The 288,358-nt window shown below is 44.5% G+C and overlaps 1 protein-coding gene and 1 pseudogene across 6 annotated transcripts; one reads left to right on the forward strand and one right to left on the reverse strand.

The window, feature by feature from the left end:
- Positions 1-78,465: 78,465 nt before the first annotated feature.
- Positions 78,466-208,074, forward strand: Plpp4 (phospholipid phosphatase 4). 6 transcript variants are annotated; one of them, XM_060380914.1, is made up of 8 exons: positions 78,466-79,391; positions 129,566-129,674; positions 139,190-139,280; positions 143,662-143,725; positions 145,627-145,751; positions 195,728-195,898; positions 197,305-197,426; positions 207,496-207,632. In XM_060380914.1, the coding sequence occupies exons 1-7, from the start codon at positions 79,336-79,338 to the stop codon at positions 197,415-197,417; spliced, it is 729 nt and encodes a 242-aa protein (XP_060236897.1). In that variant the 5' UTR covers positions 78,466-79,335; the 3' UTR covers positions 197,418-197,426; positions 207,496-207,632. The 6 variants fall into 6 exon arrangements, with proteins under 6 accessions (XP_060236897.1, XP_060236908.1, XP_060236894.1 ...); XM_060380911.1 differs by lacking the exon at positions 197,305-197,426 and having other exon boundaries at positions 78,476-79,391; positions 207,496-208,074; XM_060380922.1 differs by lacking the exons at positions 78,466-79,391; positions 197,305-197,426 and adding an exon at positions 129,242-129,468 and having other exon boundaries at positions 207,496-208,074.
- A 31,430-nt stretch (positions 208,075-239,504) lies between these two features.
- LOC110555875 (peptidyl-prolyl cis-trans isomerase A-like) lies at positions 239,505-239,979 on the reverse strand (annotated as a pseudogene).
- Positions 239,980-288,358: the final 48,379 nt, after the last annotated feature.

Raw genomic sequence — 288,358 nt, forward strand, 5'->3', positions numbered from 1 at the left:
CTATTCTGTTTTTTTTTTTGTTTTTCCACATGAAGTTGAGAATTGTTTTTTTTTTTTTTAAAGTTCTGTAAAGAATTGTGTTGGTATTTTGATGGGAATTGCATTGAATCTGTAGATTGCTTTTGACAGGGTGGCCATTTTCACAATGTTAATCCTACCGATCCATGAGCATGGGAGATCTTGCTATCTTCTAATATCTCCTTCAATTTCTTGCTTCAGAGACTTGACACCAGGGTACTTTATGTTATCAGTGGCTATTGTGAAGGGTGTTGTTTCCCTAATTTTTTTCTCAGTCCTTTTGTCTTTTGTATACAGGAGGGCTTCTGATTTTTTGCCACTTTGCTGAAGGTGTTTATCAGCTGAAGGAGTTCTCTGGATGAATTTTTGGGGTCGCTCATGTATACTATCATATCATCTGCAAATAGTGATACTTTAACTTCTTCCTTTCAGATTTGTATCCCTTTGATCTCCTTTAGTTGTCTTATTGCTCTAGCTAGGACTTCAAGTACTCTGTTGAAGAGATATGGAGAGAGTGGGCAGCCTTGCCTTGTCCCTGATTTCAGTGGGATTGATTTAAGTTTTTCTCTGTTTAGTTTCATGTTGGCTGTAGGCTTGCTGTATATTGTCTTTACTATGTTTAGGTATGTGCTTTATATCCCTGATCTCTCCAAAACTTTAAACATGAATGGGTGTTGGGTTTTGTCAAATAATTTTTTTGCATCTAACGAGGTGATCATGTGGTTTTTCTCCTTCATTTTGTTTATATGGTGGATTACATTGATGTATTTTTATATATTGAACCACCCCTGCATGCCTGGGATGAAGCCCACTTGGTCATGGTAGATGATATCTTTTATGTGTTCTTGGATTCGGTTTGCAAGTTTTTTTTTTTTTTTTTGAGTGTTTATGCATCAATGTTCATAAGAAAGATAGGTTTGAAGTTCTCTTTTTTTTTTGGTTGGGTCTTTGGTTTAAGTATCAAGGTGACTGTGGCTTCATAGAATGAGTTTAGTAATGTTCCTTCTGTTTCTATTTTGTGGAATAGTTTGAAGAGAATAGGAATTGGCTCTTCTTTGAAGGTCTGGTAGAATTCTGCACTGAAACCATATGGCCTTGGGCTCTTTTTGGAAGGGAGACTTTCCATTGAGAGACCAAAAGATTAAAAATTAGCAGCTATTATTAAGGCCTGAACTCTGTGGGTGGAGAAGTCTAGTAATGCCCTGAGGGGGAAGGGCCGCCTTACTGCATTCTTTCTCCACCCACTGGAGATACAGTTGCTAGGAAACTGGCCCATCCCCCTAAGGAGGGACACCAGGTCTTTAATGGTCTGGGGACCTTCCTATAGCCAATCAATTAAAAATATAGCATTTTGACCAATAGATGCTTGCCAGGCAGGAATCGCCCCTGCCTTGGGCATGCTGGGATGGAGCAGAATCTTTAAATCAGCCAACTAACCTGAGCACAGGGTGCTCAGCTACCCCTGCTTCGGCGGTGGGGGGTGTGGGCCCAAGCTGCAGCTTGTAATTTACAATAAAAAGAACCTCATGTATTTACAGCAGAGTCTAGTTATTTCTGGTCTTTTGTGGTTCGTGGACTGGGCAGAACACAATGACTGCTTCTATTTCCTTGGGGCATATAGGACTATTCAATCTATTTACCTGATCGTGATTTAATTTTGGTAAATGGAATATATCATGGAAATTGTCCATTTCCTTTAGATTTTCAAATTTTGTGGCACATAGGCTTTTGTAGTAAGACCTAATGATTGTTTGAATTTCCTCAGTGTCCCTTGTTATGTCCTCCTTTTTGTTTCTGATTTTGCTGTTTTGGATAGTTTTTCTCTGCCTTTTAGTTAGTTTGGCTAAGGGTTTGTCTATCTTATTGATTTTCTCAAAGAACCGGCTCTTGGTCTCATTGGTTCTTTGAGTTGTGTTCTTTGTTTCTAATTTATTGATTTCAGCCCTGAGTTTTGTTATTTCCAACTGTCTACTCCTCTTGGGTGTGTCTGCTTCTTTTTTTTCTAGGGCTTTCAGGTGAACCATTAAGTTGCTTGTATGAGATGTTTCAAATTTCTTCTTGAAGCCACTTGGTACTATGAATTTTCCTCTTAGCACTGCTTTTATTGTGTCCCATAAGTTTGGGTATGTTGTGCCTTCATTTTCATTGAATTCTAGGAAGTGACCAATGAATGTTAATTTCTTTCTTTCCTTCTTTCTTTCTTTCTTTCTTTCTTTCTTTCTTTCTTTCTTTCTTTCTTTCTTTCTTTCTTTCTTTCTTTCTTTCTCCCCTAACCCAGATTGAGTAGTGAGTTGTTCAGTTTCCATGTGTGTAGGCTTTTTGCTGTATCTGTTGTTGTTGAGGTCCAGCTTTAGTCCATGGTGGTCAAATAGGGTACAAGGGATTATTTCAATCTTATTGTATCTGTTGAGGCTTTCTTTGTGGCCAACTATATGGTCTATTTTGGAGAAGGCTCCATGAGGTGCTGAAAAGAGGATATACTCTTTTGAATTTGGGTAAAAAGTTCTGTAGACATCTATCAGGTCCATTTGTTTTAGGACCTCTGAAGTGCCATTATTTCTCCATTTAACTTCTGTCTAGATAATCTGTCCTTTGATGAGAGTGGAGTGTTGAAGTCTCCCACTATTAAGGTGTTGGGATTGATGTGTTATTTCACAACATTTAATAATGTTTCGTTTACAAGTGTAGGTGCTCTTGTATTTGTAGCATAGATGTTCAGAATTGTGATGTCCTCCTGTTGGATTTTTCATTTGATGAGAATGAAGTATGTCTTCTCATCTTTTTTGAGTAATTTTGGTTGAAAGTCTATTTTATAAGATATTAGGCTAGGTACCCCTTCTTGTTTTCTGGGTCCATTTGCTTGAAAAACATTTTTACAGCCCTTTACTCTGAGGTAGTGCTTATTTTTGTTGTGTGTTTCTTGGATGCAGCAGAATGTTGGGTCTTGTTTCTGTAATCATTCTGTTAGTCTTTGTCTTTTTATTGAGTTGAGACCGTTGATGTTGATAGATAATAGTGACCAATGAATGTTAGTTTCTTTTATTTTGGAGTTGGTGGTGTTACTATGTTTCATTGCTTGCTTTCTTTTAATTTTTTGTTGATCTATATCTTATGTTTTCTTTGGTATAGTTTTTGTTGGATTGGAGTTTTTCTTCTAGTATCTTCTGTAGGGCTGGATTGCTGTGCAGATATTGTTTAAGTTTAGTTTTGTCATGGAATATTTTGTTTTCTCCATCTATGTTGATTGAAAGCTTTTCTGGGTATAGTAGTCTGTGTTGGCATCTGTGGTCCCTTAAAGTCTGCATGGCATCTGTCCAGGTCCTTCTGGCTTTCATAGTTTCTGTTGAGAAGCCTGGTGTGACTCTGATAGGTCTACCTTTATGTTACTTGGCCTTTTTCCCTTGCTGCTTTTAATATTTTTTCTTTGTTCTGTAGATTTAGTGTTTTGACTATGATGTGACGTGAGGAGTTTCTTTTCTGGTCTATTCTATTTGGTGTTCTGTAAGCCTCTTGTATGTTTATGGACATCTCTTACTTTAAGTTGGGAAATTTTCTTCTATGATTTTCTTGAAAATATTTTCTGGACCTTGGAGCCTGGAATCTTCTTTTTCATCTCTTCCTATTCTTGGATTTCATCTTTTCATGACATCCTTGATTTCTTGTATGTTTTATGTTTGGAACTTTTCTGATTTTACTTTTTCTTTGAGAAAAGTATCAATTTCTGCAAGTGTATCTTCAGCACCTAAGATTCTCTCTTCCATCTCTTGTTTTCTATTGGTGATACTTCCTTTGTGTGGTTCCTAATCTTTTCTCTTAAGTTCTCCAGCTCCAGGGTTTTCTCTGTTTGGGTTTTCTTTATTCATTCTATTTCTGTTTTCATTGTACCATTGTACCTTGTACCATTTCCTTCATCTGTTTGAATGTGGATTCCTGTCTTTCTATGATGGCCTTATTTTTTTGTTGTTGTTCATTTCCTCTCTACATGCCACTAATTGTGACTCTACTTGTGCCTCTATTTGTTTGGCTGTATATGCCTTTATTTCTTTGAGAGCTTTGTTCGTTTAATTTTTATTTGCCTCCATTTGTGTGGCTATTTCTTTGAGAGTTTTGTTCATTTCCTATTTATGTGCTTCTAATAACTGGATAGGCATAGTTTTCAAATCATTTTCCTGTGTGTTCAATGAATTGGAGTATCCATTGATTTGGGGGGTTGCTGGTGAAGCCATGATGTCCTGATTTTTGTTGGATATGTTCTTACGCCAACCTCTGGCCATATCCGTAACCTTTACTGTTTGTTCCTGGAGTCCGTACTTTCTGGGTCTGTCTTTCTCTGGTGTCTGGAGTAATCTTCAGGAAGATGAGAGAGGACCACTGGTTTGAGAGTGTGTGTTGGTGTTTCCGCTGTACCAATTTCAGAGTTTCAGATCCTCTGCCCCTTAGATAGGGTGCAGGCTGGTTGCTGCCATCTTGAATTCCTCAAGCTTGTGTTTTCTTACAACTTTAACTATCACACATGAACCAACATTTTCCAAGTGTACTTTACATAGCCCAGCTCTTCCCAGTAGCTCTGACCTCTACTTATACAGATGCCAGAACTTTCTCTTCCACAGAACATGTTAAAGTGTAAGTTTTACCCTCTTTGCTGTTCCTCTGTGTCTCTATCATGCAAAGCCATTTTACCAACTAGTCCAATGAGGAAACAACATATCACCCAAAGCTTTTCTTTGGCTAATTTCAAATGACAGCTTTTGTATAGAAGAGAGGATGAGAATACCTGGAGGCTGACCATGGTGGATATCCACTTCCGGGCATCTTGAACTATACCAGCTGCTGGGCTCAGTCTGGTGTCCAGCAGACGGTACAACCCACAGGAGCTGCTGGGTCCAGACTGTGGATCCAGACTGTGTGACTCAACCACTAGGCATTTTTACTTTTTAAATCTTTTAATTTAGAATTCCTACTTAAAACTTTTTAAATATTTATTTCAAGTTGTTTCAGGTCCTTTGTAAAGCTAGGGAGATTTAAAATAGGAATGATGCTTTCCAGGTTCCTATACAACAAGAACCCAGTTGCCATCAGTCCCACCATGTGCTCCCCCATTCACTAGTTGTCTAGCCATTTATTGGGCACTTCTAGACTAGGTGTGGCATAAGGCTCTGAGAATGACTATGATAAAGTCTCTCATGGAGCTCAGTCCAGTAGCAAATTACTAAGCAAACTGAGGCACAGAGAGGTAAATGACTTATGTACTGAGATAGAAAGAGCTAGGAAGCTGGATGAGGCTGGAGAATGGGCAGCATGCAAACCCTCCAACTGAGGGGCAAGGCTACACACAGAAACACATTATAAAATCTGTTTTCAAAAAAGAATAACAATGCTTTTAGTTTCACCAGGACCAAATCATCATCTTGGTGAACTGATCCATTGTCAGACAGAATTTCTATATATCCCCAAAGCCATGGTGGTGCTTGTTTGTAATTCCAGCTCTTGGGAGGTGGATGCAAGAGTTTCAAGAGTTCAAGGCCAGCAGGGGTTATATAATGAGTTTGAAGCTAGCATGAGCTGCATGAGACTGTCTCAAAAATTAGACAACAACAAACACTTTTTATGGTTGCTTTGTGGCTTATTCAACCTGATGGTGAAAAAAAAACCCACACATTTGTATTGGTTATATACCTGCTTCAGCTAATCTCCTTCACCCGGACAGGCACCTGGCCCTGCAGTGGTGTCTGAGAATTCCTCCTACTTTGGATGAATTTTTAATCTTCAATAAGAAAACCCCTGTCAGCATTTTAGACCACCTGTTGGGACAACAGAAATGGCAGCCATGAAGCACACTTCTCAAGCAAATCAAAATAACCAAAGGGTACAAAACTCACACAAATGTTCCTTTCTTTGCCAGTTGAGTCAGTCTCAAAGCCTCTGCTCCCGAGTAGCTTCTACCAGGTGCAACGCCATCCCAAAGATCACAGCGGCATCAATAGCCTAAGCCTCGTGACTTCAGACCCATCTAAGGAAAGCCATGAGTAGTGATTATCACGCAGGCATCATGTTTGCTGTCCAGTCCTGCCATTTACTTCAGGTACTATGAGAAGAATGGATACGAAAAGCTCTTCAGTGTGGCTGAAATCATGGAAATGTAAACACACACAAGAGAGGTTTTTGCCTGTCTAACTGGTAAAGCATTCGAAATGCTTTTGTCCAGTGATGACAAGCAAATGACTTCCCCGCAGCTGTTTGTAAAACGCTGTGACATTGTGCATTATAAACCTTACAGCTGTAGATTCAAATGAGCTTGCATTGTTTTTCAAAGCTGAAGAGATAGAAAACTTAAGTCCCAATGACTTGATCAATAAAGACATTGGTTATCTATACAATATAAAAGTAGCTCACGAAGCTTCGGGGATGGTTGATTCAGAGACTTGGTGCCATTCTGCAAGGTGCCATTCTCATGCCTGCTTTGCCAGCATGAGCTTGTGGGCTCACCTGCCACCCTGGCACACATGTGTAGGGGTCTGTCCTGCATCCGGGGTCCCTTGCATGCTAAGCAAGTACGCTACTAACTGAGCTACATCCCTAGGTATACACTGTATTTTCCTTATTTTTTTTTATCACATGCATGTGCACATACACATTGCATACAGTGTACACAGTGTTAAAATTTTTTTCATTTCTTTTTTATTAATTTATTCATTTTACATCCCAATCATATCCGCTTCCCTCATCCCCTCTCTCCACTCTCCCTTTCTCTTCCCCCAATACCTGTCCCCTAGTCCTCAGAAATGGGGCACTCCCTCCCTTACCAACTGACCCCAGACTATCAAGTCTCTTTAGGACTGCATGCATTCTCTTCCTCTGTAGCCTGGCAAGGCCACCTCACCTGAGGAAAGTGATCAAAGACTAGGCAACAGAGTTCATATCAAAGAAAGCCCCTGATCCCCTTTCTAGGTGACTCACATGGAGACTGAGCTGTCTATCAGCTATATTTGAGAAGGGGGCCTGGGTCATCTCCATGCATGGGCCTTGGTTGGTGCATCAGTTTCCACAGGCCTGTCTGGGCCCAGACTTGTTGGCTCTGTTGGTCTTCTTGTGAAACTCCTGTCTCTTCCATGTCCTTCTATCTTCCCCCACCCCCATTCTTCCATAAGAATCCCTGAGTTCTGCCCAAAGTTTAGCTGTGAGTCTCAGTGTCTTCTTTCATCTTCTGCTGGGTGGAGTTTTTCAGAGGACATGTATGAAAGGCTCCCATCCTGGAAGGTGCCTTACTTATACGCAGGGCTTTATATTATAGATGGTAGCGTAATAGAAATGTATTCTTGTAGGAAAGCTCTTTGGCGCCTCAAATGACTTACAAAGATTTTCCATGATGGTAGTAGTAACTGGGGACTACTGCCAAATCAAAAGAATGAAGGCCTCCTTAGGATGACTATTTATTGGCTGGCTGTTTCAAAAAATCCCATGGGCTATGAAATGGCTTCTAGGCATGACATGGCTGTGGATACCCACACAGGGCCTGTATAAGACCAAGCCAGTCAGAACTCCAACCTGGATGGGGTGGAGGCCCTGAGGCCCCACCCTTACAAGAGTTGATGGCTCCTGAGGGAAGGAGAGTCAATCTCCTTTAGGGTGTGGTTGATGGTAGGTTGCTAAAGCCCCAGCGGATGGCATCACCCTTACAAATATATGGGTAGCTCTTATTAGACTCATGGGGTTAATAATCACAAATTTTTTAAAAAAGAAGATATAAAATTGGAAGAGAGATGAAACAAGAGACACTGGGGAAGTTGGCAGGAGGTAGTGCAGTATGATCAATAGGATATGATCAATAAATAATGCATAAATGTATGAAATCTTCCAAGAGTAAAAATATTATTATAAAAAGAACTGGAGGTGTATCTCAGTGACAGAGTACATGGCTTTGTCTTAGGTTTGCAAGGTCCTATGTTTGGTCTCTAGTGCCACAAAAGTAAAGATTAACATCAACCACAACAAAAATCTCACTGTGCTGGAGAGCTGAAGCCTCTGCTTTAACTGGAAGTTCCTAACATATGTTCTCCCTCAGTGGCTGTGTTGGAGAGTAATTCATGTTGACTAAGTGGTGAAGGCTGTCTTGTAAGAGAAGCCAGCTATAGTAATTGATAGTGTGTGTGGGGGGGTTATGGTGAGGGTGAGGATGGGGATCAGACAGTTGATTGGCTGCAGTACATTCTCACTACATGAAGGCCAGTGGGAACTGAATCACCACAGGACAATCTTTGTTTGGAGAGAAAGATGAAGAAGGTCATGTCAGGCTAGGAAAGGGCATCTACAAAGCACAGGAGGGAGAGAATATTTTTTGCTTCAAAAGCTTCCATTATCACAATATTCTTGGTGGGCACAAGTCCAGGGTAGAGGTAACAGGAAATAAAGATGAGGAGGAGGCTATCTCACTAAGGATGTGTGTCACATACAAAACTAGGACTCACATATGCTGGGCAAGGATTTTCCCACTGAGCAATATCCCTACTTTCTATCTATCTATCTATCTATCTATCTATCTATCTATCTATCTATCTATCATTGTGATTTCTGTGTATGTGTGCATTATATGTACATGTTCATGTGGGTGGGTGTGCATGTACATCCAAGCATGGGTTGTCTGAAATTGACACTGGGTGTCTTCCTCAGTCACTCTCTATCATACTTTTTAAAGACAAGATCTCCGACTGAACCTAGCACTCAGAGATTCGGAGGATGGCTGGCCAGTGAACCCCAGGGTTTCACTCATCTCTGCCACCCACACTGCCAAGCCTAGTATTTTACATGGATGCTGGAGTGCTTTCCTATTTTTTTTCTTTTTAACTTGAAAGTCCACTTTGGAAGAGGAAACCTCGGTTGAAGAATTGTAGGAATATCTGTGGAGCATTTTATTAACTGTGGGTGGAGATGTTCCTGGGCAGGCAGGCTTGGGCTGTATGAGAAAGGCAGTTGAGCAAGACAAGGGGAAGAAGCCAGTGAGCAGCACTTCTCCATGGAGTTCTTGTCTCTGGGTTCCTGCCTTGGCTTCCCTCAATGATGGACTGTGACCCATAAACAATTAAACAATTAAGTCCCCTGATTTGCTTTGGGTCAATGTTTTGTCACAACATTAAACCAAACTAGAACAGAATCCAAACTCAAGTGCTCATGCTTGTACATCAAGCACTTTACCAACTGAACCATCTCCCCATGCCTCCTGCACCCATATTTTTTATTTGTCTTTTGTTTTGAGACAATATTTAGGCTAGGCTTGAACACTGTAGCCCAAAGCCTTCTGAATATTTAATGTGGCAGGCTAAGCCACCAGATCTGGCTTATCATTTTTGTCTACTACATGACAATGCCTGTTTGTTATAGAAAATATCATCAAACAAAACCAATCAGAAATTACTAACAATCATGTTTGTTCAACTGTGGTCACTTTTAGTCTTGATTCTTCTTCCTTGATGTGTGAGAAATAAAACACTGTTTTCTAACTAGCCATCCCATTTTATGAAAAATCTCAATCATATTTTTACATAAATAATATATTTCCACCCCACCTTACAAAATGGTACAGAGAATGTTCTTTACATGTATAGACCAAATTGAGCAGCACCACTCAAGATATCACAAGCATTTCCTGTTGGAAAGCAGCTCTGATGAATCACCTTTTGCATTTGGCTTTGGCATGAGATGACTCATTAGCATAAGACACATTTCTGTAAGTGAATTTCTGTATATCAAAGGTCAGGAACAAAAAGGGCAGACCTTCTGTCATACCCAACCCCCTTCCTCTCCTCTCTGAAATATATTCACAGCACAGGGCCATTAATGGGTTCTGAGAGCTGAGTTCAATGTGGCCATCCATGCGCAATGTTATTTTAAAGTCTAAACATTTAGCTTAAAGTGTGTGTGCATGCACATGCATGCGTGTGTGTGTGTGTGTGTGTGTGTGTGTGTGTGTGTGTGTGTGTGCACAGTGGAGGCAAGAAGTGTTTGAGTGTAGAAAGAGACGAGGGATGTGTGTGGGATCTCTGTTGGGCAAGGGGATGGTCAATGGACAACCTGACCAGCATGGGAGATAGAAGGCTTGGAAGCAAGAAGCCTAGTAAGTGGGTTTCTGGGAGAGCACCAGGGCTTAAACTGATGCCAAGGTGGAGAGACAGGGCTTGAGGAAAAGACAGAAAGGAAGGAGACAGTATTGTCAGGTCTTAGCTGGTCTGAAAGAACAGGGGGTAAAGAATAGTCTAGGGTGGTGGCCGAACTTCTTTTGGAACGTGACAGATGGTCAAGTAAGAACTGTGCTCCTGTATCCTGTTTCCTTTTTGCTTTTGCCAGCAGAGCGACCTCACAGGTCAGCGAGTGACATACATAGGCATGTGAGGACAGGGTACTTGACTCATGTGATTCTGATCTGTGTCTGGGAGACATCTCAATGTATCATTGGGACTAGGCAGTGCATAGTGTGTGAGTAAGCTATTGAAAAAATCTAGAGTAAGTATTAGTATGGGCAACTCCTTTCCATTGGTGCCATGAGCCTTCAAGCTAGAGGGAAAGGGACAGTAAACGATTTAGATTGAAGTCAGCTTTTATAAGGGGTGTGTTAGGCTTCGAGTGCAATTGATGAACCTCTAATCTTATTGCCACCTTTTAGAACCTAATTCAGCCAAGCCACTGTTTCTTCTCTTCCCACCTGCCGTTACCCAACAGCCATTTTACTGCTCCTACTCTGACTCTTTGAAACATAGGAAAGACTCACTGGAAACCGGCCCTTACAGTTTTAGCTTATTTTCAGTAGAACTTCGGACTTCCTTCTCTTTGACCAGGTGCATGAGGAGTGGCTCTGTCATTTCCTTGGGTCTTTTACATCTCCATCTTTTTCATTTTCTCTGTTTTCTGAAGTCAGCATGGGTCTGGCTTGAGGTTGAGACTAGGAGACACAGTTGACTGTCTAGGGGGACTGTATTTTCTTTAATTAAAAGACGTTTCTTCTTTCTCAATGTTATCCTTGAGTTTGTTTGAAAAACTGCATTACTTAATTGGATTTTCTCTCATGCAAAAGAAGATTCTGCCTTCTCTTTCCGTCCTCTTGTTCCTGCCCCCCCCATTTTATTTTTTCCCCTTCTTACTTCCCTCCTTCTTTTAGCCCTTTCCTCTCCCTTTCCTTCATTTCTTAGGATGTCTTCTCTGCTCTCCCTTTACCTCCCTTTTTTATTTCCTTTCCTTCCTTTCTTAGCCTCTCTGTCTCTCTCTCTCTCTGAAGAAGCTGTAGACTGATTTCAAGGGATGCATTGTGCACCCTTAAAGGAAGGCCAATCCCATGCATTCAATATTGTATGAGCTCCTTCCGCAGGCAGTGGCTTGTAGCTTGGCTGGGATCCTACAGGGAAGTTGTGGTGATACCTGATGTTTTCATTTATTTATATCTGTTAATTCAACTGTTGAAATTTAGCAATTCATTATTCATAGTCTTTGGAGTCAGGATTTCTGTGCTTTGTAACTAAACACCAGAGATGATTCTAGGAAATGTAGGTCATTGCCCAGATGACCCGCATTCTGATGAACTGACGGCTGCAAATGATGGACGTGTGAAACCCTTTGATGGCTTCCCTGTGTGTGAACTGCTTACTCGAAGGTAGCATGAAAGCAGGGGCAGATTTTAAATGGGAGTTCTCAGAGCTGGGGAGATGCTTGCTATGTAAGGAGCTTGCTATGCAAATACAAGGGTCTGAGTTCAATCCCTCAGAATCCACATCAAAGGAGCATGGTGGCATATGGCTCTGTGTCAGAAGAAACAGGAACAGTGGTTCTCAACCTGTGGGCTGTGACCCTTTGGGGGTCAAATAACTTTTTCACAGTGGTTGTATAACAGATATCCTATACAGGATTTACATTTTGATTCCTGACAGTAGCTAAATTACAGTTATGAAGTAGCAACAAAAATAATTTTATGGGTTGGGGGTCACCACAACCTGAAGAACTGTATTAAAGGGTCACAGGAAGGCTGAGAGCAACTTGATAGGAGGTTCCCTGGAGCTCTATGCCCACTCAATCCAGCAGAATCGGTGAGCTCCAGGTTCAATAGGAAAGAGTGTGTCTCAAAAACTGAGGGGGAGTATGGCTTAGCCATCTGGCGTTGACCTCTGCCTACCCCGCATAGCACTTTCGTGCACACAGATGTGTGCACATGCAAAACAAAGAAGGAAATGAAAAAATGAAGTGGTGACCAGCCTGAGGAAGGGTTAAGTGCAAAGCTCTCTGTAGGAACCCTCACCTGCAAATCCCCATCGAAGCTTAGTATACTCATCTGTTGTGAACGAGGTGCTCCATTAACACGGGAAGTGTGACGTAGAACTGCGTGGTATTCAGACACAGGTAAGGTGTTGACTGAGAGAAGGGGAGAGAGGAAGAAAGGATGAGAGCTTTTGTCTCTGGGCAAAGATTGCAAAGATTAGGTTGCTAAGACTGTCAGGATGGTGAAAGGCTAGGTGTTTGCTATCAAGCCTGATGACCTGAGTTTTAGTTCCCGGGATGCATGTCCCAGGAATTATTTGGCTTCCAGTGTTGGGGTATAATACCTGTGCGCGGTGCAGGGAGCAGACATGACGCACAGGTTAAGAGGCACACAGCAGTCTTTCCTGGTTAAGGCAGTGTCACCAATTCGAACCATCTCTGGACTCATCCCCTTGCTAAATTTATCTTGCTATTTAATTCCTTAAAATTGGAAAGAAAGATTGTGTAAATCAGCAGACCTCTTAAAATACTGACTTGTTATAAAAACTTCCATTAGTTATTTTCCAAATCAAGTGGAAATCACTAAATAAAAAGAACTCGAATTGTTTAAGCCAATAAACAACTTTGAAAAAAAAATACCCAATTCCAATTACTTAAAAATAAATAAATAAAGTCCCTGACCAAGCAAAAAGTGAAAAGGCTGTTTTGAAGCTGAGGTGGGTAAACTTGCTTCTCCTTCAGGGTAAGTCCTGAGTCAGCTCCAATCTGAATGGCGACTGTAGCGGCTGGCTTACTAGATGGATGGCGAAACCCTGTTAAAAATGGCAGGACAAGTGAGCGAGGCATGCCTGTGAAAAACCACGGAAGTTAGTTTGTTTCTGAGAGGACTTAGATTGAGCATCGGCTGGACTGCAAGTGCTGTTGCCTTCATCACATGGTGGGAGAGAGAGGGGGAGTCGAGGCTGCTTCTGAGTCTAGTAATGAGTCACAGCAGGCATTTCTTATCGTGGGAACTTGCTAACTTTGTGTCCTCATGCTGTGCTCAATCTTCCAAGGGACAGAGCAGGGCAAGTCTTATTATTAAAGCTAATTAAATCACTCCAAATTATAGCTTGTCCCAGCTCTATCTGACAGAATGACCATCTGAAAGTTTGAGAAAACAAAAGGATGAGGATTGGATGGACAAAGAAATCCACTATTTCCCTATTTCAGAAAACAAAAACAAACTTGTGGACTGGGGCTGTAGCTCAGCTGGCAGGGCTCCTGCCTACCATTCACAAAGCCCTGGGTTCAATCCCCAGTGTTGCTTAAACCAAGCATGACAGACTCAGGTCTGTGATCCCAGTGTCTAGAAAGATGAGGAAGATCAAAACTCAAGGTCATCCTTGGCTAATATATTCAAAGTGGAAGGCCAGCCTGGGCAATACAGGAAAAGATGTGGTGGGGGAGGGACTGAAATAAATTTTTTTTAAAAAAGTGTTTTCCATCCTAACCTGTCCTCCAAACACGGGCTAGAGAGGTAGCTTGGTAGTTAATAGCACTGGCTGCTCTTCCAGAGGACTAGGGCTCAGTTCCCAGCGTTCACATGGTAGTTCACAACCGTCTGTTCTATATCTCCACTTCCGGTGTATCCAGTGTCCTCTTCTGACCTCCGTGGACACCAGGTACACGTGTGGTGCACAAACAAACATTCAGGCAAACTACTCATACAAATAAAATTAATAATTATTTTTTCAACCCACTGAAACCGCAACAATAAGAAACACTGACAGACAAACACAGCCGGACCTTGTGGATCCGAAGTTCTCGAATCCCTTGTGCTTTTTTTTTCAGCAGTGTTGCGGCACAGCGTTTGGGACCCCTGGCCCCTGGGAAGGCACTAGAATTGATTTTCTTTTCTATTCTGTAAAATCACATTTGCCAAACTAATTAAACAGTGCTATATGCACAGCTAGACATGAAATGTCATATATTTGTTCTTTCCTTTGTTGTAATTTGGTACAACCATTGATGCTCAAGGAGCAGGGAGAGAGCAGATTCCTTTTCTGGCTCTAAAGGAATCATGTATCTAATGGCTTAAAATGAAAATATGTGTTAAATATCATCGTGAGGATGAGAAGAGGTGCAATGGATCTACAAGCATTACCGATAGAAACAGTGATTGAAAATGTTCGCTTCAGGTATAGCCAGCTTGGGGATGGGGGTGAGAAGAGGAATGGGGCTTTGAATACCCACTTGAGCATATTTGGAAAAGAGAGAGAGACAGAGACAGATACACAGAGACACAGAGAGAGAGACACACACACAGAGAGACTTGGCAGCACCCATCTCATATATGGACATGAATAAATATGCATTGCACACACAGATGTAAGTGGGTAGGAACACACACACCCACGTGCAAGATATAAGGGTACTGGCAAAATAAATGAAGGGGAAGATAGGATTAATAAAGTTATTTCATCAGAAGTGCAAATCATTCTCTTTGCTGGGTCATAGCGTGGAGGAAATTCTGAAATTAATCCCAGGCTCAGTTTGTGTCTGGAGTTGGTTTTCTGTGAGGACAATGGCCAAGCTGAGGGGTCCAGGGGTTGAGCCAGCCACCATCCGCATGTTGCTGGAAAGGCCTTCGGCCATTGAGAGCCACAGCGGTGATCCACCAAAGTTAGGAGACCGCTGTGGGACTGAGGGGAAAAGGACCCCTGCTTGGTTGGAGGCCCCAAGGCCAAAAGGCTTTTCCAGAGAGGGAGGAATTCTATTCAAGTCTGCAGCGAGCGCCTGCCGCTGCCCAGTTTCCAGGGCCCACACTCACAGGAGACAATTCCTCTGCACGGATCTCTGAATACTATGCACACACATATGCTTGCTTCTACATTAGTTATTTTTATCGTTGCTGTGGCAAAATGCTCCACAAACACGACTTACAGAAAAACGGGTTTGTTTTGGCTCACACTTTGAAGGCTCAGTCCGTGGTGGAAGTTATGTAACAGGAGTGGGACGCTGTTGGTCTCTATAGTCAGGAAGCAGGGATGAATGCTGCCACTTCGTAGCCTCTCTCTCTCTCTCTCTCTCTCTCTCTCTCTCTCTCTCTCTCTCCTCTCTCGTGTGTTTGTGTGTGCATACAGTTGCATACTCATGTGTAGTTTTATATGTATGTATGCAGTACCTGTACTTGTTCATGTGGGATGTGCAGTGTATTCAGGTGCATGTATGTACACATGTGTGCATATATGTGAAAGTCATGGGTCAAAGCCAGGTCCCTAGCTCAATCTCTCTCCACTAAGATTTTTAAGGCAGGGTCTGTCACGGAATCTGGAGTTCACTGATTCAGCTAGGCTGGGTGGCTGGAGCTCACTGATTTGTCTAAATTGGCTGGACAGTGAACTCCAGAGATCTACCTGTCTCTATCTCCCCAACCCCCAGATTTGGGTGTCTGAGCCTGACTTCTGTGAGTTTAGATCTCCAGGATGCATGGTCTTCGCGCTTGTGAAGCGAGCACTTACCTGAGCCCGTCTCCCTTGCCCACTTCCTTGTTTTGACTTAACCCATAACCCCAGCCCCTGAGATGGGACTACACCCAGTCTGTGTGACTGGAAGCACCCTCACAGACATGCCCGAAGGCATGCACCGTGTTTCCATGGTAACTTTAAATCCCATCAACTTGATGGTTGAGATTAACCATGAAGTGTGTGTCCCACTAGCTTAATTTCTGTTGAGAATCTTGAACAATACTGTGTCTTCCTCACACATGTTTTCATTGGAGTATGACTTTTCAGTAGCCTTACCTGGTTCATGTTTTAAAAATCTTAAATTCAACTAAATCCAAATGTTAAAATACTGACAGGCTTCAGAAGCCAAGCTTTATTAGAGAAGAAACAGCTGAGGTGCCTGGCTTTAATTTTCCAGAGATCGAAGACTAGGAATTCTTGGGGGTTTGCTTTCTGAGAGAGTGGAGATATGGTCTGAGTAGAAATTAAGCATCCTGTGCACAGTACTAAAAAAATATGAGGGAACCATGTTGTTTTCAATGAAAACACATAGTTATGCCAGGGTCTTTGTATTCGTTGGTGAGGGCATTGTTATACACTTACTACCATGAAAACAAGAAAGGACGGGCTTAGCAGAAGTAAGTGATCTAAGCCCCACTGGCAGTTTAAGTCAATGCTTGCTGACTGCAGCTCCTGAAGGTGTGGATTTGCCTGGCCGCTGGCTTTCAGGTGGGGCATGGGAACAAGGCCATCCATCAAAGCTCTTGAGATGGCTCCTCCCCCATGCGGCCTTGCTGTCTTTATGATTGTTCAGCAAGTTCATGGGGACACTCTGTTGTTGAGTCCGTTGAGGCTTCCTTCCTGGTAGACTATGCCTTTGTGCTGTGGGTTTCCAGGGGTGAGAGAGAGTAAATACACATTCTTTCTCTCTCCCTTCCCCCTACTACTTTGTGTGCATGCAGGTGTGTGTGTGTGTGTGTGTGTAGTTGCTCCTCAGGTGCTACCCTCCTTTCTTTTCTTCTAGGCTGTCTGGCCAGCAAGCTCCAGGGATCTGTCTGCCTCTGCTTTCTTAGCACAGGGATTACAATACATGCCACTACACCCTGCTTTTCTAATGTGGGATCTGGGGGATTGAACTCGTGCCCTCATGCTGGCAAGTGCTTTACTGACTGAGCTACTTCCCCAGCTCCCTTTCTCTCTTCTGAAAGACACTAATTTGATCTGATCAGGTTTTCATCTCTGTGGCTTCACTTTGCCTTAGTTACTTTCATGAAGACCCTATTTCCAAGTATGGTCACTTTTCCATTACTGTGATCAAATACCATGGCCAAGGTAATGTCTAGAGAAGGTTTATTTTGTCTTATGCTTCCAGGGGGATGGGGGCACATCATGGTTCGGTGGCATGGCAGCAAGCAGCAGGCGTGGGGGCAGGAACAGGAAGCTGAGGGCTCACATCTCAATGACAAACCCAAAGACCCCGGGGGGGGGCAGAAACACACACACACACACACACACATACACACTCAAATGGGGAGAGAGAGAGAGAGAGAGAGAGAGAGAGAGAGAGAGAGAGAGCTGAAATGCTGAGAGACCTCTACCCTATCCACAAAACCTGCCTCCGGTGATGCCATCCCTCCTAACTTCCATAGACTTCCCAAATGGCATTGTCAAGTGGGGACCTGAACCTATGGGGGGACATTTCTCATTTAAACAACCACAGGTTCCACCATACAGGCTTGTGGGCACACAGCTTAGTCATGTCACACACAAGGAAAGTCTGATGACAGACACCTTAGGTCTAATCATCGAAGAAAGCCCTCTTCTAGCTAGAGGCGCTTCTTCCTGTCTCCTGCTCCCTTGGCCACACTGCATATCCCATAACCCATCAGTTGTGGGCTCTCTGGAGCACAGCTGGAACTCGCGACAGAGCAACACCTATGTTTTGATTAGTTTGGCTGGGCGCCTGATAGTGTCAAACAAACAAAATATCTACATTTTTTTTCTCCCATGTGATCTTTACCTTCCATTTAGTCACTGTCCTAGGAAGCCATTGGGTTGCTCTTAGTTTAAGGATTTGAGACCCCAACCCTCCAGGAAAGGCTTTGGGCCCCTTGAAAATGCAGCAATATAGAACACGTGCAGAGGGGACATCCATGCCCTGTGCTACCCCTAGTTGTCAGGGGAGAGAGGCAGTGAGGCCTATAAGCTGAAGTGTCAGGGGAGGGCATGAGAGCCAGGAGTTGGCTTGTGAGGACACACAGTGCTTCCAGCTGTGACCCCGGGATGGTCAAGCTTGCACTGCCTAAGTGGAGGAGGCATAGGATATTAAGTTTAGCTGCGTAACAGTCTGACGGAAGGTGTCTTGGTTAAAGAGTTTACTCTTCTCGTCTGAGGAGGACTCTGTCAGTGAGGCACGTAAGAGTAGGATGGTGTTGTCACGTGTCACGGACAGAGGGTCCTGCACAGTCCTGTTCTAGGCTGTCCTCGGAGAATGGTTTGCATCCGGCGGTCACAGGCCTGATGCTGGAGCTATAGCCAGCATATCCAATTCTAGGCACAAGGGAAGGCCCAGAGGAGCATGGGTGGCCTATCAGTTGCACCCTCCTCCTGCTGAGACACCTCCTTTCTAGGAAATTCTCTGAATCCCCCGCTCCTGTCATCTGACCCACAACTCCTTCCTGCTCGGTGGCACAGACGAGCATGGAGTCATTAAAAAAGCAGAGTGTGGTAATTTTCAGAGGATGCTGTCTCACAGAGTTCTTGGTTAGCTAGGCGCACCGTCTCTTGAGCTAGGCACTGGGGGCAGTCACCGTGTTTGCTTGGAGGATGAAACCAGGGACTGCACCGTATCATCTTCTTTCCCACTGTGAAGTTATCCGAACAAACTCTGTTTTCCAGAGTTTGCCAGGACAGGCTTCTGACCACTTGTTTCAAATTTTTCATTAGTTTCTTTCTCCCTGAATATGGGCAGCAGTTTCCAGTGGGCCGGCAGACGAGACAAGGAGGCTGAGCAAGGTGGTACATATGCCTCATGCCACCTGGGTTCTGAGTGAATATGCCCACTGTTGCTGCCGGCAGCCACCCTCTTCTGCCTTTCAGTGTACGTCAGATGTGAGTGAGTCTCTGGGGAACTTTATGGCATTCAGGCCTGGAATGCCACTGCTTGAGTGTCCTACTTCCTGGGCTGGGGACCTGGGTCTCTGACTTTCCATTGTCCGATTGTCCAAGTCCCGGTGTGTGATGGCTACTGTTGATTGCCAACCTGATGGGGTTTAGACTCGCCATGGAAACAGACCTCTGGACACATCTATTTGGTCCTCTTTAGTAAAGGTTAATGGGAGTAGGAAGAGCCACCCTCAATCTGGGTGTCATCCTTTCATGGCCTTCTGAGCTGAGCAGGAAGGAGGAAGCAAGCTGAGCATCGGCGATCATTTCTCTCTCTACTTCCTGGTTATGGATTCAAGGTGACCAGCTGCCTCAAGCTCCTGCTACTTTGACTTTCTGGACATAAAGCATTGTACCCTCACACTGGGAGTCAGAATTAATTCTTCCTTCTTCGAGCTGCTTTTGCCGGGTATCTTTTAGAACAATGATCGCTGCAATTACTAAACTCTCCTGTGAGGACACCCAGTAATCTCTGTTTTACAACGCATACACACACGTTCCGTTGATTCTTTATCTAGACAACCCTGCCTAATACAAGCATCTCCACCACGTGGCTCCACAGCTTTAGCTAGACCAGTGTTTGAGAAAATCAGCACTGGCCCTTGTCGTGTTGACACATAAAATTGTCCCAGTGCCACCAGGGACTTTCCTGTCTTGGCTCTGTCCTCCTCATCTCACAGGTATATTTCTGCCTGATTAGATGTCCACAGACTTTCAGTGAGACGAGGGCCTCCCCACCACTCTGCAAAATTCAGGTTTCTGGGTGCAACTGTAATGAGCACCCCTGACGTGGAGCACCCCAGGGAGTGGAGTTGCTGTGCTTCTGAGCTTCTTGCCAACTGGGGACTAGAACTCCGGCTCCTGCACCCACTATTCCCAGAACTAGAGTGGCTGCATCTGAGATGACTTCTGAGGTATGCCAGATGCCCAGGAGAGGGTGGTTATGTTCACTCCGAGTCAGGAAAGTGCTTGGGGCTGTGCCAGCTGCCGAATCTTTTCCAGCAGGATATATTGGTTTAGGGTAATTTTCCTAGGATATTTATGTTTAATGATTCCCTTTAAGCCGTTCTCCCTTTAAATCCAATTTCGCAGAGCTAAGCAGATGATCTGAGTTCATGTAATGATATGGAAGTCAGCCTCTTACTCTCTCCTCTGAGTTGGGTGTGGGTGAGGAAGAGCGAGAGGAACGCGTGCCCCTCTCTGCAGACAGCTCTTTGAAGCCAGGGCTTCTGGAGATCAGTGCCTCAGAAGACAGCCAGTCCTCACTGCGGCTTTCCCCGTGGCGTGGCCGCAGGTCTCTTCTTTCCACACGCTCCCTCCCCTACATGTTTGAAGCTCCCCAGTGTGAGCTCTTCAGCATGTGAGCACCACACGCGCCGGTTAGAAGGTTCAGTCCTTCATTTCGATGGAACAGGCACTTAGGACACACCTCTCACATGGATGTTCTGAGTTGCAGTCTAAAGGAAGATGGAGAAATGCGTACAGATATCACTGAAACTTATTCTCCTCACTATGGCGAAAGGCACTATGGAGTCATAGTTGATGTTGGCCCAGAGCACCGAGTTGTGCGTGGGTGATTCATCTGGTGGAGGAGAGGTACTGAGGCGGCATCAATGAAGACAGACGTTGTCTTAGAAAAGACAGTAGGGTGTGTGTATGGAAGGTGTGGATCTTGATTTTCTGCTGAAGATTTTAGCTTTTGTGTCTGAAGCCATTGCAGGCCATCCTTCAGTCTACAGAGCCCCAGGTTGTTAAAGAGTATTGATCAGTATGCCCCCAGCCATGTCACCCCAAAGATGTTAGTTCTGACAGAGGTGGGCAAGGCTGTTCTGGAGAGATAGAACTATCCCAAGATAAGATACCTAGCCTTCTGACCTGTAACACCAGGCAGCTGGTCTCAGCTGTAATAATGCCCACCGGCCAGCTCCCCCAAACCCAGTTAAGTGATGCCAGCATCACCCTTCTAATGTCATCTGAAGCTCATGTGATCTCAAATGCTCCATGAATGATGCTCAGGTCATCAGGGCAGGAGATCCCAAGAGGCAGCAAAAGTAGCAGCATGAGGAAGGCTGGCTCCTTTAGAGATAGGCAATGGAGAGCCCTTACCACTTTCCATACATATACTGACAGTTACAATGGTGATGCCTATACCTTCCCTCTGATTCCCAGATGCTGGAAAGGCCTCCTTTTTGTGGTCAAGTTCACTTGTCTGTGTCATATATCCTATGAGACTATGAGGTATGACAACATACAGACATGCAAACCGCAAAGTAACAAACTTTCTGCAAAGTAACCTAGCCATAGCAAATTTCATAGACATGCATTTTGAGACAAGACCTCAGGTAACCCAAGCTAGCAATGGGTTTGAACGGCTGATCCTCCTGCCTCCACATCCCAAGTGCTGCAATGACAGGCATACAATACTCTGCCCAGTTCTATGTGGTGCTGGGGATTAAACACAGGGCTCTGGTTTAATGTGTGCTGCTTCTGAACAGGGCAGGGTGGGAGGCACTCCTGGTACTTATTTTAGAATTGATTTCTCGGCTTCAGTCCTGTTAACCTAACACCACCCCTCGGGACATTGAATAATGCCCACCAGAATGTTCCATCTACCTGCTTAATTTCCACTGGAGAGATTTATGTGTGAGGCTGGGCACATTATTACCCTTGTGTGGGCCCTCAGCAGTATTTGTGAATTAAGATTGATTACATGGGCAGCCACCTACACAAAGCACTTAAAAGTCATTAATTCGTGGTTAGCTTTAATTCAGTTGGTGGATATCATCAAACAGAAACTGGAGTGAGTTCTCAGGGAGGGTGGGGGTGGGGCAGGTCACTCCAGGCACTTCCTCAGGATGGGTTACCTAGAGAGGGATTTCCTCAGAAGTAGTATTCTGTACCACTGGCAATCTGGGCACTGGAGGAAAGGGTTTAATGTGCAGACACCTGGGACTCACCCAGATAACCTGAAGCACACTGTAGGGATGACGCCCAAGGCTCAGCATTTTAAGACCGGCTTCCCTGCTCTTTCCTTACAGCCCCCGAAGTCTGTTCTCAAATTTTCATGTTACTCTGTGTGATAGTGTCACATGGGGACAGAGTGCAGCCGATTCTGCCCGTGAGCTATGTGAGACTCACTGAAAACAACTGTTTTGGGGACCAGAGTGATGGCACCCTGGAGAAGGGCACGTGCCACGAGCTTAACAACTTGAGTTTGAACCCACGTAGTAGAAAGAGAAAATAACGTTGGCAACTGTTCCCGGCCTCCACGTAAGTGCTGTGGCACACCTGTGCCCACTCCCCACCGCCCCCATACATAATAAACAAATCTTTAAAACTGCCATTTTGCTGGGTGCAAACCCAGCAAACTACAAAACCAATAATGAGACCAGGGAAAATTTCATGTAATCATACCTAAAAATACTGTGAGGCTGGCCAAGCCCTGTTGGGGGTTCATCTTGTAGCTGATATAGTTTAAACTTTGCTATACTGCCGGATCATCCAGTCAGATAAAGGGGAGGCACCCTAAAGCCGTACATTGATTAGAATTGTGTTTCTTAGACATGGGGGTGGATCAGAATCCCTCAGAGGGCTTTGTAAAACCCGGATAATGGGCTAGGCTGGGCTTCCTGATACAGCAAGTTCTGGGAGGAGCCCAGGTTTTGTTGTTTCTGAAAAGCTCGTAGGTGACATCGGCTACCATGACTAGGTCACCTTCAGGGTGTTAAGGTAGGAGGTGGCCACACTGAAGCCCCGGATGGGTTTGCCTATTTTTGTTAGCTCTGTTGGGGCCAGCAAGAGGCTGTAGTAATTCTTACTTTGTGCCTGCAGCTCTGCACAGCACTGTAGCCATTTAAACCCAGGGCATTTTTACCCTTGCATATAACTGCCTTAAGGTTAAGCAATTAGTTCAAGTGTGGGTGGACATGTGATGCCTGAGGAAGAGAACAGAGCTCCTGATCCTGGGTGGAGGCTCTTGGGGTGGGGGATAAAAAAAGAAAAAAATATATTTTCCTTCTATATTCTAGATTCTCTTGCTGGAACCCTAGAGGTTGAAAGGACGAGAGACAGATTAACTAGAGTAAAACACATCTTCTTAACATATGATATATGTTATTCAGAAAACTACTGGTTTGAAGGAGAATGGCCCCTCTACCCCCATAGGCTCAGAAATTTGAACAGTCACTAGGGAGGGCATTATTTAAAAAGGGTTAGGAGTTATAGCCTTGTTAGAGGAAGTGTGTCATTTGGGGCAGGCTTTGAGGTTTCAAAAAGCCTATTCCATGTGCAGAGTCTCTGTCTCCTGAAGAAGGTTTGGATAGCTTGATTAATAAGGCTCCTGACTCTGAATCTGAGAGAGTCCAGGGTTCAATTGCCTGCAGATCTTGATATAAAACTCTCAGCTACCTTTCCGGCACCATGTCCACCGTGCTTCCTGCCATGATGACAATAGAGTTAACCTCTGAAACTGTAAGCCAGCTCCCATTAAATGATTTCTTTTAGAAGAGTTGCTGAGGTCACCATGTCCCTTCATAGCCATAGAACACTGACTAAGACAGGCCTTATAAAATAGCGCCTAACAGAAAATAAGAAGTGTAAAGTAAGGGGATAACAGGAAAATTGTTCAGGCTTCTAATGGTGGCAGATAACAAGAAGTTCAGTGCGTAGGCAAACTGATGGAGAGGGGGGTCACATGACAAGGTTTGCTGTGGAGACTCCTCTTAGTGCCGTCTCTGGGCTGGTAAGACCCTAGAGTCATCTCTGGTGATTGAGAGCCAGAGCAACCTTTAAGCAAAGCTGAGGAGCACAGAGGGCTTCTATGGGATCGCTTTTCCTGCAAAATCTCCTGCTGTAGGCAATCTTGCTGCTAAAGTGATTCTTGGGGTGTAACATTTGCAGGCGATCCCCCAAGATACACTTGATGCATACCCCTTCTACCTGCCTGCTGCCTGCCACACTTCTGGTCCTCTGGATTTCTTGTTCAGAACTCCCGTGACGAGGAGTAACAGCATCTCATTTTAGGTTGAGTATCTACTGTCACTGCAGCTGTCTTGTCCCTCGTTCCTAGGTCAGGTGTCTGGGGCAGATGAGGTGAGGCTATCAATGTGCACAGCAGAGCTTGCGCTCTTCGAGGACTTTAGACCTCTGAGAATCCCAGCAGTTACTTGAGGGAAGGGGTCTGTGAGCTCTACTGCACGCATGAGTGCAGGCATGTGTCTAAGACACTGCTAATTCACATCTCCAAGCTTTTGTTTTGTTTTTCTCTGTGTAGCCTTGGGTGTCCTAGACTGGCTTTGTAGACCAAGCTGGCCTCAAACTCACAGAGATCCGCCTGCCTTGGCCTCCCTGAGTGCTGGTATTACAGGCATGCACCACCACGCCTGACTTAACTAAGCTTTTCGATGCAGCATCATAATGCTTTCAACATAATGCCAAAGGAGCCAAGTGTTTATTTATATGTTCCTCTGAGCTAAGATCCTTTATGGATTGGGTCTAATAAAGCACACTTCACTTAGGGAGTCCTGGGTGTTCACGGAGGAGAGGAAACTTGCTGAAGGCACCAAGCAAAGTCTGGAAATTTGAGCACAGTAGTCGAAAGCCCAGGGTTGTCTTTGTTCTTACTCTAGTAAATGGTCAGAGTTTTACTGTTGCTTGTTTGTTATTGTTTTGATATTGTCTAGAAGGCTTGGAACTAGACTATAATTGTAGTATCAAAAACAGAAATTTGATGGAATATACTTTTCTCCTTTATTCCTGGGGGCTTCTTTTTAAAATTTTTAATTTATTTTTTTATTACAGTTTATTCACTTTGTACCCCAGCTGTAGCCCTCTCCCTATCCCCTCCCAATCTCACTCTCCCTCCCTCTTCTTTTCCTATGCCCCTCCCCCCAGTCGAATGATAAGGGAGGTCTTCCTACCCTTCCATCTGACCATAGTCTATCAGGTCTCATCAGAACTGGCTTCCATGTCTTCCTCTGAGGACTGGTAAGTGTGCTCCCCCCTCAGGTGGAGGTGATCCAAGAGCAGGCCCATGAATTCATGTCAGAGATTGTCCCTGGTCCTATTATTGGGGAACACTCTTGGATACTAAGCTGCCTTGGACTACTTCTGTGCAGGGGTTCTAAGTTATCTCAATGTATGGTACTTATTTGGGGTATCAGTCTCAGAAAAGACCCTTGTGCACAGATTGTTTGGTTCTGTTGCTCCCCTTGTAGAGTTCCTGTTTCCTCCAGGTCTTTCCATTTCCCTCTTCTTTAATAAGATTCCCTGCACTCTGCCCAAAGTTTGGTTATGTTTTGATGCCCTGCTGAGTGGAGTCTTTCAAAAGCCCTCTGTGATAGGCCCCTGTCCTGTTCCCTGTTTTCTCCCTCTTCTGATGGATGTCCTTCTCATTTGCCTTTCTGAATGAGGATTGAGCATCTTACCCAGGGTTCTCCTTCTTGCTTAGCTTCCTTAGGTGTACAGATTTTAATATGATTATCCTATATTATAAGTCTACTATCCACTTATAAGTGGGTATATACCATGTGTGTCTTTCTGCTTCTGGGATACCTTACTCAGAATGATCTTTTCTAGATCCCACCATTTGCCAGCAAATTTCATGATTTCTTTGTTTTTAATTGCTGAGTAGTATTCCATTGTGTTCTTAAAGATTAATCAAACCATAAAGAGCTGTGCATGTGAATAGCCGTCACTGTGTTTGGAAATGGTTTGAGCATCTCCTGCCAGGTTTACAATGTCAGAAGCCTGATCCTCAGTGTGGTGATATAAGAGGTTATGGGACCCTGAGGAAGTGTGTCTTAGTGAGAGGTTGTTAGGTCCCTGGGGATGTTGAAAGGATTGATATGAGTCTCTCAGAGTGAGTATCACAAGAGTAAACCATCATTCTGGTCCCTCTCTTCCCTGTCTTTTTTTAAAAAAATATTTATTTTCTTCACAATTTATTCATCATATATATATTGATTGAAGTCCCCTCCCTCAATTCTCCCAGTCTCACCCTTCCTCCCTCTTCCCCTCATCCCCTTCCCCTAGTCCATTGAAAGGGGGAGTTCTCCACTATTGCCATCTGCCCATAGCTTGTTAAGTCTCATCAGGACTGCCTGGATGCTCTTCCTCCATGGCCTGGCAAGGCTGCATCATCAGGGGCGAGTAATCAGAGAGCAGACATCAACAAACCAAATAATCCAATTAAAAAATGGGGTACAGAGCTAAACAGAGAATTCTCAACAGAATGGCAGAGAAACACTTAAAGAAATGTTCAACATCTTTAGTCATCAGGGAAATGCAAATCAAAACAACTCTGAGATTCCATCTTACATCTATCAGAATGGCTAAGATCAAATACTCAAGTGACAATACATGCTGGAACAGATATGGAAAAAGGAGAACGTTTCTCCATTGCTGGTGGGAGTGCAAACCTGTACAACAACTTTGGAAATCAATCTGGCATTTTCTCAGAAAATTGGAACTAACACTACCTCAAGATCCAGCTATACCACTCCTGGGCACATATCCAAAAGATGTCCCACCATTCAATAAGGTCATTTGCTCAACTATGTTCATAGCAGCTTTATTTGTAATAACCAGAATCTGGAAACAACTTAGATGTCCCTCAAAGGAAGAATGGATACAGAAATTGTAGTACATCTACACAATGGAATACTACTCAGCCATTAAAAACAAGGAAATCATGAAATTTGCAGGCAAATGGATGGAACTAGAAAAGATCATCCTGAGTGAGGTATCCCAGAACAGAAAGACAGGCATGATATTCTTTTACTCCCTGTCTTTTTTGTTGCTGTTTTTTCCTATGTATTTCCACCATGACTACATTGTCATGATGATGTAGCCAAAGGATTTTTTTTCCAGAGACCAAATTGATGGGCCTGCCTAATCTTAGACCAGCAATATGTACAACTGTGAACCTCTATCTTCTCTATCAAGTACCCAGGCTTGGGTGTTTTGTCATTCAACAGAAAACAGACCAATGCAGCCATTGTTAAAGAGTAAGTCTAATAACTAGGCATCTTTCTAAGAATGATACACAGATTGTCAGAATCTTTCCAATTTGGATTTTTAGGTATTGCCTTACCGGTTTCCTTGAAAAAAGGGGAAGCGGGGTAGCTTAATTTGCTAATAACAAAAATAGCCTGTAGCTTTGTTAACCGTCATCTCTGACACCATCCCGATGTACTAACAAGCCTCAGCGGATGCTGCTGCTATCGTTTCCATTGAACTGTGGTTCTCACATTAGGAAATGTATTTCTTATCACCATTAACCAAAAGGCATGCAATGTTGTTTCCAAAATAGCACATCCAACAAAGGAATCAGAGGTCTGTGGGGGAATTTTCATTTTTGTGTGGTCCTTGGGTCCTGTTGTCACACTGAATGCTACCATGTTTATTCCTCAATATTTCCAGACAGATGATGGAAGAGAGATAGGAGAATAAAAGCCACGGGGTTTATGTCACCTAGAGGGAGCAGGATATGACAGTTGGGATCCTGCTGCAAGTCTGATCTCTGCTCTTCTGTTCCCAGCGTGATATCTAATCTCTTGCCCCACTCCCCTACCCTTTCCTTTATCAGCCCTCAGGCTGGATTTATTTATGACTTTAAGAATGTGGTATAGAACCTGAAGTCACAGCTCAGATGAGGCAGGAGTTCCGTAGCTCTCTATAGTGTTTGCCCAGAAGCAGCTTGTCTGTTTATTATTCCTACTTTTGACATTTCAGCCTTTACTTTGGGAGAGTGTTCAGATTAATTTAAACTTTGAAGATAATGCGTATATAAGACAGATTTGTTGCCTTTTGGTTGGAAATTGTAAGAGGAGGAAACATTGGGAAGGGGAGTAGGAGTGTTCTAGAAAATTTCCTCACGGTAGATCTGTTAGAAACCCTGTAGGGGCTGGGGGTGGAGGAATGGCTCAGTGGTCAAGTGCACTGGCTGCTTTTGCAGAACACTCATGTTCAGTCCCTAGCACCCACAAGGCAGCTCACAACCACCTGTAACTCCAGATCTAGAGAAAATAATGCCCTCCTGTGGCCCCCCACAGGCACCAGCACACATGTGCTGCATCTAAACTCACCAAGGAGTGTGTGCCTGCATGCACACAAATAAATGCATAAATATTAAAAAGAATTCTACAGGGATATTGTATTTTATTACCCAATGCAACTTTAGAATGAGATAATAGAAAAGGTAATAGATAAAAAATTAGTCTTCTTTTTAAAGAAAATAAAATTTATGACTTTTTTCATTTATTCTTAGGTTTTTAATGAAATGCTATGTTTTGATGCTATGTAGTACATATTACAAATACAATATGTAGATTTATATGCTGAGATTGCAATGGGGAGAAATTTTCATAAAACAAAAACTATATAATCTATTAAGATTTTAACTTCACATATAGGAAAGAAAAATCAATAACTATAAATAGATTCTTTATTTAGGTTTTAACAAATTAGAAAGAATTTAGAATTAAGGTTGTGAAGCAATGTTTCTGTTTCCTTCCTCTAAGATTAAATTCAGACTTCCTCAGTATGCGCGTTCATTCGTTGCTTCAAACTGTTTCCACCTGTCCAGGCCTTGGCTATTCTTGAGTCATGAAGACACTGAGCACTCTCACTCTGTGTGTTACAGATGAGGAGACCGTGGTTCAGAGAGGTCAGTGACTTACTCAGTACTCAGCAGCAGTGGTGGCAAGTCTGCCTGCTCACCGAATTTAAATCATTGCTCCATTTGTTTGTCAGTAATGGGTACTGACATGGCTCCCACAGCCAGAGGCATTAGAAGCCACCCCTAGCTACCTGGAGCTCTCTACATCAGGGGAAACGTGGAGCACTTAGACTATGTAAAAGTACGAAATTGGCTACCAGAAGTCATACACTGCTTCTTAGAGTGACGATGTTCCCTAGACCTGGGGGAATAAAGATGGATGGAGCTAATAAGATAGGAAGGAATGGAGACTCAAAAAACAGAAAGCCAAAAAGGAGGAGTCCAGACAACTAATGTCTTGGGTGATACCAGTAGTCTAGTATGTTTCTTTTTATAGTTCAAAACTTTAGCGTCTAATTTTTTGTGTGTGTGTGTGTGGACTTTGGCAGTTTTTTATCACTTTGAAAAAAAATTTAAAATGTAACTTTTTCTATCCCTTCTTCCCTTCCTCTCCTCCATCCCTAGTAACCACCATTCTACTCTCAGCTTTATGAGATCAACATTTTTAGATTCCACATATCAATGAGGCCATGTGGTACTTGTATTTCTGTGCCTGGTTTGTTTCACTTAACATGATGCAAGTTCCATCCACAGGATTTTTGTGGTTGAATATGCCATTATGTGGACCATACTTTCTTTGTTCACTCAGTAGACACACATTTACACTGTTTCCACTTGTTGGCTACTGAGAATAAAACTACAATGAATATGTAGATGCAGATGTCAGGCTAGGAAGATGGCTTGGTTGCTAAGTGCTTGTTGGTAGGGACCAGAGCTAGAATTGCAGAGCCCATGTATATGCTGAGCAGGCACGGTAGCCTGCCTGTGACCCCAGACTTAGAAATGGGCTCCCTAGGAAGAGATGGCTAGTGAGACATTGGTGGGCTTTGGGCTTCACTGAGAGACTCTGGCTCAGTGAATTAAGCGGAAGAGCAATTGAGGACGAATCCCAACATTTGTCTCAGGCCTCCACGTGTGTGTACCCATGTGCCCACACTCATGAGAAATATCCATTTACACATACATACAACACACACATTCATACAGGCAACACACTCACAATTACGTATGCAACACACAGATGCAACACACACTCATACATGCAACATCACACACACACACACACACACAAATGGGGAAAGAAAAAGAAAATACAAGTAAGTGCTGATTATGTCCTTCCTCTGGGCACACCTGGTGCTTGGATTGCTCGATTGCATGGTGTTTGGTGACTCCTTTTTATTGCTTCGGTAAGACACCTGACAAAAGTGACTCAGGTGAGGAAGGGCTTCCTTAGTCCATAGTTTAAGGGTGCTGTCTGTCCATCATGGTAGCAGGAGAGGAAAGCAGCGGGGCACCCCGTGTCTACAGTCAGGAAGCAGAGAAATGAATGACGACTCAGCTCACTCTCTCCTTCTTCAGTGTTGGAGAACACAGTTGGAATGGCACCACTCACTCTGAAAGTGGGTCTTCTTATCAGCTTTGTCAGCTCAGTGTAGACGCTTCATCAATGTTCCCAGGGATTCATCCCTACGTGATTCTAGATCCCGCCAAGGCGACAATTGACATTAATCATCACACCTGGGGTTCTACTTTCCATCTTTATGGAACCATCATAATGTTTCCCATAATAGTTCCACCGGATGATATTCCAGTGTGGTTCTTTATCCATGTGCCTTTTGATCACTTTCTTCATCACAGGATAGATTTGTGACTGAAATCTCTTTTTACTTTTATCACCACCTCAAGCTATACCAAGGAACTAGAGATCCTGAAGACCTAGTTCCTTTACTGACTTAAAGAATGCTGACTCTCCTGGAACTGAGCCACGTGGTTCAGACCCTTGCCCCGCCATACTGGCATCGAGAAAAAGGGTCTTTTTAGAGTTTCAGTTTAGTCTTGCACCATTTTCATTGACATAAGTAAGCAAAATCAATCCAAGAAGAGTATTGGCAAACTCAAATCTGTCCTTTTCATTAGCAGCACAGTTTGAAGAATATGTATTTACTGATTGTTTTCTGACAGAATCACAAAAGACTTAGAAATGATATTTCCAAATCGCAATAAAACCACTGTCAAGTTTCTGGTTCAATTTTTCCTGACCAGCGGGCGATAACATTCAAAAGATTGCTGTGTGCGATTCGGAGGGGGCTTTAGAATGATTAATGGTTTGGTCTTGATTTGAATTGGGAGAGAGGTAAAAGGGAGGATCAATTAAGGGTGAACTTAGACTTCATCACCATGAGCAATCAGTACATTCTCTGCTGTTCTCTGAATACTTAGGAAGGAATGGGAGGAAAAGTGTTCGGAAGGAATGAAGCGGGCCAGCTGCCTACCTGTGCATAAAGAAGCTGGCTGTGGCTTTGGTGGCCAATTAAAATAATACTTCAGCATAAGCTATCGGTCTTATTAGCAGCTTCGTTTATTTTTCTGATGGCAAAACCATATATCTACACTGCTAAAGTGCTGAGGGCTGGGGAGATGGCTCAGCATGTAAGCGTGGGGCCTGGAGTTAGGATCCCTAGCTCCCACGTAAATGCCAGGCAAGTATGGCAGCGTGCCTGTAATCTCAGTGCATGAGACATGGCGATGGATCCCTCAAGAAAGCTTGCTAGCTAGATCAGCTGGGCAAGAGAGCTCTGGGTCCAGAGTGCAGAGGAAGAGTGGAGAGTAAAGAGGAAGACAGCTCTGGTGTCAGTTTCTAGTCTCTACATGCATACATATACACACACACACACACATGTACACCTGCACACACATGTGAGCATACATACACACATTCATGCAAGTCACACATACCCACACGCTTCAAGGGTGACCAAGTGCAGCTCAGTCTCCTCTTAAAAACAAATGATAGTGCAAGGGATGTTGAGAATTTTCTGGAATCATCATCCCTCTCCTGCGGAGGAGACCCCCATTAGGTAACATGTTCTTAGTCATGTTCTCTGAGTTCATACCATCAACAGAGAAAAGATCACGTACTATACTGTGAGCTTGTCTAGTGACTTCATTGCTCTACACATTAAGACAAAGCAAAGCCATCCACGTGGGCCTGGCCCGTCTCACTGTCCAGCGCTGTCCTTGAAAGCACTGGTGTTCTCTCATATCCACTGTCCTGTTGTTGGGTCGTCTTAGGATGGCACAGAGCATTTTGTCAGGGTTAGTGTTATTCTCAACTGGGAGCCATTAAAAATTCTGGGCACCAGACAAGAAGCTCAATCAAGAGCCAGCTTGTCTGTTGTGTCTGGTGCCCTGTGGTTTGTTTTCCTGCCCAGGGAAAACCAACAATTGGAAGAGATACAAAATTGTCTTTTGAAATTGGAGCAGAGTCCAAGTTTCTCCACCTCAGTCAATAATCAATAAATTTGTTTCCTTATCTATGTTAAGGAAAAATATGAGATTGTTTAGCACAATTTGCTTGAGGAAGAAAAGGCTCTAGAACCAGGCAGCATCGCAGACTTTGCAAAGTTGGCTCAGAGTAACCTCCTTGACCATGTATGTAGCCAGAGAGTGACATAGATAAACAACCTGATCAACTACAGGGAGCATTCACCTTGCCCAGTTACGGTGTGCTCAGTTCACAACCGTGACTGACGGAAGCGCTTTTGCCCTGCTAGGCTGAGACTCAGCAATCTCATAGAGGAATGCTTGCAATCTGATTACATACGAAGTCAGGTTTTAGTTAATGCTATGCAGAACCAGTCTGGGTCAGACTTGATCGCCCATGTATGACTTGGGCGGACCTGTCAGTTTGATTTCTGTAATTGGAGAAATCCTGCTACATCATGGAGCGCTGCTTGTGGGGATTAGCTGACTTGAAAAGCACCTCGCTTCCAGCAGGGCCATGCTGGGAACTCCAGTCAACTGGAGTTTGCATTTCCTTACTAGGTGTGCAGGCTTAGTGGGGACAGGATGCTGGCTGTCTTTTTGCTATTATATCCCAAAGTCAGACCATGGCTCCCTAAAGTTGCAGCACCCATCTGGTGAGCTTGCTGACCATGTCCATGTCAGTGCCCATGGAGACCAGACCAGGGCAGTACTTCAAACTGGAAAGAGAAGTTTCAGAGAGGAACGTAGGCATAACTCATTTCAGCCTTCTTCTTATGAACAACCCTAGTAGCAGAGGCCAAGCTGGCAGGCAAGGCCAGAAAGTGACCACTGAGAAGCGTAGTTATTTAAAACAGTAAAATCCCAATTGCTCAATGTTACCAATAAGACTCAGGAGCCAGATGCTGCAGTGAAAGCCTGCTAGCTCAGAGAGGCAGAGAAAGCACCCAGCAGACCTTCTTCGTACTCAGCTCAAGCCCCAGAAGGAAAAAGCCAGCAGCCCTTTCTCCTCCACACTGTCTTAAATACCCTTCAACTCAGTGCCCCTCCTTTCTGTTTACGTCCTGTCAGCTGGTTTCTTGCTCTGCCTCTTGACCTAGGGTTAACTTTATTTAATTCCTGTGTCCAGAAAGCTCTCCGGTTAAAGGTGTATGTAGGGCTGAGCCACATCAAACGAGAAACAGGTTTGCTCAGTTCACAATCTCAGGGTTCACAATAGGATCAAATATCCTGCAACAGAGAAGAGGTCCCATCGTGTGGAGAAGCTCGCTGGGAGGCGGTCCTTCTGCCCCAGGAGAGTGGGAGTGTGCTGTTGACAGGCAGGTGGACACTCACAAGGAGGAACTGGATACCTGCTGAGGGGAGAAGAATCTGCCAGCACCAGAGGGTCACCTAACCTTGCCTGACCATGGTGTACTCTTGAAGTCATAGCTTTACTCCTCTGGCCAACCTGACACCGGAAGGATCCAACTATGAGAAGGTGTCTTAGGACATGTGGTCCCAGCACAGCCCAAATGACTCTGTCCATGAACCACCATCTCAAACAGATTCCTTATGTCTGTTGGGATAAAAAAAAAAACAAAAAACAAAAAACAAAACCATCAGGGTCCTTCAGCCAAGGAGCTGCTAATGCATCCTGTGGCTTTTTGCCAAGAGGCTCAGGACAGCCTTTGGCACCCAACTCTTCCTTCCCATCTAGATGGCTTCACATATAAACAGGGCCCTGCTGCCCCACACAGACATGCAGGACATCTGCTATGTCTGGCCGATATCCCCCAGTCTAACAGTGCTGGGTCTTATTAGCTGTTGTAACAGACAAGGTCCCCTGAGATTTCTCCAGCCTATAATTGGCTTTTACTGTTGTGGGTTCTTTGAGTGTCAGAAATAATGAGGTGACATTTGGATCTGACACGGTGCCATTAGAGGACTGGTAATGCAGATTATGAACATGCATTCATGTACAGGAGAATAATAAATCAAGTGGAAAATACTTAAGAAATAATAAGGGTCATGTCCAAATATATAATCTTTTAGTATAAATTAATGCCAGCAATTAATAATTTATGGTCCTGGCCCCCGGGGGCTCACACTTCCCTTGCAAAAAAATGTATTTCATGGGCTGTTGGGAAAACAGCTATGGTGCATATTCAGATGAGGAGTGAGGACTGTGCCACGAACTGGGCTGAACCGGAGGCTGAAGTGGGAGGGAGGGTGCACAGTAACCAAGCTTTCCAAAATGAAATTACCATGTGCATGGTTTTATATTTCCCTATACAATTCCAGCGATATTATGGTTCTTGGGAAAAAAAAAACCTGTAAAGCAATTTATAACAGTCATTAAGTTTCGGTGACTTATGAGTGGGCAGCATTCCCCACATGAAGCACAGCGTGCTGTATATCTCACCGCTAGCGGGAACAACGGGTGCAAATGTTGATCCCCGGCTGCGGACGTTCTTCGGTGCTGAGTATTTATGAGAGTTTGCACAGCTCTGCTCATTATAACATTCAGAACTTTCAGCAACATTGTTCATGGTCAGCTGGTGAAAGAGGAAGGAGAGGCTGAGAGAAATGCTTGTGGGGAGGCTGCTCTCTCTGCCATGCTAGCCGTACAAATAGTTTCACACATTATCTCTTTTACTGGCCCCTCCCAGACTAGTGTGCTGTGTTAGCCACCCAAGATGGATGTGATATCAAATGGCTTTTAAAGGAAGTGGAACGTCTAGGGAAGAGAGGCCCTTAGGGGCGGGGTGTAGGTCAGTGGTAGAGCGCTTGCTTAGAGTGTGTCAGGACTTGGGTCTGATCTACAGCACAAGGGCGAAAAAAGCAATCTGAGCCCTGTCTGTTCTGCTCCCAACTGTCCCCATGAGTCCCTATCTCTGTCCTTTTTCTGTTTGTTCACTTTAACCCTCTCCTTCCTGTAAACTCTGTAATCTCTGTGTGTGTGTGTGTGAGAAAGAGAGAGAGAGAGAGAGAGAGAGAGAGAGAGAGAGAGATTTTGTTTAGTGTATATGGATGTTTTGCCTATGTGCATGTCTGTGTGCCATGTATACCTGCCTACAGAGGCCAGAGGAGGGTGTTAGATTCCCTGAACCTGGAGTTACAGATCTAAGTTGCCAAATGGGTAGTGGGAACCAAACCAAGGATTCTCTAGAAGAGAAGCCTGTGCTCTTAACCACTGGGACATCTCTCCAACCCCTCTACCTTATTTTTTGACACAGTCTCCATGAACATGAAGCTCACCAATTTGCACTGCCATGCCCTTTTTTTTTTTTGATGGTGCCTACTCTATAAGCTAGAGCATATAAGGGAATGTTACTTTATTGTCCAAGTCAAAGCTGATTTTAGTCCCTGGTAGAGAGAAATCAATTTAGCTTTTGTCAGAGTCCGCTTCCAGGCCCATTATCTGATAAAGACATGAGCGAGGGGGTCTCTGGATTTGTCTGTTTCTGCTCTGACAAGAGCAGAGCCCTGACAATTTTCTGTGCTGTGTTTGGGACATAGAAGCTTTGGGGAGGCTGGGACCCTCCCTTTGAGTCTCTGCTCTACTCTTCCGGGTTCTTCCTGGTGTCTGTCTGAGAAGAGCTGGAGCCCTACAGCTCTTCTTCATGGTTCAGAATGCTTATTATTATTATTATTATTATTATTATTACTATTATTACAACGACTCCCAGGGTCTCCTGCTTCCTGGAGTTGTCCTTCCTTATGCTCTGCCTAACTCTGGGAAACTCAGGATTTGAAAAAATAAACCTCAAGAAATCCTGCACTCTGGTTGTCTTCTGACCCAGCGTATTCCTGTGCTAATTTAATAAAATGCACCACCACCTACCGGCTTAACATAAACGTTATCTTCAAATCTCCCACGCTTCTGCTTCACAGACACGTTGACAATGGTGGAGTTCTGAGATATGTGACGGGGCGGCACTTTTTTGTGTTTTTGTTTTTCTTCTTGTTTGTTTTGTTGTTTTTTATTTGTTTTGGTTTTTCAAAACAGGGTTTCTCTGTGTAGCCTTGGCTGTCCTGAGCTTGCTGTGTAGACAGGGCTGGCCTTAAACTCACAGAGCTCCACCTGCCCCTGCTTCCCCGAGTTCTGGGATTATTCCCACCCCCACTCCCACCTAGCGGGTGGTACTTTTACAGGCTACTCTACGTGACTCAAAGGGCCAGCTAATTGTCACCCATGGTCCAAAAAAATACTGGCCATTGGATATAGCCTATAGGAACCCAGTCTGACCCCACCTTTTATCACAGTAGAAGGTCCTTGAGACCTTTGTTCCCTCCCAAGAAGGGGGTCCCAAGAAGAGAAAGATCTTGGGTAAGGAGGAGGGAGGTATAAGAAACCGAGTAAAAAAGATGGATAGGGGCTGCTGGAGGACAGCCACTGAGGGGTCTCAGAGAGAAGATACAGCAGTCAGAACAGGACACTTTCCTATTGGAACAAATGCTAAAGTGGCTCAAGCATTGACAGGTGGATGGAGAGCAAGAACTTTCTGTCTTAGGAAAGCTCATGTGGACTGGTGTAATGCTCACCCTCCCCCCCCCCATCAGCTTCCTGTGACTTTCAGAACAAACGTCCACAAACTAAGGGGCTTACGTCAGCAGAGGGTATTTGCTTACAGTTTTGGTGTCTAGAATCTAAAAATTAAGCTACTATTGAAAGAATCAGGCTAACCTTCTAAGCTATATTTTTAAATTTTAGGCCCATGTCAACCTAAAGTCTCTCAGTACTTTTCCAGAGAACAGGAGAATGTAACAGCCCCTGACCTTTGACCATAGGTATGCAGCCCCGCTTCTCAGAGAGACCACAGGATGTACTAATCGATTGATTCCCCCACCTTTAACAATGGCCAAATCTGTACCTAACAGGACATTCCAAGGGTGACGTAAAGATCAGATATCCTCCAGCTGTCCCGGGTAGGACTGACTGGACTTGATTCCCAAAATAGGCCAATTATTTTAAAAGTCAACTACCCTATAGACCCAATCCAATGTTGCCAGACCTGTAACCCACTTACCTCCCCCGCTTTTTCCTTTAAAAACCTGAGGCTTTTGTTCCTCGGGGCTGACTCTCGCTTGAGTGCAGGGCAGCCCCATGGCTTGTTGGTGTGAATAAACCTCTTGCTTGTTTGCATCGATTAGGGCTCTGAGTTTCCTTAGCTATCTTCCCAGTAGTTAGGCTCCCTGCTGGGAATGACACTATCAATAGAGCTATGCTTCTTTCAGAGCCCCTGGGGAAATCTCCTTCCTGCTCTTAGGGAATGCAACAATCCTAGATACTCCTTGGCTTACAGATTCATCATGCTGTCACTGACTCTGCCTCCATATGGCCACCTTCCCTCTGTATCTGTCTCTGTTTTCTCTTCATATAAAGATATTGATATTCACATTAGTTAGGGTCCACCATAATTTAGTATAAACACATATAATGATTGGTCATGTCTGCAAAGGCCTCATTTCCAAATGAGGTCACATCCTGAGGCTCTGGGATGACATAAATTTAGGAGAGGATTCAATCTAATGCATTCTCTTAATAGAATTGAGATGATTGACAGTTATGGTCAGTTAGGTTGCATCAAAGTACCTACAGTTCTTTTTCAGTTTCTTTCTCTGTCTTGATGGAAAAATATTTGAATGTTAAAACATTTTCTTACTTATAAGTAGTTCATTTACACTGCTGTACCTGACTGCTATAGACTGGGTCTTTTGTGAAAAGAAGGGGCTTCACAAGCATGAAGCTGGCATCTGGCAAGGTCCTTTCTCCCCTAGTCACAGAAGAGAGTGGTCAGGAGCAGCAGGAACTAGGATGGCAGATAACTGAACATGTTTAACGAAGAGGTAGCTATTGACACTGGTTTTTAAACTCTATTTATTTGGGGTTCTTAATGCCTCTATCCCTTATTTCTCCTAATATCTCCCAACACCCCAGCACTAGGTAGGAGAGAATGAAGCTTAGTGGGGAAAGGGGGTGGAATTTTCTTTAGCTTCTTCTGGCTATTTAGTGTCACAGGGTCCTTTGGTTAATGCCATTCTCAGTAAGGATATCTAGCAGTCCAGCAAACACACAAAACCAGCAAACTAGCAAGCCAGCAGCAGCCTTCTTCTCTCTTGGAGAGTCCCTTGAAGCATCCGTTGTCTCTCAGAGTCTCTCTTTCTGGGCTCTGGTATTTATACCCTCTCTGAGTCCTTAAAATTCCACTAAGTGCAGCTGGCAAAGACCACAGCCCTCTACAGCAGCATGAGGCAATGATCAGCTGTGACCAAACTAAGGCAGCCCTAAATTTCACACTTGGGACTAAAACCAAAACACATTTATATAACAAAACTTCCACTACAGGTAGTCATTGGCTCAACTGCAGCAGAAATTACAAATTCAAACTGTCATTCACATGTGAAATGTCCTCCATAGAGTCCTGTATTGGGAGACTTGGTTCCCAGAAAGTGGTGCTGTTTGGGAAGGTTATGGAAACTTTAAGAAGTGTGTCACTGAGGATGAGCTTTGAGATTTTGTAATTTAGCCCCATTTCCGATTCTTTCTTGGCTTCTGGATTGCTAATGCAGTGTGATGGGCTGGCCTCATGTTCCTACAACCGTGATTTCCCCACCATGATGGGCTATCTCCTTTTTTGGACTTTGAGTTAAAATCAACCCCTTCTCCCTTAAGTTGTTTTTGTCAGGATATTTTGTCACAGCAAAGGAGACAGACTCAGACAGGAATGAAACACAGCTCTCGGGGAATTAGCAGCCCCGAGCTTTGAAACTGAGAGCTTTGGCTCTCAGTTCCTGTCATTAGCAGATTTTCTTACCACTCTTTCAGCAGCTCCTGCCACCCTTCGTTGGTCCCTGGCTGCTAGCCGCCCTCGGCATACTCACCAAGTTTGCAGACTACTTGCACTGGCTAGCTTTGAGAACAACTATCTAAGCCTGCTGTATTTGAGAGAGAAATCATGACTTGATTAAGTAAAGCTGACCCCAAAAGGCTTTGTTAGAACTCATTCTACAGGGAAGCAGGACATACAATGGAACCTTATCTAGAATGACTTGGTGTGAGAGGAATGATGTCTACATGGATATAAAATCTGGGCTCACACATCCACAGCATCCTGCTTGTTAATGCTAGATCCTCTGGGATGCCATGGCAGTCTGTGCAGAGGTACTGGGCCACTCATTTTGGCTCTACTGAGCCAAAGGAAGGATGTCTGTCATACCTGAAAAGAGTCTGAGCCATGTGAATGGGCTGAGGGGTTTAGGAGCCTGGGAGCTGGTGCTTGGGAGCTGGTGCCTGGGAGCTGGAGAGCCTGTGAGCACCTAAGTTCTTAAAGGAAGTCAGTTCTTCAGTCTCACTACATTCCTTGGCTCAAGGGCACAGGAAGGGTGGTGCTTACTTGACTGAGGAGAGTGAAACTAGAGACAGGCTCTGCCCCTAGGACATGAGCTTTGAGAAAGGATCCAGCCAAATTTGAAGGGCGAAGAAAGAGCAGAGCAACATAGTTACACAACTTCATTCCCCATCTTCTTCCTGCATTTACCTCTCCCTCTCAGGATGCAACCAAGTCCATATCCAGTTGGTGCCTTTCAGAGCCCCAGGGATGGATGCATCACAGAGTGGGAAGACCAGACATCAAAGTGAACAGAGACTATTCAGGTCCAAGCTGATAGCCTTCTGACAAGGGATAGTCTTGTCAGCATCCTGATAGAACAGTGCTTCACCAGTCTAGAGACTGAATCCAGGCCAAAGAAAAATTCCTCTAGCAACTAAGGACAATTTCCATAGGACGAATTCTAGTTTTTAATCAGCAGGATTAAGTTCATTCTTCTCATGGGAGTAAAAGTCATTTAGATTCTTTTGGAAAGCAAAGAAAATACCCAAGTGTATAACCATAATTAAGAGAGTTAATCCTTGCAAAGAGTGACAGAGACACAAGAAAGACAACTCACATTGACTGTGTTATGCAACCAATCCAAAATATCCTACCCTGTAGTGATAACAATCTCAACACTTCAAATGTATAATACAGCCCATTTAAAAGAGATATTTTTGTCCTCAAACCACACTTTCCTCTTTTTCTATAAGCTATTTTATTTTTGAGAGATGGGATTATATCAGCTGACTTTTCAATAACATGGTATGTCATCTTTTCCTGGTGTTTCCTTTGCAAAAAGTGTTTTTTATATTTGTTTATTGAATTAAACAATATTGAATTAAACAAATATATGTATATAAATGTTTTGCTTGTGTGTATGCGTGTATGTACACTGTGTGTGTGTGTGTGTGTGTGTGTGTGTTTGTGTACTTGGTGTTGGTGGAGGTCAAAAGAGAGGGGCATCAGCTCTCCTAGAAAGGGAGTTGAGGATGGTTGTGAGTGACCAGAGGGGAGCTGGGAACTGAACCTGGGTCCTCTGCAAGAGCAACAAGTGCTCTCAAGCACTGAGCAGTCTCTCCAGACCCTATTTTTTCCTTTGACAAATGAGCCCAGGAACATTACATAATGGTGTTTTATTGTTGTTCTTGTCCACGGGCATTTAATACACATTTTCTTGAATAAGTCAAATGACTCACTGCATAATAATTTCTACAGTCAGACATATTGGGGTTTCTGAAAGTATTTGGAGTTATCAAGTATGTGCTTTAAAACTTCTTGGGCATTTCTATGATCCATTGCATAATCATATTATATAAATATAAGTTTAGGTGCCTATTAAAAATAAATTTAGTCTCACAAGCTGAAAATTGCTCAGTTTTTCGGCTTCGTAATATATCACTTTAGTTGGCAGTAGACAGCCCATTATGATATTAGCAGAGATTTCAGTGGTAATAGGAATGTGCTCGCAGGAAGGTTAGGCGAAAAGGATCTGTTTGTAATGGATCTTGGAGTCACTGGGAGCTGGGTAATGCTTTGTGGACATAAAAAATTAAACAGTGAGAGTATAGCAGTTTAAAATATTTGAATTTCGGGTAGCATTTTTAAATGCTCTATCTCATAAAATATTGTTTAAAGCTATAAGTATTAAAAAGTAGTCGGATGCGGTTCTTTAGCTTCCTCGTGAGTTCTAAAAGAGGAGCGGGAGTGAAACGTAAGGGGGGAGTGGAGAGTGGGGCTCTGGGAGGGTGTGCTGGGATAGCTCCATCCTGTTCTTTCTGAGGCAGATGGACGCTCTGAGGAAATCGGCACGTCCACCGGAAGCTGGTTGGGAATGACAGCGCGGACGTCGTATAAAGCTGTGGCTCACTGGCACGTGGCCAGGGCAGGAAGAGCTGTGTGCCCTGAGGTATGCGGAGGTTTCAGTGTCTGCCAGTTCTCAGCTTAGTTCAGTCTTTATCGTGACAGGCATGTCAGCCCTGCTCCCCCGCCGAGGTCTGCTGCGATGGATCTGCACTTCTGATTTACTTCTCATGAATTTAAGGTGGGGAAAGCAGTGCAGAAACTGAGGCAGGCAGCCTGGGGTAATTGCAGATTCCTCACTCCCTCGGCTCGGTTCAAAACGCCTACAGATTGGAGTTCCTGAGCCTCAAACTCTGTCAGGCCTTGAGTTTAATTTCACCCAATGGCTAGTCACTTTGTCAAATTGTTTTTTGCTTTTTGTAAAGAAAAAAAAAAAAAAAACTTGGTGTTTGTGCTATTTTATTTCTTCCAGAGGACTTGGGATGGTAAAATGTATTAATGTCCTTCTGGCATACGAAGTATCTACAGTGTCGTGTGTGTGTGTGTGTGTGTGTGTGTGTGTGTGTGTACTTGGGAAGTCAGGAGTCATCATTGCATGTCCTCCTTTACTGCTCTCCACCTTAGTTTTTGGAGTCAGGGTCTCTCACTAGACCTATAGCTCACTAATTCAGGAAGCTTGTCAGTGAGCCTCAGGGCTCCGATCACAGAAGCTTTATTACACGATTTTTACCACAGTTTTAGAGATTGGAACTCAGGTCCATTTGCCTCTGTGGCAAGCGCTTTATTGAGCCATTTCTCCAGCCCCTCAACTGGTTTTGGCCTCACACATGGGCATCCTCTAAGGACCTATCATAAGTTGATGAAGATCAGCACCGAGCTTCCTCTCTTACCCACTGAGTAAGAATCACTAAGGGCCAAATCACAACTGACCTGGACTGATAATGGGCGAGAATAACCTTATTCTTATCTCTGAAGTCTAGGGCATCCTCAGCTGTGCCTCTGTGTTATCTCCCAACAACCAGCTTCTTAGAGATTATGTCTCTAGGTGTGTTTAGCTAAGTGTGTGTGGGAGGGAGGGTTGGGATGGAGAAAGCAAGCTAGCTGTGGTGAGTTTTGGAACAAACCTTGGACAGAAAATGAAGTCATGAGGTACGGCCACAGCACAGCTTTGGACAGCACCATGACAATACTTGAATACTTGAGGAATAGTTGTTATACCATCCTCGGCCCACGAAAGCTAGTGTTGGGAATGCGTGTTAGCGTCAGTACCACTGCACGGGACAACAAGCAAGAAGTGTTGAGAGGCAGTGCATGGACTGCCTGGTGATGGGGGAAAGAGAGAGAGAGAGAGAAAGAGAGAGAGACTGCTTAAGCAGCATCTCTCTATGTAACCAAGCCCACGCTCTTCCTCTTGTAGAGGGGTGCTGGGATTGCAGCTCTATGCTGGTTCTCACTTGCACAGCTGCTGACTCCATTCCCAGGTGAGATGCACAGGGGTCTGTGTTAGCCTTCCTCACAACCAGAAACCTTTGAGGACAGAGCCATGCTTTCAGCGATCTTGTTCCTGTAGCTCATGCCCTCTGGGAAGGCAGCGAACATGCTTCCTGAACAAGGGAGTCACCATCGCCTAGATCCCTCTTGTTGAACAATTAGCTTTGTGTTTTGTTCACATCATAGACCTCATAGCGTCCTGGACTGGAAATATGCCCACTTTGTTGTTCTTGCTGGTGACCCAGCTCCAGTTCCCAGTGGACATGTAACTAGCTCTGGGACATCCAATGCTATCTTCTGCTCTCTATAAGCACTTGTGTGGACAGACAGATAGACAGACAGACAGACAGACAGACAGACATGCTCACACAAGTAAAAATATGAATACGCCTTAAAAAAATTTCCTATTTCAAATGATTTGGCTTGACAGTGTGCAGAGATCCTCCCCAAGTAGACTTTCTGTTTCTCTGAGTGAACAAATACCATCCAGACTCTTCAGCCAATTCCACGTGGTCACTGTGTGGGCAACTCTCAGCCTAACTGAGTCAGGTAAACCTTTAGGAGTTTGAGGAAATCTCCCTCCCTATGAGCTAGACATCATTTGAAAAGGCAAGAGATACCACAGTTTAACAACAAAGATATCAACAGACCCTCTGGCTCTTGTACTTTTGGTGGCTGTTGATTGAGAACAAGTACGATGACAGAATTCAAGGGTAAATTTAAGGAACACCTTTAAAGCAGTTTTCAAACAAGTGTTTAAATTTGATCTGATGGCAGTTTTAGACACACACCCGCATTGGTGCAATTTCTATGGGAACTGAATAAAGATGGGAATGCCAGTGCTTACTGTCTCGTGCGTTCACAGACACACTGAAATCACTGTTTCTGGGTGAGGAGCTGGATCAGCTGGAAAACTGCTTGTACTGAAAGCATGAAGACCGGAGATCAATCCCCAGTGTCCATATAAGAGGCCAGAATTGGGGATCTACCCGTGTAATCTCAGCAATGGAGAGGCAGAAACAGGAGGGTCCTGGACAGTGGATGGCCCCTGAGGAGTGGCAGCAAAGCAGTCTAGCACTGGCTTCGTGTGCACCTGTACACACACACACACACACACACACACACACACACACACACACACACTAGCCCTTCCATACACATACTACAAAATTAAAATTAAGTCACTTCTTTGTCCTCTCAGGTCCACGACTCCTGGGTTGCCAGTTGTTGAGATGAATTATAAGCAATTGCATGCAGTTTTGAAGATTTGATCCCTAGCAAGGCTTCCCAGCAATCTCCTGGCTTTCTGCCACCGCCTCACTCATCTCTTCATTTTACTTTTCATGGGTGTGCACACGGGAACACGGGTGTGTGACTGTAGTGTTTGCAAACTAATCTCACCTACTGTAAAATGCTCCCTAGAGCCGAATTCGGAACAGGGCCGACCTTGTTCCCCACATGCCTACTGGAAGTTTACTTTTGCTCTGTGGTCCTCACTCCTCATCTTTCCTACCTGTCCAGCTGTTGGAGTGCTAAGAATGTCATTGCTCTTCAGAGGAAAATGCATGTGGTCTTAGGCAAGGGTAACAGTGAGAAGAAGCTGCTCAAAGCCCATGTGTTATCCAAGCATGATGAGCAATGAGTCAGGGATGAAGGAGACGATGTGAAGGCTGAGAGCATCCCTGGAGGACTTTGTCATTATATATATATACATATATGTATATATTCGGATTGACAAGTTGTAGGAAAAAGGAAAGTGTGCTGTGAACAAAGCTAGACATACTGTCTGCTTGCTCAGTTGTTTCTGGAGGATTCCTTACTTACTCTCCTTATGAACTAAGCATGCATATACACCGTGCAGAGTGGTTGATTCAAAAGCACCTGTCATCCGTTACCAGCAATTTAGTACAATTTCTTCATTTCTTTGTATGATGTGCGTTTGTATCCATATATCCTAGAGCTGGCTGTCTTCTCTTCTTAATGAGACTTTATTTCAATCTTTCAAGTGCGCTCATTCTTTTTTTTTCTTTTTTTACATTCTCAGCTACATATAGTCCTTAGAGTAATGTGTGTTTCCTTAATACAAATTTACCTAATTTATTTTAGGAAGTTGTGTGCCTGAATTTAACCTGATTGATATATTCTTGCCATTGTTGTGGTGAGACTGAAAAAAGGTTCAATTACTTGAAAAACATGAAGTCATTTTAATGAAATACATTCTTTCGTACAAAGTTTCCTCTCCACTTTCTGTCACATCCTGACAAATGTGTTTGTTTCAACTTTGACAGTGTTCTATGGATATATTTACTTTTCCATCAGTGTTACATAAGTTTTTCTTTCTTTCTTTTTTTTTTTTTAAACAGTAAGTGCAATGAGAACTCCGGGGTTTCCCTAAGTCATGGTTCCAAAATAATCCATTGTTATGGCTTACCCAAGGAGCTCTATTCATCACTTTTAGGTCATTGGTTTTTTTAATCTGAGGCTGGACTCTGGACCTGAGCAGGGGCAATTTGTCTTAGTGTCTTAGGAAAACAAAAGAAAAACCAGAAGTAGGCACGGAGACATGATATCTAATTAGGAATTTGTTTGACCTTAGTCCCTAGATCCTAAGAGAAGATTTACCACAGATGAGTCTTTGTGAATTATTGTGGGCCCTGAAACATCTCTAAGTCTCTGTTAAGACAACTCAGAATGAGATCTGGGTCTGAAACAAGTCTTTCATTCGAGACTTTGAGACAGGTGAATTCCTGCTTCTCAGCTCTGGAAGAGACAATGACAGAATCTCAATTTTGTTGTTCTTGCAACAAAGTTGAGCCCAGGTTGAGTTTTCAGCACCCACATGATGGCTCACAAGGATCTGTAACTCCAGTTTCAGGGGATCTGACACCCTCTCCTGACCTTAGCAGGTAATAAGCATGTATGTAGTGCACATGCGTACCTACGAAACACATATGTGCATAGATAAAAATTAATGTAAAATATTACAAAATTGAGAATGTTCTAAAGGCCAGTGGTTAGATCCTTCAGAAATAGTACAAATGGATGTATGCGTATAATATTTATTTCTTACAGCACGAGGGAAAAAACTCAGGGTGTCATGTGCTCTGCCACTGAACTAAATCTTAATGCCAAGTAACAGAAATATTATGTCTATTTTAACATAATAAAAAGTAAAATAAAATAAAATTGTTTTATATGAAATTATCTTCAACACATGAAGAGGAAAGTGTGTGTGTGCATGTATGGATAGATAATCGATGGCAGAAGACAGATGGGTGAAGATGCCCTAATCAAATACCTTAACATTACATATAAATGCAATACATTCAGGCTGTGTGTGGACTGTGAGTGGTTCTCTTTTAAAGGGACATGAATAGGCACGGGAGGAATGGCCCTTTTTCATTTTAAACCTTCCTCTGTCTAGCCTGAAGTCATCTTTTTATCCCTCCTCACTCCCTATTCCTGGTATATGCCTTGTCCTTATTAAAATAATAATAATGTAACTGGGAGGAGGGAAGTTGGTGGGAAGACTTCTTTACCCTGCAGCTAGGCTGCGCAGAACTCTCCCGAGCTCAGGCGGGATGACAGCAGGCCTAGTTGGAGGAGCTGCAGTAACTCATGACGTGGGGGTGCACGAGGCAGCTCCACACTGGATCGTGCAAAGCCTGAGAGCTAAAGCTCCAGCTTCGGGAATGGCCCGTCCATTCCATTTCAGGGGGCGGATGCTAGGATGCTTCACCGGTGTTTTACACAGTCATTTTCATAACAGATAAACGCAGCATGCATCTGCTAAGATATTGTAACTGCTAACTTGAATCCAAGTGGATTCCAGGCAGAAAGGCTCCACCCGACCTGTTGTGGCATCAGGAAGTCCTGCCGCACTGTCTGTGTTCACGCCACCATGAGGTGCAGCCCTCACTCTCACCAGTGACAGATGTGACAATAATGCTGGGTTCTGGGGTGCTCCTAATTGCCTTCCTGATAGAAAAACAAGAACTTCCTTGGGCCAAGCTGTTTGGTTCTGGGAGATATTAAGATGCATTCCAAAATAAAATGGGGAAAAAACCCCACACATTTTCCTGGAAATTCAAGGAATGCCGTCATCACTGCTGTGCAAAGGCAATGGGGCGGGAGTCCCTGTAAGCTTTTCAGCACCTCACACCTTCAAGTGGCCCAGAGGGATGTGGGGCGCACACTATTTCCAAACCACAGGACCAGGCATTTTTTAAATGCTCAATTATTATGGAGTTTCTTTTTTAAAAAGTGTGTGTGTGTGTGTGTGTGTGTGTGTGAACGTGCGTGCATGGCCTCTACATACAAATACTCTATGCGAATACATGGAGGCCAGAGGTCCGTGTCATGGTATCTTTGTCTATCACTCTCAACCCTATTTTTTGAGGTAGGGTTTTTCAGTGTGCTGGTTACTGTTCGTTTGATTTTGCCAAGTTAATACGAGCTACAGTCGTCTGGAAAGAGGAAACCTCAATTGAGAAAATACCTCCATCAGATTGGCCTATATAGGCCACCCTGTGGTGAATTTTCTTGATTAATGATTGACGCAGGAGGGCCCAGACCACAGTGGGTGTTACCATCCTTAGGCAAATAATCCTGGGCTGTGTAAGAAATCGGGTTGGGCAAGCCAGGAAGTAGTACTCCTCCACAGCCTCTGCTTCCATTTCTGCCCTTAGTTCCTGCCTTGGTTTCCACAAATGATCAATTATATCCTATAAGATGAACTAAACCTTTCTTCCACCAAGTTGATCTTGGGGGTGTTTTATCAAAGCAACAGAGAGAAAATTAGAAAAGCAATTCATTCCTGTATTTTCGTGTTTGTATTGGAACCTTTCCCCCATACCAGCTGTTGAACTGAATTTTATATATCCATCTCTCCCTGAACAAATGTCTGTATTGTTAGTAAAAGGATAATTCCCAACTATTGTTTCCTTATTATGTTCTAGGAAATGACACTGCAATGCTTAGGATGCGCTCTTGTCTGTGTTGAAATGAGGATTATTCTGATTAGAGACATTAATTAGTCATGCATAAGTCATTCAGAAAGCATGGAGAAGAAGGGGCCTCTACAGGGAGTGAAAGGACTTGAATTGCAGTCTGGAAGAAGAAAATTCTAAATGAGACAAAGGATGTACACTCATGTTGTTACATAAAGTTCAGCTTTGTAAAGCGAAATTGAGGAAATGGGATTAGAAACGAAAAGGTTTGTCTTTATCTGGTCAGAATAAGGATTCAAATGGATGGCTAAGTGGGTGGGTGGTGGGTGGACAGATGGGCCAACAGGTAGAGGTGTGGACAATTGGATGACTAGCTGGTTAGGTGGATGGGTGGGAATCCGTGTAGGGTGGAAGGATAACAGGGGCATGCAGCTGGATTCAAACAAAAGCACCATCTGACTTCAGCCACTAAATGACTGGGGGCTCCCATCTTCTGGCTTCGCAGCTGCCTGGGATAATTGATTTTATGTGTCATCTTTCCAGGACTAAGCATTTCTGGATGTGTCCATTGGAGCCTTTTAGAAAGAGGTTGGTATTTGAACCAGCAGACTCTGTCTGACTGCGGTTTACCAATCTGGCTGGCTCAAATGCTCTGTCTCTCCAGAATAACATTGGACAGCCCAGGCTGAACCTGAACACACAAATCTCTTGCTGCAGAGTCTTGAGTGATAAGATTATAGCTGGGCCATTTTCTCACCGGTTTTGTTGTTTTAAAGCTGGAGCATCCACACACTCCTGTCCTGTCTTTGGACACCAGAGCACTTAGCTCTTGAAAATTTGGACTCTGAGGCTGCCCTGGTTCTTGAGGTTCTGATCTTGGACTGAGTTATACCACTGGCTTTCCTGGTTCTTCAGCTTACAAAAAAGGTGACCATGGGTCTTTTCAGCCTCCAAAATTTCACAATCCAATTTGTGTAATTAATTTTCTCCTGTCTCTGTGTTTTTGTGTACCTCACACTCATTAGTATTTGTCAAAATTTCCATATTTATAGCACATAGCCTACAGTATTCTTGCAAATATCAAGTATATCTGTGTGGTCTCATTTACTTGCTTAAAACACTCCAAACATTAATCAAACGCGTTTAAGGGCCTTTCTGACGTATAACACGGCATTACAAGAAGATCACAAAAATCATTGGCATACAGAGGCATACAGAAGAAGAAACCTAATAATACAAGTTATGTTACTTAACAAAATAATTTTTTATGTTGTTGTTAGACTTAGGAGTGTTTGTGACACATGTTGAGATCTGTGATGTGCTGTGTTGTATCACCACATTGTAAAGAACCACTGATATTTTGGAGTTGGGAGTTGTTGCTATGAGGTTGGGTCTCATTATGTAGTTCAGCCTGATCTGGGACTCACTTTGGCACCCAGACTGACCTCAAATTCCTGTCAATCCTCTTGCCTCAGTCTCCTGAGTTGTTGGGGTTGTAGGCATGAGCCACCATGTCTAATTGCTTTTATGTTAATTTTATTTATAAACCTTTCCCTAAAGAGGGAACCCCAAAGTGTTAATGTTTCAAGACTTGCAAATACCAGGTTCATCTGAGGTCATAGTGTAAACCTCAACATTCTAGTGCCCCTTTCTGTTTTTTGCACAGCCCTGATTCATCCTGGCCATCTGTGCTGACTACGCACCTGCAGGTAGCAAAGATGAACTTTGTGCTTAGATCATGGAGATAACTGACGATCAAAATAAGACTCTTGAGACATGGAGACTGTATTGGGTCTTTTGGGTGACCAAAGGTATCTTTATAAGGATAAGAGGGAGACAGGATTGAAGCAAGAGAAAAGCAGTTTGTCTCCACAAAGAGAGTCAAAAGTGTCACATTGCTGACATCAAGTTCAGAGGGTGGGGTGTGAGCCAAGGAATACAGTGAACCTTTGGAGATTAGAAAAGGCAGGCTGGCAGATGGCGCAGTGGGAAAAGGCTTGATAAGATGCAGAACCACTCGAGAAAGGAGCTTCTGGGTATGCCTGTGGGGGTTGTCTTGATTAGGTTAACATGGAGATGGGAAGAGCTACCCACAGTGGGTGGCACTGTTTGTGCTAGGATGCTGGGTGATAGGAAAAGTAGACAAGGAGCTGAGAACAAGCCTTCAGCTTGACTAAAGTCTAGTGTGATCCGCTGCCTCGAGCTCCTTTCACTGCGACTCCATGACAGAATGTCCTTGGATGGTAAGCCAAATACACCTTTTCTCTGGTAAAGTGTTTGTTTTTTGGGATGTTTTATCATAACGACAAATAGCTAACTAATATCCCCATCTAGTCTACTCACAGGGCCTGTACTAATGACTTCCGTCTTTTGTTTACAAGGACCCACTCAGATAGCCCCACTACTGAGGGGTCATATTACATGTTTACTCTCTGAAGTAGGAAGGCAGAAATTATAGTGGAACCAGATTTCAGAGGGATCCTGGAAGCCATTTGGGGTTCACCACCATTCTCAAGGCTGGGTTGTTACATCTTTACTTTGTGATGGCCACTCGGCCACCTCTCATTCCTGCTTCAACAACAAGGAAAACAATGGATGTTACCTCTACGGGTTTCTTCCCAGCCTATCATTTTCCCATCCTCATGGCTTCTGTTAACAGAGTGACTATGAACTCATGGGTTCCGGTTCCACCACCTTCTCTTGACAATGCCCTGCCTCCCGGAGAAGCATGAGTGCTGACCTCACGGCTGTCAATGTTGCTTTCTTAAGCTGCTCTGTGTACTACTTTTGCAGGTTTGCAAGGAGAACAACTCCACAATCCCACCAACACATACAGCACAGAGGCTCAGAACTGAGCGTTCACCTTGGGGCTCAGAAGCACATAGAGTCATTTGCTTAGTGTAGAAGAAATCACCTTGAGCAGCCACCGTAGGTTTGGTGAAATTAGCATTTTAAAACAATTGCATGCATTCTTTCATCTGTTATGCAGTTATAGACTTTAATGGAGTAAACAGAGAAGGGGAAAAGTTAGTAAAATATGAAAAAGAGAAATTAGGCTGACTGCTAATCTTTTAGCAGAATTAAACACAGATGCCTCTGAGGTTTTTCTGACCAGCTTTACGGAAAATAGCTAAATAATTAATTCACTTTATGTATCCTCACGAGGCAGCAAATTCTGAATCTCTTTAAAATGTGTAGAATTTGTGAGTTTCTCAGCGAAGTTACAAAAGAAGGAGATGCCTAGGTAGCAATGTTCATGTCCTAAAAAACATTCTGGCTCATTATTTTGGGGTAAAGTTGGAAGAATTTGTGGGTAATCCCTGGTCATGAGGGGTAGGCTAGGTAGAAGAAGGGGTTGCTGGTTGCTGCCCTTGTTCCCCTTTTTTTGGGGAGAAAAATTTCCATTTACTGGATTGATAGAGCTGTTTTGAGCCTATGAATCTGAAAACTTGGTTCTAGAAACCCGAGAGCTTCAGTGGGTAGAGAGAAGAATCAGCAAAGGAATGCAGAACCACTGATTTACAGCAGTCATGTTCTCAACAGCACAGTACCTGAGAATCCACTGTACCCCACTCTTGGACTGGGAACTGGGGTGATGTAGTCAGCTCCCCAGTCCATAGGAACCCAAATTTTTTATTATTATTGTTGTTATTGTTATTATTATTGTTATTATATTATTAGTAGTAGTAGTGGTAGTGTTTTGATATCATAATATAATTACATAATTTACCCCTACCCTTTCATCTCTTCAAACAATTCCATGTACTGTGTGAGTGTGTGTATGTATGTATATATGCATGCATATGTTCCTAAATATATAAACGCAACCATTTCAGTATACATACTTATGTGTATATGTCTTCAGGGCTGGCAATTTAGTCTTGGATAACTAATTGGGAGTGACTGGGAGTCACTGGGAGTGGCTGTTTCTCCTGATCTCAACATTCGTTGGCTGCCCATAGTTCTTTGTCTAGGGTTGAGGCCTCACGAACTCTCTGTGATCCATGTTACCATGTCTATTGGTGTCCTCCTTATTCAGGTCACATTGAGGCAGCCATGTTAGTTGTAATTCATGGTGTAGCTTCTGACATTTTTAGGAGACACAATCTCACAGCAAACCATGGTTTCTCTGGCTCTTAGAATCTTTCTGCCCTGTCTTCTGCAGTGATTCCTGAGCCCTAGGGGCAGGAGTTGTGGTGTAGATTCATCAGTTGGTACTGGGCTCCATAGCTCTGCATTTTGATTGGCTGTGGTTTTCTATAATGATCTCCATGTGCTGCAAAGAGAAGCATCCTTGATAAGGGTGAGGACTATACTTTTCTGTGGGTATAAGACAGACTTAGAATATAGCTAGGAATTATGTTAGCTTACGAAAGTGGTAGTTGTAGTTCTCCTTCAAAGTCTGTGACTTCACTAGCCCTGAGAGACCCACATTTCAAATTGGACAACACCAGCATACTGCATATATTTAGAAATACCCAGGGCACAAATTGTCATGGAAATTGTCAAAGAAGACTTCCTAATTGCATCTAATCGAAAACCTGGATGTAAATAGTCTCAGACCATGAGACTATTTACAAGGGTAGTTTCAGGAGAGAGAGTTCTGTGCCTTCCAGGAGCCAGGAAGGAATATGGTCTGGACAATTAGAATTGGCAGGGAAGACAGTATATTGTGAAGAAGAAAACTTTCCATCTTAGGTTCTGTGACTTGGGAACTCTGGACTTAATGGAAAAAAAGACAAATGGGTGGAATAAAAGGAAATATATATTTAATTAGTATTCTATGTAGCTGAGAGTTTATAGAGAAGAATTAAAGCTCAAGAAAGCAGACTTGGAAGCTAAAATACCATGTGTTTGGGCATCAAGGGACAAAAACTGTAGGAAGCTGGCTATGAAATATGCATAAGAAGCTAGCATAGAAAGGATTGTTTTAGTAAGATTTATGTTGATCACCATTCAATCTCTCATGATAAGAGCTACCCTCTTCCTAGTGTGGTAAGGTGTCACCTTCCCAAAACACAGTCAATGGCTGGCTTTGAGGTAGAACAGGGAGAGGAGAACACTCTCTGTTTTGACTCTCAAGTGAATTCAGGGGGAAATACACCTTTTGCTGAAGTGCCGTAGCCTGATCCCCATCAAGAAGCACAGATGGAGAGAGGCAGCTGATGGCAGAGGCTATACTGTACGGCTCAGGAGGACAGCATTCCAAGAGAAGGTCACTAAACAGCAGACTCAAATCCTGAATCTTACAATAAGGACAACAACAATGTTGACAAGCAAAAACCAAAAACAGGACCAAATAATCAATGTTTTTAAGGGCAGTAGAACAGTGCAGTGTTTCTTTGTATATATATATATATATATATATATATATATATATATATATATATATAAAACTTAAATAGATGATAGCCAAATGCTTATTCCCTTTTTCTGTGGGGCTCAGATACTTAATAATTTGGAGTTGAAAAATCTCTGCTCCATCTTGGTTATGCTTCTTTTCTTCTGTGTGATTTGCAAAGAAGGTCACCACATCAGTGAGATACAAAGGGCCAGGAACACAGCAGAAACCAGCCCACCCAGGAAGAGTGACCTCTTAGTCAAGACACCATTGTATGATCATGACTATAAAATTCAACCAACTGAAGATGATTTGCCCTGCATGGACATGGGGATCACTTATTCCAAAGTCTTTGGAAGCAAACCCAAACCATGAACAATCCAGCATCATCCAGAGGGAAAGGAGGGCATTCTTATGCAGATTTCCTTGAAACCCAATCACCAGATATTGCCATGGAATGTGCCCTTATTCTACCTGTATGTATGCTGGGCTGGCTTTCTGTCTCTTGAGCTCTGAGCTGATGAGTACATTCAATTCATCTACAGACAGTCGGAAGTCTGTAGATAGGAACAGGAAATGGCCTGTTTTCCACATCACCAACAGGAGACATTATTCTGGATCTGGGTTCTGACTCATACATGTCTTCAGGGAGAGAACACGAATGCCCGTCAGACTGTACACTGTCACATAAGCAAAAGCCACTTCCAGCAGGGCGTGACGGCTCACACATGGACTCTCAGCCCCTTGGAGGCGGAGGTAGCAGAATTGCTACAAATTCTAGTCTAGCTTGTGCTACGTAGTGAGTTCTAGGCCAGCTTGAGCTACAGAGTAACCCTATGGCTCAAAAAAGCAAATGAAAAGGTCTCATCTGTCACTCTTCTGATGCTGGGAACTAGGTGTGAGCTCTCTTTCAGGTAATGGCATGATAGCACATAGCTCTCTGCAGTTTTGTAGGTGATGAATAATGGTCTGTTTAATGTTTGTCTTCACTTTAGACTGTAAGTTTCATTTATTCATTTTTGCATTCATTCATTCATTCATTCATTCAAAAGACAGTCAAATTGAGTGCTGGGTTAGGCAAGATACTGGTAAGCATTTGTTCAAAATCCAGCTTCACATCTTATTAACAATGTGACAATGTCACGCCACACCTCTGCCCCTATTAGCACCTTTGTCGTAGGTTTATGATGATGACACACAACACCCAAAGAGCAGTTATCCTCTAGCAAGTGCTAAATAAACTCTATCTCTTGTGTCTTACTGACCAGGCATCATGGAAAGGACTGGGAATTCAGGAGAGAAAAAGCTAAACAAAAAGCTGTGAAACATAAATAAATAATCACAGCTTCACGTCAGCCATAAAGGAAAGCAAAGCCCGGTGTGGAGAGGGGCAGGTCCTGGGATGCTGCAGGCAGGGAGGCTTCCTTGATCAAGAGTCTTGTAAGCCAAGGCCAGGTGGCAGAGCAGCCTCAAGCTCTGAGAAATAGTTGGAGAGAAGATTGTTTTAGGCAGAGAAGTCACCAAGAGATGTGGCGCTTTGATCCTGGATTAGCAAAGTCAACTTCAGAGCCACTTAGTTCTCCTAGACGGTTGTGTGGGACAATCCAATGTCCTTTCCAGTACCTATCTGTAAGAGAAGCCAATTGATAACAAAACAAAACAAATCTAGAAATCTCTTTCATTTATCTAATCAAAATGATATTGTTGAACTGATTGCACACCAGAACAAAGGTTGGGAAAATGCACACTTTGGATTTTTACAAAGCCTGCAGTAGTGGTATGGGAATGGTGTCACTGTTTTTCTGGTCGTAGTTATCAGATTCCAAAAGGCCTCCCGCCCCCCAGATGCCCAGGAGGGTGATGCATCTGCCTGCTTTTCTCATGAAATTGGCAACACCGAACAATCTTGTTCACAAGACTTTCCGAACTTGAAGGGTGAGGTTGCCACGGCAACGGATGTAAACAGACAACTGGAATCTCGGGATGAGCCGCTGCTTAGAGCACTCCTCTTACCAGGGCTGCCCCTGCATCTGAAAAGCCTTGCCTTCCAGGGATTGTGTTAGAGCTAAAGTCTGCATTCCTACCTCAATACAAGTGCAGTGTTAAGCCTGTTGTCGCATTATCTTGGGACAGTTCATCCATGGCATGCCTCCTTAACAGCTATTTGTCAGAAACATTACAGACCTTGCCAATGGGCAGGAGACTTGCCCACAGGCAGAGGTGCTTCTCCAGGGGGGAGCCTGAAAAAGTTTCTAGAACCATTTCGGTTGAAGACCCAGGTGTGAATGGGGCTTGTGGCTATAGTCATACTGTAGACAGCTGTGCTCCCTAAGGCACAACAGAGAAGGGAGATGAAGGAATGGGACATCATTCATTTTTTAAATGAGGTTTTTTCAGTGTGGGTGTTTTGACTGCATGTATATCAGAGTACCATGTGCATGCCTAGTGCCCATGGAGGTCAGGGAGAGGCACTGGATGTCCTGGGACTAGAATTACAAATAGTTGTGAGTTGCCTTGTGGGTTCTGGGAATCCAACCTGGGTCCTCATGAAGAGCAACCAGTGCTCTTAGCCACTGAGCTATCTCTCAAGCCCCAATCATATCATTCATTTTTAAAAAATGTTTATTAAGGCTCATACTATGTGCCAAATCCTGTTCTAGACTCAGGAAGTTTGGGTGCTGGGGACAGTGACCTATTTGTTAGTACCTCACAAACTATGTGCTGGTAGGCAAGGTGTTTTCATAGCTTGCTCAGTGGATTTTTGATGGAGGAGGGTATCTTGGGATCTGTCTTTCTTGGTGTCCTGAACACACAGCTTAACACACACTGCCAACTAAACAATGAAGGAGGATGCAGTAGCAACGGGTAGAGGAAACAATAAATTTTAAGGCTGCAGGTGACTCACATTTTCCTCCGTGAGCTGCGTCATTTAAGAAAACAGAAATCATGCTTTCAGAGTTATGTGGCTGGGTGTGGTAACATCCATAGAAGGGCTAGGGAGTGACTAACACCAAGGAACTCTCTGGAAAGGACCTATACTCTGGGCAGGTCACAGGAGGGAGGGTGGATTCTCGTCAGGACCAGATCACACGTGCATGGGGGATATGCTGCTCATTTGAACTTTTCCTAAATATAAGGAGTTCCAGTAGGGACCAGTGAAGGAGTGGACAGGCTAGGCTTCATCTCACCGGATGCATGGTCCAGCTGCAGCCTGGACTGGGAAGGATCATTGGCAGGCTTTGGCTGTGATGCTGAGAAGTCATAACTGTGACCTGTGTGTGGAGAAAGGCTGGCAAGGCGGGCAGCAGAAACACCCAGAGGCTTCTCAGGAAAAGCAATTAGCAGGATTCATGCTAATTAGCTATTGTGGAAGATGCAGGAGAGTTCAGAGATACCCTGATCTGTGGCTCATGTGGCTGGCTGGAGAAAGAGGTCCTCATCTGAAATGTTGTATGACTCAAAGGGGAAGGAAGTTGTGGTCAAGATGCATTTTGGCTTTGGACATGGAGATGAGGCATCTCTGACACCCAAGTGGGTGTCCAGAAGCTCCAGCTGCTAAGGCACGAGAGACCAAGTGCTTCTCTGAATCTAGACCCTGGCTTGAGATTTAGTCACTGTCACTGATCTCATCATTCATGACTCTCCAGGCCCTGGCTGGTTGCTTTCACTCAGCAGTGTGCAGAGAATGGGCAGATCTGGGACCTGCTGTGGTGTAGAGTTCTGTAGTCCCAGCTACGCAAGAGGCAGATGCAGGAAGATCACAAATTCAAGGCCTGTCTGGGATACAGATTAAAAAAAATCACCCTGGGCAAGTCAGTGAGACCCTGTCTTCAAAATACGGGGGTCAATGAATGAAGAGAAATGTTGCTATAGCTCAGTGACAGAGCATGTCTCTAGCTAGCATGCAAGAGGCACAGACACAGGCAGACAGACTAATACACACAGAGAGAGAAAGAGAGAGAGAGAGAGAGAGAGAGAGAGAGAGAGAGACCATGTTCCATGGAGCCAGATGAGTAGTCTATGGTGTAACTTTCTGCAGGGTGGCTGCGGAAGGCCTTCCTGAAGAGGAGACATCCCAAATACAACCAGAAGAGAAGAATGAAGGCAAGTCACAGTGTCCTGGAACTTTGGGTTCAGCACCACGGACAGTGCCTTTCTTACAGCCTGCTTTGTTCCATGGAAAGCTTAAAACAGCACAGAGGTATTGCTGTGGGCCAACACTTAAGGAACTCTCCCTAATGTGCCCTGCTGTACCTCAATGCCCCTAAGGAAAGAGAGAGACATTTTCTTACTCCCCATGAGTTCTTAGAATCAGGAATTCTGGCCTGGAGGAAGGAATGGGCCTCACTCATACACTGTGGACTCCCTAGCTATTTCCTCAGGAGTCAGGGGGTGGAGGGTAGGTGAGTAAGTGAGGGATGAGGGGATAGAAGGTGGGGGATGGGGGCAAGAGGGTGAGGCTTTGGTAGCACTGTGTGCCACAGCCACTAGAGGGCTCCTGGCGCACAGACTTCAAGCCTTATTAATAAATCTTCCATATCCACTCTTAACACTGTTGCCTTGAATGGAGCCTGGTCCTGTGACGTTCAAAGTTGCTTTTTAATTATGCACCATCATCAGAAAATTACAAACCCTTCTATAATGGCTAAATATTAATTTTCTAAATGCTTAAGCGTGCTCATGCAAAACTTTTCGCACGCAAATGATGAATCAAGTTATGGCCTTCGTAATGTTGGATGGTTGTTTGCCTTTGAGATTAGATTTCCCCATTAGAAAGCTTTCCTTTGTTGCCACTCCTCACAGCTGCTGGGTTCAGGTTTGGACCCTACAATATTCTTGTTTCTGCCTTGACTTCTGTTGCCCCAGCCATGAAGCACTCAGAGTGTACATAGCACCCTGTTCAATAAGACACTGTCTCTTAAGGTCAAACTGTAAGTAAGGAAAAAGATGGGTCCACCTAGCTGTCTTCAGGTTAGCAGTGTATATAGGCAAGGCAATTTGGATTCAAGACCAGTCTTTATCAGATGGAAAACAAACTCCACAGGCACAGTGACCCCTGCTGATAGAGGGTCAGAAAGGGGCATCAACCTCCCTCCCCTGGAACATGCTTTTTCATGACCCTTCCTCTGAGATCTGTCACTCAAAGGACCGTGTTCTCATGGCCACATTATATGGCGATGGCTCCAGCTGCCAGGCCCTGGGGATAGTTGGTTACCCTCGAAGGCAGTGGCTCATCCATCACTTGTAACAAGGACCTTGTCATCAGAATGGCATGAGGGCTTCAAGGTCCTCTTGAAAGAAGAGGCTTTTTACAAGGTCAGCGATGCTGTCCTCATCCCTAATGAAGTAGACTTTGAGAGTAGACATCATTAAATCTAGAATGTGTAATGTCTATTTATTTGTGTGTATGTGTTCATGTGTTCACACTTGTGAGCGGATGTATGTGCACATGCATGTGAAGGTCAGGGTTAAACACTGAGTGTGTTCCTCTGGAGCCATCTACCCAATGCTTTGAGATCAGCTCTCTCACTGGGGCGCTGGGCTCATTAGTTTAGTTAGGGTGCTTTGCCAGCAAGCCATGGGGATCTGCCTGTCTTCACCTCCCTGGCACTGGGATTACAAGCATGTGTCACCATGACCAGATTTTTACTTCTGTACTGGTGATTGAACTCAGGCCTTCATGCTTGCACGATAAACCTTACTGCTGAGCCAGATCCCCAAAGACTGCATCATTTTTTCTCTTGGATACTTCACCAGCTGCTTCTGCTGCACACAGTCTTGTCAATCCCTATTGCCGTTTAATGTCTCTGCCCTGCTGACACGTTCCCATTCTTTCCTTGATTGGAGGGGATCTGGCTGGGGAGCCATCTCTCCACTGCAGAGATCTTAGAGCGAGAAACATGGAAGTTATAGGTTTTAACAGTGGGCTGGCTACTGGGAAGAAAATTTGGTGCAGACAGCCACTTATTTCAAAGAAGACTGATTCTGTTTCATCCCTGCCTGGCTACCTACCGCGTTGGTGAGTCCCTTTCCTCTCTTAGCTCACCAATCTCTGACCCACAAACAATTGAATAACAGTTAAATATTTATTAAATACTCAAACTATGTATCAAGTTCTCTGGATGGATAATAACAACAGTAATAATACCAGATATGAGTGTTATCTTGAGCACTGATCGCATTCCATGTGCTGCTGGCATTCCGTGTGCATAGTTTCATTTCATTTCACCAACACTACACATCTCAGGTCTCATTGCTCTCGTAGCTCAGACAAGAAAACAGGTTTCCTGAGGTCATGTGGCTTGCCTATGGTCAAACCACGGAGCCACGGCTGAGTCCAGATAGACTCTCAGAAATCTTACTCAAGGCAAGGAGTAGACAGAATTTGTTTTGCTGTGATGTGTACTGGATTGTCCCCCTTTTCAGGACTGGGCTCCTCAAAGGCAGAGGCCTGTAAAGCACAGTGTTCTGGGCCCCCTAGTATAGCATCTGCTTCTGTAGGTGCTTGGCGGCTCAGAATTCTCATTTCTCACAAGCTCTCAGGTGCGAAGTTCCTGCTTCTCCGGAGGCCATGGGGTGAGGACCACTGTCCTAGCCTGGCTGTGTGTTGACTGGAGACGTCAGCACAAGGATGTGTCTTATTTAGATCTAGGTTACCTATGATCACATGACCAGGGCTAAGATGTCGGCTTTCACAAACAGCAAACCAACAGCGTGTCAGATTATCTGGAGGAGGTTCAAGTGCGATTAGCAAACTGCCCTCTGGCACTTAGCAGCACAAGGCAGTAGCTCACCAGCACACACTCAGCCTCACACAGGCCGTCATGGCTCCCATTTGTGACCCTGGGCCACAGAGCCAGGAAGCTACTCACTTCACATGTCCCACTTCTCTTTGGGTTCCAGTGATGTCAGTGGGAAGGCTTCTGTTTTGTGCTCGTTTTCTTTCATACCCATGTAAACTATGGCTTCACCTTCCCAGAGCTTCAGGTCAGGATACTGTAAGCAAAATGTAGGAGATGACTGCTTTACGGGTGCTTCATTTTGTCATCAATACACACCATTAACACAACAACAAGTTGGGAGGAGGATGTGGGTGGATCTCCTGGGAGTTGGAGAGGGGGAGGAGGGGTGAGTGTGATCAAAATACATTGTATACATATAGAGAATGACAAAAGGATGAATTAAAATAGACTAGAAAAACAGCCTCTTCATCAATGTTAGATTAAGTGAGTTAGTATATACGAGTCCTTTAGAGGATTATCGGGAACATAGAAAACGCTGTTCAAGTACTTGTGAGCAAGTGCATGGTTCATTGAAGTGTGAAGCGCATTGTCTAAAAGCAACTGAAGCACAGAGAGAATGTTCTGCCTCCCTAAGGATGTTCCCACCCTCCTGGTCCATGACAGATATGACAATCCACGAAGGCACACCCCTGAGTTCCTGACTCAGCCACTGGTTCTTTTTTAACAAGATTTTACATTGATTACGCTGGCCTCAAACTTGCTGTGTAGCTGAGAATGGCCCAAATTTTCTGTTTCTTCTTGACTTTATGTCCAAGTGCTACCATGATAGGTTTGCACCCCCAAACCTGTTTTATTTGTGCAGAGGCTGAGGTTCAAACCTAGGGCTTTGAGCACTCGAAGCAAGTACTCCACCTACTGAGCTATAGCCCCAGGCCTTGTGGTTCAGAGTTAGCATTCAGGACCAAGATTCAGTTCCCCTGCCTGGTCCATCTGCCATGGTACAGCCACAGAAAGGCTTTGGATGGACAGCTCTGGCTAGGTAGCTGGAGTAGAAGCGGCATGGAAACTGAGGGCAGAGGTCAAGGCTCCAACACCAGACTGGCCGTTGCCTTTCGTATCTTCATCCATTGGGCACCTGTGGGAGAACAGTGGCCCTCTGTCACCCTGAAGCCATTAGCAGGTGGGGGCTATCTAAGGATATGTGAAATGGGGATGCTGAAGTGAGAAAGCAGATGCTGTGGGTCACTAGGAGGGATCCGGAGGAACTGTGGATTCAGTTGGTACTCTGTCTGTGTTTCCACACCTAATGAGCCAGCCCTTTGACGTTTCTGCTGACCTGAAAGGAACTCATCTTAACCACCCCCTCCCACACAAGCGCCATCTTGTTCCAACAGACTTCCCTTCTGTGACCAGGAATCTTATTTAGTCCAGAGCAGACCTAGAGCCTGTGTTCCCAGAGACGATGAGTCAGGAGGGCATCTGCATTTTTAATAAGTGCATTAGCGACCCTGAGGCAGGGAGCCTGTGGAACACACTTTCAGAAACCTTGCTTCCTTTCTTCCAGAATGGAGGTGACCTGCCTCTTCACTGAGGATTCTGTCTGCTGTTATTCATTGCCACGAAGGTCCCTTTTGAAAGGAAGAGTGGAAAATGACAACAGTTAGATACAAATGACAGCATCCCAACCAAGAATGAGTTTACAAGTTTTCCTTTCTTTAGGTATCATGAAAGTATCCAAAGTGTTCTTAGGTGATTCTTATGTGTTCCTAAATTCACACACACACACACACACACACACACACACAGTATCTGAGATCTCTTCCCAGCATCCATGTTGGGTGGCTCACAGTCATTTCAAACTCGAGCTTTGAGGGGTCTGACATCCATTTCCGGCCTTCTGAAGCACCCGCATGGCATACACATGCATAGATGCACACACACAAAAAATAAAGTGAATCTTTTTAAAAAGTCCATCCCAACATAAGCTTCTCTGCAACATTTTAAAAGCAGGAAGCCTGGATTATTCTGTTATGACAGTCCAGCATTGGTCTAGCATGCCCACCCCAGCTTCTTCCCTCGTGTGTGAGGCCTACTCCATGTGGCTCTCAACTTAGCCTACATCAGCTGCCAACCAGTTACACTGTGTAAGCCGCAGCGACGGGAAAGAAGGAAGCAGACAGGTGCCAGCTGGCATAACATGGCCCATGGTATGAGCCTTGCAAGATGCTGTGACTCACAGGCTGCTGCTGTAAAGACAGCAAAATGGAAATTCCTGCAGCGGGGGACTTTGCTTACTGTGCCAAAAGGTACACAACACAACACTTACCATGCTGGTCATTTTCACGTGTGCATCTCCACGCTGCTGCCTGCCTATTGTCATCATGCACTTCCAGGATGCTTTCACCTTTCTTGACAGACTGCCTCGCCCAGCCAACACTGATGCCCCATGTCCCCCGCTGCAGTCCCAGCCAGTTGCTACTGTGCTCTGTCTGTGTGTTTGACTCTTCTAAATACTTCATATCAATGGGTTCCTGAGTATTTGTCTTTTGTGATGGCCTAATTTCCCCTAGCATAAGGGAATCCTCAAGGCTAATCTCCACTGTAGCTTGTATCAGAATTCCTTTCCTTTAACTTTCCATCATATATCTGTAATACATATCATGTATCTGCACATTCACATTGTATATTTATATATATGTACACACACACACATGCATGCATACATATGTACATACATACATATGTAGATACAGTTTTGTTCATCCATTGGCCTTGGGTTGTTTCTACTATTTGGCTGCTATGAATGTTGTTACTGTGAACATGTGTGCATATGTATGTTTAATCACACCAAGCAATGACCCCTTTTCCACCGTCCACTGCCAAGTCTGGCTGATGTTCCAGAGCTCTTAGTGGCTGTGGTGTGGCTTGACTGACACTCAACAGGGGTGAGCAGATGTCTACATGCCCAGCATCACTGGCCGAAGTCTTCATAGCTTCTCTTGAGGTTGAATTTTCTCACGTTCAACACTCTGGAAGAAGAACTCCTATTTCCCCTGCCCCAGTGACATGTCACTTTATATCCTTTATACATGTTTTGCTATTATTGTTTAATTGAGTAAGACCTAAGCCTTGGACTGTCTGGAGCGTGGAAATTTTGGCTCCTGCTGCAGCCATGCACAGAGGGCATTGCTATGACTATCAGGCTCTGCATGTGTCTTGCATTTTGTTTACAGTTTGTGATCACAGTTTCACTGAGCCCAGCAGAAGGGAGGCAAGCGCCTGGTGAGTTTTGTTTGATATTCAAGAGAAAGACAAACTCTGCTTATTAATCGTCTGACAGACTAATTATTCTACAGAGAGAGTTGCTGGGTAAAGATGCCTGAACCGTAGAGGCAAGGCCTGTTCTGTGCAACTGGAAGGAACTCCCCCTCCCTCTACCAATGTCAACTGTTTAGAAGAAAGCAGATGAGCGTGGTGCTATCATTTCCTCCTTTGCAAGGCTATTTGAATGGAACCATCTTCCATCTATTCCTTTTCAAGGATGGGTTTATAAAGTTGTAGACTTTTCTGTAAGAGGGGAGTGTGGCCAGACCAGAGCACAGCCTCTTTAGATGATAGTTGCTTGGCTGGCCCCTGTAGGTGCAGTCATCCCTGGGTCTCTTTCTCATCTTTAGAGGGGTCAGGGAGATGCTCTCCCAGGCAGGACTTCCCAGGGCTGCTTTGGAATTCAGTTTTTGGAAAGGACTTTGAAGGGAAAAGGAGCTAGCCTCTCTTCAGGTTGCATCTTCTCTGAATTCAGCCTGGTCTTCCAGTCCCTGCCTAAAGCCAGGGTCCCCTCTCCTGTGAGTCTGGGAGGTGATGAGGCTGAAATGCGGTGGGGCACAACCCATCAGTTGTCTCCTACAGCAGGGCAACAGTCCCTTCCTAACTCCCTCCCCCAGCCATTTCTCTTCTCTGTTTCTGAGGCTAATCTAGCAAGTTTAAGCATCTGTAATGAGGAGCAGGAAGCCTCATTGACTCCGCTCAGGCAGGGAACAGGGTCAGCTCAATGCCTGCAATGCCCTCTTCTGAAGGACAAACCTCAGTGTTCTTGCAGTTCCTACTGATGTCTCTCAGAGAGGGCCCAACTTCCCAGGGACTTCTCCAAAGAGGAGGTGCCCTTTGTTCTGAGTCTCTTGCTAGGTGGGTACAGTGGGAGGGTGAGGGTCTGGACCCTGCAAGCTGAGATGCGGCTATGGTTTAGGCAATTTTTGACTCTAATCTTCTGTGGTACAGAAAAACGAAGTATATGAGAGATAATACAACAGAATCCAATGGTGAGTCTAGAGTGTATTAGAGGACTATCACGAGTCAGTTATTTAACCTCATCAAGCCTCAGTTTCCTGATCCGTACAAGGAAGGTAAAGAGAGAGCCAATGTGAAGGCTCGGTTGGCAAAGCACTTGCCACATAAGCATGAGGAATTGAGTTTTACTCCTCAGCGCCCACATAAAAAGCAGGAGACAGTAGTACATGCCTGTAACTCCTCTTCTAGGACAGTTGAGGCAAAGGATTCTGGAACTTGCAGCACAGCTACTCTTGCCACACCAATGAACTCCAGGTCCAGTAGGAGATCGCGCCTCAAAATATAGTAAGGTAGAGAGTAATAGAAGAAGACACCTGCCATTGACTTCTGGCCTACAGACAGACAGACAGACAGACAGACAGACACACACACACACACACACACACACACAGAGAGAGAGAGAGAGAGAGAGAGAAGAGAGATAATTCTTCACGAGTTGTTGTGAGAATTCCCTGAGGCGTTTGTTGCAGGAAGGTATATGCACTTAAATTGCCAGCAATGGAGAGAGGGAGAGTGTGCCTGACCCTCTTTGCACATCCCATCCCTACCTGGGCTTTGTCATACTCTCCCCTTCATCCACTCTCCAGTATTCTTCTTTTCCTTCTGGCAGGCTCTTAGTTGCTGCCTGCAAGCACCTTCACCTCGCCGCCAGGGCTTTTTCTGGCCTCATCACATGCTTGGGCAGAGTTCCAGGAAAGCCAGATGTACTCCATATTGTAGCCTTGCCCTCTCTCCCCCAGAGTGGCTCTGGAACCAGATGTTATTGGATACAGACACTGGCCCCAAGCGGGTCTGGGTAGAGGGTGAAGGTGACTAAGAGGCACTGTCTGCTCCAGGAGCCCTAGGAGGCTGACTCTCACCTGCCAACAGGGAGCGCCTGGACTGCTCCTTCTTCTGTCTTGTTTTCCAGTCTCCTACAGGGCTTTCTGGTATCGCTTCCAAATCAGCTATAATCACTTGTGCCCCTGTCATAGTATTGGCCTCCATAGAAACCCAAACTAAAACGTTAACATGGCCTTCTTTCCCTTGTTGTGCCCTCTACTTCTGCATTCTTTCTTGATCAAATGTGCTGTAATTTAGAGGTAGAGCCAAGGGCCCATTCTGATTGAAATCTTTATCACTAGCATGAAGCTGTTATCTATGGAACGTTAGGAGGAAGGTCCTAGTGGAAGTTCTCTGTAGAAGATTGTGGGAGGTGGTCCTTCTCTCTCACGTCGGTGTCATTAGCTACATTCCCACCACAGTGGGCTGACATCTGCATTCTCACCAGAAGCCAAACCAGTAAAGGCCACCCAACCTTGGAATCTGAACCTCAAAAACCATGAGTCTTGTCTAACTTTTTTTTTTTATATGAAATTATTTGCTTCAGGTATTTTGTTGTAGTAATGCAGAACTGATTAACACAATAAGGAACAGAAAAAAAGTCTTTTCACAAAATGCTGACAATGGGCTTTTAAATACCTAGCTTTGTAAACACAATATATTTCAATCAAACTATTCTAGAAATGTGAGAGAGATAGCAGTTGCTTGCAGGCTGAGGAACTTACAAAGCTAATAGCCGCTTTCCACCCTCATAGCTCTGGCAGGCAGGAAGCAGCAGCAACTTTTGGAAGGACCGCATCATGCCTCCGACATGCGGCATCATTCTGATGGGCCAGTTGCACGTTTTACTTGGCACACTCACCCAGACTTGTCACTGCACAGCTGACAGGTTCAGAGTGACAAGGGTGTGCACCGGACTAACAGCACTTTCCTCCTGCACGCTTTTGATGCAAAGTGATACGCAGAGGCTGGAACGCTGAAATGACCTGCCTGTGATCATTGCCACCCTCATGCAGACACCAGACCCCTGCAAGAGCAGGAGCAGAAGGTGGCAACTTCCTTTAACACTAATATAAAACTCAGCCCGCGTGGCTGCACAGACTTGCTAACTGGGGATCCCTGGTGCACTAAGGGTTAGAATGCTGCCTAGGAAAGAGCCTGCTCCTTCTTTCAGTATTGTTCACAGCCAGACTTTGATTTGAGACTCTAGACGCTAATTTGAAACCATTGTTTCTCATCTGTGGCCTGCAGGAAGGCCAGCCCTTTCTTCTTGCTCCAGAGGAGATAGATGGACAAAGGCAAAACCAAATTGCAAAGGACAATTGCCAATGCAGCTTCATGGGGAAGCTAGTCCCAGTTAGCTTGCCACCTGAGAACAGGGTTTCAATTGATTATGGGTTGCTCTATATCAGACTGATCTGTGGGCATGTCTTGGGGGGGGTAATTTGATTATTAGTTGATGTAGAAGGGCCAATTTCACTGTGGGTGGTACCATTCCTTAGGCAGATGGGCTTAGGCTACATAAGAAATCTAGCTGAGCATAGGCTTGATAGAGAGCCAGCAAGCCCCACTCAGCAACAGTTTCTGCTTCAAGTTTTTGCCTGACTTACCTCAGCGATGGGCTGTGACCTGGAAGTATAAGCCAAATAAATCTTTTCCTCCCCTAAGTTGCTTTTGGTCAGAGTGTTTTATCACAGCCACAAAAATCAAACTAGAAGAGAGCCTTACAACCAATCGATCCCACCCTGGCAATACAACTATTTCCAAAAGAAAAAGCCGCTGCTCTGTTCCCTCAGTGCTGGCCAGTTGCCACATGCTGTGTGTCCACCGCTTATATACCTCACCTCACTGGGCGCCCTCCATGCTCTGCAGGGCAGGAATAAATACTGTCACTGTTCCATAGAAATCAAAGCACAGGGAGGTTAGGCCGCTTGTTCACGGTCACTTGATAGAGAAAGTGCAGAGATGTAGTATGAAGCAATGTCTATTGAGTCTGAAGACCACATCAAAACCACAGCCTTAATGCCAACAATGCTGAACAGAGCAAGAGCTGCTCTGCTCTCGGCCCCTCACGCATTCACTACCTGCTCCTAAGGGCACAGGGAAAAAGGCTGGAAGTGAAGGCTTCCCTCTGGGCACGTGGCATCTTTCTGCAGCTCATGGGATTCTGATAATGGTGAGCAGTGGGTAGCCTCCTGCCCTTATTTGTGTAACAAGCTATTCCGTGCCTGGAATATTCAACATCTATCTCCCACAGAGGGCCAGCTTCCCCCGAATTCTCTGTAATTACAACTCTCTGGAACTTCCTGGCACAAATAACAAGGCTTGTGAGAGGGGCAGACATTTGCTGACAACTCTGCACACTAGTCCAGGGGATTATTTTACCTTGTTGTTTTAGATTTGTGCAATGAGGGGACAGATTGCTCTCGTGCATCTAGTGGCTTCCCTGCAATAAAACAGTTAGCATTTTCCAGGTCTGACATTCATACCTGGAGTACAGTACTTCGACATGCTAAGTAGAAAACCTGAGGCCTGGAAAGGTTGTGTCTTATGCCTGATGTTCCACAGTGACAGAGTTAGGGTCTGAACCCAGGTCAGCACACTCCTACATGACCCCAAGTGTTTCATGGGGCTGTCATGGACCAGTGGAAGGTGTGGATCCTACGAGCTGGCCTCCAGGTGGAGCATGGATGTCTGGGCAGTGCTTATCCTGGCCAGCCCCCGAGGAGAGGAGAATTGGTTGTAGATTTAAGTGTGTTCCCATCTGGTGTCAGGACGGTCGACATAAATGGGACCTCACGCTGGAACGTGGTTGAATTCTCCTAATAAACTTGTGAAGAATCCTGTTCTACTGGCCTCTGACCACTTCCCGAATGGGTGGGATTTCAGGTCATATTCTGGAGTCATGGGGAGGACTTCAGTCATAGCAGGGGTGTTGGGCACAGTTCTGGAGGTGGGATGGTGAACTGACCATACATGATAAAGATACGGCTCAAGATCAATACAGGTTGATATGAAGATTTTGGAGTTCACACCTGCTTAGAGTTTATCAGTCTTATGTCCGTGAAATTAATTTCATCCTATCCAAACTTGCCTTTCTCAGCATGACAGCTGGAAATAAGGCCTTTGTGTTATGTTGCTGCCTGGCTACATTAATACGAATTCATGGCCAGGTTCAAAAGTTGCAAAGATAAAGGTCTTTAGCACCTGAAGCTGAGTTGGACCTGGATGTCAGTCAAAGAAACAGTATGGGTTTACTAATCACAAAGGAAAAACTGCAGAGGGATATTCTGATTGCCACTTAAACTGCGCAGTGACGTTTAGCATTAAAGGACAGCCCTGGAACCCTAGGCTCCTGGTATCATACCGTGAAGTGTGGAAAATTCCCTCTGAGGTCATATTGTCCAGCATGCTTAGCCCGCAGCAGACCAAGTAGGCAAACAAATCTCACACACAGATGTGACTTGGGGCTGGAGGTAGAGAAGCAAGTTCAAAACCTCCAGGAGGAAGTGGTCAGCTTTGGAGAGTGTGTTGATTTGACCTGGGGCCATCCTACAAGCCTGTGCTCTTCAACAGCTTGGTGTCATGGAAAGGGCTGAGGAGCCATGGCAGCTAGATGACTCCTGCTTGATCACGTTCTGTGTGAATCGTAAGACGTGTTTGGAGATGCTTGATGACTGGCAGCACGTTGGATAATGCTTTGGAGTTATTGCGTTTTTGTAGAGTTTATAATGCTATTGCAGTTACTATGTAGGAAAATGTCCTTCAGCCATTCCGACGGTGTCAAAGGTGAAGCGTTTGAATGTTTTTAAACATTTTCAAATGATTCAGGAAAGAATTGTATACAGACATAAACATAAGTATTGATCTCTCCCTTCCTTTTTCTCTTGCTCTCCTTACCTACCCATCTCTATAAACACAGGGGAATAAAATACAAGCGGCAAAAGCTAATCCTCCAGGTGAGGCTTTATAGATGCTATGTAGATGCTCCTTGTGCTATTCTGCAAAATTTAAATACTAAAATAAAGTCAGGGGGGAAAGACCTAGAGGATTTGATCTGCACATGTACTAATAGAGACCGTGTAGGATGGGCTCCTCATCTCTTTCTGTGTGCAGCCAGGGGATGTTCCAGCCACGTGTTCCTGGTCCCAGGAGCCCATGCTTTGGAGGTGGCTGCTAGTGACCAAAGGGTTCTCTGGTGCTTTCTCCAGTGGCTCTATCTATCTGTTCATTTTCTGCTTTAACTCCACAGAACACAAACAAAGACAATCTTGGACGCTGTTGGCGTGGACTGAATTTAGTGAGTCCTGCATAGAGTGCAGATGCCTTTGGTATTTTGGACCTGATGATGACGTGAAAGGGGTGGAGTGTTTTCTCATTACTCAGACAAAGGGTAGAAGAGGGGAGACGCAGCACCTGTTCTCATTAGCAGCTTTTGCATGGAGGAGGGAAAACATCTTGTGAACATCACTTATTACCCAAGTGTCAGAACATCTTGCTTGTCCTGGACCATTATAAAACAGACATGTAAATTAGATAAGGACATAGCCTCAGGTAAGATGGGAGAGGGACCGGTTCTGTCCTAGAGACATCACTTGGACAAATTCTGCCTTCACTCATGATGTAAGAGAGGGCAAGGAGGGAGGAAGTTTCTCCGGAAGGGGTGGAGACAATGCCAGTCCTCACTATGTAAGTATCTGTGTCTTTAATGTGGGTGCTCATGAGCACCTTGCTTTGAGGATTCTGATCTTGCATTACTGAAATCCTCTGTAGCTCTTTATCTCCTACATTCCTCATGAATCCTTTAGTGTGGTATCATGTTTGGCATGTGCTAGATATTTGGCTATCTGTAATGGACCCACTTTAATGATTCAAGCAGGTCTCAGAAAAAGAAAACAAAAAACAAAAACAAGTTGTTGTAAACAAAACCAGGAATGTAGTTTCTTGCGTAAATCACCCAGTTTCCCATATAAGCCAGGATTGAATGTGGTTTCTCATATAATATGGTGCTATCCGCTTCAAGCTCAGATGGTCTCTAGACCTCATAAGGGATCAGAAGGGCACAGTGTTTCCATATCACCCCTGTTCTCCATGTTAATTCTCAGAATCTAAAGAAAAAAAAAAAAAAAAAGCCTGCTTTAGTCCATCATACAGGGTCTGAGACTAACTAAAAATGAGGGAGCTTTTCTCAGCAGCAAGATACAGTGTCTATCATTGGCTCTCACTGAATCACGTGCTTATTTCTGGACTAACCACCTTGGCTTTAAATGCTCAAGTCTGAATTAAATATATGTTTGAGAGCTTATACGGAGGCCAGCTTTGCTGGAGTGGTTATCTTGATTAGCCATCGATGAGGGAGGGATTCCTGGCCCAGGGTTCAGGCATGGCTGATAGATGGCTCCTGACACTGCAGATAAGATTAAACGTGGTTCACTAGTCTCGTCTGCTCACAGCCTGGGGAAGAAGACAGGGCAATCAGGGGGTGAGAAGAGGTGGATTTCATAGCGTCAAGAGAGTAGGAGGATGTGTTTGAATTGCTTGAATAATTATTCCAGCAGGCATAGAATGGAAGCCCAAGCCTCAGAGGAGCATGTACTGTGCCCGGTGCCTTTGCTGTGAATATTTAGGGTGAGTCTCCCTATCTCAATTAAAAATCAAAACAATCACCCACAGACAGGCCCACAGGCCAATCTAGATAATTACTTATTAAGATTCTCTTCCTAAAGTGATTCCAGGTCATTTCAAGTTGTCAGTTAAAACTGACCAGAAAGAGGAAAATATTTGAGATATGTGTTTATTTTTTTGCTGCTAAGATGTGGCTCCTTTGCTGTTCACTAGTCATATAAAGAATTGTCATATTGGGGTCATTCTAGGTCCTTCTTGCTTCCCTGATGTCAAAGCAGCGTGTGATCTTGTGCTCTAGTTTACTTTCCTACCCCAGAGCCGTTCCCAGAAGAAAACAAGAAGGGCAAATTGATGCTATATTGAAAAGCAGTAGATGATGTCCACTCTCCTTCAGTCAAGTGGCTTCAAGAAAGTTGCCACTAATGGCTGGCCATGAAATGGCAACTCCTCTGTTTGTCTGTGCTCTCATATAGATCTCTCTAAGATGGTAAGGGAGGAGAGAAGGCGAGAAAATGTGAATGGCATAGAAAAAAAGCACTGTGCACACCTGTGCTGGGAGGATGGACGTAATTCCAGGTAATGTGTTCAGACACCTCAGAGATACGCTGGCTGGGTGTGTGGCACTGTTCTAGGCCACTTGTTCCTATGTCAGAATGTATCTGATTCAGTAGAGTCTTTTGGGGAGTGGGTGAGACTCCAGCTTGGCCCAATTCCAGGTCTAATCATGAAAATCTGTGTTAAATGTGCCCCCTCTGCCATTTCCAATAAGATGGTTGCCCATACCAATTCTGGCCATTAGAAAAGTGCCAGTTCATGCATGTGAGGTTCGGTGCTGGAACTGGGTAATTTGATTTGATAATGACTAAAGCAGAGAGTCTTGACTTTTTTTTTTTAATTATGCTTTCTGGGAATCAGATTAAAATCTCAGCAATAAAATAAATACACATATCAGCTATTTTCCAATTTCTGGGGGTTTCATATGACCCCTGTGCTGGTTAGTTTCAGCTATCAGCTCACACAACCTGGAATAACTTGGGAAGAGAGTCTTAATGGGTAATTTTCTAGATTTGCCTGTGAGTTTTGTCTTGATTATTAGTTGAGATAGAGAGACCCCACCTGAATATAGCTGGACCTGGGATTGTAAAAGAAAGAAAAAGGCTTAACATTAGCAACAAGCAAGCAAGAAAGGAAGGAAGGAAAGAAGGAAGGAAGGAAGGAAGGAAGGAAGGAAGGAAGGAAGGAAGGAAGGAAATAAGAAAGCAAACAAGCAAGCAAGAAAGAAAGGAAAGAAGAAAAGAAGGAAGGAAGCAAGCAAGGAAGGAAGCAAGAGAGGAAGGAAGGGATGAAAGAAAGAAACAAGCAAGCAAAGAAAAAAGCCAAGTATCATTCTCTTTGCTCTTGAGGATAACACTAGCTATTTGAGTTCCTGCCTTGACTTCTCCGATAGACCTGGAATTATAAGCCATAAGCTCTTTCTTTCCTCCTATGTGCTGCCTCTTGTTGGGCTATTTGTCATACTACAGAAATGCAACTATGACAAAATTTCAGCATTAAATACACACTGTGCTCACAGAGTTCTATAGTATTCACACTCTACTGGGTGAGCACCAGGTCATGTAAGGCACTCACCAGAGGGTGGCAGTGCTAGGGGTCCTGTCTGCAGACTGCATGTCTACATGAAAAATGCAAAGAAAAAAAATCCAACTGTGACTCAAAGACAAATTGTTATTCCTCACCAAGGCGTCAGGACGATCCCAACGTGAAAATACAGTCTTTTCGACAGACAATACTAAAATAATTGAATATTCTTTTGAAAAGCACTTCATGCAAAATTCAATTTAGGTATGACATAGACCCAGATAGAAGAGCCAGCATGATAACATTTCTGGAAAAAAGTGTAAGAGAAAATCTTCAGGAGTGTGGATGGGCAAAGATGTCTCTGGATACCCAGGAACAATCTTAAGAGAAAATGGAAAATTTTGGCTTCATCATAATTAAAAATGTGCCCTTCAAAAGGCTTTGTTTAGAAAATGAAAAGTTGCTCTGAAGAAGACATATGCAGTTTATAAAACTAACAAAGAATATATTCAGAATATATTATAAATTTCCCCAAACCAATAACAAAAAGCAAAAACCCAATTTAAAAAACGGCCAGATGATATGATTAGATTCCTCATACCCATGAAGAAAAAGGAGAAGAATGATGAAAATCCACGTGAAAAGATGCTTAACACCATCAGCCAGGAGGAGAGAAACCACAGTGAAATGTCACTCTGGGTGTAGCTGCTGACAGGACTGAGTGAGGGAGCCTGGGTTCTGATCCCGCCCAGACTCCCTGGGAACAGAATTAGCTGTGTGCTGAGCACAAGACTGCTGACCTTTTGTCTTGCACGGATGTTGTAGGATTCTGGTGTGTGCCGCAGCGTGGCAAAGAGGATCCTGTTGGTAGCTCCCACACAGGTTTCTTTGTGGATGAACTTGGAGAAGTGGCACCCTGAAGGTCCACATGACTGATTTGAAAATAATAGACAGAATCCTACTGGAAAGAAAAGATCCTCCGCATTTCTAAGAAGTGACATCTATCGACCTCTTTGTTCATGTATTTTATCCTTTGGTGGCCTGCCACCCGCCCTCTGCCCCGGGAGCTATGAAGGACTTTATTCACCTTCTATGTGTCTGAACTCTGTTCCTGTAAGTGGGATAATTGCTTTATATCACATGGAATTTTGCTGTATGCACAGCGGTGGCAAGTCTGGTGCTGGGGTCTCATTGGTCTTCCAAATATTACTGCTGGGAAGCAGGTGGAGAGAAGGACAGAGAACACTTAGGTTGGAAAAGAGAAGATCCTCTCCCTGTCACTTCCCCTAACCACCCCCCCCCCCCAGCTGTAATTAAAGGTCTACTGTATAGAAGAATACACACTGCATTTATCCTGTGCCTTCCCCAAAGCATAATTCAGACCCATGGAGCTCCGCTTCAGGCAAATCTGGTTCTACTCAAACAATAGATCTCTCTTGAAACAGAACAAGCCTCAGATGAATTCCACATCCCTAGAGGTGTCAACTGGATGGGTACTTGCTGGGAGATAATTCATGGACCAGCTTAAACTTGATGACCTGCTTGAAATTCCTCTTAGATCCTTGCTGTTTCAGGCATGCCAGGCAACCCTGAGAGAAAGGCAGGGTTTGTGGAACCTTGTCGGTAAGGATGGCTATGCTGGCTGCCTGTTGCTGGGATCCACTCTGAGAAGCAGGTGCCACTTGTAACACAAAGGGGAACTTTTGGAAGTGAGATTATAAGAAGTTGTAACTCTTGGTCTTGGAAGGAGGATTTGGGCTTGGGGACCAGCTCCGAGAGCCTTATTGGGATCATCATGTCGGATAACTCTGCTGAATGCTGTAAAAGATGAACATAACAGAAACATGATTGTACGGGGGGCAGGCTGATTTTCTCCGTGTGCCTGTAAGTTCAGGATGAAATACTGGAGTGTCCTGACCCAGTGTCGCTTGGAAGATGTGTGCAGTCAGGAATGCATGGGGAGTGGGGGAGGTTTGGGTGTGTTTAACAAGTGTCCAGTTCTGGGGGGATTTTGTAAAGCCTCATGCTTTACAGCTCCAGTGGGCAGTTATACTTTAGGAATTGGTCATTTCATTTCTCACAGCAGAGAACTTCTGGGCCTGTGGGCAGCCAGATTCAGGCTTTTTCCTTCTTTAGAATGCCTTATATTCCATAATAGGCTTATAAAGACCCAGTAGGGCTGTCAGGACTGGCCTTGGGGACACCAGTCAATGGCTTTTTCTACCCTGCCTTTGCTCTCCATATTTCTATGGGCTCATTTATCTGACGGTGTAGTGGTGTGGCTTTTCTGGCGTCCTCTACCTGTTTGGCAGATTTTCACAGCTCAGTTAACTGATAGAGCCGTCTGTATATAAACAATGAGGGTAGCTGCCTTCTTTGGAGGCTCTGAAGCACTGAGGTGTCATCTGTAGCTCTCTTTAGAAGAGGGAAAGCAGGGCTGCCCTTCAAGAGAGACCTGAATAAATGGTGAGAGAGAGAGAGAGAAAGAGAGAGAGAGAGAACATGAGAAACTATGGTCCAGGTTTATATAATAAACATAACTAGAACCTTCTTTCAACACAAGACTTGGGAATGTGGAAGAAAAAAATCATTAGGGCAGATGGCAGGGCACTGAGGACCAAAGTGACAGGGACTGGGCAGCTGAAGACAAACATTGGAAAATGCATCCCAGATTTGCTTCAGTCGGCCCTAAATTCGGTATTGACAAAGGCAGACATTAGGCAGCCTATCATGGAGCACCCAGAAGGGAAGCACCTAGTTGTCTTCAGTCTGATTCGCACCACACAGAAAGTTGTTCATTTTCTCACAGAATGTGCACTAGGCTCCAAAGTGTTAGCCCTGTGGCCTCACCTTGGCCCCATTCACCGTCAGGGGCTTTGGGATAAAGCAGGGGTCCAGGTCTGGGACAAGCAATCCATCGTAATTTTTCTGGCCATGATGATTGGTTCAGGGTTTGAAGCAAGAATGCCATTCAGGGCTGTCACTTAAACTGAAACTGAGTAAAAGAATTCCTGAACTCTCAGGATTCCAAATAAGTCTGCATAGGACAGGCACAGCTAAAAGCGGGGGGAAATAAAATCAAATCCTGATAATGTTTGCACTCAGAATGAAGCAGAACCTGAAGCTGATAAGGCCACGGACCTTTCAACAATCATTTTCCTTAAATAAATTTAGGTTGGAACACCTGTTGCTTGCTGTGAGGCTTTGCTGACCTCAGTGGCTGCATGCATGACCAGAGACAGCAGAATGATTCACCAATAGAAGCTGTAGGGTAGTGAGTTCCCTCCAAGGCAGACTTTCAGTGGGGCTGTCTGAAGGGGAGACAAGCTCTCTCGAAGGGGATGGCCTTTCCTGTCCCAGGATGGACAGCCTGCACTTAACATCTTAGATGACAAGACACAGCATTCATTCAAGCATCAACTGAGGAGTGGGGCTTGAATCAGGCTGGTCTTCAGAGCTCTGTCCTTCAAAGTGGCTTCATTCCCCCCCTTTTATTGAAAACAGATTTTTCTGCTCACATAATATATCCTGATTACAGTTTCTCATTCCCCTACTCCTCCCAGTTCCTCCCACCTCCCCTCCTCCTATTTGGATCCACCCTCCTTCTGTGTCTCAATAGATAACAAACAGGCTTCTAAAGGATAAAAATAAAATAAGATATGATGTGATAAAACAAAAACCAACACACCAGAGTTAGACAAAACAAACAATCAGCAGGAAAATAGCCCAAGAGAAGGCACGAGAAACAGAGGCCTACTAGTTCACACACTCAGGAAGCCCATAAAACACTGAACAGGAAGCCATAACATACATGCAGAAGACCTGGTGCAGATCTAAGCAGGCCCTGTGCATGCCGCCTCGATCTCTGTGAGCTCACATGAGCTTCGTTCATATTGATTTGGAGGACCTGGTTTTTCTGGTGTCCTCCATCCCTTCTGGCTCTTTCACCCTTTGTTTCTTCTTCCCCAGGGTTCTCTGAGCCCTGAGGGGAAGGAGTTGGTGGAGACATCCCACTTAGGGCTGAGTGTTCCTAAGTGTCTCACTCTCTGCATAGTGTCTGGCTGCGGATCTCTGTAATATTTGTTCTCATAAGCTGCAGGAGGAAGCTTCTCTGATGATGGTTGAGCAAGGCACTGTATCAGTGTAGCAGAATGCCATTAGGAGTCATTTTGTTGCTACTTTTTAAAAATTTTAATTTAATTTATATAATTATTTATCACAATTTATTCACTTTGTATTCATGCTGCAGCTTCCTCCCTTGTCTCCTCCCAGTCCTACCCACCCTCCCTCTTCTCCTCCTATGCACTTTTCCTAGTGATAGGGGAGGACCTCCTCCCTTTCTGTCTGACTCTTGCTTATCAGGTCTCATCAAGGCTGGCTGCATCATCTTCTCTGTGGCCTAGTAAAGGCTGCACCCCCCAGGGGTTGGTGATCAAAGAGCCAGCCACTGAGTTCATGTCAGAGACAGCCCTAGTACCCCTTAGTAGGGAACCCACTTGGAAAATGAGCAGCCAATGGGCTTCCTTTGAACAGGGTAGGGCGCCTAGGTCCTCTCCATGGAGTATCAGTCCCTGCAGCCCCCCTCCCCCCGGGGCCCAGGTATTTTGGCTCTGTCATGAAATTTGCAGGCAAATGGTAGGAACTAGAAAAGATCATCTTGAGTGAGGTAACCCAGAAGCAGAGAGGACCCTAGGGAAGATGCCTAATCCTCATTCAGAAGGGCAAACAGGATAGACATCGGAAGTAGGAAAAGACAAGGAACAGGACAGGAGCCTTCCACAGAGGGTCTCTGAAAGACTCTGCCCACCAGGGTATACTGAAGGAGATACTGAGACTAATAGCCAAACTTTGGGCAGAGTGCCAGAATCCTTATGGAAGAAGAGGGAGATAGAAAGACCTGGAGGGGACAGGAACTCCAGAAGGAGAACAACAGAGCCAAAATCCTTTTTTTTTTTTCTTTTTAAAGAACAGTGGTATTTGGTTTTACCATAGGCCCTGGCCTATCTAGTCTCCTACCCAAGCAGTGTCAGGCATGGGTTCCATCTCATGGAGTGGGCCTTAAGTCGAATCAGATACTGGCTGGTTACTCCCACAGGCCTTGTGCCAGCCCTGCCTTAGCATACCCTGCAGGCAGCACAGCATTATGGTTCAAAGGATTTGTGCCTGACTTGGTGTTTACGTTTCTCTTTGGTTCAAAGTCACTTCTTGACGACTACAGCATCGAAGAAGTCACATGCCATTTCAAGTTCTCTCTCCGGGTAACTCTATTACAACGAAGAAACGAAAACCATAATGTTTGTCATGACATAGTGATGGCACCTGCCTATATAACCGCAGCATTTGGAAGGCAGAGGCAGGAAAATCAAGGCCAGTCTTGTGAATGCGAGGTTAGCATGAGCTGCGTGAGATGGCGCCTCAAACAAACAAATACAACCACAAACATAAGGTTCACGTTTTATGCCCTGGTGAGTAGGACTGCCACAAGGAGATCCCCACCACCCACTTAACCTTGCCACTTCTCTGTGTGACCGGTAGAACCCCTCCTTTCCAGGGCGAACGTGGATTATGAATCCTAGCATCCAGCACCCCGCTTTCCACAGCAGCTTAGTTGATGCTTACAGTTCAGTGATGTCTGTTCTTGTCAGCACCCCACCCAGAGCACAGCTGCCCGGCAGCCTCAGCTGTAGGCCACCAGAGTCCACCATGGGTCTGTTCTACCACTTTGTCAAGCTGTGGGAAGAGAGCTGTCTTCACAGTAATTGTTAGGCTCAAGTCATGGAGGAGACCTTCCTCTCCGTCCACAACTTTCCTGATCTCCCTGGACATCATATCCCATCTGTTGACTGTCTAGACAGTCACTCCTGCATTTTTTCACCTGGCAATACTCACCCCACACTGATGGCATGCCAGCGCACACCATGGGCAAAGCAGACACTGCTCCTGTGTCTTCAGTTGCTGGGATGTGTCCCTTCCACACAGCCTGGATCCCTCCCTGAGGGAGGGATCAGCTGTCTAAGGTCTGGCACGTGCCATTGGAAATAAGGTCTGCTTACCCTTTGCTGACGCCTGAGCTTTCCTCCCAAGGCCTACTTCTTACCTATTTCTGCTTGGGTCCCAGTCAGAGATCTAGCTCCCTGGGGCCAGGGGCCAACTTCTGCTCACAAAATCCTGGTGGGGTCTTTCCTAAAATCCAGGAACGGTCCGAGCAACCTTACAAGAGACAACCTTACAAGTACGATTAGTTCTTGTTACTACAGGCGATGGGAAAGCAAAGCCAGGACCGAGCTGGCCTCAGGCTTGTGGTCGTCACTCCCAGGCCACCATTTATTTACACTTGAATCTTTGGCTGAGTCCTGAGGTCAAGGCTCTTGCTTCCACTTGCTGCGTAATGTGTGGGCAGGGATGCTGGGGAGCAGCTTTTCTCATCCACAGCACAGCAGCCCAAAGCCTCGGGGAGGGGGTGTGAGGAAGTGGAGGGAGGATGACGAGGAGAGGAGAGGAGAGATGGGGTCCCCAGATACCACATAGCACTGGTGGCACAAGAGGTGGGAGGTGTTTACTTTTGCTCTCTGTCTGCGTCAGGGTTCCTGTATGCCGGTTTGGCACCCTCTGACAGAAAGCGAAGATTGGGAGCAACCTCATGGGAACTTCCTAGAGTCAGGGCTGGGAAAAGAAAGAATCCGAGATTGGTAAGGTGTAGGGAGGCCAGAAAGTGGGAAGGAAGAAGCGCTCCCAGGAAGAGCCAGAGGACGCCAGGGCTGTCCTGAGTGCGAGAGAATCCCCAAGGCGCCCGTCTACTTCACGCTCACGTGCGGGCCTGTGAGCAAAGAGCAGAGAACAAGAGCAGGAGTCGCCGGCTGGAGAGGAGGCGCGCCACGGACGCCGGCCGGGCGTGCTGCCGGGCGCGGAGCCCAGGGGCGGACCAGTCGCTGGGAAGCCGTGCGGCGCGCTGGGAGGCGGCGGCGACGACAGCGGGGCTTCCCCCAGGCTTCCCTCCCGGGTCCTGGGCGCCGGGCGCAGGGGGCGAGCCCAGGACGCGGAAACAGGCGCCGAGCCCAAGTGAGCTGGGAGTCCCCGAAGCGCCCCCGATCGGCGCAATCGCGAGTGGGTCCCGAAGAGGCAGCGCAGTGTCTGGGTGCCTGGGTGTCCGGGAGCCCAGAGCGCGAGGCTGGGGCTGAGCCCTCCCCGCCGCCCCCACCTCGCTCCCGCCTCCCTCCCCCGCCCGCGGCCTACAGCGCGCCTCCCTCACCACCCAGGCTCAGGGGAGCCGCTCGGGCCGAGCCGTGGGAGCCACGGACAGCGCCAGCTGCCGCTGCGGGAGCTACTCCGGCTGCACCATGCGGGAGCTCGCCATCGAGATCGGGGTGCGAGCCCTGCTCTTTGGGGTCTTCGTGTAAGTAGTGGTGCACCGCGGGCGGGGAGCCAAAGACCCAGCCTCTGGGAGCCCCAACTTTGTTTGCGCTGCTGCGTCCCGCCGGGGCCTGGGTTCGAGGGTCCCTCCTAGGTTGGTGCCTGGGATGTTCCCTGCGGGATCCAAAGAAACCCTCTCCCCCTTTTCTTGCGACCCTTGGGGTACAGTGATCCTAGCATGCCCAGCTGGATCTGGGACCTGCTTCCGTAGTAGCCTCTAGCCTGGAAGCAAGTCCAGCGTCTCCTAGCTCCAGGTGCCCCAAGTCTGAGCCTTTCACCAGCCCTGCACACCTGTCCCTGGGATTTTAGCTGCTCCTTAAGACCAGGGCTTGCAGCCTGGTCCATGCCCTAGGGAAGTTTCTCTCTTCCGTGATCTTTTGAAGCTGATGATGGCAGTTTTTGCTCTTGGCCCCATCTCCCGCCACCCCGTGCTGTGCCCAGCATGGGGGGTCAGCTTAGGTTTCCTTGGATGTCCCTGGCTCCACAGCCCTACGAAGCATCTTCTCCTGAGAGGTGTCTATGTTACTTCTCTGGCTGGAAAACTGTTGCCATGGAGGGCTGGGCAGGTCAGGAGCTGCAGCAAGCTGCAGGGCTGGGAACACCAGGATCTCCTTTTACATGTGGGTGTCTTCTTGTGAGGGACAGCGGGAGGCCTTCAGGGATAGCACTGAAATGTTCAGGCTCCACCTGAGAATAGTCATTTCCGAAAAATAAGGGAGCCTGGTGCAATTCCTTCTGAGATGTCTGTGCCTCCTCAGGCACCTGGGACTGCCTCTCACTGGTCCTAAGGCCCACCACAGAGAGCTTTCTCATCTCTCTAGTCTCTCCAGTTCAAACCCACCTAGTAGCCAGCCTTAAGTGCCTGTTACCAGGGCTGACACATCTGCACTTGAGCCTCAAGTAGTAGATTGGGTTTTCTCTTTCCTACCCATGGCTGGCTGACACATTTTAAATATTAAAGTTGCACGGACTTTCTGGATTTGCTGGGGTCTTGGTGTGTGTGTGTGTGTGTGTGTGTGTGTGTGTGATCAAGACAAACAAGAGCCCCCCCCCCGTGAATTTCTGCCCCAATCATGGCAGGTTGGCAGTTGTGTAGTTTCTGCGCCTCGGGGTATATGGATGGAAAGTAATGTTTTTAAAATTTTTATTTTATTTTGCGAGCATGCACACACATGTGTTTAAACTAGGGAATAAATTTATCCCGAGGATTCATTCATAGCATCGGAAAAGACTGGGAGCTCCCCAGATGCAGGCTACCCCCTCCCCCTTCTGACAGAACACTGGTGTTATTCACTGGGAACAAGGAGCAGGAACTTCAGTTGGATCTTGGTGCATCTAAAAACACCGAGCCCTTTCCCCTTCTCTCATCCCATCTCTCTACCTTTGGATTAGGCATGCCAAGGAGTGGCTGCTGGGTCATTGCATGGAGGCAGGTTCCAGTTATTAGACAGGTGAAAACCCCATTCAATTATTATGTGTTAAAATTGATAGACTAGTGCAGGGTAGAGTCTAGCATTGTGGTGGGAGGGGGAATGTCTGTGCAAAAAAAAAGGCAGGAATAAAGTGAAATGTGCTTTTAGGCTCTCTGCTTTAATTGCATCCAGGAATATTTGTTTTGAAAGGATCTGTCCACATGCAAAATATTTATATGTTTTCACATTTTCCTTCAAACATTCTTCCAAACACTTATTAGATGTTTACAAATACAGAGCAGCTCGTGTAGTGAATTAGAAAACTTGGTAGATTTTGTTTGTGTGTGTGTTTATCTGTCCTCTGAGACTTTTATGTAGAAAAAAGGGTCTCCAAAGTCCCCTCCTGAGTTACTCAGTGGGGGATCTGCAATCACCTGCCACCACAGGATAACATATGGACATTGATTGCATTTTGGCAGGATTCTTGAGTTTCAAATGAAAGTGCAAATATTACCTACAATGACAAGATTAGCTTGAAGGCAAGCTGGGGGTGGCAGTTTAGGCAGAGAATAGCTTCTGGGAGAGCCTAGGAGGAGCAGGGACACAGATGACCCCCTGTTTCCTCAGATAAGCCTCTGGCACCTTGGCAGAGGCTAGCTTTGGCGAGGAAGTTCTCTCCTTCCTTTTGGCAGCACTGTGGTGAGTAGCAGACTGAGTGAAGATTCAGGGCCATGAAGATGATGGTCTCCACAGCCCAGGAACATGTGGGAAGTCCCTCCAGGCAAGCCAAATCTGGTCTGCCTGGTGCTTTGAGGAGTGTAGATGAGGTAGTTCATTCCCCATTTGCTCTTGGCACAGCTGCCCCATCTGTCTTCGAGAACAAGAGGCTAGTTTAAAACCAGAAAGAGCATCTCCCCTCTTTGTTAGCTCATGTTCAAGAGCAGCGGCTCTCAACCTTCCTAATGCTGCAGCCCTTTTATACAGTTCCTCATGTTGTGGCCCCCGGTCATAAGATGTTTTGTTGCTACTTTGTAACTGTAATTTTGCTACTGTTATGAATTGCAATGAAAGCACCTGGAAAGCAGGATGTGTGATGTGTGACCTCCTTGAAAGGGTCCTTACACCCTCAATGGGGTTGCGGCCCACACGTTGAGAAATGCTGTTCTAGAGCATCTTCTCCTGGAGATGTACCTGCTCTCTGGTCTCAGGTCCATGCTGGGAGAGAGGAGTGTCACCTCAGATGATTCGTAAACTACTCCCTGCAGGCTCTAAGTAGGGGCTAATGAAACGTGCTTTGGACCAGTGTAAGCTCTCCTTTGCCGACTCTTGAGGAAAAGCCCTTTGCTGGTAAGTCAAGTCTGTGCCCAAGATTTGTGCACAGAGAGAGGATGGTCTACAGACAATCTCATGCTCCGTGCCTGTGTGGCAGCCCTGCTTTAAGACTTAAACAAGCAAACGGTATCAACAACAAAAGAAGAACAACAGAAAACAGTAGCCACTGGGGTTGCATATCAACTTTAGCTTAACAGAGGGCAAGATGTTTGTGGGAACTCGGAACTTAAGAGTGCCATGTGCAGCTTTGAGGCTACAGTTACTGCTCTGATGTGGGCCTCAAGGTCTTATGCAGGAATTGGGACAAATTGTCACCCCGACTGAGCAAGTGTTTCTACAAATGTCAGTAAGAGCTACACTTCGTTCCCCAGCTCTGAGCTCCTAGTCACCAGCCCTGGGTACCAGCTTTCCGAGTACCAGTATTCCAGTAGCTTTTACTATTGTTGCCAATATGGGGATTCCCATTTGTTGAGAGAATGCTATGTGTGAGGTAGTAGGGAAGGCTATCACATCTTGGGGCCGGAGAGACGGCTCAGGGGTTATGAGTACTTACTGTTTTTATAGAGGCCCCGAATTCAGTGCCTAGGACCCACATCGGGCGTCTCACAAAAGTCTTTGAGTCTAAGTCCAGGGGCTAAAATGCCGTCTTCATGTCTCTGCTGGCACCCGCACTCCCACTAGTACATGCCATACAGAGGCATACACATCACCCATGACATTTGCAGGACTCCAGCCTGGGCTGGTTGGGGTAGCTTGTGCAAAATGCTCAGTTTACTGCAAAGGAGGGATAATTAACTCAGGGAGTGATGAGAAGGTGGGAATAGATGCCAGGGAATGCTGCCCAGGGTTGATTGCTCACCTAAGCATCCAGTGCCAGGTGTGTGAGGCAGGCCTGGGCTCAAGGACATTCATGCAGACCATAGGCACAGTTTGGACAAGGAACAGCTTGCCAGGTGTGGCTGCAGACTGGGGGTTTTATGGACAAGGTGGGGTGTTTTCTGAGAAGAAATGAGCCTAGAATAAGAATGTAAGGAGGCCCTCTAGGCAGTGTGTATGTGTGTCTGTGTCTATATGTAGGCCAGAGGACAATCTTAGGTTTTGTTCCTCAGGCACTGCTCACTTTTTATTTTATTTTTTAACTGTGTCTCATACTAGCCTGGAACTTTCCAAATAGCCTAGGCTAGCTAGCTAGTGAGTCTCTTCTCACTGCTGGGATTACATGTGTGTGCCACTTTGCCCTGCTTTTGTTTGTTTGTTTGTTTGTTTTTCAACCTGGGTTCCGGAGATCAAACCCAGGCCCTCATCCTTACAGACTGTGCCATCTCTGCAGCCCGGCTCTGAAGGTTTGAAGCAAAAAGCCAGCTGCTCAGATATTTGCCCAGTGGTGTTAAGGGACCATTGCATCGGTCACACAGGTCACACACACTTGGTAATAGTGTGTGGCTGTGCTTTACTGCAGAGCAGCGAAGTGTGTGAGTACCTCTCTTATTTGCCCCCCAAGTGACCTGGCTATGAGCATGACTGACACCTTCTGAGCTGACTTCCGACGGGCATTTTCCTAGAAATCTGAGTGTGCCGCATCAGCGCAGAAGGGTGCTGCTTTCAAGGGTGCTCTGATGACCTTCTGTTGAGTTACCCACGGTTCAGTTCAGCTCTTCATAACCTCCGGACTGGCATAAAAGAAAGGCTGGTGTCTGTGTTTTGAGCAGACATTCTTTCCATCCGCTAGGGTTTAGGAACTTCTAACAAGTGGCATGGTCTCCTCTGCTTGAAGGTCTGCTCTGCTTCTTCTCTCCTTTCTTGGCCAAATGAAAAAAAAAAACAAAAAAACAAAAAACAAACAAACAAACAAACAAACAAAACTACCCTCCCCAGCCCTGCTAAGGGATTAAACGAGGCCAGGCAAGGAGACCTAGCCGAGGAGCACTGGGGTAGAGGCGGCATGAGGTTCCTTAGGGGAGAGCATGAAGCCAGAACACATTGTTTTCCGGTAGGGCCACCAACCCAGCTGCCATGGAGACTCATGGTAGCACAAGTAGACTCTAGGGCAGAATGTAGTTCTCTGCTGAGATGTTGGGGTTGGCTGGCTCCTGCAGCATTAGTCTACTCTGTAGATAGCATGCCAGTTGTAGTTTATTTCCATTTGTAACAACTTTCAAAGCATGTATTGGAGGCAAAGTGGTATAAGGGAAGACCATGAGCTTCAGAGCTGTAATGGTTCATGTTTGAATTTTTGCCCTGTCACTAATCAGCAAATTGCTTTGGATCTCTGAACTTCAGCTACTTCATATGAGAAGTGGAGATAATAGCTCGCTGGATTTGATTAGAATAGGTGCTTTTAGCACTAACAGTAGATGCGACTGTCTTCTCTCCTCGCTCTAATTAATCCTTGTTACATATATGTAGTGTCTGTGAATGGCATTGTAGCAGAGTTGTTATGACTGTGGCCTTTAGCCTGAGATTGCCTGCGTTTCTGTCCTGATTTGGCCCCTCAGAAGCTGTATGAGTCTTTGGGCACATTATTCACTAAGAATATATAGCTATATTCACAAATATCAGGCTTGTGTTTATTAAGTGAGATAGTGTTTAGCTCATTGTAGGTATTCAGAAAAGCTACTGCCATTATTGCCCTTTATTAAAATGAATCCATAATGTGGAGAGAAATTCTATAGATGGCTAATAGTATTCTTACTGTAAATTATTTAGTATGGGATTTCTAGTAAAGAATAAACTCTTTTAAGTATGTTCCCAGGGATTCCTTTTAGCCTGCCCTGAATGTCAGTTTTCCCTAAGCTCAGTGAGCCCAGCCCTCAGCTTGCTCAAAAGCATTGCTATCTGATGGGGCACTGAGCTCAGCCTGGTGGCTTCTTAATGGGAACCTAACCTATGAGCCCTTTGTAACAGCAATCTCAAGACAGTGGATCAGAAGTGTGGCCAGCGCAACTGCATCAGACAATGTGTTAAAGAGGACAGTCTGTTCCTATTACCTTCAGAGTCACTGTGTTCAGTTACCCACACCCAGGAGCTTTCTCCACCGAATACCCCTCAGCCTTCACCTGTGCACGTGACAGCAAGTGTCCCTGAACGTGTCTTCTTGTCCTGGAATGCATCCTCTTGATTGGCTGACAAACAACACTTCGGCTTGAAATATTACCGGCCACTGGAAAACGAGGTGGCTGTGCCCAGAATTCTCAGAGTCGATGGTACTTTCCCACAGGGAGATGACGAAAAGCGGTGATCAGTTTCAGTTCTGGTGGATAGAGTTATTTCAGTTAGTTGTAACGATGATGCCTTTTATGAGCCACACAGGGCTTATAAATGCTTGGCACTTCTATTTCTCTGGGATGGTGTTTGTAAATATAAAAATTATCTCTGTAATATTACTTCTTTAAAAAATGATCACCTTGGTGCCGTGTGTGGAGAAGCCACAAACCTTGTTTTTGGACAGACAGCTCCTCTTGTTCAGCCAGGACCATGATGGGTTAGGGGACTTTGAGGTGCCAGGGTCTGAGTGAGAGGCTGCTGCAGGTAGATGCCTCAGGGAATCTTGGGGACAGTTTCATCATGGGAGGCTCTATAGAAGCCAGGGGCTGGTGTTACAGTCTCTACTGAAAACAGATGCACGGAGGGCAGGATCCGACTTGGTAGGGACGTTTAGGTCCGTTTCCTGAAAGCTGGGACTCTGCTGCTCAATGCTGTAAGCTCCTTTCTGCCTCGCCAAAGGGTTTTAAAGGTATGTTTCCATTGAAATGGGAGTTTAAGCCATGTGAGATGGTTGGTATTGGACTGTTTTGACCTACAAAACTGGAAATTTCATTTAGTTCAATCCCAAAATAACATGCACAAAGAAAAACGTCCTATTCATAATCGTGCAGCTGCCCACAGCAGCTCCCGCCTGCCGAGCCTACTTCCACGGCACCCCTGACTTCTCTAACACAAGTTTTTGACTCGATATGAATGGACGCACAGCATGTGTGCTTCCATGTGACTTTTGTCTTGACACGTGACAATCCAGTCCACATTGCCATTAGCATGTGTTTGTTCTCACCACCACAGTGCGATCTCCATGCAACTGAAACCCTGCTCCGTCACTTGTTGCTTGTTATCAGTGGTTTTGACAATGAAGCACAGTCCTGTTGGGATTTTCAACGAATCTTTTTGTAATTAGGGAGAGCTACACATTGGTTGGGAGCACTGGTTTCTAACGCAGTGTTTGACTTTGCCCAGCAGGAACCCTGGAAGTGTGATCCATTTTGTATACCACATTACTTTCTCGCAGAGAGTTGCCCCAGAGCATCCTGTAGAAGGGTGAGCATCACAACACATTGTCACGTAGCTAAATCCTGGCCCTGTTAGGAATAAAGATGTGATCTCACCCATGGAGGGTGCTGTGAATGTGGGTTGGTGTAATGTGTGATGGATGCCCAGGGCAGCATATGATTAGAGTTCGAGCTCACCTCTTCATTCCCCTTGCTGTGTGACAAAACTCTTCCTGAGGAGGTACAACACCCATGTCTACTCCCCCTCGATAGATAGCCCATGGCAGACCAAAGTACAGAGACCACCAAAGTCCAGCTTGGTGAGCCAATGACTTTTATTGTGGTTACTTACAGGAATGTGGCTTAGGGGTTAATTACAGGAGAAGAAACGACTCAAGGACAGCTGCATCACCATGGCCCACCCCAGCAAGGGTGACAGCTCCCCTAATCTAGGAACCCCTCGGAGCACATTTTACTACCTGTAGGCAGCTCAACAGGTTGGACACCTCCTTTCCAGGTGTCTCAGTCAGTCTAAACTTCCTCCAGGCATCTCGGCTGGGTTTTGCTTTTTGCAGGGCGTTGATCTGATCTCTGAGTCTTCCTGGCTGCTCAGCTCCCTCATCTGAAGGGAACCCTCAGCTTCTATTGCTTACTCTGGCATCGAGGGGTCTCATAAATCTGGCCAATTTCAGGGACTTCCCGAAGCTATTTTGAGTTGTTCACCTTCCTGTTTGGTGAGCTTCCTACAATATGGAAATGTTTCAATATTGGAGCAAGCTGCTACACATACTCCCACTTCCCATCTTTCCTGTGACTGAGATGTGATGTAAGCCAGTGAAAGATGCCCCCAAAACCCAGTGTGGTGATAAAAGGAAGTGTTCATTACTCAGGACCACAGAACGGAGCTTATTTGTAGATAGAGTTCTCTTTAACGGGAAACAGTCATGTTGATTCCTACTGGTTAGAAAGCTTAGGGATGAAAGAAGTCATGGGGAAAATGTTGGTATGTGTGTACATGTATGTAACTTTTAACTGATCTAATGTGTGTGTGGTGGCTACAGGAAGGGAAGGCGATGGGGAAGAGCTTTAGTACCTACATGCCACTCACCATGTATTAGATGACTGAGTCTTTGTAACCACTCAGGCAGGAAGTGATATTCTCATTTTACAGAGTGAAGAGTTTAATGCCTTTCATTTTAAGAGAGCTCTTACCAATCAATAAGAAAAGAGAAGTACCCCTTAGCAGAAAAATGGACAAGGGCTATGAACAGAGATCCGATGAAAACACAAAGAACAAATCTACCTTTCAGCATGTGACTTCTGTGGAAATACAAGATATGCCTTTGAAAACAGCAAGATGACGGTCCATGCAGATGAGTACAGCGTTTTAGGAGCAGTGAGAAACGTGAGCAGCCATTAAAGTTAGTTATTCCAGTTAACTATCTCTTGACCTGGAAGACATCTGAGAACTATTACAAAGTGGTAAGACAGACGACAGCAGTTCACATGATAATGTTTTCATGTGGTGATATGATACATTTAATTTGTTGTTATAGCCATGATAGAATCCCCATTAAGACCCATAAGAACATTAACGGTGTTTTCTTCGGGCAGGGATGGGGTGTTCTAACAGGATTAGATGCTACTTTATAATTTAAATCATTTCATGGTGAAGATGTATGATTTTTATGCATAACCAATAATCAATGTAGATGTCTCCTGTTACAGAACACACACACACACACACACACACACACACACACACAGAGTTTGGAATGTGATGCTAGGGCTAGTGTATCCTCTGTGGTTGCTACAGGATTATTTGAAAGGGAAATGTGCCTCAAATCAATCGTTTTACTTTTTACACCATGTGAAACGTTTAAGAAAACTGAAAGGCTAACATCCCATTTACAATTTATGTTGGAAGGGATGTTTTGGTCAGTGTTCTCTTGCTGTGAAGAACCCACATAAGGCAACTTTTGCAAAGAAACTCTTTAACTGGGAATGCCTTAAAGTTTCAGAGAGTCCCTTATCAGCATGAGGGGAAGCATGGTGGGAAGTATGGTGGCATGCAGGCAGACATGATGCTAGAGAAGGAGCTGGGAGTTCCACCTCTGATCCAGCAGAGGAAGAGAGACACACTGGGACTTGATTTGGCTTTTGCAACATCAAAGACCACCCCCAGTGACACACTTCCTCCAGCAAGGCCACGATACTTAATTCTTTCAAACAGTGTCACTCCCTATGAGCCTATGGGGACCATTTTTATTCTAACCACCTTGTTCCACTCCCTGGACCCGTAGCCTTGTAGCCATATCATAGTGCAAACTATATATAGTCTAATTTCAAAAGTCCCCACAGTCTATTACAGTCTCAACACTATTTAAAAGTCCAAAGTTCAAAGTCTCCTCTGAGACTCTGAGACTCAAGGCAACCTCTTAACTGTAAACCCCTGTAAAAACAAACAAACAAACAAACAAACAAACAAAAAACCAAAAAAAAAAAAAAACCAGATCACATATTTCAAACATAAAATGGCAGAGAGTATATATTGCCATTCTGAAAGTGAGCATAGAAAGGCCAAAACAAGTCTGAAGGCCAGCAGGGCAGACTCCAAACTCTGCATCCTCATGTTTGATGTCAAAGCTCTTCTGATCTCCAACGTGCAGCTTGGATGACTAAAACACACGTTTCTCTCTTGGATGGATTCCATACCTACTCTGTAGCATTCCGTAGCAGGTATTCCATGGCTCTGGCATCTTGCATATCTTGGAGTCTCCAATGAAATCCAGACTTCCCCTTCATAGCCACATGCATTCGCTTCTCTGGGCCTCCGTGCAGGGACAACCCTGACACATACCAGGCCTCAGCGGCTTGCCCTAGGCATGGAGGGAGATTCTGCAACCTCTTCCTTGCACCCTTAACTCTAAAGCCAGGACTGTGGCCAAGGTGCTAAGTTCTGCTGCTTCCTGGGGCTGGAATATGGCTCCCTAGTTCCATTGTATTTATGCCAGCTTTCTGTTATTAATGGTTTCCTTCTCTGCTTAAACTTTCCTTTAATTCCTTTCTACAACTTGGAAGCTTAGCTGGGTGACGTCTTGTCTTGAGGTCACCACTACCTTTATTCCATTTAGCATCAGGTTTTTCTCTAAACTATTTATTTCCTTGACCATTGGACTTAGTTTCCATCATGCTTCCTGGCGCTCCTTTTCTTCTCAAACTGTACATTTTGTATTTTTTTTTCATGCTCAGTTTGCTTCTTTCCATTATAGGTCTGCATAAGAGTAGCCTCTAATAACCACAGGACAGAGTTAATATGGGTTGTCTGGAAATCTCCTCTGCCAAAGCTGTTAATCCACAACTCTTCAATCTAGCCTAAGACAGATCTTTTTTTTTTACAATGGCAGAAAACAAAATATTGTAAAAATATTACAAGAACAATTTCTAGGCTACTTACTAATATTCTTCTTTGAAACCTCTTGAGCCAAGGTATCATAATTAATTTACATTGCTCTCAGCACCACTGTCTTCCAGGATCCTACCAGTGTGATCTGTAAAGCCCAGCTTAAAGTGTTCAAGCAGCATGGTCAGTCCTGTAATAGCAATGCCCTGCTTCTTGGTACCAACTTGTTAGTTACTGTTTATTTCTGTGAAGTGTTTATTTCGTGGCCAAGGCAACTTTTATAAACAAACAAACAACATTTAATTGGGGCTCCCTTACAGTTTTAGAGGTTTAGTTCATTATCAGCACAGCAGGCAGCATGGTGGCATGCAGGCAGACATGATACTGGAGAAGAAGCTGAGAGTTCTATATCAGGATTCACAGGCAGCAGGAAGAGAGACAGAGAGACAGAGAGACAGAGAGAGACAGAAATACAGAGACACAGAGATACAGAAACATAGAGAGAGACAGAGACACAGAAAGACAGAGACACGGAGAGAACCACTTGGGCCTGGCTTTAGCTTTTGTAGCCTCAGAGCCCACTTTGACACACTTCCTCCACAAGGCCACACCTACTCCAAAAGGCCACACCTCTTAATCCTTTCAGATAGTGCCACTCTCTAGGAGCTTATGGGGCCATTTTCATTCAAATCACCACAAAGGACATTGCCAGAGGCTGCAGGTGGAGTTAAAGATTCTCACAGCCTTCTTTGTGGTACACTGGTCACAGAATTAGGCCCCTTGACTTAGAGTTCTGGTGGGAAGGGGGAGTGAGGAGGTGGAGATGGAGGCTAGATTGAAGCCTCAAAGTAAGAGGCATAAAAATCCCAGCCTGTAACTCTGTCAGTGTATGTTTTCTGCACGTCTAAGGAAACACGCATGCTAAATAAAACGGAACAGATGGAAACTGAAATGGTCTTCTCTGAGGACGACTTGCAATATGAACATGGAGAGGACATACTGTTACTATTAAGAGTCTCATCTTGAAATCTTTAAAGCAAGGTAAAATTTTATGATGTGTGTGATAAAAGCGCTGCATGTGGTTGTCCCAGAGTTACAGTTATTAGAAGTGTGTCTGGTCTGACAAATGCTGGAAAAAAACTGGCAAGGTGGAAGGAGTGTGTTTCCTCCCAAAGAAAGATGAAATGCTCCCTGATCCTTTCATGTATTTCTATCGGGACCACTCCTTCATTTTTCAAATTTAAACAGGTTCATGTATGTTTTATATAACACACACACACACACACACACACACACACCAAGCATAGTGAAACATGCCTGAAATCTCAGTAACTTGAGAGGCTGAGGCAGGGGGATTGCCGTGAATGTGGACCCAGCTGGGCTAACCAGCCTAGACTAGAGAAAGCCCCTCTCTCAGTATCCCCAGCCCCAGCAGTCCCACAAGGGTGACCTCTATGTACAGGTTAATTTTCTCTATATTCTTCGTCTTGAAGATGCTTTTTGGTTTGTGTAAATTATGCTTGATTACTATTTCTACTGGCTATATGGATCCTCAGTTTATTAATATAGAAATTGAATTTTAGAATATTTTCTTTTTTTTTTCTCTATGACAACACTGCAATATAGCTGCCTAAGAAGCTTTTACGGTGAACTTTTCTGGATCAAAGTCCTCATGTATCTTATCTGTACATTGACAAACTGCCCATTCATTGGTCTTCTATATACATTTACCTGTTGCCAGATATGTGAAAATAACTTTTTTTTTTTTGTCCAATGTTGGTTGTTAAATTGGTTCGTTTTGTTATGAATATGTATGTGTATCTCTTTGTGTGCAGGTGCTGCTGAGGGAGAGCATGGAGAAAAGGCGGTTATGAGGCCACCCAACTTGTGCTGGGAACTGAACTCTGGTCTCTGCAAGAGTCACAAACTCTCCAGCCCCCGTGCAGCCCCTGTGCAGCCCCTGTGCAGCCCCTGTGCAGCCCCTGTGCAGGATGGAAATATCTGCTGTGGTGGGAGGGAAGGCAGCATTTGCTCTTCATTTCTCTGTGCTCCGTGTTGCGCATCTTCTCACCCATATACATTTCGTCTTCAGGAGAAGCTCATACTTATGCTGCTTCTCCAGTTTGCTTTTCTCAGTGTGCAGGAGTGCTCTATGCTCGTGGATGCTATGGTTTGAAAGTGAAATGCTTTGCCACCCTGCCCCACCCCACCCATGGCTCATGTGACACTTGGTCCCAGCTGGTGGCACTGTTGTGGGAAAATATGGGACCTTCAGGACATGGGTCCTAGAGAGGGGACATCTTGACATGGTGGGTGGGAAGAGATGTTGAAGTTTTTTGGTTTTTTGAGACAGGGTTTCTCTGTGTAGCCTTGGCTGTTTGGAACTTACTTTGTAGACCAGGTTGGCCTCAAACTCACAGAGATCCCCCTGGCTCTGCCTCCCCTGAGTGCTGGGATTGCAGGTGTACGCTACCATGCCTGGCTGAGGTGTTGAAGTTTGTAGCCTGTCTTTTCTCTGCTTCTTGGTCATGGAGCTTTGAGCAAGTGGCTGCTAGACACTTGTGCCACCATGGAGCTGTCTGTCACCATGATTTCCTACCGTGGTGAGTTATACACTCTCAAACCATGAATCAAAATAAACCTTGCCTCTCTTAAATTACCTCTCATGAGGTATTTTGTCAAAGCAACGAGAGAGGTGTCTAGTATGATAGATATTAGAGTTTCGTGTGTTTCAGCTGTTGTCTATACATGGATGATTGGCCTTGAAGTTTCTTTGTAATTTCTGTCATTGTACGCAAGTTCTGATTGTCATATGGTTAAATCTGCCCTTTTCCTCCTGTATAGTTTCATTCCTATTTAGAAGGAACGACCCATCTAAAACGGAAATATTCTTTGTAGTGTCCAGTATTTTACATTTTAGCGGTTTAATTTTAATTCTTTAGTGTATTGGCTATTTCTTTCAGCCAAGTGTGTGTTTGTGCGCATGTTTGTGTATGTACACATGCAGATGCACATGCATGTTGAGGTCAGAGGTTGTGTTTTCCCTAGTGGCTTTCCACTCTAGCCTTTGAGATTAGATCTCTCACTGAAACTGGAGCCCAATAAACTCATAGAGGCTGGCAAAGAAGCCCCAGGAGTCCTTCTGCCTCCCTCTGTAGCGCTGGGATTGTAAGTGTGTGTGTTTTTGCAACTTTTTTTTTTAACGTGGGTGCTGGTGTAGGGTAGGTCCTCATGCTCCAGCAGCAAATGCTTTACCAACTGAGCCATCTTCCTGGCCCTCCCTTTCCTGTCAGATGATTTTCCTGTATGAAGAGATACTAGCTTTTCTCAATGACACTTTTCTTTGTGAGCTTGCAGCTGGATCCTATTTATATTTTTTATTTACCTGCTATGATTCAATTGACATTTTAATTACTGTATCTTTTTTTTACAACTCTGATATACATGTATTTATGTGTATATAAATGTGTGACTATCAAACACATGAACACACACACCACACCACACCACACACACCACACACACACATACACACACCACACCACACACACACACACACACACACACACACGCACACAAACACACACTGCATATTGTGGAATGTAAATGTGCTTATTTCCTCACATGAGGGGATCAGATGAAAGCAGATCCCAAGCCTTTCTAAATCTTTCTAAGCTCTTGCTGGGTGGTTCACCTCAGCTGTTCTGGCCTAAACTCCTCTCCAAGCTGACTGATTCAAACTAGCTTCTCACTGAATTGCTCTGTATGGCTTCAAACTAATTCTAGCCACATGTTTAAATCTTCTTCCTTTTCGTTCTCTGGCTTGTTCTGTGTTTACCTGTATCTAGCTTGTTCTCGAGAAACCTGTCTGCAAAACTGTCCTGGTAAGAAGCACACACACTCTTTTTGCACTGCTCTTAAGCATTTGCTCCTTCCTGTCCTTTTCTCATGAGGCAGCTGGGTGTGTCCTATCTCTGACTTATTCTGTCAAATCTTTCTCTGATTCGTCACTTTGTCTGCCCCTTAATTAGACATCATCACTTTTAAACGTGGCTGATTCCTTCTGTAAACTAATCTTACCTTTATTGTTTGGGGTTAAATATGAGCATTAAGGGTGTGTCTGTGTTCTGGCCATATCTTACTATAATCCAGAGCCGTTTGCGTTCCAGCTGGATCACATAGACCTAGAAGGTCTTTGGATGTAATCCCTTGCCAAAGCAGCCATGTTGCAGGATTAAAATTTCTTTACTTTGAGAGAGAGAGAGAGAGAGAGAGAGAGAGAGAGAGAGAGAGAGAGAGAAAGTAGCGCAGTGGTTAGTACAAGAAGCTTCGGGTTTGGAATGTCTGGGTTCACAATACTAATGTGCTATTAACCAGATGTGCAAACTTGGATAGGTTACTTTCTCTTTCTGTGTATTGGTTACCTAATCACTAATACAGATGCAGCAATGGTGTAAAAATAGCTTCATTGTATTGAGATAAATACTACAGTTTATTCCATTTATATACTTATAATTATCATTTCCTGTGTGGCAACATATAATGAATTTTAAGAGTAAATATGCACAGCTTGAACACAATGAGCAGTTTCTGTTTGCGAGGTACAGAGTTCTAAATATACTGGTGCTTTTCAAACCCTTATGCACTCGTTCTTCAGTATGCCCTTTTAAATGTGAAGGTGGGCTCTCTTCATAAGAAGAGGGTGATTAGAGCCTCTGGGCTGTTTTATTGTTGCTGTTGAGATAATGGCTGTTTTCTCTTATAGATGCCAACACTTCTAGTGTTTCTTTCTGTGCTATTTTGTATTTTCACACCTCTCCCTTGCTGCTGTTTCCAATAAGTATGTGTTGGAAACTTAATCTCCAGCATAACAGTATGAGGAGGGGCTTCATGGGAGGTGCTTAAGTAACAAGGCTTTGCCCTCCTGCCAGTTGTTAAAGAGCTTGCTTGAAGCTGTCAGTTCAGTTTTTGCTCCCCTGTCTTTCTTTTTCCATGGAATGATGGAGCATAATACATATCTGAATGGATATGCAAGAGCACATCCACTGGACCTCCCAGTAACAAGCTCTGTTTTTGTTTTTTTTAATAAATTACCCAGACCCTGGCATTATATTATAGAAACACGAAATAGACTAAGACACTCCCAATCTTGCTGTTTACTGAGTAACTTACAATATTTTTTTGCTACCATTCCTTTTCTCCACAAATGGTTTATATGTTTATATGTCAATGTATTTCCACTTAATATGTCACTTTTACCTCCTGATGAATTTAACCTGATAACATGAATAAATTTTCCATTTTCTTTGTGAAATGCTTTATTTTGAAGTTTATCTAACATTAATTTATTTCTGTGTGGCCTTTCTAGAAACTAATGTCTCTATAAAATATATTTTCTATCCTTTCAATTTCAATATACCTTTGATTCCCTCTTTTCATTTTTAAAGATTTTTTTATAAACAGCATATGGTTCTTTCATTAATTTTATTCATCTGACCAGTCTCTGTCATTAATTAGAAACTGTAATACATTTACAGTTAATGCAATAATGTCTATTGTAGATTTAAGCTGATCATCTACTTTTTGGTTTATCTTTCTTCCATCTATCCTTTCCCTCCCTTTTATTATAGTCTCTTAGGTTTGTCAAATACTTGTTGATATTTTCCGTTATCTTCTTTATTTAATTTTACCCTATGCCTCTCTAATATGTTTTAGTAGTTTCTGTAAAGATCAGAGTGTATTTTTGCTAATCATCATTCTTAGATCAGTATCACAGCATCCCATGTGCAATGGAAAGATCTAGGGCAGCATACATTCTTTTCTCTTTTTAGCCTTTGGTAAATTATCCTAGATTTTGTTTTAAATTATATGCCCTGTAATTTTTGCCCTGGGTTCCAAAAATTAATCCAGTTGATAGTCATTGTAAATATTTGCATTTCCAATACTCTGTATTATTCTTTAAGATTTGATTTTCTGTCTGGGATTGAATCGTTCATGCTTGAAGAATTTTCTTTAACATTTCTTGTATAGTTTGCTGGAAATGAATTCTGCTGGCTCCTATTTTCTTGCAGTTGTCTCTATTTTGATTTCACTTTTAAAGCTGTTTTGGCAGATACAGAATTCAAGGTTGTCAGTTTCTTTTAGCGTTTTGAGACTGTCTTTATATTGTCTTGTGGGCTCCATCGTTCCTCCTGTCATTGCCACTGTCCTAAATATCGTGCGTTGTTATATTTGACAGTTTTAAGACTTTCTCTTTGCATTTGTTTTCAAGTGGTTTGACTGTGATGTGCTCGAGTTCATCTCATTTGCATTATTCTTGCTGGGTTCAATGAAAAATTTCAGGCTATGCCTTGCTTTCTTTCATCAGTTGAACATTCTTAAGATGTTGGCTCTCTACCCCTATATCCCTTCTGCTTCTCCGTTCTGGTCCTGTGTTAGACAGTTTGCTCTTGTAGCATAAGCTTTAGGTATGCTGCTCTGCTTTGTTCATGGCCTCTCCACCTCACGAGTCAGTTTAAGGGACTGTCTCTACACGGGTCTTCATTTTCACTAATTCCTTATTTGACTGTGTCTCTTCGGCCCCTGAGCCAGGGTGATGAGTGCTTCGTTGCAGAAGTCCCTTTCAGTTTCAGCTCTTCTTCCCCACCCACCCACAACCTCGTTGCTTTTGTTAGAGATTTAGTTTCTGTGTTGGTGTTTTCTATCTGTTCACTTTTGGTGTTCATGTTTCTTTATCTTCTTTTAACATTTATAATAGACATCAAGAGTTTTTTAGCTTTGACTTCTTTTCTCTTGTTATAGACAGCGTTTCTTTCCTCTATTTGTAAACCTTCATGTTTTGTTTTACTTGTATGGGCATTGTGATGCATTCATTGAAGAGACTCAGGATTGTTATTTCCCCCTAGGAGTGCTGAGCTTACTCTTGCTTGCATTTGATTTACTGTTGGCTCACCGTCACCCTTAGAGCCCTGGTTCTAGGCTGCGTGAGCAGTCTGCTTTGCCTTTGCTCCCATGCTGTAACCCTTAATCTTGGGATGTGCTCTGTCCTCTGATTTGCCTCTTTGGGACTGCAGTGAAAAGTTTCATTTGGAGAAATTTCAGTTCAGGACTTGTTCGGCAACACTGGTTAGCTGCCGAAATCTCTGTTGGATCCCCCAGGCTGCAGCTGTTCCTTCCCTCTGGGGTCCTTGGAGTAGCCTGTACATTGCAATTTCTTAGTTACCAATGACTGGTAGGAAACGTTTGTGCATAATTTTGGATTTCTCCTGTGGCTAACCTCGTTTACAGAGAAGTTTTTTTTTTTAATTTTTATTACATTAGTCATTATTTCATTCCTATGTAACCTATATTTCTTGTAATTTCTTTCTTTCTTTCTTTCTTTCTTTCTTTCTTTCTTTCTTTCTTTCTTCTTTCTGTTTTACTGGCTGCTCACTTTTGAGACTCTTCAGCCTGGGTATGGATTTATATTTGTGTTTTTATTCTTATCGGCACTGGTGTGCAAGGAAAGAAAAAAAAAAGCAAAAAGTTCTGTCACTCTTGAACTGGATGTCTCTTTGATAAGATTTTCAGGGGGATGGAGAGGCTGCTCAGCAGTTAAGAGCACTTATTGCATTGCTCTTTCAGAGAGCTGGGGTTCAGTGCCCAGCACCCACCTGCTGGCTTACAACCATCTATTACCCCATCTCAAGGAAATCCAATGCTCTCTTCTGGCCTCCGTCACAACCAGGCTTCTATGTGGCTCACATAATATATACATGCGGGCCAAACACTCATACACTTAAAATAAAATAAGTCTAAAAAGTTTTAAAGGGTTTAAAATGATTTGCAGGGCTTCAGGCCAGAGCTCAGCATTAGAGCACCTACCTGACAGTTGCTGGCTTTGATCCGCAGGGATAAAAACGAACATTTTGGACACAGTTCATTTGTTTCAGACACAAAGTTGCATTTAGTAAAAGGCCGCCAGGATTTGGGGCTGAAGCTCAGTTGGCAGAGTACTTGCCCAGCATGTCCTGGTTCCAGCATAAATCAGACAGGCTGGTACAGACCTGTAATCCTGGAACTTGGGAAGCAGAGGCAGAAGAATCAGGCATTTGGGTCGTCTTAGCTGCTAAGGCTTCCCTGGGCTACACAAGATGCTGCCTGAGAAACAACACAAAGCAGCGACTTCAAGGGTGCCATCAATCCTCATTTTTTAAAAAATAATTTATTTAACTTTTATTTTATGTGCTTTAGTGTGAAGGTGTCAGATCCCTTGGAATTGGGGTTACAGACAGTTGTGAGCTGCCATGTGGGATGCTGGGAATTGAACCTGGGTCCTTGGGGGATAGCAGACAGTGCTTTTACCCACTGAGCCATCTCTCCAGCCCTCAATTCTCATTTTTATCATGAGTATATTTATGGGTTTTAGAGTCATTGTTTAAAATGGTCTTGTTTTGCCATCTCAAGTTCTATGTGTTTTCCACAGTTCAGCACAGATTTTATTTATCTGTGATCTGTCACCCCATAACAACCCCAAATTAATGAACATAATACTGCTGACAAAAATTCCTAAAATTCTCATGCTTATGCTTTTGTTTAAATAATTGAAGTTCTTGGCTTCTGGATGTGTATACCTTTAATTCAGTCTGGTGGACAAATGACAAGCTCTTCAGCAATGCAATGAGAACATGCAGAGTTAGACTTTTAAATATTAATACCTTGTTTATGAAAGCCTATATGAAAGAGAAATATGTTGCCTTTCTCTTAAGCAAGAGATCCTTTCACTGTTTGCTAAAAGTAACAAACAGTAGCAGGGAATGAGGCGGGAGGAAGAAAATGACAGCATTAAATCACTCTCTGAGTTCTTACTGTGCTCCTGGTTGTGTGATGAGGCAATTGGCTGCTGCTCTCAGAGTCTCAGCAGCTGAGGTCACCTGCATAGATCTGTACAAGACTAAGCTAGCCAAGATTCCAGAATACACGAGAGAGGAGCTCACCTGGCCCCAACCCTAACAGAGTTATTATTGATGGTTGATAGCCATTGGGGGAGGTCATAGTTTCTGCTAACTTGACACGAAGCCAGATGTTGAGGGGAGGCCACCTCTGTCAGAGTGGCCTGGGAGCACATGTGAGGCATTTCTTAACTACTAATTGATAAAAGAGGACCCATTCCTCTGTGGGCACTGCTGCCCCTGGCAGGCAGGCCTGCGCTGTATGAGAAAGAGAGCCAGAAACAGCAAGCCAGGAAGCGGCATTCTTCCACGGTCTCTGCTTCAGTTCCTGCCTCAGCTCCTGGCCTGGCTTCCCTTGATGGTAGAGTGTAAGCCCTGAGTCAGTGAACCCTTTCCTGCCCCTTGGGTCAGGGTTTGATCACCATGATGGGGAAGCAAACGAGAAATATATATATATATATATATATATTTTTTTTTTTTTTTTTTTTTTTTTTGCTTAAATCTTCAACTAATTCTATGGGCCAGGGAGGTTTTCCTCCCTCACTCTTTTATTTTTGATATTATGATTTAATTTCTCCTACATTCCTTTTCCTATGTCCAAACCCTCCCATGGTTTACACTTTCTTTTTTTCCTTTGGTGATGAATTCATGGTTCAAACAGGCCAATGAACACACCCAACAGCACAATCCATGCCAGTGAGTGCGGTGGTCAGTGCTTTGCAAAGAACTTAGGCAGTTGACTGTTTTCTATGTTGGGACAACTTATATGAGGTTTGGTGGAGAGGAGAAGAGGTAGATACGGCTGGAAGGCGCTCTGTTAATTAAGTGACCCTGATGACTTCAGTGGAACCATGGACGTGAAAGAGAAGGACATGTTCTCAGCAAACAGAGCTTTGACGTTCCCAGACAGTGCCAGGAGAGCCCTTGGCTGAGCATCCTTCACCTTTCCCTGTACATTTTCTTTGTGTTATTATTATTATTATTATTATTAATTATCACTATCATCATTATTTACACAGAGGATTTGTCAGAACATTGTGCAATGGTAGGGCCTCTCCTCGCTTTTCCTTCCAGGAATGCAAAGTTCTGCAGGTATGAGCGTGTCCTCCCTTCCCCCTTTGTCTATAATTATTTGTATGTATGAGTGTGCCATACATACATTCATGTATTCACACTTGCATGTGTTTGTATGTGTGTGGTGCACATGTGTGGGAGGCCCAAGGTGACAGAGTGTCTTTCTCCATTAGTGTTCACCTTCTACATTGAGGCAGGGTCTCTTGCATGGCCTTTGGCTAGGCCCTGAGGAGCCCTGTCTCTGCCTCTTGTGCCAGGTCACCACACCCGCTCTGCCCTTTCATGGGTTCTTGATCCAGACTCTGGTCCTCACCTTGTGTGGCCAGAACTCTGCCTGTCGAGCCATCCGCCTGGCTCCTTTCCTCTCTTTCTTGGGATCATCTGAATGCAGCTGTGTTTCTGGACAGAGTCCATGGAAGCACCTCGGGAGAGCTTCTTTTTGTTAAAACCAGATCTTTTTCTGAAGGAAATTCTGGTGTTCCCCTCAGCGTAGTCATCATACTCCCATGGGGTGCACAAAAGCTGTGTTACAGACCCAGAGAACAAAAGGAAGGCTTGCCTATACCCTGTGGTGATGACGCCATTTTCTGGTCTCCCTGGTGTGAGCTTTCCCATGGGCTTGGAAAGGGGTGAAACCTAAGGTTCACTGGGGGAGGGACTTTTTTTTTTTTAAAAGAATACAAAGACCAGCTTGAAAAGCCTATTTCCTCATGTAAGATACTATCTATGACTTTACCTCTGCTGTCCCATGCCGATATGACTGAACTCACTGTGTCAGCTACTGTACAAGGCTCTGGGACCAAGGCACATGCTGGCTTCACTGCTCCAGTTTGTGTCATTGGTGGACAGCTGGATCCCCAGGTCCTAGTGGTGAGGCCAACCTTCCTTGCCTGGGAAATTTGTTGCTGCATGGGGGACTTGCCTGGAGCAATGATGGGCTAAGGTAGAGCTAGGGACTTAGGAGGAGGGAGAGCTGGAGCAAGAAAAGAGTGTGGGCGTCAGGAAAAGCTTTCATACGTAGCTAGTTGTGCTTTCATCTGCACAGCCCTGGCTGTGGTTGTGGTCACCTGCTCTGCCTTTAGGGTTGTTCTCCCAGGAATCAGGAGTAGCCGCTGTTGCTGCTGCTGCTGCTCTCCTTCCTCTTTTTGTCTTCCTCCTCTTCTTCCCCTCCTCCTTCTCTTCTTTCTCTCCCCTCTTCTACCTCTGTCTCCAGTCCTCTTCATTCTGCCTTCCCTTCTTCTTATTTCTCCTCTACCACACTCCCTCTCTTCCTCCTTCTTCTCCTCTTCTTCTGTCTCCTCTTCCTCCTCCTTTTACTTCCCCCTTTCCTTCACCTTCCTCATGTGTGGCTCTTCTGCTTTATGTGCAATTGAACTATCTAAACCACCAACTATCAATGATTTCATCAGTGAACCTTAGGGAGGGATCATTTCTCATGGTCATTTGCCAGTAGGCTTCCCATCCAAAAATCGCTCTGCAGCCCTGGCTCTGTTGGTGCAGGTGGGTGGAGCACGTTCTCCTGAGTCTCCCACACTCCAGCCTCTGCATCTAACAAACCAGTATTCAGAAATACTGAATCTTATGGCAAATATCCAAGGATCTGAGCCAAAGGGGCTGGAATCAAGTTCTCCGTCTCTTTTTGGGTTCTTTCACCCTCTCCCTCTTCAGTTTACTAATCTACAGAGAAGAGGTAAAAATATAGTTATGGGATGAAGTCATTCAAGCATGAATGCTGGGAGAGTTTTGCAGGGCACATAGAGAGCCTGCCGCACACATCACCAATAGCTCTGCATTCTTGGGAGCTGGTCTCTAAGCCACTATCTTCACTCCCAGATGTATTATTTTTTCAGTGTATGTGTATATGCGTAAGTGTTCTATATGCGTGTGGGGAATGGGGAGGCGATGCCCATGTGTGGGCACAGAGGCCATAGGAGGATTTCGAGTGTCCTGAGTTATCACTCTCTGTGTTATTCCTCTGAGTCAAAGTCTCTACTGAACCCAGAGCTAGGCTGGTGTCTAAGCCCCCTTGAGCCTTCCGTCTCTACCTGCTTAGCACTGGGGATACAGGCACATATGACCACACCACACTTTTTACATGGGTTTTGCGGATTTGAACTCAGATCCTTGTGCTTGCTCAATCAACGTTCTTCCCGATTTAGCCATCTTCTCGGCTGCAGATGTGTCACTCTCCCAGAAGTCCTCTTGCGACTTGAACCCTGTCCAGTCTGTGAAAGCCACCTGTTTATAATCATTGCCTGTCTTATATTACCACAGTCTTGGGCCCTTCTTTAACAGGTACATTGTCTCCTTGGATGTTAGGAGATCTTGTTAGAGAACAGCATCTTCCTTTGAGCAGCCATGCTGGAGCATATGAAGGGCCTCCCTCAGAGCCTGGAGACCTTTCTGAGTCTTCTTTGCCTCAAGCGTGAGTCATGGCTTTTATTTCCTGCTCAAGAAAGTGAGCACCTATTGTGAATTAATCCAGAAGAACAGTCCAAAAAAACAAAAAAATCTCCCAACTGCTGTGTCAGCTCTTCTAATTCACGCCCCAGGGCTTCTCCTTCCTTCTCCGTGAATCTGAAGGTATGTCAAATAGCTTTTGGATTAAAGTTAGTCATTCTGAGTTTAAATACAAAGAGAACTTGGTGAGGGCTGTGGTTGATGTTCCGCTGCAGATCTGGCTTTCACCTCCCCAAGCAGGGACTCAGGCAGCAGCTCTTACTCTGGACAGAGGGTACTGGGTGAGATTTCACACTGGACAGTCAGAACCATAGATACAGCCAGTTTGGGTGTCATTTATCTTCGCGGACTTGGATTAGGAGACAGTCATCCTGCTGGGCTGTGCGCCTTCAGGACCTGAGATCTGCTAGGTGCAGCCCCCAGTCTTCTCAGTGCTCAGGGAAAAGCAGCTGAGCGAATAAATGATGGAAATGATGTGGCTTCAGATCGTAGTTTTACCGGCTAGGGAAAGGCACAGTCCTTGTTTGCATCGCCTGTGCCTGAGTACAAGGTGATGATGGCTAAGGCTGGAGTCTCAGGATCATCCGTTTTTCCCAGGGAACGCATGCTGAGGAAAGGGGTGGCTTCAAGATGCTCTGTAGATTTTTGACTCCGCCACCTTCCTGGGTAGGTGACTCTTGGTCTGTCTCCACAGCAGGGATGACAAAGAAGGGGGGAGATTTAGACATGTGAGGATTGATAGGCTCTTCCTCCATCAGGCCTACGACACAGCTTTGGCTCTGTCCTACCTTTTGAGGGAACTCTGGTGGAATTCAGCCCACTTCTCCAGGTGCACACTGAAGCCTAGGTCCCCAGTACCTCTCCCAGGTAGGAGCCCCTTTCTCCTCATGACTGAAACATCCCCCTTGCGGAGCCACAGCTCTGAAAAGAGTTTTCCCTGCTAGAATCTTTTTCTTTTATCTTAAATAAAAGATTTCTTATGAAACAAATATAAGAAAGTTACATAATACAGAGAGAAAACTGGAAAGAAAATGAAATTATTTATGATCCTACCACCAAGAGGAAACAAGTTAACATTTTGATTTTATCTTTTCAGCTTTTGTCCCCTCCCACCTTCATAACACAAAACACTTTTGCACAGAAGATGTGTTTTGAAATAAAGCCCCTTAGCTGCCTTTTCACTTGACATTGTGTCCTCCCTATTTGTCTGCCTTTTGTGGATATTTTCCTTCAACTGGCTTTTTTTTTTTTTTTTTTTTTTTCAAGACTGTGATTCAGTCTATTAAATGAAGGCAAAAAACTGAGCACAGCCAGCTCGCTGGTGCTGGAGATGAGGAGGCTGTCTCTGGTTTTCCCAGAAGTAGAGAACATCATGGTGGACATCCTGGTCCACCAGCACTGCCAGCATCTTATGCTCCTTCACTCAATACCTAGAAGAGGAACTTCTGTGGAAAAGTTTCCCTCTACTGCTGCCAAATTGTCTTAAGAAAGGACAAGCCACACCCTTTTATCTTCACCTGATCTGACTGCTTCTCCCCATCTGGCCTGCTCAAATGCCCCATGTGAGCACCCTTTCATAGAACACTGTATGCAATGTTCCATGCCCTTGTGTCTCCCCATGGCACTGAACTTTGTTTTTGCGTGCGTGAGTGTGTGTGTGTGTGTGTGTGTGTGTGTGTGTGACTCAAGGAAACAGAAGGAACAGGTGCCTTCACATCCTGACTTCTGCTTATATGGTATGCATGTGTGTGCCACGGCATGCTTAGGGAAGTCAGAGGACAGCCTTAGGTGTCCGTCCTCACCTTTTACCTTGCTTGAGACAGGGTCTCTTGTTTGTTCACCACTGTTCACACCAGGCTAGATGGCCCATAGGATTCTGAAAATTCTCCTGTCTCCACCTTTAAGTTCATCCTAGGGACATTAGGATTATGTTCTGAAGCCCATGCCTCACTTTTATGTCAATCCAGAGGCTTCAGACTTGGATCCTTAAGCTTGTGTATGAGCCATCTTCTGAACTCTTTTTTCATGCATGTAATCTGAAATGACGCCATCTGTCTCTTTTTGGCATCTGTGTACCAAGGTTTGCTCAGCAGATTGCACAATCTGTGGGTGCAGGGATCTTGCATGTTGGGGTCACTGCTGCCCTGCAGTACCCCCCCCACCTTGCCTTACTCATCTGGTATGCAGGGTATGAATATCTACTTGTGTCATTAGAGACACTCATTATTGTCTGCCCTAAAAAGCCGCTAACAGTGAGGCATAGTGGCACATGCCTATCACCTGGTACTCTAGAGGTGGAAGCAGGATGTTTGTGAGTTCAATGCTGGCTTGAACTACATAGCAAATTCAAAACAAGCTTGAGCAGCATAGTGAGACTCAGTTTCAAAACCAAGTCCAAGCCCTGGGACTTGGGTTTTGCAGACCTGCCTAGTATGCACAAGGCCTATGTTCAAAGTTCAGGCTCTAAATAGGGTGCCAATCAAAATATAACCTATGACTGGCCACAGACTGGTGATGAGCCGTCCTCATTTAGGTACATAACTGAGGTGTGAGGCCTCTTTCAAGTGGAAGTTTCTGGTTTCTTTGGAGACTCAGTTGTGTCAAGTGACTATGGTTTTTGTTTGAGTCCCAAGTGTGGGATGTGGTAATTTTCTTTCCAGGAGAAAATGCCCCCGTGAAAAGGTGGGTTCATGACATTCGTCAGCTGAAACCTCCTTCGTTCGAGGGGAGTGGTTTTGTGAGCTGCAAAACATCCTTATGTGGACCCAGTGGAGGGTTAAATGGAAGCCCACAAACAGTGAGACAATGTTTTCTGCATTTCTTAGCTTTTGACTTGCTACAGTTGGAATCCTTCACCGGTCTTCACAGAGAGAAATGGTCCAGAGAACTGCTCCTGCTGCTTTGGTGGACTTGTGCCATTTGAGTGGAGTTTAGCCATTTCTACTGAGTTGTTCTGCTGCTGCCATCATGACTGGTTGCATTTGCTGCTTTGCTGTTTGACTAGACTGCTAGTATCCTGAAAACTGAGTTTGATAATCCTCTAAGGACCCATCAACCCTAATCAGCAGGAAGTAGATAAAAGAGGTCCACAGCCCCTTTCTCTACTCATCTCCTACCTAAGGTGTGTGTGGGGTGGGGATTTGGAAGGGAGGTAAAGGTGTTTAAGAAGCTTAAATAAAGTAGATGTTTGAAAAATCTAGACTACACCCCTTTCCCAGGGACTCTGCAGGGACTGTAATTACTATAGTTTCTTATAGCTTAAAACACTGGTTCTCAACCTATGAGTCATGATCCTTTTTGGGGGTGAGGAATAGTCAAATAACCTTTCACAGGGGTTCCATATCAGATATTCTTCCTATCAGATATTTACATTGTGATCCATAATAGTAGCAAAATTACAGTTATGAAGCAGCAACAAAAATAAACTTATGGTTGGGGCTGACCACAACATGAGGAACCGTATTAAAGGGTTGCAGCATTAGGAAGGCCGAGAACCACTGGCTTAAAAACTTTTCCATTTCTTGAAAGACTAAGACAGCAGGTGTGTAAAGCAGGTCATGCCTTCACTTCTAACTGGCAGCTGATAATCTGCCAAGGCCTTGAGAGGAGACAGTCCCTAGTTAAAACTGTGTGCTAAGGAAGAACATCTGGGCTAGCCTAAAGCCTCTTAGACTGTGGGTCACAACCCCTCATGTGGCTAAGTAACTGAATATGGGGTGCAAAGGCTCAAAAACCAAACATGAATTCAAAATCAAATGCTTAATAAACTGAGGTGGTTTAGGCTTGCTTTCCCAGATTGCATTGCATAGCTTTACCACGACCTTGGCTCTGAATACACTTTGCCCTGTGTAAGTGACACATAGTGTCAACGAATACTGCCTCAAACACCTCAGATCCAATTTGGGACTATTGTATGTTATGAATTGTATTGGTTTTTTGTTTTTTTTTTTTTTTTTTACCATACATGCCAAGTTTTTAGCTCTATGGAAGCATAATGGTTTAATTACAAAAAAACAAAGGCTTTTTATATTTGCCTTCCATTATTCATCAGCACATAAGAATTCAGTTAGTATATCTTTAGACAGATAAGAACTTCTATCTTATTAATGTGAAAATTTGCTTTAATCTTTAATCAGGTAAAATAATGTCTATCAGAGAATGGTTTCAAAGAAGTCTCTTAATGGGATTTATCACCAGTGAATGTTTGATTTGCATACTTCCTTTATAGACCTGTATGCCCCTGGTCCCATGAAGATGTCTCAGATGAAAGGGGTTGCTCATAGGAAACGTTTAAGGAACTCAGGTCTGGCTGGTATATGTGAGCAGCTCTTCACTGCTCAGTGCTTGAGTCTTCTGTATGCCTGACGACTTGCTGGATTGCATGGGATTGATTGTAATAGCAGGGTGGTCTGGGCAGGCAAATCCCACGTGAGCAAAGCTTCACGTTTCTTTCGTGTGTTGGCTCCAGGGGTGCAAAAGCCAGAATCTTGGACATCCAGGTCTTACGGGTGGGACAAGAAGTACAGCTGTGGCTCTGCATCTGGGCACAGCTGGAGTCATGCCCAGAGTTGGGCCTCAGGACTCTGAATCGGGTTTCTTCTGTGTAAGGATTTTGTCAGCAACTTGGAGGCAGACTTACTGAATTTATGAATGGCACAAAACTGGCGTAGAAGACTAATATGTCAGATAATAAAATTAAGATTCATAAAAAATCCTGATGGGAATGATAGGCCTCTAACCAGCAAGATAAATCCTAACAGGGTTACACTTGGAATGTGTGGCCTACTTGGGTAGAGCCGTCAGTTCCTGCCTGCCATGGGAGAAGCATGGGCAGTTTGGGGATCTAGGGAAGGCTGTGGGCTTTCCAGATGTTACTTTTAAGTTACTTATGTCCTAAGTGTGATCAACAGCTGCTCAACTGCCCTAGAACTGCTCCTGTCTCTCCTTACTGGAGGGTCAACCCCCTCCTTCCATCCCATCCCTTTCTTTTATTCTACCTCAGCTTTGTAAGGATTCCAGTTGCAGTTGGCCTCTTCCTCGCTGGCTTTCCCTGACTTGCTTGGAGACTCACTCTGTTGTCCTTTTAAGTGTTTGAACAGTCTTCTCTTCCCACCTTCATGCTTGTCACACTCGATGGTCAGAATCGAATGGGCCATCTTGCCTTTTGCACACAGGGCTCCTGGCAGAAACTGGATCTGCTTTATCAGATGCTCTGTTCTGAGTAGAGACATCACGACTGGCCCAGGGGGCAAGCTAGTTGGTGCCATACCTCTTCTTCGAACTGGGGATGGGACTGCAGGTGGGCAGTCAGAGTGGGAACAGATATGAGTGAGGGCTGTGTTGTGCCCAGGGTGCTAAGAGGTAGTGTAGACTCTTCTGAAGGGCTTCTGGGAAACTCGGTAGTCATCAGAGAGAAGGGACAGCTTGTTTCTGGAATGAAAGAGCCTTAGAACAATCAGAGCACCTGAACCGCCACCTGCCAGCCTCCAGTACTGAACTCTGGAGAGGGCTTTGAAAGCGGAAGTGATAAAAGATGTGTGCATCCATTACTGTCTCTCTCAAGCTCTCCCAGGCAGAAGGCAGCTTATATAACCTCCCGGCAGGCTTAGTGCTCTCACTGTCTCAGTGAGGTAAAGGACACTAAAGCTTCCTGAAAGCCTATGAGCAAGCTGTCCTCAGAAAGGCTCTCAAAGACTGCCATTCTGCCATCTGAGCTTTAGCAGCTCTCTCTCCAATATCTTAATGGAGAAACTCGAGTTCATGGCCTTTGTAGACTTTGTGTCTGTTAGTGGTGTCCTTGTCTGCCATCTCTATCCATGTTTTTGGGTCAACAGCTGACCCTTCATTATTTCAGGCATGGCTCACCCTAAAATAGCAGCAGTCAAACAGGGGAAGCAAGCATACTTCTTGAGGCAGTATGATGATGGAAGACTTTTCCTGATTAGAAGCTGGATAGCTTGGTTTGAGTCTATGCGGCCACTTCCTGGCCCTATGCTCACAGTCCAAACACTTAATCTCCCTGACCTAGATTGAAAAATGTAATTAGTCTCCAGTTTTGTAAGGTACTTCTCACAGGCACCTTCTTGACCAAAGATGGCTTCTGTGGGAGTTGCAGTGGGTTGGTTCCTCATTGTCATGATTGCTACAACTGTGTTGGCCAGGCTGAGGATGTAACTCAGTTGGTCCGGTGCTCACTTAGTATACACAAAGCTTAATCCCCAGCACCACATAAAACAGGCATGGTAGCATATACCTCTTATCCTAGTACATGGGAGGTAGAGGCACGAGGATCATGCATTCAAGTTCATTCATCCTCGGCTACATACAGAATTTGCCTGACTCATCATCTCTGTTTACTTAGTGTTGCCTATTAAATTCTCCCTAACAATAAGATTCTGGATCCGAGAGAAAGGAGGAAATCAAATCAACAAGTTCTCCCAGCCTCATGCTTATGTGGGAAGATTTTTGTAGTCTTTGTCATCTTCCCCAGCTACTATGGAGGTTCTGATGTGCATGTGTGAATGTGTGTGCGTGTGACTATGTCTGTATACACTCATATATGCACACAAGAGTGCATCAAGGTGTAATTCATGTTCGGTAGTTTTCTTCTATAACCAGAAATGATTGTAGAGCATTTATTGAGGAACCTCCACAAGTGTATGTGAGTTTTCTTTGTTAAATGACAGAGTGAGGTAAGCCATTCACACAGTCCTGGATGGTCATCAGGGAACACAGAGGATGAAGCCCTTGCCCTCATGGAGTTTCTGTTCTAATCTGGTGAGAAAGACTTAATGCAGACATGCACAGTTAACCCACAATGCAGTTAATTATCAGCACACGGTAGGAGACATTAGAAGTGAGGTGGAGAGAGAGGGCTGGTGTGGGAGAGGAGTGCAGCTGTTTAATAACGGAAATGTCAAAGCAATCCTGGAAGATAAATGCTGTTTGACCAGAGATCTGAGGAAGTAAAATGCAAGCTGTACAGGGCTACAGTGATGGGGAAAGTGCATTCCAGGTACACTCCACATGATGGAAAAATAAGGGCAAAATTCCTGACTGAGGAACCTGCTGTGCAGGTTTGGGACCCACAAAGGCTGTGTGGCTATTGTCTGAGGACTGTGACAGCTTCCAGTGACAGAGAACCCAGGTCTGGCCAGACCTATCTTCTATGCACCTAATCTCACTATTTAAACCTTGAAGGCAAGGGATCACAGTCCCAGCTGAGATGCAGATGGCCTCTAGAAACTGGAAAGGGTCAGGAAGCAGACTAGCTCTCAGATCTATGTGGTGGCTATTCTCAGGTGTCAACAGGTGTCAACGTGACTATATCTGGTAGGAACTACAATCCAGGAAGTGAGGTGTGTGGTGCCATCTCTGGGCTGGTAGTCCTGAGTTCTTTAAGAAAGCAAGCCAGTCAACAGCACTCCTCCATGACCTCTAATCAGCTTCTGCCTTTAGATTCCAGACCTGCTTGAGTTCCTGTCCTGACTTCCTCCAATGATGCTTATAATCTTAATGTAGCCAAATAAACCCTTTCCTCCAAAACTCGCTTTTTGGTCTTGGTACATTGTCACAGCAATAAAAACTGGCTAAGACAAGTTGGTGCCAGGAACTGGGGTATTGCTGTGATAGGCCTGGCCATGCTTTTGTTTGGAGGAATGTAGATTTGGGGACTTTGAATTAAGAAAGCAGTGATGCTTAATGGGCCATACTAATAGAAGCACAGAATACAATGGTTCTGAGGGTGATTTAGATTCGCAGAGGGGCCTGACTCACAGGTTTTAGAGGAAAAGAATTTTAGTATGTTTCCTAGAGATCATTTCTGTGATAGTTTGGTGACAAATATGGCTGCTTTTTGCCCTTGTCCAAAGAGTCTACCTGAGGCTAACATGAAGATATTTTGATTGATTACATTGGCAAAGGAAATCTCAAAATGGCCCAGTATAGATTTTGTCCTGTGGATCATCTTATGAAGAGAGTGTTTTGCAAATGGAGCAAGCTGTGAAAGAAAAATACAAAATGTATAGTCCAGGGATTAAACGGGCACCAGGAAGTAGAATCCTGGGTTCAAGGATAGTAAATGGAATTAGGGAAGTGGCAACATGGGGCAAGATCTCCCCTCCCCCCAGCTAAGCTTTCATCTTGTGAAAAGGATGTGCCCCCAAGGGACACTGCCACTTACTCTAAATTTATAATGTGTCTGTGGTTATAGGAGGGGTAGTTAGATCATGTTAGGCATAATTATGACCTAGTTATTGTTTTTATTTGGACATAAGGTGATATGATGTATGTCCAGTTGATAAGGGGTGGACGCTACTCTTGGTTGTCAACTTGACCACATGTGGAATGAACTACAATCCAGAAAGGGTGGGCACAGTTCATGGTGTGTGACAATCCAAAAAGGAACCTTGATTTGATATCATGTTGGCTTTCACTCAGTGAAACCTGCATTATGTTTTCCACGTCCAGTCTTATGGTCAAAATCAAGGGCTTTGGTGACTCTGTAGCAGCAGCAGCAAACTCATCTTGTCATTTTTAAATCCATGCCTTCTCCTTAGACTGGAGTTTCCTGATGGCAGAGACTATGCATTTTTCACCCTGGATCTCAGTTCCTGGCATGACTTTCAGCTCCAACCAGTGTTTCCTAAACTCTGCTTAAAAGTTGAACCTCTGATTTAGGGATAAAGAAGGCCCTTTGCCTCCCTTCCTAGAGGAATAGCCCCTAAGATGGAGGGTCCTACTGCTATATCAGGCCGGAAGGCTGCCTGCTGGCATAGCTCAAACAAATGGGACCTTCCTCAGAAGGGCAACAGCTATTACACAGAAGAATTCATGGGTAGAACTCAACACACACACTTATGCGCATGCTCAAGCACACACACACACACACACACACACACACACAATTTCTGATGATGAGTACTGTAGATTTCTTATTTAAAAATTGAGAGGTCCATTTTAACTGGTGCATTGAGAAAGGATGTAAATGAAGCAAAGACCAAATCAAAGAGAAAATTCCAATAAAAGAAAACAAGGAAAGTGAAAAGAATAAAAAGGCATGCCCTGTTGGCCTCTTCAGTCAAGGAGGCTCCTTGGCAAGGTGTGCCAGCCTGGCTCTCCTGGATTGGGAACCCCGGGTTCATTTGTCCAGAGTAAGGCACAATGAGAGTGAGTCTGAAGAGCAGCCAGCTACTCCAGCTGTCCTGCCCTGCAGTGCTTTGTCCCTGGAACTCTAAACAGTGCCATGTGCGGGTCACCCAAACAGCCTTCCCCTGTCATAGAAACACTAGGGTTTAGAGAGATGGTTGTTGCCTCCAGATCATGTCACTCCTGGTGGCCAGGTGGACACCAAAGCCACCTCCTCTGGGTCTCTCATGCCCACCACAGAGCTGGATGCTTGTTCACAGGGCTGTATCAGGCCAGTCCCATCAAAGAAGCGCTTTTCTTTGTAGTTCCGTCAAGTTTTCTTGCTTCTTCCAAAGTGCTCTTTTAAGAAACAGAAAACTCAAACCCACTTTACCTTTCATTTTGCTTCTGCCTTCTTCTCAATTGTGGAGCCAATTAGGGGTTATGGGCATAGACTCTGGAGTCTGAGAACTTCCATTTGACCGTCTGTAAAATGGGCTTAATACTAATCCACAGTTTATAGTAGTTAAAGGCATATGCCTTTAAAGTATTCAGAACACCATGCAACATTTAAATGAAAGCCATTACAAATAATATTGTTTGGTGTCATATTGATAGAGGGAGGAGAATGGTTCCTCATGTCTCAGAGCTGTCAGCAAACGCAGAAGGATATGGTTTTCACAGTGGCTTTTCAGCCTCCTTGGGGATGCATTACAGAGGTCAGGATGTCCAATCTGACTAGAAAGTGAATATGGCCTCAGCTGAGGCCAGGTTACAGTGGGTTCCCAGGTGAGGCAGGTCCGAGGAGCTTGCTAGCATGGGAACAGGAGCTCACAAAGCATTTGTATGTTACTTCCCCTACCTGCCCGGAAGGCAGTCTACCTGCTTCCTGCAAGAGGTCCAGCCTCCCAAACAGAGCTGAGCCCTGGCTCATTATGGGATTCCCAAAGTATCCACAGCCTTCTCCTTCACTGTCTCCATTACATAAAAACTTTCCAAGCAAGTAATTGCAGAATGGGGTAACAAGGAGGATAATAGGGAAAGGTAATTGTGGATAAATCAGCTTGATTACACTCTTTCCCAAACTTGATTACCTAAATTTGCACTGCTGTACAAAAATCTTAGAAGCCAATTAAGATTTTTCCAGTAATGATTTCAGATTCCGGGGAATCCTCTCCTAAGTCCAGCAGGTCTGGTAACAAGTGGGGAATGGTGAAAGTAAGGCTGTTCCTTTTGGCTTTTATTTGTTTTGTATTTTGGGGTGATCCCCGGTACTCTTCAGCAAGGCGGATCCCATGTCCAGGTGGGAAGGTCACTCCATGGACATGGCATGTAGTGGACGTGGACGTGACACTCCTCTGGTATTTCACACTGGGTTTTTCTGGCTGCTAATAATTATTTGCATTAGCAGCCAATCTAGAGAGGGAACTCCAGCAATGTCATGTTCCTACTTGGGGCTCATTTTGCAAGTCTAATAGGAAACCTTTAGTCCACCTCCAGAGGCCCAAAGACAGCTGGAGATCCAATATAAGAGGAACATGGGAACCTACGGATTCCTAGAGAATCCACTGTGAACCTAGAGATGGATTGGAACAAGCTGTGGAGGTCAGGGGCTCCCTGGAACAGAGGTGGCCAGCATGGAATACAGGTCAAGTCTCTAGCTAGCCTAATGGGGGTGGCATTATTCATGAAGAGCCCGGATAGAGGGAAGTAGAGCTGGGGAAGAATAAATGAGCAGAGAGAGAGGAGCAAAGAACAGGAGGACAGTTCCCAAGGAGCCTGCGATCAATGCTAGCCCTCTTCGAGTGGGACCCTGGCTCGTCAAGTGACTCCATGCTTACGATGTGTTGGCACAGAGGTGGGAATCGTTGCACACCAAACTAATGAGAGAATAAGTAAAGGACAAACAACAGCTGCTTTCATTAAACCTGCCTCCTGTGTGCTGATTGCTGTGCCTGTTGGAACTCTTTTTACAGATGATAAACCAAGACACACACAGAAGTGAACTGATTTGGCCAAGGTCCAACCCAAGGAGGTATATCTCAGAACCCAGACTTTGCCTTTAGTACGTGGTTATATTTCAGCTGAACGGATGGGTTTCTAAGGAGCACAATGTCCACTGCGACCAACAAAGAATGACAGCGCCAAAGAGTGGGTGGCTTTCAGGCAGTAACAAGGCAGCCGCAAGTGAGTCAGGACAAGTTAGCTCCCCTAGCATGGGGCTACATCCTCGTATTGCCTGGGGGCTCTGCTCATTCTGTTGTGTCTCCCACGGTTTCAAGCTGTTGCGTTCAGCCCACCCGTTGCCCCTTCTGCTCCTCAGCCATATTTCCAAAGATCTGGGTTGCTCCTGTTAGCTGAATGCTCCAAACAGGTCAAGAAGCTTCTTTGAGCCTCAGTTTCTCTCTCTGGAAAATAGAGATAACTGCCTACCTTTTGCTTGAGGAGAGACTGAGGTAAAGTGTCAGGGTGTCTGGCAGAGTCAGCAAAAGATTATCTGAGCCCCTGTTACCTCCCCTCCCTGCTTTTCTTCCACCTAGATGTCTGTGCCGAGATCTCATTTACTTAATGAATAAAGAAGAGTGTGGGGTGAATAACTTATCAAACCTGACTCTCAGAGCTCAGTGGGCCAGTGGTCCTTACTGGGGACAGGGAGGGCCACTTGCCATGCTTTTGTCACAGTCAGGAAGTGGAGAACAGTGACTGCTGGGCCTCAGCTAGCTGTGTGCTTTCCATTCAGTTTGGGACTCCTGGCTGGCAGTGGTGCCACCAACACTCAGGGCAAGTCTTTCTTCTTCAGTTGAACTTTTCTGGAAATTCCCTCAGAGACTGTCCCAGGGGTGTTTCCATGGTGTCATTTCCCAGCCAAGTTGAAATACAAGATGAGCTATCACAGAAGCCCACCAGCCTGCCCCTCAGCACGGTCAATATGGGAGCAGGTCCCCAGCACAAGTGGAGTGGGCATCTACCGTGGTTATGGTAGGCACCAGCTTCTGTTTGTTTGAGCAGCTGTTGACACAGAGGGTGCAGGCGAAATTCTTTCACAAAAGCCAGAAGTTCAGGTTTCGACGTAAAAACTCCTGGTTTTTAAACATTGGCCATGAATTATACTTTTATAACACGGAGCAGCCTAAACTTCACCTAGCAGCAGGCTGCATCCAGGCTGCTAGCCAGCAGCCTCCGACTAAAGTTCATGTCACAGAGGACTGAGTCTTTACTGAGACAGTCATCATGGACTCGCTCCTTAAGGCACTGATTCACAAATGTTTACTGACCACCCACCACGTGCTGGGCGTTGTGCTAAGTGCTAGTGGTGCAGCCATAATCAAAAGCAGGTACTGGACTGGAGAGAAGACCCCATGATTCTCAGCACCCAAACGAAGGCTCACTTCTATCTGCAACTCCAGTTCCAAGGGACCCAATACCTCCCTTCCTCTGGCTTCCACAGACACAAGGCAGACATGTGGCACACATACATACATACAGGCAAACACTCACATTTATGAAATATCTTTAAAAGCAGATTTTAAAATCCATGCTGCCCGTTTGGAACTATTGTTCTTCTATGGCTCTGAATCTTTGTGGCAATGACAATGGCACTGTGATTTTCTACCCTTTTTGGAAGATGTCAAGTGAGTGGCAACCTCATCCATGGATCCCAGTTGTGTCAACAGGCAGCCATTGCTGAGCCTTGACTCGGGCTCTGGGTCATAAATACCAAGCATGGTCACGTCTCCTGCTCTCCTCCGTCAAGTTCAGGTCGGAATGCCCATGTCTCCATTTCATTATGCATTGAAGATTTGAGTTTGCACAAGTGTGGCTATACGTACACACACACACACACACACACACACACAAAATGGTGCTTAATATGGGAAAAATTAACGTTTTTGGTGGGAGACAAGTATGTGGTCCCCTTCACCACTTAAAAACTACAAATGTGGATATTTGTCAGGCACAGGGACTTGTTCAGAGGGCTTATGTTCTGCCTACTTGTTATCAACTTCATGGCTCTGCCCCACCCTCCCATGGGACTGTGGGCTGTCTCCAGACCTCAGCCCTACCCTCAGTGGCTGTTCCATTCCCTGCATATACTAGTGGAGCCAAAGACCATGCTAGGAGAACACAGCCTTGACCTTCTATGGGTAGGAGAGGCGATAGGTCATAGAGAGGCAGAGATAAGCCATAGAGCTCAGACTGAGGACATGATGGTGTTGATTTCAGGGTCTGTGGAGAGATGCTGGACAGCAGTATGAAGACCCAATGCCATCTGCCTGCTGACTAATGGTCTCAGGAGAATCCAGAGGTCTCAGTGGAAGAAATTCTCAGATACGCTGCTCAGTGCCCTGGTCAGAGATGGTGTACTCTGCCTAGTGTTTCAATTAAAACTGGTTCAGAAACCCTGCCAAATTAAGTTCCATTTTAACCATGTTTTCCTGACTGCTGAATGGAATTCTCTTTTGCTCAAAGCCCTATCCTGCTTAGTGGCCTTTCCTGGGATCATGCTGTAGCTTGGTTCAAGTTGTATTTGTAGAATGTTCCAGTGTGTTTTAAGGTCTGCCTGAATTCCTAAAGATCCCCACGTAAAGCAGGACTGCACACTATGGTCAGAGATGTCTCTTGGAAGGAAGCAGATACTTTTCTCTCTTGTCTGTCTCCTTTTGGTTTTTCTTTAGTGTACTTTGGCTCTCCTGTGCTTCATACACAGCCAGGTGGTTCAAACATCCTCCCTCGTTGGGAAACTTGTTTGCCTCAGAGGGGAATTCCACCTGGGAGGTCACTCTGCTCTAGTCCTGCTTCTGCTGGGCTGAGGTCCAGCCTCTGGGAAACTCATTCTACAGGTTTCTGAGTCTTGTAAGCCAACAGGCATGGATGTACCACAGTCATCTGCCAGCAGGTGGCTCACTTTGCCAGCCCCTCCTCACTCTGGTTGTTAGGTAGCTCCTTAAGGGCATTCCATACAGCATCCAAGCGCTGGAGGAGACTCCTCAGCTTCGCTCAGACTCCAGGGTCCAGGTGTGTGTATGTGACTGTGTGCCCTGGTGGAGACTCCAAGCCCAAGTCAGGCTTCTTTGGTGGTTCTCCCTACTGTTTTTTGAGACAGGGTCTCTCACTAAACCTGAAACTCGCTGATTTTGGCTAAACTGGCTGGGCAGTAAGCCCAGAGATCTTCCTGTCTTCGCCTCCCTAGTTCTGGTATTGTAAACTTGGCCAACAATGTTCTTGCATGTATATGGGTTCTGGGAATCAAACTCAGGTCCCTATGCTTACACTTTGCCGACAGAGCCTCCTTCCTAGGCAGACCCTGAATTGTTTAAGGCGACTCATTTTACCCATGGTCCTGCATCTTTCTGGCTCCACTCTTCCCTTCTGATTTTCTCTTCCTGCCATCTTTCTCCATTTTGGTATTTTTTTTTCATTTCTCTTTGAATTATCATATTATACTTAAACGCGGTTGGAACTAAATGCTTCCCAAGAGGAAGCTGTTGCTTTGGCGGATATAAATACTTTCTTAGTATCTCCATGGGCCTTTGTAAAATCATCCTATGAGACATTGTCGAACAGGTCCGGTGGCACATAACTGTGTCTCCAGCACGTGGTGGAGGTAGAGAACAGAGGACTGGGGACTCTGAGCCATCCCTCATATGTACCATGTTTAAGGTCATCCTTGGGCACATTGATCCCTGACTCGAAACAAACAAACATACAAACACCAAAACTAATCAAACAACAACAAAAAAACCCACTGTGGAAAGTTTCAAACACCGTCCACCAGCAATCAGCCCACTCACTGAATCTCTCCCTTTCTTCCCCATGTCATGTGGAATCTTTTAAGGCCAACCCCAGACATGGCAGCATTTCATAGGAAAATACTTCACCACCCAACCTTAATGAGTAAGAACTTCAAAGACAAAGACAAGTAAACAGTTAACAAAACAAACTCGCCTCCCCCAGCACTCTTTGTACCTGCTAATGGGTATTTGTAATTTGGAAATTTTCAGCAATTAGCATTGTTGGTACAGTGCCTGAGTTCTTCTCCTGGGTCCTGTCAACTGTGCTAAGCGGCTGTCATCCTGCAGTGGGTTTTCTGCTTGTTTCATAGATGAGGAAGAGGGGAGGGTTATCAGATGAGAAGAGATCGTGAAAGTCTAAGAAGATCCCTCCTGTGTCAGCCTTTGCAGTCTGGGTTCATGAAGACCTGGGATGTTGTTTGGATCTAGGCCAAGGAAACATTTCCCATCTTCTGTACTCCCAAAGGGAAGCACCCTGAGTGGAAACGCTTGCAAATAGCTTTGTCCCGAGTGTTCAGACTTCTTGCGCAGTTTGTTTCCACATGCTGTGTCTGTGCAAGCTCAGCTTACACTCATGCTTGTCCCCTGTAAGCACATGTAAGCGTGCGCCACTGCTTTGGTGAATCAGAAGTCAATTGCAACGTGTTGTTGCTGCTGGAGACGCAATCCCAGGGATAGGGAATGTGGGCCAAGCAGGGTGGCCCAGTGCTGAGAGAAGTCCATTCTAGTGACCCCATTCTTGGTTCTTACAGTGAGAGGAACTACTGCTTCTGTTTGCAGGACTCGGGGAGGATAAGCCACCTGCCTAAAGTCACGGAGGTGGCAAATAGCAAGAAGAGAGTGCAGGCTTTTAGTTTCAGAGAGCGAGCTCCCATCTTCCTTAGCAACTCTCGTCTTCTATGCAGTTTCTCCTTCCCACACATCTTTTTTTCTTTTGAGTCAGAGACTTACTATGTAGGCTAGGCTGACCTCAAACTCGAAATCTTCCTGCCTGGCCTCTCGAGTAATGAGAGTACAGGTGCGTGCCATCAAGCCCACTACCTACCTTCCACCTCTGAGGTACTGTTTCTAGACTTCTCTGTGCCCGTGTTTTATTCTGAAATACTTCAGGCATACAGAACAATTGAAGACTGATGATCCCCGCGTGCCCCAGTTAGAGTTGGCAGTTGTCAATATTCATCTCATTCACCTCATGCCTCGGTGTTCGTTTGTCTGAACACCGGCAGAGAAGTAACTGGCATGCCCCGCTCCTGAGCCCCTTGATAGCTTCAGCAGCTTCTGCAAAGGAAGTGTTCTTCCACACGCCCCTGTCCTCACTTTATCGCCAGTCCTTCCTTCATCACTTGATGCCCAGTGCAGTCAAGTCTCTCAGCCCACAGTTTCCCCCAGGCATCCTCCAGGCTGCCTTCTATGTTTTTTTTTTTTTTTTAAACTGGGAACACCCAATTGAAGCATTGGTATTTGTGGAGGTGTTTTGTTGTTGTGTTTTGGCCTGTGGTCACTGAGCCATGACTTCTTCGTTCTTACCATGCTTATCTCATTGTTCCTTGTCTGGTTTGGCTTTGTTCCTGTTGGGTTTAAAGTCTTGGTAAGCTTCGGGGTTTTTGTACTTGGGGAGAATGTTTGATAGGAATGCTATATTAGTAGCAAAATTGTAACGACAAAGTGAATGACAAGACCAGCTTAAGAAAGACAAGGTCTACTTTGGCTCATGGGGATGCAGCCCATTGCTGTGGGGAAGACACGGAGGCAGGCATGTAAAGCAGCTAGTCACAAGTAGAAAGAGATGAATGCTGGTGCTCAGTTCATTTTCGTCTCTTCCTTTTTATTCGGCTCTCGACCCCAGCCCATGGATGGTGCTCCCTGTGTCCCAGCTGTGTGTTCTCTCTGTGGTTAGACCTCTGAAGGCTCCCGTAGACAGAGCCAGAGTCATGACTCCTAGAGTGTCTGTCAGGCTGACGGTGGTGACACCACGTGCATACTTCATATCACATGGAGTCATAGGTCTGGAAAGAACGGTCATTGGGCCCACTCTTAGTGATCACACACTAGTGAGCTTCCAAGGTCTGAAGAGGAGTCCCACCAGCCAGAGTCGCTTCACGCGTGCAGCTTGTTCCTGGTCCATCCTCTTCTGATCCCCCCCTTGCCCACACCCAGGAGCTATGCGGATGGACAGCATCATCTGCAGGCTTAGCCACTCTTTCTGCCACTGTCCTGCCACTTACTCCAGCCGGCCTATGCTGGCGCGCATAGACAGTAGTAGATGCAATTGTTACGTGTACTTTGTCCACTCAGCAAGGAAGGAGGGAGCCCTGCTGTAGGGATTTAGAGAGTGGAGGGAGGGAATTATGACCGTAGGTGATGACCCTGGACAGAGTTCATGTGTCATAGACACTCACATGCAGGAAGAGGACAGTGCTTGCTGTTCAAGGCCACACAGCAGCAAAGTCAGGGCAGGGGCTGGGGCAGGGCCCCAGAGGAGAGCTGAATATGGGCTTATGGAAACCCTGTCTGGCTCCTCACTAAGTCTTTTTTTTTTGTTTGTTTAGGGGGCATTATTCCTGGAAGCAGAGTAGGAGACAGATACGCTATTAGGATTTCTAAAACCTCCGGGTGTCAGATGTTGCTCTCACACATGACGCCAAGTGTTGATTTTACTTTCCACTGTCCAAATGTAACGCCCATGAGCTGCCCCACTTCATACGCATAGAGTCTGTAGCCTCAGCTAAACAGGGCGCGTGTTCAGAGTGAGGGGTGGAGCCTGTGTCCACCCTTTTCCTCAAGTGTCCCTCACGCTCCTGCAGCGACGCCGATCTCAGAATGGAAGGAAAAGGGCGCACCTGGAGTGGGGCCTTATCTGGTCTCGAGCAGACGCTTGAGTTTTGTGTCCTTCTAGATAAATGGTTCTCCACCTGTGGGTCAATCCCTCTTTGCCAATCCTTTGTCTCTGATATATTTCCATTAAAATTCCTAACACCAGCAAAAATTACAGTTATGAAATAGTAATGAAAATAATTTTATGGTTGGGGGTCCTCACGACGTGAGGAGCTGTATTGAAGCCAGCAGCACTAGGAAAGTTGAGAACTGCTGCTCTAGACCCTTCCCTGTACCTCTAGGCCTCCCCTCCCCCCACAGTCAGTAACCGCAGAAACCAGAAACTGCCTTCTGCAGGAACCTGCCCTGCCAGTCACACTGGGTGAGGCTGGAGATGGAGGGATGAGAGCCCTGACTTCCTTAAGCTTGGAGTAGATGCCCAGAGGACTAATGGATTCTGGCAGCCTGAGCTGTGTGGACTGTCAGTGAAATTGGCTCAGTGAGTAAAATCATGCACCAAATTAGTCTGCTGACCTGAGAGAACCAACTCATGAACTCTGACCTCTGCACACACACCATGCCATTTATGTACTCATATAATCATATTCAATCATGATCATACTCATAATCAATCATAATCACTACTCAATTAAAAAAAAACTGCATGGACCTAGACAGGCATCTCGTGTGTTATAAGCAGCGCACTTGGTTCTGAACTGCACACTGTCAGTTTCCACCCGAAGGTTGTTCCGAGGATTCCCGAAGCTTCTTTGGAAAGCACTGAATGAAGTGCTTGGCACAGGACAGTGCCCAGCGTGATGATTGGTTCTGCTTGTGATTCTAATTGGTACCTTTGTACCTGGAGGTAGGTCTCCGAGGATTCAGGCTCAAAGGAAGACCCATCTGGAGTCTGGCTGCCGGTTTACTGGCTCAGTGATAATCCACCAATATGTTCTCTCCACAACCGCTTTCCACCTCTTGTTCCCAGGACTAATGAAAAAAATCTGATAGCCTGCTCCCAAAAGTGTGGAATGGCCAGCCTCCTCTGCTGGCCACATTTGAGGTTTGTCTGGCAGGGCCCGCTGGAGAGGAAGAGCCAACAGTGCAATTAGGAAACACACTTTAGTGCCGCCTCCCGCCTGTACAGCCCTTTTGGCACACATCAGGTCCTTCACCTATAGATCTCAAGGTTTGAGAACAGCTTTCTGGGCCACTCTTGAATGGTAAAAGTCAAGTGGTGGTTGTGACCATTCTTTTGCCTGAGCCCTCCGCAAAACACAGCTCCACTGTCTTCAGGATATCCTTAAAGGGGGATGCCAGTCTCAGATCCAGGCCTGCTCCCATGGGAGTTACTGCTGTTCAAACTGTCAAGAAGAACAGCAACCTCTCACTCTGGGAATGTTGGGGCTCCACGCCAGACCCTAACATTTATTGCTGTGAATAAAATACTTGCAGTGGCCCTGGAAGACATGGTCATCCTGAGGACTGAGGGGAATGTGAAATCTTGGAAGATGTTAAATGACTTTTCTCATATACCCAACAGGCAAGTGCTGAATTAGAGGTTTGGACCAAGTTAATAATCTGCAAGTTCATATTTCTGCATAGCTGGAGTAGTAATTAATGTTGGGGGAAGGGATGGGGAGGAATGTCTTCTAAATGTATGATTTTTCTATCCCTGAGCATTCACATTTCTTGGGAGAGGCCCATGGGCACACATATTGGAAAAGCTGTTACTGGCTGATAGAGAGACCGAAAACTTTGACAATTTGTGTTAAAAGAGACATTGTTCCCCCCTTGGCCTGGAATTTCCTGTTTCTAAGTTCTACTAGTGATTTGTTGAAATGGGCCATTCTCCTGGTTCCCAGCTTTGGGCTGCATATATCGTCATACTCAGTGAAATAACCCTGGAGGTACAAGGAGTGGCCATGGATCTTTGTGTGTGTGTGTGTGTGTGTGTGTGTGTGTGTGTGTGTATGCTGGGGGGAATCACTTCAGGAATCCACCTACGTAGGTATCCCAAACTAGAAATCTCTTCAAAGCAGAGTAGTGAAGCACTAATGCATACACAGTTTTCTTAACCCTGAAACTAAAGACGTTGACCTTCTTGCTCCATTTGATTGTTCAGGATCCCGTGACGGCCACTTTTACAGAGTTGGGACCATCATAGTGTCACTGGTGTCATAAGACACTCCCAGGTGTATTGTAGACAGTACATGGATTGAGCGAAAGCTGGAAAAAGTTAGAAAAACTCTTACCTATGGTGCCCTTCCTCCAAAATCAGGTGTGCATCAGATAGGCGCCGAAGTCAAGTTAAGCCATGGAAATGGTACTAACCTCAGGGGGCATGGGAGTGTGCATGTGTGTGAGCACATGTGTATGTGAGAGAGTAGATGTGAGATTAGTGGCTCATCTTGTGCCAGTCTAGACTCTGGCCTCATCTGGGGTCATCTCCCAGTGACCAATGGGGCTTGGAGACCCCACAGTGGTGGTGTCTATCTCCCCGGAATTGCACCTGCTGCTTGGTGAGGTCAGGTGGCCAAAGGAAGATGGCAGCAGGAGGAGGAGGGTGCAGGTCCACTCAGAGGAAAAGGTGTTTGTTCTTGACATTTGGCTTTGGCCTCACTCCTCCCTATTTTAGTGTTTCGACTGTTCCTCCTTCTTTGTTGTCTTTAGCCCTTCTGTCTCTTTTCTATTCCCGTAAGTTTTAGTGGATTCTCTCTGCATCTCAAAATTTCACTTGTTCTGCACACTTCCCTCTCACTTGAATCAGCTTGGCTTCACATGCTTGCATTTGGATTTGTGCACTCTGTGCTATGTACATGTGTGCACTTTGTGTGTGTGTGTGTGTGTGTGTGTGTGTGTGTGTGAGAGAGAGAGAGAGAGAGAGAGAGAGAGAGATGCACTTATGGGAGATTTAAACAAATACTCTGCATGAATGAGGCATGAATCAAGGAGCAAGTTTCTGAGCATAAGGTGAGGAACATGTCTGCGTTTTCTCTGTTCCTCTGTTCTTCGGATGTCTTGAGAAGCTAGGGAACACCATTCCCCTTCGCTGAGGGGAAAGTAAAATCAGTATAGACTCAGATGCTGTTCCTTTTCCTGGAAGTAGGAGTGTACTTCAGTTTTGGCCCAACAAGTCACTTGATTTTTGACAGTCATAGTTTTCTTGAAAGAAAAGGGTACATGTATGTATTAATTTTAGCCTCTAATGGCATCTATTTACTTTAGTAGCAGTATTTCGACATTTAGTTTTTGAGTGAACTGAAGTTGACAGTAGTTAACATCTTAAGCAAGAAGGCTTCACTACTTAAAGGTTAGATTGATACCTGTTACTGAACCTGGGCTTATTGGGGACAATAAACACAATGCTGTATCTTTACTTACATAGTTTCATTGTAGAACAGATTTTTGTCTTGAAAGCAATGAGTAACTGACCCTATGACCTGTTAGATTTCTGTGCTTCATTCTGGTATGGGATTCTTCCCCTTCTGTTTATTTTTTGTCATCAAGCTTAATTAAGTTTTAGGAGTCTTACTCTAGTGTAAAGAATACTGTGTTACACAGTGAAGATCTGGGCATTGATCCATGCAATCTGCATGCAGAGGGCCCCATGTTTCACACATAGTTACTTCAGATCTCTTTTTTTCAACAGAGCCAGGGAAATGGCATTCAAAATGGAGGCAATAAGTTCCTTCCTTTGTCTGGTGGCTGGCCCCATCAGAGATTTGGGACACTGATATTCCTGTCAGGGGTCAAAAAGTTACCCCATGCTCTTCTCACTCTTTTTTTTTTAATTTTATTTTTCAAATCTAAACACGTGGTCACCATACTGGGCGGGCATACGCTGATGCCTGCAGACACTGATGCCTGCAGACACTGCTAATGTGGCTGGGGCCATTTTCCTCTAAGTAGAGTGACTCATATCGCTGAATCTTTGAGTGTCCAGGGTTGATTTTTTTTCCCCTTTGTATGAAACGATACTCGAGGCTTTACTGATGAGTGTGACTAGACGTGGGCATGACCTTCCTCACAGCAGCAGTGAAGTTCGGTGGCCTCTCCCATTCTCTTCCACCCTGCATAGGAGTACCTCTTTGGCACTCTCCCTTCTCGGAGAGTTGTGCTCTGTGGTCACTGTGAAGGACTAGATGAAAGCCCTGGGGGTCTACTGTGTTTATTTTGATGCTTAGCAGGTGTGTTGGAGGTCCTGCTGATTTTATAATTAAAGTGACATGAAATCTCTTCTAAGGTAATCAGGGTAGCTTTCAAGGGGATTCTGTCTGCAGAAAAATAATAGCATAAATAAGCCAATCTGGTTCTCAAATGGCCAGAGCTAGGAGACCCTGGCTCTTACTGAGAACATGTAGTCTAACACACAGCAAGCACACGAATCCCCTGGGATTTGCTAAGCGAAGGTCCAGATTGAAGTTGGGGCAGACTTCCCCAGCCATTATCTCTTTGTGTTCTTGGTTTGCTCTGCAATTAAATATCATGCCATCATCAGGAAGGAAGTTTTCTAAAAATGCTAGCTCCCAGGCCTCCTTGTACCCGGATATGTAGTCACAAGACCCCCATGTGATTCTGGGGCACATTCAAGTTGTGGGGTCCTAAGACCTGACACACTGTTGGAGGTCCTCAGTGTGCAGTGAGCTTGGGTGATGAGGTAACTAGAGACAGTACCTCCACAGTCCCATACCTCAGTTTGCATGCATGTGTTTGTGTGTGCACATGTGTGTGTGTGTGTGTGCATATTCATGTGCCTGTTTTGTGTATGCAGGTACGCTTTGTGTACAGTTGCGTGTGGAGGCCAGGGGACCACTGTATCTGTCCTCCGACTTCAGTTCTCAGATGGTCATCGGCCTTGGTTATCATTGTTTCTTGAGACAGTCTATCACCCTCCTGGAACACACCAAGTAGGCTAAGGTGGCTGGTCCAGTGAGCTCCCTCTGTCTGTGCCTTCCTCAGTGGTGCGATTATGGATGCTCAGCAGTGCCTTGCTTTTGTTTGCAGGGTCTGGGGCAGAGCTCAGGTCTCCATGCTCGCTCTTGCAGTAAGCACCTTCCTTACTGAATGATCACCCAAGCCCCAGGACAGAACCAGAGTTTCTACTTCTTGCTTTATAGCCTGTTTCTGAGGAGCTTGTAGAAGGATGCTTCCAGGGATGGGGGTGGGGAGGTCCTCCCTTGGAGGCACTGTTGCTGTCTCCAGGGTTTGCCATTCTCTGCATGCCCTCTTCTGACCCCATTTGCTTTTATATGCCGTGGGTTCTCTGAGCAGCTGCCTTCCTGTCTGGATTCTCTGAGGCAGACGCCAGTGGCTGGAGAAGGGACATCTATCTTTCTTAGTACTGTTGTTCCCAGGGGAGCCGATTTGCCTGATGGATGTATTTTGGCTGCAGCTACTCAGGGTACATGAGGGACTGTTCCAAAGTCTCAGTATTTGGTAACATTTTAGAAAAGTTGTATCTGACTTTTAGAAAGTAAAACCCGAGCACCGGGGGCATAACTTGAGAGAAGTGTTTGACGTGAAAGCAGGAGGACCTGAGTTCAACTCCCGCCATCCTCATAAAAGGAAGGCTACAGTGAGTGGCACACACTTGTAATTCCAATGCTAAAGAGGCAGAAAAGGTGGATCCCCAGGGCTTGCTGGCTAGACAGCCTAGTGGCTGGGCTAATGGGCAAGTTCCAAGTTCCACTGAGAGACCCTGAGTCAAAAAAAAGGGGGATGGCATACGAGGAACAGTATCTGAGGTTAGCTGACCTGTGGAATCCACACGCACGCACACACACACGTGTGTATATGAACACCACCACAGGCTCTGTGGCCTGCTTTGTGGGGAAGAAATAGGAGTCGTGGTTCTGGGGTCTGGCAGTGGGCTGTGGAACCGTTAGAGTTAGTGGTGCTCCAGCGGTGGATGAAGTGACATTCTTCACCCGTCTGCTCTCCTGTACCCGGGGCTCACTACACCTGTCAGGGGGAGGCAGCTGTGTCCCTTCCCTGAAGCAGACTTTAAGACTCATCCTAAGTGTGTGAGCACTTGGTGTGACCGAATACTTGACCAAAAGGGATGAAGGGTCTTTCCAGCTCAAGGCTTGAGGATAAGTTTATCATGGCAGAAAGGACATCAGAAGCAGCTCTTTGATGTGGCGGGAGTCTAAGGCCACGCACTTACATTTGGACAGATCAGGAAGCTAAGGACAGGAAACAGGCTGGGCCTGTAAATGTCTAGTGACTCATTTCCTCCAGCTAGGTTCCATCTCCTGAAGGTTCTACAGCCTTCTGAAACAGCAGCAGCTTCTAGGAGCCAAGGGTTCAAACACATGAGCCACTGAGGTCATCACCATCCAAACCACACAAATGGCATTAGGTGACTCTCGAGGCTGGATTGGGAGAAGCCAGCTAGCTTTTGGCTGGTTCTCTTCGGATGCTGGATGAAATCCTCAGTACCACAGGGGGGATGGGAATGCGTGGGTCCACCAGTTGAGCTCCAGCCAGGCTGTGGGTGGCTGTCTTGACAGATAGCCTAATGCAGCCCCCAGATAACCACAGTCTCAGCCAGTGTTCTAAGGGATTGAAGGAGAGAGTCCTAAGTAAGAACTCTTCACTTGGACCCTCAGAATTTCCTGAGCTACAAACTCATGAACAAAATCAAGTTGGTTTTTTTTTTTATGATTTATTGTGGAGTCACAGAAATTGGAATATTCTAAGAGTTTTAGTTATCACAGGCAGCCTATCTGGTGTAAAAAAAATCTTTTAAACACACTTTATTGCATTTCATTTAAAATGCTTTTAAAACACCTGGAGGCAGGGAGTAGGCTGTGACACAGTCAAAGAAAAATACTAAAAACTGGTAAAAAACACAAACTGGAGCCTGGATTATGGTGGGAAATGGGAAAAATACTAGTTTTTTTTTTTTCTGCCCATGTTTAGTTGGGTATTCTATGTATTTCAAAATTGTCCTTTCCTTCTCTCACCATTCTTTTCTTTTTCTCTCCCTTTCCATTTCCTTTTCCCTCTCTTTCCTTTTATTTTCCTCTTCCTCTCTCATAGCACAGGCTAGCCTTCAGATTGCTTGAGCTCGCCCTCCTGCCTCCACTTCCCAGGAGATGGGCTATACGTGTGCACCATTGCACCCCGTTCACATGATGCTGGGAATGGAACCCAGGGCCTTGTGCATGCCAGGCAAGCATCTACCAGCTGAGCCTCACCCCCAGTCTCCACGTGCGTTCTTTCAATTTAGTCTCCACCCCAGCTCAGTGAGATGTGCTCAGTTCACAGACGTGGAAACTGAGGATTAGAGCTATTAAGGAAAGGACTTTCCCTGCACCACATAGCCAGGGCCAGATCGAAGGTCCAGGATTGTCAGTGAAGAAAATTAAGTCATCAAGTTTCTTGGAGTCAAGAGCGCAAGCCCCGTAAGGGATTGCTTGGGTCAGAGCTGGAACATGGCACCGGGAGAATGGTTTAAAATCCATATCCCCAGGCCCTGTCCACACTGTCTATAATCTGGCTAGTAAGTCTCTAGGAAGCTCCAACCCGTCTCCAGCTGTGGCCCCTGATTCCAGGCTGCCCCGTTGCAGGTGGGTACCCTGCAGGCCCACGGGCTCAGTGTTGTACTCATAGCACAGAGCAGCCTCAGGGGAGGGCTGTTCCAGGGCACAGTTTTCTGACGCCAGGGGAGGTATGGCATAGCCTTGCTTTGGAGAAAGGACACGGGGCCCATAGCAGTTATGCAGACCAGGTTCTTGGTGCACCTGGGATCCCATTCTGCAACAGATGCATTCTGGGCTTAGGTTGGTGAGGGCTTGGCTGGTCTCTATGACAAGGACGATACTGGGAAATATGAGCCAGGTGACTCTTTTGATCCAGGTGGAGGTGCTGCGGATCACAGGTCTGAGCAGAACTGTTAAAAGCACCTCTTTTGCCTTGGAATTTCTAAGTACAGAGAATGTTAGCATTTAAAACCCCACCCACAGTCAGAGGTAAGGGTGCAGAGAAGGGAGAATGGAAGGAAAGGTTAGGAAGACATGTAAAAACAGACATGGGGGGGGGATTGGGCTTCTTTTAGATGCACAGTGGAACCAACTGTGATGCTGGTTCGTTTGATGGTACTACTGTGAAGCTACTCAGGGTGCATGTTAGGTTTGGCAAGATTGGAGCCTCCTAGGAACCAGTCATCCCAAGAGGCTCTCAGCCCACAGTCCATGTGTGGTCACTGCTGAACATGTGTGGGAAAATGCAGACAGATCCTGATAGTCTGATACCCAAGTTTAAGATCCATATTGAGGTTATGAGGTCCTCAGTTCAGCTCAGACCTCACAATTCGGCTAGGCTCTTGAATGACCATCCTCTTTTGCCTAAGACAGGATTTTCCGGGTCCACAGGGTGGTTGTGGGAACACCAAGCTTCGGGGCACCTTAGTAAGTCCCTAGAGGAGCTATCCACCTCTTCCTCTAACAGCTACCCATGCTCCTTATCTTGGTCCACAGTACCTCAAAGCACAAGCTTGGACTGGACTTTGACCACTCCCATCTGCCCACCTGCATTCCCACATTCTCTCCCTCCCCGGCCACTTTGCAGGCGTCGCTCACTGGGGCAGTTGTACAGTCCTGCCCATCCTCTTCTCTTCATTCTTCCACTCTTCTCTGAATCCCAAGTATTTCATTGCCAGTGCCACCACTTTAGTGTCACTTCCCATCCTATTGGCTCAGGATCAAGAGTTAGCCTGGCAGTGGAGCACCAGAACCTCTTGATGCTCTGGCTCATGACCATTCATGCCTGAAACCATTTGCAATGAGGTTTAGGTAGAGGTGGGGCTGGAGATGCTGGGCAGAGACTACTGGCTGAAGTCCAAAGAGGCAAACTCATATTGCCTGTCTCCCACACTCCACCATTTCCCATTAATGACTGCTCCAACTAATGAAGACATAGCTCAGGCTGAGGAGTGTGGGGAGTGGGTTCTCAAAAGGTGAAAAAATGAAAAAAGAAGTTGCTTAGAGCTAGCCCATTAGCAGACCCAAAACACCCCATCAAAACATCACCTCATCCCCCTCATTCTTCCTCTGCCCTCTAGTGGAGGGAGTGATAGCAGCATGACCTCATCTCAGCAACAAGAGGGAAGAGTGGACACTTCCTGTCTCCTTGTGAGGTCAAGGGAGCCTGCTGAGTCTCCACTTCAGTCTCAGACCCATTTTGTTCATAGACACTGTGCTGTCCTCCTGGTCCTGAGCTCAGTGTGAGCTGCTGTGTGACTCTTGGGCTTTCAGCTCCCTTTGGGGACTGAGTTCTTAGAGTTATTGTAAAGCAGTTCCAAAGCTGTTTCCTTACCCGGGGAACGAGATCTTGCTGTAGAGGTGACATAGAACTCTAAAGTCTCAGCATTGCTTTGTCATTCTGTGGTTGGAACTAGCTGAGAACCATCACTTGAAGCTGTCTGTCTGATCTCCCCCTTCTAAAAGATGGTAAGCTTCTTTATGGGCATGCAGAAACGGCTTCCCGGGGCCTGTCCACAGCCCCTGAATGCTTAGCTGTCATATCCTTTTCTCTGTTTTGTTTCAGTTTTACAGAGTTTTTGGATCCATTCCAGAGAGTCATCCAGCCGGAAGAGATCTGGCTCTATAAAAACCCTTTGGTGCAGTCAGACAACATTCCTACCCGCCTCATGTTCGTAAGTACTGTGGTTTTCTGGCTAGTGTGTCCACTGGCCCAACCATGAACCAAATGGGCTTTGACCTTTGCTGTTCTAACTCCCGTTGAAGACAGTAGGCAGCTTCACAGAAAGAGGGAAGCAGCCCATCCACTTAAAACTCGATTCCAGACCATCACAGGCACCGATCACTCACTACTGTGATTGCCCAACACTTTGGAAAGAGAAGAGACTTGCTTCCCTGAGTTATGTTGAGTGTTTGTACTTAGTGTAGCAAAGACACGCTGGAAGCTGGTGACAAGAATTCCCTGTCCCTTCTCCTTTCAGGATAAGCCTGAAAGGAGAGCGCTGCTAACTACTGTCTGGTGATGAGATGGCCCTGTGGTTGGCTGGGGGAGTGGCTCATTGGGTGAGACACTTGCCACGCAAGTGTGAGGACTGGAGACCAGATCCCCGGAACCCATGTAAATGCTGAGTGGGTATGGTGACCAGCCTGTGATCCCAGCACATGGAAGGTAGAGACAAGTGATTCTCACCAAGTGTACTAGCTAGACTCGCCAAATCAGTCAGCTGTGGTTCGAGTATGAGACCCTGACTCCAACTTCAACTAGAGACCTTTACACACTACACACACATACATGTGTCACACACATGCCAACAGAAGTGCATACATGTATACCATATATCCAAACACATACAAAAATAAGAAGCTAATAATAGCCTAACTACCAGCTGTTATCTGCATCTCTCTCCTAAAACGAATGAGCAAATACCCAAGCAGCTGGTGGGTGCAGTGGGGTTATTTTTACCTCCTCTTACCACATGGCAGTCACAGCTTTTTACCTTTTCCTCTCTGTGTGCCGGAGTGTATGGGAAGGCTATGTCATATAGTCCCAGACTATGTCAGAGAGGGAGGGAGGGGTCAGTACTATCCACAGCTTGCAGGGTCAGAAGTGCCTCCCAGAGAGATGAGGGAACTTTCCTGAAGCCACACAGCTGGTGAATGACAGTGTCTGAGTAACAACCATGGAGCTCAGCTGTCCACCTTGAGGCTGCCCTGGATGTTCCCAGAGATTCGGGAACTAACTGATGCTCGCTCACTCTTGGAGTGAGACATTCTATAGCAGAGGATGCAGTCATGTGCTCCCTCCACTGGAAACAATAGCACAACTTTCAGATGGGCTGCCTCGTGGAGTGAAAGTGATTCCTGGGGACCCACCATTGTGTCTGTGCTTTGGGGGACTGTGGTGACTATTCCAGAACATTCACAATGCACGTGAGACTATTTGAAAGAAATATCTTTATTTCACAGAGGAAAGCTTTTTAAGTAACGATGGTTAGAAATATATTCATCTCTGCAAATGAAAATGCTTGCTATACTGCATGAACATTCAGGTGTTATTACTGTTGCTTTTAATAATTACTTTTCAGCTTGGAAAACTAAAACAGATTTCTGTAAATCTTAGGGAAAGTGAAATATTAAGGTGGGTTGGCAGTAAGGCATAACAAATACTCACATATTACAATAAGATCCTTTTCCAGTGCTGCTCTAACTCAATAAATCCTAGATATGAAGGAACCCGTGTGTGGCTAATGACTCCACAGCACAATTAGGGGGAAGCATCTGTTTATCACACAGACCTATTCTTTCCCGGGCTTTGCATTTCGTGTGCTGTAAAATGCAATTTGGAGATGAATGTTCCTACAGGACACTGAAAGAAATTTGTGGCTCTGGCCTAGATTTATGGACAATGATTGTTTTGAAGACTAGATGCAGATGCTGTAGATATTCTGGCTACAGACATAAGTGGGGTGAAACAAGTTGCATATTGCCAGGGGTTGGGATGAGATGCAAAAATGTCACCCAGTGCCATGATTTTTGGAAAATAGGAGTATATTTGGCTCCATGCACTGACTCACTCTCTAACCCTACAATGAAACAAGTTCAACCTTTTTCTTCATGTATAGTGGTTGATGAAGCATATGCATTTGGCTACATGATTCAGAGTGGTCCAGAAGAGCAACAGGAGAGCAAGTGCGCCATTTAAAATAACTGCAACTCAAAGGTGAAAACATCTTTTGTCACCATAATTAGATTTGTTCTCCTAGACTTTATTAAGAGCTTAATATGAGCTAGCGTTTGTCAGCTTTGGGTTCTCAAAGGCTTTCCCAGTGTCTGCAGAAGAATGTTGAGTGGAACATGCAGTCTCACTGATATATAATCTAGGTCAGTTGTTCTTGGAAGTTCAAAATCTCACTTGTCTATTGTATGTGTATGTGCATATGTGTGTGTGCAAGCACACATGCACATATGTGATGGTATGTCTGCCACCGTCAAAGGATATCTTGTGAGAGTTGGTTCTCTTCTTAGTTTATGTGGATTCTGGTGATGGAACTCAGAGAGTGCCTTTACTGGCTTGTCTAGCTTACCGGCCTAAAAACCTTGGGTCTTTTACATAGGTGGGAATGTTTTCATCTGAAGGTGAATTTCCTTTCTAGCTAAAATAATTTTCTTGGGAGCTGGCACTGATCCAGATGCCTCCTTATCCAATAATCAGTGGGCCCCAAGTCATGAGTCATGAGTATTCCTGTGTGTTTGTGAGTATCAAAATCCCTTAGTCAAATGTAACCAGAAAAATAATAAAGCAAAGGCTTGGTGACTGTGTCAAGTGCAGCCAAAGAAACAATAAGTGGTAATGACACCCTCAGAAAAGCCCCAAATTGCTCTTATCTCTCTGTGGCTCCTTCAGGGTCTGGGTCTGGGTATGGTGGGACTGTTCAAGGCCAAGAGCTTGGGTTTTTTTTCTGTTTTGTTTTGTTTTTTCACGATGACTTTTTGTTCTTGTTGACCAGAGAGGAGACAGACCAAGGAGTTGTTTTTTTTTTTTTTTTTTAGAAGCACTGAGTCTTGTTCTAACACATTTCTCTATTTCTCTCTCATCCACAAGCAGCCAGCCTCTTGCCAGAGGTTGTGCTGTTATTCAAAAGAGGTCACCATTTCTTGCTGAGTGTGGGGGGTTCGTCAGAGCACGGCTAAACACCTGCTGTTGGTGTAGGCCATGTCAGCGGGTTATAAATGTTGCTTGGTACACCTCTGTTAATGTCATGTTGTGCATTCATAGCATACTTCCAAAGAACATGTTGTAGGTAGGGGAGACCATAAAGGCTCCATGTGAAGAACAGGAAGTCACATCAGGCCTGCGCCATCTCTTCAGGGACCCTGCATATATACCCTGCACATATAAAATAGGATCTGGAAAGGTCAGAACAGAGATTCAGGTAAACTTCTCTGGAGATTCATCATCTTTATCATCATTGTCTTAGTTAGGGTTTTATTGCTGTAAAGAGGCACCATGACCAAGCAACTATTTTTTTAAAATATTAATTACAGTTTATTCACTTTGTATTCCAGCTGTAGCCTCCTCCCTTATTCCCTCCCTATCCCACTCTCCCTCCCTTATCTCCTCCCATGACCCTCCCCTAGTCCACTGATAGGGGAGGTCCTCCTCCCCTTCCATCTGACCCTAGCTTATCAGATCTCATCAGGACTGGTTACATTGTCCTCCTCTGTGGCCTGGCAAAGCTGCTCCCCTCTTTTAGGGGGTGGTAATCAAAGAGTCAGTCACTAAGTTCATGTCAGAGACAGTCCCTGTTCACCTTACTAGAGAAGCCACTTGGATACTGAGCTGCCATGGGCTACATCTGAGCAGGGGTTCTAGGTTATATCCATGAATGGTCCTTGGTTGGAGTATCAGTCTCAGAAAAGACCCCTGTGCCCAGATCCAAGGCAACTCTTATAAAGAAGACAATTTAATTTGGGGCTGGCTTACAGTTTGAGAGGTTTGTTCCATTATCATCATGGCAGGAAGCATGGCAGCATGCAGGCAGACATGATGCTGGAGGAGCCAAGAGTTCTACATCTTGATCTGCAGGCAGCAGAAGGGGACTGTGTCACACTGGCCAGACTTGTGCATATATGAGACCGCAAAGCCTACCTTCACAGTGACACACTTCTTCCAACAAGGACACACCTACTCCAGCAAGGTCACACCTCCTAATAGCGCTACCCCCTGTGGGCCAAGAATTCAGTCTGTGGTGGCCATTCCTATTCAAACAACCACAATCATCATTGTCCTGATCCTCACCATCATCATCACTATCATCATCTTCACCATCACTCACTCCTATCATCATCATCATCATCATCATCATCATCATCATCATCATCATCACCTTCATCCCATCATTTTCATCACCGTCATCTATTACCATCCTCATCACCACCAAAACCACAGCAGCTGTTGTTTCTTGAGGACAGTGCTTATGCTCTTCACATGACAAGTGGCTTCTCGGTTAATGCTTATCAGAATCTCTAATGGCATCAGTTTTCGTCAGCTCAATAGCTTTAGGATGAAAAAACCAAGCAACTTTACCAAGGTTTTACAACTGTTAGCAGCTAGCCCAGACCTTCTCACAACTCGGAGAAGCCATTATGTCGCCACCTTTTAGACCCGAGAGGTGGAGAGGTGGTGTCAGCATGTCACACACAGAAAATGCAGACACAGAGACTCCAAAGTGGGAGAACAGGGTCACATGGGCCCGCTGAGTCAGAGTTTATTCCGGGATATCAATAGGGTGAGGACTCAGAGAAGGCAGGGATGGGAGCAGATGGTGGATGCCTTCAGATTAATGGTTATTATTATTATCCACTACCCAGGCAGCCATGAAGCATCTGCTGTGAGCCAAGCCCAGGGCTAGACAGTAGGGAAGCAGAGCCAAATATGATGTGGCTTCTTTTCTAGTGGAGGCACAGGTACAAATATCAGCTGGGGAGTTCAGCCTTGCTGGAAAGCCTTTGAAGAGTAATTTCGACTTAAATAGGGACCAGAAAAGAGAGTTCTGCCTTTCAAGGAAATATCCATCTAAGACTCAATGCTGTTGTCTCTTCTGGTTCTGGACAGAGTACACCTGATTTTATCTCTCAGAATCTTCCTGTCACTGTGATGATTTGCTAGGATGATTTCCTATTCTGGGATGCTTTTAAGGAAGATAGGAACTAGTCAGTTCGGGGAGAGGATGGAAGAAGAGATAGACTTGGCTGGTGATGGACAGTTTAATTTGTAGTCTCTTTTTAAGTCTTTGACAGCCCCTTCCGTGGTGACAGGGTGCCATTGTTTACCCAAAGTAGGGCCTTTGCTGTATGTCTGTGTGCTAGAGTCATCTTTAAAATCGCTTTGTCGCCTCTCTTTATGTAAGGTGCCAGAGCCTTAAGCACTTTGGCCCTGTGTTGTGACACAAGTGAGCTTCAGTGACCTCCTCCCCCGCTAGAATCATGACATGGAATGCTTTGGGTTTGACTCCTTCTGTTCTCACACTTTCCTGCTGTGGTCATGTCCTCCCTCTACAGATAAGTTTCAGCAAGTCATGTCCTTTCCCAGATGGGACAGTCCAGTGCTTTGCAGCAGTGCTGAAGCAGAACCCATTTCCAGAAGGGGTAGAACCTGGACATGGAGGACATTTCCTATGTGGTATTCACTGGTGGGCATACGGTATGCGAACCCACTTGGAGACAGTGGTCATATACTGCTTTGGCGAGGGGCCTGGAAAGTTCAGTTCCTTCTTGTTGCCAGCCTTCTTTCTTTGCAAAGCACTCAGATCCCATGGGTTTGTGTGGGGCACACTTTAATTGTGTAAGAGATCCTGGTACTCTGTGGGTACAGTTTGAGTACATGTTACATTCATTTTGGGATATGGTGAGACACCAGGTAACAGGCATGGTGGGGGGATGCTAAAGTACCTCTGCTCCGTGTTGAGCTCTCCGCTCTTTAGAGATACCGCATACATGCTGTATTAGTTCCTTTTCTGTTGCTGTGATAAATACCATAAACAAGGGAACTTAAAGAAGGCTTTAGGTATGGTTCTAGAGGGACACGGTCTGTCACCATCACAGTGGGGAAATGTGGCAGCAGTCAGGCATGGTGACTAGAGCAGCAAGCTGAGAGCTCACATCTTAAACTACAAGCAGGAAGGAAGGAGAGTGAGCTGGGAAGGATCTGCAGCTTTTGAAACCTCAGAGCCCACAGTGACATATTTCTCCAGCCCACCTACCTCCTAAGCCTCCCCAGATGTTGCCTCCAACTGGGGACAAATACCTGACACTACATATGACAGCGGTTCCCAGCCTGTGGGTCATGACCACCAGAAAACACATATTTCCAATGGTCTTGGGAGCCCAACCATGAATTTTTGTTGTTGTTGTTGCTACTTCGTAACTATAATTTTGTCATGGAGCAGTGCCTCAGTTCCTAAGACCATTGGCAATATGTGTTTTCTGGTGGTTCCAGCTCACAGGTTGAGAAGCGCTGATGTAGGACAGTTCATGCAACATGGCCAGGACAAAAGCATGAGACTGGTGCCCACAATGTTGCTAGGTCGTAGGAGAAACCGCATCCTGCAGTTGGCCACAAATGGGCTTCTGTTCAGCGAAGGAGCTGTGCACTCTGTAAGGCTGCCCCCCCCCCCTTTTCTGGAGGAGCTCCTGAGGTGGGAAAACTGTGCCCCACCTCTGGGGTGTTTAGTACTGGCCCAGTAAGCAGTTCCGTTCCTATGTGGAAATTTTATGGTGGTCATAAAATGATCCTAAATAGCATCTACTTAGGAAAGTTGCAGAGTGGGTACAATGAAGACTACTCTTGGCAGAGGAAGGGGGGTAGGAGAGAGACCTAAGTAAGAACAAGAGATCTGTGTCAGGGAACAGTGCTTAAAGAAAGCCCTTTGCCATCAGGCCCCCAGCCACTCCCCTAGCTCTCATTCTTGGCCATGAGCCTGCATTTTTCTCACTTGATGTTCTATCCTCTATTTGAGCCAAAACATCCTGTTCTAAAATCCCTCTTACCAGCCTTTGGGGCCTCATGGGAAAGCCTTTCCCACTCATATTTCAGTTGGAGTTTTATTTCTGCCTACACATATGGGAACGTTTTGATTACAGTTCCCTTAACATTTTATTCCCTTTTATGTTATTCTGTGAAGGCTTAACTTGGTGGCGGTGTCCTTAAAGGTCACTATTTGGTGCGCTGCCCTCTCCTCTTCAGGAGCATGTGGTATGAACTATACATAGGTCCTTAAGGGATGAGTAACCACTAGGATGGAGAACTTGATGTTTGCGTTTGGAGGTAAAATGGATTCTTGAGCCTTAACTGCGGTCTTCGCTATTAGAAAATAGTGCTCTAGGCATTGGTTTTCAGGATCTGAATGTGAAAATGCGTTTCTTAATCACCAGCATTAGTACTGTTTGAGATACTTGCTAAAAACTAAATATGACCCTCACGCTCCAGACCAGTCATACAAGTATATCATCATGTCAGCAAGCCCTGATGTTATACAGATATTAGCAGTTGCCTTCCAAATGACTTGATCAGTTGATTTTCAACGAGCCCATGTCATCCAGAGCCATAGGTGATAAGAGGACAATCCTAAACCAGTTACTCATGGTCACAAAGACATGACGACAAATAAGGAGGAAGGCTTTCTGGTGTCTCATGGGGCATCTCTTGTAACTAGACTTTGCTACTTTGAGAGTTCTTTCTTCCACCTTCCTTCACTCCTCTTTCCATCCTTTCAACGTCCTAACAATAGATAAGAGAGAAAAAGGGACAGAGAGGAAAGGAAAGAGATCCCAGAATAAAGCCAGACATCTGAAATGGAGTGTCATTATCTTTAGATTACTTCCTGCTGATTAGGGGCATTGAGCCCCAAGCAAGATTGATCTTCAATGTCAGGATATCTAGTTTCTTCTTTTCCTTATCTTTGCACATGACTACTTAACACACTACAACCAACAACTCACATCACACCTCTTGGGGCCATAACATTTATATACCGTTTGAACAGTCTCTATAATTCAAAATGTCACACAATTGCAGAAACTATCTGCAGCTGACAGAATCACACCCCTACCAGAGCACAAGGCAAATCCTTGTTAGTTGCAACAAAGCAGCCTCATATCCCCACACCTGGGATTAAAATGAAAACATATTCTTGTAATATTTCTGCGTTTTTAAAGAAACCAAAACTCCAAAATTTTTACTACAATCTCTGAAGGCAGAAACCAGAGATGAATCCCCAAAATAGTTTGACTTAAATGGAAAGAGGCTGTTTTGGAAGGTTGTGGTTATTTGTATGAATTCTATCCATGACTTTGTCACATCAGGAAGCCCATCTGCAAAAAGTGACATCTCATCTGAGCACAGTTGAAGAATTCCTAAGTAGGGACTTAAATGGTCCATAGCTACCACCCCTTTTCCCATCACTTACTGATTTGTGCAATGTTCAGTCCATCCAGACATTGTTATCCTGAGACGTTTCACATGAGTGAAATAAAGACCTTCCCTCTTGATGGCAGCAGACATTAAAACTAACTTATTAATTTTGGAAAGCCAGCATAGAGACTCGCTTTTGGTGGTAGAAAACTGGCCCGAGAAGACCAGCCCTGTAAACTCAGAAGCTATTTGTTCCCAGGTTTCATCAATGAAACCAAGAAGTCATCTCAGATCCATCAGGAGCCTTAAACACTCCTAGTACATGAACTGCCACTTAGAGTGCTGAGTATGGCTGTATGTGGAACCCACCAGCTTCGTCCCACTGAGTATCTGTGTAAAGGAAAAAAAGAGCAGATGGTGCCTTAGTTACTTCTCTTGTTGCTGTAACCAAATACCTGACAATACCAGTGAAGGGAGAATAGATTTTATTTTGGCTTACATTTCGAAGAGACACAGTCCATCATGGTGGTGACTCATGTCAGTAGAAGTGGAAGGTGGCTGGTCATTTTCATCTGAGTCAGGAGGCAGAGAGAGAAATGAGTGCTGACATTCGGCCTCTTTCTCTTTCTCATTCTCTCGTAGACCCTACCCATGGAATAAACTGCACACAGCTAGGCTGTGTCTTCTTACCTGAATTAACCCAATCTATAAACTCCCTTATAAACATATCCAAAGGTTTGACTTCCGGGAGGTTCTATATCTTGTGAAGTTGGGAGGAAGAATTTGTATAAAGGGGCTCACTTCTAACCTGAAGGAATAGAAATGAATATTCAACAGAACTCCGAAAGGGAATGAGTTGATTGGCTCTAATTAAGAAGGCCCATCTTCTCATGTGCGAGGGAGCCTACAGGCATTTTCCCTCACACACACACACACACACACACACACACACACACACGGTGGGGAGTTGTTGGGAGAAATCCAGGGTGTTGCTGGTGCTGATGAACTATCATAATTATACATTATTCTCTACTCTTCTAAAAGCTCCCACTTTAAATGTGGCTCCAAGCAATTACAAATCAATTAGAACCTGCAATCAGACCTCCAGTTCCCGAGTCTGTGTTTTCTCTCCATATAGACAAATTGCCCTTCTTTGTTTAAGGTCAGCTCAGTAAGGTCATTTGACTAGTGAGTTGAAGTTGACTGGGACTAATTATAACTTGCCATGTCTGAAGCAAATCAGTGTCCTCATAAGGGATTATTTGTTGTTTCTTCCAGGCAATTTCTTTCCTCACACCCTTGGCTGTTATTTGTGTGGTGAAAATTATCCGGCGGACAGACAAGACTGAAATTAAGGAAGCCTTCTTAGGTAGAGTATTCACAATTCTTGCTTTAGGGGCTGGGGATGATCCTAATTAGATAATCACATTTGAAAAAAATCTCATTTACACCCAACTGATTTTTTTTCCTTTGATCAAAATTAAACTGTAGAAAAATAAGATAAGCACACACTCACACACACACACACACACACACAGAGAGAGAGAGAGAGAGAGAGAGAGAGAGAGAGAGAGAGAGAGAGAAAGAAGAAGAAGAAGAAGAAGAAGAAGAAGAAGAAGAAGAAGAAGAAGAGAGACAGAGTCAATCCTACTGGGCTGTTTTAGCAAGCAAGATACTTTAACCTGTTTCTAAATCTCTAGCTTTTTAATCTCCTGGAAAACCAAATTAGATTGATTTTAATATGTATATACTTTAAATAAGTTACCTAGACATCCACCTGCAAGCTCAGGTTTAGTATATTCTGTGGAATTGCCATCCTCTGAGGTGGAAGTCTGGAAACTGAGGTTCCTCACTAAGGGATGTATTTGTTAATTACTGGGCCTTAGCTATAAAAACAGCACAACACTCCTCTCTTTTCTTAGTAAGGGAGTATGAATGAGGTAGAGTGTGTCTGAAGGATGAAGAACAGTCAGAGGCTGGTTTTATGTAACCAAGCTTTAGTTAGGTCTGTCTAGTTGGAAAGAGTAATGTTGTTTCCTTTTCAAATTAGCTCGAGTAAATAATGGGTTTAAAGACAGAGCTAAAATAAGCAAGCTTATCAACTCCAAGAAAAGAAGGGGATAGGACAGCAGTGCCCCATGGGACTGCGGTGGGGACAGAGCGGGAACGTTAGGAGCTATAACCACCTCTGTCTGAAATATGCTGTCCCTCATCTCCATCCACTTCCTGTCTCCTCTCCTGGGTGACTTGTTTTCTTCTGCCACAGACCTTTGCTTCCTGTGGGGCTTGGGCTCACAGCTTTCTCCCTACGCAGACACATCCAGCTGTTCACCTCTGGTGGCTACCCACCAGTTTCACTCTGTTTCTTGGTTCCAGTCTCCTCGGTGGAGACTTTGACTCGGTTGCTTCTACAGGCTGAAAGCAAAGTCATGACTCTGGCCAGCCTGAGGTTACACACTCACGTGCTCTCTGGTCAGGCGTGTTCTCTGGGCTGCTAACCTATAGACTGAGAGATTGGTCACATGGCCTTGGTCACTGGTTGTGATGACAAAACATTCCAAGTGTGTTTTTATGGGGATGGGAGGCATTGATACCTTCCCATACCTGCCCTTAGTGGCCGGGCAGTGTTTGAATGGGTATTATTATGGTCCTCAGGACATCCTATTGGGAACCCTCTCTGTTGGCTTAAAAATCCCTTCACCTCATTTTATACTATAGCTGCTCCCTCATAGAGTCCCAGGATAAACGACAGTGCGTAAGAATGTCCGTCATGGCTGCGGCTCTAAGTTACTGCTGGCCGTGGAGCTGGATTCCTGTGACGCGTCTAAGCAATGCCTGGTCACCTCCTCTAGAGTCACCTCCTCTAGACATTTTCATTCTCAGCTAAATCTCCCTTAGAGTGATGCTTCAAAACTGAGTGCCATATGCAGCCTCCCGTGTGGCAACTAAAAAGGAATTATTGGCTGTTCTGTTTGTCTAAATCAATGAGTTCCTGTCCTGAAAATGACGAAAAGCCAGCTGCGTGAAGGGGGTTGCAAAGAACCTATGCCTTTATGAAGGTTTGGAGGCAGGAAGGGTGACTTAAAACATCTGGGTCAGAAAATGAGGTGATTTGTAAGTGAGCCTGGAATTCAGAACGCTTTCAGGGAGCGGGGAGTTTAGTTGTCACGTCCATTCTGTGCTTGTGGGTCTTTAGAAGATCTTAACCCAGGCGCTTACAGCTGAGACACACGTATTCCCCTCTGCTGCATACAGACAAGAATGGCAGTGTTTCCCCCAGGTGGCATCTAGCTTGTAGGTATTTAGGCTATGGGATAGCTGGGGCCTCTGTTATGGAAACATCAGAGTACTAAAACTATAAAAAGGACAGGGAACGCTCTCAAATCCTCTGGCACGCCCATATCCCACAGCACCCTCAACACCTGCCCCGAGCAGGTCAGCCTGTAAGACATGGCACTTGAATTTCTCCATCAGACAGTCTTGTTTGTGTTTCTGAGTCATCAGTCAAAATGGTGCTGTCAGATGCTGTTAAAACACCATATGAGCCAGACTTGTGAGGCTCTTATGAGTCAGGCAGTACCCTTGCCTGGGGCTATGCATTCTCCTGCCTGTCTAGGACCAAGCATCTTTCTAGAGGATGAGGAAGGTTGGGATAGATTCCTCATGAGGGATCCCTGCATCAGTACCCTGCCATTTTGATGCCTTCTCATCAGTACCTTGTCACGTTGTATCTTCCAGATAATAATTAATCAGTCCCATATACTTCCAGCATGCTGAAGCAACTCCCACACTCCCAAATGTCATCACACCTGCTTCCTATCCTTCTCTGTCTCTTTCAGGCATTTGGATCATACAGTGCATTTGCTGTTTTCTAGCTCACTTACTTCAAACCTTTGGAAAGGCTGTACTGTGCTATGATAAGCCCAGCCAGCTCTGAGTCTGTAGGAGGGGCATTGTGCTCTGGTTCCATGGAACTGTATTTGAAGCTCACTAAAATTTATGTGGGACAATGAGAGATCAGCCAGTGAGGCCTTCTCACAGATGGCTTATCTGCTCAGAGGCCATGCTCCCAGGATAAGAGTGAGTGGAACTCCCCTAGAAAGCACAGTGGGGCCAAGCCTAACAGGGAAGAGACTACCACCATCCTTTCTATGCTATCTCACAGTTTGTTCATTGACAAGACTCTCAGAGAGAATCCTGCCAAGATAGCCTAGGAGATTATCTCTGTTCTGCCTCTTACCTTTGCTCTTAGCATGTGCGAGAAAAGGAAGCTGACACTTCAGGCAGAAAAAGTCTGTGTGCAAAGACTGTAGTCACCACATCTTCCCATGCTCTCCACACTAAGATCCAGTCTGTATCCTGCATTGCACACTGGGAATTTTGATGGCAGTTCTATGGTACTGACCCATGCTCAGCTCTCCAATGGGGAGCCCATCCCTTCTTCTCCATCTCATTCATATGTGGCCAGGAATGTCCCACCCCCACTCACGTGTTCAGTTTCTCCTTTTCGTAAGTACCCATCCCAACATTCCCCATTCCTTCCCTTTCTTACAACCTGCTAAAGGTGGGTGGCTCTGTCTTCATTGAAGTAGCGTGTGCCCACGTGACTGTGATGGCTACGCCACAGCACTTTCTGCTCGGAGCACAACTCATCTGTCTCCACCAATAATGATGAATCACTCAAGGAAGGTCCTTTCCAAAAATGCCCCTCCCCAGCTCACACCTTACATAAATCTGTGTTGGCATGAAGCAATTAATATTTGCCGAAAAGCTCGCATGCTTTATTACTCAGCCAAGCAGAAAAAGGCCTCCCTGGGCTTCTGCTGCTTCTGTGAGACACTTGTCCTTCATCACACTGATGGTGATGCCTGTTCCTCTTACATCTGCTTAACAAACTGTAAGAGAGAGAGGGTCAAGGCTTTTGCGGGGGAGGGGTGGCAATTCATGTTGCTGCCCCTTTTGTTCGGTCTGCCCGTTATCTTATTCAGCAGGTTTCCAGGCTGCTTGGAAAGGGCCGTGGGCTGTATATTTTTAAATCATGTATTCCAGAAGTTCTGGCTGGTTTAGATGGCAAAAGTCATCTCCTGGACTCTCCTTTGTCTTGGAAACAGTGATTGATGGACAGCTGTTGGCAGGTGGTGGGCCAGTGATGAAGCAGGCCTGGTGAGACTGTCCTGCTCTTCAGAAAGACTCTGGCAGCTGCCCTGATTCGAATTATGTCTGAGGAAGTTGCCAGGAAGAAATAAAAAAGTTATGTGTCTTGCTACCAGTAAAAGACATTCTACATGCTGTTGTATTAAATCTGTTTATATCAGGCAAGAAAGTGATAGATGTGCTTGTTTGTGAGACTGAAAATTCTTGTCAAGAAGGAAAGATAAATTTTATGTCGTAGGAATGAGGGATTTTTATGGGACAACCTCCATAATCCTGCCTCAATTATATTTTGACCTAGAAACAAAGCTTCCCATTCTAAAGTATTATTTAACAGCTCTATGGTCATAAACTAAGTCTAATTATAGATGATGATGATGATACTCATGATGGTAAGATAGTTATGGATGATGGCGATAACGGTGGTGATAATAATAATGGAAGTGATGGTAGAGATGGTGATGGTATGTTGATGGTGATGATGATAACGGTGGTAATAATGATGGTGATGCTGATGATGGTGGTTATAGTGATGATGATTTTTTAAATTTGAGACCCAACTGTTCTTTTTTCTCCTGTCTGTTGATTTTGTTTTATAGCGGTGTCCTTGGCTCTTGCTTTGAATGGAGTCTGCACAAATACTATTAAATTAATAGTGGGAAGGTAAGTTCAAAAAAGAAACAAATGATGGTTTATACCACAAAGTTCATCTGTGTGGCAACCCTGGCCAGAGGACACTGGGTAGGACAGACTCCAATGTGTCCAATTTTTCTTTAAATTATGGCTCTTCTGGGATTTCTGACATTCAGTACAGATCTTTTCTCTCCTTAAAAATTATAAAGGAGAGGAGTTCATGTATAAGAGAGTGTCCACTGGCTGGCTGACGACATTTTTTTTGGCCAAAGCCTGATCTCAGTGTTTCTAGAGCCACCCACTGCTTTCTCAGACCCTGGGCAGGCTTATTCATTTGTCAGTTTTGGCCTTTAACAAATTAAAAAGATCACTTATGTATTGTTCTCTTTGGAATGAGATGTATGGGTTGGCATTTCAGATCTGGCTTTATGACACACTTCTCTACCGCTCCCCCAAAAAAATGATCTCTAGTCTCCATTTACTTTTCCTTCTCCTCTGGCTTCTCAGCTATAGTCAATCTCCACAGAGACAAGAAGCCCAAAGGTCTCAATACTGCAGCTCACCTGAGTTCCTAATATTAGCTCCTGGCTTTGAACAAATGAGGTTCCATTTACAATCTCAGCATTTATAGATTATCTGTATAATGCAGGGTGCTGGGCTAGGCAGCAAGGAATGGACGATGGATTAAATTTGGCTAATGAAAGACCAGTACTGGGATGTCTCTCCAGATCTCCATGCTTAGCATGCATTTGGGCCCCAGATAAAGTACTGATTCTTGGAGCTCACACCCTGAGATTCTAGATGAGTAGGTAAACAACCATTTTGGAGAAACACTGGCTAGGTCTGAAAAAGATAGCACAGCAGCAGATCTGATAGATCACAGGCACACTCTACTTAGATCCCAGAACTAGGAGGACCAGTGTTTGAGTCCATATGTGACAACTATCACCCAGTATGCACAGCAAAAGGGAGGCATGCTCACAGCATTAGCAAACCTCACCCATGGCTTGCACACAGCAATACTAGTTGATTTGCTGCAGAGTAATAAAATGGCACATATCCATATCAGAATCCCTACTTGAGCAGGACATTCAGACATGTGGTGAAGTGTGTTGGGCACACGATTCAATTCTGTGGCTCACAGCTTATGTCTGCCACTTATGGATCATGAGTGACCTTGCCAGGAGTGTTGTCACCTTCAGCACCCTGACCCTGCTTTAAGGATTCTCACAGGTACTATATCCATGGTGGATGTGCAGTGCCCGGCACCGGATCTACACCCAAGAATAGGCTTATATTAGTGGTGGTTACACTGGAAGGCTTGGCTTCAGTGCCAGGGTCACCCTTATTTCCTCTAGATATCTCTGTCCTACTCCTGCTTTAAACCAGAGACACCAGCCTGGGTCACTGAACTCCTCATACTATGTTGTTGAGTTGTCAAGTTTCCCAGCCAGCTTGAGGGCTGCTACTTGAGGAAAGACAACTGGCCACCAAAACTTGGCATGCAGGGATGTCAAGGCCTGGATTTGCAGAACCTGGAAGCAGGGTCTAGATTGGCAGAGCAAGACAGGAAGTCCCCTCTATTCTGCTGATGCCATGCATAGGTGCCTACAGGAAGTCCCACTACCTAATGCTCAAGACCTCACCTTTGGCCAGGTCCTGGTTTCTCCCTTTTAAAGATGTGGAAATGAGGCTGGGGAAGAAGGCCCATTTCCTCTCTAAGGTTAGAAAACCATCTCCAGTTTACCTTTCTGACCCCAAAGCCTGAGCATTTCCCCAACATCTGTGTCTTCTGAAGGCTCTCAGGGAACTCCAGTTGATGACAGAGGGGGGCTTGCAGAGGGGCGGGGGCTGTGGGGAGGAGGGATCAGCTTGGGGCTCATTGTGATGGCAGCGTTGTATATTGAAAATGTCCATGGTGTCTTTTGTAGACCTCGCCCCGATTTCTTTTACCGCTGCTTTCCAGATGGGGTGATGAACTCAGAGATGCACTGCACAGGTGACCCTGACCTGGTGTCCGAGGGCCGCAAAAGCTTCCCCAGCATCCATTCCTCCTGTAAGTTCAAAGTGAAGATACTTCTGTCCTCCCACTCACTTTTTGGGGGTGTGTAAGCGGAGGGAAAGGTTTTGGTACTTGAATGTTAGCATGGTGGAGTTTTCTTAACTGTGGAATGGATGGCTACCATGGGAAGTCATGAAAGAATGTAGCCAATGCTATGGATTTTACCCAGTGTTGTGTATGTTGCTTTTGTGGGCTTGGAAGAGTGTGAACAGTATCACTTGAGAATTTGACAGTACGAAGGGAATTTACCAAGCTCCCCAACACCAGATGTTCAATTCAGTATTGTGTCTAGTATTTTTAAAATTAAGGTATTATGTGTATGAAAAAATATATAATATGTATGCATATACATAAGGCATATGAAAATAAATATGTTCTCATGCACACCTCAATATATTGTTTTGCTATAGATGCTGGAGCATAGGTCAGCTTGATACATGAATTAGTCTGAACCAGCAGCAGTCTGTAGCATAGCAGCGAAATAACCCACAGATCTCTGAATTGTGCCACATCTTGTCTCTGCCTTTCTGAGCCTTAGGTCCCACTGTGTTTAATGGCAATAGGAATACCTCCATTCTCTGTAGGAGTGAGGATTCAAGTCAGTGATAATAATTATTAACACTTCAGGAGCACCCTTCAAACCAGAAGGAGGAGGCTCATTGCTTTATTTAATCCCTCAAGTATAAGGCGCTTGGAATCTGGGCTTGTAACAGTAGCTCTCCCTGTTACTATTTATCACCAGAGCTGGGTTCACTGTAGCAGTGTTTAGTGAATGATGCAGGCACCAGGCATTGGTAACTAGGGATCCAAAGATAAACAAGACAAAATACAGCCCTGGGAAGCCCACAGGTGTAGCAGGCTGTCTGTGATGTTATGACTCTTGGGATAATTGGAGACGGTCTACGGCTGCAGGTGACTGACAGCTTGGGATGGAAAAGGCTCCTGTTAGATCGTGAAGTCCTTGGTTTCCCATAGGTCTAATAATTATTTACTTTTGGCAAGCCTCTTATCTTAATGGGATTTCTTTCCAAATCCTGTGCCAACGATTCACCTTACCAGTTAGTGGCTGAACTGAGAATCATGAGAAAGCGTCTCTGTATGAACATTTTGCCCAGATATGTTGGCACCTAGGGTCTGTCAATAAGCTATAGCAGTGGCAGATGCTTTAAGAGGATTATCATCAACCCTTGTTGCAGCACCGCAGCCTGCCAGGTTGGGACAGATATGGTCCCATACACCTAACAGTGAAGGCAGCCTCGGGCGTGATGGTGTCTGCAGCCTTTTACTGCAATGGAGTGTTCGCACTCCATGTCAGTTAAATAAATGCCTCATTTTCTTCTCCATGGCTTTGAAGATTATAGTAAGTGGAATACTGCACCTCCTTCCCCTTAATAAATCCAGGCCCTAGTCTCTTAGTATCTAGAACCGATAAATATGACTTTTTTTTAAGGGTTGGAGTTAATAAAACCATAATAAATAGTGGAGATTTGCCAAGAGAGTTACTTCAAATTCAACACACACTCACACACACACGGTGACTGCATAAGAAAATGGATGTTTTAAATAGCTTGACCGCTGTAACGATTCTCTGTGCATGCTTTTGCTTTAAAGAAACGTTAGTGTTTAATTACCAAACCAAAGCAAAACAACCCCCAAGCTAAGAATATTAAGATAAACTCTTGAAGTTGGGATATTCTGAAACTCAGTGATCGGTGTTCTTGTAGTAGACAGGCAGAGGGGGTTGGAGGTAGAGACGGGAAGAAGGCTAAATGAAGACACAGCAGGATGGAGTGATGCAGCCACAGCCAGGGAGCACTTGGATCTACCAGAGCAGGAAGTGCTGAAGGACCGGGTGTTCTGTGGAGCCTAGAGGAAGTGTGGCCCTGCTGATGTCTTCATTTTCAGTGTAAGAATCCCGGTCTCCAGAGCTAAAAGGGAATGGGTATCACCAAATTTGTGATAACCTTTCTCATCAGCCTAGGAAGTACATAAACAGAGCCAGGGCCAATGCTGTAAGTATGAAAGAGTTGGCTTTAGAGCTACCATATACTGCCTTATAATGCCACTGAGGTGCCTATGGCAAGGACATGGTGGTAGAAGAAGATATGATCCAAGGTTGTTAATGGCTTCAGTCAGAACCTGAGCATGCTTTTTCCAGTCTCGCTTTCCTCAAGTCACAGTTACAGTAAGTGTGTGTTGTAAGGTGAAGTGCCAGCTGGCAGGGTTTCTGCTATATTAAGTTATTATACCCTTATTGTCAAGGATTCCAAAGTTATAATGTTTTGAGGGATGTGGAATAGTATTAAAGGTGAGTGTCCGCTCCTATAAGTCCTCCATCTATTTTATTGTAGGTGGGATTGCTCATGTGCTCTGTCGTTGATGTTGTTTCTTGTATATGTATGTATTCCATGTATGCATACACATGGCTGTATAGACTCATGTGTGTAGAGGTACAGGTTTGTGTTTTGCATGTGTGGAGGTTAAAGGCTGGCGTAGGGTATCCTCCTTGGTTACTCTCCACTGTATGCTTTGAGGCAGCGTCTTTCACTGAATCTGGAGCAGAGTGGGCGAGGCTGGTTGACCCATACACTACAGAGCTCACCTGTCTCTGCCTTGATGGTCTGGCCTTCGGGATGGGTATCATCATTTCCTGCTTTCCTTATTCCAGAACGAGGACCTGGGGACCCTAACTCAGCTTCTCGTGCTTGCGTGTCAAGCCCCTCACTAAAGGAGCCATCTTTTTATCGTCGTGCTTCTTGGGGTATATTCCACCCTCACTAGACTTGCTGCTAGTGCTGAGTTTGAAAGGCTTTAAAATTTAAGATCACTAGAAAATGAAACCTCTCTTAAAAATGGAAAAGCTTAATCCTGGCTTCTAAAATAATTGGCTGAGGACCAGAGCTCAGGTTTGTGTCTGCTGGTGCATTTGAACTTGAGCAGGAAGTAGCTGGCAGACTATGGACCTCAGAGATGAATGACCAAGCCTTAAAGAAATGTTTTAGATGTGAACTCTCTCCTCCTCCACCAAGAAGCTGCCTCTCTCACAGGCTAGCTCTTGAAGATGCCTTGTTGGTTCTCCTCCTGTCTGGGGCTGCCTCCCAGCAGCCCACAAAGGAAGTCAGGAGGGGTCGAAGCTTGCCTGGAATCGCAGAGAAGCACCACTGAGGAGCACCACTGTACAGGGATCACACACTTGGGGAACAGCTGAAGGCCAGTTCAACTTTAATTCTAAAGGGTTATATACCACTTGGGGAGAAGGTGGGGCCTCCAAGAATAGGTGTACATAATTGGTTGGAACTAGGCACTTCAAGGATGCTTGATTTGCATTATACAGCGTGCTCCTATCATACGAATGGAAACACAGTACCTAATTAACATACAGGCATGGGGAGGGGAGAGCTAGTAGGGAGCTATATCAATTTTATTTTTTTTGGAAACAAAAGAGCTTGGTCTGAATCTCCCTCAGGTAGCTGAATGGCTCCAGTGTGGTGGGCTCACGCAGCAAGCAGCAAAGTCCCACAGCAGCATTCTCAGGGGATTTGTTCTGCCAGACTGCCCTAGCATCCCTTACTGGAAAAGTAGAGACCACAATTGCATGCAGCAAGAGGTTTTAAACTAAGTATTTAAAGAAGAGTTAGCATTGTGCCTTCTCCGGAACCTGAATATGAAGATGTATGGAACAGGGAAATGTCTCAATGCTTTACTGGGTATCAATTAAACTTCTGGGGTATATACCCCTCCCCCACATAAACACAAACACACACATAAGGAAGAGGTAGTCATCCTGCCTTGAGTTTCTTTCCTGACTTCCTTCAGTGATGGGCTGTGTGTGATGTGGAAGTATAAGCCCACTAGACTGGGTCTTCAGGTTGCTTTTGGTCATGACGTTTGCCACAGTAATAGAAAGCAAACGAGGACACGGGCCAAACACAGAGCAAGCAAAGCATCCGAACAAGACCAGTGTACTCAAATGTACACGTGGATGTTTGTTTGCTTGCTTTGTAGATGGTGCTGGGGATGGAGTCCAGGACCTCAGTATTCCTACGCAAGTATGTACCACTGACTTTCATTTCCAGCCCTGGCCGTCTCACTTTTAAGCAACTCTGGCACAATCTGAAATGGGGCAGCTTACGGGATAACATTTTTATGGCAGAGAAGGTATAAAGGCATATCAACCATAATTGACTCTGTAAGCCCTGGATGTTGAGCAGATCCTGGGCTCAGCACTGGGTGGAGAGGGCAAGGACAAACTCGACTGTGCCCTCCGTGAGCGTGAGGGCAAACACTAGTGTTGGAATGCCATGTGATGGGAGTTGGGGAACCTAGAAAAGCAGAGACAACCTCTAGGAAGGACACTTCTGTAGTTTCTCACCAGAGAGTAGCAAGAGTTACATGTCTTGAGATTTTTGTGCTCTTAGTGTGAAAGTCCAGGTTGTCAGTCCTTTCCCTGTGATGGAAGTGCTTTCTTTGGCTTTGTTTTGGAGGCTGGGGCTGTAGCTCAGTCAGTATCCATGTCTGCTTAGCACACACAAGGTTTGGCACTGAATCAGCTGGGTGCAGTGGTGGATGCCTGTAGAGACCGGCAATTAGGAGGTAGGGTTCAAGGTCATCCAAAGCTCCACAGGGAGTTCAAGGCTAGCCAGAGCCACGTGAGATCCTGTCTTAAAGGAAAGGACATTTATCTTTTGCTTTTTTTCCTCCTTTGAGACTTCATAAGGACCCACTCTGCACCTCTGGTTATCTGAAACTTCATAATGACACCTTACTGAGCTCTACTTCTGTGTTTATTGTCCCATTCACTGGATGTGTCTTTTTAACTGGGGACTCTGTCACTTCTATTTCTGTGCCCCCTCTTTCTTTTCTAGGTCTGAATAGGCAAATGTGAGTTACTCTCTCATCATCTCTTCTTTCCTTTTGTCTGTCTTTTATTCGCTTTATAATCTCTTGGAAATTTAAAACATGTAGACATATACAGATTTCTATAGATTTGTCATTTTATTATTTTTCTATTTTTTAATTTCTAAGAAATTTAACACATTGTTCTTCTTCTGACTGATGGAATGTCTTATTTATTTCTCTGTATTCAAGTTTCTTTTTTTATCAATTAATTTATTTATTCACTTTACATCCAAATCTTAGCCCCCCCCATTTCCTCTCAGCCTTACCCTCCCTCATTTCTCCCCATCCCTCCTCCCCTAGTCCTCAGATAAGAGAAGCCCCCATCCAAAAATCTACCCCAGCTCATCAAGTGGAATCAGGACTGAACAAATCCTGTTTCCCGGTGGCCTGGTGAGGTAGCCCACCAGGTGGGAGTGATCAGAAAGGAGACGACAGAGTCCATGTCAGAGAGAGCCCCTATTCCCTTTCTAGAGAACCCACGTGAAGCCTGAGCTGCCCATCTGCTACCTCGGTGTAGGAGACCTTGGTTGGTGCTTCAGTCTCCACAAGCCCCTCTGGGCTCTGGTTAGTTGGTTCTGTTGGTCTTCTTGTTCTTGGCACCTCCATTTTTCCTTCCTCACATTTTCCCACAAGACTCCCTCTGCTTCACCCAATGTTTGGCTGTGAGTCTCAGCATCTGTTTTGATCTGCTGCTGGATGGAGCCTCTCAGAGGACAGCTGTGTTTGTCTCCTATCTGAGCATAGCAGAGTATCATTAATAGTGTCAGGGGCTGGCTTTCTCCTATGAGATAGGTATCAGGTTGAGACAGACATTGGTTGGACATTCCCTCAATCTTTGTTCTTTCTTTATCCCTGCAATCTTGTAGGCAGGGTAAATTTTAGGTTGAAGTTTTTGTGTGTGGGTTTGTGATCCCCTCCTTCCACTAGGAGCCCTCTGTAGTTAGAGGGTGTCCTCTTCAATCTCTATGACCCCTTCTACTAGGAGTCTCAGCTAAAATCACCCCATATCCTCCTAGAAGCTTACTCTATCTTAGGCCTCCAGCTTGTCATAGAGATGCCCCCGCCTATGGTTTCTCTTCTCTCTATAGGGCCTCTGCCCTCCAGCCCCTGCTCTCCCCAGGTCTGATCTCTACCCTAATTTCTCTCTGCCCTCCCCCTCCTATCTTGTTCCCTCTCTTCAGCTGCTTCCACTGCCTATTCTATTTCCCCTTATGAGTGAGATTTAAGCATACTCCCTTCGGTCCTCCTTGTTACCTATCTTCTTGGAGCCTGTGAATTGTAGTGTATCCTGTAACTGTATGGCTAAAATCCATTTATAAGTGAGGACATGCCACGTATGTTTTTCTGAGTCTGGGATATCTCACTCAGGATGATCTAGTCCCATTCTTTCATGATTTTCTTGTTTTTCACAATTTCTGTATCCATTCTTTGGTTGAGTGACATCTAGGTTGTTTCCAGATGGGCTATTATGAGTGAAGCTGCTATGAACATAGCTGAGCAAATGTCCTTGTTGTACGGTGGAACATCTTTTGGGTATATGTCCAGGCGTGGTATAGCTGGGTCTTGAGGTATGGCTATTCCCAGTTTTATGAGAAAGCTTCAGATTGATTTACAAGGTGGTGTACAAGTTAACACACCCACCAGCAAAGGAGGAAGGTTCCCCTTTCTCCACATCCTCCCCAGTATGTGTTGTCATTTGAGGTTTTTCCCCTAGCCATCCTGACAGGTGTAAGATGGAATCTCAGAGTCGTTTTGATTTGCATTTCCCTGATGACTAAGGACATTGAGCTTTTCTTTAAGTGCTCATCCACCATTTGAGATTCCTCTGCTGAGAACTCTCTGTTTAGCACTGTATCCCATTTTTAAAATTGGATCACTTTGTTTGTTGGTGTTTAATTTCTTGATTTCTTTATATATTCTAGGTATTAGCCCTTTGTCAGATGTAGGATTGGTGAAGATTTTTCTCCAGTGTATAGGCTGCCATTTCATTCTATTGACAGTGTTCTTTGCCTTACAGAAGCTTTTTTAGTTTCAAGAAATCACATTTATTAATTGTTGAGCCTAGTTAGCTCTAATTAATTAGAGCCTAAGCTATTGGTGCTGCCCTGCCTTCTCTGTGTTCCACGTGCTGCTTTGTCTTCATAGCTGGCGTTCACAGCTGTGTCTTCTAGCTGAAGGATGGATGGGTAATGCTAACGGGACAAGGCACATTATTAACTGGACTTTCTGAGGGTGACTGGGAGGGACCTGGACTCAGCCATGGGACCTGCTTGTTAGCATCTTGCCTTCACCTTGAGTCTGTTAAGTCCTCAGAGAAGGCTCTCCGTTTTTTTCCAGAGATGTGAGCCATAGTTTCAGGTGCTTTGCAGGAGGTCTTGATGGTCCACTAGACTTCTGTCTATCACCCTGTTTTCAGACTGATTACTTTATGGGACCCTCCACTTTCCTCTTTTCCCAAAGACCAAAGCTTCTAGAGTTAAGTTGTGAGTGAGTTCTTGGCTTCACAGGGTGGAGAGTGGAAGACGTGGCTTCCTACAGAAACTCTCTGCTTGCCTTGCAGTGCCTTTCAATGAACCTGATGCCAATGGCTCCAGTGGGTTGAAAGGGCTGCTTCTTGTCTTTGCTGTCCTCAATAGACAGGAAGAGTGACCTTCAGCTCAGTAAACTAGCAGCTGCTTTGCTCCCCTCTTCGTCCTTACTGGGTAGAGTTCAGGGGCTGCCAGATGGAATCCACATTCTGTTTGGATTTTCCAGGGTTTTCCAGAGGCCCAGAACCAATAGGATGTCTTTCTTTCTCCTCTCTTAAGACATTTCTTTGGAGAATTGGCTCATAAGACAGTGAGAGTTGGGAAGTCTAAGTAGGGCAGGCTGGCGGGTTAGAACTTCAAGGAAAAGTTGATATTTCCATCTTTTTAAATTTTTGTTGTTTTTATACTAATTACAGTTTATTCACTTTGGATATTACCGTCTTGAATCCAAAACATACAGAACAGATCAGCAGGGCACATGCTAAGACAGGAACTGAGTGGCCTTGATTTTTTTTTTTTTTTTTTTTTTTTTTTTTTTTTGATAACAGAGTCTCTTATAGCCCAAGCTGACCTTGGACACAGGCTGAGTATCTGGGGGCAGGTGTGCATATTAACTGTGTGTGCATGTGTGCATGTAAAGCCAAAGACACCTTTGCTGATCCTCCTACCTCCACTCCAGGAGAGCTGCTATCACAGGCATGCCCCATCCTACCTGGTTTACACAGGGCTGAGCATCAAACCTAGAGCTTTGTGCATGGCAGGCAAGTGCTTCACTGCTGAGCTCCATGCTTCGTGCTGGAAACTGAAAACTGGAAACTGTACTGTACACACATGGTAACAAAGCATCTGACACTGAGTTCTCATCTCTCTATGTGATACTTCTAAAGACAGATTCTATCTTTTGAGGAAATCCCAGTCTTCCCTCTCAAGGCTTACAGCTGATAGGATGAGGCCCACTCACCGTGCGATATATATCCCTGGCTGTTCTGGAACTTGCTTTGTAGACCAGCGTGGCCTCGAACTCACAGAGATCTGCCTGCCTGTGCCACCCAAGGGCTGGAATTAAAGGTGTGCACCACCATGCTTGGGAAACAGCCATTTTTAGAGTGGGTTGGACTAAGTGGTGACTGGCAACCGCAGTGAGCCACACTGAGATAGTTATCCAGCATCCCGTTGCTCTGCTTCTCTACCATTTTGAAGTCAGAAACATCACCACGAAGCTCCAATGCCCTCAGCGTAGATGATCTGTTTGTTGTCAAGCCCTTGTTCAGCCTCAGTGGTGCTTCTTAGAGCAAAGTCCTTGAACAGAGTGTGCACTAGGGTGTCTACCTTCTCGAGCTGAGCATCTGGTATTTGCTCTTGGCAATGGAATAGAAACAGGTTTAAGATACAACTTGGGAAATAATCCCAAAATCTCATCTATGCCAGGTTGAACTCCATCAAGCATGAATATTCGATGTCATAAAGCAGCTGTTGCTTAAGTGGCAAGTCTGGCTTTCGCATGGAGAAAAGAGGAAGTGGGAGTGGAAGGGGGTGGCAAGATTCTTTGTTGTGCCTCCTTTTATGAAACACAGTTGCTATCCTGGGTTCCTGTTGGTAGACAGAAAATGTGACAATTGCTTCTTACGCTTCTTTTAAGCATTGAATTAAAGGGCAGGAGCAGCACGGGTCATCGGTTCAAACAGGATGAATTGCTGGGGATTTGAGGTCACATATTATGTGATTTGTCCTGTAGTGTAAACACTAAAGCTTTCGTTTTTGTTGTCACTACAAGGAACATCCGCAGATGCACACGGCACAAGCCCTTCTTGGTTCTCTTCACTCCCACCTAAGTTATTATCCTCCATTCCAAGCTTTCAGGACAACCGGGAAGATGCTGAGGAGCATCTGCACTTATTTGCTCACTTTTTTTTCTCTCATGAGAAGAATCTCCTCCGTGCTGGATGGCTTGCTTTGAGCAGGCAAGCCTCTGGAGGGAGAGGAAGCTCAGTTCTGCACTAGGAATTAAACCTAGGGCTTTGTGCATGTTCACACCTGCTAGGCAAGCATCTAACTCCCAGCATGGCAAGGATCGCACTATCTGTGGACCAGTGTCTCTGTCTGCCATCATCGTCCCCCACCCCCTCCCTGGAGCTGGTTAGACTCCCTCCCCTTAAGTCCCACTATGAAACGCTAAGGCCACTGATTATATATCTCTCAATGTCCTTTAGAATAAAAGCTCTCAGCGTCACTATCATGTCAAGAAACATCGGGAAACTTAGCAAGAATTCCCCTCCAATGATTCTTTTTTTCTAAATAACTGTAATGCATGACTCTTCATCTTTCCAAGAGCTAATTTCATTCCCTGAAGGGATGGTACCTTTGTCAAGAATGTACATTCTAGAGCAGTCATTCTTAAAAGGCTTTTTTGTCCCTTCATAGTGACATTTAACAATTTCTGGTGACATTTCTGTTTGTCTGGTGTGTGTGTGTGTGTGTGTGTGTGTGTGTGTGTGTGTGCATATGTGTCTCTGTGTGCCTGTGTGGCTCTGTGTGTTTGTGTGTATGTCTGTCTGTTTATGTGTGTGTTAGTGTGTCTATGTGTATTTGTGTGCAATTGTTTATGTGTCTGTGTTCATTTGTGGGTGTGTGTGTTTGTTTATGTGTCTGGGTACATTTGTGTGTCTGAGTCTCCATGCAAATGTCTATGTCTGTGTGAATGCGTATCTAAGCCTGTGTCGATATTTCTCTGTGAGTGTTTATATGTCTGTGTGTATTCACATGTCTGAGTCTGTGCACACGTGTGAGTGTGGCGTTTGTGTGTGTGTCTGTGTCAGTGTGAATGTGTGTGTCTGCTTATAGGGGGTGAAGCTGCTGCATACCTCACAGAAGCAAAGAATTTCACAATCTAACATATCCGTCCAGTCCAGTCCAGGCTGTAAAACCTGGCGAGGGCACTTAGGCAGGAAAGGGGAGATGTTGGTTGTCCATGTCTGACACCAATTCCTCCTCACTGTAACCAAGGAACAAGGAAGCCAAGGGGCTGTGAACAGGAAACTTCTGAAACCCTGAGCAGAAGCAAGTCTTTCCTCTTTAAATGCTTTCTTCCAGGTATTGATCATGGTGATAAAAATCGTATTCTTGTTTTCTATTTTTTTGGTTGGTTGTTTTTGCTTTTGCTGCCACTTTCCTACCCACTGTTGATAGAAAGTAACATTTTTTTTTCTTTCCAGATTTTAATCATGTTATTGATTCCTACTTTGAAATGTGTAAGTCAAGTCAGTCAATCCTGACAGATGGACATAGCCATGAGTAATATTGTGCTCAATAATGTGTCCTTTCTGTCCAGTTCCAACTAATCCTCATGCCCTTGTGGAAGGCACCCACCCATCAGCTCTCCCTTCGTCTTTCTTTCCCTTTTCTTTTTCTTATGTCGAACTGCAGATTAGTTTTGTCTATTTATAGTTCATATACAACGGCTGGGCTTGCATGCCTTTAATCCAAGAACGCAGGAGGCAGTGGCTCCAGCTCAAGGCCAGCCTGAACTACAGAGTGAGTTCCAGGAAAGCCAAGGCTACAAAGAGAAACCCTGTCTCAAACAAACTAGCAAGCAAAAAAACACAATCAAACAAACAAAACTTCATATTCAGGGAATCATACAACATGCTTTCTTTGGTGCATGGGAGATTTTGATCAGTATAATGTCTTCTAATTCATTCAGATTTCTTTTGTCACCCCACTGAGTTCTACAAAGCTGCTTATCCATTATATTCTTGGTAAGCGTCAGGGATTTCTCCAGTTCTTATGAGGTTCTTTTCATTGATACGTGTTGCTGTTTTATGTCTTTAAATATCTGTGAGTAGCATTACCAGGTCAAAAGTTATCTAATTTTAAAGAAGCTGCTGACCCCTGTTCCAAAACTCTTGCCTCCACTTACCTTCCGACTGGCACTGTATGATAACTCTACAGTTTCGATATCATTTGGTGTTCTTAGGCTTTTTTTTAATTTTAGTCATACTGGTGAGTATGTAGTAGTACCTCTTGGAAGGTTTACTTTGCATTTCCCTGATGACTGATGGTACTGTGTACTCTCACCTTCTCCAGAGTGACTGTTCACAAAGCTTCCTATTTGCATATCATCTGCTCAAGTTCATTTTCTCTCTTCATTTGTGGTTAACCAGGAGTGTTTCCCATATTCTGTTTATAAACTAACTTTCTTTCTCTGTTTCTTCCTTTTGCCAGATAAATGTTTTGTATTATTCTCTCCCATTGTGTTGGAGGTGTTTGCTCACTAGTTTTCTTTTTTTTTAATATTTATTTATTCATTATGTATACATTCTTCTGTCTGCATGTACACCTGCAACAGATCTCATTACAGATGGTTGCGAGCCACCGTGCGGTTGCTGGGAGTTGAACTCGGGACTTTTGGAAGAACAGTCAGTGCTCTTAACCTCTGAGCCATCTCTCCAGCCCCTGCTCATTAGTTTTCTTGATGGTGCCTTTTGATGAAAGGTCATCTTACAATTTGATGAACTGTTTTTCTTTCATGGTTATTACTGTGTACTGGGTAAAATACCTATTGTTACCCTGAAGTTGCAAAGATATCTTCATCTTTTTCCTTGAAAATTTTTCTTGTTGGCGCTGGAGATGTGGTTCAGTAGCTAAGAGTGCTGGTTCCTAACACCTATGTCAGGCAGCTCTCCGTAAATAGCTCCAGGACATCTGATGGCTTATTCCAACCTCTGTGGGCACCTGCACACGTGGTGAACACAGTGGCATGGGCACACTATAAATAAAACACTTTATGGTTTTTGTTTTTATTCAAAAGCTTTTGTCAAATAAATTGTTCATAAATGTGAGGTAGAGTTTGAAGCTCATGTCTATCCATATAGAGATCTAATTTTTCAGCTTCCTTTCTTGAAAAGGCTTCCATTTTCTGTAAGATTGCTTTCGAGCCTCTGTGAAAGTTAATAGACTGCTGAGGTATGGGTCTGTTTCTGCACTACGTATGCTGTCTGAAATTCTCCCCTTAAGCTGATCTCACCGTATTGATTACCATAGCGGCACAATGCAGGTTGAAGTCAGGCAATTTAAGTCCTTCATCTCTGTTCTTTTTTTATCAAGATTGCCTTAGGCAATTGCAAGCCCTTTCTTTTCCACATACTTTGGAATTGGCTCATATGTTTCTCTGAAGCCTGCCAGGGATGGGCAGGAGATTGTGTAGCGTCAATAGACTGTCCTGAGGGAGAGTAGTCTCTTCGCTGTCAAATGTTCTGCTCCATAAACAGTCTATTTCCCCACTTATTTATAAAGTTCTGTTCCTCTGTAATATTTTTATAGTTTTGTCATAAACAGCTTGCGTATTTTCAAAAACTAGTCTTTGAACATTTTTACTGAAATAAAATGTATTTACGATACAGTACGACCATTAAAATATTTTGTACTATATGCTTATCACTTATAGTTTATGGTTCATTCACAGGGTTTTAATGGGCTCCGTCACAGCCTAGGACATTTCTGTCATGCATAAGAGAAAACCTGAACCCATTAGCTCCTACCTGTCCATCTTTCACTGTCCACAGAGCCAGTCAAACACTCATCTATCGCTGTCTTTCTGAACAAGTGAAATAAATTAAGTCATGTTACAGGCAGTTCTGCGTATTTAGTGTCATGTTTTCAGGGGTCATTACTGTTGCAGCAGGATAAAGAATTCAATTAACATTTTTATTAATTGGTGAGATTTTCGTGTAATGTATTTTGATCATTCCAGCCCCACGTTCCTCGCGGAGCCTCCTCACCTTCTCCACCCACACAGCTTTGATTTCTTACTGTTTTTTAAACATATCAAGTCCTATTTGTGCTGCTCATCTATTCTCGGGCTCCTGGTCACCCACCAGACATGGTCAATCTTAAAGGAAATGGACTCTCGCTCTCCCAACAGCTCTCCATTGCCAACAGTTCCTCAGCTGGAGGCGGGCCTGATGTCTGCCTCCCCTCCTCAGGTCTGGACTGGCTGGCTGGAGCTTGAGCAGGCCTTGCCCTATCTTGTGTCGCTATCGCAGATGCCGTGATTTCATCTGCGCAACTGCCCTGCTGTGTCTGGAGGCTACTGCTTCATCACAGGCCTCTCCTGCCTCGGGCTGTGTCAGTCTTCCCACACCCTCCTCCGTGATGACATCTGCCTTGTGGGGAGGGGTGCATTACCAATATTCCCCCAGAAGCTGAGCATGCCACAGTCCTGCAATGCTCTACCGTATGGCCATACGGTACAGCTTGTTTCTCTACTTATCAGTTGATAGACGCATGGGCTGCTTTTAGCTTTGGACTACTAGGAATAATACTGCATAAATAGGTGTATACATTTGTGTGGACGGTACTCTCAGGTTTCTTTTGGGGGATGCTTAAGACTAGGTATGTATGGAATGATGGACCACACAGAAGCTCTGTAGTTAACACAGCGAAGCTGCACTCGTGCTTTCCAGCAGTTGCTCCACTTTTTTTTTTATTCCACCAGAAATAAATGAAGTCTCTGAAATTCTTTCTCTTTGTCACTAGCCACACTCCATCTTTAGAGATGTATTATGGCTGTCCTGGTGGGTGTAAACAGTTGTCTGCTTGTAGTTTTCCTTTGCATTTCCTTTATAACTGTCCTTGTTATTTTTCTTAGAGCTATGAGATACCTGACAAAAACACCTTAAGGAAGGAGGATTTATTCTGGTTCGTGGTTCAGAAAATGCAAGTCTATTGTCATGGGGATGGCTGGCAGCAGGTTGCATAAGGCACTGGTTAGTTTTTGTACATAACTAAGAATCAGAAGGGACTACATCCCAAGCCCCATCCCTATGGCCCTAATTCTACCAGCCAAGACACACCCATATCCAGAAAGTATCACAACCTCCCAATATTGTGCCACCAGCAAAGAACCCAGGATATGAGCACATTAACCTGTTGGAGATACTGCACATTCAACTCATACGTGTAAAGTCTTTTCTTGTGTTTATTGGTCACTTTTATATCTTCTTTGGAAATTTTTTTCTGCAGATCCCTTAATAATTTTTAATTTGGCCTATCTTAATTTTGGAATCTTAAACATGAGTTCTCATTAAGTGTCATTGTCTTAGTCCAGTCCAGCTCTGTTCCCATCATCCTCTTCTGTGCTGGCATGAACAAATACATCTGCGTTTGATACAGCATAGGCCCAGCAATGCAATCCCATAGTGCTCCCTACAATTGCTTTTTCTTTTATTTAAAGAATACAAAGAAGAGATCCCCATTTGTACTGTCTTTAAGAGTGTTCTTTGGTTTCTGTGAGTATTAAATTACTACCTAAAATTACTCATTTCAGCCTGAAGACTTCCCTTAAAAAAAAAAAAAGGTGAATTACTTAATTTCTCTGAGTACAGCTAAAGGTAATTTTGAAAGGTAATTTTCCTGGCTTGATTGACTGTTTTCTTTGAGCAGTTTGAACCTATGGTACTGTTTTTTTTTTTTTTTTTTTCCTGGGATTGTTTGCAACCAGAGGTCAGTTATTATCTTTATTAGGTTCCCTTGTATATGACAAGTAATTTTTCCCTTGCAACTTACAGTATATCCTGATCTTTGTCTTTCCTTATTTTTGTTTATGGCTTGTCTCCATGAGGAGTCTTTGTTTTATCTATTTGGGGTTTTGGAGTTTCTTAATTGTGTACACTAAGGTGTTTCATTGATGTGGAGATGTTTTAGCCATTATTTCTTTAAATGACTTTTCTGTTCCTTTCTTCATCCTCTTCATCACGAACTCCCATGGCACATATGTTGGTAAATTTGGTTGCCCCACATTTCTCTGAGTCTCTTTAATTTTGTTCACTTTTTCCTTTTCCTTCTTTGGATTATATAATCTATGTTAAATATCTATAAATATACTAATTCTGTCTTTTGTTCTTCTGATCTGCACTTGAACATCTCTGGTGAACTCTTCATTTCAGTCACTGTGTTGTTCAACTCTAATATTTTCATATGGTTCTCTTTTGTGTTGACATTTTCAGTTTGTTGTGCCATTGTCATTTGGCTTGATTATTTGGGCTCATGATAATGCATGATGAGGCTCATGACAGAAGGTACATGGTAGAGGCAAACTGCTTACCTGATTTGGGGAGGTAGTGGTGGCATGGAGTAATTCAAGTACAAACCTCCAACAGCTTCTATTCTGGAAGTTTCCACCACTGCTTTTCTAATTCAGGCTCTCCAGCAGTACATGTGTGTGTGAGTATGTGTGCGTGCATGCATGCGTGTGTGTATGTGTTATACACTAATTAGCAGTAGACACACTTGCCAAAGAGTTAAGTTGGTCTACACAGGTGGGCTTCCTATTTCTTTTGATCCCTCCAAATCTCCAGCCTTTTGAACTCTGCTGCCCACATGCACAGTAGATCCTCTGGCTTCAATTCACTGTCCCATATTCAAGTAATCTCTGAAAACATCATTACAGACTCACCCAAAAGTGTGCTATTCCAATATCCTAGGTGTCTCTCAATCCAATCAAGTTGATGATCAAGATTAATCATCATTGGTGCTGTTAACTGAGGCACCAAGGTATCAACACATAAGATTTGGGGGGATCATTTAAGATCTAATTCTTGAATATATAGAACTTTGTTGTCAGTCATACCTCAGTAAATAATTTATTAAGAGCCAATAACATTTCATAACTGTCTTCTTTGGAAGAAGAAATAGAGCTATTTCTGAGGTGAATTACCATCCCTAGCCAAGTTCTTGGCAAAGAAATATTATCTTTTAGGTTCAGAATCACCAATCTCTCTTTCTCTCTCTCCTTTCTTCCTTCCCTTCCTCTTTCCCTCTTTTCTTCCCTCTGCCTCTGCCTCTCCTTCTTTCTCTCTCCCTCTTCTTTTCCCTGCCCCTCTCTCTTTGTATATGTGTGTGTTTTCCACATTCACATTTAAGAATGCATCTCTTTAAAAGAATACTTTATTTTCTCTTTTGAGTAGAACTCATTGGCACACAGGTATTTCCGTGGCTTGGAGAGACCACTCCTATCCAAGCTTACTTTCCTATGCCTCCCAGCAATTTTAGGAGACACTTCTCCAGTACTGGCAGCCACTTGGAATATGCCAACTCTTTTGGATGGCAGCCCACGTCAGCATGGTCAGGGAGTTCCGTCTGCCAAAGGCAAATGAGACAGATCCTTCCACAGCCAAGTCAGGGCATCTTAGGATGACTCAGACCGATGTAGCTTTCCTTCCATCGGCTTCTGGATCCCAGTTATTTAGTACAAAGCTGCACCTTCATCCTCTGCCATCAGGAATCATGGGAGATGTAGAAGGAAAAGTGGTTCATATTTTTAGAGGTCGCTACATCCCAGAATGATTATGGAAACTTACTCCTCAGCTCAAAGTCTTCAGTGGCTTCCAGTCTACCCACAACTAATACCTAGACTCTGACATGGTATTCAGTCTTTATATGACATGGCTATTGCAGCCTTTATGGCCTCAGGTCCTCTCCTTCTCCCTTGTTTCTGCATCCCAGCTCCTCATTCCCATCCTCTTGATGAAGTACAAGAAAATAACCTGTCTCAGGCATTATGTTAAAGGCCTGGAGAGCCCTGCTCTGTTCAATACTCATTACATATTTCTGAGTTCGCTACTTATTATTTGTCTTGTTGCCTGGGTGAAGAATCTTAGGCTCAGATAGAGCAATCTTCCCCAAGTGACACAGAGCCAGCCTAGGACAAAGCTGGCATTTACATCAGAACCCAGGCTCAACTTCACAGCAAAACTCTAGATAGGGCCTTTCCTTTCTTGATCTTTGCTTTCCCCACCTTCCCTTTCCTTCCATGTGCTGTCATGGATGCCCTCACCCACTCTACCCCCTTCCTCTGTCCCTGCATACTGATCTGATGCCCAGCAGTCAGCAAGTCAGCAGCCCCACTTTTTTTTTTTTTTTGCCAAGCGTTTCTCCTCCATTAGAACCATTCAGCCTGTGCCCACAGCAGATGGGCTGCTCGGGGAATTGGCATACAGTCATCTGCAGAGCAGCCTGCAGGCAGTTCTGACCGGGCAGGTTTGGACACCGTGTAGCTCCCCATGCCCTGTGTGGATCTCAAGAATCCCTTTCACTCAGTGTGCAGAACCACCAAGTGGGCTGTGCTGCTCACTTGCTCCTCTGCACTATCTGACAGCTTCCTTCTCATGCTGGCTTCGCTTTTCCCTGGGGGCTTCCTGGTTCATCTTGCTAATATACTGTTGGCACTTGAATCCATCCCAAGATCTCATCTTGAAGGAACCCAAAACTAGGACATCCCCTGGCTGCCCCTGTGACCTCCAGGTGTTTCTTGTTCCAGGGGCCCCATCAAAGACTCTGGAGCCCAAACCCTGACTTTCCCTCTCACTACTCTTTGTCATAATGTTTATTTGAGTCTGCCTTCATCAGCATTGTTTATTAGCTATTTTCTCCCATCAGGGCAGGGACTGTGAAAACCCCTAGCTCTGAAGTGTACCTACTGTCTGACAGAACAAACATTACAAATTAGCTATTCCAGATATTTATTGAGCAGATTGATTTGTTGGCTTAACTGGATAAAGCCTTAATTAAAGCTATATTTATGCTATCCGTGTGTGTTTAGGATCCCATTGTTGTCATCAAGGTCATATTTTCAGGATACTCCATATTGGCCACAGCCTTGTTTGAGGAAGGAGTATGTTCTGCATCTAAGAGCACCCTGGCTCCTGGCACACGAAGGACAGATGAAATGATCCACACAGCAGACATTTCCCACTCAATCAGATGGAACATGCTTTTCTTGAGACACAAAGGCTTATTCTGCTCCCATATATTTTCTTCCAGCTTTCTGTAGGTTCCATGGACACCCTCCCCCCAGAAACCTCATGATTCAAACGCTGTATCTTGTTTCATGAACTGAGCTCTGCCATCTGTTGCAAGTACATACCTTCCTCTGTTTCTAGTAAGAGAGAGGCCAGTGCTGCGGCCTCCTCACAACTGAGGATTTTTCTCTTCCCTCATTAGATGATGGGGCCAGGGTATAGTTACTAGTTTCTTTGTGCTGTGACATCAGTGGTTTCTCTTGACTTCATTCCATCCATTTCCCAAGAGGGTTCAATGAAGATTTGGGCCTTGCTGGGATAAATAGTGGTGAGTACCCAGCCCTGTGCCAGGCAGGCATGGAGAAGGAGCCTGGTGAGTGCTGGGGCCCTTCTGCCTTTTTCTGTTGAGCTGTGGGCCCAGCTCAGGGTTGGAAAGAGTCAGAAGAATGCCTGTATATTAGGGGCCATTTACTCAGATGTTAGGGATGGAACTGGGGGCCAGGGACTTGAAGGAGTGGAAGCAAACTGATGTCTTCACTCTGCAGCTCTGACACTCTGCAAATGCATTTTATATTTTGGTAGATGGTCATTTTCCTAACTTTCAAGCTTTTTTGAGAACCTCCTTGTGCCTATTGCCATCAATTGGTGGATCTAGTTTCAGAATTTGAGTCATTCTTTCTCACAGGCTGATGAGCACCAGCTTTCTGGGTCATGAAGAATGAATTTGATCCTGGCTTTCCTTGGGCTTATTTACATTTGATTGTTACCTAGGAGTGCCTTCTAGTGGAGACCCCCTCCCCCATTCTGAGGTGGTTGGTGACCTTGTAAAGAATTTGAATCATATTGTTATTTTTTGTCCTTTCTTTCATGTGGTCTTTGTGGAAATGTTTGTTATTAGGGCCTGGGTATTACTCATCCTACAAGTTAGGCAAGACTCTAATGATAGGAGGAGGAGGAGGTGGAGAAGAAGGAGAAAGAGAAGGAGGGGGAAATTGAATGGCATTTACTTTCTATGGTCAAATGCGGTCCCATTGTCTATTGCCTGCTTCTCCCCATTCCTTTGTCCCATGAGCTCATGGCTTAGTTCCTATCTTTGGTAAAACCCTTAATACCCTGAAAATTATTTTTAAAGCATCCATTTGGCTATGTAAAGTGCTTCCTTCGTCAAAATGAGGGCCTGGATTCAGATCCCCTGTACCCACAATAGAACCAGATTTGGCAGCATGTGTCTGTAATGTGTCTAGCATTGGGGGCAGGGTGGGGACAGGTGGATCCTGGGAAATTGCTTGCTAGCCAGTCTAGTGCAAACAAGCTCTAGGACCAGTGAGAAACCTTGCCTCCAAAACCAACAATCACAGAGAAGCAGTTGAGCGAGACATCTGGACCTCAACATCTGGCTTTCACACATGCCTGACACACCCCACCCCCAACCCCACACTGCATTCATAGATACAGGGAGAACATTTATTGCACACTTACTTACTGAGTATTTTCTATGTATTTGGCTTGGGCTTTATGCAGAAAGAGACAGTGGTGCAAAGCTGCCACAGTCCCTGTTTTCACAGAGTTCACAGGGTAGGACGAGCGTAAGCACAGAGGGCAGTAAAGCAAATATGTCTCTTCCTCCCAGAAGATGCAATACTAGGCTTTGAGCCAAGAAAACAGAAGCAGGCGTCCATCCTGCACTGGGCACTCTTGGACAGTGGACATCCTAAACAACCTTTCTCCTGGCAGCTGTGATGGATAACAATGGGTATTAAATAAATAATTACACAAATGGCCACTTAATTATAATACCAATGTACAATGAGTGGAAAATGAATCATGCATAATTATGAATGTACACAGTCAGAGGAATCTAGAACAGTAATTTCTGAAGAGTGAGGTGAGGTCAGGTCAAGAGTGTTTGTAAGTGGAAGAATCTCCATGCACCTTCCCTCACCCTGGTGCACGCGGAGGTAGGGACACAATTGCCCTGGTGATGGAGAAGAAGCTAGAGCATGTGACCCATTTTAAGACATTAGCTAGACACTGTGGGCAAACCTTAGAAACTGCCTTTAAGGCAATACCTGCCCTGTGGCCAGCTCCCAGTCCACCTGCTCATAATTTTACCTGGTCTTCCCAGTGACTTCAGTCCTGGGTGGTGGCCCAAGATTTATCTCCATTGGGATAGCAATTTTGTCTGATAAGAATGATGTCTAGTGATGACTAATATTTGTCAGGCTTTGGAAAGTCACACCAATCCAAGGCATTCTGTCTTCCCTCTTATGTATGGACAGCCTCACACGCTTCCAGCAGCTGCTCATTTTATCCCCACGGTGCCAAACCCAGAAGAAGGCTCCACCCATGTTCTTCTTCAAGTATCCCTTCTGAATTTGGGAAACATCAGAAGGTGCTACTCATCGAGGGGAGGATGGAGCTGGTGAGCTTTGATGAGCACCTTGATCAGAGCTCTCAGGGCAGGGAGGTGACATAGCAGTGGAAGAGGCAGCAAGCCCACGAAGGCTGGAATGATCACAAACTCCGCTAAAACCAAACCCAAACCAAAAGAAATCTTTATCTTACTTCAATCCAGACTCCCTGGGCATGGGGATGCATCCCCGAGGGCTGACCGGAATCTTCTATCGCTGTCATTCTGAACTGAAGTGGCTTCAGGATCCTGCTTTTGTCCCTTGCTCTGGCCTGGAAGTAATAGTGCATCATAAAGTAGGACAGGCTGAAGGCTTGGCTGTCCTCCAGCTTTTCATTTCAACCCTTTTGACAATGAAAACTTGACCTGGATTCTGCACCTTACCAGCCTCCTCTACCTGCTGTGCAGACCTTAACCATAACCCAGGAGACCCTAAGCTTGCCTGTCCGGCCTCAACTCCAAGAATCAGCCTCATTCACAATAACTCATCAGTTTTTTTCAATAATGCATGGGGGAATTGCAACCTGGGGATATTTCCAAACCATGCCTGAACCAATTTGACTTCAGTCTTTATTTGTTTTAAGAAGAGAAAGCTTGTATTCGTCTGCATACACAATGCAAACCCCTCAGGCTGTAGCTCAGCCTCCATCTTCCTCAGGCAGTACCCTCCTGGTTACTCTCCAGAGTTCACCCAGACTGGTACAGAAAGTGTTGGGCAAACAAATCCACAACCTACACCCCATGAAGGATGGGCTTCTGTTTCCAGGTCTTCCTGGAATTCTTCCGTGGTTATTGAAGTCCTCATTAGAATTCTGTATCATATGTCAGTTCCCTTTTAGAGTGTTCCTAAGGAGAGTGAGTGCTAGCGATTACAAGATTGTCTGTCATCCATTGTAAATTTGGATGCACCAAAGAATTAAACCACAGGTCAAGAATTGTTTTATTGATTTTTATTATTTTATTTTATTTTGATCATTATTATTTTATTGATTGAGTTTAATGCAGTGGATTAGCAGATGAGCAGTATAGGTTCATAGAGAATAGGTTCAACATGTGTGTCTTTTACATGTATTTTACTAGGAATCAGGAATGCTTAACAGGGTATGTTTTTTTCCTAAAATAGATGTCCCTGAAATATCTGTCTCTTGTTAATCTTAAAATTATTTTTTTAATGGCGAGCAAGGATAATGAAAGGCAAAGTTTTTTTTTTTGTTTTTTTTTTTTGTTTTTTTGTTTTTTCATTTTCTGAGATAAGACCCTCAATAATTTCAAGCCCCCAAACAAATGTGTGCTCTGGGCTTTACGTTTCTTAACTAAGAAGAACCAAGTGCTTTTCAAAGAAGGGTCTGGAAATCAGAAGTGCTGTGGTTTTAGCTGGAGAGAGCACGCTTTGAGCTTGCAGTTGAGATTTGCCCCCCTCACAGTCACGCCTTTGGGATGAAAGGTGGGGATTGTTGGCTTTTGAAAGAAACAGTTGACCACATGCAGGGCAGTGCCAGTGTCCGAGTGACAGGTTGCCAGGCACTCAATGTGGATCTATATCAACTGTCTACAGATGGTCAAGGAACTACTTTCTGTCTTGAGCACATGGGGACCCTTCTTGACCCACTCGGAAACACCAAGGTCATCTGTCATAATTAGGGTTACTATTGGTGTGACGAAACACCATGATCAAAAGCAAGTTGGGGAGGAAAAGGTTTATTCACCTTACACTTCCACATCATAGCCCGACACTGAAGGAAGTCAGGACAGGAACTCAAACAGGAGCTGATTTTTGGGATCTACGAAGAAGTGCTGCTTACTGGCTTGCTCCCATGGATTGCTCAGCCTGCTTTCTTATAGGACACAGGACCACCAACCCAGGGATGTCTTACCCACAATGAGCTGGGCCCTTCCCCATCAATCACTAATTAAGAAGATGCCCGACAGGCTTGCCTACAAGCTGGATGGTATGGAGGCATTTTCCTAATTGAGGTTCCCTCCTCTCAGATGATTTTAGCTTGCATTATGTCGACATAAAGCTGTTCAGCACAGCATCCTTTTTTCTCATGTACTCCTCTTTCCCACTGTAGGCTACTCAGGTACTGCCTTGGGGTGTTTGTTCATGGAAACTTTGAGGTTGAGTGGAAAGTTTACAGGTATTGAAATCTGGAAGGCAGGAGTGTGAGTCCAAGGTAGCTTTGGGGACTTTGATAATCTGATTTATCTAAGTCATGATTTTTCTCATCTTAAAGCAAGTATAGAAATATTTTATAGTCTTATCATAAGAAGAATATCATGTTTTAAAAAAGAATACCATTAGCCTTCCTAAAATGCCAATATCTCTATTTTAGTCCTTTGTGATTGGATCTTGTAATAGCAAATACATATAGACCAACCGATGTCATATTTGAGGTGTTTAGATGATTTTCCATGGAAATTCTGAAAGTTGAATTTCATGTACACATGCAATGAATTTATATCAATCTTACTCAAAGTAGAGAAGGAATCACTTCAACTCATTTTCTAAGATGAAACAAACAGTTCATAAAATAATCTTGATAACAAAACTAAATCGCAGAGACAAAATTTTTAAATAACTTAGTAAGTTGGGTCTAGCGATACATAAAAAAAGAATTTGAATTTATCCTATAATTAAACAGCTGGCTTAAAATGGAAAACAGTGGGTTGGGGGGCCTGGCTCAGTGGTTAAGAACACTTACTGCTCCTGTAGATGCCTCGGGTTCAGAACTCAGCACTATTCTAGCAGCTAACAACAGAGAGTCCTGCTCCAGGCTCCCAACACCCTCTTCTGGCATCCGCAGGCACCTGCGCACATTGGCACACGTATGTGGGTGGGTGCACACGTATGTGGGCGCACACATACTCCTAAGTAAAAAATAAATAAACAAATCCTTTAAAATTGAAAATAAACTAACCTGTGCAATTAACTAACCTGTGCAATTAACGAACCTGAGAAAATATAAAAAGAAAGTATGTAATTATTTCAGTGGATATATAAAAAAGCAAAACTTGCCGGTTATAGAATTTCTCATTAAACTGGGAATACAATGAGATTACCCTAGGCTGGTGAAGGGAACTATGGAAAGCATACTGCTGACTTCATACTTAATGGACGCCTTAAAAAAAAAAGAGTTTTGCTTATAGGCATCATGCCGATATATGTCTGTCTCCAGTGTATTTATTCAGCATCATGGTGGTGGTCTTAATGCAATTAGATTGGAAGATGAAAAAATAAAAATAAAAAAAGAGAAAAAGCACAATTAAATGTGTAAATGATACGGTTATTAAAGAAATCAACAAAATAATTTAAAACTAGTAAATTAATTTTGCAAGATCATGAGATACAAGGACAACATGAGAAAGCAATTGTATATTTATAATAGAAAAAGAACGTTAGAAATTTTGAAAATGCCACTTATACTGGCATCTACTCATATATCCGTAAGTAATAAACAAGAAAATGAAAAGCCTGGTTTTTATTTTGCCTTTTTTTCCCCCAGAGCTGAGGACCGAACCCAGGGCCTTGCGCTTGCTAGGCAAGCACTCTACCACTGAGCTAAATCCCCGACCCCACGCCTGTTTTTTAACACTAAAAATTATTACTTAAAGAATACTTAAATAAGTAGAATATATACCATGTTCATAAAAGGATGTTACAACACAGCTAATTTCCCCTAAGATAATGTCTAGACTCGGCATAATTCTATTTTTAAAATGTGTGTAGAAATCTAAAAGGTAATTATGACATTCACCTGACAATCAGAGAACCCTGAATCACCACAGTCGAAGTGCTTAAAGTCCCTAACTTTAAGAACGAATAGCTGAGATGGCTCAGCGGATAAAGGTGCTAAATAACAAGTCCCATGACGTAAGTTCTATCCCCCAGATCCACATGGCAGAAGAGAAACGACTTTTTTCAAGTTTCTCTCTGACCTCCGCTTGTGCACAGTGCTGCAGTCATAAATGCACACACAAAAATAGATTAAGTAATAAAGGAATAAAACCTTTTAAAAGAAACAAAGTTACAGAGCCATGTTAATGGAGCAGGATAGTGATAGACCCACGTGTATGGCTCATTTAATAACAAGACCATTTATTGATGAAAGGAGAAATCTCAATCAATGGTTTAAAAAAACCTGAATAAAAATCTAAAAGAAAAAGAAGAACTTTGACTCATAACACACCATATGCAAAATTAATCCAAAAATAGATGAGATACTAAAAAGTAAAAGAGAGAAATGTGCTAGGGTAGTGATTCTCAACCTTCCTAAAGCTGCGACTTTTTAATCCACTTCCACATGTTGTGGTGACCCCCAACCATAAAATTATGGTAATTTTGTTATCATTATGAATCATAATGTAAATATCTGATATTCTCTGATATGTGAGCCCTGTGGAGGTCACAGCCCACAGGTTGATAATCACTGCTCTAGAGGCTGCTTTCAAAGAGCATCATCGGTATTTTGGGATAAGCAAAGATTTATTAGAAATGACACACAATGCCAGCAATAAAAAAAATAAATGAAATGATGAAAAGACTTTCACCAACTCACTTTTTTCTAATCCTCCAAAGACATTAAGAAAATTAAAAGTCAAGTCACAGACTGAAGGAAAAGACTTGCAACTCATGCATTTCACAAAGTCCTTCTTGCTGATAAGTGATTTTAAAAGAGAAGCCAGGGTCTGGGGATGTGGCACTGTGTCTGAGAGGTAGAACATGCAAAATGATAAGATGCTCAGTAAGAAAAAAAAAATCAATACAATAAAACTGTGGGTAGAAGCCTGTCCACAAGGCAAGGTCATTGTAAGGACCTATGTGAACACTGTAAGGAGCTATGTGAACATCTGTTATTGGCTCATAGAAAAATACAAATTAAACCCACACACGATTGTGTTTCACAACATAACTAGGTTAAATAAGATGGACTGCATCACACGTTGGATGTGCAGTTGAGTGGAATTCCCAAATATTGCTAGCAGAATTATCAATTCAAATGGCCGAGTTGAAAATTGGTCTTCAGTTTCTTATAAAATTCAGTCACATGCATGTCCTGTTACCCAACAGGTACATTTTCTGGGTAATAAAAACATGTGTCCACAAAATAATTGGTACAAAGTGTTAAATGGCAGTTTTCTTTCTAAGAAGCCTAAATCAAAAACAATACCAATGTTTATCAACAAGAAAATAGATAACAATTAGAAGGAAATCACTGGGACTGGAGAGATGACTCCTCAGCTCAGAAAACCTGCTGCTCTTTTCACGGACCTGGGTTCAGTTCCCATAGCTCAGAACTACCTATACCTCCAGTTCCCGAGAATCTGATGCCTCCTTCTGGCCTACTTGGAACATCTGTCTGCATACACTTAGGCAAAGAACACAAAATTTTTTAAAGTAAAAATAAATAAAAATTCGAATGCATGGGTTGAACAAGCTCTAGAAGGTAGCCACACACGCAAGAGCATACACCAGCACTAAAACAGCAGGAGAACACAGTCAGGTGTCGAGGGAAAGGGGGTGGATCTGAGAGGAGCTGGGGAAGAGGAAAGAAGATAATCAAAATACAATGCAGGAAATGGGAAAGGAACGGGCCCTTTAGGGAGGAAAGTAAATAACGAAGGAGGAAGATGGTAAAGTAACACTCAGGATTTCTGAAAAGGCAACAGGGAACCATACAACAGGGAACCATACATTTTTATTTCCAAAATAAAAACCTATAATACACATGATTTAACTTATACATACATGGTTTAATAAACCTTTCTTTTCTCATCTGTGCTGATGAGCTTTCCTCCAAGTGTCAAAGACCGCGTAGCAAAAATCCAGTATCAGACATAAGCCCTCCTTCAAGTTGTTGACCAGAAAACTCCCCAAACATAGACTCTATTGCTGTTCCCAGAGGGGGAAGGTAAGTCCCTATTGCCGAAGACACCATGCACTTAAAATGAGGAACCCAGAGACCTTAAAGCTGGAGCTGAACTGAGTGCCCCCTCCCTATGGACCAGCTTTCATGGCACCAGGAAGTACCGTGCGAGCTTTCAAAGAAACCAGTGATACTGAAGCTCAATGACTCCTAAGTAGTCCTCTTGCTTCTACTTTTACTCAGCTCCTAGCCATTCATACATATTTCACTTCATTTCCTGCTACCACTTAAACTTCTCAGGATAAAACTGATTTAGAATAAAATTTGAATGACTTATTATGACTTACTAAAAGCCCTGCAAAATTCTAGCCTGCTTCCTGAGGCTTCATCTCATGCTGTTCTCCCTTCCAGCTACACTAGCATCCTTTTCCTTTCTGCTTGAGGACTTTATGTGTGCCAAGCATCACTGTACCTCTAAGCTCTGTGCCCCAGTCCTACACAAGGCATCTGGTGGCACCTTAACCATATCCAGTATTTCTTCTTTACAGATCCAGACTGATCCCTTTTTGGCCACTCTTTCTAATACTCTTTACATTGCCTTTCCTTGCTCCTCATGTATAAAAAATGGGTGAGTCTCTCCTGCTCCTACACAGCATCCTTTCTTCCAAAAGCCTATTTTATTTATTTTTATTGATAGTCTTGACAACATTAATAATGATTTCTGTGTCTAAATCCTTTGGAACTATAACCAAGTCTGATATTTGTTCCCTAGAATCAAGCATACTAGCCAAGAATGTAGCATATCTAAACAAATGCTTGCTGACTTAGTAACCTCATAACAAAACTCTCACCCTAGAGTTCCAGGTGTTGGTTCTGTAACTGTGCTAATTGAAGGGTGTGTATTGTTTGTGTGTTTTATGAAGCCCATAAAAATCCTAGCAGGCCCTATTGCTAGACACTGACAATTTTGCGTCACCTAAGGGTGCAAAGCTAAAGCATTTCCTACAAACTCAGTGTTTTGCTCCATGTAGTTGGATGGTATGGTGGTTAATCTTAATTGTTAACTTGAGATCTAGAATCATCCTAAAGACAAGCCTCTAGGCATGCCTGTGAGGACTGATCTTGACTATGTTAATTGAGGTAGAAAGACCCACCCACATGGGTGGCACTATTCCGTATGTTGGGATTCCGGACTGTATAAGAACAAAGTGAGCTCAGCATAATAATTCTTCCTTCTGTGCTTCTTGACTGTGGATGCAATGCAACAAGCTGCTTCCAGCTCCCCCTATTGTGACATCCCCACCATCCCCACTTTAACCTTGACCTGTGAGCCAAAATAAACTCTTCCTTCCTTTAGCTGCTTCTTGTCAGGCTATTTTATCACAGCAACAGGAAAAGTAACTAATATGGATGACTTTTCATTAGTGGATTATAGCTGCTTTGTGCAGTGGAAATATGGAGGCTGTCATCTTTCTCTGAGTGGAAATGTGAACTCTGTCTTGTCATCAAGGAGCTGGCATTACCTATTTTTATTCTACCTCCATTGGTTATCAAAAAGAGTGTCTTGAGAAGTCTCTAGGGAATTTTATTGTTTTAGCTTAATGTGCAGATACTGTGTTCCACAGGTATACAATATTGCACTCATTTGCAGAAAAGCAGCCTGCCTGGTAGACCAGATGGAGCATTTTGACTGGCTTTACAAGTACTTGACTACTATTTTTTTTCCACACTGAGCTTCAGTGACTCTATGACCTACTTTGGCACTGCAGTGCATAGAATAACTGCCTTCCCCGAGATGCTCTTCAAAGTTGTGAATTTACGTTAGTGATGGGAAAGGAGTATCACACACTAATTTCAAAACCTTTTCAAGAAGTGGGCTGACAAGACTGGAGATGATGGAATGGGTGTGGGGAAAGGTCTCTCTGAAGGATACAGTGAAGGAACTGGGTACTCTCTCAGATGTTTGCCTGTTGGTTGATATATTGAGTTCATTCTCACCAAGGGGCAGAAGCCCTGGGTTTTCTGTGAATGAGCCACACACTATGCACATGTGGGACACAGAATCTGAACATAGAGTTGAAATAATGAAATTCTCCAGGTTTTTATTTTCTGATTAGTAGTCTCATTCATTGCAATTAGGAGATGGTGTGGGAAAGTCAGAGACGGCATGGAAATTAGCTGGCCACTTCTAAAAACAGCCTGTTTTCTGTCATCCATCCCTGCCAAGTCCTAGGCAGGGGTGACCCTCTTGCCCTTGCTCAGTTCTCCTTCATTACTGGATATTTTAATATGACTATTGCTACAGACTGAACGTAACCCACCCCACTGCAATTCATGTGCTTAAAACTAATCACAGGTAGCAAAGTCTAAGGAGGTGGACTCTAAGAGATAAGTATAAAGGCGGAGCACTCATAAGTGAACTAGCTCCTTTCGAGAAGAAGCCCTGGGAAGCTAGCTTGACACTTTTCCTTATCTACCATGAGAGGATGTAGCAAGGAGCCATCTAGGAACTAGGAAAGTGCTCTCACTAGACATGCAGTCAGACCTGGTCTGAGATTTCCCAGTTTCTGGAACTATAAGAAACAAATGTCTGATGTTTATAAGTCACCACTCTACAGTGCTTTGCCCCAGCAACATCACGTTAATACAACAAACAGTACACAGAAAACACATCGCGTGCTGATAGCAAAGGAAAACTGCTCCTTTTGAGAAAGATCTGGAATTTCATGTAGTCAAAGAAAGTGATCACAGAGCTGCTGGCATTCCCGGTCACTGGCTGGCAGTTAGAGGCAGTATCTACAGAAGATGAGCCGGTAAGCTTGGAAGAGGCCAAGAGAATTGCTTCAGTTGAAGTAGAGTTAAACCTAAAGGGATTATGAGATACGGATGAGTAGACATTTTCGCAGAACACAAGCATTCAGACTACAGCACTTGGTTTTCTTCTCATTCCCAAGGCCTTCTCCTTCCTTCTGTGTTCCAGGTAAGAGCTCCTAGTAGTGGCTGGGAAGCTTCTGACTTCTTGTACTGGGTTTCTGCAACAAGGTACAGAACAGTCATTCCTTAGCATAGGCCTCTGTAGTCCTTCCATTTAATGTTGCTGCGATAAAATACCCTGACCAAAAGCAACTTAGAGGAGAAAGGATTTCTTTTAGCTTTCAGTTCCAGATTACAGTCCACCATCCCTGGGCATTTTAGACAGTGAGAACTTAAAGGAGCTAGCCATGTCCACAATCAAAATTCAGAAACGAATGAATGCACATGTACTACTGCTCTTTTTGAGTTCATCACACTTCTACAGAACGAAGCCCAGCAAAGGATGCTATTCCCATTTTAGGCCTGTCTTCTCCCATTACTCAATGTCCTAGAGATACACCCCCACAAAGGCCCACAAGCTAGCCTGATCTGGACAGTCTCTTACTGGGACTCTCCTTGGGTAATTCTTCATTGTGACAAGGTGACAGTGAAAATCAACCATTCTAGTCTACATCACACTCCTCCTACACCCACCTTTGAGGGGTAGGAGGTACGCTGATAACCTCCTAAGCCTGCAGGTAAAAGAGGGGTAGATTCAGGCTGTACAGTAGGAAGAAAGCAGAGAAAATACCAATGCAGGGCAAGCAAACAGCAAACTCCAGCGGACTGTAAATGGCAAAGCCTCTGAAGAAGTTAAGGATAGGCTGGAGTCAGCTGGTAGGGGAGGGGGAGGGGGAAAGGGAGGGAGGGTGGAACTGGGATGAGATGAGAGAGGGGGCTACTATTGGGCTGTAAAGTGAATAAATTTTATATATATATATTGAAAAAAGATGTTCTTGGTTGACACCCAATGTCCTGATTAAAATTTATGAAATGATTTTATCGTGAAAAAAAAAAAAAAAGAAGAAGTAAAGGGAAAGTTGGCTCCATGGAAGAACATTGTGTACCCAAGAGGCAGACCAGAAACTGTTTCTCCTTGTACTGTGTCTGATTTGAATGACGGATGGAGGGGCTCTCTAATGGTGGGCTGGCCCTACTAGGCTCACTTCTTTGTGCTAGAACCATGCTTTAATTTTCTCTGCCTTGTGAGGATAGCATGGGAACTGCTTAGCTCCAAGGGGTTTGACTTCTCATTCGCATCACTGGGACTCTCCTGGACACCTGGCTTTTCAGTCTCTCTTCAGTCACATACAAACACTGAATAGAAAACAGCAGCAGAAGCCCCTGGGCACTGTGGCATCTGTGCTTCCTTGGGCTAGCTGTTCAGTCAGTTACAAGGTCATGTGACGTCTCATCCACTCACTATGCAGGCCTTATTTGATTGCCTCCTTGTGCCAAGCTCTAAAGGAAGTGCTGAGGGTCCAGAGGTCATCAGGTGACACATGTGCTTTAGACACCCCATTTAGGAAAGACAGAAACACAACAAAAGGAAGCTTTACACAAGAGCCTAACTGGCTCTGTCTCCAGGGAGACTGAACTGTAGGTGTTGTTATGTCTGAATCTGTTTTCGCAGATTGTGACTTGTGACCTGCAGAAGAGCTGTCCATCTCCTCTCTTCCTTAGTGGAAGAATGGGAGCCTTTAGGAGATTACACATTCTATTCTGAAGACATTACCACAGACTGACAGTGAAAGTTTGGGTCCTTAACGTCCACAACTCTTTTTTTCCCCCTTAAGTCATTTTTTTCCAATAAATCAGTGAAGAATTCTCCTGTCACAAAGCACTTTCTTTGGTGTCTGTTGTGCAGATTCCCAGAAACTGTTGTAGTTGTTTGTCACACCGATGAAGCTTTCTCTTAGTGCCCTAGAAAGCACATTTTCCAGTCCCACAGATAGCATAAAGCTAATGGGTGGCTGGTCGGAATTCCTGATTTTTCTCATGTTTGTTTTCCCTTTTTTTTTTCATAGTTAAAGTCACAGTGGGAATGGAAGAGTCAGGCTTAAATTAAACCATCTCTTCCTCGTGTGTCTATTTAGAGCTGGGTGTTTCAAACATCATACGGTACTAAGCAGTGGACAATGGCCATTAAAAGTAAGCTTACCATTTGCAGTAAAAGGGGGGTGGAAAAGTCCAGTCTCCTGCTAAGAACATTAAACTGTGTATAGAGGTTTTTTAGCTGCGTTTCAGCTACATTTATTGAGCCCTTGCTGTGTGTGTAGCATACAGTAAGTTTTTGACATGCATTATCTTATTTAAACCTCAATGTGACATAGATATTTTAAGCACTTGCAGGTGAAAATTAAGGATTAACTTGTTCAAAGTCACATGGACAGTAAGTAGTGAAGTTAGGCTCCCAACAGGGAGGTATTATTTTGTATAAATGTCTACCTATCTTACAATGTCATCATTCACTCTTTGGGGGGATTGGTTTTAGTACCTCCTACAGACAGGAAATCTTTGGATGCTCAAGTCCTTTGTATAAAATGAGATCCTACTTGCATGTCACCTGTGTACCTTTTCAAACCTGCTTTACACCTCCATTCTGATCCCCTGGAATCCTGAGTGCAATGTAAGTGATACATAAACGACCGTTCTGCTTTATTGCTTAGGGGATCGTGAGAAGAAAAGGGTCTATCTATGTTCAGTACAAACGTTATCTTTTCCCAAATATTTTTCATCTGCAGTTGGTTGTATGAATCTATAGATGCAAAAGCTACTGACAGGAAGGGCCAACTGAATTTAGGTTGAGGCATTGTCATCAAAGAAATCACCTATTGATTTGTGGAGCTGTTTTCTTTCTCAAAAATAAATAAAAAGCATTATACCAAGAGAATTTATATTTGTGGAGTACATTTCATTGGCATTAATTTTTTTATTACAATTTATTCACCTTGAATCCCAGTTATAGCCCCCTCCCTCAACCCCTCCCAATCCCGCCCTCCCTCTTCTCCCATGCCCCTCCCCTAGCCCACTGATAGGGGAGGTCCTCCTTCCCATCCATCTGACCCTAGCATATTATTTTTTTTTAAAAGAAATAATCAAGTCTTTGGTTTAAATTTTATTCTGAGCTTGCGAAAATCATGCAAAATAGCCTAACAAGTGTCAAAGTCACGGGTGATGAAGAGAAAATGGAATGAAGTTTTTGTTTTCACCTTAAGAAACAGCTGTGCTTGGGACAGCAAGATGGCTTACCCAGTAAAGGCCTGAGAACCTACATGCTGGAGGGAGAGAATCAACTCCCACAAGTTGGCCTCTGAGTCAACACATGGGCCATGTTCTCAGTCACACACCCCAACACAAAGCAACATTTAAAACAGCTACGTTAGAAAAGTATAGTAGTGAGGAAGTGAGAAATATGTTCTTGTCCAAGATCTGGGCCCAGCAGCTTAGCGAGTTTCATTTATTTTGCTTTTATTCACACCAAAAGCTGTGTGTGCTCCCTGGGCCCTTTCTGGCTGAGTCTATGTGTTCAGAATTTGCAGTAGCCTGAATTCTGCAATCTGAGGAATCAATCAAGTGCCTCAGGAGATGCCATGTCTCATTCTCCTCTGATCTTCCCCGCGCCTCCCGTAATTAAGCATTAGTTGGAGTTCATTGCACTTGAATAGTGAGCCAGCGTTCCGGTAGGCTTCCTTCTCTGCTTTCTCTTGAGGAACATGGTTTCTGTTTTCTGGTTAACCAAATCACTATCATCATAAAAATGCAATTTAAAGGCTCTGTAATTAGAGTGTGTATTTGTCTCTGAAAAACCAAATCCAGCACTTTCTGGTCGTTAGTGCCTTGCTCCCCCTGGCCTGCGGAGCCCTGGCACCAGAGGGCGTGCCTTGTAAAGACGGAGATGTCACAGTGAGAGAAGGTGAGAGAAACTTGAGCTTGGGTGTCCTTTATATAGTGGCCCACCTTGCCTGGAGGCCCAGTGGGTAGCTGGTGGCCCCCACTGCTGACCACTTGATGATATTTCCAGTACCGCATTTGCTCCCGGAGTAGGATACTTCCATGGCACTCGGCCACTATTTGACAGGGTTTGGCTTAACTAACAGTGCGATGTAGGAACAGCATCAAGTGTCAACGTGTCTGTGTTGTTTCAGGAATATAATAATTATTATAAAGTAGTGATATTAATAAAAATTAATACTATATTAATATTGATTCCAGATTTTTAGTGGTTAATATTTGCCTGGTATTTTTTTTTATTGAATCTACCCTGTTTATATGTTTAAAATTTAAGGAAATATTTTTTATTATATTTCTAGTCTTTATCGATATAGGACTATTTATTTGTAGTATTTTAATATACTTCTTTCTCCTATTAATACTATTTTCACATTTATTTTCCTTCTTTGCCTTTAAAGGTTGTATAAACTTCAGTTTTAATACATACAGTTAACAAAGTCTTGAGTGAGTAACTTTTCTTTGAGCAACGTAAAGACAGTAAATGCTTTGGGTCTTGATGAATTCAGTATAATTCACTAATTTTGTCTGGTGTTCTAAGCCTGATTTTTGTTTCCTTCTTTCCAACAGATCCAACAACCCAGGCATAGTTTAACTAATGTCAGTATCATTACTTTTCTTCTTCAATCTCAACTGTAAAAAGAACTTCTATTTGCCCACTTCAATTGTTGTCTCAGAAGCTTCCTGCCTTCATCTGCTAACATTGGCCTAGTCCTGGAAGCTTCTAGCCTCAGTACAATCTAACCACGGCCTAGAACATTTTCAGCCTCTGAGACTTACTGGGGAATGAGCTCACCCTTTCTAGTTCTTTCTGGATCTGGGCTGGCTGGTTCAGCTCTGCTGTTCTGGCTCAAACTCCTCTCACAGCTGACTTACTCAGTCTTGCTCTGCTTGTCCTCAAACTAACTCCAGCAATCTGTTATAATCTTCTGACTCCTCTCATTCTCTGGCTCATTCTGTCTTCACCTGTGTCTAGCTTGTTCTCTCATTCAAAATCTCTCTGTAAAACTCCCTCCTCTCTCTTCCTCTCCCCCTTTTCTCTTTCTGTCTGTTTCTCTCTGTCTCTAACTTTACCTTCGTTGTTTGGGATTAAAGGCATGTACCACCATGCCTGGACCTACTCTTTTTTTTTTTTTTTTTTTTTTTTTTTTACTTGATACTTGCTTTATACCAGGCTGGCCTTGAACTCAGATCTGTTTGCCTCAATCTGCTTGGATTAAAGGCGTGTTTGTATTCCAGCCGGATCACACAGACCTAGAAGGTCTTTGGATGTGATTTCTTGCCAGAACAGTCATGTTCTGAATTAAAATTCCTCTACACTCAGCCTTTCTACTTCTTACCTAACATATATGCTTTAAATTGTCTTATTTTCTTCTGGAAAAAAATGTGTTAATTTTCTAAATTTTATTTGCTGTCATTTTTGGAAGACAGCTAGCTTTATTCAAGACAGGATTCTAGTTTGACAGTGTTCCTCTCCAAGTCTTAGGAATATTATTTTATTATCTTTCAGTGTTTGGTTTGGGGTTCATTTTTGTAGTATGGCATCTGTAAGCCCTGCTGCCACTTCATGTTAAGGTTTTCTTTGCTAGATGTTTTTAACATTTTCTTTTTTCTTTTCTGTCCTGAAGTTTTACTGTTATATTTCTAGGCCTAGGTTTTCTTATAAGATCTCATGTCTTATTTGGGATTTGTTTGGCTTTTATGAACATGTCTGTCAGCATTTGGAGATACCCTTAGATATTATAGATCTGAACCTTGTTTTTTCTCCGTTGAATGATTTCTACAGTGATTTAAAGCCGTAGTTAGACATGTGTGAGACCTTCTCATCCTGTTACTTGTTCCTCTCTCTATCTTTAAATTATATGTCTGTGGATATGTGCAGGTGAGTACAAGTGCCCAAGGAGACCGGAAGAGACCATCAGTTCCCTAAAACTGCAGGTACAGGCAGCTGTGAGCCCTGGCTCCTGGCGCTAGGAAGGGAGATTGGGTCTTCTACTAGATCAATACATATTTTTACAGCTGAGCCTTATTTCTAACCCCTGTCTCTCTTAAATTTTCCTTTGTATTTTTCTATTTTCCCTTCTTTGTCATTTAGTTGAATTGTGTAAGAAAGAATGAATCTTTCATTTTGCTTATTCTTTTTTTCAGTTTTGTCTTGTATGCTGTTTAATCTCTGTTGAGTTTGTAATTTTATGATTAATATTTTTCATCTATGGAAATTGTCTTTGACCTTTAAAACATTCATCTTGGAGCTAGAGAGATGTGTTATTGGGTAAAGCAGTGTTCTTGCAGAGGACTCGGGTAGCCCTGGCTACCAAAAGCACATGTATGCACACGGGGCACATCAACTCATGCAGGCACACACAGATAAACATAAATTTAAAAAAGAAATCTTTAAAACACCTACTTTGGGCTGGAGAGATGGCTTAGAGGTTAAGAACACTGGCGGTTCTTCCAAAGGTCCTGAGTTCAATTCCCAGCAACCACATGGTGGCTCATAAAACACCTACTTTATCATTCCTGTGTCATGACTGTCCTGCCCTTATTTTCAAGCTTCTCAATAAATCTTGGCACATATTGAATATAGCGATGTCATAACCTCTGCCTTGTTATTAGGAGATCTACGTTGGTGATGAGTCAGCCTGTCCTGTCTGTTCTCATTCACGGCAGAAATCTTTTGCGATTGAGTTTTCCTAATAGAATTTGCTGTTTGGGGAAGTCTGTGTGCAAGTCGAATTCTTCTAGAGAGGAGACTTGCCAGGTGCACCATCGCAACCTGGTCAGGACCACTCAAAGTTAATTCTCCACTTAGAGATGTGTGGAGGCCATGTGAGAGGCCTGAACGACACAGCAAGTCGTGGCAGTTGGCTGGTAGTTCTCACGTCTCTCCACACAGCTCAGAGGAGCTGGGAACCATCTATTCTGTCCTCCTTCTTGGGTTCTGAGGCTTACTCAGTTCTTCTGTAACCTAGTTCTGCCTTGAGTGTCCTGAGACTTTGTCCCCTCCACATCTCTTTATTCACTTGTTCTCACTAATTCCTCTTTCAATGCAATGATGTGTCTAAAGGTATTTTTATCAACATTTGATTATTTTAAATATGATAAATTATATGATTAAATAATATAAAAATGATTAAATAATAATAAATATAATAATATATTTAATATTTATATATTTACATTAAAATTGTATAATGATTATTCAGAATAATAGTAATTATTATTACACAGCTTCAATTAGAATATCTGACATCCTAAGTTTGGGAATTGTTGGCTGTATCTATGCTGGGAAAATGAAAAGAAAACCAATCTAAAGATAAAGAGAGATGTAGATGATAGCATGAAAGGATCTAACAGTTGTCTAACTGGAGCTTTGAAGTAGTGAGGAAATGATAGAGAGAATGGAGAAGAAGCATCTGTGTTTAACTTAGCATAAAGCAGGTCTGAGTTCGAGCCCAACTTCCACAGTTAGTATTTCTAGGTCTGTTTCCTAAGCTCTACAAATGACAGCACCTTACATCTGCATGCTGGGCTCTGCCTGCACAGGGCTTTCCCGCAAATGAGTATCCACATTTGGCCCAAAGATCAGATCTCTGTGGGAGATACCATGCTGATTTGGGCTGATTTAGAACCCAAGTCTTCAAACATTTGAGAGACAAGGCTAACTCTGAGTAGATAGTTTAAGAGAAGCCAGCAGCAGATTTCAGTTTGCCGATGTCATTTTCACACCATCTTGTGAGATTTGGAACCTGAAGCTGGCTTTCTGGATAAAATACTTTGATCAATTAGCTGTTGTCTGAGAAGGTCATGAAGATGATGTTTTTTATTTCCCAAACTTATCATGGCCCTCCAGACTTGAAACACAATCCCACAAGCCAGGCGTGGTGGCACACACATGTAATCCCAGCACTCAGGGAGGTAGAGGCAGGTGGACTAATGTGGGTTTGAGGCCACCCTGGTCTACAAAGAAGTCCAGGACAGTCAAGGGTACACAGAGAAACCCTGTCTCAAGAAATCAAGAAAACAACAGCAACAACAGAACAATCTCACAGTTTGTTTATATAATATAAACAAAATATTCATCTATTTAAGTTTAAATGTTAGTAATAGGGGTGTCATCCTTTTCATAGGTCAGAGATGTGATGGTCTCTGACATAGTTATGGTCAGTTTCACTTAGAGTATGTGTGATCTTTGATCATGAGTGATCTTTGGGTATACAGAGATTATTTTCAGGGGAAAATACACAGGGAAGTTTGGGGATTCCCTGGATGCTACCCCACCAGTTAGAGCATTGCTGGGGAATGTCTGAGACTCATGTTTTCCTCAACAAGTGGCCTGGCACAGCTCAGGATGTACCTTCAAGTCCAGTTCCTTTTCCCTTTCCTTCATACAATATGTACTTTTTGCCTGTTTTTCTGTGTTTGTTTTGTTTTCTTAGATAGAGTCTGAAACTTAAGCTGGTTTGAAACTCACTGTGTATCTCAGGCTGACATTAAAGTCAAGCCATGCCTTTTGAGTGCTGAAATTATAGGTCTGAACTCACATACCTGAGATACTGTCCACTTTTTGGTGCTTAGGAGATTTGCTTTGGCTCCTGGCCAGCACCCATCATAGACTTCTCTCTTGGCCATCTCCCACAGGAAAAGCACATCTCCATGTAACGTCTTGCAGCAAGCACTACTGATGTGGGTTCTTTGAGAGTGACAGAGCCATTCTCCTCTCTCTGTGGGTATAACTCAAGCAGCTGGGGTAACAGACTATGGCGGTCAGCAAGGCTACGATAAACCATGGCTTTTGATCTCATTATCCAATGTTTCCAAAGGAAACCGGGCACGAAGTGAGCAGAATACGTGTAGATTTATTTAGGAAAAGTGAGTGTGAGACTGGGAGGGGCTCTAAGGGAGGGATACAGCTGCTTTGCCCTGCCTGGTGATCTTTTATAGGTCTCACAGCAGAAACCGGATGGAGACAGAGGTCATCCTAATTGGCATTGTTCACTTTAGAATGCACTGTGGGCTGAGTCAGTGAGGAGTCCACACACCCTATACATGATCCTCTGACCAACTATAGAGTTTCTTATCTATTCAGAGGAGAGGTAACATGATTAGGGCTGTGCTTTGTGATTGGTTCATGATCCAGTATGAGCCCTTCCCTTATTGCCAGAAAGATGCCCTTGTCTCACTTTAGCATCTCATAAAAGATGGGTAGGTGGAAGCTATCTTTAGAGGGTGCCAGGCAATGGCAGCCACTGTGACTCTATAAACTTCTGTAGCCAAAGCTCCTCCATCTAAGTTGAAGAAATCAGATAAGCACACGGAGCAAGTCAAAAATCTATGACCTTCTGGCCCTTTCCAAGCATGCACATTACTTTTCAGACCCCATTGTCAAATTTATGTTATGCCAATGCCTTTGGAAGTGGAATGAAAGCATTTTCCGTTAAAATATTATCTTTTCGGGAATCCTGCCCAGGCTCTTATCAGCTCCCCTCAAGGCTTAATGGGAAAGGTAATTTCTCCCCTTTGAAGGCTTAGTCTTATATTATGGTTCAAATCACTGTGACATGTCATCCATGCTGAAAAGGAAGAAGTTGTCCTAAGGCTTTAGACCTGCTGTAGATGGGAATGTTCTAATATGCAAAGCCACTTCCCATCTTCCCAACTAGTCACCCACAGCTCAGAGAGAATCTAGATAAGAATATTTTAGCAATCCCTAGGGTGCTTGAGGGAAGACTTGGTGGATTCTCTTATTTAAAAAGAAATTCTTAATTCTCCTCTGCTTATGCTTCCTCTTCTGGGCCATGCCTATTTCCAGGACCAGTGCCTCCAGAACACTGACAAAGGAATGGATCTGCCTGCCCTCACTCATCTTTTTATTAGCAAGTTCTCTTCCACTTCACTTAGAGCCACTGAGTAATCGCCCCAGCTCCCATGTGTGTACTTGTTAGATTCTCAGCAAGTGTACACATTGACAGAAGGGATGCCGAGCTCATGATAAGGGAAGGTTTTGCAAAAATAGAAGATAAGGATGTACCCAGTGGAGGGAAAGAAGTTTGGAGTCAAGCTTGCAAATAGACAGGCTCGAGGTAACTGAGAGGGAGTGAACTGGGGTGTGCATTGCATTCTTGGCCACATCTCACCCTCCATAGAAAGAGAGAGAGAGAGAGAGAGAGAGAGAGAGAGAGAGAGAGAGAGAGAGAGAGAGAGAAGTGTGTGTGTACAGAGGGATAGGAAACAAAGAAAACAAAGGCACATGGGATTCTCAGGTCTAAGGCACAGGCAGGTGAAGCAGCTTGTCAGTGAACTTGAACCTCAGTAGAAGCTGCATGAACTCAAGCAGGTACTAAGTACATTCCATCAAAGGAAGACAACAAGGGTGTATCCACCAGGTCCACTTGACGCTGACTCTGTCTATGGTCCAGGATGGTTCTCTGCATCTCTTTGGACAGGGTAGGACAGGACAGGACAGGGCAGGACAGGAAGAGAGTAGCTCCAGCAATCTCAGGCTCAGCCTGCCTTCCCCAGGGTGCGCAGGGCCCAGCTCATCACCATTGCACTAGCCAATGGCTCAGAGCATCTGTGCAGCACACCAATTTTTGTTACATCTTTAAAAAAAATTTATTCTTCTCTTATACAATATAACCTGACTGCAGCCTCCCCTCCCTTCACTTTTTGTAGTTCCCCCCACTAGCTTCCTTCTTCCCCAGATCCACCACCCCTACCTCCCCTGCCAGAAAACAAACAAACAAACAAGCAAACAAGCCTCCCAGGATATCAACCAAACATGGCACAAGTTACAATAAGACCAGGCACAAAAGGCTCATGATGCTACATTAAGTAATTCTGCCGGAAGCTGTTGACCATTCTGACCATGCCTAGACTCTCAAGCTGCTCTCTGCAAGGCTGAATGCTTTCAACCCTGGACTCCAGGCAGCCAAGCTCATCGTCCCGGTCTCCCAGGCTTTCTTCCATTCAGTTTCTTGCATTATTTTAGTTCGCCTTTCTTCAGTATAACAACCCCAGAGCAGAAGCCCAGTCTTTTGGAATCTTCTCTAGGCCAAGTTGATGAGTCGAGAAACTAGGGAAATTAAAACTACAAATTGAGAAACTGGTCATATAAAGGCAGGCATGGTGGTGCACACCTGTAATCTCAGCACTTGGGAGATAGAGACAAGAGAATCGGGGGTTCAAAGTTGTTAGTAGATACAGATTTGAGGCAGCTTGGGCTACATACTCTGCCCAAAAAATTCAGAGGGAGACAGGGAAGGGAGCTGGAGGTAGGAAAAAAAGGGAGGGATGAAGGGGGCAGAGAGAAGGGGGGGACAAAGGGAGGAGTGCGTTTGATTGTGGTTAAAGCAAGCCTCAATACATAGAATTTATTTCCAAGCAGTGTGGAATGAGTCACTTGGCACAATCATGTCTGCCCCTCCCATCTGAGAGCCACAGGCTTCTTGCAAAGGGAGGAAGACAACCCTCTCCACCGCCTGTTCTCCTCCTGCCTCCAAGTTTGTTAATTTTGCTAACATCTCTGGAGAGCCTGGGGGCTGCGGAGAGCCCTGGAATCTGACCCTGGAATTCTCTCTAAGTGGATTTGTAGTTATGTAACCAAGGAGCCGGAGGCTGCAGAAGGAAGTTCTATTAAAGCTTCTCTTTCAGAATGGGGCTTCACTGAAGGGAGGCAATGGCGGAAGCCACAGCCAATGAAAAGAAACGAGCAAGCGCCAGCTACCAAGATCTGTGCGGAGAGTTCTGAAGTTTCCATTCTCTAGTCCTCACAGAGTGTGGAGAATCGTGTATCACTAACCCTACTGTGCAAATGTGGAAATGCAGGCCCCGGGAGGCAGACTCCTTGGTATACAGCCGGGCACTGCACACAATGCTCCTGAAAGCCCTGTTCCTCCATTACTCACAGGGCTCTCTGGAATAAGTGCACTGTTAGTCCCTGTCACCTGCGTGACTTCATGTGGGATGCCGTGGACTTAAGAAAAATGACCTGAGGTCCATCAGGTGATTCTTCGGCAGGGAAGCTTAGGCTCAGAGGTCCCTTCAAACACTGTCCACATTGGAAGCAGGACCAGGGTGAGATCTCAGAGTGGCAGTCTGAGACGCAGCCTTGCTTGTTCGTGAACGAATTTGATTTAATCTATACTGTATTGATTTCTGGCTAGGTTTTATGTTTAAAAGTGGAGACATTTCTCATAAATGTCAGGACATCACATTTTAAAGGTTTTTTTTCATTTTAACTCTATCATTTGCATATTTAGTGTGCTTATGAGTGTGCACACACCCAGCCTCTCAGCAGCAACAGCAAGGTTCTGAACAGAACCATGCATTCTCCTGAGAAGGCAGCCAAGGTAAGGAAACCAGATCCGTGATTCTCAATACCGTACTGCTCCTTATGAGGCAGTGGTGGCATGCTTGTCACCGTGTGCTTGGCTTGACATGGTCCTGACCAGCTGCTTTTGCATTCTCTGCAGAACAGCCTTCAACATTGCCATTCAGATACCGGGGAATGCCATTCTTCCTCTAGGAAGGGAAACCTCTTTGAATCAGACCAAAAAAAAAAAAAAAAAAAAATTCATGCATATTGTTCTTTCTGCAATGCCAGGAAGGATGCCTGGGAAATTTTTTATTACTAGCAAAAGTTAAAAATACAACAGGAAAGGCAGGATGATTCCCTGATTCCTGTCTCATTTGTTCTTTTAGTTACAAGACAGTTTTAATTAGCTACAGTTGGAGCACATCTTGCAGTCAGTGTGATAAGAAAGCAAATGGCAGTATTTCTCCTTTATGTGCACAAAAACAATGATAAATCTTAAAATCAATGGCGTCTTGCGTGTGATGACATATAATGATTTAATTGGTTCTTATATTTCATTTCCCCAGAGTTTGCTTAAGTTAAATTTCCATTTGTTCATCATCTTTATTTTTCCTTGTCCATGGTTTCATAAAGACAATCCCTTTCAAGGGTGTCATAACAATGGGCCTTACCTCACATTCTCTCTTTCTTCTCCCTCTCTCTCTCCCTCCCTCCTTCCCTCCTTCCTTTCCTTCCTCCCTCATTCCTTCCCTCCCTCCCTCCCTCCTTCCTTCTCCCAGCATCCTATCTGCTTTGTCACCATATATATCAATAATTTGATCTAACAAAGAGGATCTAATATCCACAAATGAAAAAAAACATGTTTATCTCTCTGAGTGTGGCTTGTTTTGTGTCCGTTTTCCAGAAAAATGACATGGTTTCATTCTTCTTTAGGACTAAATAAAGCCTCTGTGTATTGAGATCACATTTTCTTAATCCATTTCTCTGTTTTGGACACCTAGTCAGATTCTATAGCTTGACTATTGTGAGCCGAATTACATTATACGTGATTGTGAAGGCATCTTTATGGTATGATGACTTTAAGGGTCCTAAGCACATATGCCAAGAGTAGCAAAGCTGGGACATATGATAGACCTATATTTAGTCTTTTGAGGAACCTTCACACTGATCTCCACTGTGGCTGGGTTAATTTAATTTCCTATTAGCAAAAAAGGGGGCACCATTTCCCCTGCATCCTCACCAGTACTTACTTTGCTTGTTTTCTTTCTGATAGCCATTCTTACTAGGGTAAGATGGAATCTCAATAGAGTTTCAATTAGCATGACACTGATAGCTAACGATATTGAGGACTTTTCCGTATACTTCTTAGCCATGTATACTTTGGGTGAGGGTTCATTTCATTATTCCGTTTATGGATTGGGTTGCTTGTGGCTTGGAGGTAGTTAGACTTTGAGGTCACTATGTAGCCTAGTTATTAACCCTCTCAGACATGTACCCAGCAAAGAGTTTCTCCCATTCTGTAGGCTTGACAGAACTCAACTGTTTCTTTAGGTGTGCAGGAGCTTTTTAATGTCATGTTTCCGTGTTTGTCGAAGCTTGCTATTATTTCCCAAGTTCCAAGTGTGTGTGTGTGTGTGTGTGTGTGTGTGTGTGTGTGTGTGTGTAAATTTCTGGGTCCTCTGTTTTATTCCACTGACCAGTGTGTTCGTTTTGTTCCAACACCGTGCTGGTTTTGCTGGCACTGCTTTGTAATAAGTCTTTGAATGAGACATATTCAAAGTCTATTGTGATGCCTACAGTATTGTATTTGCACTCAGGGTGGCTTTGGCTATCTGGGTCTTGAGCATCCGTCTGAAGTTTAGGGTTCCTCTTCCCACTTACAAAAATAACAAATTGTTTCTGAAGAAGCTTCTTCAGTGCTAATTTTTTTCTCTTCTGGGATCTCTAAGGTGACAGTCAGTTCAAGAGCAAGCCACATTGTGTACTTAAGCAGGCTCAGTAAATGGACTTTCCTTTGCCAGAGAAGAGCTGCGAATCTTGGTTCATTCCTCTGGGTCTCAGGGAGAGAAATGAGTGATTGCTACCAAGTATCAGAGGGGAGACAGGCAGCCCCGTCGCCGGATGGGCCAGCACACCTCCTATTTCCCTTGCTGGCGTCATTGAAGACAAGTGAGCTCCCATGTTCTTGAAACGGTGAGAAACTCTCACTTTTGCCTTCATTTTAGCCAAGAGTGTCTTTGCTGTCATCAATATTTGCAGTCAACTGTTTCCAGCCCCAAAGCTGCAGACTCTGAAAGCAGGAGGCACAATGCTTTTCTCAAAGATCGGCATGCCCAATTCCTTCCCATCTGTGGTAAAGGGCTGTGTGTGCGCATGTACAGGAGCATGTGTTCCAAATTCTGGGACACCTGTGAGTTTGTTGCCCAGAGAAAACAGGTTCTTGGAATACCCTCACTTCACTGGGTTTGCTACCTTCCTTCCTTCCTTCCTTCCTTCCTTCCTTCCTTTCTTCCTTCCTTCCTTCCTTCCTCCCTTCCTCCCTCCCTCCCTCCCTCCCTCCCTCCCTCCCTCCCTCTCTCTCTCTCTCTCTCTCTCTCTCTCTCTCTCTCTCTCTCTCTCTTTCTTTCTTTCTTTCTTTCTTTCTTTCTTTCTTTCGGGGGTCTCCTCATATTTCTATTCACGGCAATGCTAACAGGTATATATTTATCTCTCTTATAATCTCATCTTCCAAAGTGGAGAGTGTACTGCCTCTATATTTGAAACCCCTTTTTCTCAGTCTGGGTTGTGTTTTCCTTTTCTCTCTCCCTTCCTCTTTTAAGACAGGGCCTGCTGGTTTCCAGAGTGGCTTTAAATTCTCTCTGTGCACCTTGAACCTCTGACTTTTCTGCCATCCGTGCTTGAGTACCTGGCTTATGTGGTGTTAGAAGTCGACCCAGGGCCTCATGAATGCTAGGCAAACACTCTACCAGCCTTGCCACATCCTCATCCCAGTTTTATTTCTTAATCAGGTTAGAAAGTAGTGATGCATTTGAAAGGGAGACAAAGATCAGACAAAGATCACATCAAAGAGACATCCTCTGACTAGTTCCAAGGTAATGTGAAAAGCCCCCAGCTGCTCATCTGAGCATGTTACTCTGAGAAGAAATAGAATGTAGTATGGCTAGAAAAAATTGTCTTTGATTACTTTCTCATTTACTTGCTCTCCTCATTGAATTTGAATCTAGGCTCCAGGATCTCAGAGCAGAGTGGCTCATGGAACATCGCATCCTCGTCCCAAACCTCTTGTCTCATAAGAAATGATACTTATTCAACCATAGCTTTGTAGGGCTAATTCAAGACTCCGTGGTTTAAAAAAAAAAGGCAAAGATGCAAAGGACCAGGGATACCTATGCTCAGTTGTATCTGCCAGGCCAGAGGAATCCCCTCCAAAGTCAGTTGTCAGAAAACGTTAGATCAGTTAAAAAACTTTTTAAATGTCAGCAAGAAAGGGACAAGCATAAGGTTTAACATGAAATTGGAACTTTATATTGTCACATAGGAGCATGCAGTGCCTTTAAAATACTGTCCAAAGGGCCAGTAGCAGGTGTCAAAGGAAACTGGCTGCTGCAGTTCCCCTTACCTCCAGGCAATTGCACTCCATCTTTACAAAGGAAATCCTCCTCGGCAGAGTGGCAGAAGCCTCTGTGCTTGGGAGAGGCTGTGCCCTGGTGCTGCCTCCCACTGGACAGGAGAGAGAACTCTACTGCCCTCCAGAGAATGATGCAAAGCCCTTGATGCCAGAGCTCGTGCTAGCACTGCCCTGGGAGATCTCCTGGGTGGCAGAAGTCAGGTGGAGGTTGGGGACCCCCCTGTTAGCCAGGTAGTTCCTGCCTTCTCCATCTCCGAAGTGCCAAAGTGCAGGTAGAATTGCTAGCTTGAGCTGATGGCTCATCCCTGTTGAAGTCAAGACATTCTTATATGAGCTCTATACATATTCATCATCATCATCATCATTATAATCATCATCATCATCATCATCATCATCATCTGGTGTTCCTTGACTTTTTAAACATCCTATTTGCCTGAGCAATGACAATTTGACATTCCTCTGGGCTGTCTTCTCTCTGGGTCTAGAGACTTCCACCCATAGCCCAACAGAGCTCCAGGGACAGACTTTTCTGCTCCTTGCACTTAGGGTAATTAGGTGGATAGACTTGCTACGCTGTCTCACTTCAATAAAGACTATTTTATTCCTCCTGTAAGGGATCAGGATGAGGCCAGAGCCAATAAGGAATGAGCTGTCCATCCTTCCCACTCCTGTACCTACTGGGAGAATGTAAATGAATGGGAAGGATGGGGTGTGGTGCATGTGGGTGGGAATTAAGAAGCTATTAACCAGCTTGGATGGTACCCAAATGGCTCAACATTAGAACACTATGGAAATCATTTAATGCCCTTCTATCATCCTAACATGCCCTGCTGGGCTGTGCCATTTCTTACATCTTACTCTAAACTTAATACTCAATATGCTATGCTGTTGGAATGCTGGCCATAATGAGAAAAAGTCCAGAGCACACAGACAGCTTCCATTTGTGTTTCCTGGCTTTGGCTTCATGTGTGTGCCTGAGAAAAACCAGATTTAACATCCATTTAAAAGGCAGTAGGCATCCACTGTAACCTTGTTTGCTTTGGTGTTGGAGGGAGACCTACTTTGCTACAAGCACTCATAACCAGGATCTCTTTAAGTAGCTATGTAGTTTGCAAGGATAATTTGGAAAAGATGATGTGAACTCACTGTCATACACTACAGCTATGCTTATCTGGAACCTACTGTTGAGGTCTCTTTCCACTCAACACTTACACAGTCTGAGTTTTTATGTTGGATAAAAACTTGGCTGTTGGAGGGGTCAGGTCTTTGTCGTTTATGACCGCAATCAATCCTTTTCAATTTTCCACTTTTATAAACAATTTTGCACAGGACATGTTCTAACCACCCCCCCACCTCAGAGTTTATGCTGCCTCCTTGAGATTGACCTAAAGACCCCTAAAAAGATGATGGATGTGTTACGCCAGGGCTTCTCACCCTGCGGTGTGCGTGCAGGCCCTTTTGGCAGTAATGTGAGAAGCCAGTCCTCACTCACGGGTCTGGAGCCAGCCTGAGAGTCTGTGTTTGTAAGCAACTCCTTCGTGGTGTCCACGCTGCAGCTCAGGCTTCACACCATCCCTTGGACTTATCGGTGTACTGACAAAGTATTTGTCAGGCCTGTTCTCCCAAGGTCACTGCGTGGGCTGGTTGTAAGAGCTCTCATTTCTAGACCTATCTTCCAATTAAGGTGAAGGTTTGCTAAGTCTGCCCTCTGGAGAAGGTGAGCAGCTGCAGCACCTGGCCTGAAGGAGAGCCTCTCAACTCATCCATGGCAGCCATTATACCCACAGGGAAGTTCAGACAGAGCACACAGGCTGCACCCAGGAACAGGCACACCTAATCCAGGGACCATTCCAGACCACTACTTGTAGACTCACTGTTTTTTTTTTTTAAGTTTTCTATCTATTAAAAGAGACTCTGTGTGTACCCAGGGTTGGACACAATTTTTCTAAGCCCTCCGAGGTCTTAAATCTCACTGAGTTAAACTGTGTTCTTTTTTCCAGCATTAATTCTTTTTTTAAAAGTTAATAATAATAATATTTGTACCTCTTCGTGGAGTAGAATGTGCTAGTTTGGTACTTGTAAACAATGCAGAATGATCAAGTGCATTTCCTCAAACACTTAGCATTTTGTGTAGGGACCTTTGGATACTTCTGTATATCCTGAAATACACAATGGATGTCATGGGCTATAGAAACCCTGTTATGCTATAGAGCATTAAACTAAGCCTTCCTACTAGACTGTTTTGATGCCTTTTACCTAAACTCTGTCTATTCTAATTATTTGTTCCAGTCTCTAATGACCACTGTTTTAACTCTCTGCTGTGAGATCAATTTTTAGATCCTGAATGAGTGAAAATACATGGTGTTTTTCTTTGTGCTTACTAGCTTTAACTGTTGATTTGATACAATCTTAGAATCACTAGGAAAGATATTCTTTTTTATTTATTTTTTATTATTAGTTACATTTTATTAACTCTGTATCCCAGCTGTATCCCACTCCCTCATTCCCTCTCAAACCCTCCCTCCCTCCTCCTCCCTGCCCCTTTCCAAGTCCACTGATTGGGGAGGACTTCCTCCCCTTTCATCTGACCCTGTTTTATCAGTTATCTTCAGGACTGGCTGCAAAGTTCTCCTCTGTGGCCTAGCAGGACTGCTCCTCCCTTGGTGGGTGGGAAGGTCAAAGAGCCAGCCATTGAGTTCCTGTTAGAAATAGTTCCTGTTCCCCTTACTATGGAAAACCAATTGGTTACTGAGCTACCACGGGCTTCATCCGAGCAAAGGTTCTCAGAAAAGACCCCTGTGTCCATATATATTTGTCCTTGTGAAGCTCCTATCCTTTCCATGTCATACTAACTCCCCCTTCTTTCATATGATTCCCTGCACTCTGCCGAAGGTTTGGTTATGAGTCTTAGTATCTGCTTTGATACACTGCTAAGTAGAGTCTTTAAGGGGCCCTCTTCGGTAGGCTCCTGTCCTGTTACTTGTTTTCTCCTATTCCAATGCACAACCCATTTGTCTTTCTAAGTGAGGTTTGATCATCTTACCCCAGGTCCGGAAAGAGATTCTTAATGAGGAATTTTATAGGATAGGTTGGCCTGTGTGTATGAATATGGGAGATTATCCTAATTGGTAACTTATGAAAGAAGATCAGCTCCCTGTGGGCAGCACCATTCCCTAGGTGAACTTTTGTCTTACCACAGCCTGGGCCTTTCTAACCTGAAACCTCTAGAGCAGGGGTTTTCAGCCTGTGGGGCTTGACCCTTTGGGGTGGACCAACCCTTTCACAGGAGTCTCGGATCAGATATTCACTGTTGGGGTTCATAACAGGGCATTCTGAACGTTGTAAGAGAGGAGAAAGCTATCTGAGAGCAAGAAAGCAAGATTCCATGTGTTTATTCTCTTTACTTTTGGCTATACATCTAATACTTTGCTCTCCTGCCTTGACTTCCCAACAGTAATGGACTTGTAACCTGCACCTGGTAAGTGAATAAACCCTTTCTTTCCCAAGTTGCTTTTTTCAGGATATTCATCACAGCAACAGAAGCAAAGCGAGAGCAGACTTTCTTGGGCACATTATTTTACTTAATATAATGTCTTCCAGATCCATCCATATTCTCATAAATGAATAGGTGAGAGCTTGGGAGTTTACATATACTATATCCTTTGCATTTTTTAAATACAGTGATTTTTATATTTTAAAAAGAATTCAAGGTGTTTGCCATGAGTGGCTTCCCCATCAAGTCCACTCCTCTTTGGCATTTGCTGATGTCATCCTAGCAAATGCTGCCATTGCATGCTTTGCCTCTACCAAAACCCAGAAATTATCTCCGTCTTCTTACTTGTCCTGGCTTTTCTAATCTAAACAGTTCTTACTGATTTTTTATCTTATTGAGTGCAATACATTTTAAAATAATCTCTCAAAATGGCCATATCTTCCATCAGCCCCTAAGCCCTGTGAGAGGAGAGATGATGTCCTGTTGATCTTTTATTTTTCCCATTTAGCATGTGTCTGCCTAGCATATACTGGACAGCTTTGCTGTGCTGTGATATACCACTCTGAAAATAAAGAGCAACTTGGGGAGTAAAAGGTTTATTTCATCTTAAAGGTTACAGTCCATCATTGGGGGATACCAAGGAGCTTGAAGCAGGGGCCTGAGTATTGGTTTGCTCCCTGGCTCATGTTCATCTACCTTTCTTAAATAGCTCAAACTCTCATGCCCAGGGCTGTTACCATCTGCAGTGGGATGGACCTTCATCCGTCAATTAGTAATCAAGAAACTACCCTAAAGACATGCCCATGGGCCGATCTGATGAAGGCGGTTTCTTAATTGAGGGTCCATTTTCCCAGGTGTGTCAAACTGACAACCAAGATTACCCATCATGTGAGTGAGTGAGTGAGCGAGTGAGAGAGTGAGCGAGCGAGCGAGCGAGCAAGTGAGTGAAATACTAATGACAAAGAATAGGCTTTGGGCACATGCAGAGCTGGGGGCTGGCCATCCTAATGGTTGAAAGTTTACTCTAGAATGGTTGGGGCAGGAGGCCAGATTTCTTGCATGGTGCCTCATTCCTCTGGGGCATGAAGATGGCAGAAAGAAAGCCTGAGATACTCCAAGTTCCTGCTCCTCCCCATCTGCTTGGGTAATTCCTACTTTTTCTCATTGGCAGTTGCATTCTCGGGCCTCGGTTTCACAACATTCTACCTGGCTGGCAAGCTGCACTGCTTCACGGAGAGTGGGCGGGGGAAGAGCTGGAGGCTCTGCGCAGCCATCTTGCCCTTGTACTGTGCTATGATGATCGCCTTGTCCCGCATGTGTGACTACAAACATCATTGGCAAGGTGAGTCCCTGATGGTCCCCACAATGGACATTCTTTCTTCCAGGGGTGGGTGTTGGACATTCACTGATTTGGGAAGAACTCAGTCCCCACTGTCAGAAGCCAGACGAGATATAGTCATGAAACACATAAGTCCTGGCTTTCATCTTGCCCCTGCTAGAAGTTCTTTCTTTTCTGTTCTCAAGAAGACTGTTCAAGTCCTTCCAGGATACCACGTCTTCATTGTATCACCTCAGACCCAAATATGATTTCTCAGTCTCAGTGACAAGTTGTTTTTCACTCCTTTCCTATTGCAAATCCCGTCCTCAAAGATATGTTTCTTACCACAGAGGCAGTGCCAAAGGGTATGACCAACCCGGGGACCCAACGTCACAATGTCCTTAGTTGCTGCCACAAGGCTGGAGTAAGGCTTGCCACTGTCTTAAGGCTCAAGTGAGACTTAACATCCAGCATAGCTGTGGTGAGGCTTGCCTCCATTGTAAGGCTGTGACAAGGCTTGCCTCCATTGCAAGGCAGTCTGAGACTTTCTCTGTCTCAAGACAGGGATAAATCTTGCTTCTATGCATCAGTTCTAGGAAAGTCATTCAAACTAAATCACAAACAGGTGAGAGGTTTGTTCCTGGAATGTGACTGACCTTCCCGGTCTCTACCAAAAAACTTCAGCTCACAGCTGGCCTGGAAGAAAGCCACCACCTGCTATAACAGAGAGGGAGCAGAGACAGGAGTGACCACCACAGTAGATGCGGCTTCCAGAGACAGTGGGTTCTATGGTGGTACTTCCAAAAATGGCAGCCCCACTCCACCTTAATCAGCCTCATCCCCATCCATTTAGTCTTGGACTTGCATCTTGGAGTAGGACAGAGTCTGGTGTGGTATCCAGGGGTATGTATGGCTAACAAATCAGCCAGTCTTTTCTGATCACTTCTGAGAGTCACTAGTAAAGAACCAGGTTCTGCTGCTCCCTCCTAGCTTCTGGTCAACTCTCAGCCCTCCTGGAGCTCAAATCTTGGGAGTTGTATATTTGAAATGACATTTTGGAGTTAGAAGATGCAGGGTGTGTGGAAGGGTTGCTGAAGCACAGTTTAGATGATGTTACATCCTCATCCAATGCCTCCTGAATGGAGGAGGTAAAGAAAGGACCACAGAGTTGTAACTGCAGCCTTCCCTTCTTTATCTTTACCACTGAGGTGGATGAAGTCCTTGGTGTCATGCAAAACACATTATAAGAAGAAAGAAGGGACTGAGTTTTTGAGCCAACAGCAACAGGGGTGTTGTGCCTTCATTGCAGCACTGGCTATAGTGGTGTTTCCTGCCACCTTTGCTGCCTACAGGATTAGAGGTTAGAGCATTCCCCAGAAAAACAGTATGGATGAAATGGCCTTGAGTGAATTGTGTCTCCTGTTTCCCAGGGAACCACAATTTCTTCTTTGACCATAGAATGACAACATTTGAATACTTCACAAAGCCATGTGATAGACCGAATACAACAATGAACCCACATGTCGTTGGTAGACACAAATGAACTGTGCAGGTGGGCATCCCTGTTGCCTCGTTCACTGTTGCCGAGGAAGGATGTGAGGCATTTCCTAAATAACCAACTTGGTGGCAGATGTGTTTTTTGCAGCATGATCTGTTCATGAGCAACTGATGCTGAGTTGCAATTGCTACTTGACCATTTTGGATTTGGGAAGCAATAAAAAGCTTCAGGGGGCTGGAGATGTAGCTCATTGGTAGAATGCTCACCCTATATTCACGAAGCGCTGGGCTCCATCCCCAGCACTACGTAAACTGGGTGTGGTGGTGCACACTTAGGATCCCAGCACTAGGGAGGTAGAAGCAGGAATCTCTGAGGTTCAAGATCAGCCTTCACAGTGCAATGAGTTCATGCTCATGCTGACATGTATGAGAACCTGTCAGAGTTGATTAGAAAGGTCAGAATTGACTAGAATTCCCCCCTCCCATCTTTGCTTAATGATCTGGTGCTGGCAACCTAAGATGTGAGGTGGGAACCGTTTTGGCCATCTCTGACCCTAACCCGGCGTGTTGCCGTTTTCTCTGTGGCAGAGTAATGTAGCCATAAGGAAAAATGAGAAATTGTATTTATTTGGTACTTAGTTGTTTACAGAAAAATGGCAAAGGCCTCTAAGGTTTTCAGCCTTGCTAACACATAGCAGCCAGGCCTTTGATTGCAGTGTAGGTGGATGTTGGAGGCGGGATGCCTGATTGAGACAAATAGCTTGTTTCTCTGTGGTGAACTGAGCTGTCCAGTGACCATGGGTGGGATCATAAATCAGGGTGAAAATCCATGTGAAACCCCATGGGCATCACCAAAGCCCACATCCTTCTCCTTATTAATATTAGTTAACAACCTGACTATTATGGGTGTTTGTGAGTCCATTTCAGTGTGATTTAAGCAATAATGTTAATATGGAAATACAGCTGATTCTCCATTACATATGCATGTCTAATCAATATCCGTAATCTCACATGGCTTGCTTTGTAAGTTTTCATGGTTGTTTTCTGTTATTTCAACCTCACAAGCCCACTTTAAATATGCAAGTCTGCTTTTTTACTAAATAAAGGGAATCTGGGGTCATGGGCATAGATGGGAGCATACATAAAATACTTAGTGAAACATCCCCCAAAAGAGAGCTGCTTGGATCAATGCTAAAACTCTATGTGGCTGATGCTCCCTTTGTCTCTGTGCTAGGCTCGGTTTCCTGTCATTTGGAAGCCAGAGAGATTTGCAGGTGGTGCCAAGGCAGAGACCCATGCCTGGCAACAGGGATCACCATTGTGATTAACCGTGAACACAAAGCATTTGAACTCTGAAATTTGTAGAATCCCCGTGCTGGGGAAGCTTGGCACAGAGAATGAGAGAGCATGCCATAAGCCAGCTTCTGGCTCTTCTTGCTCTTGAGTGTTTGTGATTCCCGGCCAGAGAAGAACCACAGCTAGGACTGGTAAGAACAGAACGTGTGCTTTGCTCCATCCCTGGGTATATGAGCACCTAGGGGTGCACACACACACACACACACACACACACACACACACACTTCACCAGGCCCTTTGATTTTCTAAATGAAGGGACAAGGGGTTCTTAGAACTGTGTGGTTGTTCCCACTACAAACCTACCGGCCCTGAGCCAAACAAAATATGACCCTGCAGCTCTCCCGTTAGTGTACTCCATCCCAAGTGAATATGTCTCCCCTCCATTGGCTACCTGAACCCACAACATGTCATGCTGTGTAGGGACAGCAGAGCCCAGCTGCCCACAGTAAGCATCACATACAGGCTGGTGCTCAGTAGAGTGGGAACAACATGAAGCCCCATAGTGCCCTCCCTCCATGCAGAGCCCACCAGACAGGCAGAACTTTGTTCACAGGAGTCTTCCTCAGCTGGGCCTTTTGCATCTTTCTGTATTTGGCTGGCCTGTTTCCCAGTTTCCCCGAGGAAGGGCGTTGCTTGCTCTGGAGGTCCATGGACGCCTTGCTTCACTTCACTTGGGGATCATGTCTCTTCTTAGCTTCCTGTGGTTTTCGGTAGACTTTGATGTTTGATGTATTTCTAGAATTCAGTTCCTCTCCCCATGCTGATCCAGTAGCCCCAGCTGCTTTTCTTCCTTGACCCCTTGCTGCAGCTGGTGAGCCTTCAGAACTGTGGGCTTGTCCATGAGTCCTGCAGGGATCCTCCATTGAGGCTCTGTTCCTTCAACATCAAAGCCCATACCCCACAGTGACCTGCAAAATCCCATCCTTCAGACTTGCCTGCTCATGTGGCTTCTTGCTGTTTCTGGAAACTCCAGGCCTCTCCTCACTACAGGGCCTTTGCACTGGCATCTGCATGTGCCAACAATGCTCTCCTCCTTGATGTAGGCACACAGTGGTCCTTTGCCACACATCACATTGGTATAGACTTGACAATTCCACTTCAGTTCATCACACCCCTCATATCCCTCCCCTTCACCCCAACTCATTTGCTACCTTTTAACAACCAACTTACTGCATATTGACAATCGTCAGTTTCTGTCCACTAGAACAAGAGGAGAAAGACAGACTTTGTAAATACTATCTGTAGGCCTTCTGTAGATAAACCATTTCTGTGACAATTACGTGAGGGCAACTATGGATGATGTGTAAATGAGCAGATCTGTCACTGGCTGACCCCTCCCATAGGCAGGGATGTTTGCATGGCACATGCTATCTATTGATGGAGTTTCCTAGACTTGCTGGAAAAAAAACAAACATCCAAATACCATGTGTTTAAAATGATAACAATATATTGTTTTACTGTTCAGGATACTAGACAAAGGGGCATAGGGCAGCTCTTCCAGAAAACTGTAGAAGGACTCTTCCTTGTCTCTCCCAGTTTCTCATACTCAGACTGTTCCTTGGCTTGTAGAAACAGAGTTCCAGGCTCTGCCTCTGTCTGCCATGACACTCTCCCTACATCTTTTCACATCAACTTCCTCTGCCTCTGTCTGCCCTAACTGTCCCCTCTTTTTTTTTTAATTTTATTTTTCTTTTTAGTTACATTTTGTTAACTCTGTGTCCCAGCTGTATCCCGCTCCCTCATTCCCTCCCCAACCCCACACTCCCTCCCTGGTCTCCTCCCTGCCCCTTTCCAAGTCCACTGATAGGGGAGGACCTCCTCCCCTTTCATTTGACCCTGTTTTATCAGGTATCTTCAGGGCTGGCTGCAAAGTCCTCCTCTGTGGCCTAACAGGACTGCTCCTCCCCTGGGGGGGGGGGTGTCAAAGAGCCTGTCCTTGAGATCCTGTTAGAAATAGTCCTTGTTCCCCTTACTTTGGAAAACTATTTGGTTACTGAGCTACAACGGGCCACATCCAAGCAGAAGTTCTAGGTTATATCCATAGATGGTCCTTGGTTGAGTGTCAGTCTCAGAAAAGACCCTGTGCCCGGATATATTTGGTCCTTGTAGAGCTCCTCTCCTTTCCATATCATACTAACTCCCCTTCTTTCATATGATTCCCTGCACTCTGCCGAGGGTTTGGTTATGAATCTTAGTGTCTGCTTTGAAACAGTCCTCTCTTTATAATGATACCAGTCCTATTGGGTTAGGGTCCACTCCGACAATCTCATTAGTAACTTCTAGAAAGAACCCACTTCCCACTGTAGATGTATCTAGTTGGTAGAGAGATTACCTACATCACCCATAGGGCCCTGGGTTCTAGCCCCAGTACTGTGTAAAAACACAGGTGTGATGATACACACCTGTAATCCCAAATTGAGGAAGCAAAGGCAAGAAGATAAGTTCAAGGTCATCTTTGGTTCCACAGTGAATTCAAAGCCTTAAGACCCAATTTCCTAATAATGTCTCACTGTGTTATAAGGCTTGGGAATTTGACAGAAATTTTAAAAGGACATGGGTCAGCTCAACAAATATATGCTGAATAAGTGAATGATTTTTACTAAATTGCTCCTTTGTCTTCAGTTTCGCCTTTTTGGAGCTACCCTTTCCATGAGCTCAGGCTGCCCTAGAACTTGTAAACCAGGAGCACCTCAAACTGGAGATCTGCCTGCCCAAATCTCCTCGGTATTGGAATCACAAACATGTACATGGCTTAAAGCAAGCTCCTCTCTTACTAGTCACATTTATCCTTTCCACTGGCAACATTCTTAGCCAAGTTTATATCAGGGCACTAGGGAAAGCTGTCTAGAGACTGAAGAAAATGCTCCAATAGTGAATGAGACATAGGCTGATCATCACATACTAACAGAGAAAGAAAAAGACAAACAGGATGTTTCTAGGAGCCCAGATGACACAGGAAAGTTGCTGTTGGGTACAATAGTTGTGTGCTTCAAGAGAACGAAACCATTCCACAGTTCCCCCATTTCACTTCCCTGCTCAATGCAAGGACAGGGTTTGATGTTAGGATGTGTAGCCAGAACATAATTGACTTAGTTTGCTTCATGTTGTATGACAACATTCCAAGCAGTGGCTGAATAGCTGACACTTGTCTATGCAAGATGCAGTTCGCGCTACATATAATTCTGGCATCCATCATGCCCTGGGACTGACTAGACCCTAAGGATCAAAACCCAGTATTTCTGGGATATACCAGGTGACATAGATCCTCTGAGGTTTCCTGAGCTCATCCAACGAATTTTAATATAATAAGCCACATTTTCTGTAAGCTTTTTCCTCTTAAAATGAAATTTTCAAATTTGCATTTTAAATATTCCTTCAGTCATGGCTCATTGTGCCTGTGGACTCATTTAAGCAGTCTAGCCACCATGTCCCTATCCTACAGTGGACTAGGTAGGTTGGTGTTATATAAATTCTTTTCTAGAAACTCAGTCACAAAAGCAGGAATCTCACTAGTTAAAAAAAAATCACTGGAAAGAATAGAAAGAACAAACAAACAGATCAGATGCAATTGTTCAGTTTTCCAGAGTTGAAGTTTGCCCTAGCGTCTTGGGTCATGAAGCCCAAGGCACACAAGCTCCCAGGTCCAGCGAACTCAATGATGTTGGATGTCGCTTTGGTGACAGGAAGGAATGTGCTCTTCCTGGGGACCTGCCAACACACATTAGGAACTCCTTGTGCATGCTGTTGTATCAGAACAGGTGACCACAGCTTGGCATATTGGTTGTGGAAGACCTGGTGAGGTCATTTCCTGTCCTTTGACCTCATAATATGAGGATGAGTTTGTACACATCTTAAAGGCACAATTTAGTTCTCAGGTTGCTGGATCCAAAGTCACAGTTTCTGGTCCCATTGGAAACCACCTTGTGTTGGTTCCCTCCCTCTGCTTTTGTGAAGAAAGGCTTCATTGAACTCTAAATTAGTACTGTAAAGCCCTTCCCTTTGAAGTGCATAATGCAGTGGGTTCTGTCTCTGTATTAAGAAGAGTGCAGCCATCATAAACTGACTAGCATCACCCTCCCCTGCTCCTGGCAACACTGATCAACTTTCTGTCTCTGGGTATGCCTTTTGTGGCCGGTGGTGTTGCTATTTAGTGTATTTTGTAGATGTTGTTCAGTATACCTGTTTGCCAAACATTTACAGAATGGAAACTACTGAGTTCTGGGGCAATTGACATGAGCAAACTGTCTAGGATCCCAGGTGCCATCTAGTAGGCAGATGGACTTGGAAATGGGGTACCAAAAAGGATGGAAGACGTGAGGCTGCCCCAAGGTGGCTTGGATAAGACTGCTTGCTTCCCACTCCTCTGGACTTTCACATGTTTCATCAAACAGGAAATAGCTTGGCATCACCATTCCCTTAGATACTGCTACATCAATGAGCCCAGGAAGCATATGCCTGGAATTGTTAGATGTCTATCATCAATGACTCTCCTTCTCAAATGCTGAGGCCTAGAAAAGCCAGATGGTGTTACTTTGTAGGCTTAGCTCTTTGGTCTGTTTGATAGTCAATGGCTCAAATGCAGGTTAGGTTTTGTGGTTTATTTTAGATGCTCATAAAAATAACACCCTGTGGGACTGTTCCCTGAGCTTAGACAAGATAATAAAACTATATAATACTGCAGCTTGAAGACCTTGAACTAGAAAAGGTTGTAATGTGTTTTATGGACTGATATCGAGAGATTATATGAAGAAACTCTTCATTTGAGCTGCCGCTTCATTCCATGATACTAACTGTGCCTTGAAGCCCTGTTCAAGGCACAGGGATTTACTCTTTTACAGGTTCTTGGGTGACACATGTTTTCCAAGTTTATTTAAAATGCTACAAAGGGCTGGTGAGGTGGATCAGTGGGTAAAGGCACCTGATGCCAAGTCTGACATTTATTTTTGTTCTCTAGGACATGCATGGTGAAAGGAGAAAAAGAAATCCTACAAGTTTTCTTCAAACTTATACACACACAAATTAATTAATCTTTTTTAAAAAGAATACTTTATTTAAAAATAAAATGCTATAAAAACATGGCCATGTTCCTGGGGTTACAACTCTAGCCTGTTGACTTGCTATGTGGGAAGAAATATGGAGAAGAATCAAGAACCCCCCAGATGTATGGCAGTAAGATGTGAGAGATGCAGGATGAGGCTAGCTTCTATCAGACCCTGTTGTTGCATGAGCTGTGGCATCAAGTCTAGTAACAGGAGCATGAAATTATTGTCATGGTCAATGAGGGGCATACTGAGGCCTTATCTCCACCTGAGAAATAAAGAAGCCAGGACTAGGGGAGGTGATGTGACTCACCCTGGCAGATACTGCAGAGTCTCAGACAAAGATTTCACCATGAGGATATTCTCAGATTGGGTGAGAATAGATGATAGGTACATTTACCATGTCCAGGTGCACTCACTGGGCCCTGGGGATGGATGGGGATGGACTGCTTCCTGAAGCGCATGGCCTCCTAACTTTACTAGCATCTCTCTGACCACTTCCCATCTTCATAGCTGTTCACCATGGCCAAGCAGACACTTGTATGTGTCCATGCCTTTATGTCAGACCGCAGGGAGCCCCACACTGTCCGTCTGTAGCAGATGTGAAGCAATGACCATTCCACAGCATCTTGCTTAGTCCAGTTAGAATCCCTTGTTTTTAAGTTATCTTCCACACTCAGGAAGTCAACCTAGGAGTCATATTTCTAGGAAGGCCTCTTCACGGCCATGTGGTTTTTCCATACTCAGATATAACTATTGGGGTGACAGAGAACCACAGAGGCAAGGGGTTCACTTACAGATACCGAAAACAACAGTCAAATCTAACCCTTGCCTTGCTGTGCATTCTCTGCCCTCGATGATCTTAACTCTGCTATGAGCAGCAAGGGGTGGGGGAAGTGTTGAGGGGTCAGCAGCCAACAAGGCACGTAGCCCTTGTCCCCGTAGAATTCTAAGTCTCGTGTTAACCATCCATAGTTGCAAAGTTTGCCATTGGAATTTCACAGGAGTGGGGAGGGGTACCTAGGGTGTCTGCCTGGGCATCATTGTATAGGGATAATGAGTTAAGTGTTGAACTATGAAAAGAAAATGAACAGGAGAGAGAGAGAGGGGGGGGGGGAGAGAGAGAGAGTTAGAAGGATCCTATTCTGAGCCCAGGATGGGAAACACATGTATGCAACCAAGAAAGAAGCAGGTACAGGCAGAAAGACTGTGAGTGAGGCGGATATGGCTAGGGTAGATGGCAGAGCCACATGAGCTGCTTTGTGACACAGGGCCTTCTTGGTTCTTAGGAGCAGTGGCAGTCAATGAGCAGAAGAGCAGTTCTATTTATTTCCACTTGAAGGACAGTCACAAGCTGTTGTCTGGACTCCAGACTCTGGTCATCAGAGCAGCAGCTGGACCCTGGGCTACATGTCCTTGATTGATGTCCATGTGCTGTCATGGGAATTTCTATAGTACATGCACTCTTATTTATAATTTTTTCCTATTTTACTGTTGTAGATTAATAAAATCACATGTACTATATTTTTGAATTTATTTGAAAGAACTTAGAAGTATGTGTTTCAGATTGTATTTGCCTATTAGCCTATTGTAAATGCTGATGGTAGCAATGGTTGGTGATGGAGGAGAGTAACATATAAAACATTTTTCCCATCCTTACAAATTCTGATGGGGCCAGGGAGAGAGCTCAGAAGATTCGGGTACTTGCTGCCAAGCCTGACGGCCCAAGTTCGATCCTCAGAGGTGGAAGGAGAGAAAGCACTTCTGAAAGTTATCCTCTGACATCCAGTAAATGTGGCATGCATGTGTCATACATACATGTACATTCATGTACTAGATAAATTTAAAAATGGGAATGTTTTAAAATCATTCTAGTAGATCAAGGTAGACCAGAAACTTATAACAAGACCAGCAATGACTGGTATCACATACAGAGCAACACAGAGAGGTTCATTTTCTGGAAAGCTACAAGGCTTTGACTCAATATGGCCTCACAGGAAGCAAAATGCAATTAGCTTGACTTTAGCCTGGCCTCCTGGGAAGAGTGGAAACAGTTATTCTTACTCTGTCCCAGGTTGTACATAGCCTTTATCCCACAAGCCTGTTGGATTTCAAAGGCTGAGACCTCAGAAAGTCACATGGCTATCCTGTTAGGGTTTACACAGTTTCTGGACCAACCAGCATAGGCTGCAGACTCAGAGTAATAAGGTCCCAGCCAGTCTTCGTTTTATTTGTTGTCTTGATACAGCCTTGTGACACCTGAAAAGGGCATATAAAAATGAAGGGATTTCCAGGTCATATTGACCTATATTCATGTACACGTGGGGAATATCTTGATTGGTAATTGGTGTAGAAAGGCCTACCCCACTCTGAGCGAAGCCATTCCCTAAGATGGTAGTCCTGGGCTTTTTTAAGAAATCTAGGCAAGCATAGGTCTTTGAGACACCAAGTAGTGTTACTCCGTGGTTTCTGCTTCAAGTTCTTTCCATGGCTTCCACTGATGATAGACTGAAACGATAAGCTGAAGCAAGCCTTTTCCTCCCCTAAGATGCTTTTGATCATGGTATTTATCACAGCAATGGAATTAAACAGGAATGCTGGGAAAAAATGGATGTGCTTCCAAATGCCTATCAGAAGTTTGTATTATTCAACAAGCTAATTGACATGCAAGTGAAACCCCTAGAGAATGGCATCTGAGCACAGCAGTTGACTACGCCATGAGTTCCAGATTTCTTTTACTGTGGGAGATTCCCCACTGTGTCAGGATGTTTTGGGAGAAATGTAGAAACAGTTTGGGCATGCACCACACACAGGAAGGGCTGATGGGTAGGCCATCTTCATGGGGTCTCTGTTGAGCCACTGAATGCCCTGTTTGGTAAGGGGCCTATCTTTGCCTGCACATGAGTTGTCCTGCTTCATCTGCCCTCCACCATCACCCCCTCATCTCGGAGATACCTGCAGCTCATTGGAAGGACATTTTACAGAGCACTAAGGCGAGTGTCGAGGACTGGTAAAAGTTTTATTCGCCATGTCCCTCTGAGGGTTTCTTTCATCCCTGAGAAACTACTTACTGTGAGGCAGAGAGCAGACCACCTGCTGGGGTTCACCAGCAAGATGGAAAAGCTCCAGCAAGGGTGGCCTAGGAAAAACAAATGTTAGCCTCCCTGGGGTTACTCAGATGTGAGAGAGATGCCTAGGATACTTCTTCCAGACTCCAGAGTTACTCTGAAAAATCTAGAATACTAGTCTGAGCTCATGCAATGCTCAGGTGTGAGTTAAAGAAGTGTGTGTGAGAGAGGGAGGGGAGTGTACAGTCAAGTCCTTGGTGTTTTAAATGTTATCTGTGTGGGGTTGGGGAGATGGACGTTGATGGAATCTGTCCTCTCTGTCCACCTTTGTGTAGGTTCTGGGACTAGAGCTCAGGTCACCAGGCAGCTAGCAACTGATTTCCATGCTGAGCCATTTCACTAGCCTGGGTCCTGGGTTTTTAGTGTTTAGGTGGTAGAAATTATGGCAGTTTTCAGAGACCGCCATGATTTGTACCTCCAGCATGCGTTCCTTTTTTTTTTTTTTTTCCTTTTGGGTCTTCCAGGGGTGGGGGTGAGGTTGGTATAGAGAGACTGAAAGCAATTCAGCATCTAGGGCAAGTGGGAAATGAACTTTCTGGAAACCGGGGCTGGCCACATGAAGGAAGAGTAACCATTTTCCTTCTTCCTCTCTCCTGCCTAGATTCTTTCGTTGGAGGGGTGATTGGCCTCATTTTTGCCTATATTTGCTACAGACAGCATTATCCTCCTCTGGCCAACACAGCGTGCCACAAACCGTATGTCAGCCTCCGAGTGCCCACTTCACTGAAGAAGGAAGAGAGGCCTACAGCCGACAGTGCACCCAGCTTGCCTCTGGAGGGGATCACCGAGGGCCCCGTATGACGGGTGCCGAAGGAGGATGGACACTGAGCCCCTGGCTCTTTCTTTCTTCTACCCTGATATCATAACACAGTGGAAAGGGTTTTCCGTAATGTGATTCTCATCAGTTACTCTGAAGTCCCCCCAGCTTCCATTCTGTGGATGGTGTCCTTGCAACTCTCCATGTCTCCTTTCAACACTTTCAGTTTCTAAGGTTGGGACACCAGGATCAGTCTCTGAGAGACCCATGCACAAAAAAAAAAAAAAAAAAAGAAAAGGAGGATGCAAGGGTGGGGCAGGCGTGCTTGCTCACCCAGTGATTCCTTTACCTGAGGTGTTTTCTGTAGCACCCGCCCTCCTCTGTGTTCATGTTGTAATATATAATAAAGTCTCCTACCCAGAAGGCTTGGTGTTGGCCATCAGTGCAGCGAAGGTTATTAGCCATGATGGTTTTCACAGTGAGGCCCTCAACAGTGTCTCTGTCCCTGGGTCATTCTAGGCCTGGAAGCAAGGGGTTGCCCGGATGGGGAGGTTTCTTCACAGGTCATGGGTGCAGGATTCTTGCAACCTTGCAGTCAAGGTTGGGGACCAGTTCTGAATGTATTTCTATCCTTGCAAAGAATTCACAGAGGATAGAGAGAACTGCCTCACAGGTCAGCTCTGTGGCTTCCCTTGGGAGGTTGGCTAGGGAAGCAATGGGAGTAAGAATTGGGGATGAGGTATGTTATCCCCTGGGGGATGTTACAGAGCTCTGTTCTAAGGGCTCTTTGATGGCAGCATAGTCCAGTTGCAGGCCAGGAGGGAGCATAGGCATGGCAGGCCCTGGAAGAAGGAGCAGGAAAAGAAAGGAGCTGCTGCCTCTGTGGGCTCTTCATGTTGTCCAATGCAGCCAGTTAGCATTAATCTCTTCAGGCAGAGTACAGCTCCCAGCCAGCTTGTTCTTTTCAAAGTGGAGAACATCCTCTCCACTCCCCTCTGGATTTCCACATTGCTGGGCCTCATTGCTGTGCAAGGTGATTCATCTCTGATGTCTGAAGAATGTCACATTTGGGCAGTTAATGTAACAGACTGCACTTTGAGAGACCCGTGTGACTGTCTAAATCAGCAGCTCTGGGATGAGCGGTCCAGGTAGAGCCATTGCCATAACATTTCTGTTACAAGCTGTATGTGGAGCCCAGGCACCACCTGTTCCCAGACCCCAGTCTGGTCCACCTCCAGCTGTTCCTCTCTCCAGCTGTGGCTTTGGCACAGAGCCACTTTGTTGCTCAATGGTGGGGTGAGGCAGGGAAATGCCTAAGTGAAGTTCCAATCCAGTTCAAAGCTTAGATTACAAAAACATCACAGCAGCTGCAATCAAAAGCAACTTTGAAGGTGAACATGAGGGCCAGTGTGGCTCCTTAGTGGGGAAAGATACTTACTGCCAAGTCTGACAACCTGAGGTTGATCCCTAGGACCTATTTGGTTGAAGCAGAGAACCAGCTCCCACAGGTGTCTTCTGCTCACCACTCATGCACCATGGAGTTCACACACACACACACACACACACACACACACACACACAGAGTATGTAAAATGAATATGAGACATTTAACAGTAAAATCATGATAGTCCATAAAACACAATTTTAAATCCAGAGAAAATTCACAAGACACTTAAAAATTAATATCTGGATTGAAATATAAAATTCTAGAATTTTCAAAACCAAAAGCAAGAATAAGAATGCAAGAAAAAGTGCCACTGTTTGAAAACTGAGTCCTTGAGCTTTATTTGATTCTGGCTTTAACCTGGTTCTGTCTGCAATAGCAGTCAGAAAGAAAGAGAGAAAATTATACTCCAGTGAATGGCCACTTAAAATTCTGGACCACAAGGTGTCCATTTATTTAAATACTTAACATTTAAAGATAAATGGCCAGAAGGGCTCTGTAAAGCAACAACAGAATATTGTTAATGCCAATAATTAAACTGAAAGCCCTAAAATAGGCCATGTAAAAGCTTTGATTAGAATGTAATTAAAATTGCAAAGGACGTAATAGCATGAAGCACACTTCCCTGATCCTTAGCAGTGGTAATTAATGGCCCAAGCAAGCTCACAAAAGGCAGGCGTTTTTGAAGATCCATATGTTTAATTTTATACTCCATTAATGTGAAGAAACTGTAACATCATGATGTACAAATAAGGTGGCTCAGAGAGGGACACTTGTGCCTCAGGCCCTGGTCTGTTTTGAATATGAGGGGTGACTAGACTAGCTCAGTCTGCCAGAGGGATTCAGGCTGTGAGTCAGGGTTCACCCTGTAAGCTATCAACCATAAGACTTCCTCCTCCAGTAGGCAACCTGCTCAGAGCACATATTAGAAGCTGCAGTCACAGGTCAGGCATCGTGAGAGAGTGGTCGAGGAACACAGTGAATAAGGCGGCCAGCGATAGCAGGAGCCATGGGCCCTGCAGCACCAGGGGGGAAGTGGTGTTTAGATGCCTCAGCTCTGGGTTGACTTTGCCAGTCAGGAAGTCAAGCCTGGTGAGTTTGCAAGTCAGACCTCCTGAGTTTTCAAAGCGGTCAGGAGCAGGGCCCAGCCAGATCCAGCAGCCTTGTCTGTGGATGTTGGGACAGACTATCTTATATAGGAAGCATTCTAGAGAAGATGAGCACACTCCCCTAATTCCAGGGTCCCTCAGGACTCCTCCTGGGGAGATTGCTCTGCTTTTGCTCCAGTCCTGGGAACCATCCAGACCCCACTGATTAAAAGCAACGACTGGGGGAAAAATGGTGCCTGGAGACAGAAGGAGAAGAAGTGCGGTTGGATTCTGGTGGCTGCTTCCGTCCACCCCAGCCTCACATGGTGATGTGCTCTGCCAAGCTCACCGGACTAATACAGCCCACGTGGCGGATACCCGGTGCTTTGCCCACATACACCGGCTCCCTTCAGTACATGCCCATTCTGGAAGAAAGGAGGCCTGATCAGTCAAGCAAAGGAACAGCTCCCCAGGATATCAGAGTCGACTCTCCATTGTGAGGGCGGGGGGCTGCTCTTGATGACCTCTGAGCTGAAGGGGAAATGACAGCATCAGCAGCTGCCACACTCTGATACCTTCCCCATGTCCAGGCTACCTCAAGGACCGCCCAGAGCTGCCTGTCATACTCAGATCAGCATGGAGAGACAAGTGTTATCTCCAGTGTAGCAGCAGAGGGAAAAGAGGCACAGACACGTTCAGGAACTTGGCTGTCATCCACAGCAGTGAGGTTGAGGATGCAGATTTGAATCCAATGGTCTCTCCTCAGAAGCTATACATTTAACCACTACATAGAGTTCTCACCTACCTGTTCATTCTACTTCTGTCTAGTTCTTTTCTATTTAAAAACGTGTAATGTGTTTAACTTGCAGGCTTAAGAGTTCCAGTGTGTGAGTACATGACCATCCTGGTGGAAAGCATGGTGGGAGGCAGACAGGCATGGCACTGGAGCAGTAGCTGAGAGTTTGCATCCTTACAAGTATGAAGCAGAAAGAGTGATAACTGGGAATGGCATGGGCTTTGACACCTCCCACTCCAGTGACAACCTTCCTCCACCAGGGCCACACCTTCTAAACCTTCCCAAGCAGTTCCACCAACTGGAGACCAAGCGTTCAAATCTATGAGCCTATTTAGGCCTTTCTCATTCAAGCCACCACAGCTTCCTACCTGGGCTCATTCATTTCCAAGGGAATTTTGAAGCTGAGAGCATATATTTCATGAGAGCCCCCGTGTCTGCACAAAGAAGCCCTGTGAGATCAGAGACAGAAAGCTAGAGTTTACCTTCCAAAGGCATGGCCTCGCTCTCTGATCTGCTGTGGTTTCCTCTTCAGTTCTCCTGTACTAAGGGATGGTGTGTTTTCTTTTAATTTAAAAAATTTGAGAATTTCTTACGTGAGTACTCTTTTTATATCACTTCCATCTCTCCACTTTCCTCCCTTTCCCTTTCTACTCCTCCAATTGCTCTTTTCAAATCCACAAGCTTCTCTTCTATATTTATTGTTGCTTTACACACACACACACACACACACACACACACGCACACACCTATAAACTTAGGACCGTTTTCCAGAAGGACCAAGTAAAGAAGAGGCCATCTAGATTTTGGGATGGTGAGGGACCAAATTCAGCACATCAGGTGCCTGCAAAGATGTCAGGAGATCAAAGACACATTTTGTTGAGTGTGTGACTGCCTTAAATAGGTTCTGCAAGTGAAATTGTCTTTCCTCTAAGGTAGTGCTTCTCAACCTTCACTAACGCTGTGACCCTTAAATACAGTTCCTCAACTTGTGGTGACCCCACCATAAAATTATTTTCACTTGCTACTTCATAGCTACAATTTTGCTACTGTTATGAATCATAGTGTAAATATCTGTGTTTTCTGATGGTCTTAGGTGACCCCTATGAAAGGGTCATTCGACCTCCAAAGGGGTCGAGACCCAGAGGTTGAGAACCACTGCTCTAAGGCATCTAAATGGTACAATGTCTGCATTAGCTGAAAATTAGCTAAGTTTTCAGCATGGTAGAATGTGAAATACAGGACTTGATGCAGCTGCTTTCCTCACATTTCCAGCTTCATTGGTTTGCTTGGTGTTTTTTTCCCATGATGCTCTGTATATTCTGTGTGTCTGTGATTTGTATGCTCATTTATCTCTTTCTATAAGTGTCTCTCCCTCTCTCAGTGTCTCTCTGAGTGTGTCTCTGTCTTTGAGTTTGGCAGGCTGCTCTGGAACTTCATCAGTTTCCCTGACACTAAACACCCAGCTCTTTTGTGGAACAAAGAGCCCTTGGGAGAGAGAAACATCTCTTGAAGTATGTGGGTGCCATCTCATTATCCAGGGATGGAAGGGAGGAACCTCTTGACTTTGTCATTTCAGTAAAAAAAAAGACTTTTGAAATCTTTATAGCTATTTTTCATAACCAAGTCTTTTATTTCTCAGATAGCTCGAAGATGGAAAAATAATTCTGAACCCTCATTAGTGGATCCATTAGTGGATACGTGGATGGCAAGAGAATTTATTGGCATTTTGGTTGGGTTTCACTCACTGCTGAAGGAGAATCAGAGTTCTGCCAGAGAAAGTCTCCCAGTCTTACTCTCTAAGCCTCCAACCCAGGTCCTCAGGTGCTTCGCCCTACCTGGCCAGGGATGTGGCCAACAAGAGCTGAGGTCATGGAAGGGACGATGTTGAATGCCTTAGTTTTCTTTCCTGCTGCTGTGATAAACGCCCTGCCAAACACAACTTAAGAGAGAAAGGATTTGTGTGGCTCACGCAATTCCAAATCCCACCATTGTTTGCAGAACACAAGGCAGTGGAAATGTGAAGCACCTGGACACGCTGCATCCACAGTCAGGAGCAGAGGACAACGAACTAATACTTGTGCCCAGTTCCCTTTGTTAACTCTTACAGTTTAGAATTCTCATCCTAGGTCATGATGCTACCCACAGTGCTGTATCTTTCCACCTCATTTAACTAATCCAAATAATTCCCCACACGGATCAAATAATCTAGACAGTTTCTCATTGAGTGTCTCTTCCTCAGGTGAGTCTAGATTATGTCAAATTGGCAACCAAGAGTAGCCACTACCCTAGTTACGCTGGAGAAGCAGAGAGACAGAAACAGCCCATTTCACAATTGGCTCTGGTTTGAACATTGAGGGACGTTAGTGACAGAAACAGATCCTGCCCTCTCGGTTGTATCAACTTGACAATCAAAGCTAACCATCATTGGTAATGAGTAAAATGCCAAAGAATGAAAGCACTAGGTTTCCCAAATGTTCTCCTCTGTATATGACCTTCATTGAAGGTGCAGACAGAACCCCAAGTCAGTGAGCCTGAAGTCCATGACAGACCAGCAGAATTTGGGTGGGGACAAAGTTCACTGGATTTAAAGAAAATAAAGTCACCTGGAAAGTTAGATGGTTTCTGAAGTTCTCTACTCAAAACCCCATAGACACCACTAATTCGTAGGGCTTTGGTGTCTCTGGTGTGTGAACAGTGATCCTGTAACTAAAAGCCATGTTTCAAGATTTAATTAACAATTCAGCAGCTTAACACTTTAAAGAGAAGGATCTGGGGCCCATAGAAGGCCAACCAATAACCCAAGTCTTACGTTGTAGAGAAGATAAGACTGGGTTTGAGTTATGTCCTCATAACATTTTTGTCACAGTTAACAAAGAGTTCACAAAGACCTTGTATTGATTACTCTTCTTGTTGCTGTGGCCATCAGATACCTGACAAAGGTGACTCACAGACTGAAGCATTTGTTTGGGCTCATACATCAATGAGGGTGGGGAGGTCATGGAGGATGGGGGGTGAAGAGTGGGTCATGTTGCCTCAACAGCTATGAAGCAGACAGAGATGAATGCTGGTGCTGCACTCGCTTTTCTTCTTGTCCACAACCATTTCCCAGGGGAAGCACAGTGAATCCACACTCAGGATGGGTCTTCCCTTTCCGGTTAACTCTTGCTAGACACACCCTCAATGAGCCCCCCAGAGGGGGGCTCCCAGGGTGACTCTATATGCAATCAAGCTGACAGTGAAGATGGGCTGTGGGAATCCTCAAGTAGAGACTACGATTCATCCTGAGAAGTGGGAAGTGAACAAAAGAGGAAAGAGTAGATACCCTGAAATAAAGACACTGACTGGTGGGCTAGGGGTGGCTTGGTGGGTAAACTGCTTGCTATGTAGGCATGAAGACCTGGGTTCATATCCCAAGCACCCACATAAAAGCCAGGTGCAGCAGTGTGCATGTGGAACCCCAGCACAGCGAAGCCAGCAGAGACAGCATGGCCAGCAGGCCCAGCTGAAAGAGCAAGCCACCGGTTCAGTTAGGAAACCTTGTATCAAGATTAAGGTGTAGAACGGTTGAGGAAGACAGCAGCAACTTCAACCTCTGAGCTACACAAGTACATGGCGGGTGTGCAGGGTCACCCACACCCACACAGCATTTGCAATTTTTAAAAATGGCTCATCTGACTCTACAAAGAATTCAAGGGCGGCTGACATCTTTATAGAGGGTTTCACTTGCATAAACAAATACATTCTTAAGCCCTTTGATGCCTTCTGCGCCAAGACTTGGGCGAAACGGGAAGCAATGGCATGACACAGACCTGGATTCTAAGTCTAAGCTGTGTAACATTTGGAGGAAAGAGTAGAAACTCCTCTCAGCACAGACAGGTTTGGGGGCTCACCATCAGGATTTCCAATGCCTTTGAGGAAGCACTGGATAGTGGGCCCAAGATGGCTATGTCATAGGGAACAAGTGTGACATATCTACCTAACTCACAGGGTGGCTGCAGGGCTCAGAGGGGACAGTAAGTGTGACATCTTGGAGTCCGGACTCTTGTATTGGTGGGAAGACTTCTTGTCATGTTTATTATTATTATTATTTCACATATTTACTTGTTTAGGGTCAGGAGGGTCTGTTCTTTCCTTCTACCACATACGTCCTAGGGATCCATCTCAGGCCATCAGGACTGGAAAAATTTTCCATATCTGTATTGGAAAGCAGTTTGACCTTTAAATCTGTCAGTGAAGAAAAAAAAATCTTTTTTATAATCTCTCCTTAATCATGGAGAGATTCTCTTTCCTCTTCAGGCAAGTATGTGGCCAGATTCAGGGCCCAGGAACATAGCTGTACTCTACATCATCTGTGAGGGGAGGGCCTGGCATTTCCCTCAGTGGCAGTGGGAAGGATGGGATCCGGTGGTCTTGCAGCTGCCTTGGTATCACATGGTGCTGGCAATTGGAGTCAGTAGGGAGCCAGCATCACGGGTAAGATTTCGCCCTCCAGGGAAAGCTAACGGGGTGCTTCCCTGCTGTCTCTGGGCTTAGCAGTCTTTGCAGGACTGAGTGAGTTTCACATCAGGACTGTGCAAGTCCCATGATGAGAAAAGTTTCCTATCTGGGAGCTGGGGAGATTATATGTGTCTAACCTGTGTGGTGCATAGAGTGAGGTGGCGACCAGCTTCTCCCTCAAGCAGGGGCCTGCCTGGCCAGCCACCATGTGGCAATTTAGGAGGTCTTACCTTAGGGCCACATGAATATCCCTCTGCTTGGTCACCTCCTTTTGGGGGAGGCAAGTGCCTGTTAGTGTGAAAAAAAGAAAAAACAGAAACAAACAAGCAAAAACAAACCAGCAGAATGGCAGGTTGGGGCACAATCAGATCCCACAGCCACGGAACATTATGGGAACATTAAAGTCCTTTACCGTCATTCACCATGCATTCAGAAGTTATACTCTCCCTTTTAAAATTCCTAGTTGATTTCCCCCAAGACGAATCTGCCTCAGTGTCCCATCAAGGCTTTTTCTTTGGAAACTAGTGTCACCTGGGTTCAGACTCAGTCTCCCTTGATCAATCCTGGCTGGCTTCCTGCCTATCTCCCCTCCGGGTCCTCACCTGGTCTGGAGGACCAGCCTAGTCTTGTCCTCTTCCACTCAGGGACTCCAGGTCTGGATCTCACTGGAAAGGGGCCACCAAGTGCTGTCTGGGGTGCATGCTTTCTGGTCCCAGGGAGGTCTGGGAGCAGCAGCCCCTCTCGACCATGCAGCCATGGTGAAGGAGATCTCACTGGGGCCTCCAGAATGTCGCAGGAATCTCTCTGGAATAAACGCTCCCACAGCACTGAGAGCAGAAGAGAAGAGGTGGCACTGGGGGATGGAAGCCTTTGGTGACGTCTCCCCTCTTCCATGCTCACCGGCGTCAGAGTTCTTAATCCAGGCATTTGAGAAGTGAGTAACGGCTACTTGGCACTGGTCACTAGGTTCCTCTGATTTGTGAACAGGATTCCTACTCTTCTGTCATCTGCGGTTACCACATAGTGAAGCCTTACCTCATGAAAAGTTCTCAGAGGGAGAATGGCTGTGAGCCTGTCAGACTAACTCGAGACTCCAGCAGGAAGACACTGTCATGCTGTGGCCTCTTCAGTGAATCCACTTTTCAAAAGGCTCTCATTCGATACCTATGACTTTCATGACGGCCTCTCCTAGTTTTTTAACACTAAGGACACTAGGAAAAGCATCATCAGAATCACCAATTGGGAAATGGTGACCTTTGACTCGTCTAATAAAACCTGCAACTTGAACTGTCTCCAAGTTTTCAAATTCACACTGAAATCCATAACAGTGGCTTCACTGTTAACAGCATGTGAAGAAAACACACTTAGAAGCTGTCAAACACAAAAGCTGAAGGCAGGCCTGAGGAGATGGGGGTGAGTGCTCACTGCTCCCTCAGGGTTCCCTTCGCAGCACCCACGATGGCTCACATCCTTCTGGACTTCCAGCTCCACGGTGTCCCATGTCCTCTTCTGGACTTTGTGCTAACACGGATAAAAGCCTACCAAGAGACATACACACATAATTTAAAGATAGATGAAACTATGGCGACAATCACTCTATGCGTTTAGGTATTACGGGCCATACGACTGACAATGAGGTCAAACTCATTTATGTTTGTTCTTGACAATCGTGTGCTTTCTCGATACTGGCCACTGTGACAATGACAGCTGGAAGGAACAGAGCCCTGATAACTTAAGGGAGTCCGCAGACTGTGAAAGGTGACTAAGCCACCATTTACTTCTGTATTTATAGGTCCTCAGCCATCAATAGACTCTCGGTTGGTTGTTCTAAGGTGACCCTGTTTGCTATCTTCGGGCTTTTTCCCTTTTCTCGGGGAAATTAATCATTTTTTTCCCACTGTCCAAACAGTAACTGCAGACCTGACCTCACCTCACCCTCAGAGGTAAGCATGTGACCTAGCCAAGCCAATCAATCAGGAGATCACATCCCTTTGACTTCAGTGATTGGTTAAGGAACAATCATGTGGCTTGCACGTAACCAATCAGAGCTGCTAAAACTCAATTTCAGAGGCTAGAATGGGAACCGGGTAAAGCAGAAAAGATCTGTCAGCTGTGGGTGACGCCTGCTGTGAGGAAGTCAGCGCTCAAACACTGGAGGAAGGAATAGATGGCCTCATTTGGGCTGTGGACCCAGCTGTGCCAATGGCTAGCTATGACCTTGGCTTCTCAGCTGTCTGAAGTGATGCAACTCCTTTTTGGTCAAATTTAGTTAGATCGTTCATCCCATGGGTCTGAGTAGAGCAGGCACTTCTTTTAGCTTGGGTCCTCAAGGTAGGCATGTGCTCATGTCCTCCCGGCTCACTACCCTTCCCGACTGCCCCTCCACCAGCTCTATCCCTCCCGGTCTTTTTGCTTTCCATGTCCACCTCCAGCGCTCAAGCTAACAGTGGCACTCAGAGCATCCAGCTAGTTTTAGTGGGGACTTCGCAGCATTGAGCTCTCTCCCTCATTAGCACGCTGCTTTTCAGCATGGGTGACACAGGCTGAATGCTAAGCGCAGCTGCGTGCTGCTTTGCATTCTGGAGCCTGCTTTTACCAGAGCGGGTTGTGCGCGCACAGCTGGGCTGCAACGGCAATTTCCTCTGATGGCTCAGAGCTATGATGGTACCCTGTCATTGATGCTCATTATGTCATTTTGGAAAGTACAGGGACACGGAAGTCCAATTTCCCCAAGTATCTGTTATATAAATAAATAAATAGATAAATACATAAATAAAGTAAGTGTACATTTAAACCCACTTCTCCTCTGATGGGATCTGAGGGGGGAAATGTAGGGAAATACAAGGAGCAGGCCAGTTAATATACCATCAACAGCACAAGCAGAGGTGACTCACTCTAAATCCCAATTGTAAATTATTTTTGTTCGAAGTTTCTCCGGAAGACTTGTAGCAGCTGTCTCCTGTGCTGGCTAACTTGTCAACTGGACACAGACTAGAGTCAACTGGGAAGAGGAGTTGCCCAGATCAGATGGTCCTGTGGCCACGTCTGTGGTGTATTTTCTTAATTGCTGGTTGATGTGGGAAGGCCCGGTTCCCCATTGCTGGTACCATGCCTAGGCATTTGGACCTGGGCTATTTGAGAAAGGAAGCTGCTACCCAGGAAACAGAAGACAGCATCTTTACACTTACCCCATGCTTTACACTTCAAGCTTGTGCTGCCTTGGCTTTCCTCAGTGAGGGACACACAACAGATAAACTAGAGGAAGCCCCTTCTTCCCAAGGTTGCTTTTGGTCGTAGTGTTTATCAAGGCAACAGAAAGCAGACTAGAACACTTCCTGCCTTGAGTGACATGGTCCCCTGTTGGCAAACAGGGAGATGTGTGGATCCCTACATCCGATGATGAAAAGAGAAGTAACCCTACTCAACAGGCAGAAGCCTCTGGACTTGGTGTGCCTTCAGAGGTGAAGCCTGCCCACTACACAATGTGAGGGCCTCAGACACCGGCCAGGAAGTGTCATGACAATGGGACGCTTTTCCTTCTATTGGTTACTTTATCAGATGCTTTAAATGGACACACTTGTCATCTGCATGCAATCAAATAGCTGTCTTGAGCCTTGGCTCCATTTTGTGCACAGAACAAACAGCTGTGCTGTGAAATGGAAAGTTGAGGTGCAGCTGCAGTCAGTTCTGACACTGAGTGCAAAAAATGATGCCACAGCACACTCTTCACTGTAGGAAAGTAAGACCTAAAGTTCTATTTTATGGAGCAAAAATAAACCCTTGCTAGGAGCAGATTGTATTCAAGAGCTTCCAAAGACACCTAGGGCACTCATAAAGGTGCATGCCAGTGTTCTTGAACAGTAGTTCCAAATTGTGTATGTTTTGCGTTGAAGAAAGGAAAGAAGGAAGGAAAAAAAGAAGAAAGGTGGTACAGAGGGAAGGAGAGGGACATTTTAGAAGGAGGGGAAACAAAGGAGAAAGTAAAAAAGCAAAGGATAAAGGGCTGGATGGAGGGGGAAGAAGAGAAGGGAAGGAGGGAGGAAAGAAGAAAAAAGCAAAAAAAGGAGCAAAAAACTAGTTGATCAGAATTTTCTGTCAACATCATATATAGTCTAGTAGTGGGTGGCCCGGATTGGAGCATGGGACTGGAGCAGGGTGTGGCTGCTCACCCTGGTCAAATGCCACTTTGTAGAACTCCCAACTGACTCGTTTCTTACTCAGTAAGAGGAAGAGAGAACCAAGAAGTAGCAAAGAAATACTTGGTTCGTTATTAAGCTTTCTCCTTAGAGAAATGGGCTTCCCAGTGAGGTGGGAAGTCCCCACCTGGAGCTGTGCTGACAGAAACCAAACACCCAGATGGCATGTTGACAGAGGACATCTGGAGAAATGCTGGGCTTGCCAAAGAATGGAATCCCATGCTTCACAGAGACTCCAGCAGACAGAACAGTGGCCTTCGTGGAATGCCTCAAAAAGCTTAAGCCACTTGGAAAACAAATGCTCCTCAGACTCAGGCAGAGTTCAGAGGAGACAGTGGCAGCTACTACGAAACGCTTGCCTGGATAATGCCTTGCTCTCCCGAGGAGGCCATTGCTTCCCTTCATAAACGGCAGGGAAGAGCAGAGGGCAGAATTAAATCGCTGGCTTTCCCCTCACCATCTACAAACAACTCCAGCTCCCTGGTAATTAACACCTGCAAGCAGCTTGGCGCTGTTGGCTCACGATATCACTCTGGAATGGTAGAAAAGTTAGAGGGTCTCAGAGCACACAGACCCGTTGTGGACCAGAGCACTGCCACCCACATGGTGACATGAGCAGGAGGCCTGAAGAGGACAACTAAACCCTGGAAACACAGCACAATGACATCTGTAACTACTGTATGGCCCTGCAACTTGGTGCCGGCAAACTCAGAGTGACCCTGACCCCTTGTCACTGTGGTATATGGTGCTACACATAATGAGCAATGTCTGCTTGTGTGTTGGGAGGTGGACTGTATGTGTGTGTGTTATATTTTTGTCTGTATGTTTGTATGTGTATTTGCATGTGGGTGTGTGTGTGTGTGCGCGCGCGTGCGCATGCACGCGTGTGCTCATGTGTGCTTTGGAAGTAAGAATCTGCATGTCTAAAATAAAAATTCATATTTGAACTGGACTTTTTAAAATAAAAGTTAGCACACCATATATCCCCAGTCTACTAGAGATTCCAATGGAGACTCATATCCTCCATGCTCCTGCTCATAGATGATCCATTTTCCAGCCAGGCTCTGCTGGGTTGTTTACTATGAGTAAAAATCATAGCTATTGAATGAATTTCGGGACACTTTTTAATGTGCTCACTAAAGAAAAGGAAAGAATTTGTCACAAGTCCCCATGGATCACAGAGAACACCAGAGCACCATTCAAATGACGCTCGCTGGGTCCTCACTTGTCTTCTGGGAGGTTGTCAGCGATTATACGTAGCTTTCTTTCTTTTGCTTTGTAAACACTATAGGTGAAGAGGGGAGTGCAGCTTGGGGATACATGGACAAACCCCCAGGGTCTGAAGAGGAAATGGGCAAATAACCTCTCTGGAAGGAATCTGTCTGGTATGTATTACTCTCGTGTGTCATGAGGAGCTACACCTCACCTCCTCCAGGCAAGCCCAAGTTCTTGGCTCTTTCAAGGCAGCGGCTGTCAGCAGGAATCCGAGGAGCTTTGGTAAATGTTTAGTTAATTAGATGTCAAAAACATCAGCTGGGAATAAACAGTATAACTTCATATTGAGACAGGTTGACAGAGCTAAAATCAATTGCTAATTAAAAGAAGGATTGGATAAGGGACGAAAATAAATCCGGGATTCAGAATCTCAGCCTCTGTTTCTACCCTCGTTTCCCCTCTGGTTCTAGGGCACTGGATTTTACATCTTGGCTTAACACTTATTTCAGATCGTATCCCAGGCCCTGTGAAACGTTACTTTATTGAGCATCTAGACTTTGACACCTTCCTTTAAACCAAATTGGATTTTAGCTGGTAGTTGAGTTATTAGATGATCAAATTCATTCTTTTAGGCTTATTCTTAAACTCTATTTAAGGGTCCTATAGTAGCCTCTATTCTAGGGCTGGACTCATTACAATATTATGACCTTCATGAAGTCTTTGCTATATGCCCTAGGTATTTAACATAATCCCTCCCCTCTGGCTGGATAAAAGTGCACATCCACCAGCCAGGCGAGTGTTCTGAGGACTGTACGCCTCACAGCTCTAGGAAGCAGCTCTTGTCCAGTGTTGGAGTTTCACTCTGAAAATACACAGCTTAGAGCCCTAGCCTGTAAGGGACATTGAGGTGGAGTTCCGGAACTCTTCCTTTGCATACCTCCTCCCTCTCTACCCTGTAAAACTAGCTCAGTGTTTCCATCAATCCCAGCCTCTCTCTTCAGTTTGTCAAGACTTCTCCGTTTGCTGGGGATGCCTCTTTTTGTACTGAGGTCTGACAGGTGCTTCTAGGAAGAACTCTAGGTTCGCGTTAGCTTCGACTGACAAGTTCTTACATTACTAAGCAATTAGAACGCTGGTGAGGTACACCTTTGGGATGGGGCTAAGAAGGAGAGAAGGAGAAAGCCATTGAAGCACATGAGCATTCTACTTGTTTTCTTCCCGATCTACAGGAAGTGTGAGCTTGCATCTAACTGGCATCACAGACCATCCCTGGTCCCCTGCCCACCATGCCCTTCCTATCCCAGTAGACTCTTGTGTCCCCTCAACTGTGAATCAAGACAAATGTCTCTTCCTTTAAATGGCTTATGTCAGACATTATCTCGGTGGTCAGGTCGTGTGGCTGACCTTATTTCTTCTCTCACACAGTATCTGTAAACTGTAGTTTGTAGTGGGCTAATGTATCTCATACCAGTTACTTGGTTGTGGACAGAAATGGAAGTGCCTCTGTGTGTGTGTGTGTGTGTGTGTGTGTGTGTGTGTGATTGTTGCTGCTGTCACTGTGTTGCCAGGAAACGTAGTTAAGTGGAAAACAAGACCTGGACATTGGAGTGAAGTAGAGATCGCAACTGGATGGAGAGACCAAGAAATAAGTCTACCATTAGGGATAACAGTGAAGATTCAAAGACTAGGCATATCCTCATCTTCCCCATCTGGAACCCTACCCAATAGCAAGGCAGATCCATCTGGTCCTTGGTACTGATGGGAGACATAAATGCTAAAAAGATTTTTTTTTTTTTGGTCTCACAGTTCAAGGTGACCTATTCTATTAAAGCTGAGAAGGGAAGAGATCATATTGCATCTACAAAGTGATTTGTGTGAGCATGTGATTTCTGTATGTGTCCATAAATGCATGTATGAGGGTGTGCAGGCCAGAGATCAACCTTGACCGTTGTCCCTCAGGACACTGGTCACCTTGGTTATTTTAGCATGTCCTCACATTTAACTGGAATGTGTCGTTTCAGCTAGCTCCTCAAGCTTCCATGGCAAGCACTTCACTGGCTGAGCTATCTCCCAGCCCCAGCTGCTAACCTTTGTTTAACAAACAAGCTGGCCTGACTATATTTTTCCCTGGGTTCTCAGCCTGGGCACTTGAATACATACAACAAGAAAGGCCAGTTGGAGTGATAGCAGGGTTGGGGAAAGCGTTAGTCAAAATTGTATAATAGGTAATTGCCTGCAGCCAGAGGTTGCCCTCAATCCAAACCTAGCTTTCCTTAACTGTATTGTTCCCTCAAGTTCCTGGCCACAAAAGCCCTAACAGTCTGTCCTCTCTGTCCAGCAAGTTCTGCTCTGGCTTCTGTAGGTTTATTTGTCAAAGAGGCACCAGGCCTCTTTGATGCATGGTCTCTGACCAGCATGCATCTGCTCCTGGAGCTGCTTCTTAATCAAATATGTGGGTCACTGGAGTGGCAACATGTGCCTTGCACAAGCTGTGGGAGGAACCTTAAAGCTCTTGGGTGTAGTATAGAGAGTTTGTTCAAAGGATGAGAACAAGCCCGAGGGAAGGCCACAGAGTCACAAGAGCAATACATAGTAGCTACAGTCGAATGGAATCAAGTGGTGACTCTTTATTGCTGCAGATAGAGCAGCAAATGCTGGAGTTCCATCTTTTAAAGAAGATGCAATTCTAGTTCCTTGTCTAGAGATATGGTTCAGCAGTGAAGAGCCTTCGCTGCTCTTGCAGAGGACCTGGGCTCTGTTTCCTAGTACCCACATGATGGCTCACAGCTGTCACTTGTCAAGTTCCAGGGATCTAATCCCTTCTTCTGGCAGACACATCTATACTTGCAGGCAAAACACTCAGTCACATAAATAAAAAATAACTCAAAAAAATTCTGATTCCATTTCTGGACTGGATTTGCTGCCCTCAAACCTAGCAGAAGTTTCATATAACATTAGCATAGGAGGCCTGTGGGAGCTTTTTGTCTGCGTCGGGCAGTGTTAGATTCCATCTCTCCAAACCCCCAAAATAGCAGTGCCACTGACAATGTCCAAAATGACAGATAGGCTGGATTCTGACAGGGTAAACACTCAGCGTTCCTCAGAACATGTGAACCAGGTTTCTGTCTACCAGGAAATGTTCTTATCTCCCCGTCCCTGAGGCAAATGGGGCATCTAGTGGCACATACCCCTAAACTTCCAGGCTATTCCGGTTGCCACACCTTCCTCCTGATGCTACCCCTCTCCCCTCTTCATAACTGGCAAGGCTCTCCCCACCTTCTTGTTATTTTCTCTGCCTCCAAGAGGCAGGTCTGGAAGCACCTAAATGCCTCCAGGCATCCTCTCTCCAGCCATGTGTTGAACACTCACAAGTTATGTTCCCAATAAACCAGCAGTAGAGTGGTCTAGTCTGGTGGTTTCACTGTGCCCTCGCTTACAGGCAGCAGGTCTGAGGCCCAGCTGATGTGGTTGGAGTTGGGAGGCCACAGAAGGAAAAAGGGCTGAGGATTCGGCTTTATGTTTTGCATTTCACCAGAAAGGAGGCTGGCTGTGATGAGATTTGTAGCAATTAATGTGGGTTTAGCAACTCCGACTTTCAGAATCCTGAGTTAATAAGTCCCGAGAGGCCTCCCAGGTGTGTATTGACACGCTTGTCTCTTTAGCAGAAGATGGATTGAATGCAGCTGGAAAATGTCTGGACCTGCACTTGTGAAGGAAAAGTAGATTAATGTCAAGTGCCTATACAGAAGCCAAGCCAGCTCTGACTCCAGATCCAGCCTTTCCTCTCCAAGAAGCTGGTTAGGCTAAATGCCCCCCCCACTCCCAACTCTCTCTTTCCTGGGATAACTGCTAATAGTGGTAGCAACCGTAAATCAGCAACTGTTAACTAAAGATATTGTTCCATTTGACTGTGAGGCAGGATGGGGCACAGGAAGGAAAAGGAGGCCTCACCTCAATGTCTGGTGGTACCAGCTCACCAGCCAGAAGGGAATCAGCATTTTAGAGAGAGAGATAGATAGATAGATAGATAGATAGATAGATAGATAGATAGATAGATAGATAGATATAAAGGTATTTTCAAGTGGGAGTGTTAAAATAACTGAAGCCTCAGCCTTTATAATGTAGTCTTTTCCCAGATACCTTCTAAGGGCCTCATAAACAGGATTCTCTAGCTTCATTTATAGTTGACTAACTGCTCTCATGAGTGATGATGGTGGGGTAGAGTAAGGGGCCTTATCCACATAATCCTAGCTGCCTCACCTCAGGAGCCACTCTGGGATTTTATTCAAATTCCTAGCACCCTTTAAAAATAATAACTTCAGAACCCACCAACACCCTTGAGAAGCGTGACTCTACTCTGGGAAGCCCACGCCTGAGTCCTTGGGCACATCTTCTTTCCCTTTATTTAATTCTGTGCCCCAAATCCCTTTTTGGTAAACCCTAGCTCTGCTACCTACTGATGGGTTCTGAAATTATTTTCTGCGGTGAACTCAATGATCCAGCTTTACTTGAATGGAGGGCTCCGACAAGAACACACTATTGCAGTGTCTCTGGCCCACACTTGCTACCACTGACACTGAGATTCCTCTTCTCCCAGAACAATAGAGAACCCTGTTCACCCCAGACTGGTGTGACCCTGCAGGTGCTCCTATAGATATGTCTACTTCCTACTTCCCTTGTGGCTAAGGGCTGGAATATCTCCTGGGCAGACGTTCTCTTTCAAAATCTGTCCCCTAACTTCAGGCACTTGCCAGTCTCTCCCTTTCTTTAAAGTACAGCTCTTTGCTAATCTGCCCTGCAGGGAGCTGCTCGCCTGCTAGAAGAGGCTGGCAGCGAGAGCCGCTGCTGCTGTCTGCCTTGGCAGCATGTCACATTTACATCTGTCTTGCCTTTGGAAGCTGTAATCTTGCTGTAGGCTGTTCAGTGGGAGGAGGATTTATTAAATCAACTTTATTGAAGTGTAATTTACACCGATAAAATGCAGATTTTAAGTGCACAGTTGATAAGTTTTGACAAATGTGTACATCTGTCTAACTGCTACTTCAATCTAAAGCAGTTTAATCCCTCCACAATGTCATTCATATCCCTTCAGGGTTCATCCCTATCCTACAGGCAACCAACGATCTAATTTCCATCAACACTGATAAGTTTTGCTGGTTTGAAAATTGCATGTCAATACAGTTAATGGCATGCATTCTTAGTGTCAACTTTCTTTTGCTTGGTCCATGAGGGAATGCAACATGATCCTATGTATTTTCAGTTCTCTGACTGGTTTGCTTATTAGTGGCTTGGATTCCATTTCCTGAGTATGGAACAGTTTTTCATGTATCTGTGAACACTGAGTTTTGGCTATTCTAAACTCTTGTTTTTAAGATTTTTGTTGACATGGGTTTTTAATTCTCATGTATGTGTGGTGTGTGTCTCCTGCAGGCATGAGTGTGCATGTGCATGCATTCACGTGCAGAAACTAGAGAAACTTAGAGAAACTTAAGTTCAGCTCAGGCTGAACTTAAGGGCTAAGGAAAGCTATACAAGCAGACCTAGTCATAAGGACGTTGATGGGGTCTTATTAAATAGATGATCAGAATTTATGGTGTGCAGTTCTCTTACCCACTGAGCCACATCCTCAGCCCAGCTGAGAATTGAGGTGCTAGAAGGCCTCTTACAGGTTAAAAGGAATGTCAGCAAGAGCTCTGCTACTGAGCTACATTCTCGAACCTTCAGTTTATGGTGAGATGAGGTGTTTCTGTGCAGCCGGACTGGTCCCTAACTTGTGATACTCCTGGCTCAGTCTCCTGAGTATCTCGGATTACAGGAGTATGCCACTGAACCCAGTAGAGATTCTTTTTAACTTTGGGATTATATAAGGATAAAAGGTGTCACTGAAAATAAAATCCACATTACAGAATATATTGTACACACACATACATACCTCAACCAATCTTTCCTCACAAGAGCAGAAGAAACCTTAGTCTGAAATGTCGGGGCCTCAGTTTCCTATTCATCCTGGATCCCTCTAGTTTCAGGCCTTCTGCCATCTTTCCCCAACTTTGATTCCTTCATGCCCCCCAATCCGACTTCCTCACCACAGAGTCGTTGGCATACCAGTCAAGAGTCCTTCTTCCTGGCAACTCCCAACCCTGGGACTGTTTTTTTCATGCCATTTTCACCACAGTCCCAGGGACTAATTCCAAATCCCCGCAGTGGGAGTGAGGGCTATTAGTGTACTCTGGGTGCTCCTGCAGTGAGAGAATGCCTCTGCCACAGCCATGGCAGCCAGAAGAGGGTCACGGCTCACTGGAGACGTTGTAGGGAATAAATCTCTCATCGTTTGAGGGCTGCCGCCTGCATCCATTCGAAGTATTTGTGATTGGAGTCTCGCTCAGTTACTAAAGAATCAGAACCCAGAAACCTCTGAGCAGCAGAAGGTTGGGACCTGGACCATTGTAAAGTTCTTCCTGAATGGAAGTCACAGCCTGTGCTCTGTGGGATGGAAACAAGCGAAAGAATATTGTTTTATCTCCAGACCCTCCTTCGCCCAGGGCATGGCTCTCTGGAGTTGAGGGTTCTCCTCTCCCTCCCTCTCTCTCTCTCTCTCTGTCTGTCTGTCTGTCTCTGCCTCTCTTCTTTCCTTAACGTGTGTAATATGTGTGCCTATGTGCCTATGTGTGTATACGTTGTGGAGACCAGACATTAATATCAGAGATTGTCCTTAATTGTTCTACACCTTTTCTGTTGGGAGCAGGTCCAGTTCTGGGGTTTGAACCGAGGATCTTGCACATGCTAGGCAAGTGCTCTACCACTAAGCTACCCCACCCAACCTCTTATTTACTTATTTGTTTTGGAGTGAACATTTCTCATTGAATCTGGAGCTCAAAGCTTGCTGACCAGTGAGCTCCAGAGACTAGTCAGCCAGTCCTGGGATTACAGACAGACAGCATTGTTCCTGTGCCTGCCTATTATGTGGGTACTGGTCCAAATTCAAGTCCTCAGGTTTGTGTGGCAAACACTTTACTGACCAAGGCATCATCTCAGCACCGTGAGGGTGCACTTGCTGAAGGTGACAGGCGTCTCTGGGTGTGAGGGGACCAAGCAGAGCCAAATTATATTTTCAAGGAGGAAGGATCATTGAGACTGCTCTTCCCTTTTCAAACCCTCCAAGGTTAAAACATGGAATATAGCAGGTCAGCAGTAAACAGTCCTAGAACCTAGCACCTCCACTGCCACCCAGCCACCAGCAGGCAACACCTGGCCAAGCACCTGTGTTTTGTAGCTCTTCTCTAACACTTTAATTTCATTCTGGAAGAAGAATTGTTATGAGGTACCTGAAGAGAAAAACTCCCTAGAGTAGCCACATGTACTGTTTATTTACTCCTGACAGGGCTGTCCCAGACAAATTATGGGAAGCAGCCCTGATCTCCAGTCTGTTCAAGTTTTTAAAGGTAAGAATAATACTTGGGATGTATGCAGGAAGGCAGCTATGGGCTTCCGCAGCAAGCAAGCATGCCTTACAGCGGTAGAGAAACAGCAGTTAAGTGGCCAGTCAGTTAACCTTTAGGTCAGCAACAGATTGTATAGGACCTTATGGGTGGTCCAGAAACCAGTTTCCCCAATGCAGTTCTAGCACGTAGAGTATTCTTAGGAATACTTTCACAAGATGGCATAACTATAGTTTAGTAGCCCACTACACAATTAAATCAGGAACCAGTGACACTGAGATTTCCAGGCAGGAGATAAGAGCTATCCTGGCTTGCAGCCAGTACTCCAGTAGCGTAGAAACAACGCGTTAGTAGCTTGTGCTATATGGACTGTTTACCACTTGCTTTTGCATCCATCAAACACACCCCAGTGTGTCTGGATTTTTCTGGGGCTTATGAGAGTTGCTGAGACTTTGGTCAAGGCAAAGTCAGTCTGCTACAGGGGATGGAGAACAGCATGTGCTTGGGACCAGTGCACATATGCTCAAATGTTTCTGGGCCCAGATCCCCAGCTTTTCTTGTCCTCCTGAAGAGGGAGGTGTCCCTGCTGGTACAAGCAGTAGGGAAATGGGTACACTGACAGCTGCTGAAATATACAACTTATGTTTCCCACCTTACCATCTCAAAGAGAGTGGGTCCCCTATTTAGCCATGTGTTCTTACAAAGGTGAGAACTGTGGTGGGAGGGCTGGAGGCATCAGCTTCTTGAATGGTGCACCCACATTCCTCCATACCAGCCAGACATCATTATAAACTTTCTGCCCGAGGGCCTTCTCCACAGTCAACAATACTCTGCAGAAGCTTGGGCTTTGCTGGCCTTTACTCTTTGATGAGAAGGGCTAGCTGCTTGTTCAGAAGCAGCAAAAGTGATTAAAGAGTGGCGTTGGCTTCCAACCAATCCATCCTGATCGTAACAATTGGGCATCTTTCCAAGAGTGCTCCTGCTGTGGTCCAGAGCATCTATTCCTCTTGTACAGATGCTCTTTATCTATGGTTGTGAGTCTAGCCTTTAATGGCTGAGCCATCTCAGTGGTACAGAGAAACTACTGAACTAGATCACTCCATGGGCAGAAAGAAAAATTTATTGGGAATCACACTGGCAGGGCCATATCTGGGGAAGGGTCAGTTGCAAAGATAACAAACTGGCAGAAAAGAAAGCAGATTTTACATGACAGTCAGTAGGGTGGAGATCTGGGCTGCCTTTGCTAGAAGTAGCTGACTTTTAGGGAAGGTTAAGGATGTTCCTGGTTGACAGAAACCGCCTAAGAGATCTGCTTTTCTACTAAACAGAAATCTTTAGGCTTGTTGTCCTGACAACAACCCTTTTGTTTAACAGAGTCCTTCTGTTTAGAACAGTGTCACCAGCACTGTCACTTTGGGGAAAGGGGCTCTTTGGACCTGATACTCTTTCTCAGAGGACATTTATCTTCTCGGTCTTGAGTATGTCTGTACATTAAGCTATGTCACCTTCTGCCACTCACCCTAGAATGTTCTTCTACTATTTCTTAGATTTTCCTATGATTTTTTTTTTTTTTAGTTTTTCAAATTATAATTCCACCATCGCTCCTTTCCCTTTCCTGCCTAGAACCTCTCCCATACGTCTTCCTGCTGTTTCTCATTATCACTGCCCATTTTCATTTAACAGCTATTGCATACATACAATAGTATTTGTGTGTTTGTGTGTGTGTGTGTTTGTGTGTGTGTGTGCATATGAACTAAAGAAGGAGAAGAATGAAAAAAAAGGGGGGGAAGAAAGAAAAGCCACAGTTCACTGTGCCAAAGTTAAAGTATGTGCGGATGTAGTTTTGAACCAAGTTGAACAGAAATTATTCTACAAGTGGTAGGAAATTTTTTTACTCAGGAGCCATTTAGAAGCACTTCTGAACTTCCAAGTTTTGGAACTGGCCTTTTTTTTCTGAGCAGCTCTGAGCTTTATCTGCTTCCTGCAGCATCTTCACCTCTGGCATGGAGAGTGATTTTCATTTGGGAAACCAAAAAAATTAAAGTCTGAAACTTTCCACGAGTGGCTTCTTTCCTTCTTCCTTACCTCTCGAAGCTCATGGAAACCTCTTGATAGATTATAGGTTAAAGCAACAGAGAAGATATTAAATTAATACTTAGATGTTATGCCATGAGCTCAACTACAAGTTAATCTCCAAATGAAAGTACAATTTGAACATTCACGCTGCAGAAAAAGCGTGAGGTAAAATGGGACTTTAAAGCCTTGTTGAGCATTCAGCTTTAAGCTGTAATGGAGAGGTTGCCAGCCTTCCAAAGGTGCAGGGGAAAGAGGGGAATCTGCTGTGTTATTATTGAAATGACATGTTTACACAAATGCAAATGTGAGTTTACAACATTTGTAGTTCATTTGTGAAATGGAAATTAGGCCGACTCTTCCTTGCTTTGTCCCAGTTGATCTTGAATTAAATGAGATTCAGCAATCAACTTCCATTTAGGAGGTAGAAAGATGTACCAAATGATGAGGGAGAGGGAGCAAGCAGGGCTGCAGAACTCTTAAGTTCCTGGAGCTCAGCAGAGGACTGAAAGGCAGTCAAACTGACTTCTCTAGAGGAGATGGGACTTTCAAACTTTCACCTTGAAAGGAGAGAAAGCAGAAGCTCACACACAAATGTCTATGAACTTGGGTGAATGAATGAACTGTCAAAGGCCAGAGTGAGCTGGGGTGTCAGGGGATCCTAAGACACGGAGCACCGTTGAGCTGTCACTCTGGTGCTTTTTAAAGAACTTATGTCAGAAACTGGAGGGAAGAATGGGGAGGAAAATGGGTTGGTCAGTCCAGGGGCCTTCTCAAGCCACGAGTAGCTTCAGGTACATCTTATGCACAGCCTCTGGACAGAGGAGCCCGTTTAGGAGACAACAAAGAGATAGGAAACACCACTCTCCTGGACTGCTTTGGGGCCCCTGCCTTGTTTGAACAATTTCTATTTTGCCCTTCAGTGCCTTTGAATTGCCCACAGCATCCTTCTGAATTGCCCTCATCCATCCTTCTGTAGGTAATCCTAATTAACTCATTGCTTCACCCAGCTAGAATTGGGTGGAATTGTTGCTTTGATCTATCATTACTTCCTTACTTAGGGTGAACAGACTATGCAAGGACTAAAAGTTATGTTTTAAGTTTAAATTACTGTGCCTATGAGATCTATAAACCAAAAAATGCCTGGAAGCCCCACTTGCCCAAGGACAGACCACTGCCTGGGAATGCTGGGGGCTGTTGTTCATATAAGGCACCAAGCCACATGTTTTTGCCTCTGTAAACAAGGTTGGCTGCCCCAGCTGCACAGGATATGCTTGACCACAGGCAGGTGTGAGGGATGGAGGCAGGAAGTATGAAGGATGGATGCTTGCCCCGACTGGATGAAGGTGGGAAGTACATGGCCTTGTGGGTTTAGCCTTTATAAGCAGCACACGGATACAATTTGTAGTCATTCTCTGGGAATCCTGGGTATGGACCTGGCCCAGTGTCCATTATGATGGTCAGTATTTCATAGAGCTTGCTTCAAATTTTGCTCAAAAATTGTGATAGTGGTCTTATTCTTGCCCAGTGGGATTAACAACCACCATCCACATCTCCCCAGGAAAAGTCACACAAAACCCCTAGCAGCCCCAAAATGAGTCCATTAATGAATAGCAAGCCAGAAAAGCCTGCCTCAGGGAGTGACACACTTAAACAGAGACCTCCCCTTTCTGACACATGCTCCTAAAATTCTGTCCTTTAGGGAAATTTAAAACCTGGGACCCTTGTTGTGTACTTGAGCATCTTTTGGATATATGCCTAGGAGTGGTATGCTCAACCATGTTTGTAGCAGCTTTATTCATAATAGCCAGAACCTGGAAACAACTGAGATGTCCCTCAGTTGAGGAATGGATACAGAAATTGTGGTACTTTTACACAATGGAATACTACTCAGCAATTAAAAACAAGGAAATAATAAAATTTGCAGGCAAATGGTGGGACCTGGAAAAGATCATACTGAGTAAGGTATCCCAAAAGCAGAAAGACACACATGGTATTACACACATTAAATAGACCTATAAGATAGGATAAACATACTGAAATCTATATACCTAAAGAAGATAAACAAGAAAGAGGACCTGGGGTAAGATGATCAATCCTCACTTAGAAAGACAAATGGGATGGACATTTGATGTAGAAAAAAAACAAGTAACAGGACAGGAGCCTACCACAGAGAGCCTCTGAAAGACTCTACCTAGCAGTGTATCAAAGCAGATACTAAGATTCATAACCAAACCTTCGGCAGAGTGCAGGGAATCATAAGAAAGAAGGGGGAGTTAATATGACCCGGAGAGGACAGGAGCTCCACAAGGACCAAATATGTCTGGGCACAGGGGTCTTATATGAGACTGTTTCTCCAACCAAGGACCATGTATAGATATAACCTAGAACCTCTGCCTGGATGTAGCCCATGGCAGCTCAGTATCTAAGTAGGTAACCTAGTAAAGAGAACAGGGACTATTTCTGACATGAACTCAATGGCTGGCTCTTTGACCCCCCCCCACCAAGGGAGGAGAAGCCCTGCTAGGCCACAGAGGAAGACAATGCAGCCACTCCTGAAGATACCTGATAAACCAGGGTCAGATGAAAGGGGAGGCGGTCCTCCCCTATCAGTGGACTTAGAAAGGGGCAGGGAGGAGATGAGGGAGGGAGGGTGGGATTGGGAGGGAATGAGAGAGCAGGATACAGCTGGGATACAAAGTTAATAAACTGTAACTAATATTAAAAAAAATAAAAATAAAAAAGAGAAACAGAACAGAAAACAAAACAAAACAAAACCCTGGGACCCAATGAAGTTAAAAATGGCATAATAGACCCTAGCCAAGCTCAACTACTGACCTACAGATACTAATGCCAGCAAGGACGAGGCACCCGTCCTTAGGTGTACATAACTATTTACCATTGTCTCTGCTCATCTGCACAGTCATAGATTATGAGCTGTGTACACAGCACTGTTGCAACACAGCAAATTGACAGACACACTCAAGCATTATCAGAATGTTGAGACTTTTCAGACCTGTGCTTAAAACCCATCATACATGTGTTGAAGGAGCTACAGAAATGGTAGATATTAATTTATACAGATGGATACTCTCATCAGGTGGCTGAAACAATTAGATCAAATGGAAGTGTGTAGGGAAAAGGACAGTGAAAAATAAAGGAAGTAGGCCTTCCTCCTGGATGACACCTATGTGTAATGTCATTAGGGAATTGGAATGTAACTACCACTTTATAAAATGAGGACATGTGTGAGTACAGGTGGAAATTTCAGAATCATGTAACCAAGAAATGATAATGTGTATCTAGAAGACTAAAATATAAAGGTAATTACAGTTTTAGGTGAAAATCCTAATTTAAGATAAGATTCATTAGAGTAATACCAGGCAGCTATCAGAATCAAATGGAGTCACTTCTGACAAACTCTAGCTCCAGGTGAGGACATTCATGAGATTAACAAGAGAAGATTTTCAAGTAGATGTACTTGTGTAAAAGTCACTAAAAAGACTTCCTGGAGAAAATTTAACAGTTTGCCCCATTCAATGTAAAAAACAAACAATTCAATGTAAAAAAAACATAACCAAAAACCACTCAGCTAATACACTAACAAACCAATGACTCCTGTAATAATCCCCAAGTAACTGGGCATACTTTCACTCAACTGTTCCCCTTGCTTCAACCTCCTCCTACATGCCCTTGGTCCACCATGTGTTAGGGGCCACATAGTATTCGTTGCAATGTTGATTTTGATTTTTTTAATAAACTCATTAGCTTCGCGGAACTCCCTATGTTAATATGTGAGCTGACGGATCAGAGGAGACATCCCTAATGTGGATAGATACAAACAGAGAGAGAAAAAGAATTGAGACAAAATCTCAGGGCTCTGAGAAGCTGTCAGCATCCTGGACAGAATCTAACCAGCCCTGAGAGCACACAGGAAGGACAGAACATGGTGTTGATAAAGCTATACAGACCTACTCCGACAACAGTTCTTCTTAATTTTGTGAACCACAGACGGTGCCAAATATGGAAACACTTGATCATGAGTGGATTTGGGATACCATCAACACACACACATAGTAGGAGACATGGGAGGGAATAAGGGAGTGATGGCGTCGGCCACTACGTTTTAACTTTGACTTCTATCACACAGGGAAATGCTCATGTGGCAGGTGTTCAGCTTGTGTAACTTCCCAACTGAAAATACCCTTGCAACTAGGCTTAAGATCAAGAAGAATCTCCTTGCCTGCTCTTCCTAACCTTTGCTTGCCTGCCCTTGCAGTGTCTAGCCTCCTCTTAGGAAACATCTGCCTATTGGTCCTTATGTAAATGTAACCATATACCAATAACCCATTTCCTGGGTTCTCTTGCTTAACATACACTTGTGAGATTCATCCATATCGCATGTGTCCTCATCGGTACTGTGTGCCATCCTGTTGATTGATGTTTGGGGCTTGTTTCCAGGTTGGGGCTACCATGAATAAGCTATGAACCATCCTGTACTAAGCATCCTGCAGGCAAATGCTTAGCTTTCTTTTAGACGAATCCCTTTGAGCTCAAATGCTGGGGATAAGGTTTGCAAACGCTGCCGAGTTGTTCACAGAAGCAGCTGTACCACCTGTTCACATCCCCGAAGCCACGAGCTCGCCACTCCGCGGGGAGGTGACATTTTAGGCAAACACAGCAAGTAGCGTAATCAAATCTGAAGGACTTGATGCTACTTTCCGACTGTGAAGATTTAACTGTTGAGAAGGAAGAGACTTTAGTGAGGTGGAGAGGGTGGTGATGGGGGGGCTGAGGGCTATGGTGAGTAAGGCCTTTGGCTCAAGTCCCGATTCTGTAAGTGATCAGCTGCACATACTTAAGCAATCTGAGTTCCAGTCAGTGGATGTATGTGCGTGCATGTGTGTGTGTGTTTGTCTGTATGTTCCTGTGTTAGAGTAAGTGTGTTTTTATGTATGTGTGCTCTCTCTCTCTCTCTCTCTCTCTCTCTCTCTCTCTCTCTCTCTCTCTCACGTGTGTATGTGCGTGCCAGAAAACAATGCCAGAAGTTATCATTCTTCAACTGCTTCTCCACAATTTGAGACAAGGTTTCCTAGTCTAGCCTGGTTCAGTTTAGATTGGCTGGGAAGCAAGCCCAGGGGGCCTTCTGTCTCTGCCTCCCCAGGTCTGAGATTAAAGGTGTAGGGCACTGCTCCCAGATTTTTTTACGTGTGTGTGCTGAGGAGCCTGTTGTTCCTGTGTTGGCTCAGCAAGCCCTTTTCTAATGAGCCATCTCTCAGCTCGTGAGTTTCAGCTTTATCATAGGAAAAGTGGAGAAAATAATGACACATTGTTAGAGGTAAATGTCATTATGCATGAAAGGCACTTGGTACAGAACTCACTCAAGGCAAGTTATTATTAAGTCGCTAGTGTGATCAATCATGAGGGTGATCACTGGGCTTTGGGAAATGGATGAGATTGTCTGGGTGGAGGGTGGAAGGGCCCTCCGGAGAACAGTGTCAGCAGGTCTTGGGGTGGTATTTTCACACAGTATGAGGACTATGACCCAGCAGAGGCCTTTAGATCTGTTCTGAAAGGTCAGGTTGTCAAGGCGAAGATGGAGAAAACAGAGAGAGACCCCAAAGTGAAGCAGAAGCTTCTGGTTTCTCAGTTTTGTCCTGTGATGTTTTGCTGGAGGCTGGCTTGTGAGAGGGCACGTGATGTTGTGCTGTGAGCTCTCTCGGGCAAGGGGCGTGACTTTGGCCAGCTGAGAACATCTGTGGGTGGACTCTAAGGAGAGGGCATATAGAGAGGCCCATGGACAGTGAGACATCAACATTGCTGCACTGATCTTCGTGCTTTTACATTTGACTTCACAGAGAGAAATGTTCCAGAGAACTTCTCAGGGCAATCCAGCTCAGTCTTGTGGCTTTCACTGACTTGTCATGCTGAATCTTGTTGCTTGGTGTTGGCCTTTGGACTGAACTTCTGGTATCCTGAGAACTGAGTTTGGTAATCCCCTAAAGACCCATCGACCCTAATCAGCAGGAAGTAGATAAAAGAAGTCTATAGCCCTTTTCCCTACTAATCTTCTATCTAAGGCCAGATGGCTGGAAGGGAGGTACAGGTGTTTAAGAACCCTAAATAAAGTAGGTTTGGAGAAAAATCTAAGCCTACACCAAAGAACAGACTTTAAAAAGAAACAAGAAATAAGGTGCTGGAGCTGGAGAGATGGCTCAGTGCTGAAGTGTGAATACAGCTCTTGCAGAGGACCTGAGTTCTGCTACTGGGTGGCTCTCAACCAACTGTTTGTAACTACAGCTCTAGGGGACCCATCACCCTTTGAGAACACTGCACTCACCTGCACAGAACCAGACACAGATGTGTACAGGCACCTATAATCAAAAAATAAAAGTAGAAAAAATAGAGTGCTTTTGAGGGCTCTCTGGTGTGTGACTTTAGGAAGGTTATGGGGTGTGCTTGGGAGGGTGGTGTGGATATGGCAGTAGCTGTGCAGGAAGCCCGGCCAGCCAGTAGGAGGCATTACTGGGGATGATCGGGTAAAGCCTGAGCTCTTACAGTAGCTATGCCATTTAAGAGGATGCCAGTGTCTAAGCAGTGACTCAGAGCAAACTGTCACAGGACCAGCTGGATGTGAGACAGGCAGGGACATGGTGAGTCAGCGTGTGACTGAAGTGTGTCACAGCTAGGGCTAAGAGGCTGGTCCCAAGGACCAAGGTGTGACTCTAGCCCACAAATGCTCGCACTGTGCTAAGGATGGCCCTAGCCCAGAGAGTGGGAGAAAGATAAAGATTTAGTTCCAAGAACCTAGCTTTTGTATTTTAAAAGACTAAATTACAAAACAGCTCATGTTGATTGTATATGGTTAGGAAACACAGAGAAGCAAAAACAATTTTAAAAATCCACCATATCACTAGTAGTAACAAGCCTCAAGGCTGCAGTATGTTTCCCTACTGTGGTTTATTCAAATGGACACACTGCTGAAGGGCTGGAGCGTAGCATAGTGTGCATAAGATGCACAAGGTCCTGGGTCAATTCCTAGTACCACTAACACGTCAATAGAACTGTTTTAACAAAGCCGGACTCTGATGGTTAGTGTTAATCATCAACTTGACACAATCTGGAATCACCTGGAAGAAGGCGTCTGAGAATGTCTCCCAGGGATTAACCTGATTATGTCGTCTGGGTGGGGAACTCCAGCCTACTGTGGTGGCACCATCGCTTGGGCTTGGTGTCCTGGAGTGAATCAAAAGGGAAAAATGAGCTAGCTGCCCTCTGCTTTCTGATGTGGGAGCAATGAGGCCAGCTGCCTGATGCTCCTGCTGCCTTTACGTCCTCACCTTGATAAACTGTACCTTGAGCTATGAATTGAAAGAAAGGGGAGATAAAAAGACCTGGAGGGGACTGGAGTTCCACAAGGAGAGCAACAGATCCAAAAAATCTGGGCACAGTGCTCTTTTTTGAGACTGATACTCCAACCAAGGACCATTCATGGATATAACCTAGAACCCCTGCACAGATGTAGTCCATGGCAGCTCAGTCTCCAAGTGGGTTCCCTAGTAAGGGAAGCAGGGACTGTCTCTGACATGAACTCAGTGGCTGGCTCTTTGATCACCTCCCCCTAAGAGGGGGGAGCAGCCTGACCAGGCCACAGAGGAAGGCAATGCAGCCAGTCCTGATGAGACCTGATAGACTAGGGTCAGATAGAAGGGGAGGAGGACCTCCCCTATCAGTGGACTTGGGGAAGGGCATGGGGAGAGAAGATAGAGGGAGGATGGGATTGGTAGGGGTCAAATGTCCTTATTGTGTACTTGAGCCTCCAGAAGCTGGAAACAACCAGATACCCCTCAACTGAAGAATTGATACAGAAATTGTGGTACATCTACACAATGGAATATTACTCAGCAATAAAAAACAAGGAAATCATGAAATTTGTAGGTAAATGATGGGAACTGGAAAAGATCATCCTGAGTGAGCTATCCCAGAAGCAGAAAGACGCACACGGTATATAATCACTAATATAACATATAATATAGGATAAACCTACTAAAATCTGTACACCTAAAAAAAAACTAATCAAGAGGGAGAACTCTGGCTAAAATGCTCAATCCCCATCCCGAAAGGCAAAGAGGTTGGACATAAGAAGAAGAAGAAAACAGGAGACAAGTTAGGAGCCTGCCACGGAGGGCTTCTGAAAGGCTCTGCCCTGCAGACTATCAAAGCAGATGCTGAGACTTATGGCCAACTGTTGGGCAGAGTGCAGGGAATCTTATGAAAGAAATGGGAAATAGTAAGATCTGGAGAGGACAGGAGCTCCACAAGGAGAGCAACAGAACCAAAAAATCTGGGCACAGGGGTCTTTTCTGAGACTCATACTCCAACCAAGTACCATGCATGGAGATAATCTAGAACCCCTGCACAGATGTAGCCCATGGCAGTTCAGTGTCCAAGTGGGTTCCATTGTAATGGGAACAGGGACTGCCTCTGACATGAACTGATTGGCCTGCTCTTTGATCACCTCACCCTGATGGGTGAGTAGCCTTACCAGGCCACAGAGGAAGACAATGCAGCCACTCCTGATGAGATCTGATAGACTAGGATCAGAAGGAAGGAGAGGAAGACCTCCCATATGAGTGGACTTGGGGAGCTGCATGTGTGGAGAAGGGGGAGGAAAGGTGGGATTGGGAGAGGAGGAGGAAGGGTTTTTGGGGGGGATACAAAGTGAATAAAATGTAATTAATAAAAATTAAAAAATTAAAAATAAAATTTTAAAAATGAAAAAACAAAGAGCTCTGAATTGAAATAAGGCCTTTCTCCCTTATTTTGCTTGTATCAGAATGTTTTATGATAAGAACAGAAAAAAAAAATCTATGACAGAAATCAGAGCTCAGTTTTCTGGGTTTTTTCTTACTTACTTTTTATTCATAATCATAAAGTTAACTCTGCAATCCAGCTAGATTTAGAGGGGAACGAGGAAAATATGGAGCCCAAAGAACTTCAGTAAGAGCAGAGGTTACAGGGTACTGTGAGCTGATGGGATGGAGGTGCTCTCCTGAGCTACAGAAGGAATGGTCTGCTGGGTAAGATGACTGCAAGTCAAAAGAATTAGCCTTGTCCACAGTCGGAAATAATGATCTTCTTGCTGGTCTTGCCATTCCTACACCCCAAACACTCCACAGCTTCCATGATGTTCATTCCTTCTTTCACCCTCCCAAAGACCACATGCTTGGTATCCAGCCACCCAGTCTTGGCAGTGCAGATAAAAAACTGGTCCAGCATTTGCCACAGACAAGATGTCAAGATCTGGACGCTTCGAAATGAAGTTTATCATCAAATTTCTCCCAGTAGATGGACCTGCCATCAGTGCCATTATGGTGTGTGAAGTCACCACCCTGGCATATGAATCCTGGAATAATTCTGTGAAACGAGGAACCCTTATATGTAAATCCTTTCTCTCCAGTGCTCAGAACATGAAAGTTTTCTGCTGTCTTTGGAACTTGTCTGCAAACAGCTCAAAGGAGACACGGCCCAAGGGCTCACCATTGGCTGAGAAGTTGAAGAACATGGTGAGGTTGACCATGGCTGCAGCAAGTGAAGAAGTGAAGACAGGGACAGTGGCATCTGCAAAGCCCGTAGCTCAGTTTTCATGAGAATTTTTTTTCTCCATGTTTTGAATTTTCTTTTTCTTCCCTCCTCTCCTCCCTGTTCAGGCTCGCCTCACCAATTTGTTCCTCATTTAGATCCCGAATTGACTTCATTGCTTCATCCGGCTGTCCATCTGAGTTCTTTTTGTGATAATAGTCATTGACTATTTCATTTAAGATCGTATGTATTTTTATTTAATATGCATTGCCTGCATTTATTTCTGCTTACCACGTGCATGCAGTGCCTGTGGAGGCCAGAAGAGGGCGTCAGAACCCCTGGAACTGGAGTTATGGATGCTCATCAGGCACGGTGCGGGTTTTAGGAACAGGCCCTCTGCAAGAACTGGAAGTGTTCCTAAGAGCTGTGCCATCTCTCCAGCCCCTCACTGGGTAACAAGTTGGCCTCGAAATCCTTTTCTGGCATTTCAGCTGTTTCATGAATGTGGCTTCTGTTATTGAAGCTGCTATTGTTTGAGGTGTCACAAGTCTTTCAAATTTTGTGTAACTTTGTTGTGTTTTGTACATTTGTTAGGATGCATGTGTCCTCCAGCTTTTACTTTTTCCTCCTCTCACTATTTTTGTTTGCTATTTTGTTTTACACAAGTCTTCTTTATTTTAGAGTCTTCACTTGGCTTATAATCTCCAAATGACAGATAAGTCTTTATCAAGCAAATAAAATTGAAAACTATTCAGCAGTTATTTTGATACCCCAGTGTGGGTGACTATATAATGCCGAAACACTCGGCCACAGAGAAATTGTTCTGCAGCCGACTGTTTGCAGGTACAAAGGGTTGGGTTTCAGACCCAGGACAAGCAGCTGAGGTGCATATTTAACATACCAAAGTGGACCTGGCCTCCCAGGTTCTCCCAGCATCACTCAGTCCCTACCTGCTGCAGAGTGTGGTTGGCATACCCTGCCCTCTACCCTGAACTTTCTAGCCCAGGGGCAGGGCTTCCCCTCTCCCTTCACTATATAATCCAAACATTTTGGTTCCACTCATTCTCTTTTCTCCCTCTCCCTCTCCTCTCTCTGTTTTCTGTGTCTCTCCTCCTTCCTCTTCTTCTCCCCCTCCCCCCCTGCAGGTGCCTTTCTTTCTCTCTCTCTCTGTTCCTCTACCCCTGCATGGTGGCCAAGAGCTGCTCCCAATAAACCTGCATATATATTCCTCAACTTGTCTTACATTAGTTTATACTGTTGTTTCAAGCATGTTTATCACAAAGGACCACATCTCCTTCCTCCTACCCCCTGGCATCACTGGCCTTTCTATTGCCCACTCAGAGAAGCCTCCTACTCTTGGGGTTTTGCACCCTCTGCTCACCTAGAAGATGCTTTTATAGAAGACGCAATGGCTTGCTCTTTCTTTCTTCAAGTCCCTCTTTTTATCTTGCTTGTATAGAAAGACCTTTTCTGACCTCTCTATAGAAAGGTAGCCCCTGTAACTCTCTATTTTGCCCTGATTTATTTTCCGTTAGTTCATTGGTATCCTATTACAAACTTGTTTCATCATATCTTTCTCTGACATCAACATGAAGACTCCTCAGGTAGGAACTTCTGTTTTGTTCAGTGCTATACCTTTATCACTTAGAACGGCAGCTGAGCCCATGAAAAATATCCAATGATAGTATAATGGAGAAATAACAAATTGACTATATTAATTGATTAATAAGCCCACCAACATTTAAAAACAATTCCCCATTAAAGGACAGCTGGGTTGTCTCAATATTTTGTAACTGTAATGCTAATGTAATGCTGGGATGAACCACCTCCTGGACATATTTCCCCTGAGAGCCAAAGCTTGAACAATAGACAAGAAGAGACTTTGTTAAGGAAGCAATCCCTCTCTGTGTTATTTTAGTTTAGTACCTGTGGTCTCCTCCTGCAAAGACCCTTTGAACTCCTCCAGAACCATGACAAACCCATCATAATTCTAGGTACTTCTCTAACCACACTTACTATCCCAATTGCTCTGTTGGATAACTGGCCTGTGTATTAGTCATTTCTCTTATTTTACTGTCACAAAATATCTGGCAAGAAGCAATTTAGGGAGGAAGAGGTTATTCTGGCTCATAATGTGATGATTCAGTGCATTGTAGCAGGAAGTCATGGCAGCAGGAGCAGGAAGCAGCTGTCACATTGCACAGGCAGTCAGGAAAGGGGAGAGAGAGAGAGAGAGAGAGAGAGAGAGAGAGAGAGAGAATATGCCACTTTACCACTGCTCAACTCACTTTCTCTTTTTAATTTAGCCTATTCCAGACCATGGAATAATGGTCCTGCCTACATTCAGGCTGAGACTTCCTTGCGTGGTTAAACCTTCCTGGCAACACCCTCACAGAGGTTCGTTTCCATGACTCTAAGTCCAGTCAAGTTGACAATGAAGATGAGCCACTGCAACCTCTAGGTGACAGCACTGCTGGACACCATAAGCTTCAGTGCCTGGAAGAGGTAGATCATTTATTCCAACGAATAGTTGTCCAAACACTTACTTAGGCTGGAGTAATGCCTCAGTGGCTAAGAGCACTAGCTGCTCTTCCAGAGGATCTGGAGTCAATTCCTAGCACCAACTCGGTGGCTCACACCCATCTGTAACTCCAGTTCTAGAAGATCCAATGCCCCTTCTGGTTTCTTTGTGTACCAGCCATGCAAGTGGTACACAGACACATGTAGGCAAAACACCCATGCACACAAAAATATAAAACAAAATCAGAAACTACTTACCATATGGCAGTGACCTCTGAGGGTAGGTTAAGGGGACTCATTATGGTATTCAGAGAACAACAACGACAAGGTCAGAGTATGTGTCCAATAAGCGACTGCAGACAGGACTTACATCTTCTATGAAGTCACAGAAGCCTACACGATAAAGATATGAGGAATTGGCCCAAGAAGAAAAATTTAAATTACGGATGCTAGTTAGTGAAATCTATACTGTTTTGGTCATGGTTCAGGTTAACGGCTACAAAACAGCAATTTCTAAGTAAAAAGTAAAGTGGAAAACCCATCGGGTTTGAAAGTGTTACGCTGTAGTATCATCTCTGCTTCCATGAACCACCCTGGAGAGGAGAACTGGAGAGACTCCCCCACTGCGATGGATGCATCCTCAGAAGCTCTCTCTTCCCGCCTTGGTTGCACCTTGGAGCAACTGCACCTCCCGAGGGCAGAAAGGAAGGTGTGACTTGTCAGGAGAGCTCTGGAAAGACACAGTTTATCAGTGAGCCCACCCGTGCACATTTGAAAATAACATCGTTGGAAATGTTATTTTCAATGCAGCCATGGCTTCACTTCCCTGCTGAGTCCCGGAGGACTCCAGCAGCTCCTGTGCTTTGTCAGGCTACCTTAGGAAACTGGGCATTTTTTTAGAAGTAGAAACCAAATCTGGAATAGTTACAAAGTTCAAAGGAATTTGGAGAAGAGAGGGAACAGAAGTTATTAAAATTGAAAATGAGGTTGGACGGGAGTGGACCCTGGCAAGCAAAGCCAGAAGTCGGCCAGGTGTGGGAGGTCTTTCAGGCACTTTCCTTGCTCTGGGTTTCTTGGGAAGGAAGCCTGAAGGAAGCATTGCTTGTTCAGACCATTCCCTTAATGAGGGCCCTGACTTCTCAATTTATAAATCATGCTCCTGCCCACCGCCTCAGCAGAGCTGGATGTCTTCCTACAGTGTGTTCTACAAAGCATTCCTATCAGCCACGGATAACGCTGCTCTCAGTTGTCTAGCTCCAAGTAACAACAGGGATGTCGTCCTGGCGAAGGTCACTTTCATGCATCATGTTTCTCATGCAAGATGCTCACCGCTTGGAGCTTACTAGGAATTGTCTTGGGGGGATTTTGTTATTGTTTTTTGTTTGCTTGTTTGAGACAGAGTTTCTCTGTGTAGCTCTGGCTGTCTTGGAACTTGCTCTGTAGACCAGGCTGGACGCGAACTCAGAGATCTGCCTGCCTCTCCTTCCTGAGTGCTGGGTTAAAGGTGTGCACTACCACCACCTGGTTTTCTAGGAATTTTGAGGGAAACCCATTTACAGCAGGGTATGGAGCTCCTCTGACAGGAGACTTTGAGTTCAAGGTCAACTCTTTGACTTTGCCAAGGTCTTAGAAATACTCCGAGGTCTCAGACTCATCCACTCTGCTTTCATTCCCCCAGGAAGACTCAGACTGATGCCATTATCAGTGTCCAATAACTCCCTCCCAGTTCCCCCACCAAATCTTACACTCCTGGAGGCCCATCTTCTCAGTAGATTGAAAAAAACACAGCAACAAACTTTCTGAAGGTAGTTTTGTTTACATTTGATTGATTGTTAGGTTCCTTCTTTTGGAAGTAAGTAAGGTGATGGGTGGCAGGGCTTTACTAGGAACTTGGGTTTGGGGCACCCCAAGGCTTTCATGCACAAAATGTACTTGACTCCTCCAAAGTACGGTCTTAAGATATTTTTTTAGTCTTGCTCATCAGCAAAACCGTCAGGAAAATGGGTATAATTTACCTACTCAGATAGGAAAAAAAGCAAGTGTGTGCAAGGTCTCAGGATGCTTAACAGCAGCTGCTGTATGTTGAGGGCTCTCTTAGTGCTTTGTGTTTCTTACTTAATCACCAGGTTCCATACAAGGCATGGGGCTACGCTTCCTCATTTATTCACACACACACACACACACACACACACACACACACACACACACAAACCCTTAGGCATAGAAATGTAGAACCAGAATTAGAACTCACGATCTAGAGTCCAGGGCCCACTGTCTTGACAACCAATAGTGTGTGCTCACGATATGATTGCAGTAATTCTATCAAATCCAGTGAAGTTTTTCCACTTTCTCACCAGTGACCTTGAAAACGGCCTGAAACAGAATAATCCTGTGATACAGGAAAGGCAGAATACAGAGGGGTCTGTGAGGCACCTGTGCCTAGTGCTTAGTAAGCACCCATTTAATTTTGTCTATCACTACAGTTGCCCTCGTTACAAGCTTTGGCCTGCAAGTGCTGTCTTTGCAGCACCAGGAGTCCTCTCTGTAGATGGTGGAGGAGCAATAGGCATGTGCTGCCAGTTCTCAGATAGTCTGCTGAATGGGAACTGATGCTCCCTGCGGATGATCTGAGTTATAAGCCCTGACTACCATAGCTGCAGTAGAGTATAGAGCAATCGCTCCTCATCTGCCCTCTGCAGCTTTCATCCTTTGGGAAATGATATTCGCTGGCCCCTCTCTGGTGCACTCTGATGCCTACCTAGGCCCCTCAGTAACAAGTGTCCTTGTAGACACAGCTGAAGGACATTAGGCAGATGGTAATGGACCGGAATGTTTTATATGGTTTACAGACTATATAAAAGGCTGGCTCTGGAGGCTACCATTATCCACCTATATCCTGGTGAGAAATGGGGTGAAGTTCACAGACAGCAGCTGTTGGGGAGCTCAGGTCAACACCCAGCTACTTGCTTTCATATTCCTGTTGCAGCACAAATGAGTGCACTTCTTTTCTTCCTAAAATAGCAGAGAAGCTACAGGAGGTGTGCGGAATCTTTCTATCTGTGTCATGCTTTATTAACAAGGTCAAGTCAAGGCATGCGGGTGCTCCGGCGCATCAGAGTTGAAATCCCTTGGAGTTGCCTTTGTGCTTCTCAGTATCCTGCTTCAGAGAGGTGCTCTCGGCTTTGAGATTCCTGCTTGGCTTGTGTCAACATTTACATTTGTCTTCAATGCACTCTCTCGGGGCTCTATTGGATGAATGCTGAATGTTAAACTCACCCATACAATCTAATTGTGTAGACGTGTGAATGCCTGCAGCGCTGTCCCAATCGACCTGACACAAGCTAGTCATCTGAGAGGAGGGAACCTCAATTGAGAAAATGTCTCCAAAGGGTTTGGCTACAGGCAGAGCTATAGAGCGTTTTCTTAACTCTGACTGATAGAGGAGGGTCCAGCCCTTACGGATGCTGCCGTCTCTGGGCTGGTGGTTTGAGGTTCTATAAGAAAGCAGGGTGAGCAAGCCATGGAGACCAAGCCAGTAAGCAGCACCCTCCATGTGTTCTCCTGCCGAGTTCCTGTCCTGATTCCCTTCAATGACAGACTACAACTGTAAGCCAAATAAACCCTTTCCTTCCCAACTTGCTTTTGGTCATGGTGTTTCATTATAGCAACAGAAACCCTAACTAAGGCAGACATAAAAATACAAAATGTGACAACTTAGCAAGGACAAATGCTCTGGGGGATGGTTCTCATGCCTGTGCCAGCAGCAGAAGCTACTGAAGAACGTATTCAGACACAGAATGATGGGGCTTCTGACTGGATGGAGACACAGTAGTGCCTGACACTTTGCTTTTTGAATAACCGTCAGGTTGATGCTGACGTTGCTGGTCCAGAAACTACTTATGAGAGCACTGGTCTGGTCTGAGATGTTGATGGATGTGGAGGCCACTGGTCCAGTATAGGTTGTATTGCTGTGTTGGTAAAAGCTAGGTACCTAATGGGTCATCTCAGAGGAGAAAGCATCCTTGGATGTGGACCACAGGAAGCTTTTGGAGATAAAATGACCCACAAGTCATTTTTATTAGCGACACTGGGATGCTGTGACAAGCCAAGGAATAAGCATGGGGATTGGAAAGCCACTTTGGCATCCCTGACAACCATTTATTGACCATCCTGTGAACTTAGGTGGCACATGCCCAGATGCAGAGGGTTGTTTGTGCCAGAAAACACTTGTTCCTTTCGTGTTATAGAAAAAACCATTATTTGAGTGAATGTTCCAGAACATTGGAGCCAGTTGGCAGAACTTTAAAGAAGTAACGACAAAAAAAAAATTATGTATTATTCAATGCATAGTAACCTGTGGCCCAAAAGAGTGGCCAAAACAAAATAGAAATGCCAATATCACAGTCTCTGCTGTCCAGAGCTTTCTGGCACCTGGTAGAACAGCCTTTAAAGAAACCCAGGGTCTGCCACACAAGACAACATGAGGTCACTCTGCTGCCATGACCACCTGCTATGGCCTAGGTATTCATCCCTCTAAAGTTCATGTTGGAATTTAATTCTTGATGCTATTGGTCAGTGATATTTGTAGGTAGGACCTTTGAGAGATGATCAGGATTAGATAAGGTGGAGGTTGCCTGTCCCACAGTTGAATTACTGGCTTTATTTGCAGATAAAGGTTTCAAGTTAGTAACATTGTTTGTCTTGACCTGTGCTGTCTGGGAACTCTGCAGAGACTGCCAACAAGAAGGCCTTGGTTGAGTGTGGCCCATATCGCTTAGATTTGCTGGCCCCTATAAATATGAGCTGAGTAAACCATTATTCTTTACAAGTCACTTGGGACTAAACCACAGCCTTTATTAAGTCATTCATTTGCTTCATAAACAGACATAATTTTAAGAGGCATTATTTGAGAACCTAACAGAGAGCAGAGGTACAAAATGAATATGAAGTGTCTTTCCAACCAATGTTCAAGGCTTAAGCTTCTGAGTAAATTGTGTGTGTCTTTTTTAACATCCCTTTACTCCCATCTCCTCTTGAAACTACATTAAAAAAAACAGGAAAGGGATTTGTACTAAAAGCATAAGTGCCATGATCAGAGAGGACAGAAGTAATTATAGCAATAAAAGTGTAGAAGCTTGAAAACATACAGACAAGATAAAAACCCAATCTGACTTCTGAAAGAGCAATGGGAAGGACCAAACCAGCTTACAAAACCCCACTAATGCTCTGGAATCGCTACACCAGATGCCTTGGTATGTGGAGATGAAGTTTCCCTTCATATAAATAAATAAATAAATAGATAGATAGATAGATAGATAGATAGATAAATAAATAAATAAATAAATAAATAAATAAATAAAACAAGAGTGATAGACAAAATCCCAGCACACGGGAAGCAGAGGCAGGCAGATTTCTGTGAGTTAGAGGCCAGCCTGGTCTACAAAAGCAAGTCCAGGACAGCCAAGGCCACCCAGAGAAACTGTATCTGAAAAAACAAAACAACAACAAATGACAGACAAGTGGTGTAAGCGGCGGTTCATCCGCAGACACCTTCCCCTAGAGCAGGTAAAATGAAGAACTTTCACTTGGGTAGATACAAGAATATTGTACTCAAAATACAGAAACTGGGGGCTGGAGAGATGGCTCAGTGATTAAGAGCATTTACTGCTTTTACAGAAGACTGGGGATCGGTTCCCAGCACTCACATGGCTGGTCAGAGCCACCTGCAAGTTCAGTTCCAGGGACTCTGACACCCTCTTCTGCCCATACATAGCATATAGTCACCTATACACAAATGAAATATTAAAACATAGAACATAAGTTCTGAATACTGTATGCTGAGGCCTCTGGCCGTGTTTGCGATGCTGATGGTTAGAAACTCTTCCCATTATGTTAACATTGCAGAAGGGGAAGAAAGACCTAACTATCCCTTCATCAGAATCTTGAAAAGTCCTGTTGGCTCAGGGCTTTAGTGAAGTTTGGAGTCAACCCGTGCCAGCACAGGGACATAGCTTCTGATCTCCCACTTCTCCGTCAGAACAGTCAAGAAGCCATCCCAGGCGTTCCCAGGAGAGCTTTCCGCATGGACAACAAGGTCACAAACAGACAGACAGATAGACAGACAAACAAAAACAACTTGGAAGAATAACTTATGATTGGAGAAAGGGAAGTGTCACAAGTTCTACAGTCAGTATCCTTAGAGAAATAAAGGAAAGTATTGGAAAAATACAAGATAATGATGTCATTGGGAGAAACACTGTCAACAACAATAAAACCGCTGGAGATTAAAAAAGTAAGAAAAGATGAAAATCTGCTTTAATATTTGGAGGATAAAAGTTTCCAAATGTAAAGTAAAAAGGTTCAGTGTAAACAGGAAGACCAGAAAGGAGCTTAAGGCACTGGGCTAGATTTAAAATGTTTGACTACCAGGAAGCCTACTGAGAAATAAAGAAGAGAGCAGAAAGAGGACAGCACTTTCTGACATATACCAAGAATATCTTGTGGGTTGCAAAGGGCCCATAGAGTGCTGCGTAGCAGGAATGAAAATCACCCTCTGGTGGAAGTTTTGGAATGTTATGAACGAAGGAGTTTATGACTTTCAAAGACTAAAGCCTAGAAGAATCAGCACTAGGGTGGCTCCATTCTCTCTGGCAGAGCTGTCTTATCATGGCCTGTGGGTACGATGTAGCCCAGGAAAGCTTGTTATAGCCAGTGTCATGCAAAATAAACATACGTAGGCTCTCACCACCCAAAGGTCATGGCTTGGATACTCAAGGATAATTCTTCACCTTGTGGTCCAGACAGTCTAAAAAACTGAGCATCTTTTTTTGGTTTGGTTTTGTTTTTTGTTTTTTTTCTTTTATTTTTCATTTATTACAGTTTGTTCACTTTGTATCCCTCCTGTAGCTCCCTCCCTCTTCCCCTCTAAATACCATCCTCCTTCCCCCTTCTCCACCCATGTCCCTCCCCAAGTCCACTGATAGGGGAGGACTTCCTTTCCTTCCTTCTGATCCTAGTCTATTAGATCTCATCAGGAGTGGCTGCATTGTCTTCCTCTGTGGCCTGGTAAGGTTGCTCTCCTCTCAGGGGGAGGTGATTGAAGAGCAGGCCAATCAGTTCATGTCAGAGACAGTCCCTGTTCCCATTACTGTGGAACCCACTTGGACACTGAACTGCCATGGGCTACATTTGTGCTGGGGTTCTAGGTTATCTCCATGAGTGGTCCTTGGTTGGAGTATGAGTCTCAGAAAAGACCCCTGTGCCCAGATTTTTTTATTCTGTTGCTCTCCTTGTGGAGCTCCTGGCCTCTTCAGGTCTTACTATCTCCCCCTTCTTTCATAAGTTTCCCTGAACTACACCCAAAGTTTGGCTATAAGTCTCTGCATCTGCTCTGATACCCTGCAGGGCAGAGCTTTTCAGAGGCCCTTTGTGGTAAGCTCCTGTCCTATTCCTTGTTTTCTCCCTCTTCTGATTTCCATCCTCTTTGCCTTTCTGAATGGGGATTGAGCATCTTAGTCAGAGTCCTCCTTCTTGATTAGTTTCTTTAGGTGTACAGATTTTAGTATGTTAATCCCATATTATATATCTAATATCCACTTAAATTGTTTTTTCAAGACAGGGTTTCTCTGTGTAGCACTGGCTGTCCTGGAACTCACTCTGTAGATCAGATTGGTCTTCAGGATGTTTTGGTTCCAGAGGGAGAAGATGCACAGTAAATTTTAGTGTTTATGACTGTGTCTCCAGCCTTTCTTGCTGTCCCAATGTCTGGATCTGTACACGGTGATCCGATGGCTTCGAGGATAAATACCTATGCCTCTGGCTGAAGACTCTCTAAGGGCACTTGAGTGTAGTTACTGCAGAAGGAAGCCTTCAACCTCCTTGCCCTTCTGGTATGACATCTCTGGAGTTTTCTCTCCCATGGGCTTCCAGGAAAGAGTGAGTCAGTTGCTCAGTGTGGAAACTTGTCCATTAACCTCTCTGCAGGTTCCCTACCTGTGTCTGGGTTACACCACTACTGATGTTTCCTGGATCACCTCCCAGATAAACTCATCCTACTCGCCTCTTTGTCTCAGCGTCCACTTTTAGAGAAACCCAAAGAAAAATAACTGCTAAACAATCAAGCACCGTGTTAGATCAAAGACATCTTCCGGCTTGCAATGTCTCGAAACACAATTCCTTCTAGCTGTTTTTCAGAGGAACGTACCAGAGAAGGTGCTATATAACATGGGACCACAAATCCAGAAAAAGGTAAAACCTGGATCCAGAAAACAGACTCTGATACAAGCAAGAAGGCAGCAAGGTCCTGGGAGACAGCTGGTTTCTGGGTCCCCAGAAACATTAATTCAACCCGGAGCATCTCTGAGGTCTCTGGGAGAGCTTCCTCAGCAAGACAGACTTCCAAGTATTGATTGCATTGGACCTCGTGGGAGGATGTACAGACAATTGTTTATGTAGTTGATTTTAAATTAGTGATAGGAACATAGTATATTGTGTAAACAGGGAAAGTGATAATTAACAACCCCAGGGAAAGTCAAGGTAGCTGTGTTGTAAAATAATAATATTAGAAACATTAAGTGTTAATGAAACCCCATTAAACTCTCTGAAGGGAGAGGTAGAAAGGGTTCTCATGGGCTGGAGAACATAAGGCCTTATTTTTTTGCTAGTGTAAAGGTAATAGGGACTGCCTAACACTGACAAATCAAGGCAGATATTCAAGCGTCATATTTAAAGGCACAAAGGTGATAATGAAAATACTTGACAAGAGGCATAGTTGTGGTCTCTTTAGAGGACCAAGAAATAGTAGAAAGAGGTAACTGTCGAAGTCGGGGTGTCTAACTTGCAGCCACATACATGTGAAGGAAGGCCACAGCCCCAGAGATACACAAGGACGGTGTGCGAGGCTTGTAGGGGAACTGGTATTTAAGGAGTGTCTGGGGAGGACTGGGTAGATGAGTGAGGCGCACAGAGCTACCGGCACAGGCAAAAGGAGTAGCTGTGTAAAGGCACAGGGGTGTGCAAGGGCTCTGGGCACACCTACGCTTGTGTGAGTGCACATGCTTAGAGAGAGGAGTGGTCCCAGCTAGGCTGTCCTGGGAAGATGAGGGTAACACGAGCCTTTTGGGCCACTTTTAGAAGCCTCTTGGCTTCTTCAAGTCTGAGGACTGGAGGTTTCCCAAAGCTGGTCTCCCATCAGAAACATCAGGAGAGTATCTCAAGCCTTCAGAGTCTTGGCCTTTGCCCCAGAAAGTGCAATCCATGGGTCTTGGGTAGAACACAGGAAACGTATTTGTCAGAAGACACCCGGGTATTAGAGTCCAACCCAAGTTTGATGACATTAGTCTGTCAGGATACGGGGAGGCCAAATCTTGCTAAAAGAGGCAAAATTCATGTGGGACTTGCCTTAACATCCAAACTGAGTGCACTTTAACCTATTTGAGCCAGGCAAATATGAACACTACCCCTGTGTCAATTTAAACCACTAACGGTATAAAAGTTATTCTTTAAGCCTCGGGTTATGACTGGGTCAGTCCAGTTATTATTGACACGAGGTGATCTCAGTATGGAACTTGAAGGTGATTTCTTCATTTCAGTACTGGAATTTAATCCTTACTTTTAGATTGCTGTGAAGAAACGTCATGACCAAAGCAACTCATAAAAGAAATAGTTTAGTGGACACTTAACGTTTTGGAGTCTATGAGCCTCTAGGTGGTGTGCATGGCAGCTGGCCAACATGCAATGGCACTGCAGCTTCCATCCCAATCCACAGACACACACATACACACACACACACAGAGAGAGAGAGAGAGAGAGAACTAAGAATGGTACAGGCTTTTAAAACCTCAATGCCTACACCTTGTGACCTTCCAGAAGGTCACATCTCATTAATGCTTCTCAAACAGTTCCACCAACTGGGGACCAAGCATTCAACTGTATGGGCCTATGGAGGCCATTCTCATTCAAACCACCACACAGGCTTTCTAACTTTCTTTCTTCCGTATATTCATAACACTGACATAAGTCCCAGTGTAGGCTACTGTATTTCAATAGCTAATATTTAACATTGATGCAATTCAATATATGTAATTTTTACTGAGAGTAAATGCCTTTGTAATATCTTCTCTGCAATATGCAGTTTGGTTCCTACCCTGATATATAATTTAGTCTTATCTCACTTCAAATGAGCTTACATCCACTCCACTGGGCTCCTGCTCCATGCTGAGCTTGGACTTGGGAAGCAGGGAACCAACTTGCTGGGGTGGGGGGGGGGTGGTCATTTGGGAAAGCACAGGCCAGGAACCTCACTCACAATCTGGCTGTGGAGATAAGACTAAAGTGCATGAAAAATTACAAAGCGTTCAAAGCAGTTGGGGCTAAGACCCAGTAAGTGGTGGAGTCCATGTAGTTATGAGAATTCACATGTGAGTTGTGACCTGCAGATTTAGTGTATCAGGGAAGCTTCCTGCAGGAGATATGGCCTAGAATGGCCTCAGAGGCTGGGCAAGATTTCACTGGCTAGATTTCAGCAGAGAGACTCCTGGGACCCATAAAGGAGAACATGTACACTGAGGGAAGGTCCTTTCTTGGCAGTCACGGGAGGTAGGACTAGATAGAGTTTGAAGAGGTGACCACAAAGGACCCTGGATACCAAGGTTCAAAAAAGAGTAGCAATAGGGAATGGTGATGAGATTTGATGAGAAGTCCCAGGTGGAGTTGAGTATGTGCATCTGGAGGAAGAGTGTCCCATGGGTTAGGGACCCAAGGATTGTTATGCCCAGATCGCAAAGACCCCGAAGACACCAGGAGACCAACCATAGATGCAAGAACAAAGAACACAAAGAACCTTTATTACGGACTTAGCTTGGACTCCCCACCACCCAGAATAGTGAATTAGGGAGGGAACCCCGAGTAGCTGCAAAGCTGGGATTTTATTTTGGTTTGAGCAAGGATGGGGACCTTCAGGTACATGATTGTTTCTCATTTAGCAGAAGCAAGCTTGTTATAACTGATGGGTTGGTGCTTATCTAGGAGATAGGGGGGAACTTCATAGACTGTCCAAGCAACCAGGTGTGCCCAGGTAACAAAGAGTGCTAACAGAAAGTGCCCAGGTATTGGTCAAATGCTGGGGACTTTTCAAGGTGGTTACTAGACCATGTTTCTGATTTTCAGGGAGGTTATTGAGTTATTCATCTTTTCTCCATGGACTGTAGTTTCATGTTCTGAGAAACAGAAACATGATTTAAGCAGCTGTGGGAACTTTACCAGGAAACAGACACTCGGGCCTACAGTATCTTATGAAGCCTGTCATGGCAGCACAGCTGCTTGGGCCCTCCAGGATAACAGCCAGTTTGGAGACTCATGTAACAGGTAAGTGTAAGGGAATGAGATTCTGAGTTAAGTCATGAGGCGGAGATTCGTAAGAAACAGCACTATTAAATAATGTAACACTAAAAGGAGGGGAGAAGAAGTTCACATGGCCACTGGAAAGAAGATGCTGAAGGACAATGGACTAGCCTTGGATGTATGGATAGAACTCAGTACAGCTTTAGGGGTCTGAAATGAGGAACTCAGGGCACGCATTTTGGTTGACCTTTCTTCAGATTAACTTAGCTGAGCGGGCTTCACCCTTGTGAGGTATTTTTCTAGATGTGGGCAGAGAGATGGTGGCTTGGTTCCTGTCATATGTCCCTCCTTTGAGCCAGAGAAGAGACAATGGAGTTGGGAGAATTCCTGGCCCATTTCAAGGGCTGTTTTCTCACTCTCTTTTCTTCTTTGAGTCAGGGCTTCTCTGTGTAATAGTCCTGCCTGTCCTGGACTCCATTTGTATACTAGACTGGCCTTGAACACATAGAGATCCACCTGCCACTGCCTCCCAAGTGCTGGGATTGAAGGCGTGTGCTACTATGCCCATTTAAAGGGCTGCTTCTTAATGGAGGTCAGGAGAAACAGTGAAAAGATTCAGAGGATGTGATGGTCTAGGAAGTCTGCTATGAAATCTAGATCTCTGTTGATTCTCTGGGGGGCCACGGATACACAGTCGTGTCCCCGCCCCCCATGTAAGACAGAAATACTAGTGTGAAATGTTCACTTAGTCCCTAGCATGAAAGAGATCCTTTAAAATGGTAACTTAATCATAACATAAAAATCTCCAGTAACTTCATTTGAACCAATTCCAGATGGGTTCTGGCCAACCCAGACTTTGCTTTTCTAACTTTAATTCTAAGAGTTTTATTGTAGCTTCTAAACTGTGCTGGGGTCAGAATAAGCTTCTTCGTGCTGAAATGTTGAAGCTGCTGGAAAGATAAACTGTCTGCCGCAGGCTCCGTGCAGTCTGCACACGGAGCAGCCGTGTGAGGTTCTGGAGAAGGGCCACCTGGTCCCAGGCTTGCTCCCCACTGGTGACTTCAGGCAGATGGGCCCTCTGACTCGAACTTCATTTTCTTCCTCTATAAAAAGAGGACTTTATCCAAATAATGATAAACACTCCAATGCCGCTTTTGAGAAGGGGAAGTTCCTTCCTATCTGTCATGATACTTGCTTTGTCAGCGAAAGCCCTCAATCATCACATAAACTTGATTGAAGACCCTGCAACCTCCATTTGTCAAGGAGAACAGCTGGAGTCTTGATGTTCTCACGGTCCATGGGCAGATGGGTTAGAGCCATCCTTTCCCATACGTCTGCAGGTACCCCAGCCTCATCTCAATAAAGCAGCGAAGGGGAAGAAGGGGGCAGCCAAGCATGGTACAGCCCTGGAGAAATGGGTCTGAACTAATGAGCTTTGCTGGCATTCCCACATCAGGAAATGAGGCGTTGGTGCAGCATCTTAGGAGCGAGGCCCTTTACCCTTCCTCCACAAATGGTAACAGATGTGCACCCCTTTTCAGGAGGAAGGCAGAGTGCACCTACCTTCTTTTCCCATATCAGAGTCCAGCTTACCTTTGCAGGCTCCAAAGTGGACTTAACTGTACCGAGGGAGAAGGGGAGCAGAGATTTGTTCTCTAGGTTCGTCCATCTTTATTCCACACAGCATGTAGAGTGCCTCAATGGGTGAATATTTTCTCCTTCATTATCCTTAAGTCTTCCACCTTAATAGATTTTTAGGTATTCCTATCAATATCATTTGGTAGCATTTTTTTTCTTTTTCTTTTTTTTATTTTTTTTTATTTTATTTTTTTTAGGATCCTACTTAAGGTCACAGTTTGGGCTGATGGTAAGGGATTTTAGAGATAATCCACTCCTTTATTATCACAAGGAAATTGAATTCCTGAAAGGTTAAGTGATTTGCTCCAGGCCACAGGGCAGAGAATTCAGAATCCTGAGAATCATACAACACCCTTCACACTTGAGCAGTCTGCCCGGAAAGAAAGCCGAAAGCCGTAGGACCCTGTGATCTTTTATTACCTCAGGTGACAATTTTTGAGAACAAATAGTGATAAAGAGCCAGAGGTTCCAGGAGCTGACGTGAGGAGGGGGGAGGGGGAGTGAAGATGGCACTGTAAGATTGGGCATGGGTTACACATTTCAGGAGGGCGGCCAAAGGCGCTATGGGGGAGACTGGTTTTGCAAAACCCTCCCCCATCCACAGCGTGGAATGAAGTACGCGGCTTTCTGAAAATTCAGAAATGTGTTCTCTGTTCTGGGAGCTCAGCAAGCCTTTAGTGGGCATGCGCGGTGTTTAAAACTGGGCAGCAAGGCAGCAGGCAGGGAGTCACCGCGCGGGGGGTCTCCCTGAACGTCTCACAGAGATGTGTGAGGGCCGCTGGTGCATCACACCGCATGAAGGATAGGTGTCTTCGTGTCTGGGTTCTTCAAACAAGTCGGGGCTGAAATACCTAAGGCATGCCTAGGGACTGAAGTTCAATATGAGTACATGGGGGTGCAAAGGAAGACAGGTTAGGCAGTTTGTCCAATAACTGTGGGGCAATGCACACCATAGGCTCCTGACTGGGCACCGAACAGTATCTTCATTCTGGGAGAATCCCTCTACCCAGAAAAGGACTTGTCACTTATCCCTCCAGTTGAAAGACTCCCTGATTCTGTGATCCTGGGCCTCAGCAGCTCTGGCTTCCTCTCATTTCTTTGTGATTCACTGTTCTTCTGTTTGGTTATACAGCATAGAAAGTTAACTCAGTCTCTGAAAGGACGTGCTGACAAAGAGCAGCTGGGTTCAGTTTTACCCCAGAGCACCGGGTGTTATCTGTCAGGCCACAGAGCAGCGATGGGGTGCCAAACATCTCACCTCAAAGATCCACCCCCTCCCCCCATAGCTCCTGGAGAGGTCTCTGGGCTGCTTTTTTTGGACCTTTCCAAGGTTGGAGATGGTTTTTATGGGACTCCAGGGCAGACTCTGCTGAGAGATGTCCACACACTCTCAGCAAACGGTTGGTTACTGGTAGCTCTCCCATGAAAACAGTCAGTAACAACGAAAGAAAACGCGGTGACAAAGGGGGTGACCAGAGAGAAGGAGGACTGACAGGATTCCCTACAGAGTGACAGCGCTGGAGACTCCTGAACAACACTGTCCTTGTTTGTTTGGGGCAGCAGGGGGGCCCCTGAGGAAAGGTCCTAGAATGTTCCCAGATCACCCCTCGTGGCTCCTTTCTTCGTTTTGTTCTTGTTTTTGTTTTGTTTTGTTTTGTTTTGTTTTGTTTTTTCCTGCTTAAAGGGTACAGAGGCCCAGGCTTTCCGAAGGAACAGTCTGCTACTGTTTTTTTTTCTTAATAACTATCTCGTTTATTAATTCGTTGAGAGTTGTGTACAATGTGCTCTGAACATATTCACCACCCCCTTGCTCCCCAACTCCTCCGAGACCCCTTCTCTTCCCCACTCACCTAACCGTGTGTTCCCCCCCCCTCTTTCCTCTATAAACCTGTCTAGTGCAGTTTGGGGTGCTGTGTACTCTTGGATATATGGTTTTCCACTGGAGCTTGATCAGCCTACCAGGAGCCACACCTTAAAGAAAACTGACTGCCCCTCTCCCCACAGCTAAAGTTGGAACAGTTCCTCAGTTAGGGGTGGGATTTCACTCCCACTTCCTCTCTTCATGCTGCCATTTTGTCTGGACTGAGCTTGCTCAGGTCCTGTGGATGCTGAGTTCGTTTGTGCAACTGTTCTCTTGTGTCTGGAAAACACTGTTTCTTTATAATAATTTGCCACCTCTGGCTCTTAAAATCTTTCCGCCTCTTCTTCCATAATGATCCCTAAACCTTGGGAGGAGAGGGCTGTGATACAGATGCTGATTTCGGCCTAAACATCTCACACTCTCTTATTTTCTGTGCCTTGGCCAGTTGTGGACCTGTGTCAATCCCATCTAATGCAAAAAGAAGTGATGAGGATTGAGAGCTGCACAAATGGGTTTAATGGGAAGTCATTAAACTTTTAATGTTTAATACTACGTCCATTTTGCAGAAAATAGTAAGAGGTTCTCTCCTAGATTTGCCTTCTGTAGACACCGCCTATACTTTTTGTTTCCTCCCAAATTTAAATGTGAACTAAAACGATACTTAAATTTTACAAAAGGCAGATATTTTATCTACCATCATCCTATACTATAGATGAGCTGTAATGTGGATAACAGCTGTAATACGACTGCCATCTCTTTTCATGCCTGCTTCCCGCCCACCATGCTTACTCCTTTGGTTTGATGTTGGAGGGCTGCAGGCTTGCTTGGCACCTGGCTAACAGGATAGTGAACTGGCTAATACTTGGTTTTATTCATGGATGGCAGAATACTTAAACTTCGAACAGAGTTTAATTATGCTCTGTCTTCTGGGTATAAGCATGACTTCCAGGAATGTTCTCACATACTGCCAACTCCCTTCAAATTATGGCAGCTCATGTCTGGTATCTGCCGCAAGAATTACATAAGAAGGGAGGGAAAGTGTACAAATCTTAAGAAGCCACGAGGCTAGCTTTTGGAAAATTCGTCATCTCAAGTGTGTTTCAGCTCAAATATACTAAGAAAGAGATAGAGTCTGCCTAAAATAAGCACCCCCAAATCTCACAGCATTACTAAGAATAAGTTGTGCTACTGAAATAAATTTTCTAAGTTACCAACAAATGAGAAATAAACACTGATTCAGTGAGTGAGAGTGAAGGTGCAATGAACCTCCTATTTCACTTCATCAAAAACATTTCAAAACTGGGATCAGCGAGATGGCTCAGCAGGTGAAGGCCCTGATGGCCAAGCTTAACAAACTCTCCCTCGGACCCACATGGTGGAAGAGAGCTGACTCCTACAAATGGTCTTCTGGCCTCCATGTTCACAGTGATTCCACATCCACGCACATGCATAAATTAAATAGGTAACTGTAACTAAAGCTTAAATAATCACTGTTACATGAAGAGACGAAAAGTAACTACTTACAAGAGTCAGGAAAATCTTATAGAAATTAGGCAGCTACAAATTATGCTATTTTTAGCTGGGCAAGGTGGCACACACCTTTGACCCCAGCCCTCAGGAGGCAGAGGCAGGTGGATCACTGTAAGTTCCAGGCCAGCCTGGTTTACAAAGCGAGTCCAGGACAGCCAAGGCTACACAGAGAAATCCTGTCTCAAACAACCAAAAGAAAATAAGGGCTATTTTTAAGATATTTAGATTATAGAATATATAACATCTTATAAAAATGAAATTGGTTTAGTTCCTTTTTTGAACTAAACTTTGCAATTACATTTTTTAAAATTATTTTTAAAGGAAACTAAAAGCAAACAAACAAAAACAGAAAAACAAAAACAAACAAACAAAAAAAACACAAAGTCTTCTTGCCTCACAAAATTCTTATCTGCCTAGAACGTAGGAAGCTCATGAAGCTGTGCCATGCAGAGCTGCTTGCAGCTGTGGGGACCCTGCAGAAAAACACACTTGCATCACCAGTGGTTCTCATCTGACACACACCACTGGCCATATTCAAATTCATCACATTCGTTCTGTGAGAAAGGCTGTCTAACCGCCTGAGGCCCCTTTCCTGTATTTCCTAGACTCCATCGTCTTTGCACCTATCCAGTTCATTGAGGTAAAGTCTGTGTTGAATGCCCTCAGCTCAAGGATCTCCACACTTATTCTCTTAGCCACCCCAGAGCTCTGTGTCCGTCATCTCCAGGGAGGTATGCACTGCCCTGCTTTGCAACAAAATCTTTAGTGTGGTCATAATTAATGTGGCATTGGAAGTGAGGCATTTCAACTTACACAATGACTGTAATGCAGTCAAATTCCTAGGGACAGAAAGGAAAACGGGGTTGCTAAGGGGAGAGGACTTGATTAATGAGTGCATTAATCAAGAATTCTAAGGCTGGGTGATGTCGATAGATACAAGACAGTGTGACATGCTTAATGTCACCGATGTGGGCACTTTAATGGTTTGAGATGGTGGATTTTATACTGCATGTATTTTATCACAACTGAAATGTTTTTAATTGTGGCACAAATTTTCTAGAAATATTTATTGGATTTGTCTTAGGTTTATTTTATTTTATTTTATTTTATTTGAGTCTCTGTGTACTGTCCTCAAACTTATGATCCTCCTCCCTTAGTGACCTTGTCTGACTTACCTCTGCTGATGGTTAATCTTAATTGTCAACCTGATGGAATTTGGGACCAGCACAGACACAGCCCCTTGGGTGTGTCTGCAGGGGAGTTTTAGATTAGATTCCTGGAGGTGGGAAGATCCATCCTGAGTGTGGGTGGCAACATTTGATGGACTGGGGTCCAGCGCTGCACATGAGAAAGAAAGGAAACAGAGAGCAGTGTTAATCTCTCTGAGTTTTGACTGTGGATGAAGTGTGACCACTGTCTCAAGCTCCTGACACCATAAACAGGAATGTGATGGACTGTACCTGGAACACTGAGTCAAAACAAACCCTTTCCCACATAAATTGTCTTGACAAGTATTTGTAGCAGCAAACAACAAATGACCAAGACACTTCTTTTACTTTAGCTTTCCTCTGAGTCCATTAGTGATGGCTCACTAAAATTTTGGATCTGGTAAATTTAGACAGGGTCTGGGCATCAGAGTATTTTTAAGAGAGTCAAGTAGCTCTAAATCTTCTGGTAGAAATCCACTATAGAGTCAATTACATTAGAACATTAGAACAAGTCAAGGCTTCAAAAATTAGATTTTCTCCTATTACACTGTAGTAAATTGCACCGTCTGCTTATTCTGTGTTTCGTTTATTCAAGAGCTGCTTGGTCACAGACGAATGTTCTGCTTGTCCTGTGCATTCTCTAGAGCACCGATCCAGGGGTCTGGAAAATGGAAGCATTCCACAAAGAGCTATTAGACTAAGATGGGAGGAAAATGAAAATTATGAATATTCTTCACCATTGGTTTGTCAAAGGCTGTGGTCATCTAAGCTCTGGGAAACAAGCCTTTAGTTTTCTGGAATATACCAGCCGGTTGAGCTCTCTGGCAAGCTCTCCCCTGGCCTTACAACATGAAATACATAGCTGGGGAGTAGGGACTCATGGAGTCCTAGACAGAATCATCAGAAGCCTTTCTGAGCCTGCAACCATCTGTAAAGGAATCACTTTTGTTCTGTGAAAGGTTAGAAGCTGTCAAACAAAATTAATCAAAATAGGTTCTCTCCTCTTTAGATTTCCTAACATTGGCTCTTCCTGGTCTACACAAGACACAGCCAAGTACCCCACGACAAGAGTGTCTGGTGAGCTCAGCTCCTGCTGAAAAAGAGAGACAAAGCCAACCTGTGGACTGGTAAAGTCAGACATCTCTTTTTGTTATAGAGAAGATATTTGTAGGAAAATAAGCAAAGATACGTCAACTTTGACTTGACAGTATAAGTCATTGCCTTAGTAGTGACCAATATTTATGTATCTATTCAGTGAATATTTATTGTATACCTACTGTGTGCTGGACACCATATAAAATGCTGCCAATCTAGGAGAATGTAGGAATATGAATGTATGTCTCTTGTTATGAACTATTAATGCAACGAGGGGTGCCCTAACAGGCCCATGCCAAGGTATGCCCCCTGAGAAATTACATCATCCAACAGATCTGGTATAAAGGGTGTTTACTTGGGGAAGGGAGAGGAGTGAAGACCTGGGAAATAGCAGAGGCAGCGATCAAGCCATGAGGGCAGAGAGAGAGAGAAGGGGTGCAGAGAAGGAGAGAAATGCTGTGCTGAGGAAAGAAAGGGAGAGAAAAAAACCTAACACAGAGAGAGCTGAGGTGGTGGACAGTCCTTTCATCAGCTCTCACAATCTGGTGCACCTGGTGGCAGGTCATGATGTAAGCAATTGCTATGTCCCTGAGGGCAGGCCAGCAGAATCGCCTGCAGGCCAGCATCTCTGACCCCCACAAAGAACTTGTGTCTCTTGCAAAACACACACACACACACACACACACACACACACACACACACACGCAAGCAAGCAAACAAACAAAAAACAAACCATACCCTGGACAGAAGTTATCAATATGAATACCTCAAAGAGCTCTGTTGAGCTGTTTGGCATGCATCAGTTGCAAACATTTGAAGTGTTTAATGTTATAAAATTTGACATATGCATGTTCTGGTGGCACCATTACCACAGTGAAGTAGAAACAGGCCCACCACTTCCAAAGAATTCCTTCAGTTCCTTTGTAATTCCCTCTGTCCACTTCCTAGTCCACAAACAACTGTATTACTGCATTCTTTCAATACAAATCAGTTTGTGGGTTTTAGCTTCTTCATAAACAGAGCCAGCACTCTTGGTTTCTTTCATTCAGGATGGTTATTTTGAGCTTCACCCATGTGGATGAACATATCAATAATTCATTTCTTCATATTACTTGGATTATATTGTATGCACACAGCGGAATTTGTTTATTCCCTCACTTTTGATGACGTTTGGGTTGTTTCCCAGTGTTCAGCTATTCTAAGTACAGCTGCTATGTTTATTCATATAGAGGAAGTCTTGGTGTATCTATAGGCATTCTGGAAAAGAATGGCTCTATTTACATGATATTCTTGAATCTAATTTTTAAAATACAAAGTAGCCATACTGTTTTGCACCTCAAAGGTGATGTATGAAAGTTTTATCCCTTCTTCATTGTTGCCAGCATTTCAATCAACCATTCAGTTTATTTCTGCCATTTGCATTACAATTTAAATCTGCATTTTCCTGACAACTATGTGAACATAGTAATTATTTAACAATTATTATAAAAGCCTTAATGGAGACTGATATAACTTTGTATATATGAGGACTGACTCTCAGCTTTTTAACTACTCTTACCATACAGTTCTGAAAGCCCATATTTGTCTTGCAGAAGATTTGGTCTCTGGGTTCATTTGCCAGTCAGCTAGGAATAATTTGATATTCCATGTTTCCATTTTTAAAAATATGGTCTAGTGCTCTTCTTTCGGAGATGGATATGCCTAAATATTTCTCTAAACAGGACCGTTTTCAGCTCAGCGAACTTACGGGAGTCGAATCATTGATTTCCCCCTAAGCATTCCTGAGCTGTCCCCACACATTCCATTTGTGTCAGCCTTTTCTAAGGAATGCATTTCCTCAGCAAGTGAGATGCTCAGAGCCATTTTAGAACTTCAGCTAACCCAGGATCAGGACAACATTGGTCCAAAGACAGTGTTGACTCTGTGTAAGAGAGAGAGAGACAGAGACAGACAGAGAGAGAGAGACTCAAGGAAAGAGGAAGGTCAGCTGGCTTACCCACCAGGTGCCTTCACATCCTGACTTCTACCTTATATGGTCTGGCCCCACAGTGTGAATGAAGGATCTGGCTTTGGCTCTTTATAAGAATGATAACACCCAGGGCCAACTCTAGGAGACAGGAGACGCTGTGTTTAGTGTTTAGCATTTAAATCTTTCCTGTCTCCCTGTGTGGGCTTCTGTAGCTCCTTATCAGAAGAAAGGGGATGAGGTAAAGGTCATAGCAGAAACCTAAACCTTCACTGTTCATGCTTCTGAACAACTGCAAGTTTCACACATAAATACGAGGTATTTAGGTCATTTTAACCCACAACTCCTCCCCAAACTCCTCTCAGCCTATCCCCCATCTCTCTCCCAATTTTGTATCAACCCTCCTTCTACCTTTCTCCTCATTCCAACCCTTCATTTATTTTAATAGTTTTTGTATTATTCACTACAGTTTGTTATTCCTTGGTCAAAATGAAATGTTTATTTCTCATTTCTTCAAATCCTCAAAATCATGATGTGTTCAAAGTCCAATGACAAGTTTTTAAAATAGAGAAAATTAAAAAAAAAAAAAAAAAAAAAGGAATGTAACAATGTCCCTTGAGAATTTCTTCAGGAAAAGTGAAGACACTGTTTCTAGAAGCCATTTCCAGATAACTTGTGAAAATAAGGAAAGGTAGACAGAATCAGGGAGCGGAGACAATCTCCATCACCTCTCTTTGGTTCCAGGAGTTTGAGACTCGACACGACCTGTTTGGGCGTTCTCTGTTCCTCAGTTCTCCCTTTCCTCCCAGAATGCCAGTGATGGGATGCAGGATATCTATCTTAATATACCCCATGGTTCCCCATTTAAAATCATATCCTTTTCTTTTTTCATTTCTAAGAACGCTCCATCACAAGTACTCATTGTTAAATCTGTACATCTAAGTTAATTTTACTCATTAGTTTTGAGGAAGTTTGCAAAATTGCTTGAAAAAAACGTGGCACAAGCCAAGTTCTCCTGAGGAAAGGGTCATGTTGGCATAGCTCAGGCTTGAGGTCCCTCCACCTTAAAGAAAGGAAGGAAAAGATAGTTTATGCATAGAGAAAGTCACAGGAGACTGACTAAACAGGTGTCCTTCTGCTTCCTTGTCCAAATCCGAAAATCAGCTTTTTATACACCAGATAACTTCGTCTGCAAATTATTCCCAAGTTCTTCATTTTCAGTATTTTAGACATAATCTAAACAACACGAGTTCAGCCACAAAGCAACATCTAACCTTAGTCCAAGGTGGCAATTTGTTCTAGGGCACCATCCTGGTTGTAAATGTTTGCTGAGTGGCACGCCCAGTGCCAAGAATTCTGGCATTGGCGTGTTCCATTTCTAAGCAGCGCTGGGAGTTGGACTCTTTTAACCAATACCTCGACAAAGTTGTGCTACTTGCCCAACGTGTCACAACTGACGAGAGGCAGAAGAAAAGTCAGCTCCCGGTGTGTGCATCGTGCCGTGACCTGGCTCATAGTCTCCTGATAATCTCTTTAAATATCTGTCACATCCTAATAAGCAATTGTTCCTCTCTATCTGGCTGGAACAGGGTTGCAGTGTAGGGGCCTTGAACAGGTTTGCTTTCTCTGCCAGGCAAAGCATCAAAAGGCAGGTAAAATCTCAAGTGCTGCAGGCAGCAGCAGATTACTCCTGAACACTGCCAGCAGGAGCAGACAGAACCAGAAGGAAGACGTTTTATTAGGCATTAGGATACACACATGCGGCACACATGAAGAAACCCTCCACAAAGCAGAGGGAAGACTCGGGAAACTAAAAATTTCTATTTTGTGCTTGAGGGCTGTTCCTCCCCCCTGCCCCCAGACCTCTTTGAAGAATTTTTCTCCCTGATTTAGGACTGACCAATTTGAAGAGAGACAGGATAGTTGATTGGCCTACAACTGTGTCCTGATCAGGCCTGGAAATTGTTAAGCCAATCTATCAACAGGGGACCTGCTGGCTGAAGAAAGGGCTTACAAGGCCCTGTTTTAAGCTGGCAGGCCTTTGTCTCAGGTCTACAGGGAGAGGGGGAAGCTGGCTCTCTTGGAAGTTTACTACTTTTGTTACATAGCCATTTCACCTTTCCATACCTGGTTGCCCACCAGGAGTCTGTCTAACTCAACAGTCATCACACAGGGTAACTCTGGACATAGTAGCCGCTCTGTTCTTGCTCCTCTGTCTCGAGCACTATTTGCTTCTTGAAAGATGCTGCAAATCACAGGATAATTCTTTCCTAAGGGCCAAGAGAAACAGAAAGATAACCACCCAAATCTGCTGTCTATCACCCTGTCAATAACTGACCTCAAGACCCAATTTGAACCCCATCGTCAGGTGTTTCTGGTCACTCATGGTATATTGCCAACCTGGAGTATCAGATTATAGTTTTCCCATTGTGTTTTCATCTTTACAAGAAAAATCAATCACTGAAACTTCCACTTTTATGTTAGTTGGTGTTATCAATAACTAGTTTGATTATTTGCCGTTATCTTTAAGGGTGGAGCCTTAAAAACTTTAATGCCGTTTTAGGAGCCCTTCTTGGTATTTGATCTGATATGGCTTGTTCCCTCTCAGAAGAGACAGCGCAATTATCTAGGATAAGTGCTGTTAGTATTTCGGCAGCCTGCTTCTGGGTTGCCTAACAACCTATGATGTCATCATGTGTCACCCTCCAGGTAGCCATACCTGGCAGGTATGGTTCAGTTGCTCATAAAAGGATCAACCTGCCACTTTGTCGCTCTCTTGCCTTCTTGCTTGTGCGCTTTCCTCCTCTCTCCTGTTCTTCCCCTCTTTCTGTCAGGTCATCCCCTCCCCACCACATCTTTCTCTCCCTCTGTTTCTCTCTCTTTCTCCTACCCTGCCCAGAAATGGTCTCTGTGACCTCCTCTCCCTTCCCTTAATAAAACCTCCCATATGGAACCAGTCGTGTGGCGTGATTTATGAACCTGCTGTATAACTCTGCTGCACGTTGGTGTGTTTGCCAAATATGAGTTTTCAATGGCCACAACACACGGTGGTTACTTTTGGAGCCTGTGCTCCCACCGGAGTAGCTGGAGACCTATTTCATTTCAAATCCACCTACCTCCTACATGCAACACCAGCTGGATTGGTGAGGTCCCCTCATTGGTCAGCATAAACATCTCTTCTGGTCAGGGAAGATCGACTGTTGGGCATCCAGCAACTTCCTGGTTACTTTTGATATGGAAGAGCCTGCACCCACAGCCTTCACTGGTCATGGTTGACCCTTTGTGCTGACCTCCATTTAGGGTTTCTCTGTCCCTTGGTTGAGATTTTTCTATCAACAGTTTCACACCCCTGACCCCTGCTCATGTACAAAAATCCTAGTGCTAGGTAAACTGTGTTTGCTATGGGCAGCTGTGCCTTTGGTCTCTGGCCAACACCGATGAGCTGTTGGACCAGATATTATCATACTACTCTTCTGAGCCAAACCTTGCTTTTGGGACACCTCTGGCAGGTCATTGACTCCTACCCTCCCAATGGGAACTTCCCATTCTTCCGTTCCTCCAGCATCTCCACTGGGATGTCTTCTGGGAATTTTAAAACCCTACGCACGGAGCCCGAGGTAAAGGCCTCTAAGCTCATATGCCTCTGTAATAAAACTTGGCATACATATTCCTTAGGTAATGGTTCAAATTCTCTGATTAATGGCACATTTAATTCCAATATTTTACAGAATCTTTCTAATTACTGTCAGTGATCCGGTAAATGGAAGGAGATATCTTATGTTCACGCTTTCTCTCTTCTCCGCTCTAAACCTTCTCTCTGCCCTTCCTGTTCTCAGTCCTGTCCTTACTATTCTCTCCTATTTTAGAGCTACTTCTTCTAGCTTTAAAGTCTCAACTTCAAGAATTCTCTACCTTTGATCCCGGTTCTGCCATGTGCCTAGTTTGCACATGATTAGTCGCCATGTTAATTCTGGGATAAGGAGGTTGGAGTCACAGCTTCACTGCCATCTCCACTAAGGGCATGCACATGGTGTCACCACCATCTTAACTCAGGGCAATCAAGGGCAGTCACATGACTGGCAGCCGTCTTAGTGATAAAAAACAAAACCAAAATGCTGTGGTTTCCCCCAGTGTCAGCTTTTACTACTACTGCTTGTTCTTCCTGTGCTTAGTCAGCATTTCAGCCTTTTGATGTCCCTACAGTGCCCCCAGTGTTAGCAGGAAATAGCCAGAGGAAACTCTCCGCCCATTATTCATTTATAATTAACAAAAGACTGGAATGGTGTCTTCAGGCCCAGGACAAGCAACTGCAGGTTCTCCCAGCGTTCCCCAGTCCCTACCTGCTGCAATCCGTGGCTGGCAACTCTCTACTGGCAACCCTCTACCCTGAACTTCCCAGGGCATGGGCTTCCTCTCCTCTTCACCATGTAATCTGGACATTTTGTTGCTATTACTTTTTTTTTCTCTCTCTCTCGCTTTTTCTTACCCCCTTGCATGGCAACCAAGAGCTGCTTCCAACGACCCTACATTAACTTGCCTTACATGAGAACCAGCCCAAGTTCCTCATTTTTTACTTATAGAAAAAAGGAAGAATGTTAGTATTTGGGCAGCCTGCTTCTGGGTTGTCTTCCAACCTATGATGTCATCATGTGTCGCCCACAAGGTACCCACACCTGGCAGGCGTGGTCAGTTGCTCCATAAAAGGGTCAACCAACCACTTTGTCACTCCCTTGCCTTCTTGCTCTTGTGCTGTCTTCCCCTCTAGTGCTCTTCCCCTCTCTCTGCCGGGGCACCCCTTTCCCACCATGTCTTTCTCTCTCTCTCCTACCCTGCCCAGAAATGGTCACTGTGACCCCCTCCCCCTTCTCTTAATAAAACCTCCCATGTGGAACCGGTTGCGTGGCGTGATTTATGAACCCGCTGTATAACTATGCTGCTTAATCCCAACATGTGCAATTTCCCTTCATCCAGATTATGAGGAATATTCATATGTAGCCTTTTAGTATCCAAGTGTAATACATTAAATTTTGCTCCTAGGGAAAGCTATGTAGGGTCAAGTGTGCAATTTAGATCATGTCTGGTTTTTTTCTTTTCTTTCTTTCTTTCTTTCTTTCTTTCTTTTTTTTTTTTTTTTTTTTTTTTGTGTGTGTGTGTGTGTGCATGTGCTAAGATGATGGTTGCCTCCCCAGGCAAGAAGGACTCCACAAGGTTCACAAAAATTAACTGCTCCTGATTCATTTCTTTGGGGCTGATGTTCAGTTCTTCCCAAGTCCTAAAACATTCAGAAGATATTTGTCCTGAAGGACTTCTCAAAGATTGATGATACTACTAACTAATGTCCTCCTCCTGCTCTCTCAGATTTAGGAGGAGTAAGTGAATATTTTCTCTGCAGAGGCACTTAGAAGTGGTAATTGCTTTCATGCCAGGCATTTCTGTGAAATCGGGTAATAAACAGGGTCTTAAATTCTTTGTTTCCCTTGAGTTGCATGAACTTAAGAGAATTTCTGCGGAGAATTTTATTTCTTAGGCTGCAACTTTAATAACTTCATTTAGACTCTTTCTTGTTTCCTCTCCCTGATCCCGAGCTGTGTACATTTGGGTGTGGAATGTACTTTTCTCTGGCTATGGCTAAGAGGAGCTTCCTAAAGTATTCATTTTCTTCTGAAGTATGAAATTCAATCAAGTCTCTCCTGCGAAAATAATGGGCATTTATTGATGGACTCCAAGCTCTGCAGACTTTCCAGTAAAGGGTAACTGTGTTAGGCTTTTCAAACCACGTGGTCTCTGTGTAGTGTGAAAACAGCCACAAACAACACCAAGTAAGGATGGCTATGTTACAATAAAACTTTATTTATATGCATTGACACTGGAATTTTATGTAAGTGAATTACATTACTGTTTTGCTTTTTTTTTTTCTCCAACTGCTTAAAAATGTAATTACCATTTTTTTTTCCTTACGGTTCTGAAAATCAGACAACAGGCCTGATTTGATCCACATATCACAGTTTGTTGACTCATGTACTATTTCAGTGACTCAAGAAATATTTTGAGCAAACTATTTGCTATAGTGAGAAAAACAGATATGACACCCACACTTGTTTTGCTTTCAGAAGAGAAATTGTATAAACGTGGAATGAGCACTCCGTGGTATGGTTAAGGCAAAGGTTTTTATTGTAGATATGAGAGAGAACTGCCAGGGGCAACTGAGCTGCCTCTAGGGCAGAGAGATAAAAAAGTAAGGCTGAACGTGGCCAGTAGAATGGACCTAGCCGTTAAAGAAGTAGGAGCAGAGCAAGAAAATAGAGACAAGTTGGGATAGATGGATAGATAGATAGATAGATAGATAGATAGATAGATAGATAGATAAAAATAGCAGGTTATAAGGAGAATGAGTGGCTGTGGATAGGGAAGCTAGTGAGCTGTAGGGAGTTTGGGGTAGGGTAGGAGGTAAGAAGGCCTAGGAAGCTAACATGGGCTTCAAAAGGCCCATGTTACTGAGGGACCCTGCAGGCCAGCATGCACTTCAGTAGGCTAGTAGGCACCATAGGTGCCTTCTGCCAGAGATAAGGAAAAATGACTCCTTTGAAAAAGGGCAACTGACTTCGTAAGTTTCCAAGGAATGCTGGCTTTTATCTAACTGTCACAGATCTTCCTAAGGTCCATATCGGGCCCATTTCTGGATATTTGGACTGCCTTTAGAGTTCCCTTTGGACCTAGCAAAAATCACTTGGGAGAAAGTGAAAATGAGATATTCAAGTGTAGGTGAAAAGATCACTTACAGTTAACCCTGCCCTAGGCGGTGCTCCTGAAGCGTAAGCAGTTCTCAGGTGTCAACAGCAACTTGGGAGTTGTTTGCTTGAGGCATCTAAGCCCCAGGCAGCAGAAACAGCAGCTATTTCTCAGTCTGTGAAACACAGGGACCTTCCAGCTCTCTGCAGAGCTCTCAAAGCAGAACACTGTATTTGATCTGCATTCCTCTGCGTAGATCAACCCTAACGGAATAAGGCTCATGAATAAACAATTTCCTTAAAACTATATCGTCCAGAATAGTAGCCATCAATCCCTGTGTCTAATTAAATTTAGACTTAATACACTCTAAGAGGTAGGTTTTCATGAACACGATGTTTCCTTGGATGGAACCTCTTTAGAATGTGGTGATTTTCTTTTCTCCTCTCCAATTGCAGTGGTGTGAGGTCTGTAATCTCACCATCCCTCAGAATCATCGAAGCATCTGCTTGGTGTATGAGAAAGAAGGTGATAGAATTGCATATGGGCAGCAGCATGGCAGGATATCACTGATCATGAAAAGCACTACGTGGTAAAGTGTTGTCCACAAAATACATCTTAAAAGGGGAGTGGGGGAGGAGGTAAACCGCAACAGCCACAACACCAGTCTGTGTCGAAAGAAGTAAGAGAAACCAAAGAGATTCTTGAAAGATCGTGGGTGAGGAAACACCCACATACCCAGAAGATGGTGGCGTGGAAACAAAGTGTGTAGATTTGTGAACAACAGATAGACTGGGAGAGCAGAAGTGGAAGAGGGTGTCAGCAGGTCCTGAAAACAGATGGAGCAGCCCCTGCGAGCCTAACTAAGGCCATGCTGTATTTCCAGGACAGAAACTCAGAACAGCAGCTGGGAGTGAGATGCCAGTTGAACAGGCCATGCACGGAAAAAAACAGAAAAGAAGAAGTAAGGATGGACATTGGACAGGCAGAAAGCAAGAAGCTGTGGCTTTGCAAAATTCAGCAACCAGAAGAGGAGACTAGAAGTCAGGCACCGTCCTCTGTTCCCTGTCTCCTACTTAAGGATCAGTATTAAATTAGTCCCTAGAAAAGTGAGAGATGACTTCAGGTGAAGTTTATTCAGGGTTAGAAGGGAGAAAAGATGTCCTTAAAGACAATGACAGCACACAAGACACAAGCTCAGAAAACTGTTACTCACCATTCGAAGATGAGCCAAAGACATGGAAAATTATTCAAGACATGAAAGTACACATCAGTTAAAGTTATAAAACTCAGAGCGGAGACAACAGACCTAGAGAAGAAATAGTAAACACAAGCAAGCTACTTTAAAATGGAGGTGAAACTGTAAGAAACACAATGCTGGTGGTTTTAAAAGTAAAGAAGAAATTAAGAAATAAAAAAATGAAAAGAAAGCAGGGAGTAAAAAGCAAGGATTTACTCACTTGTGGTCTTAAAACACCATTTCCTTCTAAAAGAATTTTGACTGATCCCAGCTCAGAAGCAAAAAGGAGGCAAATGAGCCTAGATCCCATGTCACACCAGATGGCACCAAAATCATCAGGGAGAGCTAGGATGTGTCAGGAGGACTTGTCGGCCTACTTGCCTAGCTACCCTCTTCACAGAGAGATCACAGTTTTTGCTTTGTAAGGATAAGAGTTAAAGTGAATCAACACCCTTCAAATATACTTCAGAGCATGAGTTCAAAATAGTAGTTTAAAAATGGTCAACTTTATAAGGTTTGATTATCTTGTAAACTAATGCTAAAGAGAATTATATCATTGAGTAAATAAAATAGGAAGCATCTCTGTATAAAAGCATTTGAGTTAAAAAAGAAGACAGAATGACTGAATCACCATTCTGAAATTTCAACTCAAACAACACATCCAGGCATCATGATCAACAGTGGTTAAAACACAGAAAGACACAAGTAAGCATAGTCTGCCTCCTGATAAAAGGAAACACCCTTCTAGTCTTGTCCATAGGATCAAACTAGATAGTGGCCAAGACTTCACATTCAGCTGATTTTTTCAGGAAACCTATGGGAGAAAGAAAGAGAAAGACATGCAGAGACAGAAAGATAGAAAAACAGACAAGGAAAAACAGGGATAGAGAGGAGAGCAAGGAGAGAGAGAGAGAGAGAGAGAGAGAGAGAGAGAGAGAGATTCTGAACTGCACAATGATAACGTAACCAACAATACTCAGGGATTAGAAGCTGCCAGTTTTTCAATATACTAATGTAAGGAAAAAAGAGAGAGAGGAAGTTCTGGGTATTAAGAGGCTTTTGAAATATATCAAGCATTTTAAACTTGGCCAGATGAAGCCAGTATTTATAGGAACCCAGTGAAATGACTATAAAACTCAGGAAGGAAGATACTCTAAAGAGGGAGGGCCTGAGAGACCAAAAGATTAAAAATCAGCAGCTATTAATATTTAAAGCCTGAAGTAGCTGGGTGGAGAAGTCCAGGAATGCCCTGAGGGGAAGAACCTGCCTTGCTGCATTCTTTCCCCACCCACTAGAGATACAGTTGCTAGGAAACTGGCCCATCCCCCTAGGGAGGGACACCAGATCATTAATGGTTTGGGGACCTTCCTATATCCAATCAGTTAAAAATGTAGCATTTTGACCAATAGATGCTTGCCAGGCAGGAATTGTCCCTGCCTTGGGCATGCTGGGAGGGACCAGAATCTTTAAATCACCCAACTAACCTGAGCACGAGGTGCTCAGCTCTCACAGCTTTGGCGGTGGTGGGTGTGGGCCCAAGCTGCAGCTTGTAATGATTTATAATAAAAAGAACCTTATGTATTTACAGCGGAGTCTGTTTATTTCTGGTCTTTGGGGGTTCGAAAACTGGGAAGAACAGGCCGAAGGGGAGCTCTCCCTATCCAAGAACCTCAATGAAGTCACCTAGCTGCTGTCATGAGAAGAGGTTAGAATGAGGTAAACATGTCTTACTGCACTTGAAGCAGTGAGTGCTATGGACTGTGTTTTGCCTCCGTAATTTTGCTTTCTTCCTGCCTGGGCTAAACTTCTTCTTACCTTAAAAAAGAAATACAAGTTAATTATTTTCGCTTCATGTTTCTGCTTCTGTAAATGGCTGCTGGTGGGCCTTAGTCCTAATCCCTCACCTTACAGAAAAATAATCCAAACAATGCTCTGCAGTCTATAAATGTTGTAAATAACTGTAGACCCGAGTTCAGTGTCTCTCCAAGGCAGTAGCCACTGGGTTGGCTCTCTGGGCCTGCCAACATGATACAGAGGAGTTTTCCAAGTTTTCATATGTATGTTTGGTTTCTGTGAGATGTGATTTCTGCAACATATAGGATTCTTATCTTGTAGTAATTCATTGAGCTGTACTTCTGTGTTACATGATTACTGCTTTAGAAAAGCATTAATGTTGATGTTACTCCCAGTTAGATCACCACCTGAGAGATAACCCCAGGGTTACTGTGTCCCCAGGATTCCTAGGAAAGTCTAACACACAGTCATGGTTATCAAGTTGTTCTTCAGGGCCAGGCCACCAGCTTCAGGATTATCTGAGACACAATATGTGTTGTCCTCACTCGAGAACATGGTAGAAATGCAAATTCCTGGGACCCACTTTACCAGCTAACTCAGAAACTCAGAAAACATCAATATTTTAATAAGCTCCACTTGTGATCGGAAGGCCATTGAGCTGCATCTACCAGAGCCTTCTTTCTCTTCTCTTCAACCCGAGCCTGGACCAGGAGGTAGAGAATAAAGGCCTTGGAAGAGCTGGAAGGGGCTCGCCATCCTCTCCGAAGGCATTCAGTTACACAGAGGAGCCTGGCCCAACTTCTCAAGATAGGAAGTACCACGAGGATGAAAATAAAAAGGGGGGGGTATTTTGCATATTATGGCACTCTGTTTGGGTCCCTCAACAGATAATGTATGGAGATGATGATTATTTCAGAGCAGACATAGCTTCGACTTGAAGCCAGTTCCATTATGAACCTTAATGAATCTTAATGACCACATTGCTGATATGCACGTGTAGTTTTAAGTACAAAAATCAGATGTTTTGAACACTCAGTTACAGCAACAAGAGAAAATATGAATTTTTGCTCACTTGTGTTCTGGGAGCACAGCGGGTTGGAAGCAGAGGAAGTACACCCCCCAGGCTTAGGGGCTCAGCCAAGGAAGCCATTGCATTGTTGTAAATGCTGAGGTAGGTTTTTCTAGGCAGCATGTTAAGTGGAAAAGTCAGGAAATGCCTGTTTCTTTCTGAAAGTACCTGTTTGGAAGATTTGGCTCTAAAACCAGAAAGTTTTGTTCCATTTGGTTATTTGTTGGGGGTGGGCATTTTAAATATGCTGCAAGAGAAGAATATAATTGTTCCCTCTGGGTTGCTGTTGGCTGTCTGTAGTGATTTAGTGTCGAAGATTGGATATGCTCTGTTGACCACACACCAGGAAGACACATCCTTTTGCTGATTCTCCAGGCTGTAGGGAGATTTGTTTTTCTGCATCACATAGCGGGAACTCCTGGGTTGCCGTTCTGCCCCAACCATAGCAAGATTCAGGGTATACCTGTGCTAAAGGCTTTATACTCCAGTGACTAAATGGCTGTTAAAGGTCCTGGGATATGCATGCTAGTAGTATCACTTGTCAGAAGTTAATTACTTCCTTGAAAAATCTTATACACTTGTATTTTTTGTTATTTTGCCCCAGAGATCCCAGTGTGGGGATTGCTGAAGTTAAACTATAGTCCATGGATAGCTGCAAAGACAGAAGAGATGGTTCATGACTGCTGGCATCCAGAAGTCACAGGTAAACATATGCTGAACAGGACAAAGGGAAAAGAATTGGCATGTACATGCTCAGAAGGAGGATTCCTCGGAGAACTTGGCCTTGATTTGAGATATAAGAGTAGGGAAGTCTCTAGGGAGGACAAAAGGATGTTCCTTGGAGGTGAAATGGCATATGTGTGCATGCTATGATGAAAGCAATAACAACTGAGACATGGTTTGCAGTCAAGTGTAAACAGAAAGCAGGCAGAGCAAGAAAGAAGGAAGAAGGTGGGAGATGACAGGGAGATAGATAGGAGCTTTTGGACCTTGTCACCATGTCAAGACCTCAATGTTCAGTCTCAGCCTTGGTACTACTTGGTGCTACTTGGACAGCTTTAAAACATGAAGTCCCAGTTCTTGGTCTGACTTTAACCACTTTGGGCTGAAATCTGGGTGTAGACTTTTTTTTTTTTAAGTAGGTGATCAGGTGATTCTCATGTGGGGATATTTGAGAGCCCAAGATTAAAATGTTTTGAGGCACGACTGTTGGCTGTTTTCCATTTATGATGACCTGCCTAGCTGATGTGGAGACTGGACACAGAAATCTGAACAGAGGTGACAGGCTCAGCATCAGAGGGAGGCAGCGCCCTTGGCAGCTGACTCCCCTACTCAGGCCCTGCTGGGGCAGCTTCTTCTTCACCCTGGTAGTAGGTAGTTAGTGTAGAACTCTTACGGTCTTAGGAGGGATCTTCCGATTCCGCTTTCCCTCCTTTCTCATCTTTTCAGCCATTAAGTCTAAGTTCCTTTCTAAAAGACACTGAAATTGGTCTCATTTCTCTTTGGGACTAGGCAGAACCAAACTCTCTTCCTCCTGCCAGCTTGGCAGGAATGCACCAAGAGAATAATGGGGCTTGCAGCTAACGTTCTGTTCTTAATTCCAGATGCTCAGATTTGTAAGCTATTTCTTATGCACTCACACATGTAAAGGCTGAGCACAACATAATTTGTCAACAACCTGTCTCCTTAAAATCTACTGCTCTCTTTCTCATAACAGTTCCTTTTTCTATTTTACTTTAGTAAGCCCTCTCGGTTGCTAAGACAAAATGCTAATAGAAAATTCTGTGCCAAGTGAAAGGCTTTGATTTTAAAATATGACCCATTTGTTTTCTCTAACAAACTATATTTAAATTTATATATATATATATACATATATTTACATATACGTATGTGTTTGCACTTGAAGCTTTGCTCTTGGTCTTGGAAAGTCAGCACTTGAAAGCTGAACTTGCCTATTCTAGATGCTTAATTAATGGTTTTTCTTTCTTAGCAAGAAAGCAGGAAGCTTTGGGAAACTACCCTCCTCTCTTTTTTTCTCCGAATATTTTAAGTTTTTCCAGTTTAGAACTAACTCAGCAAAAAGGCAATCTTTTTCTGTCACTAAGTGTACAAAGGTACAAAGGTATCGGGAAGCTCCATGCCAACATTCATTGAGCCTGTTAGATGCCTGACTAACTTCCTGACTTTCCATCACCAGTCATGAGAAAAGCAGCTTTATTTTCCTCCTTCTACAAAGGCAGAAGATGGAAGAGCTACTAGCATTTCTAGAAAAGCATTTCCTTTAGACATGGGCCTTCAAGATCAAGTTTATACCTTGATTAAAGAGCAAGGGTGGGCTTAGGTGCACACCCATTCCTGGAACCTCCTGGTAACCCATCCTACAAGACTACATTTTCTCCCAAAGTCACAACAGAGCACCTCGTGTGCTAGAAGAAGCCATTGTGACGAGGCCACAACACCTGCCTTTGTGAAACCTTATTAACCACTGAAGTGTTAGTTAACTCTTGGTCTCTGTGTGCCTTTGTTTTCCACTTTGACTGTATTTTTTGGGGAAAGAGCTGTGTTTCTGAGCCTTTGATTTCCCATAGTGCTTAGCACATTCTCTCACAATAAAACAGCTTAAACTAGTGAATGTTAGTGGATAAAGCACCATCAGTTCTGTGGCAAGCACAGCAAAGAAATCTCTAGAAAATCCTTTAAGAAGCCAAGAGCAGACAAGATGAAGGGATGGTACAAAGGGGTTGTAAACTTCTAGCCTCAAGTGTCATCTCTGTCGCTTGCCAGTCCATGATCATTGCAGAATGTCAGCAACCTTTCACGCAAAACTGGATAGCATAATTCCCAGTCAAGAGGACAAAGATCTGAAACAAGCTTCATTGTTGACTAAGTGCTCTGCAAATAGCCTCTCCTGGGATGAGTGACAAGCATTTATGGAATACTATGCTACACAGAGATAAGCTGATGAATGACAACTATGCCCCAAAGTCTGATCTCTGATACCCCAATGTCTGCCCCACACTAACATGAGGTCTGCAGAAAGGCTGTAGCTTTCCTCATCCTACTAAGGAGGACAGAGGGCATAAGGGTGTGTCTGGGACTGACCACATGGTGTGCTCTGTGGCTGCTTTCCAGGATGTTCTCATTAGGATAACAAAGTGGGATGTGAGGACATTATCCCGTGAATGTCCCTAATCAGGGAGGCTGTGTTCAGCTAGGGGTGGTGTTTGCTCATGTGTATGCTCATGGGTGTGGATATTAGCTATAGCCATTAGCTCTGATTTGTTTGATGTTAAATAAACCTGAACAAATATGATGCAGCATAAAATTAAGCGCTGTTGGACTCCTCTCTGTATTTGTTATTAATGTGTAGCTGAATGTCACTAACTCATAAAGACTGCAAATGTATTCTTTCTCTGTACATGCATAAGTCAGGATTGGTGGACATAATAACAGCCACAGACCCAAAGATGCCAGGTAACAATGAGGGCCCAAGGGAGGATGCTTGAACTCCCCCAGAAGGGGAAATAAAATAGATATCTGAAGTAGATGGAGGGAGGGACCTGGATGGGAGAGGGATAGGGAGGGGAACAGAGGTGAGAATCATGAGTGGGAAGGGGAGAAGGCTGGGAAAGATAATGGAAATCAGCGACAGGAGGGATGCATCTTTGGGATGGTGGAGACTTCTAAATGCTATGGGAGTGAGACTTCTACCAGCCACGGAAATAAAACCTGAAGAGGCCACTTCCTAGAACCAGGTGGGACTTCCAGTGGAGAGAGGGGGACACCAACCCACCCACAAACCTTCAAACCAAAATTTGTCCTGCCAAATTAAGCAAAACCAAATTAAGACCCAAATATTAACCTGGAAAGAAAAAATAGTGTGACCAACAGCCAGAAAAGAAAATGGCATAAGTTTGCAGTTATTCGTCTGATGATTTTCCCAGAAACAGAAAATAATCAGAAAACACCCCAAGACCTAAATGGTCCTTGTTAATCTTTCTCCCAAATGTGGGTATGGCAGGGTGTGTGCATCTAGGAGGCTGTACGCTCGAGCACTCATAGCCAAGTTCTCATGGGCAAGCTCTGGCTGAGTTTTATGACAGTGGAAGGAAGAACAGTGAGATCAAAACAGCAAGGTCAAAAAAACTTTCCCTCTAGGACAACTCATTGAAGTGTTCACACACAGCTCACCCTGAGCCATTGGGCTAAGGCAGCACCAGGGGTAATGGACACATTGGGGGTGACCCTGACAGGCAAAGCCATGGGCAAATCCAACCATCAGACACCTTCAGTCCTCAGAAATGAGTGACATCTCCCTGGGGAACAATCCAGAGTAGCACTATCAAGGGCCACACACCAAGTATCCCTGAGATCTGTGTGAGGTGCTCCTGGGGATTGCCTAGCAAGCAAATACCTGAAGATAAGTGTGTGTGAACCTCCTTTCTGCGCAACATTCAAACATGGGGATTGAAAGGTTGCTCTTAGAGAAGACAATTTGGACACCACAGAGAAGCAAACAGACAAATGTTTATATTAAGCATGTGTTGAACCTTTAGCATACCGTCTGTTCACTCTCTTGCCTTTAAAGAGCAGGCTGAGGTTTTAAAGCCAAACTGAACTCACTGCATTTTCTATTCCCAAGTGTGGTGCTTTCCTTGGTTGTCACTGTGTCAGGAGCACTCTTCTCCCCATCCGTCATTCTTTAGAAGTAAAGTTTGCAATGTGTTACAGGGTCTTACCGCGGCTCCAGCCAGTGTAGAACATGAGAACACTGTTACTTGGGCAACGGTACCTTCAAGCAAGGGACGTGGAACGCGGTGAGAACATTCACAGCCACAAACATGCATCCACCTGCAGTGCCAATCGGCTCACTGAGCAGAATCCATGGCATCTGGGCATCTTTACTAGTCCTTTCTCAGTTGTAAGTTATTTTGAATCCTTCACATTTTTCACAACAAATAAGCACCGCAAGTGACAAAACCAGGCCCCACAGACTTCACATTCCTGCTCACCCTCCCCTCAGGGTGTAGCTATGTGTTGGATGCACACACAAGGATCCTGGAAGGAAATCCCTTCCCGACAGAAATTCATATTTCCACGCTGAGCGTGAAAGGCAGCTATAAAGAAGAAACAAATGCTGCTGATTAGAGTCTGGGCAGGAACAAATAAGCCAGTCCACACTCATAAATTGTGAATTTTAGTCCTTTCACCCACTCTTTCCCTGGCTCCTCCCCTTCTTCTGATGAATTCCTTTCTTTCCAAGAAACCCCCTTCCTACTTTCATGTGAACGTAACACACCGAGTTTAATTGGTGTGCCTGCATTTTCTCTCAGAATTGCCTGATATATATATATCTGTTTAGATATTATCTTCCTACATAAGTACAAAAAAAAGTTACTATAAATGGTGAAAATAAGGAAGGTCTAGTAAAAATATAGGAACTCACCACGTGGCCGGTGGTGTAAAAAATTAACACAACTAATTTGGAAGGTGGTTTGTAAATCATAAATAAAGTTATTTTTTTTATTCTAAGACAGGGCCTCACTGTTTAGCCAAGGCTGGCCCATAACCTACATAGCCCAAGATGCCTTTAAAATTCGTAAGTCTCATGCTCAGCCTTTCAGGTGCCAAGGTGTGTTCCTCTAAGTTACATTTTCACAGACTCTGTCTAAGAAAGTCCTTTGCAGGTCTGTACACATATGATGGCTACACACGAGTACGTTTTATGCAACCAGCTTAACAAGCATCTACTGCATTTCAGGAATTAGGAATAGAGCGACAGATGAACCTGGCAAAGCCCTCACCTATAAAATCCCAAAGAGAAAAAGACAACTAGATAAATGACTGCTACAGGAGGAGTTAAAATGGCATGCGGAAAAATCAGACCAGTAAAGAGGAATGAGAAGGGCTGATCTTTCATGTAAAGGAGGCAGTAAACATCTCGCTGACAAAGTGACATAAAGGACACTGGACAGACACCTATGCCTATGTGGCTGTGACAATATACTCAATGCAAACCACTCGAAGGAGGAAAAACTTTTTTTGACTAACAGTTTTGAGGGTTCAGGTCATGGTATCTCGGCCCCAAGTGCTTGAGCAAAACATCATGGTATTTAAAAACATGAGGAGAAGAGGCTGTGTGCCACATGGCCATGAGGAAGGGGCCAGTGACAGCCATAGCCTTCCAGGAACAGTGCCAGTTACCAACTCTACCTTCAGAACCTCCCCAGCTAGAAGCCAAACATTTGGCACATGAGCCTATAGGAGACATTTCATATTCAAAGTGTAATATCTGGTGCCTGGAACCTTCTTCAAAGGTTCATGAAACGTCATAATGCAAAGTGAATTTCCAAGAATCCGCCAAATCTTCATAGTTTAATGTGTACTTTAACTCCAAGTATGAGATCTTTTAGGACTTAGGGAACATGGTAGCTGTGCTTCTCTGTAAAGTCAAGGTCTATTCCGTATCCCCACAAGATGGAATGGCACAGAACGAGCATTTGAAAGAGAAGGAATAACTGAATATCAAGGATGGATTGGACCAAAGTAAGATGAAAGCCTAGCATGGTCAAAACTAAAACCTGTGTTTGCATACCAGAATTTGGGCACACGATGTCATGACAGGACTTCCATAGGGCACGGGTAGCTCTGTCTTTGCCTTGCCATTGAATTCCATATGACTTTAGACTGGCTCTGCCCATTCACTTTATCTTCATAGCGGACATTCCAAGCTTCCTGCATGCCCAAGCTCCATTGCAACTTATCCACACAGCATCACCTTCTCAGGGACCACCTGCAGCAGCAGCAGCCCTGCCGCAAATTGCCTGGTCCCATACTCCTCTCTTTGAAATCAAGTGGGAGCCCTGTAAATTCATGCCATATGACTGAAAAAGCATCACGTAGATGGGGCCACAGTTTGTCACCAGCTCGACCTCTCTTGGGCCATTGCTTCAGTGGCCTTTCTGGGAAGATGAATCCAGAAAAATGCTTCCTTGGCCTCAGAGGCTTTAAACGAGTTAGGAAAAAAGAGAAAAAGAGAGAAAGAGAGAAAGAAAGAAACAAAGAAAGAACAAAAGAAAGAAAGAAAAAGGAAGGAAGGAAAGAAGGAAGGAAAGGAAGGAAGAAGGAAGGAAGAGAGAAACTGCACCATAGATCCTGAGATGCCCTCAAGGTGTCTTTCCTACTGTCCTAAATTAGTTACTTCGCACAGCTGTTACAACATACTTGATATAAACACCTTCAGGACTAGCTATTTATCATATCTTAACTCAGAATTTCAGAGAGTTCAGTTCATGGTTGCTCAGCTCTGTGAGCTGGAAAGAACATCCTGGAGGTGGTTACATGCAGCATAGGAAGATTTTCACCTCATTAGCAAACACAAGCAAAAAGCAAACAAGCCACTGACGACTGGGTACAATCTTCAAGCTGTGCCCTGCAACGACCTACACTGTACAACAAGGTGTCACTTCCTGTTTCTAAAGCCTCCCCAATAGTCACCAGGTGAGAAGCAAACATTCAGCATGGAGCACATGGAAGACATTTCACACTGAAACCATGACAGAGGGCAATGGCTTCCCTGACAGAGAGTAACCTGCCAGGCCAGGTGAGATTACATGGAAGGGGGTGGCTGGGTCACAGCAGTGCTGGGGTGGCTGAGCTCGGGGAAGCGATTAGGACCTAATCACATTGGGTCTTATAAGCAACATAAAAAGATGTTGGTTTTTCTTCTGTAGAACATGAAGATCCATCAAGTTTTATCTTTACTTCACATAAAATTTTATTGTCTTGTATAAAGTTGTACTTCTTGAGATGCTGGGCCTATTTTCCTACGAAGTACTTGCTACCACATCCTAACACATGAGTTTCTGTGTCTCTTCCTCCCCATGCCTGCTTGATACATTGCCGAAGTCCCAACATGTAATTAATGGTCATTGCTGTATTTGTAACAGCACCATTCACTCTAGCTGCCAATGGCAAAAACAGTGCAGGAGAGCCCAAGGGCAAAAAGGCCGTCTCGGAGACTAAGGCACTAATCAGCCTGTGTCGCCAGCTTTCCATCATGAGAACAGACTCCAGAGATAACTCAGCTTAGAAGGAGAAAGGGTCTATTTGGCTCGTTGTTTTTCAAGCTTCTGTGATCGTTTGGCACCATTGTTTTGGACCTGTAGTGAAGTAGCCCATGGCGGCAGGGGACATGTGGCAGAGCAAAGCTGATTATCTTATAGTTGAAAGCAAGCTTGATTTGCTTCAGGGGCAGGCGCTCAGTCCCCCGCAAAGACCTCTTACCAGGCTCCATAGCTTCAAGGTTCGGCTGCCTTCAGTAGTGGCAAGGGAGGGGATTGGGCTTCAACACAGGATTTAGGGGTGAGATGCATTCAGAACCAAACCCCAGCACAAAGCTAGTGTTGGTGGCCCAGACCAGGAGTCCACGAATTTCATCTTAGTTGGGGATATAACTTCAAGTCAGGGAAAGCTCGTTTACGAGTGACTTGATATCATATGAAGAAAATAAGCTTGGCGACAACTACTGTTTTACTTTTTTTTTTTAAGTCTTAACTTTTTTAATCACTGAGGTGTTGCTGCACCTCAGAGGGCTGTGCAGTCGGAAAAAGAGCCATGTCTGCCCAAGTGCTGGGTTGTGTGTTCCACACTCATCCCACGTCATGACAACTGCATGCCCAGTTCTCACTCACGCTTGCTTCGTTCTTCGTAAAAAAGCAAGTCTTCCTAGTCAGCAATTTCCTCATCACTGTGAGAAAATACCCGAAACTATTCGGTGAGGGAAGGACTCACTTGAGCTCACAGTGTAATGGTAGAATGCCTCATAATGGGAAAGGCATGGCGGCGGGAACCTGAGGCAGCACGGCACACTCTATCCACAGGCAAGAAGCGAGGAGAGGAATGCTGGTGCTCCGCTGCCTCCTCATTTCTTCCTTTTTATTCAGTCCCGAGTCCCCAGCAGTACAGGATGCTGCCCACGACTAAAGTGGGCCTTCCCCCCTCAGTTAGGCCTCTCTGGGAATGTCCTCACAGATATGCCCAGTGCTGCATCTTCCACGTCATCCTGAACTGAGCGAAGCTGACAATGGAGAGTCACCGTCACAGACTTCATTTTGAATCTCGGTGGAGGGGACATACCTGTCTTGTCTGCTCATCTGACATTCCAGCACACAGAACTCTGCTTGGCCTCCTGTAGAACATGTGTGGTGATTACCTGCTGAAAGAATGGATGCCTACAAAGATCAGTTCAGAAGGTCTTCGTTTTGAACAGGCGCCCGTAAAATCTTCACATGACTTAATTTTTAGAAAGAAGGAAGAAGGGTTCGTTGTTTGTGGAAGCAAACTTGTCTCTGTGAGACTTCAAGAGCAGAGACAGGAAAAGCTATTCTTCCATCCTCTCTCTAACAGGTTTTCTTATACTTCCCACTGCTATAATATAATTAATATACAATATTACATATAATATTGTATATATTATATGTCGATAATGTATTGTGCATAATATATAAAACTGTCAGTTGGCCTAAGCATTAGCCCATCTTATAGAAGTCCAGACTATGTCACTGCAGAAGCATCTGCCCTGCTGTGTCTCCTGGGCTATTGCTCTGGCTGTCAAAAATGTCCTCAGGCAAGCTGCCCTCCCTGCGGCCAGTGGCTTAAGTTTGGCATCTGTATTATCTACATAAACAGGCTGTATGACTCAGGACTGCAACAGGTTAAAAAGGACCATCACCCCCAGAGGCAGCTGGAGCCAGTTAGTCTGTTGTCTGTGAGAAGGAAAGAATCCAGCAGCAGATCCAGAAAGAGAAAGCACATGCCTAGGGGTTACTATGTGTAGTACTCAGTATAAGAAAAGCTTTGAAGGAGGGAGAGAGGTTAGATAGAATTCAATTGGCAGGGAAATGCTTGTTTGGTTCTGGCTTTTCCTCCTAATTAGAATTGACACCTAATTGTCTCCAAGTGTCCTCCAGGTGTGGTCTCCAGGGGCTCTGAGGAGCTACAGCCAACGTGTGGAGAGATCCTGACTCCAAGAGCCAGTCCCCTGGAAGCAAGGAGTACCCTGCACTTACACACAGCACACAGCTTACCCAGCCTCAATGGCTAGATCTGCCTTAGCATTTCATCTGTCTCCAAAGACAGACAAAGATGGGCTTCTCAGGCACAGAAAACCAAGAATGGGTCCCACAGATCAGATTGTAGGATGAAAGACCCATATGAACCATGAAAGATCAGGGGTTGCCAAGAGCTAGAGTGAGGAAGGGATGAAGAGGGAGAGCACAGGGTATTATTAATGAAACTACTGTAATCATAGATGCAAGGCATTATATTCCCAGGCCCATAGAATGTCCATTACTTGGAGTGAACCATAAAATAAACTATGTTCACAGAGAAGCTGCTTCCCTCTCCTGCCCACAAGGTGATAATGCCTTTCTGCACCGGCAGGATGGCCTTGCACGCTCACTCACCTGCCCCTGCTAGAGCCCCTTAGGTCTTTCCATCTTCTCCTATGACTGTTCTCATCAGCCATGGAATCTCTGGGCCTGGTTTACAGAGATGGATTCCCCACTGGCCTGTGACAGGAGCACAGCATCTAGCTCTTCCATGCCAAGGACAGGCTTCCCTCAGCCCACAGTCTGGGATTCCCCAGTCTCCTACTCAGACAGATCTAGCTGAGTTTTCTCCTCTGGGACTTTGAGGAAGGCTGAGCACAGGAAATTAAATTCTATCTTCTCAAATTTCACACCCAACAGAGTGTGGTAATGTTTCACCCCTCAATACAAACCTTAAACATTGACTTAATAGCAAGCTGCCTCTAAAGCTAAAATGAATTAAAGCTCAATATAATTAGATTTGTGCAATGAAAGATCTTTCTATTATCATTTTCCTGATTTTTGTTTCCTAAACACCTATTGGGTCATTTCTCTTGAATGTATGAAGAGGCTTATGCCTGTCCTAATGGAAGCGCAGGGACAGGTGTGTGTCTGGCTGCGTCGAGTTCCCCGGATGCTGCCCTGCGCATGCTCAGGCCTACTCTGCATGTGCATGTTGCTTACTTCCTCCCTTCTGCTTCTACTCCATGGTGCCTCCTCTTTTTACCCTGAGTCAAGCATGCCTCTACAGTCTCGCCATCCCCTCCTCACCCACCTGCTTTCTTCTTGCCTCTAGTGATTGCCCAGCACACTCCTCTCGTGTCCTTCCTGTCCTGGTCCTGTTCCACCGTGTGGTCCCTGCACGGCTCCCCTCCCCCTCCGGCCTTGCTAACTTGCACTGCTTGGGTTTTGCACTGTGTGCTCTCCTTCCTTTTGTACCTTCCGTATCACAGTGTTTCTGTCTGACTTCACCATGTACCCCCTCTCTCCTTTGCTTGTCTCCTTATCTCAGAGGTGGTGTTCGCACTCATGCTTCCAAGATGGCTCCGTCTGAATAGGATGCTTCTCCAATATGTCCTTGACAGCTTGGTCATCTTCCTAAAAAGCTCCCAGAATGTGTCTGCTCCACCTACTTTTACTCATCTTTATATCTCTGTTACATGGTCCTGATCCTGGTATGTCATTGGTGTTTAATATATATAACACTATATTAATATAATAACAAATTATATTAATTATTAAATTATATTAATGTATTAATATAATTTATTAAGGTAACAAATAATAATAACAAATAATAATTTAACAAATATCTATTTTGTTATTATATTTAATAGTTTATAATAGAAATTAATAGTATTAACATATAATACAAATATATAATGTATACTGAATGATTATGTGAATGAATATACAAATATGTCAGAAATGGCTCCACAAGATGTCAGAGCGAGTATTATAGCTTTTAGTTCCAAGACAGCCAACAGATGAGGGGTCTTTGCTGATGTCACATAACTTATAAGAAGCCGTAAGAGCCAAGGCTTGACCATGTTAGTTCAGGAAGTCTCCTTCTCACCCTCTTGAACCAGTTACACAAGAAATAAGGAAACATTTACATTCCTTCTTTTGTCTCAGCTGCTTATTCCTTCCAAGGTGAGAGAAGGGCATTAGAAATAGTCCTACCCTGCCCTGTAGCAAAAACATTGAAATTGTCAGTCGGCCAAATTCATATAACCTGTGGTTGCCTGGTAAGTTTTCTCCACTGCTTAAGTAGAACACTGACAGTAAAGAACTAATTACAGCTAATCGCTTTTGTATGAGAGCAACCCAGCAAACCAAGCCTTCACCAAAATCATATTTCTTTTTCTTTTTTATTTCTTTTGGGCAGGGGATGACGCAGAGTTTTTATGTGCAGCCTTGGATGTTTTGGTCTCACTCTGTAGACCAGGCTGGCCTCTAACTCACTGAGATCTGCCTGCCTCTGCCTTCCTGGCTGCTGAGATTACAGGTGTGTGCTACTGCACCAGCTAACATCATATTTATTATGACAACAAAGTCTCTTCTCATTTGTAAGACTTTTGCAAATACCATTTATTTCATTTTAATTTTAGCTTTCTTCTTGAACTATATTTTTTTGTGTTTGTTTTTGAGACAAGTTTTTATTTTGTAGCTAGAGCTGGCCTGAACTTTCTACATAGGCCAGGCTGGCCTTGAACTCACAAAGATCTGCCTGCTTTTGCCTCCACTGTGCTTGGATTACAAGCATGCACCATCATGTCTACTGCCGGGAAAGATATGAAAGCCACTGAGATAGGTCTAACAACAAATGCTAAACATTTTAGAAGTAGAGACAGGATTATTCCCTGACCAGAGAGTTCTAAAAATACCATTATTGAACACTATTGCTCCCGGCACAGTGCTAAAGAGTTTGAGATGTAATTTCACCTGACTTATCCAATAGCCAAGAAGGCAGATGGTAGCCTGAGGTAAAGTTGGAAAATTGAGGCCTTATTTCTCAGGTTGAATATCCTTTAAGTGGCAAAGCCTGAACTGGGACGTGGTTATACTTGTATGAACTAATCCGTCAGGCCACCCGTGTAATGGTACAATGTAGACAGTATCATCTGTGAAGAAATACAGAGAATCTCTATACACCATCTTTGGTGCACACAGGAGAGTGGGTCCTTCATTCCACTAGTTTTATAACTAGTTCTATTGTAACTACTGTAACTGGTTCCCTTTGAGAGCCCAGCTCAGGTAGATTAAGGAGGTGGAACTCGGAATTGACCTTTGCATACTGGTGAGAAAATTTCCTTCCCCACTTTTAGATTCTTCAGAATACCCCAAAAGACTTATGAGATTCCTCTAGTGTTAAAGTGTAGGAATAAAAAAATGGTTTTATTTCTCCACAACCTCTCCAGCATGTGTTGTCACTTGATGAATCATCTGAAGGAATGGGCGGGCATGGGAGTGTTAGCAGGCCTACTGGTGTTGGTCTCCTTGGTTTGCCTGTGGTATATATGCAAGATTAGAGTCTCACAACAGTGTGATGCAGCCATGATCATTCAGGCCTTTACAGCCATTGAAGCAGGACATTCTCCCCAAGCATGGTTGGATACCATAAAAAGCTAAAATGATACGCTCAGGATGCGAGGCTAAGCACTGCACTCAGGGTCAGCTGCTTTGGACCCAGAGAAGAGCATGTCTGATTGCATGCGGGTTGATGCCCCAGGTCCCGCCTCTGAGAAAAAGGTATCGGACGGTCTGATGCTCTTTGGGTGGATGACACCTAAATGAACATCTGTACAAAGTCCCAATTTATTTCTAATATCAGAGATCAGACCTCTACTCTTGCCTGATGCGTCTAAAACAAAAAGGGGGAACTGTAGAGAGCTGCGGAATGCTATGCCTTAAAGATGGAGCTGGTTTCCGCCTCCCACCTTCCCGATGGTGAGTGCTCTCTGTCACGAACAACTCCACATTTGGCTAAGGCCGAGGATCTGGCTTGCTTCCATGTATGTGGACCTATCTGCATTGCCCCCGTGGCACGCCTGGGTTGGCTACCCAGAGGCTATTTAAGCTGTGGGCTGGCTTTCCCCGGGGTCCGAGGATTGTTCAATGTTCTTGAATAAACTGCATTGAAAAAAAAAAAAAAATCCTAAGGAATAAATTTAGACACTAAGTGTTCTACTGTGTTATACACAGTTTAACCATCATCTTACCTATACTGTTTAATCTATACTGTTTACCTATACTGTTTAATCATCATCTTAACTAGAAAATTACATTGAGTAACCTGGCTTGGGTATATAAATGATTGTTTTTTCCCAGATTTTCTTTCTCAAGCTGATTACATTTATCATTGTATGATAATAATTGTGTAACTGACTATAGATTTTATCAAGGTCTCAGTATATACCATACGCCATAATAAACATGTCCAAACATTAAAAAAAAAAATGGTTTTAGCCTGTGATATTTCCTTGGAATTAATCAAACATTCTATAAGAGAAAGATTAC

The sequence above is a fragment of the Meriones unguiculatus genome, chromosome 1, assembly GCF_030254825.1.
Source record: "Meriones unguiculatus strain TT.TT164.6M chromosome 1, Bangor_MerUng_6.1, whole genome shotgun sequence".
Classification (NCBI taxonomy): Eukaryota; Metazoa; Chordata; class Mammalia; order Rodentia; family Muridae; genus Meriones; species Meriones unguiculatus.

Coding starts and splice junctions, on each gene's coding strand:
- Plpp4 (XM_060380911.1), top strand. CDS start 79,336: ATGCGGGAGCTCGCCATCGAGATCGGGGTGCGAGCCCTGCTCTTTGGG. Junction 139,281..143,661: donor AATTAAGGAAGCCTTCTTAG/GTAGAGTATTCA, acceptor TTTGTTTTATAG/CGGTGTCCTTGGCTCTTGCT. Junction 145,752..195,727: donor CCCCAGCATCCATTCCTCCT/GTAAGTTCAAAG, acceptor TCTCATTGGCAG/TTGCATTCTCGGGCCTCGGT.